The sequence below is a fragment of the Drosophila novamexicana genome, unplaced genomic scaffold, assembly GCF_003285875.2.
Source record: "Drosophila novamexicana strain 15010-1031.04,08,12 unplaced genomic scaffold, DnovRS2.1 tig00001340-arrow-arrow-pilon, whole genome shotgun sequence".
NCBI classification, from domain to species: domain Eukaryota; kingdom Metazoa; phylum Arthropoda; class Insecta; order Diptera; family Drosophilidae; genus Drosophila; species Drosophila novamexicana.
The window spans coordinates 17,580-287,545 of NW_020824850.1; the positions used below are offsets into that span (position 1 = coordinate 17,580).

Genomic DNA, 269,966 nt, shown 5'->3' on the forward strand with positions numbered 1-269,966 from the left:
AACAAATCAAAAATCGATGGCTTAAAAAAAGTTGTTGAACAAAAACCGATACGTTTGTAAAGTTAATCTTTTTTGATGATTTTATTGAATATTTCGGCCAAATAATGTCCGATTTTGGAATGATATACCATTTTTGACTCGTAAGAATCAATATTATCAATTGGCATTCAAAAATTGAAAATCTAAATTTTGACCCAAATCGACCAAAACAGCAAGGGGTTACATCACGTTTTTTGTCAAAATCGAGGTCAGTTCGAAAATCAGAACTTTTTGACAGTTTTTTTTTGAATATCTCGGGTAAATATAGTCAGATTTTAGAATGTTATACCTTTTTCAATTCGTACGGATCCCTACTTTTATTTGCATTTAAACAAATCAAAAATCGATGGCTTAAAAAAAGTTGTTGAACAAAAACCGATACGTTTGTAAAGTCAATCTTTTATGATGATTTTATTGAATATCTCGGCCAAATAATGTCCGATTTTGGAATGATATACCATTATTGACTCGTAAGAATCAATACTATCGATTGGCATTCAAAAATTGAAAATCTAAATTTTGACCCAAATCGACCAAAACAGCAAGGGGTTACATCACGTTTTCTGTCAAAATCGGGGTCGGTTCGAAAATCAGAACTTTTTTGATAGTGTTCTTTTAATATCTCGGGTAAATATCGTCTGATTTTAGAATGTTATACCTTTTTCAATTCGTACGGATCCCTACTTTCAATTTGCATTTAAACAAATCAAAAATCGATGGTTAAAAAAAAGTTGTTGAACAAAAACCGATACGTTTGTAAAGTCAATCTTTTTTGATGATTTTATTGAATATCTCGGCCAAATAATGTCCGATTTTTGAATGATATACCATTTTTGACTCGTAAGAATCAATACTATCGATTGGCATTCAAAAATTGAAAATCTAAATTTTGACCCAAATCGACCAAAACAACAAGGGGTTACATCACGTTTTTTGTCAAAATCGGGGTCGGTTCGAAAATCAGAACTTTTTTGATAGTGTTCTTTTAATATCTCGGGTAAATATCGTCAGATTTTAGAATGTTATACCTTTTTCAATTCGTACGGATCCCTAGTTTCAATTTGCATTTAAACAAATCAAAAATCGATGGCTTAAAAAAAGTTGTTGAACAAAAACCGATACGTTTGTAAAGTCAATCTTTTTTGATGATTTTATTGAATATCTCGGCCAAATAATGTCCGATTTTGGAATGATATACCATTTTTGACTCGTAAGAATCAATACTATCGATTGGCATTCAAAAATTGAAAATCTAAATTTTGACCCAAATCGACCAAAACAACAAGTTTTTTGTCAAAATCGGGGTCGGTTCGAAAATCAGAACTTTTTTGATAGTTTTTTTTGAATATCTCGGGTAAATATCGTCAGATTTTAGAATGTTGTACCTTTTTCAATTTGTACGGATCACTACTTTCAATTTGCATTCAAACAAATCAAAAATCGAAGGATTAAAAAAAGTTGTTGAACAAAAATCGATACGTTTGTAAAGTTAACCTTTTTTGATGATTTTATTGAATATCTCGGCCAAATAATGTCCGATTTTGGAATGTTATACCATTTTTGTCTCGTAAGAATCAATACTATCGATTGGCATTCAAAAATTGAAAATCTAAATTTTGACCCAAATCGACCAAAACAACAAGTTTTTTGTCAAAATCGGGGTCGGTTCGAAAATCAGAACTTTTTTGATAGTTTTTTTTGAATATCTCGGGTAAATATCGTCAGATTTTAGAATGTTGTACCTTTTTCAATTCGTACGGATCCCTACTTTCAATTTGCATTCAAACAAATCAAAAATCGAAGGATTAAAAAAAGTTGTTGAACAAAAATCGATACGTTTGTAAAGTCAACCTTTTTTGATGATTTTATTGAATATCTCGGCCAAATAATGTCCGATTTTGGAATGTTATACCATTTTTGTCTCGTAAGAATCAATACTATCGATTGGCATTCAAAAATTGAAAATCTAAATTTTGACCCAAATCGACCAAAACAACAAGGGGTTACATCACGTTTTTTGTCAAAATCGGGGTCAGTTCGAAAATCAGAACTTTTTGATAGTTTTTTTTTGAATATCTCGGGTAAATATAGTCAGATTTTAGAAATTTATACCTTTTTCAATTCGTACGGATCCCTACTTTCAATTTGCATTTAAACAAATCAAAAATCGATGGCTTAAAAAAAGTTGTTGAACAAAAACCGATACGTTTGTAAAGTCAAGAAAAGAATGTAAAGAATATCTCGGGTAAATATCGTCAGATTTTAGAATGTTATACCTTTTTCAATTCGTACGGATCCCTACTTTCAATTTGCATTTAAATAAATCAAAAATCGATGGCTTAAAAAAAGTTGTTGAACAAAAACCGATACGTTTGTAAAGTCAATCTTTTTTGATGATTTTATTGAATATCTCGGCCAAATAATGTCCGATTTTTGAATGATATACCATTTTTGACTCGTAAGAATCAATACTATCGATTGGCATTCAAAAATTGAAAATCTAAATTTTGACCCAAATCGACTAAAACAGCAAGGGGTTACATCACGTTTTTTGTCAAAATCGGGGTCGGTTCGAAAATCAGAACTATTTTGATAGTTTTTTTTGAATATCTCGGGTAAATATCGTCAGATTTTAGAATGTTATACCTTTTTCAATTCGTACGCATCCCTACTTTCAATTTGCATTCAAACAAATCAAAAATCGATGGCTTAAAAAAAGTTGTTGAGCAAAAACCGATACGTTAGTAAAGTCAATCTTTTATGATGATTTTATTGAATATCTCGGCCAAATAATGTCCGATTTTGAAATGATATACCATTCTTGACTCGTAAGAATCAATACTATCGATTGGCATTCAAAAATTGAAAATCTAAATTTTGACCCAAATCGACCAAAACAACAAGGGGTTACATCACGTTTTTTGTCAAAATCGGGGTCGGTTCGAAAATCAAAACTTTTTTGATAGTTTTTTTTGAATATCTCGGGTAAATGTCGTCTGATTTTAGAATGTTATACCTTTTTCAATTCGTACGCATCCCTACTTTCAATTTGCATTCAAACAAATCAAAAATCGATGGCTTAAAAAAAGTTGTTGAACAAAAACCGATACGTTAGTAAAGTCAATCTTTTATGATGATTTTATTGAATATCTCGGCCAAATAATGTCCGATTTTGGAATGATATACCATTCTTGACTCGTAAGAATCAATACTATCGATTGGCATTCAAAAATTGAAAATCTAAATTTTGACCCAAATCGACCAAAACAACAAGGGGTTACATCACGTTTTTTGTCAAAATCGGGGTCGGTTCGAAAATCAAAACTTTTTTGATAGTTTTTTTTGAATATCTCGGGTAAATGTCGTCTGATTTTAGAATGTTATACCTTTTTCAATTCGTACGGATTTCTGCTATCAACGAAATTTTCAAAACAAAAACGATCCGTTCATAAAGTCAACCTTTTTGATTATTTTTTGGTATATCTGGGCCAAATAATGTCCGATTTTGGCATTTTATACCATTTTGGACTAAATAATCTATAAATGTAGATATAATCTATAATCAAAAAATGAAAATCTAAATTTTGAAAACGGACAAGCAGAATAAAAGTAACAAAAGTTAAAATAATAATAGTAATAATGTGGAGGGAGTCTAGCAAATGAGAGGACCGCGAGGGAACGTCTACTCTGACCGTGGATCCCTATCTTAGCAAGAGTTGCTCGATCATCCCGAGAACAGTGCACTTTCTGAAGTAGCTCTGATCTGAGCTGGGGAAACAAAATTTTCTTGCTTCCTCCTATTCCAAGCAAGTTGGAAGTTCACAGAAAATGAATATAAAGTAATTTTGTATGATAATGATAACATTTGATGGACTTGAAAATTCTGATTTTAAGAACACTTGACAAATTTTATTACCCATAAATGCTCGACAGAAAGTGCTTTTAAATCTCTATATGCAATCAAAATATTTGAGATCTAGTAACAGCTCGTTTCATTCGATTAATTTGTTTTGATTTTTTATTTGAAATATATCTCAGGCTGAAACTCACCTGACAGTGCCTGTGTTAGGAGCGGTGTATTGTTGTTGGGGGTCAGCTGCCCATTGGTTAGATCAACTGTAAGTGGCAAAAGATCAAGCAGAATTTTGAAATTAAATATGGACCAGAGCAATAAAAATGCAACTAGTTAAAAGTTAGGGCATATTAATAAAATACCTAAGATATAAAGGAGTATATGAAGTTAATCAAAGACTGAGTTCTAAGTGGTATATATAGAGTATATAAACAAAAATGAACGAATGCTATAAATGGATCTCAAACAGAACTGAAAAGGCACAAATCAAACTGTATACGACTAGCTAATGCTGTTGTAATAAAACCCAAGCCCAAAATTTAACTAAGGTATATAATGTATGTTGTGTTAGCGATATGTATAAAAGAAACTACACGACAGAAATAGAACTAACTAGAACGCAGGTTATGAAAACACAAAGTGCTCGCTGGATTATTAAACGAGCGTTGTCGTAGTCCTCTATGCTGGCTGGATAAAGGCGAGGGGCGCGCTTGGCTAAATAAAACCCAGACCAGAAACGAAACTCAGTTAGAACGCTTCGTTGGGGCGCACTTTTCCTTTTTCCTTTTCCCTTTATTTTTTTGGCGCTTTTTCTGTTATCATTGTTGTTGTACTTAGTTGTTGTTGTTGTTGTTACGGTCACAGCTGCTGCAGCAAGTAAAAATACGCCAGCGCCAATATTGAAATGACAACAGAATGGGAATGGCAATGGGAATGGGATTGTGGGCATGGCAAGGGAAGAGCAGGAGGTGGCTGCGGTATTGGGCTAAGAAGTAACGGGTTATGGCTAACGGATTACGGGGTAATGCCTAGGCGAGCAGGCGGTGCGGTGGGGAGAGACTGTGAATGTAGCAGTTGCATTTCCGGCGGAAACACAAAAATTGATGTAACGTAACGTGATGTTACGTAACGAGGCGTGGCTGTGCCAGACGTTTGCTTATTGTCCTCACTGTCGTTGTGCGTGCGCGTATGTGTGTGCGTGTGTGTGTGTGTGTGTGTATGGCGCCAATCAAGTTTGGCTTACGTTTAGTTTACGCTCTTTGGCAAGCCCTGTTCGCCATGTTGTTTTCATTAGCGACGCAGCAGCAGCGACAGCGGCAGCTTCTGGCTATAGAAATAGCGGTAACTGCTTTTTCTAAATAAATAAGTTTTTAGTTACATTTTTAGCTGCAGTTGTTGTTATGGTTTTCCGCTTTTTGTAAATTTCTTTTTTTTTATATTTTTATTTTTTGTCGATTTGCAGCTGCAATTTTAGTTAGTTTAGTTGTCGGGCTTGTGGTTTTGCTGTTTTGGCAAACAACAGTGTTGTCTAACAAGAAAAGTTGTCAACGTGGTTCGATTTACCAACACTAAAGCGGCTGTTTGCGCTATATTAAGTCTGTCAGTCGTAGGCAACACTTATTTGTTAAGTGGAAGAGCACAAGATCTTTTACATGAAATTGTCAGCCCTGGTTAACTATGACACAAAGTGATTAAAGACGTTTCAAAAGCTACTTAAATTAGTAAACAACAAAAGAGATATGCATGTTATATAGTTAGATACTTATCAATATCTGAGCTACAGCTTTGTTCCATTTTTCAACACTACACAAGTTATAGTTTTTTGTTTTTTGGCACATAAAATTAGTGTTGACTAAGCTAGGTTTTTTTTTTTTTATAAGAACTACAGCATTTAGCTTATTTATAATTGGTTAATAATACATTTCACAAAATTTCGTTTAAAGTGTTTATAAATGTTTTATCTCTTTAATAGCTACTACTAAATGATTGTCTGCATGTATTATTGTCTATAGAAATATATGTGGATTTTAGTTGCAATTCATGGACTCGCATATAATTTTTTTTAACTAAAGTTATAGTTGCTATAGTTAAGAAAACACTACACATAGAGATATTGATATAGATATATATATGTTATATATTGGCATGAGTATACATGTGTGAGCTACGGACTGCCGCCGTTGGGCAGTTTACAAATTTAGTTTTGATTGCGCTGCTTGCTAAACTTCTGCTAAAACGAATAACTAACGGTACGAAGTACATATAATAATTATAAAATGTGTGTTAACGGCTTTTCGAACAGATATATATATATATATACATATATATGTATATATAAGTTGGGTATAGAGAGAATGCTGTGGGATTATGCATTTTGTATATTAAGACGACCATTAGCTGACCTTGTTGGCACTTGATGCTTGTTGTTGTTGCTTTTGTTGCTGTTGTTGTTGTTGTTGTGGCCATTGCTGTCGCTGTTGTCAGGTTTATTACGCATACGCCTCGTTGGCCACTTTGTCAGAGTTAGCTTCCCGTTCCACGTTTTTGGCTGCTATTTGAAAACGCTTTCAAACGCTAATAATACAAAGAGCTGAAGCCTTGCGGCCAGAAAGGATAGACTTGGTTTTTGTTTCGGCTTTTGTATCCGTTTTTTTTTTTGTGCATTTATTTAGTTAATAACTTTTCGTTTTTTGCATAAGCAATTTGAATTCTGCGTTGGCAATATTTGTTTTGTTTTGTTCTTGTTGTTGGTTTGAAGCGTTTTCTTATAAATCACAGTATATACGTGTAAAATACATAGATATGCGTACGTGTGTATGTGAGTGTGAGTGTTTGTGTATATGCTATATAGTTGTGTGTATGTGTGTGTGTGTTGTATATAAATAACTCGCAAGCATTTTATAGTTTAGATACCTCGAAGCATTTGCCTCGGCTTTTAGGCTTTGTCCTTTGTTATACATTAATTTAAATTTCCAAATATTTTGCGATAACTGCATTCAATTAACTAATTAACAGCTTTTCAATTTATAGTTATTGATTTGTATGCCTGTGTGTGTGAGTGTCTGTGTGGGTGTGTGTTCTTTTTTAATATTCGATATAATATATATACGCGGTCATAAATATTATATGTATATATAGTATATATAGTATTGATAGCTAAGTTTAAATGTCAAACTTACAATTTATTCATAAATGGAAAGGACATAGAAAAATTGCATTTTTCATAAACTTAAAGTCGCTCTTCGAAAATGGATGGACATTAATATTGTAATTTCTTTTCGTATATATATTTTTTTAATTTATTATTATTCCTTTTGCATTATTGTACAAATGAAATTTGATTTTGATTTTTGTATAAAATAAATATATTAAACTTATTTTGTATATTTTTTTTATATATTATAAATATATTTATATATGTATTGTATAAGTTAATGTATTATTCATATAGAAATTTCAATAAAAAGTTTTCGCTCATTTCGGTAGAAATTTTTGTTGGCTTATTTCAGATTCAGTTTGATGCCCCGATGAAAGAACTTATGCAGGCTATACGATATATATGAGTAGAATTAAAGGATATCCAAAACAAACAAAAAACGAACGCCAAAATGTATTTATTTTGATTTTATTTTTGTGGCTACACACATTATGAAACAGAACAGAAAATTTTGCTAATTAATGAACTTTTGCTACGCCAAAAAATCTCTGCACGTGTGCTTATTATCTAAAACTCAGGGGACCCAAACAAAAAACGAAACGGGCGAAAAAACGAGAGAGAAAAAAAAAATGAAATACAGAAATTATATTATGCAGGAAATTAATTAAAGGATAATAATGATACTACACGTGACAGGCTGGCTAAAATGTAGTTTTTATCTAAAATGCTTTTCGTATGCATTTCGCGCGGTTTATGTTTATTTCTGTTGTTGTTGTTGTTGTTGCACACGACTAATTTATGCAGATGTACTACAAATAAAAATTTGCATTTAAATGCTTACAGTAAAACCATTTTTATAAATAATAGATTTGTGTCCCTGGGACGACCAAAGCCAAAATGGTAGTTTGGGCTTAATGAGAATTAATGTGGCGAACGCAACGCAAAGCAAGAAATTACAAAAATATTTAAAAAAAATAAAAGCACAAATATTGGTATCATTTATATGGAGCGTTTACTGTTTGTGTGCGTGTGTGCATTGTGTACACATTGTGTCATACCTCTCTACGGGGCACTACACGTACGTCTAAAGAGTTAAATGTGTGTGATTATGCGATTATGTTGGCCTAAACACTACTACATGTGGCTATATGTGTGCATGTGTGTGTGTGTGTGTATTAAATAGTTAATCGAAAGCTACAGAACTGCGTACGGTACAGTTGCCGCCTTATATGTGCTCGGCTCTATAGATAGATATATATTTATTTATTTACGGGGTAAATATAAATATGCGCAACTAGGGTTTCAGCTAATCGAACAACGCGTCTAGAACAATCAAATGTTTATATGTAGCTAAGTATGTGTATGTGTGTGTGTGTGTGTGTGTTTAGAAAGTTTCCTTTTGTCAGCTATACGGAGGCCACATAGTACAGTGTGTACACACATGTATGCGCCAGCAGCTCTAAATGTGATTATATATGGGTCTGCAATTACAAATACTTGTATAAGTTTCTGTTATTTGTTTTTATTTATTTTTTGATAGATCGAGTATTTGTTTTATTTGTTGTTGTTCTTCGTCTTCTTGTTGTTACCATTCGCCGTAGAAACAATCTAAGCTAATAAATTTTATTTGTGGTTGTTGTTGCAGTTGTTGTTGCTGTTGCTGTTGTTGTTGCTGTTGTACCTACTTGTCACAGTACAAATGATTTATTTTGGTTTGCGTATTGTCGTTGAGACCACAGAAAAAAAAGAGAGACACAAAATGGCAATGAAATATTAAATACAATATCGCAGGCCTCTCGCATATTTGCTTGTTTTTTCCTCCTTTATTGTTTTTTTTTTTTGTTTTTAGCTTTTCTTTTGGCCTGGTGTTGCTTTTTCTGTGTAGGTTTTCCCGCTCTCTCAGACTTGCTTTCGGCTTATATATGGCTTATCTGTGTTATTATGATTTTGTTTTTTAGAAATTTATGTTGCCCAGAAACTGCGATTTGATTGCCGCCGTGCGCGCTGTCAGCGCCGTGGCCAGCGGCAGAGTCAGCGCCTGGTGGTGTTGATATCCCGACTGGGGCTGATTGTGGACAGCAGCTGCAGCAGCAGCCGCACCACCGCCAGCGGGGCCAGTGGCAGCTCTGCTGCGGCCCGCATTCGTGCTACATGTGGTACCATAACTTCTACCGATGCCACAAATAGTTAGGCCTACAAAATCACACGAGACACAAGATAGATTGCATGTAGAAAGAGACAGAGAGTCAGGCGGGAGAGAGACACAGAGAGAGAGAGAGAGAGAGAGAGTGGGTGACTAGCTAGGGTTGGGACGAATGCGTCATATGTAATATTCGCATTCGTGAAGCTCGGGCGGCTAATTCTCTTTCGATTTGGTTTTTGGTAGATATTGCTTATAATTTATCTAACTCTGAGCCTTCGCTTGCGACCGTAACTAGTGTTGGATTTGAGTACTTAAATGCTTGCAAATGCAACATTCAACATTCGTTCCAACCCTAGATAAGATAAAAACAAAAATTAAGAAAAAACAAAATAAACAACACACACGCTGTGCATGAGCGGGGGCGGTGTGTGTTGGGGTGTTAGGCCTAGTAGCAAATGCGGTGGGTTTTTTTTGCAGTGTTCAATTGTTGTTTTGGTGCAAATGATATAAACACAAGACCAAGCAGCATTAAATGAAAGTAATGTAAGTAATGTCTAAATAATGAATGTCTTAAGAGCTGCTTTTACAACTTTTTCAGTTCTTTTTTTGAGAGTTTATTTTGTGCATTGATATGACGAACGCTGAAGAGTTGGAGTTCTTTGGTTTATTGTGTTTGTTTTATTCATGTTTTGAACAAATTTTTGGCGCTGCCGCGAACATATGTATAATACTCGATAAATATCAGATCAGCTATGGATCGTTGGGGGCGTTCCTAGGCCGTGCTGCTGGTCGTTGGGGCAACCATATAATCACCGATCAGTATGCGATTCTCCGGCCTTACGCCCATAACACCAGCTGTGGGGCAAATAAATAAGAAAAAGAAGAAGAGAAAAAAAAAGAAAGAAGAAAATGACGATTTTTTTGGGTTTCTCTTGATTCAAACGAAACAAATAAGAGGAAAATAAAATAAAAAAAACGCAATACGAGAACAAATTATCGAGCATGAAGTTAGTATGTTATGCTAATGCTTATTATACATACATACGTACATACATACATACATAGGTAGATCGATACATATGTATATGTATATATGTTGTTTACATTTGGACTAGTTCGTCATATCAACTAACACAAACTGCAGTGCGGGGGTTGGGTTTGGCTTGGGTTTAGGGGCTTGAGTTATTTTTAAGAGTAGTCACAAAACTTGCTCGAATGCACTTCAGATGCATTCACACACACACACACACACACACACATACAGATACACAGGCACACTCTCACGCACACACATACGAGCAGTTAAGGGCGTACGACATATGCAGAGGATTCTCTATATATTTATTATATATGCATATATAAGTAGTTAATAGTAATTGTGTATCTGTGTGTGTGAGTGAGTGGCTGTGTGTGTATGTTTGAGAGAGTAGAAGAGTAGTTAAACAAACTTACCAGTTGGATAGGGTAGTCCGAAGCTCGGATAGCCGGAGTAGCCGCGGCCAGCGGCATAGGCAGCATACGCAGCTGCCGGAAAGCCTGCGAATAAGATAAGATTAATTATTATAGGCAACCACATCGTAGACATAAGCTAAGATAGCATTTAGCTAAACTAATACGAGTGCTAGGCATTAGCTAGTTCTTACCTTCGGGCAATGTCCCCAGACCCCACATGATGTTATCTAGAAATGGCGCATGGAAAACAAGAGAAGGAGAGAGCACAAAAAAGAAAGGCATAAACATAAATAAATTACTAACATTCATAAGTGCGCATCTGTAAGAGCTAAGTACTCCAAACAAGATCAAATAAATAAAATGTATATATATTTTTATATATATGGTATTTGATAAAAGTCTAAGAATATAGTTTGAAAGACTGATTAACTATATATGTATGTATTTCATTTAGTGTGTGTGTGTGTGTGTATGGGTGTACTTAGCGCTCTAAATGTGTGTTAGGCTATGTAACTAAGAAACAACCGATTAACAGTTATCGATTATTATGCTATATACTAATTTTTAGAGAGAGAGAGAGAATGTGTGTGTGTGTGTGTGTGTGTCTAAGATATGTTTTTTAAGGCTGCGCTGGGCAGTTGACTTTTTGTTTTTAGTTTCTTAAACAGCCTCGACTTTCTGAGCTATCTATATGGTATATATAGAGTTACAGTTATTTCAGTTGTACCATCGATATAAGTTAAGATATGACACAAATCTAAACACTTATTAAATATGGTATATAGAGTTGTACGTATGTCTGTTTAGTTAAATATAGTTTATAGATACGTAGACATTGTTCGACTATATTGTTAACTAAAACACATTTAAGAACTATGCTAAATGTAAATACTATTATTGAATTGCTTCTGTTAACTAGTGTTTGTCCTGGACACGGGGCAATTTTCTAAAGCCTCGCTGCGCATTTCTACAAAAATGCCACAGACTCTCGGGCCATTGCGCCCCCGTCCACAACTAATTAAAAAGTTTAAAACAAATGACGAAAAGTGTTTACACACACTCACAAATTGACGGTTAAAAACTAAACTAATTATAGATAAAAACACTACAACCGAATAAATAATAAAAGGTATTTAAAAAGAAGAGAAGAAAAAAACATGTAAATGGCAACAATTTGACAGCTAGTTAAATGTTTATGTAAATAGTTGTTCAAATTTATTGTAAATTTTGTTAAATCCATGCGTTTGCTCATGGTCTCGTTTTGGCTGCCATCAATCAATCAATCAATCAATCAATCATTCGTTCATCTTTGGCATCAATTTTGGTTGACGGCTGATTTCCTGTGTGTTTTGCTGTTGCTGTTGTCTTTAGGCTTATATATGAGTACACTATTACAATGGATAAACAGTCAAGTATAAACTAGAAATTCGAAGCACTTAATGCGCTTATCGTAAGTAAGAATATGTGTATTAGTATGTAAGTAGAATACACATATATAAATATATATATAGAGAATAGCTAGGTTCATGTTTAGTCAAATATTAATGGCTAGATGGAAACATGTATGTATTAGTAATAAGGAGGCCGTAGTGGCCCATTATTATTAGTATGGCCATCAACTGTCCACGCTGTAAGGTTGTAAAGGCTTCTTCTGCGCTCAAATTGACATTATCAATTAACCAGTGTTGGGTTGCGTCCACAGGAAACCAACGAGCAGACAGACAGCTGCCATTCTAATGCCATTCAGCTCTACAAATTGTGAATTGCATTTTCAAATATTTAACTAAAATTGTTTGAGAGACACACACACACACACACGCACACAAAGAGTCTGTGTGTGCGTGTGTGAGTGTGCCTATCAGCTCAGTTTGTTGCCTACTTAAATGCGGCTTAACTTAAAAGCTAATTCGATACATTTGCTAGTTATGACATATTATTATTGTTGTTAATTGTATTCGGGTCTACAGATATTCATTTTGAAGAGCTATTGTTATGAGCTGAATTTCAAATATATATATTGATATATTGTTATTGGGTAACACAAGGTAAATGTTGAATATGCATATTATTATACAAGAATTACATATAAATGATTTACCTAAACGTTTTTTTTTTTTTTAACAATTTTTATACTTTTTCAATAGTTTTCAATAATAGATATTTTCGTGTTTAGTTTTTTACATATTCTCGGTTCTTAAGTTCTAGTGTTGCACAATGTCTAAGACTTACACGCAGCTTTTGTTTACAGTTACTTTTACGATCGCCTCTAAGTCTCTAAATATCGATTGCGCAAATGTTATCGAACAATCGATGCAAAACGATGCTGAGCAAAATCTAAGCAGCTCTCTAGGACCTGCTCTTTAAGTATGTTTAGCCTAGATCTTAAACAAATCTCTTAAGTTCTATAGAAAAAACGAATGCGTCCGCTAGGTAATTATCAAGTTAATTATTAATTAATTTATAACGCATACGCCGCGTTGCCTAAATGCCGATTCGAATAGACACAGATTACAAGTAGAGTATGCACGTAAGTTAAGTTAAGATATGTATGTACATTTATGTATATGCAGTACATGGCTAGGGAGAATCGTACACGTAAACCTAAGACCTAAGAGTAAATGCGACACGTTCGCGCTTTGGACTTTGAGACGGAATGAGAGTTGTGTGTGCGTGTGTGTGTGCGTGTGTGTATATTTGTTATTCATGTTGTGCTGTGCCCAGCTGACCCGAATTGGATCTGAACTTTGGCATTTAGCCTGAATTGGTTAGAGTTCACGAAGGGAACGTTCACTGCGTCCTGGGCGGTCAGATGCCTGGCAGCTGATATAGAGAAGCGGCCGCTGCCGCAGCCGAGGCTGCGCCGGGCATCTCCAGGCCCGCGGGCATCGCCAGCAGCTCGCTGAGCGGATAATGGGCGGCGGCCAGTGCGGCATTTTGACGTAGCTGCGCCTGCTGGGCAGCCGCAGCGGCAGCTGCTGCTGCTGGCGCTGACGCAGCGGCCGTCAAGGCGCCCAAAGTGGCAGCCGTGGGCGTGGCTCGAAGGCCGCTGCTCACAGCGGCAGCGGCCAGAAGCCGCTTATAGCCCATAACAGCGGCAGCGTCCGCATAAAGCGAATTTGCCAACGCCACATTGTTCTGGGTGGCATTGGCGGCGGCCGCATACTGCAGCAGTGAGGGGGCGCCACCGGGCGCCGAATTGGCGAGGGGCAGAAGCGAAGGTGCGCCAGCTGCAGCGGCCACAGCATGGGCCAGACTTTGCTGTTGTTGCTGCTGCTGCTGTTGCTGTTGCTGATGCTGTTGGTGGGCGGCAACAGCAACTGCTTGCTGCTGCTGTTGTTGCTGCTGCTGCTGATTGGCAGCAGCGGCGGCTGCGGCCACTGCAGCGGCCGAGATGTGGCTGGGCAGCGGATAGGGCGTGTAGCGCAGCGAGGCGGCCGCTGCGGCTGCGCCCAGCAGCTGATGATGATGATGGTGATGTGTGTGCTGTGGGTGTTGAGGGTGTTGTTGCTGTTGTTGTTGTTGTTGCTGTTGCTGATGCAGCGCTGTGGCGGCAGCGGCTAAACTACTTGGCAAGAGGCCAGCGGCGGCGGGCGTGGCAGTTGTTGCCGCCGCCGCGGCCGCGGCCGCCTGATTTGCGTGGCTGCCCCAGACTACCAACTCACCGTAAGCGGAGCGACCGGCCGCGCGGGTCTTGGCCAGATTGGCCGGCAGCATTACCTCCTTGGGCTGCGCCTTCTTGCACTCGACCTACGGAACAAGTAGACGGTGAGTGGATGTAGGGGCGGAGCGTTTCCGCTGCTGCGTTTTAGCGTTTCATTTGGTTTCGCTTGACTTACCATTTTGTTGTTTATCTCATGGAAATGAATTTCACAAACTTTGTCTACCACATCTTCGCTTTGAAATGTAACGAAGCCAAAACCTGAAATAAAGCAAGAAAGAACCAAATCAGAAAAGTGAAAAAGGCGAAAGAGTCAGCGAGCCAGAGAGTCGGAGTCTCGCAGACCCGGCGAGTGGGCAAACAAGTTTAAGAGCTAGCTGCAAAAATTGAACGAAATATGCTTTTGTGCGAACGGCTAAATAATTTACTCAAGTGTCGAGACCGAGACGCAACCAGACAGCCCACGGCCCACCCTGCACCCATGCACTCCACTTGCCCAGCCCTCATCCCCCCCACTCAGCCCACAGCTGACCTCAATATGCGGCAGGGACTCAAGTGCCGGCTGGGCCGAGTAATTCAAACACTGCCCTGCTCTCCTAGAGTTTACATAGCAAACTTTGCCCAGCTCTGGAAATAACCCAGCCGAGTGCATAATAAGTTTGTCATGAAGTTTTTCCCACTCTCCACACCCCAACGCTAGCCCCTAGGAAATGCTGAATCAGCGCGTTCAATTCCTATGCCGAAATTTTGTTAATTTCTCCAAAATATTCAATCTATTATAATCGTACTTATAAATTGCAGCGAGTGTGCAAAATTTAATGGTAAACACTTCCAAAATTGCAAATTTAATCCTTGAACTAGATAGTCAACAATTTTACAGAGAATATTGAGTTAAGAATAGCTTAAGAAATGTGTCACAGCAATATTGAGTTTTCGATAATATCGATAGCACTCAGACTAACTAGCCCCTTAAGAGATTGTTATGATTTTTTCACGAAATAAAGTACATGTTTAACCAACCAACTAAAATAACTATTTATACTTGATCAGCATCAACAGTCGATTCGACTTAGATATGTACATTTGTTCTTCGGTCTGTTTCAATGCAAGCTAGTCTCTCAGTTTTAAAGCTTTCGCCATGAAAGTTTGCATAGGTCCGTCACTGTTGAATAAAGCTGAGATAGGAACAATCGGACAGAAATTAAGTTCTTGTAAGAAAACTTTTTTTTTCTTGGATTTCTAGATCAAAGCTTAGCAAACATCAAACTATCGTAGAGCTCTCTAAAAATAATCGGAGGATATGCGAGGAGAACTATGAGGTTTTTTTTTAAATATATCGAAGAACGGAACATTTTGGTATGGATAAATGTTTTAGAATTTTGAATTATATATCTCGAAGGCAGGACATTTACATCTTTTTAAGAAGACATATATAAAAACGATATAAATAATAAATAATTCAGCCTGCAATTCCGCAAGCCATTTGGTGACCAGGATATATTTATCTTCCATTCAATTTGACCTGCTGTTATGCTTCGGATCTTGGTTTAGGTTTTTAATGCTTGTTTACATGAAAAGGAAATCGCAAAGCTAACAAAGACCCAAAAATGTCCTTAGTGAAGCTCCATTTCGCATTGGCTGTGTGTGTGTAGGTGTAGGTGTTTGTATGTGTGTGCATCTGCTCTCAATTTGCCAGCTTTTCCTGGCAGAGCCTGGCGCTTTGGTCTTATCGAGGTTTTTCAATTAGCGCAATTGTCTCAGATTTCGCCTGGCCAAAAGGGCTGTGCAATTAGCAAGGCCAAGTGCAGACACCTGATGCCACGCCTCCCTGTGTCTCTCTCTCTCTCTCTCTCTGTGTGTGTGTGTTTGTGTGTGTGTACGTGTGTTTGCCTTGGCATGCGGGCGTTGGGCGTAGCTGACAAATTAGTTGAAACAAGTAACAGTAAACACGCAGGCTTATTAGCGACATGTGCTGACTCCTTTGCAGCTTTCCCTCCCCCTTTCTCTCTCTCTCTCTCTCTATCTCTGTCTCGCTCTGCTTCTTGCTCTTTGAAACAACTTGTGGGCGTTGAGAGTCTCTGCTTGCCCGCCTCCCTCTCTCTCTCACTCTGGTGCTACTCAGCTGCCTTCTTGGTATGTTTGTGTTTGTTTTAATTATATAAAATTAGCGCACGTTGCAAGTTGCACGTACATAGTTGCCACTTGTATAGCTGCTGCCGCAGGCGCTGCCCCTGCTGCCTCTGCTGCTGTTGTTGCTGCTGCCTCTGGCTACTCATAAATCAGTCGAGCGCCGACCGAGTGGCGAGCAAATGAAGCCAGCAATTTCTTTTTGGATGCCACCCAGCACCCAGACACGGCACCCACACGTAACTCAATCAAAAATGTATCTGCTTGCAGAGTCAGAGTCAGAGTCGGAGGCAGCTTGAAAAATGCCCGGCGGCAGGAGTCGCTTCTGCTAGTTAATTCTGCGGCTGCTATGCTGCTATTTTTACCTGTCGAAAATTTCCCGCAGGACGAGCCACGACTCTAACCTGAGCTCCTGAGTGCCTGACGATGCTTGTGCCAACTGCAGAAATTGCACACTCATGCATGTTATTGCCAAGTAACGGCCACAGATATGGAATATGTAACTATATGTATATATTACAGCAATAGAGACAGCACTGCCGAGTGGGTGGGCTGTGGGTGGAGGGGCAGGGTTGGGCTGGCCGTTTGCCTGGCAGCTGTTATGACTGCGCTGCGCCGGCTTGCCAAAAAAGAAAAATTACAAAATTTTCAATTTTAATATTAGTGGCGGCTGGCGACGCCAACTGCCAAGCCGTTGCGACCAACCCCGCGGACCCCGTAACGCCTCCGCCCACGCCCGCGCCAAACACCTCAGTTGCAGCCAGCAGCCCGCCCCCGCCTCAAGCGGCTGTTTAGGCGCACGTTGTGCATGTCCTTGGCTTGCCAAATGAAATTCATAGCATAGTTTAGGGCGCTGCTGTCGTGTATCCCATAAAAAAGCTACAGTAGTAATTGCTGGGGCTCAACATTGGCTACCATGTGCCACTACAAATAGAGAATTTGTCTGTAAAAATATGATATTATATATTCCTAATTAAGTTTCTTGTTCTTTAAGCCTTTTAAGCCTTTGCTGCAGCTGCTCACATGATAGGTTTACCAGTATTTAATAATTTTTCTCATCTTATCTTTTTCTCTTCGTATGCTTATGCTTGTCGATTGAAGCAGCTAACTTTAAGCAGCCCTGCTTTTACCGATATTCTTTTTAAGTAAATGCTTAAAAGATTTAGTTTTCATTTATGTATGTGTACATTTATAGTTAACTAGTCGAAGTGCAAAGTGCATCCACAAGCAACAAAATCTTTAAGCTAAGCTCAGTTGCATATAAACTAGGTTTTACTGTACTTGCAGCTGTTATTGTTGTTGTCACTGCTGTTGCTGTTGTTGTTGCAGATGTTAGTATGCCAGCCTATATTGTTTTATGGCATATTCATATAGTTTTCGTTTTCCGAGTCTCCCCAACCGTAAACCCCTCCTCCTCCGAGCCCCATAGATAAAATGCTTCGCTTACTTTTTTTTTGGGGCGCCAACTGCAGCCGTTAGTTGGAAAAACGTCGCTGCAAGTTTCAGTGACCAGGCTGCCTTTTCACTAGCTGTGTGTGTGTGCGTGTGTGTATGTGTGTGTGTGTTTCTTTCAGCCGTGTTGTCTGTCTGTGTGTGCCTGTATTTCTGTCCGTCTGTCGCTGCACACATGATTTATGAATGAGTAACAAACTTGCTGCCGTGTAGCCCGAGCAACCAGCGACGTCTTTGCTCGCCTTTTTTCGCTTTTTTTTTTTTTTTATTCCTGCCTGTGTATGTGTGTGTGTGTGCACACGCTGGCAATTGCCACATGTACGCTGGGTACCTTCTCTTCACTTGGATCGATAAAATGCAATTACAGGCATATCGCAAGTGCCAGTAGGCTGCGGGCAACGGACAGCGGGCGACATGGCATCGGGCCCTGGAGCGTCTGTTAGTCCAACTCATGGCAAAAGGTCGTACATTGTCCAAGTTGTATAAAAAGTCGCCATCGTCGTCGTCGTCGTGGCAATGAAGGCTACAGCTACAACTAATACCCTTTGATTAACGACACACATTTTCTATTGACTCGCAGCGAAAGCGTTGCCTCGCCGCGTTAATGGTGGTTCGCTGGATTGGTGGGTGGTACGGTGGTGCTGTGGGTAGTTCGCCTTGGTGGCTCATTGGGCCAGTTGGCCCTGTGAAGTTGGGCAGTTGCCGCCGGCTCGGTTCGGTTGGCCAACTAACAACGCCTGCATATTTCATCGTATATGCATTTTGATCGACCCGAGCAATTGTAATTTGCAAAATTACCGTGTCCTGCGCGCCATGTCAATAGTCGAGTCGAACAGTAAACGTCTTCCATGTCATATTCATGGGAAAATCACGAAACGAGGTTACATTTAATGCTATTTTTAACAAACCTACTCAGAAGCCACTGACAATTGCAAATGGCACCACTTCACTTGTCATAAGTCAATTTATTCCTGCGTTTGCCTAACCCTTATGCAAATCTGTATGCATTTTAAATACTAAATCGAAACATGATCAAAATGGTATATCTTAAGAGAAACGGTTGAGTTTTGGCCAAGTTATGAAGTCTAGAATTCAAATTTTATAAACAACTAAGAACTACTAAGAAATAATTAATAAAATTTATAAGTAGTTATAAATGTATAAGTCTTCTCGGCTAGGGACAAAATGGTATAACTCATAGAAATCGATTAGGTTTTGACAAAGTCTTGAAAGCTTGAAGTTTAGAAAATAAATATGCAAAAGTGTTGTTCTTTGATTTAAAGGCGGATTCTAGAGGTTAAAACATGGCTAAAGTGTTATTCTTCATGATAAAAGATTGAGATTGGGCAAAGTTATGAGAGCTTATATTATAGGAAGTACTTGGAATTCGTGTATGCATATGATTTATGATAAGCAAACTTAGGAAAAATTGTATTTTTACATTTAAATGGAGAAACAATCTAAATCATAACCAAAATGTTAGCCCAGAGAATTGTTTGCTGGATCTTGGCTCTGTTACGAGTAGCTGAAGTCTAGGAAGAGTTTTTACTGCAATTTAAAACAACTTACTTAGTTCGATTTTTTGTAGGAATTATTAATTATGCTTGACAAAAATTATATTATGCTTAAAGTCTGGAATGGTCTACAAATTATTATTGTTATTATTTGTACAGTTTAAATCTATGTTCTTGAACGGCAAACGTTGGTTAAGTTTTGTCCGTTTCAGAGGAGGGAAAAGGGGTATGACATGATTAATATCAACTTGTTAAAAAAAGTCTGCCCAGGTGAGGTGTCCGCTTAAGAGGAATGTCCTTTGGGAGAGTTTTCATTGTAATATGACAAAATGATTTAAATGCAAAGCCAATCTAGACGCGATTCCATAACCAAAAGTTATGGCTCATAAAAGTCGTTTGCCTTTTACCAAAGCCTTATTAATGTCTGGAAGGGGCATTTGCTAGGAGCATGGCAAATACAAAAGGCTTCCATTTAATTGGCTACTTATTTCGTTTTCATTTGAAATGGGAATTGAGCTTGGCAATCAGTCTAAAAAATTAATAAAAATCATTGCCGCATTGTTCTTGTGTTGTTTCTTCTGTTTTATTTACCCAAATAAATCTGCATGCTGGCAATTTGCAGTTTTTATATATTTCTCTCATGTATTAATCTCTCAACAGTTGCTGTCTCTCTCACTCTCTTCCCCACTTCCTTTCTCGCTTTCTCTGTCTCTGTTAGTCTTCCGCTCAGTCTCCCATCTTTCAACTGCAGCGCAACACATAATTTTTAAATGGGGCGCTGCTTGCTTTTATTGCCATTTGCAAAGGCTGCTTGTGAAACTCCAGCTACTGCTACTGCTACTGCTGCTGCTGCTGCTACTGGTGATGCTACTGTAACTGCTGCTGGTTGAGTTTTTGTGTTTTTCATATGACTGCATCATGATGCAGCATTCGGTACTCCAGCGTCCAATTAAACGAAATGTTCTGTGGGTCGCGCGCTGCTTATCTCTCTCTCAGCGTGGCGGCGCCCCGAAGTATGCAACAATTTTTTATGGGCCGCATACAAGCAAAAATCATGTTTCCTTATTCCCGTGTGCGTAATTTGGTTGGACAGTGTGCACTGGCCAGCACGTTAACAAGGCCAGCAACTGTCTGTCTGTCTGCCTGTGTGTGTGCAGGCAACTATTGATGCATGCTCGACTGTCCAACTGTGTGTGTGTGTGTATGTGAGTGAGCAGCTAATTACTTTTGGACAACGACATTGTTAGCTGGTTGAGTGTGTGTGTGTGTGTGTGTGTGTGGGTGGCAGAGTTGGCCTCTGTTGCGGCTTTAGCTGCAAAATGGACACATCAATCTTAATGTGCCGTGTCTCAGGTGTAGCTGCTGCTCCAGGTGCGCGTCTCCTGTCACATGTCAATGGGCATTGGACTCGTGCGCAATGCGAATTTCGGCGCGTCATTTAAAACTTTAATAAGCAAAATTGACAACGACAAGGAGGCAGCTCCTGGCAGCAGGCGAGCGAAGAGCCTGAGCCTGTGCCTGGCCTGGCCTGGCCCGGCCTGACCCCAAGCGAGCATATGGCCCAAAAAAGCGGGGCAACGGGCGCACTCGTGCGCTACAAGTTCGTGTAGCGGATGTGCGCTGGAGATTTAAGCCCTTTGTCGGACAACAGCCCGCCCATCCACTGAGTCTGTCTGTCTCTGTGTATGTGTGTGTGCGCCCGGTTATATCCGGTTGCATTGCCAGGTAATCTTTTCGGGTCGCTTTCCCCGGCTATCTATCTCGCTCCGACATCCTGTTGCCCGGCTATTTTAATGCCCCCCCGTTTTAAAACTGTATTAGCTGTTTGTGCCCGGCTATCTGTAACGGTATCTGTCATGCATTTTGACAGAGCAGTGCGCAAAAATGCTCGCACTTCCGGCTCGGCTCGGCTCGTTCAGCTGCATCGTTAAGGCCCGGAAACGGAGCTGTAAGAGCATCAGCATGTGTGTGCGTGTGTGTGTCAGTCAGTCGGTATTATTATAACGAGTATTATTGCTGGCATTATTGTTATTGTTATTATTATTATTATCGATTAATGCTTATCGTTTACTGTTTATTGTTGTTATTGTTATTATCTGTTAGCTCACCTCTGTGCCGATTGGTCTGCTTGTCAAACATCAGCATTGCGTCCTCGATCTGTAAATAGAAGACGAACAACAAAAATTAGACAAGTTGAAAAATGTTCTGCGCTTCCATTTTTTTTTTTTTTTTTGAAGTTTTCATTGCGCGCAACTCAATTAATGGCCGCATAAAAGCACTGAGCAGACAAAACTGCTGCTAATTGCAAAAGTGAGCGCCAACAATGGCCAAAGCACACACACACACACACGCAAACTCACAAGCACACACTCACTGGCACACATACCCTTAGCAGTTGAAAAGTTTTGGCCATTATGAGGCAAAAGGGCAACTTATAATGATAGTTGACTGACAAACCGGCCAAACTATGCAACTAACTAACCGAACAGACTTTGGCAGTTGGCCGCCAACTGCTTCCAATGATGAACTAACCGAGAGTTAGTCTTTCTTCAACTTTCTCTATACCACATTCTCTACTATGCTTTATTATCATATGCTAATTGATAGATTTTTATTGCTAAATAGAGTTGGGCTTAGTTGAGACGTTAATGGTTTTATAATCGTTTGGCTTTAGTATATTCTTCGGTCTATCTATTAGAGGGATTTACTGACTAATTTGGGTAGCAAAAGCTATTATTATAACTAAGTTGACAGGCTCTCTAGATAGATGAGTTATTTAACTAATTGAGTTCGAAAAGGCAGCTTATAATTTGGAGCAAAAAGAAAATTGGCTTGTACTGCACAATATGAACGCATAATAATAACAATATTTAAGATAAATAATAATATTAAAAATATGCATAATACTGCAAAGCCATGAAAAGGCTGAATGCAAGCCTCGCCTGAATTTTCCATGCCTGAGCACGAGCTACTGCATTTAACAGGCCCCACCTGCCTCGCCTTCCGTTCTGCCTGTATATTAATAATTAATGAAATCTTGGGGCTATTTTATTACAGCTCAAACACTTTTACTCTTTGCCGCTGGAGTCCTTTTGACATTATGTTAAGGCTGTTATCATGCACTGTCTATAGCTTTATTGGTTGGCCGCGTCGTCCTTCATCTGGCTGCTATTCAATATCATAATATGACAACTTTTCGCTTTGCTCCTGACGCTAATTGCACTTTGCCTGTCAAAGTTGGGAGCGAACATTAATGAGCTGCCTGCCGCATGCCGCATGCAGTACGTTGTTGGCCGCGATCTTGTTCCGTTTATGGCCATTGATTAAGTTTAATCAATGGGCTAAAGGCAACTTCTGTGCATTGTAATTAAAGTGCAGCCGCTGCGACGACGACGGCGACGGAGATAACAACAGCCTTATAAAAATTAATTAAGCCGCAGTTGAACCTCGAACTCGAACTGCCTGCCTGGCCGCGACTTGCCTCGTGCCACACATATCGTTGTTGTTGTTGTTGTTATTGTTGCTGCTGCTGTTGCGTTTCACAGCTCTTTAAGTGCAGCCGTCGACACAAGAGGGCACAACATTGTTTTTCAATTAACAATCAACAACAATGCCACAAACAATGCGCGTACAAAACCATCAGCTGAAGGTTGCACGCGCCAAATGAGACAAAAATTACCTGCCGCAGGGTTGGGGCGGGGTGCGCAAGGCGCAACTGAAACTGCAATTGCAATTGCAATTGTTGTTGTTAATTAAGCGGGCAACAGTTGCAAAAGGGCGCTATCAATGCAGCTGCCACGCCCTGTCATAATTACGCTCAGCCTGGAAGGCGGCGCTCATTATGTGATTTGGGTGAAGGGGGCAAGGGGGGGGGGGGGGGGGGGGGGGGCGCGGCCGCCCGCAAACTTTAATTCTATTAGCAAAACGTTAAATGTGCATGCCCCACAAGTGGGCGTGGCAGCCAGGCAGCAGTCAGCGGACACTAACAAGCAGGCGCTGCGTAATTTTATTTAAATCTGAATTCATTAATTCGTCATAAAAGCCACCTCCCCTCCTTGGCCCAATCAGAGCGCGCCGCCTGCGCTGAGAACTTCAAAAAGCCATCAACGACAGACGTCGCTGCTAGATTTCATCCCACCCCCCGCACCCCATCACCCCGCTGCCGCGCCCACTCCCGCTCACCACAGCCGCTGCCCGTGACGGCTAGTGGCAGCCATTCATTTGGCTCATTTCTGTGCACAAAAATGCTGCGCCCGCTGAAAATGCTGCCGCTTCATTATCGTAATCGCTATATAAAACAGCGGGTAGACTGCGACGGCGACAAGGACAGACACTTGTCTGTGTGTGCGTGCGCGTGTGTGTGTTGGTGTGCGAGAGTGCGTGTGTTTTATGCGTTTTGCGGCACATAATGTGGCTGCGTCCTAGACGAAGGAGTCGCTGCTGCTGCTGTTCCTGACATTAATGAATGTTGCTCAGGGTAAGCAGGAAAAAAGTAAAACCCGCAGCGGCTGATTTTTATACTCGCGTCCAACGTGAGCTGCGCCCAAAACCCAAAAAGCAGCCATTGACAAGCGAGCAGCAGCAGCAGCAGCAGCTGCGGAAGTGCTAACAGGAAGTAAATAATCGCATATACATATATCTAGATTTGACAGGTGTTTTTAAAAGCATTTCCTACCTTAAATCAATCACAATTAATTAAACATTAAAGTGCTTCTCCAACGAAGTACAGCAATACATATTATTATAGCAATGTTTCACACATTAAAAATAAAAATTATACTTAGAAAAATATAACAAAAATAAATAAAAAACAAGTAAGAGGCGCTAGTTTGAATTTCTCGAGTAAGGGATACCCTAACAATTTTTTACCAATATGCAATAATCAAAATATATTTTCAAAAGTTTTTAATTTATCGGAAATAAACTCGGACTGCGCGGGCACTAGGAGAACCTACATTCAGGCAGACGGACACGGCTAGATCGGCTCGGTTATTGATGTTGATTAAGAATATATATACCTTATGGAATGGAAAATGCAGCCTTCTGAGTGTTTTATAAATTTGCACCAATCTTAAGTATTCAAAATTTGCATTGATTCCATAAATTTGTACCCTATATTTTAAAAAAGTTGTCGGTCTACCCTTAAAGATTTGCACGGCCTTCAAATTGATGTTGAGTGCATTTTAATTCATTTCTATGCAAGGCAATCTCTGGGTATATCTATGCCTAGCTATACCCTATTCATGTTCAGGCAAAATAGCGTGAAATTGTGGCGAAATTGATTTTTGTTCAACTTTTGCCTTTTCGTCTCGTTAAATCGTCAGCAGCGAACGTTCGCCCGCCTTTGGGTTTTTGCTGGAAAGTCCTTCAACGAAAAGTTTTAACTGGATAATTTACAGTAATTCATCTTGCTGTCGTTTTTCCCGTGGTCCTTTTTTCCACTTTTTTTAGACATTTTATGCGGCCGCTTGATTGCGACAATTTATACGGCGTCCGGCTTTGGTTTTTGGGCATATTGACAAAAAAAAATAAAATGAAATTTGTTTGGTTTCGCAAATTTAAAAGCTGCACTCGCTGAATAGACGCATTTAATGAAAGCGCAGCGGGCGGCAGGGGCGTGGCACTGGCACTGGGTAAGTACACTTGCACTCCACACACTACACTACACTTACTTACATTTCTTTTATTTTTGGCTGGATGAGAAAAAAAAGAGCAAGATAAATGAAAAAAAAAGAGGGGGAAGAGAGAAAGCAGCGAAATGAACTTTTTGGTTGCTGGACGTGCGAGTTGTCTAAGTGCCGGATTGGGGGATTGCACATCTTTCAAAAACTTTTCGGGGCGACAGCAAAAAAACAGGCAGCAGTAGCTACTCTATATGCCAAATATCTGCCATATATAGTAAGAGCTACTCTATGTGTGTGTGTGTATGTGAGGAGAGCACATGACTGCGTGCGGTTGAAATATAGATAAACTTTTTTAAGCTCGTATTTATTACATATTTGGCTGTAAGTAGAATTTAAGTTGCTTTTTGCCTTCACCAACCCGCACGGCGTATGAGTAATGCGCATATAACACTGGAGAGAGTCAACCAGAGAGATAAAGAGGTAGAAAGAGAGGGAGGGGAAGAGAGTCGGAGAGTGGTCTCTCGGTGCACTCGAGCGATATGTTTGCGACAAATTCGCAATCAAAAACGCATCAATTCACCAGGCAGCAGCCGCGCGCATTAATGAGCACGGCGCCACAGCACGGGTCATACAAATGTGTACACTCGCACATATACCATGAAATATATTTCAATTAAAAAAGGATTCCGATTTGTAATCCGCAACTTGATTTGTTGTTGCTGCCATGAAACCAGCCATGAATCCGACAAACTCAACATTAGCAGCACGAATGAAACGCAAGTATGAATATTAAATTGTGTATGGAGATTTGAGCAATTAAGTGAGACAGAGACAGCTACAGCAAGAGAGAGAGAGTGGGGTGGAGGGGGTTGCTCTTGCACTGAATGGCAAATGGCAATGATGGAAAAGCTTTTGCATAGTTTATGCCCTTGGCTTAGTAGATCAACTATTAATGGAAGAAAGAGTGAAATTTTATGGCACGCAGGAAGCCAGAGGGTGGTGGAAGAGCGGGTGTAGAAGGGAGAGGGGGGGGGGGGGGGGTTCTACAATCGGTACACAAAGCTGCCCTTAGTTTAGCAAAGGTCACAGCAGCATACAAAGAGCAAATAATATTTACATATGAATGTTGTGCTGAGCTTGTGTGTGTGCGTGTGTGGGTGTGTGTACGTGTATAGCTTGTCACGGAAATGAAGCAGGGTTTTTAATGCGGTTGACTGATTTGGGTTCTCAATTGAATCTGGTGCTGCTTTAAGAGCCTGTATACAACAACAATAACTACGTTCACAGCATATGGAATGCCCCCAGCTACTTGTATAGTTATAAGTAAGTTATGCTCTTTGTGTGTGGTCTACAATAGCTGCCAGAGGTCAAAGTATCATAATAATTATATTCCCTTTGATGCCTGTAAGTGAGCAGAGACTCCAAGTTCTTAAAGTTTGTTGAAATGTGCTTATACTTGAAGTCTAATGGCCGATTTATAAAACGTGAAGAGGCTTGGCAACTTTTTACTTACGTTAGGCGTGCTTCTATGTGATTCTCAAAGTTGTCAAAATGTTATACTGCTTGCCATTTGTTGAAGGCATTTTGTGAAAATTGGAATTTTACATAATTTTGTATCAATAAGATACGTTTTTTTTGGTTTCTTTGTTGACTTGACAACATTTTCTTAACACAAGCGACGCCTCTATGCGATTCTCAGAATTGCGGGTACTTGCCTATCTCAATTTACAGACTTAACAGCCTCGGCTTGGCTATTATTACAGTTGCAAATACTTTTTAAGGTAACTTCGAGGTAATAATGCCTAAGTATTAACGTTTTGCCTTTGGCTGATTGGCTCATTATTTTGCAACTACGTTTGCTGCTTCCGTTCATGGGCAATAGCTACTTTTATTTGGTTCTGGCAAGGAAAGTATTTTATAATAATGAAAAGCGCTGCGTAAAGCCGGCAACTTGTCATCACTTTTAATGAGATGGCCACAGCAAAGTTTGCCACCTTTTTTTTTGTTATTTTTTTTGGTTGTTGTTGGCTATTTTTTGTGTGTGGGTTTTTTAAGCTTTGCGGGGGCAGACGCAAAGTCCGCACAGATTCGCGCTAGCTACTAAAATTTAATTAATATCGATTTCGGATTTGAAAAGGTTCAGCTCCGTTGGGGTCGGCTTTTGTGCACACGCACACACACACACACACATACACGCACACACACACACACACAGGCACATACATAATCTAAGGGCCAGCTTTTGCGGCATGGCCAACAACAACTCGAGAGGGTTATGTACAAAAAATGAAGACGAGAGCACACAAAAAGCGGCCCAGAATAAGAAGTTGGGTGGTATGTGACAGGGATGGGGGCAGGGGAGCGGGCAGGGGGCTGGATGAAGTGCCATAGAAAGATGTTACAGCTTAGGCAAGAACTTGCATGCCTCGGCAGTGAAAAACTTTTAATCTTTGCGAGCATAAGTAAAATATATGTACTTTGCGGAGTGCGATTCCACATGAGATCGCACAAAGCGTATATATATATATACATGCCTATATATATGTGTGTGCTTCATGTTATGATTCAAACGAAAGCAGCTGCTCAATATTTTGTAAGGACTTGGACTGCAGACTTGCGAGTTGAAATTGAGATTTCTAATGGGATTGGTTTTCGGCTGTGCCCCGGCCAGGCGGTTAAACTTGGCCGGCTATATATGCTTGCATATATATCGAGTATATATAAATATATGTATATATATATATATACATATATATAAAACAACTTGCTGAACAATTTTCGTTAATTAAAATATTTTCAATGTGTAGTTATATATGCTTGTTACGGCTGCTGCTGCTGTTGCTGCTGCTGCTGATGCTGCTACAGCTGGTCTGCAGTGGACCCCCAGGTCCTGCCGGCCTGCTAAGGATGCTCGAATTACAAAGCAAATTATAATTTCATGAAAGTTAAACGAGCAACTCTCTGCTCAGCTCAGCTCAGCTCAGTTCAGCCCGCTGCTGAGGGTCACAAGTCGGCATGCAGGCGATGGGCCAGGGATTGGGCTTGGGCGTGGGCGTGGCCAATGGGCATTGGGCGAACAGCTCTGGCTGCGCACTTGAGTGCAAAGGTGGCAGCGGGTCGCACCGCTGCGCCCCAAGATTGTGAATTAAACATGCTCAGATAGAGAGGGCGCGGGAGAGAGAGAGAGAGAAGAGAGTGGGCGGGAGACACTGGCAGAGACATAGAAGAAGATGGGCCTTTGGAGGCAGGTTGACCGGAAGCATTGGACGCTGCCCCAAAACTCAGCGAAGAACGAGCGCATAATAATAATAATAATAATAATAAGAAGAGAAGTGAAGACTATAAAGCGAAAAAAACGGGCAGTTTTTGTGCAAGTGCGAATTTATGTCTTCAATTATTCAACGCCTCATTTGTATGCCCCCCAGCTGCGCCCCGCAACGAGCTGTGGGCATGTGGTAGGGGCTAGGGGTAGGGGAGAGGCATGCTAAAATGCCAGCATGCATTTCCGTTTCCGGCCAGTGCAATGCCAACGCCAACATTGCATATGGCTGCACATGTGCGTCGTCCACGTTGTCCTTGTGCTCGCTGTCGTTTGCCTCTCGTCTTTTGTGCTGCCCGCCCACCCCCACCGCCCGTCCACCCGTTCGTCCGTCCGGGCAATTGAAATTTCAACTGGCGCAAAAGTAATTCAATTCAACGGCAGCCCCGGAGACGTAGACCAGCCACCAGCCACCAAGCATCGGCATCGGCAGGCAACCTCTCCCCTGCATATCCTTGCGGAGCTGGCGGCTCGAGCAGATTCCTTTTGCCGGCAAGCGGCAACAACGCATTTAAGAAGTTATTGTCATAAATGTTTCAGTTTGTTTGTTGTTGTTGCCGCTTCGCCAGCCCACACAACCTGCAGGCCGCCCGCCCCCTCACGCCCCCAGCACCAAATCAAATTCTGTTGCTGTTGCGGCAAAGACACAACTTTTATTTAGCCATGTTGTATGGGCCCCCGCTAACCATGCCCCTCCAACCACGCCGCCAGCCAATTTGCAATTCTAATGTAATTTTTTCGCGAATCATAAGTTAGGAAATGCCTCACACTCGCCACGCCCAGGACTTGTGTGCATTTTGCCTGGGGGAATGCCTTTTAAAATGGCCCCGCCAATGTCTTTGACCAATTGTAAACCGCCCCCGGATCGGAATTTTGGGTCTACTCGTTAGTCCCACAAATCGATCAGAGCACAAACACAATGAAGACTAAAAGAAAATATGCTAATTTCCTGCATGTTCATTGCGTAAGAAAATTAATTCGAAATCGCAAAACAAAAGCTTCAAATTTCCCAGAGACGAACTTTTAATGCTCTAAAGGCCAAGTGTTGTGGAAATAGAAAAAGAAACTTTTGTGGAAAACAAGACAAAGAAATTACAATTATTGCCCCAAGTTTGCATCAAAGGAATGAGAAATAGTTGAATAATAATATTGAGCTTTCAAGTTGATTCCCAGCCACTTGCATAATCTTCTAATCTGGCCCAAAATCATCGCCAGTTGGCATTTCCGGGCATTAGTTTGATTTTGAAAGCTCCGTCTTTGCAATTGCCAACACGCTTTAAGCCAGTAAGGGCATTTGAAAAAGGGCGCAAAAGGATGAAAGAAAACCAACAACAAAAATACAAAGGCAAACAACGCGTCGCATCTACATTTGCATTATTTAGCATTTAAGCGTCACGCGTTGCGTAAACAAATTGTATAAACAACAAGAAAACCGGGAAAGAAAAAATAAACATAAAATAAAATCAAACACAAGCGCGTAATTCATTAAACAATTTTTTATTTGCTCAAATGATGCTGGCGGAGGCGTTGCAAATAAGCAAAGACGTGGCTGGAGGCAAAACAAATTTGAATAAAAACGTGGCTTAAGAGCAACAAATTCAAGCCAAGGCAAGGCTCGGCAGTTGCAGCAAATAGTTTACATGCTAGATTTTCGTTTAGGGATCAATAAGAGCTAAGCTGCAGTTGGGGATATAATTCAGACAATTTTCATTGCATTTTTATTTAAAAATTTTATATATACATCTGTTGTGACGGTTCTGATGGTTCTGAGATTTTGTCAGCGGCTACAATAAGCCTTACAGATGCATAACATAATGTAAATAATACAGAGATCAGTCAATGCTAACTATATTAATCGCTTTGCAGAGAAAGTTATTTCAAATAAATATTTCTCAATTGCTATTGAGTTTTCGTCTTTCCAATCGTAGATATTATTTTATGTTTATTGAAAAGCATTCCAATATTAACCTATTTTTTTCGGATTTTTGAGGCATTACATGACACTTAACAGATGCCTAACAGAATGTTATTTATACAGTGCTCTAGCACTGCTAAACATATTAGTCGCTTAACAGATTTTAATGCATTCGCAGTATTTATAAATGGCCGTCAATTTCACAGCAGCGAGAAACTGAATAACTATTTTCTTCGCGATCTTTTTAAAGTATAATATATACTTAGTATAAAGCAACAAGAGAGAGCAAAGCTTAGAGTTAAGTTAACTACAAATTAGTATTGGAATACACGTAAATATTGGCCAAGGCAGTTCAGTAAACTATGAATAATGGAAACGAAATTTATGAGCAGCCCAGCTCATGGAATCCTTAGTAATGTGAGAGGAATAGTCAGCACCCGGTTGGCAATCAAATGTTGAATATATGTCTGAGATTTTTACTTGAAGTGCTACTCGAATAACTAGCAGCTGAGGGGCTGCTCTGGACACTTTTAAAGGCTGGTCACACTGACGCCCACACCTGCCCCCTCTCCCGCGCCACCCATCGCACGCTGTCTCGCTCTCGCGCACACACACACACAGTTGCACTTATTGGTTTACTTGTTTACATGACAAGCTGCTCGTTTTCACACTCTTTCTTATTTGCTTTAACATTTTCGCATGCATATGCAAGCAGCCCCACAGCACACTCACAACGCACACACACACACTAAGAGCACGTCTGTCCAGGCAAGCTCTCAGTCTATCGCTGTAGTTGTGCCTGTTAAGTCCTGTGGTGGCATTTTGCTCATACATGTGTGTGCTATGTTATGTGTGTGTGTTGTGTGTGTGTGTGTTGGTGTTGGTGCACTTTAAGTGCGCTTGTATGCGTTGCACTTGTTTGCAGTGTTTTTACATCGAATGTTGATTGTACAAAACCACTGAACAAGAAAAATTAATTATACAAAAACGTCACCGCCAAACAGCTACCGAAACTGTTGACCCAACCCAAGGTGGTTGTTGTTGCTGCCCCCTTCTATGGTTGTTGTTGTTGTTGTTGTTGTTGTTGTTGTTGTTATGGCACCTACGCTGACGCTGGTAGAAATTTTCGTATACGCTGCAAATAAACGGGGTTTTGTGCCTAACCAAGAGACAGCTGGACATTTGGACAGCTGGACAGTTGGGAGCGACAGAGCAGACAGATGAACATGTGAAGATACATGCATTGTTCAGCATATATTTCATTATGTTTATTTATTATTTAACTTATTTGCATTAGCAGACACAGGAACACACACAGAACCAGAGTCAGGCATAAAACAATTTTAGTTCTCTATAAATATATACAGCTGGCATATGGGTACGGGCCATGTTGAGTCAACCGCAATGTTTAAAACGAAAACTAATAAATCATACGAAAAGCAGACAAATAACCAGCCACAGATAGAGATAGCTGGGCAGAGTGCAAAAGAGCGGAAGGGAGAGAGAGAGAGAGAGAGAGACAGAGAGAGAGAGAGGGACGACAGCAGCTGCTGCCCACATTTCTGGGCTGCATATAAATCAATTTATGCAAGCGCTTAAAATACGCAGCAAAACTCTTAAAATTGGAAAATGGACAAAATATAGAATTGAAATCAAATAAAATAAGCGAATTTTTGCCAAATATAAATTTGATGTGGCAAATGCCATTTACGGCCCCAAAAATTAGTTCGAATGCGTCCCAGGCGATGCTTTTAAGCAAATGCAAAAACTTGTAGCATACTTTTAAGCGTGGCAGGCGAGGAAGGGGTATGGGACAGGGTCCGCTTGCTTGGCTTGAGCCAACGCCGCGGGCTGCTACGTGTTCAAGTGTGAAGCTGGCATTGCCACGCCCACCGACAAACACAAGCAGCAACAGCAGCAAAAGCAGTAGGCGTGGCAGCGCCCAGCGTCTTGTGGGCGGCACAAATCGACGTTGGCAACGCTTAAGTATTTTTCATTTTTTTATTTTTACTTTTTACGCTCTTTTCTGGCGTTGTTGCTTTTTGTTTTTGCTTGTTCGGCGCACGGAAACTGCGTTTTTCCCTCCCCACACTTTCTTTTTCTTCTTCTTCGTTTTCTCTTTGCATTTTTCTATGGCACTGCATTTAGATGTTGATGTTGTGCTCAGCTTTTGTTGCGGTGCTTAGAATTGCTTGCCGGAGCCGCATGCCCCCACGCATTCCCCTGCTCCCCACAGAATTAAGTTTTTATTTCAAGCAGCTAACGGAAGTGTTGCTGCGCTTGTTGTTGTTGTTGTTGTTGTTGCTGTTGCTGCTGTTGTGTGTATGCGAAATTGCAGCTAAGAAGTAAGCAGCAGTGAAAAGAATGGGTGCTGGAGAGTGGGGGGAGGAGGGGCGGGTCACAGCTGCCCGCAGGGTTAGCAGGAACTTGAAGTTTTATTCTCTTCTGCCCAGTTGTAGCCAACATTGTGGCACATGGAGCAGAGCAGAGCTGATGACAACGACAATAACTGTAATGAAACTGAGATAAGCTGCTGGTACTACTACCTATTCAGCCAGGACGAGGGCGGCGGCGAGCGGGGAGCAGGGAGTGGCAGCTGAAATAGTCGCCGCAGGAGCAAATCGCCTGCTCATTTGTTGCGCCATTGTTGTTCGCCCGCCGCGCTGAATTGTTTGAAATGAAGTTTTGCACGACTCCAAGATGATTATCAAAGGGCCAACTTGCAACTGAAACTGAGAGCCGAAGAGCACAAAGTCCAAGTCCAACTACAACTACAACTACAACTAAAAGTCCATGTCCCAGCAGTAGCGAAGTTCAAAGCTGAGTTTTAAGTTTTGATTTGAAAATAATTAAGAAATGGTTTCGGTAAGCGTTTATCCAAGAAAATAAAATATACATTTAGATGTACGCCTGACAACTCTTTTTGTATGATAAATTAGACTAGAACGAGAACTTTCGAAAGAATGTCAAGTAAGTATAGTAAATTATACTAAAATGAGAACATTCTGATATATGTCAAATAAATCTAAATAAGCAAGATAGAAATAAAGCATCGCTAGGCGTATTTTCAAAATAGACTTAAAGTTAAATATTCTCTTATAAATATTTTAAGTTGATTTGTTTGGACAAGTTAAGAAAATCTGTATAAATTATATTTTTCTTAAATATTTTTCACATAATATTTATAAATTAACAAGATTTCGAAGTATTTAAGCGATTTCTTCCATTTATTTCACAGCCAGCGCTTAAAATTCTCAACTGGTTTTAGCACAGACAAAAATTCCAGCTGCACAATACAATTCTTTTTCTTTATTTTTGCGTGTTTTCAATCAATTTTCACTTGAAAATAATTAATGAGTTACTTAGCACTGATTGGCCTGGCCCTGGACAGGCACAATTTGCCGCTCGCTAACGTTACTTAAAAAACAGCTTCTCCGTATTTCAGGCTAGCGAGTGCATAATTTAAAAAATTCGTTACTTTGTTACCATCCCCCGAAAGTGGGAGCAACAGCAGCAACAAGAACAAGAGCAAGAAGAACGCCATTTATCCTGGCGCACGATGTAGACTGACAGCCTCAGCCTTCAGTTGACGCCTTCTCCGATTCCAATGTCGTGCTTGCTGTCAGCTTCAACTATGCTCCCGCACACACACACACACACACACCCACTCACACACACGCACAGCAAAAGAAAGACAGACAAACGGTTGGAACTCTTGGCGTTGACATTGCCAGCCTGCAGAGGCCCAAAAATATATTTTGCGTGCTTCTGTCAAGTCGCATTGCGTGCACGGGGAACTGAAGCTGGAGACGGGAACTGGGAACTGGGAGCTGGGAACTGGTAGCTGGCAGCTGGGGGTGCGGAGGCTGCCTCTGGGCTGTGAGCGACGCCCATTCCTCATGTTTGGCGAGTGATTTATTTGACTGACACTTTTTTCTGCGTTGATTGCATCGTAATCCCAACATAATGAGTACTGTTATATTTCATGGCCATTCTCGTTGCAGAGAGGCCCAAATGAAGTAGACAATTTTTCAAAAACAAAGACGATATCTAATGGGACGGCAATGGGGGCGGGGCGGGCTCGTAAGCGTTGTGCTCCAAATATGGGGGCTGGTCCATTGTGCATGTGACACACGTAGGCCACTTGAGGACCCCAAACACGGACAGACGGACACACGGACAGACGACTTCGGCCCTGGCCACAAAAATTATTGCGCTCAAATTTCCATCATTTGTTCGCGTCGTCAAGTTTTGCGCCGTTTTCCGTCCAATTTTTTTTATATATTTTTCTTTTCTTTTGCTTGCGAACTATTGCAACTATTTGTAATGCTTCACTTCAACTATTTCCAAATAGCCACAAAAAGTATGCTGCTTACACTGACAAAAAAAAGAGGGCGCTAGATAAAACTGAACTCAATTAGGAATCGAACTGGCTTGCGCCCGAAATTCTTACTAAGGAACAGTCGAAGATTAACCTGATAGTATTCATATTTTTCTAAGAAATCAATTTCATATAAATTAGGTTCGAACCAAGGTTATTAGTTCAAATTGTAAATATATAATCTTTAAATCAAATCTAAGATCAAGTACCCTTTTAAGGGGCGAACAGTCGAGCATATCTGTAGTATATTCTCTCAGTTATTCAGATTTGCTTTTACCTTCAAAATTAGTATGCGTATTGCTAGAAATAATGTTTATTAACTTTCGTTGCTTGCAAAAAGTGCGTGGATTCCGTGCGCTCATCATGGGTCCGCCGGGCAGCGGCAAGGGCTACGTTTCCGACAAGATTGTGCAAACTTATGGCGCTGTACACATCTCTGCGGGCGATATATTGCGCAAGCATATACAGCATCGCACAGCACTGGGCAAGACGGCATCTGAGCTGATTAGCCACGGCCATCTGGTGCCCGACCATTTGTTGGCCGGCATAATTACGACGGCCGTGTACAACGCGAACAATCGGAACTTTATACTCGACGGATATCCGCGCACTCTGTCACAGGCTCAACACTTGGAGGGTCTTGTGAAGCTGGATATGGTCATCAATCTGGATATACCTGTGGAAGCCATATTGGACATGCTCAAGCATCGCCGAATACATGTACCCTCTGGCCGCGTATACAATGAGGTGGACAAGGCGCCGCTCGTGCCCGGGCGCGACGACATCACGGGCGAGCCCTTGGAACGGCGACCCGACGACAAACCGCACGTTGTGCAGGCTCGTTTGGCCGCCTTCGATGGCCAAATGGATCCGATTATTCGATTTTACAAGAAGAGACACATTTTGCATACCATCACAGGACGAACTCACCACAGCTTGTGGCCGTTGGTTGAGAAATTTCTGAAGAAGCGCTGGAAAAACTATCCGGCGCGTACCTTCAGGCCGCAGAGGGATATAAACTTGATCAAGATCTGCTAAGTCCAAATTGAATGTAATTAATTGAAGATATATGGACATACGTATACATGGACATATGTATACATTTTATTATATGCTACGCTTTAGGAATCGCTTCCTAAATAATATAACAATTGCGTTGTGAAACCAACATAGAATCCCATTTTAAATAAAGTTTTAATCCAAATACTTAATGGAAGATAGGTCTTATATTAAAACTATCTAAAATATAACAGTTGGGGCTAAAATTCCCAGTAGTCAGTATAACAGTTGGCATTCCAGTAAATTACAGACAAACACAACACAAAGCATAACAGATTTATTCGAAGCTGTTTTATGACAGTATAACAGTTGTTATTCAAACCAAATACACGACAAGAAATCTCTGTCAAACTTTATAGAAAGGGGACACTTTTGATTGTTGCTGACATATGATTGTATACAAGTTGGAAAAGTAGTAAACATTTGGAAAAATTGTTATACAACTTAGATCTACCTCAATATAAAAATAAGGCACACAACAATCCAACCAAAAGAAACTAATCAATTTAAGTTTATCAACTTGTAACATTAAACATAACTGTTATACTGTAATACAGAACTGTTTTACATTAAAATTCATCAATTTGTTATGTATTAAAAAACTGTTATACCTGTAATGAATGTTTTTTTTAATAAAAAAATGCAATAGATAGATCTATTTGTTGAATTTCTCAAAGTGGAATACTTGTATTTGTATGAAAAATGGGATACTTTGGTATAATTTGCCACTGCCGAAGAGAAGCCTACGCCGCAGTTGAGTACGTACTGTCGGAATTTGTTTTCGTACTCTCCGGCATTTTTCAAACATTGTCAGACAAAATTTACGACAGAGATTACACTATGTGAGACGAGACGAAGAGAGGCGGGGCGAGGCGTGGCGCAGCGAGTAGGTATATGACGAAATTGGCTCAGACGTAGGAGCTAATTTCTAGATCCACTCTACGTCCAGGCAGCAGCCCAGTCGCAGCCGCAGCTGTGTGCGCTGGCAATAAAAACTTTTATTATTGTCACACGTAGCAGCAGCAGGAGCCAAGTCCAGCCACAGCTCCAGTTTCAACTGCTGCATAACCTGCGTACACACTTCCGTTTTCCGCTTTGCGTTGTCCTTTGTTTTGTTTTCTTGTTCTTCTTTTTTTTTTTTGGGAGGAGGTTTGGGCTGAGGGGATCCAGCAAAATTGAATAAAATGGCCTCAGTTAATGGTTGTCGGGCTGATTCAGTTAGCGCATAAAATGAGCAGGACCCCGAGCCTCGCAACTACCCGCTCCCAGCATCCGCTTTGCTCCTGTCCATGCGATACGTCCTCCTGGCTGCTATCCGCTCCTGCCACTTCCTGCGCGAGCAGGCTCTGCTCCTGGGCCGTGCCTGTGACTGCGCCTGTGTCTCTGTATATTTTTGGTCACAAATGTGGCACGGCCTAAATCTCGGTTTTACGAGCGCATTCTTTTGTTTGCAGCCGTCGTTGCCCTTCGCCATTGTTTTGTTTATTATGTATTTGTTTCATTTTTACATACTTATTTTTTGTCTGCTTCTTCTTTTCCAGTCTTTAGTTGGCCCATTATGCGAATCTCTGGGCGGGGTGTGTGTGTGTGGTGTGGGACACGGGGGCAATGTGATGTATGCGTTTGTATTAAAATGTAGCTATGCGCCATGCATATATTCCGCACAGATTACATGTATAACAGTCATTTTATTCATTCGCATAACAGTATAACAGTTGCTGTATAACAGTTGGCAATGCAACAAATTGCAGTCAGCACGTGAATAAATGCATACGAAATTCAGCAAAAACAAAACAAAAAATTCTGCAAAAGTAAAAGATTTGACGCACGAAAATACCGAAGAGTACGGCGAATATTTTAGTCGGTTGGCAACGTCAGCCTCCAAAGCCGCATTTAAATGAACGACGACGAAAAGTGCAGACAGTTGGACATGCAAATGTCAGTGTTCAGCAGAGGATGAGGTTAAGCAGCGGGCTGAGGGATTTCAAGCGAGGAGGTGGCTGGTGGAAGTGGGGAAGGGGAGGACCAGTTCCTGACGAAATGGCCGCTCGCTGGTTCGTTGGTTGGTTGAGTGTTTAAAACGGCTATTGTGCAGCTTGTGGTTGCTTTGCAAATTGAATAAAAGTTCATTCGAGTGTAAGCGAACCGATAGCAGCGCACCAACACAACAACAACCCCACACACACACACACACACACACACACACACACACACACACACACATGGGCAGTCCGGAACAAAAAATTGAAGATTGGAAGGAAAAGGCAGAAAAAAAAAACTGCGAACCAACGAACATTGAATGAATGTGAATGTAATCGTTTTGCAAATGAAAATTGATTTTTGAATTGTGGGCACGGTCCGGTCTCTCTATCATTCGAGCGACTCAGCTCAACTAAATGAAATCAGCGACAGGACGAGGACGGTCAGGCGGCGCGGGGCGGGGTGGTGCAGAAGGGCAGCCCGTAAACGTTGCGCAATTTGGTTTTTAATTTAAAACGCAAAATTTCAATATTATTAATTTAAATGCACAAAAAAAGAGTGCGAGGCGAACTAAAAAAGTGGCATAAATTATGCACAGTTTAAATATTTGAATGGGTTGCCTAATAACAGTGCCAGCCTGCGATTGTGTGTGTGTTTACGTGTGCGTGAGGGTGTGAGGGTGTGCGAACGCAGAAAACTATGCTATACATTTTTTATGCTGCCCAAGAAAAGCAACAAAGACAAGCGGAAAATATGCGCTTGCCAGTTGACGGCTCCGGCACCGGCTCCGGCTCGGGCTTGGGATGAGCCAAAGCTTTTCTTATGCCACAGCGCTTTGCACGATTCAAAGGACCAAAAAAGAAAAGAAAGGAAAATAAGAAAATGAAACTGGCGGACGGACAATCAACTAGAGAGAGGGTGCGAGACAGAGACAGACGGACGGACGGGCAACAAAGTGGATTTGAATTATTCAAAAAATGCGATTGTTATTTGCAAAATGTGCAGTGAATTGAGACGCGCACAGACAGGCGAAGACGAAGACGTCGACAATTCTAGCTGCGATTTACGGTGAAAATAATGTTGTATTTATGAGTCGGAATAGTTCGGCCTGAGAGGCTGTCGGCGGGTCGGGGAGCTGCACACCAATTGAATCCAATGATAGTGGGAATTGTGCTGCAACTGGAAGCTGTTAAATGTGAAATTTATGCAGCTGAAAAGCTTCGAAATTATGATGCATATAAAAGTTTGTGTATAACAGTTGTCAAAAAAAAAGAACTTATTAGAAGACAGAACCACTTATGGCATTTGCGAGGGTAAATAGAACCCCTTTGATGGCAGTGCGACAAGCGTTTTGATAGGTGTTATAAACTTTTGTATAACAGTTGTAAACAATTTTGCGAAACGACAGCAATTCTTGAATTGATGAATCATAAAACTCATAGAATAGTTATCTATCAACTTAGGAGAACATAGTTGGCAATGACAGCTGTTATATACTTTGTATAACAGTTCTAAAATGTGAGTACGGATGCTCCATGATGGTGATTATGAGAACAAGAAGAAGAGTTTCAATAACATCTTTGCAAGGGATTATAAATTGCATTGTCAGCTGTAATAAGCTTGAGTATGACAGTTGTAACATACGCAAGTAACCTATAAGAAATATATATCTTAACTTTTGTCAATGCATATATGGCATGTATAAAACTTCTGTCAAAGGCTTTATACTGAAGAATGATGAAGAATATACGATGTTTACAACATGAAGGAATTGTCTTAAATATATATTCAAAACTTTATATATATTGATAGGTTCTGCATGTCAGCTTGCAGAGTTGTATAACAGTTATTAAGAAATTGATGCAGCTGCCAATGCTGCCCGTGCTGCGCAGCATAATAGTTTTCAGGGAAAAACATGAACTGGCCTTGCCGTAATTGACAGCCCCATCATCAGTCTTGGCCGTTTAGTCGTTCGTTTGACAATTTCTATCCATATAACAGCTATTTATCATCACAGCAGGCCACAATAGCTGAGCCGAGCCAAGCACCGCAACAGCTTCGAATCGTTGCTGACACTGCACTTCCCTGTCGGGCGCCAGTGTTGGCAAGTCATTTAAAATGAAAGCGCAGTCACCGCTAGCTATGAACGACCCAAACCACCAACCCAACAGCCCATTCAGGCAGCCTCGCCTCATTCCAGTGAAAAAACCAAAAAGGTTTTAATCAGTTATTCATGAGGCCGAGAGCACGACGTCAAACAAAAGCCGCTGCGCCGGTTGACATTGAAAGCCAGGCGGCCAGCCGAGATGCGACGGCCAGAAGAAAGAAGAAAGAGCTGCAGCATGTTAATGCGAAAGAGAGAAAAAAAATTTATGAGCTGGAAAAAAGGCTGCAACTAAGGCAGGCAACTCCGGCAATAACAATTGGCTGCAACTTAAAAGGCGAGGCGGGCGCCAAAGAGTTTGTTTATTTTCGGAGCGGGACACAGACACGCGGGCCAAGAGGGGGAGACAGACAAACGTACAGACAGACTGACAAATAGAAGCAGCAAAAGCTGCGCGGGATTGGGAATGTTTGCTGCTGCTGCTGATGATGAAGACTGACTGACAACTAGATGATGTGCAGGGCGGGTAGGGGGGTGGGCGTGGCGTCTTATGTTGACGGAACCACTCCAAACTAATGAGTATGCATATTGTATGCATGTGTGAGTGAAAGGCTGTTTGTTGCCTTTGTTGCAACAACTCAAAATGCACTCGGACGCCTACGCGAGGCAGGTGGCAAGAATAGCAGCCCGTGTGTGTGTGTGTGTGTGTGTGTGTGTTTGTAGGTGTCAGGGGCTGGGTTTGCTGCTTGACGCTGATTTTGTTTTGTTGCGCTGACAGAGCTTCAAATTAGTTGGCACAAAACATAAATGCAAATGAATGCAAGCACTCCACAAAACAGGGGGTTGGCAACGCTCGCAACGCTCGCACCCTCACACTGTCACACCCTTGCAGCCCTGGCACCCTCGCAGCCCTGACTGAGATTTATTAATGCAGGGCTGATTGGACTTTTTGTTTGTACACGCACACAGTCGGGCTCATTGCACTTAAGTAGCTGGGTTTTAAACAATTACATTGGACGACGCCTTAGCACATTACGAGTCATGTAAGCGCTACCTTTCCCCCCCGCCCCTGACGCTGTTCCATTTGTGCTGGTGTGAATGCCGCTGCTGATTGAAAATTCTTGTGCAAAAATGTTGACGTCGACATTGCATCTGACATGCTGCTGCTCATTACATTAATTGCTTTGGCTTGTCTCTGCGACAGCCACAGACGAGGCCAACTGCATACGGTGCGTATGCGTATTATGCATGCGTATCTGTGTGCCAGAGTGTGTGTATGCCTATGTGTACGAGTGTGTGCATGTGTATTTCTCTCTCGCAGTAGCAGTCGCAGTCGCATTTCAATTTCAATTTTGCAATTTTGGCAGCTGCCAGGTGGCACTGTCGCTCCAACTGTCTCTCGTTTTGGCCCATATCATGGGCGCAACCAAAAATCGAGCGGCGAGGCAATTCGCAAGCCTTTTTATCGCCTCCTGCTGCTGCTGCTGCTCCTCATCAATTTAACTGGCTAACAGATTTGCGCAGCTGCCGCTCTACTGGCCTTCCCCTCTGCCCTTACATCAAGCTGTCCAACTATCTGACTGTCTGTATGTCTGTCTGTCTGACTGTGTGTGTGTGTGTGCAGCACGTGAAATGTATGTCGCCTGTCAAATTACTTGAATCTCTGCTCTGCTCTTGTTCTCTATCTCCCTCTCTCTCTCTCCTTCTCTCTCTGTCTCTTTCTCACTCGCTCTGACTTGCTGCTGCAGTGTCCCTGCTCAGCTGCCAGCTCAATGCATTTGGACCCACATTTGTGCGCTTGGTTTGTCGTGCCAGTCAAGCATAATATGATTATGTAGATGCTGCTCCCTCCACACACACACACACACACACACACACAAACACACACATATGCACATACACACATATATATATATATATAGATAGGGGCTTGGCATTATCCCATTTCCCCTGCTCTCCACGAATCTACGACTATATCTACAATAGTGCGATGTCAAATCGTATTTATTATTTTATGTTTTCATTTTGTAAATTGCCATTGCTACTGTTGGCTGCTACTGCTACTGCTACTGCTACTGCTGTGATTACACAGAACAAAAAGCACTATCTGTCGATACTCGTATGTGTCTTCCTCCTCCCCCTTTCCTCCAGCGCGCCAGCCGCCTGTCTAACTAATCGACTGTTGCCGGCGCGCGTCAAGTGCCAGCGGAGCAAGTCTACCTCGTGCCCCGCTGCCCGCTGCCGCTTCTCTCTTGACGATTTTCATTGTGTGTGACGGCCAAACAAAACCGAAAAAAAACAACCACACACACAGATTGAACTGAGTGTGTGCCGTCTCAAAGTCCCTTAGCAATCAGAATTTGGTATGCAAATTTGTAAAATGGAATTGCATCAATATTAGAAATCAATATTTGGTTCACACAGCGATTAAAAGATAACCAAAACGGAACCAGTATCGGAACCGGAACCGGTAGCGGAACCGAAGCAACCGCTTAAAACATGACAAAATGCTTTCAGTGTCAATTTGCCAAATGCGACGCAAAAAGTTGTAGACACCTTTGGCAAAACGGCTCAGGCCAAACGTGTGCTTAACATGCAGGCAAAAGAGTCGAATAGGGAGGGGGGCCGAATTGACCTGACGTCTCCTGCGTGTGTGTGTGTATGTGTGTGGAAACAGTTTGCAACTAATTAAGCAGCACGCACAATCTAACATGCAAGTTAACACCAGCAGCAATTGCTAACATGAGGAGTTAACATGAGGTTGGGGCAGGGGCTGCTCGTGTGTAACTGCCAAGTTGCATAGTGGTGCGATGGTGCTCCAAAATGGAAATGGAGTCGACCACAGCACAAGATATTTATCACAGCTCTCAGGCAATCAATTAAAGCACACGTTAACCAACTCGGCTGGTTATTGCAAGCTAACTATTTCCGCAACTCATTTCCTAAACAATTTGCTAATCTTTATGTTAAAGTCTAAATAAAACATGTCCATACATAGCGGGCTAAACATGGGTCTTAAGTGGTTTCAATTGCCAAAAAGCGTAATTTAGTACAAGTATTAACATATTCTGAGTACGAGTATTTTGAGTTAATTTACGCAAAAAAAATAATCAAATGCAAATTTTGGTCTTATTGAATTTCTGGAAATAAGTACTTTGGGGTTGCTAACAACAAATCGTGAGTACAAACGAGTATTTAAAGTATTATTGCGTAGCATTCAAAAACTACTCATTATCTAATTTATTAAGAGAGATTGAACTGCGTATACTCGAATGCTTAGCTTAGCTAATTAATATAAAGAATACTTTAGGCTACCTATCAAATATTGAGAGTATGTACGAGTACTTTGGGATTTATAGCGTACTTTTCATAAAAGTACGCATATGCAGTTTTTTGAGCCAGCTTTGATACTCATAGGCGTAAATTGGATGAGTTTCAAAGAGGATACTTTAGGGTACCCTTCAAAATTACGAATAAAAATGAGTATTATTTGTATCACCGAGTAGCTTGCATAAAAAACGTATTTTAACTGATTTTTACAAAAAACTTTGGAGTACCCATAAAAACCAAGTGAGTATAACTAAGTCGTTGTATGTAAAAGGGATGAGTATTATCGAGTGGTACTCAAAAAGTATTCAGTTATTCTATTAATAAATCCAATAGCAAGCGCTTTATCAAATTGTCAACACATTTCTAAGGCTGCTTGTCCCACTGTGCCTGCTTGAGTAGGTAATATGCAATAAAAGCGATATGCTGCCGCCCGATGTTGCCCCCAATCGACGCGATATGCTCAACACATTTGACCGCAGTTAACAAAGTTCACACAGACACAAACACAGCGGCACGCACACATATACACAGGACTGTGAGCCTGGCTCGTTGGCATCTATGTGCCCGGGCACACAATAATAAGTGACGCATTTAATCTGATTTGCTTTATGACATGTTCATGACGAGAACAATTAAAATGTGCGGTTGGCTAGGCACCAGGCCATCTAGACCAGGCCTGGAGGGTAGCTCGGCAGCTGGCAGAGTGTTGTTCCTGTTGTTGTTGTTGTTGTTGTTGTTGTTGTTGTTGTTGCTGCTGCTGCTGCTGCTGCTGTTATTGGCCGGCGTAAAAAGTAAATTGTTTAATGTGCTGTGAATAAGTGACAAAACAGCTGAACTTTGCGTAGGCCTCGCACACACATACACACATCTAACTGCTCCCCAGTGGCTAGTCACGGGGCGAAAATAGCACACAACGCTCCTCTGTTGACTTTATCGATGCGTTTGATGGCTGTTGGCAGGCGGGGGAGGGGCTGAAGTGTGAGGGGTGCGGGATGGCCTGTTCTTATCGCACGTAAGGGTTTGCGCGCTTAATGTGGCTGCTGTGCGGCTGACATTGTTGATTAGCTGGCTCGTTGTGTGTGTGTGTGTGTGTGTGTGTGTGTGTGTGCGTGTGTTTGTTTTATTAATGGGCACTGGCCCAAAATGTCATGGATATATATATAAATATATATGTATATATATAGATAAACTATGCCAAGACTTTGAGCCCAGTTGCAGCGACTTGGCTCAAAGCTAGCGCCAAAACTGACAATTGTCTGGCCATAATTGCGACAATAATTGCGCATAATGCGACAATGTGCTCGACTGCTGCTGCTGCTGCTGCTGTTCGTCTTGCTGGCTGCCTGTCTACTTACACACGCCTCACTGGCTCCACACCAGAAAATGGAGCCACACCCCCTACTGGGAGCGCCCCTCACGCTCTTTGACTGTAAACTTTGTTGCAGTTTGTTTTTACTATTGTTTTGTAATGGCAAAATTATAGACCCCAACGTCGACCCATAAGCTTCATTTCTCTGGCTCACTCTCCACTCGCTCTCTCTCTATCTCTCTGGCATGGCCAAGGCAGCTGCCTTGTTCATCTTTGGCATTATCTACTTCCGCCATAAACAGCAACAACTTTTCATCTTTGTGCCAAGGCAACATTTTTGTCTTTGTCGGCGACGCTTTTCCACGCTCGACTCTTTCGTCTGTGCCACAGCATTTTCTCTCTCCTTCTGCCTCTCTCGCACAGTTTAACAAGCGCGCGCCACGTTGTGCATTTTTATGATTTTTATTTTGATTTCCTTTAAACTAACTTTGCTGCCTGCCACAACAACAATAACAACAACAGCAGAAGCGCGCGGGGACAGCAGCATGAAATCGTTGCTATTTTTGCAAATTGCCTACAATGATGGCCACAAGTTCAGCTTGGCCGCAGCCCGCCTTCGAGCCGGCCGGGCCTTAGCCGCAGCATCTTAGTTTTCTTCTTTTTTTACGCTTGTCGCATGGTAGCGAGGGGAGGGAGGGGATGGCGGTGGGGCAGCCAATTCCAGTAGTTGTTGTTGTTGCCTGCTTTTTCCTTTGCCTGCTACCCGGAAAATATTATTTCGCTTGACTTTTACAACAGCCCAAAATGGGAGGGCGGCCCAGCTCTCCCTCTCTATAGTTACTCTTATTTTTTTTAGTTTTTGTTGTTGTTGTTGTTATTGTTTGTGTCAATGTCGCTGTCGCCGTCGCCGTCCAAACTATTTTGCTATTTGTTTTGCCTAACTCGATTTTTCACTGGTTGCCTTTCGTCTGCTTGGCTGCCCGCTCACAGGATCCTCTCGCAGGACAGCGCCTGACTCTGACACATCTGAGACAGCACACACACACTAACACACCCACCCACACACACACACACACACACATGGAGATAATAGCAAAACACATTTGACAAAGCAATGGCCGAGAATTTTTCTATTTTCAGAGCCTCAGTCTGTCATTTCTTTTTGTTGTCCTGTGCTTTCTGTTTTTCTGATTTGCCATTCATTTTGTGCTTGTAATGATTTTCATGCTAATCACAGCAATTGACGCGTATACCACTTGCTCAGTCTGACAGTCAGTCTGACGGTCAGTTTGACAGTCACTCTGACAGCCAGTTTGTCAGCCAGTCAACATTATCGAAGTGCGCCGCTCGTAATCGCTGCCAAATCACAATTTCATATTCTATTTATGCCCTTCACTGAGTGTACAACATAATAATTCTGTCATGTGCTTTTGTCGCACATTGAGCAAATGATCTTTGTCCACATAAAACTGATTCTTGATTTGCATAACAAGTGGAAACGATGTTTAACTCAGCTCATATCTATGCTAAGTAAGTTTTCGATTAGTTTCTTGGCTATTTCGATATTGCTTAGAAGTTGGCATTACTTTAAATTGTTTTCGACAATAAACTGTTCGTTTGTCAAACTATTTGGATTAAATCGAGTCCTTTTTGGACTCGTACGAATCTCTACTATCAATTGGCATTTGAAATGTTTAGAACATTTGAAAAATTTATAGAATATTTACTGCTGATCTAAAAAACCTGCGAATGAGCTACAACGCATTAGCTAAATGCTATGACAATAACTTAAAACTCTATAAGCGTTCTACAGTTGTATTAAATTGTTAGAAAAATCAATTATTTCGTAGATAACAATTATAGAATTTCAACTGAGCAAAGCAACAGAACAGAACAGAACAAAAAGGCGTGTTCTACGAACTGAAAGAAACTAAAATAACTAAAAGCTCAATTAGCTATTGCAAACTGTTTGTTTCTAGGAACTTGTGTGATTTCAGCTGAAAGAGTTCAGTTGAGAGCACTGACAAAGCTTTGATTCAGGGAGAAATCTCCCATTTTAAGACGGAATCCGATGCCAAACGACTTTAATTGGATTGATTTTGGTAAAGAGCTTAATCTCTTCATATAGATTTTTCAACAGAATAATAATTAATGTTGATTTACAAAATTCTCTGTTCATTTGCAGCGCAAACAACGTTAGTCGGCTGGAACTTTACAATTCCGGGAATTGTCTAAATCAGGCACTTCTCGGAAAAGTGTTTGCGGCACGAGCTCAAAGGAATTTTTCTACGTATTCTGTTCAAACGTATTTCATGTTTATTGTAACAGTTTGTTGAAAGTTCAAATGCATTATATTCTATTTTTTTTTTTGTTCGGTTGGGTTTCTGCCCCATTGAGAGTTTGGCCATTGATCTATTTAATGCGAGGGCATTACGTTATCATTTATTGAAAGGAAAATTGAAAGTATTTATCACGTTGCTAATAAATGAATGCCTCGATGGCTCGAATGCTGCTAAGCCATTGCACAATTTTTCAAAGTTGAAATTAATAACGTTCTTTTTTTTTTTTGTTGTTGGTGCTTTTCTTATTTTTGTTGCCTTTGCTTCGACAACGTCGAGGACTTTCATTTTGCTTGCCTTTAATTTTTCTTTTATCTGCCATTGAACAATGGCCAGCACAATTTTGGTGATGAGCACCAGCAGCAGCAGCAGCAGCAGGAGATGGGGGAGAGTAGTAGCTGAAGCGGGATAAGAAGGCTGGGGGTATGGGTGGTTGGGTGGGATGGGTCGCAGCAGCAGCCAGCATAATAAATTAAGCGCTGCCTGGGCCCGTTGGCTGCCACTTGGCCAAAATAAATTGCACTAAGCGAAAAATAACAACTCAATCCACGAAACGAACGGACAAGCGACAAAAACTGGCGGCCAGAAAATTGAAGCAGCTCCAGCTCCAGCTTCAGCTTCACCGACAACGCCAACGACGAGCACGACAAATGGCAAAAAGTGCGCAACACAATGGCCAAAAGGAGCATAAGAAAAAAAACATATAAGGAAGGAGAGAAAAAAGGGATATAAACAGATTACGTCGTTATTGGCGCTGACCAGCACGTGCCCACACACATGGCACAGGAACTGGAACTGGAACCGGATAGCGAGCATCTATGCCGGGCCGTTGGATTTCTCGATTGATTTTGCGTTGTCGCTCGCATCACCTGCAGGCTAAGCTGCTTTTGAGCTCAGTCCGGCAAATAGAGATAGTTAGAGAGTGGAGCTGGGCGTGCTGTCCGGGGATGCAGTGAAGCGTTAACGTTAACGTTTCGTATCGCCTTTGTCCTGTGTGCTGCTCTGTCACATGTTGTTGCCGCTGTTGCTGCTGCTGCCGCTGCTGGCCCCGGACCAGGTTGACAGCGCTGCATTAATTTCGTGTCGCCGTCTCCTGCGTTGACATTCCTTGCCCCAGGCAACGCCTCCGCCTCCGCCCCCCCACAGCCACCTTCAGGTCAGCTACTGGCAATCGTGCAACAATTCACGTTGCTACCACTTCTTAATTAATTTGTTCATTTATTGCATGGGACACACGTTGCACAAGCACTCGGCTGGCTGTCTGGCCTGGTCTGGTCTGGGAAGCTGCTTAGAAGCCACGTTGATTGAGTCTTTAGTGCGAACTTTTAGAGTTATCTTCCTGCGACAGCTGCGTTGAAGTTTCTCTTGCCAGCTTTTCTCTAGTGCTGGCTGCTTTTCTCACTTTACATTCGCTTGCCCGACGGCTTATGAAAAACAATAACAAAAGCATAAATCAAGCAAGTCGGATAATTTTTGTGTGGCTCTTCTTTTTTTCTCTCTTTATTTCTATTTTTAGTTTTTTTTTCTCTTATCAATTTTTTTTTCTGGTTTTTTTTTTCTGCTGACCAACGGAAAAAACAACGAGAAGAAAAGCACAAAATTTTAGCAGCAGCTGCATTTTTCATGGCCCGCTTCACGGCAATGGCCACGTGAATGGACAGATTGTGAGCCATAAGCCATAAGCTTTAAAGCACCTACATAGCAGCAGCAGCAGCAGCAGCAGCAGCAGCATTGTTCAATAGAACCTGCTCAAGAGCTGAAGAGCGCCGAAAGACGATGATTTTGTCACTGATTGCCACGCAAAGTACTTCAATGCAAACAAAAACTATTCCATATGGAAACTAAGTAAGCTTTAAGAACTGAATGCAATCTTATTGGTTTCAGACAGCTTTGAAGACAATTTGATTTATGTTTATTATGCATTCGAAACGTTTTATGGAATAACAACAAAATATGTCGTAGCTATGATTCGCCTTGAGGTTGAGTTCGTGAAACATGTTCTTCGCATCTTTTAACCTCGCTTCCGGCTTGAAACTTGGCTTAGATGACAAAATTCACGTATTTACTTTATATACATATTTCCTTCGAGCCGCTTGGTTCAAGCCCAAGTTTGCAAACTTGATATAAATGTATGTGAAAATATTTGTATAGCTACTTTATGGTCTAATATACAAAATTTTATACACATTTTATAAAACATGGTTTTCTTAGAGAAAGGTCAGTCATTTATTGACAAGTAAGAGTAGTTTAATCGGGTGTGCTCAACTAGAAGATACCCTAAGCCCGTCTCCAAGCAAACGTATCCCACACTTTCGTATGGGAAACGAAACCTTAAACTTTATGAATCACAGTTGAAATTATCTTCTTCTTCTGGTCGATACGAAAGGGTGTGAAAATGGCCTCTGACAAAGCAGCTTTATGTTGGCTAGTAAACTAGGGAGAGTTTAAGTTAGAATCGGTTGCATAAGCTTCTTGATTGTCTCTTTTGTCAAATTAACTTAAGCAGTAAACTTTCGGCTGTCGTTAGTAGAAATAAATAAAGCTGGAAAATAGTTTTGAGGCAGCTTCAACCGGCGCTAGAGAGTCAGCAACTGGCGCTAATCGCTGGCGCATCCTGTGTAAATCACTTGAGCTCCTTGGCCCGCTGCACTCAACGCTCTCCCCACGGCCACTAATTTAGCATTATGCAAGTCAGCGCTCGGTTTACGCTGAAGACGTCGTTCATTATGCGTCCATTCTGTTCAGGTTGAGGCTGCCCTCTGAGCCAGAGCTGTTGCTGCTGCTGCTCCTGCCTCTACTGCTACTACTACTGCTACTGCTGCTACTGGTACTTATTATTTATTGCGCCTTAGGTAATGCCCAAGTTCCAAGTGCCAAGTTCTTTCAGTCAACTTGCAATTTTTCATGCACGTTCATTATTATCATTGTACCCCCCACCATACCACCCGCCCGCTCCCTGGCCATCACCCACTCAAGTTTAACTGCAGCAGCCGTCGCTGATAAGCGACGAAAATGTGTAGAAAGCTGAAAGTTTTGCACAATTTTTTATGCCACGCCAGCGGAAGGCGAAATGAGTGAGCGAGCGGGCGTCTGGGCGGGAGCAGACGCTGGGCTCCAAGAAATGTAAGAATTTATCACTGCAGGACGCAAGCATTGAAAAGCAAAGGCAAGGGCAAAGGCAACGGCAATGCCATCCTCTCAGTTTCAGCTTGAGCTGCAGCTGCAGCTGCTGGGCAAATAAAAGGCGAAAGAAACTGCAACGCGCCATTCAATTTGATTACTTGCATCATAAATACCGGAAGCGTCAGAGTATTGAGGCGCCGAGCTGCCCGCCCCTACCTCTCCAAGAGTTCCAGTTCAAGACATGTGCGTGGGGCGCTTCAAGCCACGCAGCCCACTCGCAGCTAGCTGCTTGAATGACGGCGGTAATATCCTGTGACGCATTGACGCAGTGACGCAGCAAGCGGCGGTCTGATATCTGCAGCAGCTCCTTTATGCACTCGAAAAGAATCTGCTGCTGCTGCCTCTGCTGCATGAAAGGCATTAAAATGGCAGCACACTGCAAAAACGTATTAGTAACAGACTATTGAGACGCTAAAGTGCGGCGGGCTGGGAAGCAGCTCGTGTGAATTCTTACAAGTGCGCAGCAAAATGACTTATGTGCTGCAGGCAACAGCCACAAGGACGACAAGGACGAGCAGCAGCAGCAGCAGCAGCAGGACGACGACGTCGACGACGACGACACTATCGCCAAATCAGCAGCGCAGCTTGCATAAAAAATTTAAAGCGCTGGCGATAAAAAAACATGGGGGTAGAGCACGCAAAATGACTTAGATGGCGCGCGCACACACACACACACACGCCCGCACACACACACACGCGCGAGTAGCACATAAGTGCTTATGCTATAACAGGATGTGCTGTGCTTGTGTGTGTGTGTGTAATGACTGATCGTGTGATTTTTTATGCCCGCAGTTGCGTTGAAAGGCGATTTATCTTGGACTGGCTGGTTGACTTCTCGCTGGCACAAATCAAACACACTCCCACGCACACACACTCACACTCACACACACGCACACCCAACTGTAAGCTGAGCATAAAAAGTGGCTGAAAAATAAGCAAAGCAAACAAACAAAACGCGTCTCTGTCAAAATGTAAGTTGTGGTTGTGCAAGGGATGCCAACAAAAAAATATATATATATATATAAAAAATAAAAAACGGGGCAAAAATATCTAACTAGCTTAGAGCAAGAGCAATAGGGGCAGAGGGGCTGGAGGGTGTAGGGCTTGGGTTCAGTTCAGTTTGCCTGGTCAGCGGTTGGCAGAGATTAACTTTTGGGTCGCTCAAAGCGACCGCAGCAAGTGCTTTACATTTAAAACACGGCGCCAGCAGAGGCGGTGGCTAAAACAACAAGGGGGCGTGGTCAGCTCAACAGAGCTTGTTAGTGGCCAGAGACAGCACAGAGAGTAGCAGCAACGGCAGCAGCAGCAATTGTTGTTGACAAAAGCGCAAATGGCAAAGCCGCAAGCCGCACAGATTAACAATTAGTTTGCTTTTTAATTTTGTTTAATATTTATTAACGCACAATCCAGCTGGAGAGGGCAGCGGCAGGGGCGGGAATTTACGCTGTAGCACTGGCATTTTGTTGCTTAACAATTTATTTATATATTTGCTGCATTTTTGCGAATTAATTGCAATAAATCAAACTTGTGCGCTCAAAAGTAGGCAACAGTTTTTGACATCTAAATATTAAGTATACGCCACATTGGCTTTTAATTGCAATAGCTAGACAGAAAGTATGACAATGTGTAGGAGTGTATACTCATATTAAATATAAGCTAGTAGATGCATAAAACACACACACACACACACACACACACACGCACACACAAGCCAAACTGCTTCGGGGCTGTATTTTACTGCATGCGAGTATGTGTCAATTATATGAATGTTGTTCGTTCGTTTGTTTGTTTGTTTGTTAGTTAGTTGTTGTTAGCTGTTGTTTTGATATATATTTATGTTTGCACGCAGCAGCCACATAACAAATACACGAGTGCGACAAACATAGCGACAGCCAACTGCAGTTAAAATGAAATAAAACATGAAAATGAATTATGATACATGTGTTACTTGGCCGCGCCCATTGCCAGAGAGAGAGCACAACCCAGCCAAAAGCTGCCAAAAAAAAAAAAAGAAGAAGAAACATAGCGACTGCCAGGCCGCAAGTGGCAGCAGGAGCAGCAGCAGCAGCCACTCATTCATTTAAATGCCATTTTAAACTTAAATGAAAGTTTATGGCTTTTTATTTGCATTGTGCGAGCGCTCGGCGGCATGTCCTGTTGCCATGTTTATACCTGTGCAACGCATATGCCATATCTGGGGTCTATACGCTGTCACTTCCCCTTCTTTTTTTCCTCCTTTTTTTTTGTGGCTGGTACAAGCAATTTAATATCCAAATTCCATTTCTTTGTGCCGTAGATAAGTCTTTATTAAGCATTAAACTGATGTCCCTGGGTTGGAGGAGTTGAATTGGATGTCAAGCTTGTTTTAAATTGGAACTGCATGCAGGTTGAGCTTTGAGTCGTAAGTCAAATAAATTGTTTTTATTATATATATATTATTGCAATTTCAAATTCTTGTCTAACTTCCAAATTGTTTGGTAATATAATACTATTTTGTATTGTTGAAAAACAAGAGAATACTATCTGTACTGCTGAATAACAAGCTAAAACTTTTTGCTAGTGTCTTAAAAAAATAGCCAGGAATACAATTGTACAAAGTTTTTATATAGGAATAAAGTAAAGGCAGAAAATGTTTAATAGTGTTGATAAATACTTTTGAAATCCTACTATTTTTCAGCATGGAGTATGCAAGTTAGGCATAGAATTAAGTGAAATGAAAACCTGAAGGTATCTACTAGTCGTTCCCGAATTGCATGCACATATGTGTTGCTATTGTTATTGATGTTGTTGTATTCGTGTTGTTTTCGCATCTGTTTGTTACATTTTTTAGGGCTGTTTGCATGTAAGACCCTGAATAGAAGGGAGCAGCAGGGCATGACAGTATACGACTCTAACCCAGTAGATCAACGCAGCAGCCGTATCATGTTGTTGTGCACTGTTGTTTGTTGTTTTATTGCAAAGACGTGCACACACACACAGACACACACACGCATACACACACACATGTGTCATGTAAAAGTCGGCACTTTACATTTGCCAGGGCAATATTTTATTTTTATTTTTATTTTCGTTGTTAGCCAAAAATTCGTTACCTGACCGAATGGCAAGCCAGTCAGTGTCGGCAGCTACAACACGAATTGGAAAACACACGCACACGCATACGCACAGGAAAACAAGCAACACACACAGACACACGCACAAACTGAGAGCAGCATAAATCAAATTAATTTTGTAGGCGGCAGCATGCGCCATTTTGTAGCCCGCCCCTGCCTCCATTTTGCCCGCCCGGCGTGCGTGTGTGTGTGTGTTTCTTTTATTTTAGCAGACACTTGCTGGCAACCGCCCCGCTGTGCCCAAATGAAAAGTGCGTTTTAATTGCAAAGATGCCGCCGCGCTTGGCATTGCGATTCGACGCTAATTAGGCGCACAATTGCCACGAAATAAAAAGCAAGAAAAACAAAGGCGCGTACGTGACTATCTCAAGCTGTCGATTCTGTGCTGCCTGCCTCAGCCATGTCCTGGCTGCCGCTGCTGCCTCTCCTGTTGCTGTCAGTTTGCGATAAAAACGTACTTTTAAATTGTCGTCGCTGGCAACGCACGTGTAGAACCCGCCACCGCCACCGTCACCTCCACCGCACACACTTGTACTCGTATTCGTATCATCAAATGAATATTCGCTTATTTGCATCTCTCGCGAGTTGCCCAAAGATACACACACTAACACACACACACTTGCAGCTGTAGCTGGTTAAGTTGTGTGTGCACAGATTGAGGCGTGCCTGGAATTGGGCTGGAGTCGAGACGAGTTGAGTCGCGTCTATAGCCCGCTTGATGCCTGACAAAATGAGTTTTACAGCATTTCTTTCTTTGCGCTGCTCGCGTGTGTGCATGTGTGCGTGTGTGTGTGTGTGCGTGTGTGTGTGTTTATGTAAAAGGGCTGCCTGTGCTGCTGAAAGGTTAACCTTTGATTCAACAGCTGGGCTTTTAAATTAAGATTTTGCCGGTGCTGGGGCAAAAAAAAAGGAAACAAGAAAGGAAAAACCAGAATTTCTCGTTGAAAATGAGAAAAGTTAGAGAGGCGCATTCGGGCTTCGAGGTCAGCAGGCCCTGCTGTTTGCCCATTGCAATAATTTGGAAAAGTCGATGAGAGAAGTTGCCACTCACAAGTGGCAGTTAGTTTGCCTATGCAGTCGGGCGTCTGTTTCTGGTCCCCTCTCTGCGATTCTCAAGCCGAGCCAACTTAGCAAACTAATTTGCTTGGCTTTGACCTTTTGCTCAACACTCTGAGCAAATCTTATAGTTTTCCAGTTGCCATTTTAGTTGAAGTTCATGCACAGATTCTATGCAACTATTACAATATATACGCTCTCGGGCCGAACATATGGCATTTATAGCCGGGAGTATTGCTACCTCATCTACATCTAATGATATTGAATAAGCACTTGAAAAACTCATATAAAGTAAACAATTGATTTCCATTACGTACGTGGCCAGACTCTTGTGCAGCTTCCCCACTGAGTTGTGCTGCACAGACGGCACCAGTGGGAGTGCAAATCCTGCTGGCGAGGAGCATGGGCTCGATGAGTATACATGTGTGTGTATGTGTGTGTGTGTGTGTGTGGAGCGGGCAAGTGGCAGACGCTGACAGGGAAACGAGAAGCCGCAGACTTTACAACTTGCCATTTGCTTACCCAACGTTTACTTGCAAATTTCTTTTGGCTCTGCAGATTTTTGCATTTTTCTTGCCCACCCATACACACACAGCCAACTGTGTGTGTGCGTACGTGTGTTAGACTGTGTGTGTGAGCTTCTTGCGAGTTATTTTCATATTTGTTTAAAGTCTATTTACCGCAAGTTGACAGTGAAATATGCGAAACTAGCGCGTAGCCAAATAAGTGCGACAGTTTCCGGTTACAACTGTGGCAACTGAGCGCGGTTGGGGGCGGAGGGCCGGGGGATTGCAGGGGGTTGCGGGCTGAGGCTTGCGGCAGGATGAGCAGCAGGAGATACAGCCTGTGCTTTGCCTGCATGTCATTGCGGTTTGTTTGTTTGCTTGACTTGCGCCTGGGTAAGGATTTCATGTGCTTGAGCAGCAGCTGAAGCGGGAGCACGAGAGAGAGAGACGGCGAGAGAGGGCGAGAGAGAGTGAGAGAGAGTGAGAGTTGGTAAGACCAACCGCAGCGCTGGCTGTCTCTCTGTATGTGTGTGTGTGTGTGTGTGGGCTGCCTGCCTGTCCGCATGACAATTTGTTGTGCATGAAATCTGCTGCTGCAGTCGTCGCTGCAATGTTTTTTTTTGCGCAATTTGCCAAAGCCAAGGCAGGAGATATGCAGAACGAACAGCAGACGAGACGCATGAAAATCGACTACAGACCCAGAGCCCATAACCCAGACTCAGACCCAATTCTAGTCGCTGCTGCTGCCGCTGCTGGCTCAGGTTTTAGCCGGAGAGGCCATGGCCCAGGCAAATAGTCGTCGTCGTCATCGTCGTCGACGTTCTATGTAAACAAACAGTTATCCCTCGCTTGGCAGGACGTATTAGATTTCTGGTGGTGCTGTGGTTGCTTCTCCGCTCGTTGTTGTTGTTGTTGTTGTTGTTGCATTGCCTAACCACTGAGACGGAAGTAATGTGTCTATCAAAGCATTAACAACGTCTTCGTCTGCACTGGGGGCTCGTTTCGTTATGTTCCCTTCCATTTTTTTTTTTTTTTTTTTTTTGGTCTGCTTTGACGCCGACGGGCTTTGAACATGATGTGAAAAATCCATAATATATGCCCCTATATAACATACATATCTATGTGCAGATATGTGCTGGCATTAAACGCCTTTATGCCAAATTGAACACAATTAAATTAGTTGCGGCCAGGTGGGGGATTAGGCTACAAATTGCCAGCTTCATCAGCTGCAGCTCAGGTGTTCTTGTTGTTGTTGTGCTTATGTACAACTAATTGGCTATGTAAACGACAGGTGCTAGTGCAGGCCTTGAGTGCAGACGCATACACATATTGCATAAATATATACATATATACTGTTAATTACGAGCTTAGGAGGTGCTGAAGTATTTGTGGCTTGTCAGGCAGGCAGCCAACCTTAACCTACCCCCACTCCCCCCTCCCTAAACAACCACACCAGTGCGCCCACATTGACATTTCGAGCAGCATCAGCAGCAGCGGCAACGACGTTGTCATGAAACCTTTTGCTAAGGATTATGCAAATCTGCCACTCATCATGCACACACACACACACACACACAGACACACAGACGAGCACACGCACACACACACTCATGCATAGGCACAAAGCCTTCATTTACATTTACATACGGCTAACTGAAGATTTGCGCTTCATCATAATTTATGCAACTGGAAAGAGGTACTTCGCATTCGCAGTACCTCAAAAATTGCCCACAGTTATGGCACACACACACACACACAGGCACAGGCACGCACAAGGACAACACAAACAGGACTGACTGACTGACTGATACGTCAGGCAGGTGAGCAAACAAACAAGATTGAAACTCTATCTATGCCACACACAAGTGCATATACCCTATTTGGGCTATTTGCTGAAATTGTGGAATCTGTGAGCGAGATATATAACCGGATATGTTCTATAGTAAGGGATATTGTTATAGAGTCATATATATAGGTGCATATAAAAATATTAAATGACTTTCAAGGAAAGCATAAATTGCTTAAACTCTGAAATTAACTCGTAAAGAAATATATATTATTTTCCACTTTTCAAAGATAGCAGGAAATGTCGATAAGCAAAAGGATATTATTAAATATGTTGATTAAGCTTATATAGATTTATAAATACATCCTTCTTGTATATGAAAATATCAACAGTATTTGATACTCTTTAATGCAAATGAAAAGCAAAATATCTATTATTATTCAACTTTGTTTTTATACAGACTAATTGAATTAAATTCATTTCATTTGCATTTACATCCAGAGCTGGCGCATTAACAATTTAGTCTCCGAATTATGTGAATTGTAATATATTATTTTAAACGAAAAACAAATTTTGATTAATGCAGCAAGTAGAACGTTTTAAGCGCTCGACAATGTCTGCTTAATTTTTTAATTATAATTATAATCCAATAATGTTAAGTAAACAAACGTACTCGAAACAATAATGAATAAATTATGGAAAATGCAAATGAATTCTATGAATATTAGCAAAGAGCAGCCCCCCCCCCCCCCCCCCTCTCTTCTTCTTCTGCTTTCTATTACCTGCCAATTAAATGATTAAACTCGCTTCAAATTGAAAAAAGTTCCATTGTATTTTACATTTTTGTTGCAATTCATTTTGCATGATTTGTCATAATTAATGCCCCAAGGGACAGCTGCTGCTGCTGGAAAGATGGAGAGAAGCTGAGAAGTAGCCAATGCCAGAGTAGGTTGGACATTTGGCAGCTTTGGCTGCACTTTTGCCACTTGGCCTGGCCAACCCTGGCCAGCACGCCCCCCGCACATAAAATGCTTATGAAAAGCGCTTAAATTAACTAACCCTTGGGCCATGGGCAGAGCAAACACCGTAAACACCTTTAAAAGCCACAGGGCGATGTCTGCAGGCTGCCTGATACTGGCCACTGCAATTTCCATACCTCGAGCCATAGTTCAGGCTTGTTGCAGAGCGTGTTACGAGCCGGGCTACGAAGGGCCGGGTAGGTTGCAGGGAGCGGCTGGGAGGCTGCGGAGGGTTTTTGCAAAATGTGTAGTTTATTTGCAATTTTTTAGCCAAAGAGCTTTGCATTTTTTGTTGGTTTTGTTGCCTGGTTTTCTATTTCAGTTTTTTTTTCCACTTTTTTTTTTTTATTATTTTGTTGCTTTCTGTTCTGAATCTCACTCTTTAGTGGCACCGCCCTGCCCCGCCCTGGCACGCCCCGTTCGCCCCTTGCCGCATGTGAAATTTGTGTTATCGTAGCGCTTGCAGCAGCTGCAGCAGTTGCAATAAAATCAGTGGCAAAGGTTGCAGCAGCTGAGGTCAGTTTGGGGTCCACTGCATGTGTCTGCGTCTATGTGTGTGTGTGTGTGTGTGTGTGTGTGCGTTTTGGTGTGCCAGTTAAATGTGAAGCATTTGCACTAAAAACTTGCACACTGAAAATTTGAAATTTGCCATTTGTTTTGTTGGTTTGGTTTCGTTTTGTTTTCCTATTTCGGAGCTGAGAGAAAAACATTTCTCTGATTTGCATTTAAAAGGTGTGGCAACTATCGGGCTTATGTGCGGGCTCGGGTTATGCCAGGGGTCGCCAGATTTGCAAATGGTTGGCCTCTGCCACCGTCTCTGCCCCTTCAATGTATCTGTTTGCAAATGAGCGCCCCGCACATTCAGAGATAGACACAAGGGGCAAATAGAGCGGTCGAGAGGAGAAAGAGCGCAAGAGCTACAGTTTTATAGCCTCACACAGTGGGGTCTTAAAACTTGGCTGTTAAGCAAGTAACGCACATAAATATAAGCTCTTAAGCAGCGTATATATGCACATAATATATATTTCATATGTTGTAAAAAGGAAATCTGAACGCTTAAGCTCATTATTTTAGAGTTTGTTTAAGGCAAGCCCAGCAGAATTTAAGGTAAATCAGTTATCGCCAAATGCACGCCTAGGCCGATAAAAGGGCGATAAGAACAGGCCAGCAAACTTGACAAAAATGTTCCGTGCACCTACTCTTCTATCTGAACCTCATTTTTGGATCATATTGCTCTATTTATTATGAATTAATTTAGTAATATTTTAATTAAGGAAAATGAATAAACTTATTCATGAATTAAAACTATCTTTACCCTTTATTTAGCTTAAACTATTGTTAAATTGTATTAATTAACTAAGAGAAGAAAAAAAATATTGTATTAGAGGAGACCCACTTTGGAACTATTGTGGTTCAGTTCAGTTTAAGTCCCCTCTGAGCTGCTACTCAGCTTTGATGTTCGGTTCGCGGTTGATTCGAACCGTTTCATTTGAAAACTAGTTTGAAATCTTAATAGGGAAGGTTCATATCATAAGCCATATATTCAATTACTAAAGCTTATCTGTATGTGAAATACCTTTAGAAGAAAGTTTATTCGACAAAAGTTGAAAATGTTTCACAAAAGTGTCTGATGCTAGGGCATGCGGAATTCGTAGAGCTATTCGCTAGCCAAACTTTTACAAAATGAACAAGAATTGCAAACAATGCAATGCAACATTTAAAACGTACAATAAAATGAAATGCAAATAAAATGTGCCGCTGACACGACAGTGAAAAATAATACAAAATGCGCGAAAAACCAGAGGAAAATATATATGTATATAAAAATAAATAAAGAAAGAAGATATTTGCGCTGGCAACATGAAATTGGCTGGTTGTTCGGGCCATAAATTTCTATATAGACAATATCTGGATGTTGTTTGCGCCATTTCGCCTATTCGGGCAATCGACGGTATATATTTGTTGCTATTGTTGTGATTGTCGCCATTCTACGCAACATGCAACAACTATTAATCATATTGAATGGCTCTGTTCCTGCGCCTGACTGTGTCATCCCGGCTAATCAATCTTTACCGTGTGCCGTCTCTAATGGCACTGACAACGACAAAGGCAATCTTCCTTCTGCCGTCGGTCTCATCCCCCCAGCCCCTACCCTGTCATCTATTGCCGAAGAAAAATGGCCGATAAAGTCATTAACGCCTGGCTGGCCACCTGCCCTGGTGTACACGGCAGTCCACTGATCCGGACACGGATACGGACTACACAAGGAGCTGGCCGACGTCTGAGCCGGCGGGCCAGTTGCTATTTTGTTTATGGGCGGCGGCGCAAATCTCTTTGCCAAGCCGCTGCTCAATGAGGCGGCAGGCAAAAGCCAAAAGGGGATTAGTTGTAATCAATAACTTGGCCAAGTAGTGTGGAGCCAGGGCCAAGGGCTGCCTGGCCGGGCCAGCTCTGCCCGTCCGCTGTTGTTTGCCTGTCGAAACTTTTGCTCAGAACAAGAGGGAGGGAGATTTGGGGGAGGACTACCCTCAATGTGAGCCCTTTGTGCGCGCCAAGTTATTATTATAATTTTTCTTTTTGCAAATGCGGATTAATTGAAAAGTTTGCCATTAGGAATTCGCGCTTGGTTAAGTTCCTTTCGCCTTTGTTTCGAGTCGCAAATCGCCAGACTCGGCTTTGGCCCACCCCCACGCCGACGCCCACACCCACGCCCACACCCACGCCCACCTATGAAATATCCATTTTGTTAGGTGTTTCAACTATTTGATCGTTATGGATTTTGACAGCTTCATTCGCAGTTATGATGAAAATTACTTAAAAGCATTTTGCACAGCGCTGATTTGATTGATGGGCGTTTATGTGCCATGCCCGGGAGCGGAGGCAGGTGTTTGGGCCTGATGATTGGGAGCCGGGGGCATCGTCATTATATTCGCATTATCGACTCGTCGTGGGCGCGGACGCAATGAGGCATCGCAAATGCCAGTTGACGTGCTGGCGGTTGAAGAGCTGACAAAAAGTTGCGCCAATTTGTGTCAATTATCAGGAGGCTGCCAACTTGCCGCTTGCCGCTTGCCCCTTGCACCAACCCCTCCGCCCCACCACCCATCTCCTCAATTGGTAGCGTTTCACCTGGCCGTTGAGTGAAGTTTCGAAATCCGTCGAGAGTTTCGCGGAATGTGGGGCCGCATTTAATGACAAAACAATGAATATAGCCAAGGCTGCAGGAAAAAAATGCGGCTTTCCGCATGAAAATTTGTTGAGAGTTGCCAGCTTTCAGTTTTTCATAATGTAATTTCAGCTGAAAAAGTGCCAACAACAGATACAATTTTTTTTTTTTCGTGTAGCAGCCAATTTAAAAGTGCAACGCAATTACAAAAGTTAACTAGAGTTCGAATGTACTTGTTAAACATTGTATTGCACGAGCTGTAAGGGCGCATTGAAGCTTTAAGTTTTATTTTTTGTGTGCAGCGCCAGAGCTTTTGGTTTAATCCTTTTACTACACTTTTAAGAAACTTTCCTTGAAGAAGCTTCAAAATCTCTTGAAAGATTTCTTGTGTGCAGTTCATAAGCTTACGGGTCACTCGTTTTATTACAAATATATATTGAAAAACAAGCGAAATGTAGTTGGAAGCTTTAATATCACACAAGAGCTTTATGTTGTGCAAAACTTATACGCTTTTGATAGACATTTTTATGTAAGTCCACAAAAGTTATGCGACAATACTTTTAAGTTAAACTAAAAGCTTTAAGAGATAAGAGCTTTAAACTATATCAAATTACGAGCTTTAAGCTTTATGTATTAAATAAATGTTTTGTAAACACCTAATAAATTGACTCCAAATGAACTTCTGAGTCGCTGTGGGATATAATTGAAAGCTTCAAACACAAAATAAGAGCATTAAGTCGTATAAAATATATGCAATATTAGCTTGCGATAACAGTCCTCAAAGAGTAACTGAAATATATGAGCTTTAAACTGCATTTGCATATAAATTCCCAATTTTCTATAAAAAACATATATGCCAAATAAAATGTGAAAATCATTTAAAATCAAATCTAAGGCAAATCTTAATGTAGCTTTTCATATTCAACCTAGCAATTTATACTGTTCGTTCACTTTGGCTTATCCTTATTAAGGATTTATGCTTAAGCATGCGTAGAGCCTTGAAGCATAGGGCGGGGCGGACTGGCACGAAACATTTTGCATATCGTTAATGAAATCCTTGCTGCACACACACCGAATGCAGTCTGAAGCAACTACTAGGCATACTGGGCGCTCATTAAAATCGAAGAGCGTCGAAACAAATCGATTTTCGTTTAGTATCGCAATCAAGAACACAACAATTTTTGTACTCGTGCTAAAAATTTGTTTTGTGCGCTATAACAAGTCTCTGTCAGTCACGCCCCTCCCCCTTGGCAAACCTGGTTGAATGGAGAACTTAAAGAGCACTCGAACAGCACTCAGCCGCAAACACACACTCGCACGCACCCACACACTCGCACACCTCCAAACACAGAAACACTCGTTATGGATGTGTGTAAGCTGCTGTTTAAGTGGAGTTTGCCTTGCTACAGAGAATTTTGGGCAAAATGTTGGGGTTGTAGGCGCCGCATCGACGTGTCGGGCCATCGTCTGTGCCTTGCAGTACTTGTCAAGATTGAATTTGCCACGGATATATATAGTACATATATTCCTTTTCTCCAATTTTTTTTTACAAATTTTTTTTTTGTGATGTTTTTCTTTTTTTTTGGCATTTTTATTGATCAAACAAACTGTGGCAAGTGGCAGCCAGTGAAGGTGTCATTGCTCAGCAGGGCTTATAAGCAGATACTACCTATACACACACACACACACACACACAGAAATATATATACAGATATATTTATATATATAGTTTATAGAGGGAACACGCGCAGTGCGCATAAATTGCATGATTCGTTTGGGCAACTGTCAGTCTGATTTTTCATTTTCATTATTATTATTACAAGTTGGCAGACATTGCTTTATGGTTCGTACAAAAGAACTAGTTCATTTTTATTTTCTGCGCTTTTTTTGTGTGTTGTTTTTCTTTTTGTAGCAAAGGGTTTTTACTTACCGGACCAAACTGTTCAAAGTAGCTTTTGACATCCTCCAGCGTGGTGGGCGCCGAGAGGCCGCCCACAAAGATTTTCTTCGTTCTCGTCACCATCTGCAACAAAATGAGAAAATGAGAAAAAAGAGGAAATATGAGGAAAATTGTGAAAAAGTATCAGCACAAATGAACGAATGAGCGCGTAAAGCGCAAATGGCAAATGCTGCTTAATTTAGCTGTAGCCTGGCATTTAAAAATGCATTTATGGTAAGTCGCTGAGCGGAACGCGAAGGGCAAGGGCGGGGAGGGGAGGTGTTAGCCCAAAGTTATGGCCCGCCAGACTGCGAGGAGCCGTAAGAGTCGCTGCTTCTGTAACTTACGGCAACAACTTTCGCTATGCGTCGACCATTTTGTGCACTTTATGTAGTAGCCGCATGTGTGTGTGAAGTGTGTGTATGAAGCGAGTGTGTATGTGTGTGTGTCAGTGTGTGCAGCTGGCATATTTAAGCTGACAGTTTCAAGTGCCAACTTTACGCAGTTAGCGCAACAGCAGCACCAAAAATGATGGCGAGGCAAAGATGGCGCGGAGCGTCGAGCCGCACACGTATGTGTCTGTGTGAATGTGTGTGTGAATGTGTAACTATGCAAGTGTGTGTGTGTATTGCAACGCCAGCCTTTTTAGCCCGCAGGCAAGCGTAAACTGTTAACGTTAAGTGACGGCAGTTAAGCGACAGTGGGCCAAAAAAAATACAACATTTGACTACAACTGGTTCCGAGTACTGATTCATTTCGGAGCAGCAAACATTCTGTTTTATATTTACAAGCTGCCTTATTTGAAATTGCACTTCCAAACCAATTTAATTTCCTTTACAATTACTTCACATAATACGAAGCCAGCTGGTTCCAGGAACAGCATAATTTTGGAGCAGCGTGTATTTCTTGTCAATAGCAAGAAATTCCCTAAATAAATATCTGTAATTGAAGCTCTTCACACGAACTGTTGAGGTTCGGAACTAGTTCCATATCTTTTACGAAGAAGCTGGCTGATAACTAGCTCCAAGAACTAAATCATTTGGAAGCAGCGAACAATATTTGCTGATGTGAAACTTTCTGTGACAAGCAGTTTCAATTGAAGTGCTCGTTCCTGTTCCTAACAAGTTCAACTAGTTCCAAGAACTGCATTTTAGGGCATATTCGCATAGATGTTGATGAATAGATACTTTTGGTTAAAGTACGTGTCGTGAACCAAGTCAAAACTAGTTCAATTTCTGGTGAAATAAAAATCGATTCCCTAACAACTTTTTTAAGTTCAATTGGAAATGAATGAATCGAATGATTCAAATGATTCACTTGCGTTTTGATTGAGTCTAGAGTTCAGAATGGGTTCGTTAAGCACGCTATGTTTTTTTTGGTTTTATCGTTTCGAAATTTTGCGGTTTTTAAACCCGTTCTTTTTGGCCCCATGGTTGGTTTGTTCCAGCTGTAGGGCCGGATGAAGCTGATGACGCTGATTGCACTGAAGCTTGCAAGCTGCAATTTATGAGCACACAGACAACACGCTGCAGGGCCGGCTGTGCTGGGGGAGGGTAATGGGGAGGTGGTGTGTATGTGTGTGTGTGTGGCAACAGACGGCTGGGAAAGATGTGGGATACGTCCGTTAAGGAAGCTAACGATATGTAACAGCGGTGCTGATGTTTCTGCTGTGCCAGCAGTAAAATTCATACAATGTCGTAAAATTAAAACACTTGTGTTGTCGCACCAGCTCACACACACAAGCACAACTACTAGCATAACTACAAAGTTAGTCATGCAGCTTTTGGCAAGGCAAATCGCTTTTGGCCCGTGTTCTGGCCTGGCCTGGCTGCCAGCTTGGCCGTCTGAACCAGAGTCCCACTCTCTCTCTCTCTCTCTCTCTCTCTCTCTCTGTGTTTGTCTGCGCTGCACTTTACACAGGTTGGGCAAATACAGAGCAGAGTTCGGGGTCTGGCTCAGGGTCTTTCTTGTGGAGCCTGCTCGCTGCAGGCGGGCTGCTAACAATTTGCAAAAAAAGTAGAAAAAAAAGCGTGTAGAAAAAACCGTCAAGTTGAGTGCGCTGCAAGAAAGTAACAACATGACGTCCAAGACAACATTGAACTCCAACTCCGACTCCGGCTGCGGCTCCGGCTCCGACTCCGTCTCCGGCTACGTCTCCGGCTGCGGCTACTGCTGCCGCCGCCGGTCATCAGACATGACGCACAAAATTGCAGCGTTGTTAAAAAGCGATTCGAAACAGCGCCCGCCAGCACTTTGTTGTTACTTGGCTTGAGTCGAACGCTAATCACTGCCAATGAGGCAGCTACTTAAACTAATAAACTGGCTACCGGACTCGTCCTTTGGCCGGTTGGCCTCGCAATGTCATCATCAAATATATAAATGAGGGCGGGTGGGTGGCATCAGCGATAGCTCGAAACACGCCCAGCGCTGATAGCGCGGCATGAATCAAAAACAAAACACACCCAGCCGAAAAACCAGAATACAACAAAGAGTCCTAACCCCCCAACCAAACCCAAGCAGACCCGATGATCAGGCTAAGCCAACTGGCGACCTCAACAAATAGAAACACACACGCATACTAACGATGTGACACGGCATTTTAACGGCCACCACACGGCGCTGCACAGATTAGGAATGTCAATATTAGCCACGGCGAGCAGGACTCGCAGTTGGACTGGGAGCAGGGCATGGTATGAGTTATGTGTGTGTGGCCAGAGTTTGGGCGGGGCCTGGCCCTGGGCCTGCCAAATTTTGACAAATGACGTCAGAAGTGGGCGTAGAGGAACTGTGACCAAGCTGAGGTAGGCGTGCCTCGACGACAGGTTACAAGAAACTGAGCTCGTTCACAGATATCCAGCCAGATAGATAGTCGAAATGTTGTCGAGTACTCGACCGGAACACTTGCAAATGCCAGCCAGCCCTGATTACAGAAAGGTGTTGCATTGGGCAGGTCTGTTTAGACAGGGGACATAAAATGCCCAAAAGCAAAGAAACTTTATTAATGAATGCAATTTAGATGCCAGAATTAAGCCAGAGTGTAAACCAAGTCGCAAATCGATTCAGGTTTGGTCAATCGTTGGGAAGTTGAAGTTTGGAACGTTTTTAATCAACATTTATGGGCTGGATTTAATTATTTAAACTCTTGTTAGCTTTTAAGAAATCGATTGACTTCTGACAAGGTTGGGGCAGAATTGAGGGTATACAAAACTTAAGCTACTCTTTTTGAATTTTTGAGAAGTATTTGAAGGCAATAACATATTATTTCCGATTTAAAATACAAGCTGAAGGCCGAATATCCACAAAAAAAGCATTCCTCTTTTTGAATTTTGACAAGGTTCTCTAAATTTTAAGATAATGGAGCTTTCTTAGAATAGATTTCGAATAATTGAAACATAAAGTCGGACAACAAAAATCTAAACAAATTGGCTTTGCAAATTGAAGAAGCCATTTATCTGGAGGTTAAAATCGTTAAAATCAGTTAAATAGTAGAAAAGTTTTACAATTTTTCGGCTAGGCAGAGCTGCGTCTATAATTTGCAAGATTTTTAGTCCAAAAGTAATTTGTATTAAGACACAATAAATAAGCACAAAGGTGTGTCCACATTTAAATGCAGAGTCAATCATAAAAATCGATTTCATTCTGCCAAAATATGGCGTGCCTTAACTTCATTAATAATTTAAGATTAAACTTCATAATGAAATATTGCAGATTTAAATGCAGAACTAGTCTAGAGAAAAAGTAGAAATATTATTATTTCACATGAAAATCGTGTGATTTTTGTTAACCTTATGGAAGTTTTAAGGCCAGGAAACTTTTTTCTTGGTAGCAACAATTTTTTATACGATTTAACTTTCGCAGAACATTTTATTTAAATATTTAAATGATAGAGTTTTGTCTGATGTTCGTTTATGGAATTTCGACATTAAAATTTATTAACAAATTCGGTGGAAAGATTTAAATGTAAAACTTTTGTTTTAGGGTTCCTTTCATTTATTTTAATTTAATATTCATTGAAAATTGCCATTAAATTTTTAAAGAAAGTTTCTTTTTGGATTTTTAATTTCATTTTATTACTTAATTCATAAAATAGATTTGTTCTGGAATCTTGTAGCTACATTCGTAAATTTTGCACAGTTATAAATTTAATATCGGATTTGTTCTCGAATATTTATAGCTAACATTTTTGATATTCACTTTGTCAATGTAATTCATAAGCTATCTAGAGGTCAAACCCTGGACAAGCATTGCAAGCATTTTGAGTTCTGGCAAAGATGTTGGAGATTAAAGAAAGAATATTTTGAAACATATTGAATGGAGTACACTTTACGCAGTTTCACAGCTATATGAGCTTATTTTAGCCAGCATGTTAAATGATATGAATATGGCCCTAAATTACGGCCCAGTTAACCCCGCTGCCTCTTAAAAAGTTGAAGTAAGTAGCTCTATAAACTGGATTTTAACTGCACAAAGTTAAGCAACAGCGCGTGCATTATTTGGACTCAAATATATAGTTGCTATCATTTCCACCCTCTTAAGCTGCTTTTAATGGCCTGCCAGGTGGGTTGTTATTAAGTGTGTAGATTGGGAAATTGGGTAGGGTTAGGTGGCTGGGGAAAATGGTCTGAGGAAATGCCCATCAGCGCTGACAATCATGCCAGCAACTGCCATCATCTCCGACGTTCTGTGGGTGGGAGTGGGTCTGTGTGTTGCGAAAGGGCAAAATCAATTTAACACTTTCAACTAAATTATTCATTTTGCATAATAATTTTCAAATCTGTCAAAATTCACACACACACACACACACACACACTCACACACAACACACACATACATTGTGAGCAGGCTTTTATTTGATACATTCAGCGGTTGTTGGCGTCTGCACTTTCACACGCTTAGGATCGCGATAGGGATGTTGACTGAGCGGGATGGGTTCGACGCCTGTAAAAAGCACTCAAATAATTCCCAGGCGTAAGCTAAACCAGCGCCAAAGTTGCCACGCTGCGCACAACAATAGCAAACAGCGCGCACACACACAGGCTGCGGGGGCTGTGTGTAGCTAAAGTGGAACTGAGACTAAAAAGTAAAACCCTTTAACCGAGCGTAGGCAACGGCGCCACGCGAAGCGTCACAAATTCTGTTAAGCGAAAATTTCATCAACGCGGCACGAGAAAATTTTCATTCGCCATTCAGGCTGCCGCTCTGCCCACCCGTTGCGTCCGTCCGTCCGCCCGCCATCCGTCCGGTGCCGTCCGTGCGTCCTTTTCGTTGTCAAAATGAAAGGAAAATGTCTCATAAATCCTTTTAATATTAAATGAGCTCGTTTTCCCCCTCCCACTCCCTCTCCTACCTATCCTACCCTTTCATGCCACAAGTCGCGCCACGCACACACTTAAAATTATGTGGCTAATGGGAGCAACTTGGCTGGAAATTGCGCGAACCTGTCGAGAATGCCATTGCCAGCCGCCAACTTTTGCCAGCCATTCAAGGATCTACACATGTTGCCTAAGCAGACCCCGCCTCCTTTCGAAATTTGTATATCTGATTGTGGCAAAACTTCGGGCAGGCGAGGGGACGGTTGCGCCAAAGGTTTTCGGCGCCAATTGTCATTAAATGTAATTTTTAAACCTGTTAGCAGCGCGCATGTGTGCCATAAAAAGGGTACGCTATGCCCAATGTCCCTTTGTCCCTTTTTCAGTTTTTTTTTCCCTTTATTTTTTATTTGTATTTACATGCCTTCCCCCAAACATTTGGTTTTTATTGTCAAATTAGTCGGGCAAGCGGGTTTATTAAAGTTGTTCTGCGACAAAACTCTTCATGTTGCTATTATGTTATGTTATGCACGCTATGCTCGCGCGTGTGTGTGTGTGTGTGTGCGTGTTGGTGTGTGCCCAAAATTTGATGCGACACAAGGCATTTACACACCCAACTCCATTACCGACTGCCAATGCCTGCCCCTGCCCCTGGCCCTGGCCCAGCCAGCGCTTTGCTGTCAGGCAACGACAACAATTTGTAACATTTGCCGCACTTCCCGCAAGCATTTTTGAATGCGGCAGCGTTTGGGGATGAGGTGTGGGTGGCAGTCAGGGGGGTGGGGGGGCCTAGTCGTCTAACCCACTCAAAAAGCTTCAACATCATTCAAAGTGACAAATTATCCATGCAAATTTTACAAAATGGCTGCCAGGCGTGGGCGGCGGCGGGCAGGCCGAGAGGGGGGCATATCGAGCCCGTGGGAAAAAGTGTTGCATACTTATGAGCGCGAGGCGCCATTTGAAATATGAGCATTGAATGAAGGAAAAGTTTGACAAAAACACACACTCTGACACACGCACACACGCTTTGCTAAACGTAATGTAATGCACAACAAAAGGCCTCTATGTATATTCGAAACAAGGATACGTTCTGTTTAGGACACGCTTCAGCTGTCTGTGCCACTGTCTGCCTGCCTGTCTCTGTTTATCGCCGTATTGTATGCGTGCATGCGTATGTGCGTGTGTGTATTGTTGCTGCTGCTGCTGCTGGCTATGCATATTCGATATGCTCCATCAATGCCATTGTGCCTTTGTCTTGCTTTCAATTAAAATGACCACACAGCGAGATGGAAACTCTAAGCCGGCCGAACAAACGTCCCGCCCATCCGAAGGGACACCCGTGTTCTGTCCAGTTGCTTGACCGAAAATTTGTGCAATTTCCGTTACTAATACTTTTTGCTCAATTTCCTTCGCACACACACACACAGCAGGCAGACACACTGTTGATTTATTGCCCTGGCAAATATTTTGCGCCTTAATTTCGTTGATATTTATGCGGCAATGTGTCCTTGTTCAGAGCCAATAAACACGTTTGTGCCACTGACAAGGGATAATGGGCTTCCTGCCATATATATAAATATATATATATGCAGCTATATATAACTGTATGTGTGTATGTATGGCAGTTGGCAAATCAGCATTTGAATATACCCCAGGGAGCTAAAAGCTGTGAGGCCAGCGCCATCAAAAGGAATGCAAATCGTGTGTCCTGTCAGTCGTCCTGTTGCTCCTGCTGCTGACTCGGACGGAGCTTGTAAATCAAATGAAATATATTACGAGAGCCGCATAAATACATTTGAAGATTGATGTGTAGCAAAGGAAGCGCACAAGAAGCAGCGACGAGCAGGGCGAAAGAGTTAAGGACCGACTGGAATGTGTGTGCGAGTGTGTGTGAGTGTGAGTGTGACTGTGTGTGTGTGTGTGCGTGTGCGTGTGTGGGTAGTGACAAGCTTAGCTTTGCTGGCATTTTAATGAGCTGCTGCACATACTAAACACAAGCTAAAATGGCGCATCGCTCACAAATTGACTGCCACACACAGCTTTTGCTGTACTGAGTGAGTGTGAGTGTGTGTGTGTGTGTGTGTGTGTAGAGGCAGAGTCGCCTTATTTATGCATAACAATAATGAATATTATACAACAAGCCCGAAATGTAATTCTGTGTAATTAATTATTAATTTATGCGCATACATTTAACTCACACGCATTATCGTCGACAGCAGCAGCAACATGCTCGCATGTATGTGAGAGTGAGTGCGTGTGTATGTGCGTGTGTGTGTGTGTGTGTGTGGCATTGGCATGCTGGCACAATGGCGGCTGGCGGATGCGGAAACTGTTTTGCTGCCGTTGATGCTGCTGCCAAGTCAGGCATTGTTGTTGTTGTTGTTGTTGTTGCAGCGACTAACGACCAGCAAGGTCTGCGCTTGTTGTTGCTGCTGGTCGCATGTCGACATTGTTGTTGTCGTTCTAATGTTAAGTTGAATTGTCATTAAAATTGTCGTCCATAATTTCGACATTAAATACACATACACACACACACACAGAGCAGCAGCAGCAGCAAGAAGGATGTATGTAAATTGTGTGCGGGCTGCAACACTTTTGCGACTACAGCATAAATGCTTGCTGCTGTGCGTATGTGTGTGTGTGTCTGTATGTGTGTGGCGCGTGGTTAAAAAGTGCCAACGCAGCATGTTTTCAACATTGCTTAAATTTATATGGCAGACAAGGGAGCAGAGTACAAAAACAGGAGCGTAGCAGCAGCAGCAGCAACAACTTGTGCTTAAAGTTTTAAATTTGCATAACTGAGTGCAGAGGCAGACAACAAGAGAGGGAGAAGGGGGGTCGGGTGGCTGCAGTTAGTTAGTTAAGGAGCAGTAGGGGGGGGGGGGGGGGGGGGGGGTTTGGCTAGTTACACTTATGGCAATTACTGTGCTCATAAACTACAGCAACGGACCCCAATCATCATTAGGCAATGGCCATTACGTAATTATCGCAGTTGAGCCTGAGGTGGGCATATAATTGAAATTTGTGGCCCAAGACAATCACAGAAAGAGCGGGCGAACGGACGACTCAAGCGGGGGCCAAAAACAATTTGGAGTCAATTTCGATAAAGTTTTAGTGCTCGTCCGAGCCCGAGTTTCATTTAACGCTAATCACTTGCAGCAACGAAACCAAATGTTACGGAACGAGCCACAACAAAATGAAATTCCTGAATTGGCCAAAAATAATTTGTCTTTCAATTCGCCGCAAACGAACGTGAACTTGTACATAATAGTTTGGGGGCCATAGTTGGTTAGAGAGAGCGAGGCGTAGGGGTGGTACGTGTGCTATTTGGTTTAGATTTTTGTTTTTGGCCAAGGTCAAATGGCAGCTGAGCGGGCTTAGGTGACGGTTTTGCTTAATTAGAACATTCATTAATCAAATCAAAACCATTTGCCGCCCCGTGGCAGGACCTAAGCTAAGGCTGGCGGCAGAGGAGATCCAGGACTCGAGACTCGAGCAAATGCGGACAGGAAACTTTTGCCGAATGGCAGCCAAACACGCACAAAGATATGCCATACCAGACCAGAGAGAGAGAGAGAGAGAGAAAGGGCAAGCGAATAACCAAATAAATTCAGTCACATAGAAAAACGACAGACGGCATTACAAAGCGCAGAGATTGTAAGAACGAAGGACGAGGCGAAAAATAAAAGGAAACGCGAGCAAAAAGCGACCATTAAAACACATTTGTGTATCTATTTTTAGGGTAAAAGCAAACCAGCCCAATTCCAGTTCGAGCTCCAGCTCCAATCCAAACAGCGGGCGGTACCAGAATTTGCTAAAAACCCGAAACCCAGTTCAGCGAAACCCAAAACCATCAACAAAAGCAACAACAACAAAGGCAAGAAGAGGAGAAAAGAAAAAACTTAAAACTACTTTAATTTATGGCGCACGCATTTCTGTGTTTAGTCTCGTCCTGAGCTTTGTTTTTGTCTTGGGCGCCGCCAAAGCAATCAGTCAACAGCACGAGCAAACGATCCAATCTAAAGACCAAACTCAACTAAGCTCCCAACTCTACTCTCTAGTACATATATACCTACACACATACACACGCATATAACTATATGTGTATATACTTTAAGGAAATGCGCTAACTAATAACCCAAAGACACGACAGCGCACGAAACGTGCAATTAAAGCACATGAAATTCAAATATTTGTCTTGCCAGGCGGACCTTAAATTAAGTTCAAAAGTGCCAGATATAGAAATGATTAGCGAGTATACCCTGAACCCCTTGAAAATTTCTAAATAGGCTATAATGTATTTGTGCAAATGTATGTAAGAGGCAGATGGAAGCATCTCCGACTCCATAAAGTGTATATATTTTTGATCAGCATCAATAGCCGAGTCTGTCCGTCCGTCTCAAATCTCTGATTCCAGAACCTATTAGAGCTAGAGACTAGACATTTTGAAAGTAGTCCCTCCTATTGCACACGCAGAACGAGTTTTGATCTGATAATCGATAACTTGCTCGGTTTTTCAAGAAATCGATAAAAATCGATATTGATATACTGAATTTTTCAGCAAATCTCTTGGGTTTTAGAGCTAGAGTCACAAAATCATTCATTTGGTAGCTTTCGCCCTATTTTAATTTGTTTTTTTTTTCTTTTCTGGTCGAATAAGAGAAGGTAGCAGAGCTTTCACGGTATCCCGTAGTCGTGAACTCCCGAGAGATGAATTCTTAAACTTTAAAAAAATAATAATTATAATAACAGATTTACATGCCATATAAAAATATGCTAAGCACATAACAAGTTTATTTCGAAGCATATTAATAAAATCGTTTGAAATGGATTCGCTTAAAAAAATGCAAAGCAAACCAGAAATATGAATATTCCAGATATGCAAAAAGAAAGAAAAAACAACTAACGATTTTTGCATTAAAATATGAATTTAATTCATGCTGAATATCAAATAATTTCCTTTCATTGCATTTATGTTAAGCGGAATTTAAAATAATAAAAAAAAAAAAAGCTGGTATATTTTTTAAAAGGACACAAAACGCATATCCTTTGGCCAATGGCAGTCACATATTGAATATATATAAAGCGAATGAGTTTGATTTGTCCATATTAATAGAATATAAATTAAATGATGTGATGATAAAAATCAAAAGCTCTTAAAGTACACTTCTCGTCTTATTTTGGGTATAGAACTGGGCTTGTCTACATAATTATTTAGATCCTGCTAAATAGCATAGACATGTTTTTTTTCTGTTGCAATTATTTGTTTATGTTTTTGCTTTCTTTTATTCGCATATCGTTAAGGTTTTTAATTCCGTGCAACTCTTGACTAGACGAGTCACGGGAACTTGAGGTCAAAGTGAGCTCCCAAAGCGAAGTGTCTGTGACTTTGGCTCGGCTTTTCAGCTCTGACATATCTTTAGCTGTCTCCTGCTCCCCCCGCTCCTACGCCCGCTCTTTCGTTCACTCTGCGCCCTGACAAGCGGCTAAATTATGCATAAGCGCACTACCAGCCGCCACATTATGACGAGACAGGAAGACGCAGGCGGCTGATGCAGCAGGCGGCTGCCAGGATTATGCATGACACTGCGTGGCCAGAGGCGGGCTTGCAGGCAGGCACTGCGTGAGGGGTTGGAGGGGGGTTGAGTGGTTGCTTGGGGAGTGTGCAGCACTCTTGTCAACGTACTCATCACATTTCTCTCTGCCTTTCCGCCTCGCACTAAAGCAAACAAACAGCAAAATATTTGTATGCTAAGCCAACACATGCGACAGCAGCTGCCACGCCCCTGCTGCCATATATCTCCCCATCGCCCCGCCACCCACACTTGGCAGCCGCCTATTGCGGCTCAAGTATTTTGCATTGCTAAGCAGAAATTATAAATCAGGGCAATTGTTGAAGATTTGCAGCCGCATAACAAAATTTGCGCAGCAACGAGAAACGGTCGTGGGAAGGGCAGGAGCGCTCGCAGAGGAGGGGGCGGGGTGGGTTTGGTATGCCAGATTCCAGATGCCGTTTGCCGACAACAACAACAACAAGGGTTGTGCTGCGGTCGTCCCGAGCGACGGTTGACTAACTGACTGACTAAGTGACTGACTGCAGGGACAAACGCAGCCGGAACGTGCGCAGGCAGGCAAATACTTTGGCGCAAAGTGACAAAAAAAGCAGAAGAAGGAAGCAAAGAAAGGTAAACTTGGGCAAGCCGAACACGAAATACCCTTTGCAGAGAAGTGAGCATATCTTGAGAAAAGATAAAAAAAGCCACAGAAACGTTCAGTTTTGGAACAATTGAAACAATTTTTTATAAGACTCATATGCACTAGATGGAGTAGATGAATACATTTTAACTTTGATTAAAATATCTGATCAGGTTCTTCAAACAGGAGCCGTGCGTTTCCTACATCAGCTATATGATGTATGTTAGAGGTCAGATGTTGGAAAGGTATTGTTATAGCGTATTGAAACTAACAAAATATATTCTTGAAAAACAAAAACTCTTTCATACAAGCACTTAATTTATTGTTAATTAACCAATAATTCCCATGGAAGCTATATAATATCGTAGTCTATTCCGGCCAGATAAACGGACACGGCTTTATCGACTGATCAAGAATTTATATATACTTTATAGCATCGCAGATATCTTTTTCCATGCATTACACATTTAATAACAAAATTAATATACTCTTTGCAAGGGCATCAAAAATCATGGGAAGAGAAAAACGCGCCAAAATGAATTTAACGAATATGAAAACAAGTAAAGCAGACAAAGAGACAGGCAGAGAGAGAGACAGAGAGAGGGAGAGAGGAAAACATATAGAGAGAGGGCAAGCAGAAGAAGGAGATGAGATGCGACGACTGAAATCATAATTTAATTTAACGTATTTTTCGTTTACCCAAAGACAAGACGAAAAATCACTCACACACACAGAGAAAAAGAGAGTGTGGGTCGCGGAGGGTGTGCGGGGGGCGTCACAGTGCTGCCAGACAGACTAAAAGCAGCGGAAATAATGCGACGTTTAAAAGTGTAAAAGCCGTCAAGACAAAGCAGAAGAGCGGCATATAAATAGTAGTAGTTACAGCAGCAGGGCAGAAATATTTGGAGCAACATTTTCTTGTTTATATATATATATATATATATATATATATATATATATATTTTTCGGGTGTGAGTCACTTTTGGTAATAGAATCGCGCCAAACGCGTTTTTCGCCTGCGATTTTAATTTTAGTAATGGAAGACAAAGCAAGACGACAGCCAGATAGACAGACAGACAGAGGGACGGCGGGACAGCTGCTGAGACGGACAAATAAGCTTAGCCAGCATTGCCAGCTGCAGCGCGAGAAGACACTCAGCGAGCTAAGAGTGGGGTGGGGAGATGAGCTGCTGCCTCTTGAAGCTGAGATTTATTACGCCACGTTGCAGTTTGAAGTTGTCGGGCCACATAAATCTGTCAGAACGTCGACTGGTTTGAGAGGTGCATGGGGCAGGGGCAACAGCAGCAGCAGCTGCGGGGGGCAGCGGCAGCGGGGGGCAGCGGCAGCGGGGGTCATGCGGGTGTTTGCAATGCACTGAAAAAATTTACACATGATTGTTATTATTTAACGTTGTTGCTGGCGCCGCGGCTGCTGCTGCTGCTGTTTCTGCTGTCATGCGGTTTTTTAAACGATTTTTATTAGTGGCAGCGCGTAAAGCGGAAATAACGGCCACGCGCCGTAAAGTAGACAACACATTCGCATTCACACACACACACACGCGCACACACGCACACGGCCGCACATTTGCGATGCATTTTGCATGGCGTGCACGTAAATGACCGCCAACGATTTAAATTGTTATCCATGCCCCCCGCTCTGCGGGCCTTGCGTGTGTTGTTGCCTGAAATCAAAATGCATTACGTATGCGCAATAAAAAAATTACGTATACGTAATGTGTGACGCACAACAAAAACAGCATACTGCAACTGCAACTGGCGACTGACGACTGGCGACTGCATTTTATGCGTGCCGCGCATTATCATTTAACATTTCCTGTGCACAAAACGGGCCAAGCAGGATGTGGTGCTGGCAGGATGAGGCCAGGGCAGACCCAGGAATTGCAAACGCACTGCGAATTGCAAATAACAGAAAAGGTGCGGGGTAAATGTGCAGGCCATTGATTGGCGATTCAGAGATAGATACTGCCACTGCCAGTGCTGTAAAACCGCTCACAATTTCTATTTAGCCTGCAATCAAATTAGAATTTCAACGGAACATGGCCAAGTTTTATTTGCCAAATGGCAGAAGAAAAACGTAGTGGGAGAAAAACTCATGAAATGTTTATTAAAAGAGCGCAAAATCATAAAAAACAAAACATAGTAACATTGCTGCAATGACAAATTGAGCTTAGTTTACAGCCGCGTCGTATAATATGATTCACAATAAACGCTTTTTATGGCCAATACTCAGCCGTCAACTGCGTAAAATTCTGTAATCAACGCACTGCAGCCTTCTCGGGCCATAACAGCAACAAGAAATTCAAGAGAGACGACAAGTTGAGCAATTCGAACAGTTTGTGTCTATAATTCTCAGCTGGTTTACACAACAACTGAATGCCCAACCAAGGGCAACGTCAGGAGAGCTGAATGAGAAGGGATTTTCCATCAGGCAAAAGTATAAATATCTTGTGCAAATGTTTTCAGCACTACCCGCAAAAAGACTATAGCTAATTTTATTTATGATTTGTAGATATTTTTGCAAAGACGTAAAGGTCATATGAAAAGAATAAATGCAAGCCGCAACTGTGGAAAATTAGTGGAAAACTTAAGCTCATTTTCATTATATTCAAGGCGTGATTTGCGACTTCGCTGAGTGGAAATAGGGATTTAAGTTAAGTTCAGTTATCTACGAGAAAATGGTTTAAAAGTAATGTATTAAAGTTGAAAAAATAATGTACTATAACCATTTCTAAATATATATCAATAAATCGTATTTCCCGGCCTGGTTCGTGGCAAGTTTTCTGGTTCATATTTTAGTTATAACTTCTCGTCCGTGTCGAATTTACCCAAACTATCTTGATCAATCAAATTGTCAGTCAATCATTTAGCTTGTCAGTTTATTAGTACTTGAGTCAGTCCATTGGCTTAGTCGATCAGTCAGTCAGTCGTTCAGTCACTCAATCCGTCAGTACAAACATTTTTATACATGGGGAGAGATGGTATACAATTTCCAAAATGATTTACAGATTATCAGCTAAATCTCAAGCGTTTTCTCTATTAGCTTAGCTCTAAAACGTTTTTGACTTTTCCGCATCGCCCCCTCGAAAAGTGTTTCATTTTTTAATGCACATTTCGTTTCGCACAGTTGCCAACGCCAGAAAGGAATGTTTATTATTATTGTTGTTGGCTTTACACACATTCTAAATGCACTTCAGTGTTTTGTGTTTTTGTGTGTGTGTGTGTGTGTGTGCCCCCTGTTCAGAGCGAAAGAAAAACGAAACCAAATATTTGCCTGCTGGCAATTTTACTTGCTTGTATTTTCCATTTTTCTTTTTCCCAAGTGAACACGTTTTTCTCTCCCTCCCTCACTCTCTCTCTCTCTCTCTCTCTCTCTCTCTCTCGTTTTCGTATTGTGCTCTGTCAACTAATCATATAGAAAGCACTCGCGCTGTCAATCTGCGACTTACTTTTGCTTCTTCTCTCATTTTGTGTTATAAATTTGGCACAATAATTTGTTAAATTATTGCGCATACGCCGCGTGTGTTTGTCAACGCAAATAACTTTGGAGATTTACGTTTTTGTATTTTTCTTTTCTTTTTTTTTTTTTGTATTATTGTGAAGAGCGACTTTGCACTTTGGGGCCAGAAGCAGCTCATTGCCAGCGCAAATAAGCGTAAGTAAATTTATAAGACAAACAAACAAACAAACAACACGAGTGAGCAGACAAAAAAAAAATAAGAAACTTGCAGGACAGGTGGTCGCCAGCAGCTGTATGTGCGACTGTGTGTGTGTGTGTGCTCCACTTGTCGACGCCAGGCCAAAGCCAAACAGCTGCGGGCCAGGACACGGGCAACTTGGGCAATATTCATTCTGGTGGCAAACAAACACGCAGCAGCAACAACAGCAACAACAGCAACAACAACAATCAGCAGCAGCAGCTACAACAAGTATAATAACGCTTTTGGATGCTGCCATTTGCGGGCCAACCCCCAACCCCTGACCCCTGTCGCCAAGCATCGCGCTAGTTGATGAACTTCGTGTTCAAGTTGTGTAGCACAAGAGTTGACGCCTGCTGCTGCTGCTGCTGCTGGTAACTGGGAAAGCAGCAGCAGGAGCAGCCGGAGCAGCAGTCGGACAGCCGCCAGCTGTAACATTGATAGCAATTCCAAGAGACAACAGCAACGTGTGGCGGAGCGCAGGCGGGGGCGGTGGCGGCAGCTGCACCTTGGACAGCGTCGTTTTTGGTGAGTTTTTGTTTTTCTTTCAGTTTATTTTAGTTTCGTGTGGTGGCAGCAGCAGCAGCAGCAGCAGCGGCAGCAGCAGCCGTCGCTTGGTTTGATTTTATTATGTTTTTCTTTTGGCACCACCAAAAGCAGCGCAACACCAACACCCAACCCAACACCCACCCACCCACTCAAGCCACTGAGTACTCAGTCAGTAGATGGCTCTGGTGTTTTTGGCCACATGCTGCCAAAAGTTCTTTTGGCCCGTTGGCTGCTTTGTTATTTGGACTACATCGACAAGGCACAAGCTGTGCTCCCCAAGGCACGCTCTGACCTTACTTGAGTTGGTGGTGCGGGTTGGTGCGAGGTGGTGCGAGCTGGTGGCTGCTGCGCCTCGTTTCCCTTTTTACAAAAGCCCGTTACAATATCAAGTTAATTGTTTGAAATAAGTGCCGGCAAGCCCAGGCAGCAATTGCCTAGGCTCGACCACGCCCATGCTCATCGCAAAGGCCCCCTCGGCTGGGCTTTTGCTTTTTGCTGAGGTTGCGGTTTCTTTTGTGCCGCACACTCATTTCGGCGGCAACTACCCACATTTATAGTGTTGCGGTCTCTGTTTGCCAGCCCCAATCTTCCTGCCTCCCTCGCTGCCAACTAACCTCGCAGCTGCAGCCTCTGCCCTCTCTCTTATCAACTGTTGTGTTGTCAACGCTCGCAGAGCCCAGCCCCAGTTTTCTTTTTGACTGCTGTGTCTGTCTTGTGGGCGTTGCATGAACTCTTTGGCCCCGCTGCAGCCCCGAACACAATTTCACTTTGACTCACTTTGCTACACTCGCAGTTTTCGTCTTCGTTTCCATTTCCATCTGCCAGTTTCAGTGTTTGGAGTGCACTTTTCCGTACAACTTGAAATGAATCTAATAACTTGGCTGCCCACAGCCACGCCCACACCCACACGCACACACGCAGTCGAATAACAATTGTTTGACCCTGCCGCATGTTGCAAGTTGCAAGTTGCAAGTCGGTGCACCAAAGCGGATTGTTGTCTTCTCTTGGCGCAACTTGTTGTCGAGTGCTTTGGCATCAATTTTTATGCACTTACGTTGGGTATTTTGAGTTTCTCATGAAATGCGTGGCAGATAACTTCGATAAATATATATATCTATATGAATATATATTCCTGATCAGTAACAACAGCTGTTTCAATAAAGCCAGATCAGTCTGTCTGTGTCTATGCAAACTATTCACTAAGTTTTAGAGCTCTCCTCATGAAATTTACTCTTATCCCAGCTTAGAATGCTTCATATACAATCAAAATCTTGTCAGAATTTGTTGTAAGGAAAACTTTACGGTTTCTTAGGCTAATTTCACCCAGCTGTAAATATTCAAATTCTACCATGTTGTTTAAGTAACATAAGATCAAAATTTTATCAATATGCAACATCTAAATAATACAGCTTTAAAGGAAAAGTCGTTGTTAAAATGATTTGTGCTAAAACTTTTCTGTTTCTTAAACTTCATTTTAGGCAAACTGGCAATTTGCGAGCTCCTTATATATAAGCATAATCCTATGCATATCGGAACACTATATTATATGGTTATGCAAAAAGAATCGTTGGAAAAATGTGATATTATATGCAAAACCTTCGTTTGCTTTTTACTCTGCAATTAAGAGCTTTTCAAACTTCACTCACATATCTCCAAAGCCTCAGCCACATGTCTGCAAGGGTATTTAAATTTCAACATGCCGCATTTCGCGTTTCTTCTTCGTTTGTTTTTTATTGTTGTTTCTCGTTTGGTTTTTTGCAATTTTCCAGTTTCCTGCACTCAATTCAAATATATTTTACAAGCAACCATTTTTGCTTTTCTTGTTGCTTTTTGCTTAGTTTTTAAGTTTTTCGCACAAAGCAAAAACGTTAACAGCTCCATTAGTGCAATTTATTTGTCAGACGCTCGCACACACACACACACACACACACACACACACACACAAGCACACACGCACAAACGCACAGCGGTGGCTGGAGTTAAAGACAATGTAGACAAAGCCCAGGACTAAAGCCAAAGACAAAGGCTGCTTGTCAACTTGATTGTGTTTGCAATTTCATAAAATAACAATTCACAGCTGCCGCCCCACACAACCACCCGCCCCCGTCACCCCTCTCCCAGCCTAACCCTGCCCGCCCCCATGCCGAGCTTGTTATTTTGTGTTGGATGCGCTGATTGCCGCCGGCGGTTGTCACTTGGCGCCTGCTTCCTGTCGCCTGCCTAAGTAACTCGAATGGAATGCGTTTGCAAATAATTTGCAAGGTGTGAGAGGGCCAAGTTTTTGCTTTTTTCTTCTGCCGCCTGCCTGATCTCCGCCTGCCCACACTCCACGCTCCACGCTCCTGGCATGCCAAATTCAATTCACACAAAATACCCGTAATTCAACACCCCGGCAAAAGCCACTCCGCTGACTGATTGGTTTTGCCAAGCCGAGGAGTTTTCATTCCCAATGCCCCAAGAACCCAAAACCCCAAGCCTGTGCCAAGACTCTACCCAAGGCACATTGAAATGAGCCAAAACCGAGCTGTTTCTGCTGTTTCCTCCGAGTCTCTGTCTGTTGGCTGCGTTGACTGCTGGTGAAAGTTTCTCTCCGAGATTTTCGCCGTCGTCGTCAACGTCGACATCTCAAGCGGCTCGTTGACATATTTGTATTGTATTCAATCGATGAATTTTCTGCGCGCTTCTGGCTGAGTCAAGGCTGCTTTACCCTTAAGGGAAAATGACTTATTTTCTTACGCACACATTGAAGTGGCTCCAGCAGCTCAAAGCAGCTGGCAGCACGGCTGCCTCCTGACGATGTCCTGGCATGCTGCCTGCTCGACTGACTGGCTGCTGCCTGCCTGGCTGGGGTTGATTGCTTGTGCGTCGACATTCGTCCTGGCAAAAAAAGTTTGTGCCGCACACATTTTTTACTTGGATGCCTGCCTCGACTTTTGCCGTTGATATTAAAATTTTAATAAACCCACGCACGCTGACTGCCAGCTAGTTGCCCTCCCCCCTGCCCGCCCTGCGCATCTTCTGCTTGTTGCACTTGACGGAAACGCGTCAGTTGGGCTACCCCCCCGCCCAGCTTATGTTCCCACTGTGTGTGTGTGTGTGGCACGCACATTTCGATGCGGCGACGCGTAAAACGAAAACGTCGTATTTGTGTGATTGCCTCGACCCTCCAGTCCCCTCACAGCGCCCCTCCCAACCAGCACCACATAACTTCTTGGTCCCCAGCTGGGCTGACAATGCCAGCGATTTTTGTGTCGCACGTGAAACATGTTGATAAATCAAATCTCAACGCAGTCAATGCCAATGCCAATTTGGCTGACAATTGCTTTTGGTTTTTGCTTTTGATTTGCGGCTTCCTTTCTTTTTGTTTGACTCCGTTTCTCTCTCTTTTTCTGCTCCCCATCTGCATGACAGCTAATTGCTTGTGGCTACCCATTCCTCCACATACACACAGATACACCCACACACTCACACCCACACTCACACTCCCAGACTCACATGCTGGCTTCATTGTGACAGTTTTATGGAAGGCAGGCATCGCCTAAGCCCCTCAAGCAGCGCTTAACGGCAGCTGCAAAAGGGACTAAGCCAACGCTTGGACTTCATGGTTTCCTCCCAATATGGACTAGCTGACAGACAGACGGACGGACAGATGGAGGGGTGGACTGAGTGCCTCACTGACTTGTTGGCTGTGTGTAAGCAGTCGGATGAGCTCTGTTATTCGCCAGCTGATCCACTCGCAAATACGACAAAGTCAACGAAATAGCAAAGCACCTTACAAAAGCATGCCAAAAGCAAAGGCAAATGTAAGCAAGAAAACAGACAATTCATGTAAATACCCTAGGTTATTATTTCAAGAAAATAACAAAGTGTGTGCTCTTCAGAGTTGCTTTTTGCAAGCAAAACACATAAAAGTCAACAAAACAGCAAAACACCTTACAAAAGCATGCCAAAATCAGGGTAGGTAGAAAACCTAAGAAGCTTGCAAATTGAGCCGCAGGCAATACCCTTTCATTTTTCAAGTTCTTAAGAAGTAATTAAAGCAAAGAAAATACATAAAATTGAACACAAGTCAAGGAAACAGCAAAACACCTTACAAAAGCATGCCAAAATCAGGGGAAAAGGTAAGCAGAAATAGGAAAATCATGTGAAAACAGTCGCTGGCAATACCCTCGAATGTTTACGAACGTATTTTCACGAAATAAGCACACAAGAATCAAACTAAATTTATACAAATCTTATTTGCGGTAAATTAAAGAATTTTAATATGAAATGAGTTTTCCCAAAACATGAATATTCTCTCAGTAAACATGTGTGTCTCCCGACCGTAAGCCCGGCTTCTGTTGTCAACCACATAAGCCTTGTAGAACCCATTATAACTATTGCTAAAACCTTTCTATCGCATTTATTAGATTGCTTAGATTTTGGCTATCTTATTTTTTTGTTGCTGGTAAATTCCGAAAGGACTAGACATTGATAATCCTGTGCTGCAGCTTTTGGCATGTCACGAAAATGGGCTTTGCGGTTGGGCTGGCGAGTTAAGGCCTTTAAAACCGGCTTAAAGGCAGCAATGGCAGCTGCCTTAAATTAAATCAAATCAAATAAAATAGTTAGTAAATAATAAAACAGTTGAGAGTCGAGTGCTGAAGTGGTTGGCAGTTTAATGCTCGTTTACGTAGCCAGCTTTTATGGCCACGGCAATAGACGAGAATTTTATTATACTCGCACAAACGTCTTTGGGATCCAGTCAGCCAGTCACCCAGCCAGTCAGCTGCGGCTCTGGCTCTGGGTAAAGCAGTCAACAAACCATTAAACTCAAGTGTTTACCACAAGCCAAAGTCACTAGACACAAATCTAAACTGGCAGTTAGACAAGCACCAGAGCCCCGAACCCAGCAGCAGGCAGCAAGCACCAAGCACCCAGCTAATGTGGCTTACGACTCTTCCACTTTGAGGCAGGCATCATCAATAGGTGTAGCCTGACACTGCACATTGCACTATGCCAACTACTCGAGACCGAAGTCCGGAGAACGGGCCTGGCAATATTTATGGAGCAGGCGGCGTTGTTGGAATATTTGATGAAGATTTGGCAGTTAAATTTAACTGACAGCTTAAGCAATGCTCTGGGGCTAAGCTCTGCTGATAACATATAAGCGAATTTCGAATTTCGCTGCTAAAAATATATATTTCTAGCTGCGATGGGTTCGCTGGGAATAAAAAAAATTGACAAGAGTTTATGGCAGGTGGAGAAGCTAGAGGAATGCAAGACCAATACCCAAAAGGATTACGTTTTGCGCTTATAATTCTCAAAGTGTTAAGGCGCTGACTATGACAATCGCTGAACAGCGTTGCCAGATGTTAGATTAGGCTGATGCTTGGACTGCTGAGCAGTGTTGCCAGATCTTGTTTCAGAGTTTAGCTGGTCTTAGAATATTAAAAGACAAATAAGATATGAATCGAGAACTTATTGTTTTAGCATAAGTTTTATTCTAATGTGTATATATTTCTATTTGACAGATAGCTTAGCAGTGTTGCCAGATAGTTAACATATATGCACCAGTCGTAGAAAAGGTACTGATCGAATGTACATGGCTTATAATACAACTTTGTAACTAAACTATATAAATATATAAGGTGGCAAGGCTAACAGGTTTTGGCAGATTACTGAGCATTTTTATTTCTAAAACTTTAACTTTCAGTTAAGCAGTTTAACAGCTGGTAATAAACAAAAATGGAAAAGCACTTCAACTAGTTAAACCTATTTGATGGCATCTTAACGACCCACATCATTAAGTTTTTGGCTAATTGTGTGGCAAAAACTATTTTAAAATATTTCTGACCAACAGTTAAAATGCAGCAAGTTGTGCAACGCCAAAAAGCAAAGCCTTTCGCTTTTTATGAGGCAAGAGGCAAGCCGCGTATTCATCAAAAAACAGCTGTAGGCCAACAGCCAGCAGCTAGAGTTGAGCTCGCGCTTCCCCTCCCAAAAAGAGAGGAAGAACCACACTATAAATACTTGTATATATATATATATATCTTATTTATGGCCACTTTTCGATCGAGCCTTTATTCGCGTTTACAGCTGTGCTATAAAATTTATGAGCCAAGTCTTGCCAAGCGGCCAGTTTGAGGTGGGGTACGGAAAAGTCGCGTTGAGACACGCGAATTGCCAACGCGTTACGTTTTATGCGCGCGGTGCGTAATTATTTTTATGACATTTTTTTCGTTTCTATTTTTTTATTCTGTGCGCGCTTGTCCTTTGTGTCGTGCGTGTGTGTGTGTGTGTCCGTGTTGAAGTGTTGGCGTTTGCCAAACAAATTAAAAGCAAATTACAAGCAACAATATTATAAACAGGCACGAGGACGCGACGCGAAACCAACTACAGTTTAGATGCGGTGTCCTGCAGCAAGGATAGCTGGAATTTTAATTTCTCTGTTGTGCTTGAGGCGGCGGCAGGCGGGCGGGCGGGCGGTCACACTTAAAACGATTTACTCGCCAAAATCTTACAAACGACACGTTTTAATGGATGGGCACACACAGGTGAGAAACGAGCGCCCCCAGCGAAGCGTCACCCTTCGCAGGGGGGCGGGCTGAGGGACAGGTCTCGTTCTTTTTGGGTGCGAAACGTGCCCGACTTTGGACATAAATTAATTTATTGCGTGCGAAGCGAAATATGTAAAAATAATAGCAAATGGAAAGGAGAGCACAAAAAAAAAAACAACAAGTAAACGACAAGAAATACAAAAATAATTCATTGCATACTTTTCGGGGAGGCGCAAAACTTTCATAAACAAAAACAGTCCAGAGAAAAATTGCCAAAGAACAATAATTAAGCAATGTCTTATGGTAAGAGGGAACGAGGGGGGCGGCTACTTACAACGAGTTTCTTTGTTGGAATTGTGGCGGTTGTCGCTGACAGCGGCGTCGGCGTCAAGGGCGGCGCTGCTGCTGCCGCTGCTTGAACTGGCGGACTAATCGCTTTAATTGTCGCCGGCGCTGGCAGCGTTGGCAACGGCGGAAGCGGCGGCGGCTGCTGAAATAACTCCGCTGGCTGCTTCACGTAAAACAGATTTACTCCAAAGTGTGAAATTTTGATTGAATTTATAGCAACACCTTCGACAGGAAAATTTCTGGTTGAAAGCGCCGAGCAACCGTCGGCCGAAAAGCAAAACAAAGATCGCGTTTCCTTAGCTCCTGGCCTGTTGTTGCAGGTTGTTGTACTTCTTGTTGTTGTTGTTGTGGTTGTTGTTGTTGTTGTTGTTGTCTTGTTGTTTTTTAACTATTTGTTGCTTGTGTTCGTTTCGTTGTTTATCGCTATGTTTCACAACTAATTGAGAAGCTCTTGAAATTGCCGTTTAACTAATTGCATTTGCGTTTTTTATGTTTGTTTGTTTGTTTTTTATTTACGTTTGTTTTTTACACTACTAAAGCTCAATGTTAGACAGCGCGTAAAATGTGTCCTGCTTCTTCTTACTTGCTTGATTTGTTTTTTATTTGTTGTTGTTGTTGTTGTTTTTGTTGTCGCTGTTGATTGCACTTGAACGCGTTGCGAATCACGTGAATAAAATCTCGCTACTGAGTAAAACGCGTCGTCGTCTACCGAAAAATTCGCCGCTATTGACAATAAAATGAACTGCGTTGTGAGTTGTTGCTGTTGTTGTTGTTGCTGCTGTTGTTCCTTGACTGAGAATTCGAGAATTGATTTCCTTTTGGGCTTTTATTTTTTGCTTTTGCTGTTGCTTGTTGGCTTTTGTTGTTTTCACTAGGCTACTTTTGCACGGCTAAGGAACAGAACGCAACGACTGCTGGACTCGCTTGTCTGATAACGACTGAAGGACTCTCGCGAATTGCGTAGGATTTTTAGCAAAAGCAAAAACGCAGCCAGCACATCCAAAGCGGCGACGTCAGCAGCGGCAGCGGCAGAGCGTCCTGTGGCAGCAACAGCGACAGCGGCAGCAGCGCAGAAGCATTACAACAACGGAAGCGACTAACAGTGCCACAGGCAGCGCGCGCGAGAGAGAAAAGGAGCAGCCCGTGTGTGTGAGAGAGAGAGAGAGAGACAGGGAGACAGTGACAGCGACAGAGAGAGAGACAGCTGTGACGCGAGAGCGCGCGCTCGTGAACACCCCCGCATAAGCACGAAGACAGTTAAATGCTTCAATTGTTGTTCTTGTTGTTGCATATGCGGGCCAGCTGGCAGGGTTGCCAGGCTCATTTTGGTTGCAAGCAAATAAGCTCAGGACTTGGCCTGAAGTTTGCTTCAATTAATTAATATTTAATTTAAGCTTATTTTATACATTAATTTAAATTTTAAATGATTTTTAAGGCAAGCAAAAATAATGCGCCTTTTGGGTATGCAGCACTTTTTATGCAGTTGCATCGATCGATGCTGTTAGCACTCGTGTGCAAGTGTATGCGTGTGTGTGTGTGTGGCTACTGTTAGCCAGGCAGCTTGTACTTGGCCCCCACACATGCCTAGCACCCCCCGCTTGCCTAGACAGCCGCACAATGTTGCAATCGCACACAAAACAGTCTCTAAAAATTCACTTTCACAGGCCAAAATGACTTAACAGAGGGGGAGAAAGAGAGAGAGAGCGCGTATGAAAGAGAGAGGTAGAGAGAGAACACGCTAATTGCAACTGTAGAGGCAGCCAGAGAGGCACACGCGTACATGCACAACAACAGAGAGAGAGAGAGAGAGTGTGTGTGTGTGTGTGTGAGAGAGAGAGAGACAGGGAGATAGAGTGAGAGCACGGGCACGCGCCGCTTTGGAGAGCTCGGCAAAAATCTACGCGCGTCATTGTTGCACCTTTATGTTTGTTTTCGTGGGTGGCCGCCGACGGCAGAGCAAAAGAGATGGGCAGATGAGAGATGGAGGCCGCAAATGGTGCAAACAAACAACAATGGCAAATGTAACCTCTATAGAGGGTGTCCACTGCCGCTGTAGGCCGACTGTTAATGATGTTGCATGCAGCATGTAGCTGCAGCAGCTACACCTTGTGGCAGGTGTGCATGCGTGGCATGTTGAGCAATTAATGCTGGCTGCTATGTTACTACACTTATAGTTAATATAGTTAATAATTAATTGTTGTCATCAGCAGCAGCAGCAGCAGCACCATCAGCGACAACATCATAATTGCCTAAGTTGTCGTTAGGCGCCTGCTCCCTGTATGTGTGTGTGTGTGTGTGTGTGTGTGTGTGTGTGTGTGTGTGTGTGCGTGTGTTGGTGAAAGTGTCAACTTGACATTGCCTGGAGTGCACGCGGCACCGCTCATACATAGCAGCACACACACGTGCACGCTCACACACACACAGACAGGCCGCGCAACTTGCGTCAAATATTTTGTTGCCTACCGACCCGGGGGCAGGTTTTCTGTTGTTGCTGACATGCCGAAAAACGCTCGCAGCGCCACTTGTCTGAGTGAAATTTCCCTCAAAAACAGAAAGCTGAACTGGCGCTCTCGCAAACTCTCTCCCTCTCTGTCGCTCCTTCTCTCTCGGCTGCTCGCTGCGCGAGCGCATTGGCGCGCCTTACCCCAGCTTGCTGCCAGCGACGGCAGCGCTGTCGACGTTAGCAGCGGCTGCTGGTGTCGCTGCCATGGCAGCTTTATCAGTGCCATGAAATGTTGTTCCCGGAAAATAACCCAAAGGAAATGCTGCATGCGTGTGTGTGTGCGTGTGTGTGTGTGTGTGTGTCAGTGTGTGCGTGTGAGCAGCAGCAATAACTGTGTAGATGTAAATCCTGGTTTGTTTCATTTGCCGATTCGAAGCAGCTCCCCGCTGGCCATCCGCTACGCAGCCGAACCTTGCTGCCGGCGGCAGTAACTTTGTGCGCTTGATGATGATAATAATGTTGCCCCTTTTGCCTTTGCCAGGAATCCAGCAGTCGGCAGTCGGCAGGCAGCAGGCACCAGCAGCCAGGAACCCACAAAGCCAGACATCGTCTATGGAAATTCGTACGCCGATTTTCGAGCGATTGCAATTGATTTGTAATGTATTTCATTGTTGTGTGTGGCTGTGTGTGTGCGTGCGTGGGAGTGTTGTGTGTGTGTGTGTGTAAGGTTATAAAATTTGTATTGATTATTTCGATTGGCTTTGTTCGTTGGCTGCGCTTTGTTCGCCCATCTAATGATAGCTATGGGGGCATTAAAAATGTCAAAGCTGACATTTCAGCACACTACAACTGTAGCCGGATGGGGAAGAGGGGAGAGGGTGCGGCGCATGGGCAAGCACTTCCGGTAGCAGGCTAAGGATTAGTACTAGAGCAAATATATAAATATATAAATATGTTCATATACATATATGTCTATGTGTGCGTATCCTAATGCCGCCTAGACACGCATCAGCAGCAGCTGAAGCTGAAGCTGAAGCTGGAAGCTGGAGCCGCAGGAGCTGCTGTTGCTGCTGCGGCTTGGGAGTTGGCATGTGTACAAGTCAATTATGGGTCAAAATCCACACAGGAGTTGGGCGGCCAAGCAACACTTGACGCCCGTCGCTGGCACAATTTTATGAGTTCCTGGCCCATTGTAAGATGAGAGATGTGTGTGCAGCAGCCCAAGGCAGAGCCCAGCAGCTCGAGCTGTGGATCCTCTGGCCCATTGCAAATGAAACATGTTTGGTTTTATCGCATTTATTGACGACTCCATGGGGACGCTTTGCCTGCCTGCCTGCCCGCCCGACCCCCTCTCAACTGCCTGCCAGTCACTCAAGTCGGGCAACAAGATCAAACAATGGACGCCTACAGATGCTGGCAGAGCTGCCTCTCTCCTGCAGCCCAGCTTCTCAAATTGCGCTATCGAGCTGCTCAAAACAGCCACATAAAAAGATTATTTTATGCATGTGTGTGCGTGTCTTGATATACAAAAGCGTGGCACGTTATGAACTGGGGGACTGGCAGGGGGTTGCTTGAAGTGTAAAGGGGCAGCAACTAAATTCACTTAGAGCAGCGATTCGTATGCGAATGTTGCATTGAATTGGAATGTGCGTGCGTAGCAGAGGCTAACTCAGGAATTCTTCAGTAAATTCAAAGAATTTTAAAACGATAAATATCTGCGTAAAACGTTTCACTAAACTAAGAAACATTTACAGATTTTCACAAAAGCTATTTCCAATCTAATTTCAACGGAAATTTCCCTTCAATTTGATAGTTACAGAGTGTAATTTAAATAAGCATAGCAAATAGTTCGATGAAAATGTGTGTTTCAATTATATAATCTGATCAACTTGTGTAGTATTTATATTACTTTAGCAACTAACTAAACTCAACTCAAGTATTTGTATGGACAAGGGACCCAAACATTGCTTTTCTTCAACTATATTTGGTAGATGCCAAATTCGGGTCGAGCTCAAATTTAGCCCGCATTTGCATTAGAAAATAGGCACAGCTTGCAATATTTTCAGTACAGAGGGCAAATATAAATAAAAAATTGAATCCAGGTGCAAGAATGCGCAAAACTAGCTTCACGAGTGAGCCCTATACCGAACCAGCGACTTTTTTTTTGCTGGCTTGCAACAATGCTTAAATAATAAATATTTTAATTTACACTAATTTTATTTATTTTATGCACATTTATTATTTTGTTATTGCAAAGATGAAACGTATTTTTATAAATTTATGAATATTTATTGCAGCAATAAATGTAATTCAGCTTAATTGAGATTCAAATAAATATTTAAATTTGTTGCCAGTTGAAATTAAATTCTTTAATTCAGATTTTGAGAGTTTGTAGCGGTAATTGAGAAAGCCTTAATCCCAGACATGAAATTAAATTCCTATTAGATTAAGGCAAGCCCACGCATAAGTCGACATCTCGACCAGTTGGGGTGTGCATTGTCGTATATTTTTTTTTACTTTTGTTTAACCATATCCAAAAGCACTCGAGTTGCGTTAAACCGCAAAACAATACTTGATATGAATAACTTATTTAGTCATGCCACAGACTCGACATCTACATGACTACTTAACATTCTCATGCACTTTCGCAATGTGCTCCACCTGCTGGTTAACTTTAAGCCAGTCGGGCGAGTAACTCAAGCGCTGCCCCCCCTTTCTCCGCTCTCTTTCTCTCACTCCAGTCTTATATCCTGCTGTTGTCCAGCAACATTTAAGCAATTTCGCTTGTTAAAAGCTTACGCCGCGCACTTTACTTTAAACCACACTAACAAATGCCACTTCATTCAGCAGATATTTGCGGCCAGCAGCAGCAGCAGCAGCAGCAGCAGTGGCAAAAACATAGCGCCACATTCGCACACACACACACACTCGGACACACACGCGAGCTCAGGCACACACATATGCGAAATCACACACATCCTTTTGCCATCAATTCTCTAAGCACAAACAAACAGGCGAGCCCCACACACACACACGCCCACAAATACACACGCATGCAGCAACACGCAAAGCTCTTTTCACTACAAAACGGAAGTACATAGAAGCAGCAGCAGCAGCCAAAAACACAAAAAAAATATATTCACACACACACAGAGCAGAATAGAACAGAGCTGGGAAAACTGCGAGCTTATAGAAAAATACAGTGGCAAAAACTACACACACACGCACACCCATTCTCACACCCTAGCAAGAGCAAGAGCAAGAGTAGCGCAAGATATTCATTCTATCGTAAAATAGGTGAGCAACAGCATTTGCTTGTGTGTCCCTGTGTGTGTGTGTGTGTGTGTGTGTGTAAAAAACAAGCGCCAACGCTCTGGTCAACGGATAACAAAACATAAATAATAACGACAGTCGCAGCATCAGCAGCAGCAGCAGCAGAGGTAACAGGAGTTGGGGGGCCAACAAAGGTAATGCCAGCCAAGGCTGCTGGGAACAGCCGCGGGGCAACTGCAGCCACCTCAGATATCGTCCTGGGAAAGTATAACCATAGCCACTGGCAAAAAATAAAACACAGCTCCCAAAAGCAAGCAACTACAAGTTTGTGAAAACTACATCAGATCAGTCAAAAGCATACATCGAACTAAACTGAATCTAACTAGATATAGATTATGATATACATATATTGAAAAATATCAGTCGAAAGCTTTAAAATGTAAATCTAACGGAAAACTTTTAATATAAGCACAAATGCAACAATTTAAAATGTTCGAAACAATGTAATAAATTAGAATATATATAATATAAATATATTATTTTATACATATTTTTCTGTTAAGTCTTTTCTATAAGAAATACTCTTCAAGTTAAACTAAAAACGCAAAAATCTTTAAAAAAGAACGAAGGCTTTGAATATATTTGTTACATTTAAAAATACTTTCAAGAAACTGAAAGCCTTTTTAAGTGAGAGATAGTTATATGCATATCTATATTTTTTTAGATATTCCCTACAAGAAAAAGTCTTCAAATTGTGAAAGACTTTCGTAGAATCTTTTACAAATTCAGGCAAGCCTTTCATTTTGGTTTCTAGTAATTATTTTTTTAATTACTAAACCCACAATTTTTTTTTTAGTGTCCAACTGAGCCGTTTCTCTTTTGCTTCCTCTAAACATTAATAAGAAATTATCAAAAAGAATAAATCGCTGCAGCGGCAATAACAAATTCGTTCTGTTTGGTTGTTTGTTTTTTTTTTTTTTTGGCTGAACATTTATAATGCATAGTGGGGCCAATTTCAGTTCAATTTATTTCTGTTTGCCTGAGCCTTAACTCACTTCCTGGTTCCTGCTGGGTGACTTACTTACTAACAGGCCAACGCAGCCATAATGGCCACGTCGTATCGGTTTCCTGAAAGATGAAAAAGAAGAGGAAAATATCGACAGAACAAGTAAAAAAAAAAAAACGGGACACGCGCCGGTCCAATGCCAAAAACTGGCAACCTCAGTACACACACAGGAAAGCACCAATGCCATGGAGAATAATGTGAATGCGAACAACGCGCATATAACTCATTTATTTATTTACTATACACACACACACAAACACATGTTTATATATATTTATATATATGAGTAGATGCGATTGTGTGTGCGTATCCATATCGCTATGCGTGTGTGTGTGTGTGTGGATGTGGATGGCGTGCAGTGAAGCTTGTGTTTGATTTAATAGTTTATTAAGATACGCGCAGCAAGTGAAGATTAAGGCGAGCGGATTTGCTCGACGGTGGTTGTTGGCGCACTTAAATGCGACGACCACTGGATTTTGGCTGTGGTTTATGGGCTTTAAGCAGCCGCATAAATAGATTTCACCATCTATCTCTTGTTGTTGTGAATTGCGAGTATTTGGAATGTTTGGGATATGGAATTAGGGAGTCATTGAGTAGATCTCATCGGATGAGTTAGATAACAATAATAACTTTACTGGCACAGAATCTACGGAGTGAAGAGAAGAGTGTCAAGAGAACGACAGCATGGGAAACATTGGAATTGCTACAGCGATAACGGAACAGCGAGCACATGGAACAAATGTAAATGGAACAGTAAAAATAGCCAGGTAAATATAGTCTATAGTGCTTGAAACATGTGGCAATGAAACAGTACATGGAACAAGTGGAAATGTAACAGCGAAAATAAAAGTGAAAGTAAAAAGTGAATCACCCTGAATCAATCGATTTGAAAGTAATGAAACAATAGGAAATGGAACATTTCGTAGAAATGAAACACAACAAGTTAAATCAAAAACAATCACAAATGCAACAGTTGGAATTTAATACTGGAAATTAGAAGGGCGCTTGAAATGGCAAATGGAATTTAATTAACCAATTAATTGAAATTAAAAATTGGCATTCGCTTATGTAAAAATATATTTAAACATTTCTATGGACATAAATATTAATTATGAAATCAAACCAACAACAAGCTACAAAAATGGGAATAATTCGGGATTTCAATATATACTGAGAATTTCTTAATTGATAAAAATGAGTTAAAAATTTTATTAACTAAGGAAAAGCAACGAAAATTGGAGCAATTCGGCATTAAAAATTATATATAATGCATATGCCTAGTTTAGATGAAATTTTCGAAATAATTTTATGGACATCATCAGCTGCATAAAAATATAAATAGCTATTCAAATCGGCATTAATGTGATATTTATTTGATATTTATGATATATTTGATTGAGTATTTATCGCGTGCTTTGGTATTTAAGTTGAACAATTTTGATATTTAAAAAATTGCACACACACACATACACACATACATTTATAGCATATTTTGATAGCCTATTTGTTGTGTGTGTGTGTGCACAGGCAACTCATTTTAAAAGCCCATAAATTAATATTTTCACGCTTTAAATGCCGTGCACAAACACACACGTGCACCCTTAAGTGTATGATTGTGTGTGTGTGTGTGTGTGTGTGTGTGAGTTGGCAGCGATTAAAATTGCTGTTAATGACAAGCGAATGTTATAAATTACAGCAATGAAGCAATTTTTTGCTGTCTGCCTGACATGGCACGGGGCTAAAGTTGATGACTGTCTCAGTGTGTGTGTGTGGAGTGTGTGTGTGTGTGTGTGTGTGCCTGACTGCCTGTAGCAGACACAAAGTTTGCCTAATTATTTAAGATCAACGCTACAGCTGCCATTTCAAGTCAACGACAAGAAAGAGCAGCAGCTAAAATACAGAAAACAAAAAGAAAAAAGATGAAAAACCAAACAATGAAAATTGAACTTGTCTGATGAGACACGCTGCAGCACGAGGCCTTTGATAATGATGTTGTCTCTGCGCCGAGTGTTGGCCATGTTTCAGTGTTATTAATGATGCCCTATATGAGGCAGGCATACACACAAGCACACACACAGACACAGGAGCACACCTAAAAGCTTGGGCTAAATTGAGGTTGAGGTTTCGGAGAGCAGCGTGTGGTTTGGGGTATCCATTGCCTTAAAATTATGCGCCATATTTTCTGTCAGCATTTTGGCTCGTCGATGTCGGATGTGGTGATGGTGGTGAGAGTTGGTGCGGGTGCGGGTGCGGGTGGTGCCACCAGCCGAGCGGGCTAGAGGTAGGCGCTGCGGTTGCGTTGCCAGTGCGAAATGAACGATTGAGCACGCAACGGCAACGACAACAACACACGTTGAAATCAATGTGTGTGATTTGCCAATTATGTGGGTTATACATGTACGTCAGTGTGTGTGTGTACGTGTGTGTGTGCGCGTGTGTGTGTGTGTGTGTGTCTGTGGCTGCGTTTGGCTCGTCATTAGCGCTGTTTCCATTTCCGGCAGACAGCAGAAAGCAGCAGTAACAGCGGCGGAGGCAGCCGTTCCTGTCAGAGAATCGCTCGGCATTGGATGTCAATTTCATAAGCAATTTACGCAGCGACAGAGTTCGATTTGCCAACTGTTGATGCCGCATCAAGTGGCAAGCAGGCAGGCAGGCAGGCAGGCAGATAGACAGACAGACAGCCTGGCAGCATTAGGCTGCACTGGCTCAATTGGAAATGTGGCACGGAAAGCTGCTGCTGCTGCTGCTGCCAAATTTCTGTGTGTGTTTGCATATATTTGAATGTTGGCCCCTCCATCAATGGCGGCGTCTAATTAACTAATTTTGTGAGGCGACTGGCATTCGAACATTCGAAATATCATTTTCCTGATGGGCCAATATATGTATGTTGGGGCGCAAACTCCATCGCAACAGCTCTTGTTCAAACTGATGCGTTGCGCCATTGTCCTAATTATTGTCCTGCCATAAACAACTAACAGACCCAGAGCAACAGCAGCAGCAACAACAAATTGCCAATTCACCCTCACAAGCAGGGCAAAAGTAATGGCCGCTATAATTCACAGTTACTTATTGTTTATCTGTTCGTTTGCTCAGCTCGATGTGGTCCATAACTTAAATGGTCGCAACAACAGCAACAACTAGAGACTGTCTGTGCCACAAAGCGTGTCACGAGGCATTAATTAGACGCTACTCAAGAACTGGATTTCAAAGCAAAGCTGACTAAGGATTATACACAAGGATATCTATATATCAAAAAATTAGTTACAGGCTCTGTCAAGGCTCACATGCTCGAAAGTGAGAATAGAGAATAACAAGCAGAAACTCTTAGAGCTCATATAACTCTCTTTATTAGGAAGGAATCGAAATAAATGGCAGGGGAATGTTGAAACCACATCATTTAAATCCTGCATCATTTATTGCTCTTGCCTCATTTTATTTCTCTACTTTCAAGATTTTTATTGAGATTTGATCGCCCCAAAATATGCCACAATCTAAATTCACACATTCACCGAATCACTCGCATATTTCGTTAAGTATTTTATAGACAACTTTTCGGGCTGCTCAATTTTCACACTTTTCCATCTCTAGCTCGCAGCTAACCAGGACTCTTTCTGTGTGTTCGGTTCGATTTTGTGGCAGCCTGTTCAAAGATTTTGCCCAGCTTCGCTTTGGCTGAGTGTTGGGCGAGGTCTGTGATTTAAATGATACGAATTAATTTGAAAATTTTCAATGTTTTGCAACCTGGCCGGCAGCACGGAATGCTCTCCGGCTGTAGCCAAATGTTTAAAGGGTTGAAAAAAAGTAAACTGGGGCCCAAGGAAAATCAGTGCACATAGCCGAAAAAGCCAAAAAACCGTGGCCATAACTATGTGCGGCCAGCAAAAGGAAACGAACAATGCAACAGCCAAACTGAGGCAAGGCTCAGAGCAGATTGCACAAAAAATAGTTGAAGAGCCGGAGAAGGAACAGAGGCAGGGGCAAGCGGCAACAATGAGAGGCAACCACATTGGTGGCAAACGGCTGTTGGGGCAATGGGCAAAAGTTTAAACAACTATTTATTATGAAATACAACAAAAAGTGGCAGGCAGAAAAAAAACTATTTAACACACACTCAGACACACACAGAGAGAGAGAGAGAGAGAGAGAAGGAGGGGGAAATGGAAACAGACAACAGCTGAGCGCGGAGGCGGCATCGGTGGCGACTCTGCGGCAAACCTTTGAGCAGCAGGAATCCAGCTGGGCATGTTGCAGCAGCACAGCCCAAACGATAACAGCCCATCCATCCATATCATACATCCATATCCACAGCGCGAAGCCGACATCGCCAGACTCGAAACCGGAGCAGGAACTGGAGCTGAGGCTGAAGAGCCAAAGGAGCAACTTTTACGTGAAAATGTTCAAAATTTAATCAAATTAAAGTGAATGCGCCGCAGGCGAACATATTTCGCACGCGCCGGCGAGAAGCGATGCGCCGCTGTGCCTGGCCAGGATCTGGCATGGGAATGTGTAGCGTGGGCAGAGACGCTGGCAGAGGCAGAGGCAGAGCTTGACGCAGACAGCAAGTTTAATATGTAAATTGTTTTTGTTGCTGTTGCTGGTGTTGGCTGTAGATGGTGGTGGTGGTGGTGGTGGTGGTGCTGCTGCTGCTGCTGCTATAGCTCGACATTAAGTGGTTATCATAGCCATTTATGAGGCTGTTAAAAAGTATCTCATTAAACATAAATGGGCAAGCGGCGGGCGGTAGGCGGCAGGCGGCACACTCAACTAGAACTGGATAATAGATACTCGAGTCTGAGTCGGGCAACAAATTAAAGCACAACTATGCGCCGCAACAACAATTGTGCTCTCAAGCAAGTCGTATGCGCATTTGCCACGCCCAAAGCCCAACTTCTCCCTGCGCCACGCCAGCTAGCCGGCACACATTCTACCAAATTCCGTTTACCTGTCAAACTTTTGCCATTTGTGGCCAACATATTTTGAAGTTAGCCCCAGCGTGCCACACACACAGCAGCAGCAACAGCAACAGCAGCTTGCCCCTGCCACAGACGCTGTGTTGCCGCCAACATAGAGACAGTGCCACGTTTATGCCTAAACTTTGTCAATTATTTGCGGATTTAACATTTGTAGCCTTGTGCGGATTTTGATTTTTGATTCGACTCTAAAATGGGCAACAACAACAACAACAACAATTCCGACTGGCTGCACATTATCATTAAAAATTTCATTTTATGCCATATTCAAGTTGTTAGCGGACTTTCAGCCAAGCTCAAAGGCATAGTTTTTAATGTGGAGAGAGAGTACAAAGAAAGCCGTAATATATTAAACAAGCAAAATTCACGTCAAGTCCCAGGCTTTTAGGCAGTTATGAGAGCGGCAAAGGAGTTTCTCTTTAACAATTTTCATTAAGACTTCGTCAAAGTCGTAAGTTCTCTATAAACAAATAACCTTAACTTCATCAAAAAGCAAAGCTACTTTATTTGAAAATATCATTTTAATATCTCATTTACCTTAACAGATATTTCCTGTTATGCGTGTCCATTTTATCATGACACTTGTTTTTCTTACATTTTTTTTATGTTTTCTTTTTTTTCAAACTCATCTTTATAATTATGATACCCTGTGCCTAAATGCATATTGAGCATATGAGTCTGCAGAAAATGGACATGCATACATATTTGAGAAACTAAACAGAGTATCATCTAACTAAGCATTAAAAGCTTGGCTTTTAGATTTTGATTTGGAAGGGAGTAAAATAATAAAAGCTATAGAGAATCAATTGAATATATATATTATATTCAGCTTAAGCTGAGCATCAAATAGAATTATATTTCCAAACTCTAATGTAAGCCCAAAGACAAGCATAAAATGTTATTGTTAAAGTAATAACAAGTCAATTAAATAAATATACAATAAAAAAGAAGAAAACCTAGTCGCTTCCGCTTAGCATCAAATAGAATTCCATTTCTAAACTGATTTCAGTTATAAAACTAAAAGTAGGTACAAACAAATTATGCTATATATTAATCTAAGTACAAATTTCGTCTCCGCACAAGCATTTATGCAAACCGAGAGAAAAACGAATAAAAGTGATGAAAACTGACTAAAATCAATGTATTGCCCACTTACTCAAGGACGTTTAAGATGCATTCCAACGCATCGCTGGCTATTCTCCCAAATCCAAGGTAACACTCGAGTCTAGCATCGGCGAGTGAGCGCGTTTTTTCTTTGTCGCTTACCTGCTTTTCATTTACAAGCATTTCAATATTGTTTTTATGATTTTTAGTCAATATATGCATATCAAATAACTATCAATGCCGCACGGCTGCCACTCGCAAATGTCAAAATCTCGCAACAAATTATCAGCAGAGCCGTCAATAGCACCTGCCCCACAGAGGGTAGCTATACCCTATCGGAAAAACAATATGGAAGATGAGAGCAAAAAATACAAAAAAAAAAAAGAAGGCACGCAACACCGAAATTTAAATACGCTTTGCAGGCTTAAAAGTTGTTTTATAGAAGAGCTTTATGTCCAGCCGATTATTCCTATATGAGTCAGATGATATAACATATTTGATAGAGCTTCGCAGATATATCTGAGGAAGAGTTTATCTAATATCTGCTGAGTGTGACAAGGATATCTTGAGGCACAAGAAGTGGACTATGCAAAAATGAGTTTTTCTTTTCTGTTTATAGAGCTTTATGAAATAGTAATATGATATTGATAAGAGTATATTGCAAGAGCATAGTGCAACTAGTAATTGGTAAATTTCATGAGGAGATCCTGCTGAGCACACAAGTTTTTTATGCAATAAATAACAATAAAATATCCAACGATTGTTCCTATTTAAAAGACTAACCCAATGCGTCAGTTTCTGATAGAAATACGTATCTATGCAAAAGTTTCATGACTTACATTCTATCATTTACATTTATAGCATGTGAAGAGAATAATGTTGCGTTTGGTCAAGATTTCTTGAGAAACTACAATCTTTCATACAAAAACTAAGTTTTGCAACGATTCCTTTGTGTCAATATATAGTTTTACGATATTTATCAGATGAGCAAGATTGTGCTTTTATGTATGAAGCATAGTTAACGAGTTAATGTCAAGCTTGATCAATATATTTTAGAATAAGAAAGGTTTTTCATAATTATTTTTGACCCATTACCAGATACAGATATGGGCGCTTAATGATGTGATGTACTGTAGTGCTTCGATCGGGCCGATTATGGCATATAAGCAAAGAATTATTCAGGCAGGCATGGCAAGAATATTTCGGTGTTTACACTAATCGTGAATATATATGTCAAAGAGTCAAAGATATCTCCTGCTATGCGTTACACACTCTATGACAAAACTATAATGCTCTACAGAAGAGTATAAAACCAAAGAAAAAAAAGAGATGATAGTTGACGGCGGCAATGACAAGAACGAGAAGAACGGGCTTTGGGTTGGGGTTGGTTTTGGTTTTGGGCTTCAATGCTAAGGAGAAGGACAACCAGCAAACGCTGCAATTTTACAATTTGATTATTTCGCAAAGCAATATATATATATATATACTATATATGAAAGGCAAGAGTCAGGTGCAGATGGTGTAGGGTGGAGGTGGTGGTGGGGGCAGGTTAGTTAAGGGCAGCACCTGGCAACGTTTTTGGGGCATCTCAAAAAACGAGTTGACGTTGGTGGCTGCCGTTTATTATGCGTAGCTCTGCACAACTTTTGCAAAGTAATAAAGCCACAAAAGTTCAACTTCAATTGAAATAAATTAATTTCAACATTCGGACTGACAGCGCCAACTAACTGACAATTACACACACCGCACACACACACACACACACACACAGGCAGCGGCACAGCACGAGCTGAATAGCTGGGGCAGGAGCTGGAGACACATGCTCAGCGGTTGGCTCCGCTGCATGAAATAGTTGAGTAACTTTTCACTTTTATTCTCTATTCTCTGTTTTTTTTTTCTTTTTTTTTTTTGGGTTTGCTTTTTGCCTTTTGTTGTAAATGTAAAATAATAACGACAAAATTGCACTTTCAACTTTTGACTTTAGTTTTTTTTTTTTTTTGGTCGGGGGCGTTGGATCGCTGCCTAGGCTGAGGCTGTGTCTGTCTCTCTGTCTGTCTCTCTGAAGTGCCAGTGGGAAGCGCTATTGTCTGTGCAAAAGTTGAATTAATCACCCCGTCGCCCCCGCCACCCGAGCTTGCCGCGCAGCAGGCCAAGCTCAGGCCCAGGCCGAGGCAGTCTGCAACTGCAGTCAGACGCATACTTTCAACATAGTTTGGCTGCCTCAACGACTGTTTCATCTTGATTGATTACATATTTTACAAGTTATTGCACACAGCTACTAGGTGTAGGGTATGTATGTGTCTGTGTGCGTGTGTGTGTGAAAGCGACTGCAGCGGGAGTTGGCGTGAAGCACACGTATTTATTAGATTTATGGCTGAGTTTCAACATCTCCGTCTGTCTTCTTGTCCGTCTGTCTGTATGTCTGTCCTTATGTGTGTATTGTAATGGATTCCGGCAAGTGTATTCATACAACTTTTAATGTATTGGAAATAACTAATATGTCTGCACTCTTCATTTTATTATGTTGCCATGCTCCTCGCGCAGCCGTGTGTTTTTGCAGTGCGTCTGTTGAAGGTAGTAAAAAGTAAAACTCATGTCGAGAGCGGTAAGCTGTGGCAATTGACTGAAACTGCCGGTTTAAATTAGAAAAGTTTGCACAATGTACACAAGATATACACAAACAGACACACACACGTACACGTACACACACACACACACACACGCTCACACAGACAGAGAGCAGACATTCGAGCGTGTTAATTTAATGGCAACATGAGTGAGGCTTTCGCTTCTCTCTTATATGTCTGATATCTGTCATTTAGCCAGGTCCCCGAAATGTGCTTCATTATGACATGGTCATGCAATCGAAGCCGCACACACAACACACACACACACGCACACACTCACCGACAGGATTTGCGCCTTAATTGCATACATACATTGCCCTTGCATACTTATGTGGCCAGAACTTAACGTTTGCCTCTGTTTTGTAATCTATTTTGAATTTTAAGCCCAATAGGCTTACAGATTCCATCACACAATCGATTATTTGACAGCTGCATTTGGCCAGTATTTAAACACATTCCCCATTTGTTGTTGGCATCATTTTCGAACAACTGTGGTTGCAGGCACCATTTGCCTGCCTCCAACTGCACAGAATATAGTTGAACTGCACATTTGAGGAATGTTGCAAGGCAGACTTAAGGTCAGTTAAATAATTGTCAGCTGTGTTGCAAACTGTCACTTTGCAAACGCAAATTAAAATATATTGTAAGCCAAGCACTCAAGATAATGGAGATATGAAGGTATAGATGGATAATTTGTTTGTACAATAGTTCAGGTTCTTGTGACCTGAGCAGACGTTCTCATACGGACAAATTGGATTGTTATTTTATTAGACCTATGCCTATATAGGATATTTTAGGGTACAATTTCGACATGAATTTTGACCAAAAATAATGTTGCCAGATTTAGATGCCAAATTTATTTAGAGGCTAAACCATGAACAAATAGTCAAGCCCCGTAAAAATCGGTTGAGATTTGCCCAAATTTTGGGGGGTGGAAAATTTCAACCTATGTATATAAAGGACATATTAACGGATATATTCCGCATCTGTGTAAAATATAGGAAAGCCCGCGTCCCAAATTTGTGTTTCAGAACTCTTATAAACTTTAATTTACTTAAGATCCCTGATCTATAATTATCAATATAATGGAATTGGAAGAGACATTCAGATTCGCACAGACAGATGGACATAGCTACATAGACTTAGCTCATCCTCTAGATCCAATATATATATATACATATGTTTGAGAAACTTTTTTCGCCCAACTACATACATGGGCCTAAGATATATATATCTCTGTCATATATGTATATATAAATTCATTAAATTGTGGTATTTCTGCCCTTTATCATATCAAGTCCTTATTTGTTTGTAATAATCGCAACTTTTCTAGATTCCAGAATTTAGAGTTCCATAAAACATGTTTCAACGCTTAAAAACAAACATTTGATTTCTTGTTTCCTGCGTGTGTGTGTGTATGCGTGTGTGTGAGTGTTGGTGTGTGCATGGAAATGCCGCTTACAAACATTCATAAATCCTCACCAAGTTCAACGCGCGACAACTCTGCTGTCCGTACAGATTCCGTTTGTATAGTTCAGTTTGTTTTTTTTTTTTTGCTTTGTGGTCTTTGGTCGTTTTTGTGCGCATAGTTTTTTATAGCATACTTATGTGGGACAGCGAAGCGAAATCCATTTCACTTATCCCATGCACTTTTATGGCTTTGGCCACCAAAAATTTTGCACATTAAAGCGAACTTTCTAACATGACATATGTAAGCCAGTCGTCGCCTGCTCGCGGCCCGCGCTCAGCTGCCGCCGTGTTGCTGGGATTTGCGGTGCCACCCATTGGCCAAACACACAAGTTGCACAAATACACATTTCATATTCATAGTCTGAGAGCTTAAAAGCAAAGAAATTAACTTCACAAAAGTTTGCACAAACGTTGAAAACGAGTCGTCGACTCGTCGAGTTGTCGAATGCGACGACACACACGGCGTATGTGTAATATGTGAATATGAAAATGTGCGCGTGTGTTCGAGTTTGTGTGCTTGTGTGTGTGTGAGTGTGTATGTGTGTGTGTGTAACCCGTAGCCAGTACACACCCTTGCCTTGCACAAGGCCTACTCGAAATGTGCTTCGGCTGTGGCTCTCCACACACTATTTTTGTGCTTAGTCGGCTCATCTGCATTTTATGGTCCAAAAATATCATCATCATTTTTTCGCATTTCATTATGTTCCCCCCTCTCTCTCTCGCTCTCTCTCTCTGTGTGTGTGTGTGGCAACATGCTAGCAGCTGAAAACTTAGCAGCCTCATTTAGTATGCTTCATTTCATTATATGGCTCGCTACTCAGTCCCCAGCTACCCAACTGTCGCCTGCCTATGACTACTTTAAAAATAAGAAAGAAAGCAAAAATGACAAAAAAAAAAGCAGCTCTTAACTTTCGCTGCAACCGCAAACATTTTGGGCCACATTTTGTGGGCAATCCTTCTGCCTGGGCCTCCGACAAAACGGTGCGAGAAATTGTCCTCTCGTCAGTCGTTTTTTATTTGTTTTTTTTTCACATTTATTTCTCTTCTACTTTTTTAGCGCTTCTGATGTCGCATGCAATTTTTTTTTTTGCGCTGCGTAGCAACTCCTTTGGGTCTGTCTCCATGCTGGGCGCTGCTTGTCCTGGCTGCTCGTCCTGCCTGCCTCCCGCCTCCCTGTCCCGCCCATTTGGCTCCCGCTAAGCTCATGTACAGCCTTCCGCCTCGTTGTTTGCACCACTCTCCCGTCACTCATTTTTTTTTCTTCTCGTAATTTTCATAAGCAGCCGTTAGACGTTGGATTTATGTTTTTAAACGCCTTTTAATATGCGAGAGGATCTTCGCGCGCGCCCCAACAGAAAACAGAGCAGACCCGAGCAGAACACAAAGCCACTTGCAAATGCCGCGTAGCCAGCCTCGTTGTCCTAGACGCCTGCGTCCTTAGCCCAACACGCCCCCCCCCCCCCCCCCCCACACACACACACACCACTCTTCCGGCGCTCGCTCGACGTCCTTCGTCCTTGCTCTGGCTGTGCCTTACGTTGCGTGGCAGGGCGCAAATCCAGTGAGAATGCGTTTAAAAAAATATTATAATAATAACATTACGTAAATAATTGTTGGGCTCTGGGCGCCGGGAGGTGTGGCAGGACGCGGGTAAATGGCAACGGCAACACGCGCCGCAGGAATAGCTACGGAAATCAGCTGCGTGTTGATAAGCAAAGCGAGCGAGAGTGAAGAGAGAGAGAGAGAGAGAGGAGAGAGAGGGTAAACTGAGGGACACTAAGAAGTTGCTGCCAACGGGTAGGTGCTGTTCTGCCTCAGGCCTTCGCACTTGGCGTGCGTGTGTGCGTATTATGGCTGTGCTTTGCGGTTAGTCGCAGCATCACGTTAAATCGAAAAGTATGTTAAAGCCGCATTAGTAAATACCCTTGGAATAATAACAGATAAGCTGACTGCTCAGAATTATGGTTAAAGAAAAGTAAATCAGATTTAACTTTGAAAGAGATCGTAAAACAAAAGAGTTTAGAGCTATTTCAGCGGCTAAGCCCATAGCTAACCTTAGCCTGAGAATTAGTTATAATAGGAAGATGTTATGGATTTAATTGGGATGCTCGTTAAGCTATAGCCTATTGATATTGATTCAGCTAAATCATATAATAAGTCTAGCCCCAAAAAAAGATACTTTAAATAATATGAGCTAAAGCTGTTGAGATGAAGGTCCGACCGATTTATTATAATTTACTATAAGCCAAAACTTAAGCCTAAATAGTTTGCCAGAAATTAAACTCAATCGAAAGTTAAATTAAATATATTCTACAAAAGTGTTGGATTTAAAATAAAAAGTTTTAGTTCATCTAAAATCCAGCATCAAATCGGAAATAACTTAACTTCCAACCCTTGCATTCATCTATCTATTATCATATTAATTATATAACAAATTTGGTTGGAAATCAAATCTAGCCCGTATTTCGTATTTGAAAATATGAATGGCTTCTCATATTTTCAGCAGAGCGGGCAATTGTAAATGAACAATTGAATAGTCGCCTTCCTATCAAGCCAGGCCAAACTTAGGCTCCTAGGTATATAAAAGCAAGCTCTCAAGCTAAGCTAAATGCTGAGAGCTTGTGTAAGCTGTAGGCCAACAATTTATTCTGCCCTGCGACCCTGGTTAAAATACGACTCAAACTTAATTAGTTTAAAGTTTAATTTATAATAATTATTTATGATGAAATAGTCCTGTAATTTTTGGAAGACCTAACATCGCTTTAAAATCTCAGAATATCTTTACCAACACTGTTTATTATTAATAGCATTGTTTCCTAACACTAAAGCCTAGCTGTCAAGGCACAGGGATGCTTTTGTCAATTAGAATTCAATTTTTATATAAATAATTGATTTGTTGACTTTAAGTTTCTACATTTTCTTCTGCGGAAATTGAAAATGTTTCGAATATTATTATTATCTCCCATATATTGCACAATATTATAATTAAAATTATTCTCTTTCACTTTATCCTCAGATTTCTCATCATTTTTACCATATTATTATTATGAGTATACGTTATAGAAGCAGACTATCAAAGTAACTTTTCAATTGCCACTTAAACCTTCTGCTAAGACGCACTTTTATGCATACAATGCTGAACCTGTAGTTTTGTAGCATCGCTCAACTTGTCTACCCAACTCCATAGACAGTTTGGTTTCCGTTTCGGAAAGTATCGCTGACTATTCAAAATACCTTTGGGGCATATTCCCGTTACGCGTCATGCTTCACGCGTAACTCCCTTTTTTTTCGCTAGAGTATTTCGTGAGAGAGGGCGCAAAAAAAGGCGCTACATAGATGAGGCACATTTGTAACTCTGTCTAACCGAGCGCAGTGGCAGGCAGCAAAATGTGCGTGTGGCATTTAGTAGGCAGTGACAGCGGCAGTGGGGCGGGGGCACAGATAAAGATAGAGGATGGCGGCAGAAGGAAGGCCCTAAACGGGCAGCCACACACACGCACACCCATTGCTGTCGAAATTTTGTTGTCATCATCACTTTGCAGGCGAAACAACTGAAGTTGATGGGAGGCAGGGTGGGGGCTAGGTTTGGCGTTGGGTTTGGCGTTGGGGTTTCTGGAGATGGAGTTGATGCCGTAGCCGCCGTTGCTGCCTGTCAGCCACAAAGTTATCTGCCTGCCAGTTTTTTTTTGTCAGTAATATTGTTGTTGCCATCTTCCGTTTTTAATTTCATCTGCCATTTGCTGCTACTTATGACACATCCTTTGCCCACAACCCGCCCAAGATGCGCCCTCAAGTGCTCAGCTTTTGCTCAAGCATTCGGTAAAAAAATAGCAACTTTTTCTTCTTTTTTTGGTTTGTGGTAATATTTCTGTGGGTACTTACCTTGGGATGTGCACGTCGCGGAAAAGCTACTTTCGGGTCCACCTGCAAGCACAAGAGAAAATTGAGTGAACGAGTGAGAGAATGTGTGAGAGAGTGAGTGGGAATGCGTAGCAAGGAAATCGTATGCTTAATGATATTTAAATGAAAAAGCATTTCGAGCAACTCTTCATATTAATAGCCGAGCATAAATCTTGCATAAGCCTGCATTGCGCATTAAGCGGGAATTACTCCTAGGGGATGCGCGGGATGGCCGAGCGAGGGGCGAGGGGCGAGGGGGGCTTCTGTGGGTGTCATGATGGTCTGCGGTAAATGCTCAACTTGGAGCTGAGCACGCACGAATTAACGCATAACAAATTGCGCGTCCAGCTCAGAAGCCCCGCAATCCGACGGCGCCAATAAGCAGCGTCATTAAAAATAATTAAAAATCATAAAAATTCAATTTTAAGTGCTTTGCTTTGCCACTCATTTCGGCTCCTTCCTGTTATGCCAGTCAGCGGGCTGCTCCCTAACACACACACACACACACACACACACACACACACACACAGTGACAGCGCTCGTCCTGACAGCTCACGGTAAGCCTCAAGGGGGATTGTGGAGTTGGTATAGTCTCTGGGGTCTCATTTTTGTACGTCCCCCCGAACTAAATCTTTTTTTGATGTGACTGCGCTGCATTTAGCTGCAAGTGCGGGTAACTTAAGCCAATGCCGCAAATAAAATGAAGAGATATTGGCAAAGATAAATGCAGCTAGAGAGGGAGGGAGAGTGGGCGCGGGGCAACGCAATATCCTCTGGCGATAATAATTCGCACAGAAATTGTCACAGGACAGCAGCAAATGTTGACAGGACGGCAGTTTGCCGTGTTGATTTCCTGTGTGCAGCACGACAAAACAACAGCAACAACAACAACACGAAGAAGAACAACAACGTTGCAGGGCCAGCCAGCCGCCTGGCGGGAAATTGATTTTTAGATTAAAATTAAAACTAATCAGCGCTGAGTGGCAAAGTCGACGTCGACTTTTTGGTAAAATACATCAGACCGAAAAAGCGTAACGAAATGAAATGAAATGAATTCGCATCGTTTTCAGTTTTACCCTGCTGTGTGTTGTGCAGCCAAACGGAAACACGAAACACTGTGCTACACACACACACACACGCAAGCACGCAAACAACACACACACGTGCGGGTGTGTGTACGAAATGCAGTTGGTTTGAAAAAAAACGTGATATAAATATACATATAAATGATGGCTGCGCATTTTATTTACAGTTGGCCAGCTGTGTTGCCATAAAAGAATGACCAACAAATACAGACAGACTGAAAAACACACACAGACACAAACAAACACACACACTGACACACACACACACACAGTCAGCTAATTAAGCTAATGCCAAAGCGGCGTATGCGTAATACGAGCTGCCTTCTGACAGCCTGTCTTCGTCAATTTCGGTCAATCCGGCTAATCAAAGCGAATTCATCAATGACATGCATTGCCTTTGCCTTTGCCTGTGCACTTTGGAACACACACACACAGATATTTATGCAAATCTGTGAACTGTAAAGTTAGCTAAAGCCAAATTTAATTCTTGCATTACTTGTACAGACTTTCATGATTTGGTAACTGCATGAGATGCATTTAGATTTGAAAATATTATATTTGCGAATTTGAAAGTCAAAACCCATATCTGCAATACGTCTGGCAATATCAGGCTCTAGTCTCTAGATTAGCACTCAATGTGTTTTTAAAACTTCCATAACTTTGTCAAAACTCCAGCTATTTTTATGTGATATACCATGGTTTTGCTTAATTCTGCATTTAGATCTAACTTACAAAATTGAGTTTTTTTTAGACTAAAATGCTAAACTTGCTAAACTCTTAGCCTGATTATACATTTGTACATACAAATATTAGAATATTTAACTTAACTTAAACTAAACGTCAAGGTCGAAAAGTTTTAGATTGCATTCCGCATTTAAATTAGGACACACAATAATTTTGAAAATATATTAATGTACTTCAAAATTCATATGGAAATAAAATCTCCATCCTAAAAGATTTTCAAAACTAGTGCAAATAAAGCTACTTTAAACTGTCCAAAATTTGTCCTAAAATATATTGAAATCCGTTTAGGCAGCACATAATTTGACTTTTATTTTTTTTCTCTTTTGCATTGGAGATCCAAAAAAGTTTCTAAATTGGAAAGCTCAATATTTAGTTTTTAATCGCAGTTTATTAAAAAAGCATACGAAATGACAAAGTGTAGCTGCTCATTTGATGCTCGGGCACCACCTGCTGCACCACCTGCAGCACCAGCCGCGTTGTAGTCGAGCACATCACGTAATTAAAAATTGTTTGGCTATTAAAAAAATACACGTTTTTGGCAAAAGCTTTTCATAGACAGGTTATTGTTTTCTTTCTTCTGCAGCTTTTTTTTTCGTCTTTTTTTGACGTGTTTTTCATGTTTTTTAACTTTTGTGATTTGCTGTTTTTGTTAGTTGCCTGTCATTGCTTTGAGTTTCTAATTGCTGTCAATAGAGAGGGCGCGAGAGAGGGTGAGAGCGACTCGGAAGAGTGAGCGAGAGAGGTATGGAGGGACAGGAGGCAATTTATGAAGCGCGCGAGTTGCTTTGTGCAAATATTTTGCATAGCTGGTGAAGTTTTTTCTATTTTGTTACCCGCTGGGTTTGTTTGTCAAGAGTCGGGCTCGAGTTACGGATTGGTGGGTGCATATATACTTTTTTTTTTTTGGCAGCAGCATATGTGATGTGTGTGGGAAGAGATTTACCTTTTTGCCATCCAGCTCGTGTGTGCCTTGGGTGAGTACCTTATCTACGCTATTTGGATCGCTGAATGTGACAAAGCCAAAGCCCCTGCAAAAGAAAGAGAGAGAGGGAGAGTGAGAGATGAAAGTAAATATCAACACGGTTAGACAAGTTGCTTAAATATTTGACAAGCAGCTCGATAAACCTGAACTCAACACAAACTCGACAACTGAAATTCAGCTACGGTACGAGGCAGCACGTGCGCCAATTAGAGGCTCAAATTACATCAAAAATATTGGCTAAGCAAGTCGAAGACTGTCTGAGTTTAGCTTTCGTCGACTGCTCTTTGCCTAAGCCATTTTGCCCAATTGCCAAGGCTCGAATGAGCTCGACTAATGCTCGACCTGACAGACGCTTACAAGCCATTACACACACACACACACACATACACATACAGGGAGACTGGCTGCCTTCCCGTGTCGTGTTGTGATAAACTTATTCTTGTTAAATATTTAATTAAAATGCTTATTATCTCGCACTGCATTTTAATGAGTCTCCCATGCCCATGTACCAAAGGCAGCGCCAGCCAGAGTCAGAGCCAGAGCCAAAGACAACAAACCAGCTCACAGATTTTGGCTGTGCCACAACACACCAGCCAGCCCCTACCACCGTCTGCCCTTCCCCCTCTTGACTGTGTGTGTGCACGTTTATGTTTATTTGAGTTTTGCCACTTGGCAGCGACGCTTAACGATGCGCCAGGCGTTGCTGCTCCAGACTCCGTGCCTTCAGCTGCTCCGGCTCCGGCTTCGGTTCCAACTTCTTTGCCAGACACAGCAGCCACAACGCTCGTATTTGTCTTGCTCTTTTAGGCGCTGCACACACACACACACGTATCCAATCCAGCTGGGGGAGTGGTAGAGGGGTAGCGGAAGCCTTAACAGCAAGCACAGACAGTAATTAACGACGATTCTATTGCAATTGTGGCGATTGTTATGGTTTTGATTATACCACTCCCATCGCAGAGCCAAGCGGAACCGATGGCCAGCTACAGCTGCTCCTTGTCCACTTGGCTTTTTATTGCGGCAACTTTATACACAAATTGCTATGCAATAGCAACAACAACAACAACAACAGCAATAACAATGAGAGCTTGTTGCAAATTTATAAAAACAATTTGCATATGGAAGAGCTTCCCACACACAATCGTATGCGAACTGCAGCTAAGATTGAGCTCGGCCAACTGGAAATGGAATTGGATTTGGGTATTGGAAAAGTGAGCGTTGTGCGTGTGGTGCAGCCGTCCTGCCGTGCACTTGGCTCGGTGTTTTGGAACGTACTCGACAACGCCTGGCACATATTAAATAAACATTTCTCTTCGTATTTATAGACAAGCAATTTGTGCAAATGCATTGCGAAAAAGCGGCCTACGCCTATTAATATTGATTTAAATTGTGAGCGGTGCGAGGCGTGGCCGGGCAGGTTTGGGGGCTAAGCCTTTAGGTCATGTGGGTGGCAAGTGCCGTTGAGTGGTGGGCGTGTCTCCACTCAAGTGGGTCACACAAAATTGCCAAACGGAAAGTGACACAAAGTTGAAGCCAGAGACTGTTGCAATGCCTCCTGCACTTACAAGAGCACAGCAGACGTGCCCCGCCCCCCCTCTCTCTCTATCTCTCTCTGCCTTTCGCTGTCTCACTCGCTCGCCTATTGTCTCTCACAAAGTGAAAAGCCACAAATTTAAAAGGCAAAACTCAAAAATAATGTGTCTCCTGTGTGCAATTTACTCACAAATTCAGATTCAATTTATGCAACTCGAGGCAAGGCAAGCGGCAGGCGCACCGAAAAACCAAGCGACAGCAGACAGCACCAGGATAACAACAGAATAAGGACGTGCATGCGTGTATTCGTGTATGTGTGTGTGTGTTTTGTGCACAATAAAAAGCAAAATAACAACAAATAGCTATACAGCTACGATTATAAGGTACCCTGTACGAGAGATGCAAAGTAAGGTTTGCTACTTTCAAAACTCTCATTTGAGCATTTAAGTGTGAAGTGTGTGTGCAACAGCATGAAAAAAGCTAAATCTTGACTTCTATGATGTCGCATTTGTATACGCGAATACCTATCAAAGCTTCTTCTTGCACTCATTGACTTAAACTTCCAATCAATTTTTAAATTATCCAACAGCATAACCCTCTTGCCTAAATCAACTTTCTTTCTCATTAAAACAGCTATAAAAGCTTTAAAGCTTTGGACAAGCATAGTTATCTTAATACTAATCATTATTTCAACTAATTAATAAGTTACTTGCTACAACTTTGATGTTCGCTTTAGAACAGCTTTTGTACGCTATCACACCTGCAAAAGCTTAAAAAGCTTGAGACAAGCTGAACTGTGTTGATTGATTGCATTAAAGCTGACTTAAAGCTTCACTTCCTAGTTTAAAGCTAAAGCTCGACTAATTAGTTAAAAAAGAAACACGATTAAAAAAAATCTACTCTTACTTTCACTTTTTCTATGATTCATGAGAATTGAACTTAAAGCCTAGTTTTGGCTACTATATAGAGCATACGACTTCGATAAAAGCTATAGAGTTTTTAGCTACGTAACCTTCAAGTATTGGATCTGCACTGTTTTAACTCACTTCTTGTATTTGCAAAATTCCATTAAAATAAATGTGTTAGATTTGCCGCACTCAACGATTTTGGACAGCGTTAAAGCTTTAAGTAGCTGAGCTTCATTGGATAAAAGCAATAAAGCTGACTTAAAGCTGAGAGCTCAATTAGCCAAAGCTATTATTATACATACATATTTACACGTAATTGTTGTTTTTTCATACCATTTTTCAGTATTCAATTAACCTAATTAATCAAAGCCAAAAAGTAGACAGGCTGTCATCTCAAATAACCCTTTTAGCCTCTTCGCATACAGGGTATTCAGTGTAACAAACAGAGACATGCAGACTAGAGGATCTAGAAACATGCAGCCCGAACTGGGCAGGTGGCGGGGTCGCCGACGTAGGTGGGCTGGCTGAAGCTAAAGCGGACGCTGGGAGTGTGCAGGGCAGCGGGAGGCAGGGCTGGGCTGATGCTGAATATGGTTCGGTTTGGTTTGGTTTGGTTTGCTTTGTTGCTGTTGTTGTTGGTTCGTTGGATTGTTGCTTGTTGAATTTTATAAAGCCGTTTCAGAATGCTAATGAGCGCACGCACAAGCTGCCAAGGTAAGCAGCAGCTGTGGATGTGGGCAACGGGCGGTTGAGGCGGGCATGGAGAGGGGGGAGCGTGGCAATCATGTAACACACACGCCGCAAACACGTACCAGCTACGAGCCAGCCTCAAGAGTCGTCGCTGCCGCTGCCGCTGCCGCCGTCGCCTCAGTGTTGCAAGGAAGCAACATAAAAGTCTTATTTGAATTGCCTTGCAGAGCTTGAGAAAGTTTCATAGTCACAGATCCTTGTTGTTGCTACAGTTGTTGTTGTTGTTACTATTGTTGTTGTTATTGTTGTTGCTTATGCTATTGCTGGCTTACGCACAATTTAGCAAAACAACTTGCATGTATTTAGCCTATGGGTTGCCTGTTTGCTTCAGCCAGAGTCGCCATCTGAGCATGTGTGCTTGTCCTGTCTCTGGCAGCGTCTTGGATTACCGTAAATAATCTAACTAAATGAGTTACCAAACGGTCAAAGTTCAGTCTAGGTGTTGCCAAAAGGCGTCCTCCAGCCAAGCAGCAGCATTTCGGTTAGTGAATATGTGTTGCAAAACTAAACTTAAGATAAGCGCCAGAATCCACCTACTCCACCCTCACCCAGCCAGCCCGAGAAAAACAAACACATCCACAACACGACTAGTTAATGCTTACGTAGCTGGCAGGCAAACTGAATACGATATTTGAGCACTACATATGTCCAGTAAGCATGATAATGCGCCCTTAAAGACTGCGCACGGTAAGCACATTCACCATACTGATAGTAGATTAGCCTCAAAATGTCCCAAAGGACTCTTAACTAACTATATGGCAACGGTGCATGCCTCTCGAGTATGTTACGCATGCTACATACACAATATAGTTTAAAGGAAACATATTTATTGCTCTCCCACTATGCACACACAAGTTTCCAGCCTTAGATGGCTAGAATGGAAAAAATCCTAAGAATTAAATCGGAGTCTAGGGTAATTAAAATGGGCTAATTATCTTTCAAGGCTGCAAACATTTAATGAGACGAGCACCTTAGAGCCCCGAATTCCCCATTTGATTCTTACTAAGAACCGAAAAAATATCGTACATACAGATAAACATTTAAAAGCTTTCTAGAATATATAACCAGATATCATAAAACTATCAGAAAATTGATTGCAATTAGAGAACTCTAAAAAAACGCTTAGAAAATGAAAATTAAGCGCCACCCCATAATATTACATTAGTTCATTGCACAACACTCATTCAGCTGAACTGACCTAGCCGAAAAATGCAATCTTTGAGAATCGCAAAGAGAGGCGGCGTCAGCGGCAGCGGCAACAAATGACGCCTGCTCGCATTGATGAGTGCGCACAAGAGTGTTTTATGTACAATGTACTGTTTATTGTCGCCATTTGTTGCAGCAGTCGCCTGTCAAGGCTGCACGAAGAACATTAATGGCAGCCGCAAGTCATGCCCTCAACCTTAACTAAAACTTGGAACTGGCAGCTACAAGCACGAGGGCAGGCAGTAAGGCAGGCAGCACGACGAGCAAAGTAGCTGACGGCTAACAAAACTTTCAATCCAATGCGAGAAAGAGAGACGCCGTCGAACAGGAGGTGTCAGGACAACGCGACGCATATTCAAATGACTTTTTCGTGTAAAAATTCAGAACAAAACAAAAGCGCCCAAACAATTGCAAAAGGAATGCAACTCAAGACAAGCCGAGAGCAGTCCGAGAGAGGGTATGTGCCAGAGAGAATAGGGGCGACTGACTGAGTGTCGTCTTGAGGGTGGGCGGCGGCGGCTGAAACTGAATTCGACTGGCACGGCAGGGAAGGGGGAGGGGTGGGCACTTCTAAGCTTTGGCTACAGTCAACGTCAATCCCGAGCGCACTAACAAGCACTTGCAGCTTGCCACGACGGGGCCCAAGACGCTGCCTGGCGACTCTTGGCGACAACGTCGACGACGACGACGACGTCGACGACGATGCTTTTGTGGTGCTTCCTACCGTGTTTTGTTTTTTTTTTCTTTTTGTTTTTTGTTGTATTTTTTGCTGACCCCGTCCGCCTGGTCCGCCGTCTATGCAGCTGAGGCTGTCGTGTGAAGTGGGACCGCGTGCATGAAACTTTCACAAGTGGCTTCCTGCCTTGCTGCTCGTGCTCGCACTTTATAAGCCTATGGCTCAGGCCCACGCCTAACCCACGCCCACGCCCATTTTGCACGTTTTTATGTGCCTTTGTCTTGTTTCGTTGTCGTTGTCGTCGTCGTCGTCGTTGTCGTCGCTTTCCTGGGCACCAAAATGCATCCTTGAACACGCACACTTAACTGGGCCTGCGTGAGTGCCAAGCTGCTCTGGCAGTTGAGCTACTCAAAAGCCAGCACCCCTCCCGAGCCCCAACCCCAACCCCAACTACGGCAAAGACCAAAGTCGGGTAACCGCCTCCAAGTCGGACGCGTTCTCAAGAGGCGACGCTCTAGCCAGGACTTGGACTGGGCCTGATGCGTGCCCTTGCGTTGATATGACAGCCAGTCCTCGACTGGCTATCTATGCGGCTCGTTTGGTAATTTGATTAATCCAGCGAAAAAGAAAAGACGGCCATTCGATGTTGTTGCAAGGGGTTGCCGCTGCCTGCCACTGGCTAAATATTTAAATGGCCCGGCCATTATGAAAATTTATCGATTTAGTGACAGTTTAAGGACACACATTATGGCGCCCATTTGTTATGTTTTTATGGTTCGTATGCCTGCTGCTAATGTCAATTTTGAGTGTTGCCTTCTTTTGTGACGCGGCGCAGACATTAAATTCGTCTCTCTCTCGCACTTTTTTCTCGTCTTTTGTTATTGCCCAGCCCAGGCAAGGGGGTGAGCCCTGGCCGCGAGAGGGCGGGGGGCACATCATTTAGTTGGCCCAACGACGAAAAGGTAACTTTATTTTATAATTCATTTTATTATTATTATTATGTAAAAGTGCTGCGGCAAAGCAATTACAATGGAGTGAGGCGGGCTCGTAAAAAATAAATATAACAAGCAACAACAATACAGCAGGGCTAGCACGACTATTAAATGCCCTGGCATTTGCTTTGATTTACATTGAAAAATATGATTCATGATGAAAATAAAATTAAAGATTATTTACAAAATTATTTATAGGCATTGCGTTGAAGCGTAGAAGAAACACTTTTCATTTGAGGCTATTAATGCAAAATATGCTTGAAGAAATTATCCGGCATTGCACGGCTCAAAAACACAATGTTTAAAATAGAAGTAATGCTAAATTAATTTGTGCCATTTTCGCAAACAAAAAGTTGCACAAATTGCCAACCCACGACTCTGCAGCACTTTATATATTATGTTTCTTCTTCAAGGGCCTTCCATAATTTTTGTAAATTTTGACAAATTCTTTGTATATTTTCATGTATTATTCAACAATACTCCGAACCTTAGACAAAAGAGCTCGCTGATATATTTTTTGATATTCAACAGCTAAATGAGATATTCAGCCTTTTGACAGATGCTGAACTCCAGTACAAACGCAATATACCCCTGCGACGCTTGACATAAAATTTTGAATTGCTGGGCATACGAGTATTTGTACTTTTCGGGGGATTTCTTTATAAAACTCTCGGTGTTGAAGAACCGGCAAAAATACAAACATAAAATGCGCATAAAAACGCGCAGAAAGCGCATGAAATAATCAACAGCAACAATGCTGCGAGCTGATGGTAGCACGGGTGACCAGGACAAGGGATGGGGAGAGGGGAGGGGTTGGTCCAATGGGTATTAGGGATGTGGCAGAGCAGGTTGATATTGCAGCTTGTAATGCTGCCACATATGAGAGCACACACACACATACGAGTTGACAACATCCGAGTGTGCGACTGACATCTCAACAACAGCGGCAACAAACAAGAGCGAAGCGATTCCTGGGCAACAGCAGGGCAGGGGTTTTGCAGGGGGGGCGAAGGGAGGGCAACGGGGTGGCCGTCCTAATGGTCTTTGGCTTCGTTTGTTGCTGCTGGTGCGGCTGACTGATGTTTGCCACAGCCAACGCCATAATTAATGATGAAAAATTGCTACACACTCGCACACACACAGGCACACTCGCACACACAATTGGTCACATAACATATGCAGTTAAGCTGCGCTGAGAGAAAGAAAAAATATATGTATATATAAACCCATTTGGTATTGTGCTGCAAATTAACATGAAAAGGGCAAAGCGGCGTTGCCAAAACAGCCGTCGACCAGTTGTCGAGTGGTCAAGTGTGAGCCAAAAGCCCGGGGAGCGGGAGCAGGAGGCAGGAGGAGGCAGCAAGCAGCAGGCAGCAGGAGCAGACGGGAGTCGGTAGGCTGAGGCGGATAAAGGTCAACGCTGGCCGGCTGCTGGAGGGGCCGCATGACAAACACAAGTGAGCCACTAAAGCGTCGTGGGGACGTGGGTTTGGGGCGATTAAATTGAGTTAATTATGGCCACGTTTTTGGATTGGGCTGTGGTAAGTGTAATGAGTGATTTGAAGCTGACAGCCAGTCAGGGGCGGAAGCGGGAGTCCGGGCTAAAAGGAGCCTTGCCTTGTGATGAGAGCCAGAAACCTACGTAACACAAGGCTCATAAATAACATTTAAGTGCGGCGGGGGGGTTAAGAAATTAAAGTTATCGCAAATCCAAAGCAAAGCGTTTGGCATTTAATCAAACGTATGATAAACGAAAATACCACAAGCGAAAGTAAATAGAGAATATTGCAATTATGCGCATGTGAAATGCGTTTTGTAATTACAAATTCATATTCCAGACCTTGCACTGTAAATTTGCTAAGCAATTCAAAATGACACTGTCTGCAAGTGTAAGCCACGTTTACGATTAATCCTGGCGAAGTTAAAGTTAACAGAGCTTAAAAAAGCTACTTTTTAACTATCGATCAAAGCTACAAATAAAAGCTATATTTTCGATTAATTTGATGTAGTAAAAGTTGCCAGAGCTTACAAAAGCTTTCTGTTAATGATCTCAGCTTAACTGAAAGCTGTAAAAAGCTCCCCCTGGCATTTCAATATTTTATTAAATTTGAGGAAATGTGAAAGTAAGAAATTAAAGCAATTACTCGATTGTAGCTCTATTCTCTATTCAACCTATTTACGTTACATTTTAATAGCCTTTGCATATCAGCTCCCAAAGTTACCTTTAAGCTGTAAATATTCTTGTTTACGCCAGAAAGAAATACGTTAAGAGCTTTTTGTAAGATCAATTGCATTTAAAGCTCACTGTTAGCTTTCAACATTTTGCCCCAAGCTCGACTTCTTCAGCTTTTATCTCAAGTCTCCACTATCCGATTTCAACACATCTATTTATGACTTTTAACTTTAACATCTGCAATCTGTACCTAATGTAAAACACTTCAGTCACACACAGGCATAAACAGACACATATATTCGCATCAGACCTCTAGAAAGCATAGCAGACTGTAAATGTTTATAGATTCTAAACAGTTAATGGTTTTCAAAGTGTTTCGTGTTGTGTTTACTCTTCGACAAGGACTTCTTATCTAAGACCCATTAAATTTATGTGCCGCATTGTGCACCAAATGTGGTTCTGAGTTATATCGCCGTCTCCGATACAGATCCAGGTAAATTTATATACACACACATATATATATATATATATATATATATAAAACATGCGCTGAGCGTCCAGCAAATAAAAAAAATTTTTAGCGCGTGTGGGGAAAAAAAAACGAAAGGCAACGAGCAGCTGTTGCGTGTATAGCTGACAATTAAATACTCTGCCCGAGAGCAAAAATAAGGGTGCATTTTTAATGCGGATTGCAGAGGTCTTCATGTGAGAGCTATGACATTTAATCTTTCTGGGGAGGTGCGTCTCAAGCAAGACCCAAAAAAGGGTTTGAACTTAGGCGGTTCAAAGCTTTTTTTATATATATATCAAACCTTTAATAGTTGCCCAAATAACAACGAAACAGAACCCCAAATTAAACTATTTGTTCTTAATTGCATTTTTGTTTGAAAATAACAAACTTTTATCATTGCATTTATTAAACTATAATTAATAAATGACAATAGACTTCAAATGTAGCCCGCTAATTCTATAAGAAAATATGTACGATATGCTATATTTTCAGTAGAACGGGCAATTGCATATTTCGAATTAAATTCTTTCATTAACATTTAAAGAGTAGTTCTTTGAAACTGAAAGCAGAGGTGGGTTTGAGCCAGCGACCTCCCTTTTCGTGGCGTTTACAGCTCTGTTATCAAATCCTTACTCAACAAATTACCTTTTGGTATTCAAAAACTACTTATTATTATTTAAAGCCAGTTGTATTAGTTTTTAACTCATATCATTCAACTGCAGGTGCATTTAAAGCACGTCAGCTTAAGCCACGCCCCACACGCCTCCATGAAAGTGAACCATTTAAAAGTAAATTGTATTCACGCCTTTCTACTTTTCGGCAGGTAGCCAAAAAGTTTGTTATGCTCGCGTTGCAAGCTGCATGACAAATGTTAAGTGCCTTGCCCCCGAAAAGCAAGGGCATAAACATTAACAAGAGAAAGAAATATTTAACTTAATTGCCATGCACAAAAATGCGTGAGGTGGCAAACGGCAGGCGTGCCCCCAGCCCGCCTACCGCCCGCCGCCCACAAGCCTGGCAGTCATAAAGGGGTGTTATATTTGTTGTTGTTGTTGCTGTTGTTGTTGCTGTTGCTACAGGCGTATTTGTGGGCTTGCTTGTGGTTGTTGGCTCCGGCTACCCGTCTCCGTCGCCGTCTCCGGCTCCGGGTCTGCTTTGGGCGTGCGTGCGCCCTGCGATATAATTTATGTTTCAATAACTTTCGAAACTCATTGAAAAGTCGCTTATGTTTGCTTCAATGGTGGCAGGCAACAACAGCAGCAGCAGCAGCAACAACAACAACAATGCTCATGAGAAGAATGTTAAAAGTACAACAATAAATTGTTTGGATTTACTTATAGTACTGAGCGGTGGGTGGAAGGAGGGAGGTGGGGAGGGGACGTACGCGCTCGCTTCTACAGCTGCCATTTGCCATTTTACTCAATTTTTATTGTTGTTGCACTTCAGCGACCCGCTTTGTCTCTGCTGGCGCAACAACAACAACAACAACAGAAACTCGCTTAAGTTGCAAAAGTTTTGCTATTTTTTGTACACAATTTTACCCAACCACGCCCCCACCCAACCCCCTGAACCCAAGCGATCTAATGCTTTGCTGAATGTGTTTTGTTTGCCATTTGCTTTGGTTCTGTGCGCTCCTTTTTTTCCTGTTTGTTATTTATTCTATTTTTTATTTTGTATTTTTTTTTTCCTTTGGTTTTCTGTTGTTTTTTGCTGCTTTCATTTTGTGCTTTTAAATTTATTTGCAAGTTTTCTAATTTGTACTTCACTCCATTTTATTGTAATATACAATCTCATTTGCACAAGGCACGAGAGCTGTGTGTGGGGCATGTATCTCAATCTATCTGGCTGGTTGAAGTATCTAAACCAGCAACAGGCAACAGGGAGAGAGAGAGAGGAGTGGAGGGGGGCATTTCGCCTACGCGCATGCAATGCTTTCTTTGCCAGCGGTAAAATGTCTGCCCTGGTGCGCATATTTATTAACCGCACTGTTGACTCTCGCTGCGGCGCCACCAGCAACAACAACAAGAACGGAAACAACAACAAGTTTGTGTGCAGCTTGTTGCTGCTGCTGTTGGTCTCAGTTTGAATTTTGTCGTCGCACCTTTTCAGGAATTCTGTTTACATTTATTACTTTGCGCAAGTTTAAGTGAAAAATTTCCATAAACATTCTTTTAAGCGACATAAAGTTTTTATTAAATTTTGCTAGAAATCCCCGACACGATGATATCAGCAGCGACATCAACGACAACGACAACGACAACGGCAACGGCAACAAATAGAGCTGTGGAATTTACAACTACCAGGGCCTTAGATTTTCAACGACCCGCTGATGTTGGCGCTGGCTTCGGCTCTGCCTTATTGTCCCAGGCGCAGGTCCCTGCTGCTGCCTGCTGTTAAGACAGCAGCCTGCCTGTTGGAATCAGTGGAGTTGTTACTGTTGTCGCTGCTGCTGCTGCACGCAGTTCATAAAAATTTTGCCAGCCAACGTGACATGCACAAAGGCAAAGGACACGTGGCAGCAGCAGCAGCAGCAGGACTCTCTGTAGAATGTGGCATAAAGTTTGCCCAGCAGCGTGGCGCTTGTTAACCTGAGCCGTCGTCTGTCTGCGACCCCTTTCAGCCCACTTTCACAGCACATTAGACGAAATTCAATTAAAACAAGGATATATTTCGCAATTTGGCATACCAGTGTGTCAGTTCTTTAGCGTGAGGTAAGAAGAATGCGCTTAACTTTTGGCACGCGCTACGCGAAGCGTGTGCTAACATTGCGCATACGCCGCGTGGGCAGCGATAAAATTAATTTGACTGGCAGACGCACACCCACACACACTCACAGACACACACACACACGTATTAAGTTACGCGCTAGTTTATAAGCTGTCAATTTTGTTGCTTCTGATGTTGCAGCTGATTATCGCAGCTCAAATTCAATTGCAATTGACTCATTAAATGCCACTCATTATTCAGCCCGTCCGCAGAAACCAGCTAATTTACGTTAAGCATTTTTGAATAAGCTCAAAAAATGGCAGCAGGCGAGGCTCGGACGGGAGTTGAAGTGTGGCTGTGGTGCAGGTGGTTGATGCAGCCAGCCAAAAGCTGATCGAAACCGCAACAAATGACAAACGATTCGAATAAACACACAGCACACGCACAACAACAGGAGGAAGGGAGTGCGGGGGTAGGTTTTGGAAAAGAGGAAAAACAGCACACACATATATCATGTGGAATGTAAAGCAGGCAAAAAAAAAAAATATAACAACAAGAAGGAAAATCAATGAAAATGAAAACCAATTAGCGGTTAACCAAACTGTTCAAATTTGGAAATGGATGCAGTCGCGCATGGCCATAAACAACAACAACAACAACAACCATAACAACAACAAGAGCAGCAGCTATTGAAATTGTAGTAGAAAGAGCGCAGCCCTAACAAGCGTCAATAACAGAGCTGGAAAGGTAAACGCGGTCACCGAGATTTACCAGAATAATAATCAAAGTCTGGTCAGAGCCAAACGCCTGCCATGAAAACAATTACAAAAGAGTTTCAATATATGATTTTAATTTGAAAATGCGGGCATAGAAATCGATCCGACCTGCTAAAATTGTTAGCCACAAGTTAGCTAATGGCTAATTGTTGCCAGATATGTCTTGACCTGACTTTGTTCCCAAATTCTGTTTCTGCATGTATTATTTCCAATTGTAATTAATCAAGCTAACAGGCAATGGGAAAGTCTATTGTATATGGAAATGGCAGGTACTTCATAAATATATGAGTTTATGAACATGTTTTGGTTCAAGTTAAGGTTCGAGCTGTGCAAAAATAATGAAATTTCGACTTCCAGGCGATTCGATAGAGACTCGGTTTGCAGTCTTACCAGGAATTAACATCTACTTTGCATCTACTTTGTCTCTATCAGTCCCAGCTAAATTCATTTAGTACACATGATTTATATTATAATATATTATACCCTGTACCCATTGAAATCGAGTAAAGATAGTAATTTAAAAAGAAGGGTCATATCCAGACCTATGTATGTTATATTGTCGAGACAATGCAAATCAATTGGGAAAGCAAATTCTCGAATGTGCGTTTGTATCTTCTAATGTGAAAATTAGTTGTTTCACAATATTTTCAGTTCACTTGAGTTCTTTTTAATTTCATATTTTCGGGTTAAACTTGAAAAAGCTATTATCCGAAGAGAACTATATACGAATTTCTTGCTTTTTTTTTTAGAAAGTCAGCCGAAAGCCCCCAAATAATGCTCTTTGCTTGTATTTTACTGAACGCATTTGCTGTAACCTTCAAGTTAGGCATATCACTTAACGGTTCGAGCCACAGTGCCTTTTAATCAGATTACTTTATTTAAATAACTCACCTGGATCTGCGGGTTGTGGGATCCTTCATGACCATAGCCTCAGAGATGTCGCCGTAGCGGCCAAAATAATCGCGTAAGCTCTCTGCAAATACAAACAGGTTGAAAGCAGAAGAAGAATAGAGAAAATGAAACAAGTGTATGGTAAATAATCAATAAGCGAATGTTTATGAAATGTCAGGGAGCAGTCATCAAAAAAATATATATACATACACATATATAAATGTTTGACGAAATCACCGCCAGGCGAAATTTACTAATTTTTGTGTTACGGTCTTCATAAAAATTCGCGCGCGCGTTCGTTGCCGTCATAAATAAATGACGTCGTGCCACAAACACAAGCACACACACACACACACAAGCTGTGTACCCTGCAATAAAGCCCCAAACACCAACTCGCAGCGCCGCCCAACTCCAAAGCCAATTGCTGGACATTATTCACATGCACACGCTTCAAGGCTCAGCAAAAACCAACAGAGAGGAAAAAAAAAACACACACACACACACACACACACACAACCAAAAATCCATGCCATGCCGCCTCTTTGGCACTTGCAGAGCCCACCACCCCCAGAGCCCGGCGAGGAGCCCAACCCAAGCCCCAAACTGGGCTGCTGCTACGGCAGCTGTTGTCTGCGGTTTTGCCAAGCTAATCTGGCAGCCAGCGAGCGCACTTCAGTGGCACGTACGCACACGAACGCAAAACTGAAGTTATTTCAACAAAATTGCCAGACAAACAGCGAGTCTGTCAAGGGCGTGCAGGGTGGGGGGGTACGCCGTTGATGGGCCCAGCTAACAGTTTGGCTGCGATTTAATGCAGCAAAAAGCCGATAAAGTCATCTGCGCCAAGCTGGCAAAGAAACCCTAATCCAGTCCGACTGGCTGCTACCATTGGGCCGCAGCAGCAGCAGCAGCGGCGGTCGCGTCATAAATTCAAACTACAATAAAAATTCAATAAAACAAACGATTTTTTGCCGCACACACACAAACACGCAGCAGCAGCAGCAGTGGCAGCAGCAGCAACTAGTTGCGCTTGTGGCAGCAACAGCAATGTTGTCAGCGGTTCGCGTCGTAAGGCAGAGAGAGGGTGGGGGTGGGGGTAGCGTGGGGTGGCATGCAACGCAAAACAAGTCGAAATGCGTCGCGTGATTTACATAAGTATGCACAATAATTATGAACAATAAAAAACAATTTGTTTGCTTATGACAGTTTCGTTGGCCATAAATAACAGCGGCAACTGGCTGGCAGCATGCCGTGGGCCAGGGGGCAGAGAGTGCTGCTGCACTGCCGGCATCCTTGCTATGCGTGTGTGGCATGTAAATTGATGGCGCACACACACACATGCACACACATGCACACACATGCACACATGTACATGCACAGCTCTGTACAACGGGTCGTATGTGTAATGCGCGCGCCCTACGTGGCATGCTACACTTTAAGTTTTAATGGGGCGGCTCGGTCGACATTTGAAATTGAATGACCTGCCAATTAGCTGCAGGTGTACACAACATTTCAAATAAACTTTCTATAAAGTAGCAAAAAGTCAAGCGTGCCTTTGAGTTAAGCTTTATTTATGAGTTGTCGCCCCGCTAAATGGCAATTGCAATTGCGCTGCAGCTCACCTCCGATTTGCCACACTTTGTGGCAGTACTTAAACACACACTGTGTGTGCATAGATGCCACTGGAAATACACGAATTTGAGGCGTACATTCCATAGTTTGTTGAGGCCTTTCGAATTTATGAACTTGCGAATATGTAAAGCTCAAGAAATGTTGAAGAAACTAAAACTTTCACAACTCTTTGACAAAAGTAACTCAACAGTTGCATAATTATTCATTTGACAAGATTTATATCAATTAGATATCAGAATTGATGCAAATTATTCAACAAATTGTTCGTTTATCGTTGCATTTTGATTTAATTGGTATTTGGAAAAACTCCAGATCTTTGCTAAACAGAAAATGCACAAATCTTTATTTAGCTGAATTGCGCTTCGGGGTTTACTAAATACAAAAATGAAACAGAATATTGTTTTAATTGATATTTTCCACAAAATTTGGCTGCACATCGGCAACCGGCTTCAGGGCAAATATTTTACATGTCTGACGTGTATTTTACGTGGAGATTTAAACAAAATTGTGTTTCATTTCGGTTTTGAACAAGCCCCGGACATCGCGAAGCAGCTGAAAAGAGATTTTTAAAATCGAAAGGTCGCCAAAACCAGCATTTAAAATGAAAAGAAATATTATCACAAATACTATAAATATAAAAATGAATAATTAATATATAATATATAGTAATAATTCAGTTTTTAATAAAACTTAATCAAACACTTCTTTGGACCTGAAAAACAACCTGAACTATGCTTGAAATGCATTAAAGCCTTACAAACACAAACAATATCAAGGCTCTGCTTGCCCACATGCATTTATTGGACTAGCTCAGGACTATTTAGTGTTAATTAAGTTAGTGTTAATTCAGTTTTACGTCAAATTTTGCGTTTGAACAGTTAAAAAACAATTTCATATCGATTGCAAATAACTTAATAATTTGCTCAGAATGTAATTCAACTATTTTCTCTATCAAAACACAACAACTGCGTTTTTTCACTTACTAAAAGCAAGTTAGGATCTTCTGCAACTTCTTTTTAGCATCGACCACTTGTGGGCAACTGTTTTTAAGAAAGTTCCCACTTACATTGTACTTATATCCAGTGCAAACATATGTCATCTATATCCGTATCGCCCACGAACATGAAAATCGTGTATCCACAAACAGCATCGTTTGTCGCCATTTGCCCTTTCTCTCCCTGCATCCTGCTTCTTCGCCCACTCTCTTTCTTTTACTCGCTTGCAGTGTGTGCAGAGCTCATAACTCAATCAACTGCCCGAAATTAACTGTCCGTCAACCTTTCATTTACCTTTCTAACCCACTTTGTCCCCGCTGTTGTTGTTGTTGTTGTTGTTGCTGCTGCTGCTTTTGTAGCTGGCATTGCGAACTATTCGTTTCATAAAGCGACGACCATTTCGCATACCCAAATACCTTTCCGCCCAATTAACTACTTCACATTTCTCTCAGTGCACAGCGCCAACGCAGCCCCTGCCACAGTCATCCCGCCCCACAACACCCCCCACCCACCACCCCCTTGGCACTTGGCATGTCCATTGCATCGCTTTGTTCGCTGTCGGCCGCTGCGACGCTCATTTTTGAGTGACAGCTGCAAAGTTTGTTTTGCATTTCATATTTGCGCGCTCTCCTCCCCCCCCCCCCCCCCCCCCCCCCTCTCAGCCTCTCTAGTCGCGCGTGTGTGTGTGTGTGTGTGTGTGTGTTCAGCGACAACTGTCACTTGACCGGCTGTCAGCGTTGCCCACAGCCGACCCCCCCCCGGGGCCACCCGCATCAGGGCCAATAGAAGAGCTAGCAAACAAAATAAATGCGCACATGCATAAAGTGTAAATGCGAATAAAAACACAGAAAATCATAATAAAAGAAAAAAACGGAAATTAATGCGGTCTTAGGCGCAAATTAAATACCCTTCCAGACATATGGTTTATGACTTTGCGTACAGCTGGGGAGAATAGTAAAGCTCATTACTGCTGAGTTTGGTTGAGAATTCTAGAGAAACTACAAAGTTTTTCAAATTAAGACTTATTTTTCTAGCGATTTCCTGTTTGGATATATTTTATATAGTTTTTCGATGTTATCAAGGAGCATAAAAATAAAATAATGTTCATCTTAGTTAATTGTTGAAGGATTATCTGAAACCTATATGACATATATATGATTTATTGCTCCGATCGGGGTTCATTATGGCATATATATACTGCGAATAAAAGTAATTCGAACCTATGCACTTAGGATGGCTTCAAAAAAGAGAGACACGACTTTCAATGAAAATCGCGAATATATATAGCCCAAATGGTGTCAAAGATATCTTCTTCTATTCATTACAAACTGCACGACAAAACTAGACTACCCCAACGCTACAAGGGCATACGAAAAAATACTTATACAAACGAAGGATGGCAAAAAAAGTGGACAACAAATTAAAACGCGGCAAAATAAAATTAAAATTTATTTGCTACAGTAACAAAAATAAGAATAAAAAAAAAAAAAACGCAGCCGATGTATATAAAATAGGAGAGCGAGAGCGAAATTGTGGGCGGGGCAACAAAGTGGCAACAACGACAACAAAATATATTGTTGTAACGAAGGCAGAAGCCAAACTTGGATTTAATTAAAATGTTTACCACAGTCATTTCATTTTCATAGCCAGCAAACATAAATTTTGAAACGCACAGCCACAGCAACAGCAGCAACAACAACAGCGCTGGCAACCACAAAGCGAAACAGCTGCAAGAAAATGCCCCAAAAAACCATTAAACTTGGCCCAACACACAACACACACTCGCACACACACACACACATACTAGCTGTATATAAATACCGTTATAGAGCCAACTCTCAATTTGGCCAATTTTGATTGTTGCATTTCGTAAGCAAAATTTGCCTGCCAACAAAAATAAAATAAATTTGCAGGTAATTAGTTCAAGCAGCTACCAGACACACACACGCACTTACACACACTCACACACACACACACACCCGCGTCCACATGCTTAATGTCAGCATTTATACCAAATCCATTTAGTAAAATTATTTATAAGAAAAGTCAACTCTAGTCAAGCTGCCCGCCACTTCCCGCTCCACAGTTCAAACCCTAGGCAAATCCAAATCCAAATCCGAAACCCGTTTGCGGTTGCAGGCATATTAACCCCTTAACGTTACAACATAACCCGCTCACCCAACCCTTCAACCCCCCTCACCATCTCACATGGTTGTATGTCAAAAGCACAATGCTGAAACCATAAATTTATGTGCTTTCTATTGTTTTTGCCAAAGAAAGCGGAAGTTGTGTGTTTTCTGTGGCAGAGCTAAGCTAGCTGCAGCAACAACAACAACTATAGCTGTAACAACAACAACAACAAAAGAAAGCAAAGCCATGGAGAAAAAGGTGTGCGCTTAGGGATTTCAATCAATTGTGAACCCAGGCACAGGCAGCAACAACAAAAAAACTAGACTATTTTCAGCACGCCGAACATTAAATACCCTTACAGACAAGTGACAAACACGTATTTTAATAAAGGAGCTTGATTTACAACTGATTTTTCCTGTAGGTGCCGATTTGATACGCTCTTGCGAAGATATTAGAAAGTTTGTAAATGAGTTTGGTCGCGATATCTAAAAAAAAGGGAAAAAGTTTCCAATTTTCAGCAGATTTTCTCATAAAAGCTATATATAGTTTATAAATATTAGAACTTTGCTGATATTGATATAAATAAATACTTTGATCAATACATCTTAAGAAACAATTAATCCTATATGATATAGTTTTCTGGTACCTTAGGAGTATACGAAAACTAGATCCACTTAGTCTAAAAAAGATATCTTCAGAAACAACAAAAAATGTAAAAGCAAAGCTTAATTTTTCAAGAAATTCTCTCATTATCTATCTATAGATCCATTTGATATCATTTTCCGATACGAATAAGATTTTTCTGATATATAAGTAGCATAAAGAAACTAGTAAATGTCAAATATAGTCCAAATATCTTTAAAAAAATGAAAAAGCTTTTTATACGAGAACTTAATAACCGATCGGTCATAATCTATGTCAGCTTTATGATATACTGCTGCGATTAGTAATACTGATCAAGAATATATATACTTTAAGGCTTCAAGGACCTCTACATTAATGCGTTACACATTTGAGAACTTAATTAGAATACCCTCTAGAAGGGTATAAAAAACTAAAGCTCTGCTCTCGGCTTGTTTTGTTTGAAAACGCAAATTGCTATTTTGTCTGCACACGCACACAGTGTACAAGAGAGAGAGAGAGGGAGTGCGAGAGAGAGACGGGAAGAGTTCTCTGTAACACATCCCGTGCCGTGTGGCATCATTTTTCATGCGCTCGAACAACTTTTGACAAAGGTCGGTCAAGCAAGTCTTAAAAACTTTGCGACAAGACAACGCACGTTTCATCTCCTGGTGCCACGCCCCCTGCACTCGCGCCCCGCTCGCCAACGCACACAGTGCCATCTGCATCTGCGTCTCGCTTTCGCTTAGTGAATTACGTCGACTTTAAGGGGTTAAAGTTCAGGTCGGTGAGCTACCGGGTAACAGTTGTCGCTGTTGGCTCTTGGCCCTAAGCCGTAAATAATAATATTTAGACAAAGAGGCCTCCCACACAAAAGTAAGCCCCAGCAACGTTTTTCGCACTGACATTTTGATGCCCTAAATCCATGAGGAAATTTGTGAAAATTGCACACTTGATAAGCTTGAATATAATGGAATTACATAAAACGAATATAGTTTTAATAGTTAAGTGAAAAGAATGTGAAAATCATATCCTTTCTCTTTTTAAAGAATTTAAAGCATATTCTCCTCGCCTAACTTTTAAATATCTCCGTCACATTTCAATTCTATGTAAGAATATTTGTGTTCTTCCTATTTCGCATAACAACCACACAAAGTTTTCAATAGTCACGGTTCCCAAAGGTCTTTATAAAATGTATAGGCCCCGACGGCACTATAAAACTAGCAGAAAAATAAGAAAAGGTCGCTGTCAAAGGTTCTGTGAATGAAACTAAAAAGAGAAATAATAATAATAATATAGAAAATAAATATGCATGCTCTGACGCTCTCAGCAGCATTTAAAATTTAAACTTTCATTTAATATTTTTAAATACGCACATAAGTTTCATATTCTCATATAACAAACAAGCAGTTTCTGTTGACAAGCTTTTAAGATTATCAAAATCCGAATAAAATGTAAACTGAAATTCATATAAGTTTGCCAAAGACAAGCGACAATACGTAGAGCTAGAAACACACAGAGAACTTATATAGTCTAAACAATGACAAATTAAAATACCCATTAGCTAAAATGCTGCGTCACACACACGCACACGCACGCAAAGGCACACAGATATCTTAAGCCCCAGCAGAAGCTCGGAGAATTTGAAAAGTTGTTTACATGCGTCGACATTTTTACCTTTTGGCAATCGAGTTAAAAGAAAGTTGCTAGCTGAAAAATTTGCCTAAGTTTGCGCGATTTATGGTTAGAAAAGTCATAAACTTATGGATTTACCTTGACTTATGCAGCACTTACGATAATTGCATTGAATTGAGAATCGCCGAGAGAGGCGCGCTCGTGAGACGTTCAGCCAACTTTGCATAATTTATGTGAGCGCCGGTTCAAAGTTGAAACGACGCACAAATTAAAATCAACGCACAAAATGATTGATGAATGGCCAGTCGGGCGAGGGAACTCGTGATTGTGAGTATGTGTGTGTGCGTGGGCCCTTTTGTTTGGGACCCGCAGAGTCATTTTAATAGTATATATGGGAATTAGAGAAGGGAGCCGGACGGCGTCCCAGAGTTTGCTGGTCTCCGATAACCAAGCAAAACAATGGTCCAAATATATATGGTATATACTTATGCGTATAAATAGCACAAGGTAAACGGGGCCCCAAAAACCAAATAGAATGTCAAAAATCAAAGTCCAAGCCAAAGTGCTTGCGAAAACAAAAGCCAAACAAGTCGCTGGGCAAACAAAAGGTGGCCAAAAACTTTTGGCACAAAACAAAGCACAAAGTGGGCCGCAAACGCAAAGGCAGAATCAGAAAACTTTCAGTCAACTGGGCGAGAGATGCCTGCTTATCTGCCAAATATAACCCCAGAGCCCCGAGTCCAGAGCCCAGAGCTCAGAGATGCCCCAGCCGAACCACGACGTGGGCGCATCAAAAGCATGCTAATGTCCAGCTCTGGCCGCAACGACCAGGCTGAGGAATAGCCAAGGCTTGTCCAGGAGGCAGCCGAGAAGTCAAGCACGAAAAAGGGTCAAGAAATGAAAGCTTAGAGAGCTCTGATATGCGAATCAATTGATTTTGAGCCGTAACCGGAGAGAGAGAGTACTGAAAAGTGGGCGGATGGGTGTGGCATGGGGTTTGGGTTTGCGGAAAATGCAAAGTTTGTTTTTGCGAATGCAGTCGCACGGAATAAATTTCTCGCAGCGCAGGTAAATCGTCGTGGAAATCACTGAAGGCAAATTAAAAAGTAACTGACAAAAGAAAAGCGAAAAGGAAAATAGAAAGCAAAAAGGAAAAGCTAAGAAAAAGCGGAGCATCCAGTCAGCTATAGTCAGCCGATACGGAGCCGATTGGACAAGTCAACTCAATAAACGGCATAAGTAAGAGCCGAACAAAAGGGTCAAGCGTTGCGAATAAACTGAAGTGGGAATCGGCTGGGTTGAACTGTGAAGGGGGGTCGTCGAGGGGCGTGGCGCTGTGGGGCAGGCTACATCCGGGTGGTTTACTTGGGGTGCCAATAAACCAAAAATGCGACGCTCGACGTAAATGAAGCCGCCTTTTGTATTATTATAGTAGTAGATATTTGAGAAGGGGGTTTAGATCGGTGGATGGGTGCCTGTGTGTGCGTATGTGCGTGTGTGCGTAGAGACCTGAGCTGCTAAGCATTTCCTTATATAAATTATTGTGAATTTATGCGAATCATTTCCAGTCGGATTGCGTTCAGCAACGGGCAACGGCAAAAGCCGCCATGGATTTTAACTTTATAATTGAATCCATTACTTAAGAAACGTGCAGCAGGCGGCTTGCCAAGATTTCGATGTATTAAAGTGTTGGCAGCAGCGCTCTTGGTTTGGAGTTAACCAACAACCAGACAACTCCCCCTCAAAAAAAAAAAAAATGAAACAGGCAACAAGCCCAGCACTGATTGAGGGAGGGGGAGGAGGGGAGTGTTGAACGCGCGGCGAATTAAGTTTTTGGTTTGTTGGCTACACAAAAACCTCGAAATAAGTTTTAATTACGGGCATATGATGGTGGCCGATAATACGATGAGAGAGCGAGAGGGAGACAGAGGGAGAGAGAAAGGGAGAGAGAGAGAGTGGGTGGGCGGCAAAAGTTTGCAGCCAAGGCAACCGGCGTCGAAGCTGTTGACTGACTTGAAAAATTCTATTATAATTAATAGCAGAAAATTATGAAATTAATGCAAGACGCAAACGCACACACACACACACACATACAGACACACACACACACATATATACACACCAAATTGGATTCATTAAAAATGAAGTGGGTTTTCGGGCTAAAGGCTTATCCCAAATAAATTAGAAATGCTGCGAAAAACTGCACGGGCCAACAACAATTGAGGCCAGAGTCAAAGGTTTACGAATGGGTTAACGAGGAAGAAAAGACAATCGAAACCAAAAGGGGTTACTAGCTAGGGTTTATGTTGCCCTAACAATGGTAATCATAATGGCATAATAAACGCAAAGTTAATGTAATGAGAAACTGGATTAGAAGCTGATTTCAGTTACTTAAGTACAATTACAATAACTGATTGCAGCTTAAGCAGCTCAGAAATGTGAGAAAAAATGGTAGAAAAATGAGTTTTTCTTTAGGGATTTTAAAGAGAGCAAAGCTTCGGAAACTTGTGGCATATTGAAATTCATTTATAACTTTAGATAAATAATTAATGAACTTTTTCCTTTACAAGCATTTCTTTAATAATTTTCATTAAATTGAAGACCGTTTTATATTATTGCCCTTTAATGGCCTCTGTAGACATCTGGAGCTGGACTTTGAAAATGATAAAAACATTAGGAATTCAACAGAAATAATCTGACTAACAAGAACATTTTCGACTGGACTCCATTTAAGCAGACATTAGCTATATGTATTTATCTATTTGTAAGCCTGGAAATGGAACAAACTATTTCTAATTCTATAAATCAGCAAATACATATTCCAATTCGACTTCAAATTTATTTATTAATTTAAATATCTACAGCTCATTTGTCTTAATTGTAGCCAAAAATCGACTTCAGGTCAAATATTTTACACTTGACTCTGGAGATTGAAATAATTATTAATTAAGTAATGAATATAATTTTTGCCCAAACAATACATATAAATATGTATATTTATACTTTATTATTAAATCAATTATATTAAAATCCCAGATAAATTAACAAAACTCTCAAATTACATTTACCCGCAGTTATTTTATGATCGGGCTACTATAACGTAATGCTGATACAGAAATAATTGGTCGCAAATTGATGAAAATTTAAAAATCAATGCATCTGCTAGGGCTCTCATGTGAGGCAAAAAATTACCGGAGAAATAATAACAAAAAAGTTAATTTTGAGAAAATTGCTTTTAAATAAATACAATTACTGAATGTCATAAATGTTTGTTACTTTTTTCATTTTGAAGCAAACAAACAAATTTTCGTTAAAAGACACTTAAATCTAATATATAAGTATATATATTTGACCTCTGGACTCCTATTCTATGGCAATTAAAATGTAGTTTTCTGTGCTTTGCGCCTATCAAATAACCAAACCACAAAATGCTGTAGACAAAGCAAGTTGGAAAATGCCAACGAAAGCCACTCTACATGCACTCGGTGGCCACTCTTTGGGCCAGCTCGTCCAGTCAGCCGGGCCGGGTTATATCAGCGCGCTTTCAAGTATTCACGCAATTTTTCATACTAATTACCAAGCAATTTACTTTAGTGTTTATACTCAGAGTAGCTACATTCCCCCGCGCTACCCCAGGCAACAGCATTTGGCGACTGGGTGGCAGTTGATTGGCATTGGCAGCGGCAGGTGGCCGCCTCATTAGTGGCTTAGCTTGGTGTACAAAATGCCGCACTTATGGCAGGGGCAAGAGCCAGCATGAGACATGAAAAAGCAGCAGGAACAACAAGGAAGGCGGCATCAAATTGACACTTAACCAAAGCGCAAAGTGCTGGCCGGCAGAGCAAGAGAGCGAGAGAGAGCTAGAGTAATCGGAGACAGCAGTGGCAGCAACAATAAGGCAGCCACACGTTGACCAGCAGCCAGTTGCAGAAGCAGCAGCAGCAGCAAGCAGGAAGCAAAGAGCACAACATTGACGCTGGCGACTGTGTAAACAAAGACGAGAACAACGTGCAGCAGGACACACGCAGAAGCAGCAGCAGCAACAGCAAGTGACAAGCGACGAGGCTGCCTGCCTGCCAGCTGCTAGCTGCCTGCCACATATCAGTCAGCAGAGAGCCAAGCTGAGGGCGCCTTTAAACTGTTTTTTCGGTAGATGGGAGGGGGTGTGGCACTTGTTGGTGTCCATAAGCTGGCTGGGCAAACAGGCAAACAAACGCAACTAACAAGCCATAAGATGACAGCCAGCCAGTGACAAATTGTGCCAAATCGAAATGGTAAACAAATGCCAAAGAGCAGCAACGGGGCCAGGGATCAGTCACGCCCAGAATCAGGACGAGTATAAACCGCTCTTAGCTCCCGCTTCCCTCCCCTGACCAACAAATATGCAAATATTGCGCACAGCTGTTAATTTGCTAAGCGTATAAAAAATATGAGCAACAATTGCTCGACGAGAGAGCGAACGATTGCGTTGGGTTTTGGGTGTTCGGCACAAACTGTGGCAAATCGATAGCATTATATTATTTATGCAGGGCAATCAAATGTGCCACGGGGCGTATGCGCAATGCCAGCGACAGCAGCTAAGAATGGACCTTGTCCAGGACCAATACGTTTGCCTTAGCTGGCGCTGCCGCTGCCGCGCGGCCACTTTGTGCGGCATTAGCTAAACAAATAATCATTACTTTTTCCATTTGTTTTTGAATGCTTGATGTCTGAGTTGCACACGCACACATGTGTACCCGAATGTGTGTGTGTGTGTGTGTGTGTGTGTGTTTTTCTCTTAGTGTATCGATAGCCTCGACTGGCAGGCAAATAAAAATCTCTCACGCATTCGCAGCACGTAGCAAACGCCACCCTCCCACCCTCATGCAGCCCCCTGTCCACGCCCACCACTTGACTAACACTGAGTTACGGCAGCAGCTCTTGAGGCACATTCTTTACGCACCCCCCCCCCCCTCATTTTCTAGACTTATTTAAAAAAAAAAAGGAGGAAAAAAAGAAAGAAAAGTATCAATTTCATTGTTACGCGCACTCGATTCTTTTTCTTTTCTTTTGCTTGTGCACGCTTCCCCATTCTCCGGCATACTCTACGGCTAGGGTATTAGAATATTATGAAATCAAGCTGCAACTTGTAACACTTTGCTAACAGTTGATCAAAGCAGCGCTCGCTACGTATAGTCAAGGATTGCCAACAAGGTATTCGATTTCTTTTATGAAACTCTTGAGGAAAACTTAAAAATAATTTTATTATTATTTTTGATAGTTTATGCGGCTTTGAAAACAATGAAGGCGTAAACCCAAGCTTCAAGATGAAGTATACTTAAAAATATTTAAAAAGAAACTTTTTCAGAATTTTATAATTTATTACAAAAGAATTTTGAAATTTGATTCGAATATTTGGCCCCAATCATCGCATTTATCTAATAATATTTGATGAATGTCAACTTTGAGGCAGATTTCAAATTTAGCCCGCATTTTGTTTATGAAAATATGAACGGCTTGTCAAATTTTCTACACAATGGGCAAGAGCTAGTTAGGAATTTAATTTGATTATTTAAATTATGAAAATGTCTTACAAAGCATTCAGCAAAGCCTTAAACCAAAAGCTGGGATCCTGATTCCAGGTTCACAAGCCCAACCTCGAGGCGTGGTAATATTAGAGAATGTGTAATATTTGAATATATATAACATTTATCAAAACGCCAGAGATACATATATTCAATACGTCAGTGAAGTAGCTCTGCGATATTTACATCGAAAGTACTCCATGTATCGATATATCGATTTGAATGAAAGACGTTCCTAGAGGCATTTGTCGAATAAAGGGGAATTTTGCCAAGAATCGTTCAAACGTTCTGCCCATTCTATGTTAGCTAGGGTATATATAGAGAGATAGAGAGAGAGAGAGAGAGAGAGAGAGAGAGAGAGAGAGTCAGACAAAGCTGTAGGGGATAAATATCCAAGTTAGAGTTTTCAGATTAGCAAAAAACAAAAAGAATATTTATCGATATTTATCGATCTATATTTTACATGCAGCTTCCACAAATATTTATTTATATTTAATAACATTTTTTTAATCCTTAAAGCAAGTCTGAGAAATACTATAATTGACATGAAAGAGTATACAAACTTCGTTCTATTCAGTTTGCGTTTTCTTTTTATATGCGTTTGCTTTATTTTTATTTGGCAGTGCAAAGTGAAATAAATTTTGTAACGCCAATTGCAGGGGCCAGGGCCAATATTGGAAAATGTTCAGCGAGGGGTCAGGCATGAAAATTATTGGCCAGTCATGACGTGAGTTTCGAGTTTTTCATTTTCTTCAATTCATTTTCTTTGCCCTGCCTTCCGTTGCGTTGCGTTGCGTTTCGTTACGTTACGTTACATTACGCTGCTGGACATTACGTTACGTCTTGTGACTTTTGCATAAAATTTCAATAAGCGTGGCGTCTGCTTCGCACAAATGAGTTTTTCCAACTGCTTGCCATAGATTACGAATAGTTGGAGTTTTTCCTGTGCTTTTCTCTATTTGATTTTTATTTTTATTTGGGGCCTGTGCTTTGTTTTGTTGTTGCCCTTTTCCCTGGAGGCAAATTTTTGAGCTAATCCTGTGCTACAGCTGAGCTGATGGGATAATGCATCATTTGTGGTCAAAATGGCAAACGCGTTAAGTTTTTATGGCCAACGACTTTTTGGATCTAGACCAAAATCAACTCTTCGCTCGGTACGTGTGTGTTTGTGTGTGTGTTTTGCTCAGCTCGTTTGCTTTGTACTTTATTTTATCGCTGTTGGCAGCCGCCACCGAAAACCAAAACAACAATAAAAACAGTCAAAAAGCACTCGAAATGCCAAATGAGCTGCTGCTGCTGCTGCCGCCTTGGTCAGACCCCCCGCTCCTAGCTAACTGGTACGCCTTCTATTTGCCTAATGGGCCCCTAAAGTGAGGGCTAACATAGCACAGGCACCGCCCGCCTTCGGCGCGCACCTTTGCAATTAATCCGCGCGCCCCAGCCACGCCTTCGGTTTGACTGCGGCCAAGGAATGCCAGAGCTTTGTCTCCGCAGTGCCATGCCACGCCTCCGCCCTTGCCCACAAGTTTTTCATAAACAAAACTCGGAAAATCTGCTGGCAGCCAGCAGCAGCAGCAGCAGCAGCGAAACATTTGAAGCACTCGCTCCAAAGCCACGACTGCAATTTGGCAGCGATTTCGTTTGCCCACAGAGAACGAGAGAGAGGGAGAGAGAGAGGCCCCGGGGAACAGAGAGAGAGAGAGAAAGTAGTGTGGGGGGAAGGTGTTGCTGTGCCGGAGCAATGCCGGCTGCTATTTTCGGTCTCAAGTGACAAATATTAAAGCAGTCTTTATCGCTAATTAGACTTTGTAGCCGTAAATCTGTTGTCATTTCTTGTTGCTGCTGCTGCTGTTGCTGTTGCTGTTGCTTTGCTATTGTTGTAAATTTTTGCTGTTGTTGTTATTGTTGTTGTAATCGTGGCCAAAGCCAACAGACCACGGCACACTCACACACATACCCCGCATCCCGCACTCCATACGCACCAACTGAGACATGGCAAATGCGTTTCAAAGTTTGCCAAGTTTGCCGAAACTGATGCCGGAAGCATTTGGAAGACTCTTGAGACTGGAAATTGAGAAGCGGCACAGCGCATCGTTTGGGGAAAAGGACATTCAAAATAAACATATGAATACATATGTGAATGACTCGAAATGAGTCGAGTGTGTGCACTCATGAATGTTGCATGCACTGATTGCAGACAACTGACAAGTGATAAAATAAATTAATGCAAGCCACAAACTTCGAGAGAAGCCAAAAACTACTGAGAAATCGTTAAGGAAATTAATGGAATATGTAGAAGTTGATGACATGGAATATGCAGATTATGTTAATTTCATTAATTTGACTATAAGCAGCAAAATATAATTATTGCTTGTAATACTCGAGATGGAGGCAGATACCACATAAATATAATCTATTTATTATTTACTATAATACAAGACATAAACGTTCAGGGTCCAAAAAGCAAAGAAAATTGTTTAAGATATTCTCGCACTCTGTCTCTGCGTCCCTCTCTTTCTATGTATCTCTCTCTTTATCTACTTGTCTGCCTCTTCCTTTCTCTCCTTCTCTACCTATTTCTCTCTCTCTCATTCTCATTCTCTATTCATCTCGCTCTTTTTTTCTTTATCTATTTCATTATCTGTCTCTTTCTGCCTCACTGTGTATTTTTTTATCTCTATCTCTCTCTCTCTCTCTCTCTCTTTCTATCTGTTTTTCGCTTTATCTCTGCATCTCTCACTATTTCTATATTTCTATCATTCATTTAATTTGAATTTTTACTCTCATTTTATTCTTAAGCTCTTCATTCTCATCTCCTGATCCTGTTTCCTTTTCTTTCTCTCCTTCGTAATCTCTATTTCTCTATTTCCTCCATCTTCCTCCTTATGTCTTGTCTTGTCCTTTATTCTTAATATCTGTTTTTCCTGGTCTTCCAGATTCTTATTTTCAATTACTTTTATTTCTGTCTTTTTGAAATTTTGCTTCTCTCACATTTAATCCTCTTCATTAAAACTTGGTATACATTACTTCTTACATTCGTTTTTCGTTCTCTCTCTTTCATCACATGATCTCAATCTCTATCTATCTTTCAAAAATGGCTTTTCTTCCTCTCTCCCTCTCTCTCATTCTTTCCTTTCTTTCACGCATATGTTTAAACACATGTAACACTCTTTTCATCGGAATCTTTTGAGTAAACCACAACACAGGGGTTAGAAATCAGTCTAGCATCAAAACCAGAGCCGAGCTAGTTACGAATGCACTTGTAAACTGTGATGCAGACATATAATACACAATATTAATTAAAGGCAATGCAAACTCAGAGCCAGCCCATGGGCCCATGGCGGCAATTAGTTGTCTCAGAGCGAGAGAAAGAGAGAGAGAGAGAGAGAGAGAGCTATGCTTCACTTAATTTGTATAGCATTTGGCTTGTAGCGCATATTATTTCCGCTTTCGAGTGCCATTTTGTGCACAATTTTCATTATTCTTTTGGCCTCAAAACAAACAACAACGGAAAAGCGATTAAGTGCTGTTATTGCGACTGCAATGGCAGCTAACTAGGAAAAACAATGGCCTTGGATGGCATCCAGCTGCCAGTTCGAGTTGGACTCTCCGCTTCAAGTCGGATTCGATGGCATTAAAAAACTGCACTACGATTATACGAATTTTTATGGTACATATGAGACTCATAGACAAATGGATGCGGAGCGCAGCTTGCCAAGAAAACAAGCTCCAATATTGTGTGAGTGTGTGTGCGTTGTGTGTGTGGCAATTTATGCGGCGCAGTGTTGCATTAAATGTATAGTCAAATGCTTGAGTTAATAAAAAACAGAGGAACCGCACAGCTGGAAATCCTTCAACGGCAGGCGCATATTCTGGCCAACTTGAAGTGTGGCCTCAAATGAAGCATGCCCGAGGCTTGGTAATAAGCGCCGAGTTTCTGTACAATTGGGCCGGGTTTTGAGCCAACTCAAGCGCAACCAGAAAACTTAGTTAACTGCGGCTGTAACTCCCACCCACACAAACACACACACATACACAGGCACACGTGCACACGCACAGACGCATATACAGGCACTTGTATATGTATGATAAATAGCTTTCAATTTATATGCCTCGAGGGCGGACCATGCCCAAAGTTTTGGCTGGCGAACGGTGCGGGCCTTAAAGGTGTTCAAGGGTCATTTATCAGGCAGAGCGGCAACATTTAGCGCTGGCTACATAGGTGTTTGCATGAGTATCTGTGCGCGTGTGTATAAATGTGTGTGTGTGTGTGTATGAGTGTGTGTGCGACAAGGAAAATTTATGCGCCCCTGTCGCACCTACCACAGCGCTTTGGACATGGATACGCAGCAGCAGCAGCTGGAGCTTTAGTTGGAGCTGGAGTCGCACCGTGGAGACCTCTCGACTAGTGTGGCGCATTCGTTTCGATCTGAAAGTGAAAATCATTTGCAATTGTGGCAGGCGGCGGCGGCGGCGGCAAATGCCGTTACATGTAATGGCTGTGCCACAGAGCGGTCGAAATTACTTTAACCCGGCAGCAGATGGATTCTCAAGCGGAATGGTGGTTGGGTCTGTGCCTGTTAAATGAGTGAGTAAATGTGTAGCTGTCGACAGGTGTGCAAGTAATTACACACACTTACACACACACACACACAACATAAGAAACCTTTGCATACGGGCCCACACAATTTATATTTGCCAAAGTTTTGCCTCTGCTGCTGCTGCTGCTCAACGGGGCTTGCGGATGGGTTTTAGAGTGAAGTGGTTGGAGGAAATGGTTTTCAACATCCATCGCCTCGTCAAAGTTAATTAATTTGCAGTCTCAGCCCGTTCTCTACAGCCCATTCAAGGCAACGACAAGTGGCAAATGTCTCGCTTACACATCTAAAACTAACGTTTCGTCTTGAGTTGAGTTCAAGCTGTGCCACGCCCACAAATCTGCGGCTACATCCAACAGGTATTTATGAACCATAAACTTGAATAAATTATTTACATAGACTCAAGAGCCAATTTCAGCTGAAACTGTTTAATTGGCAGCTTCTGTTGCCTACTTAGCCTACTTATCCCACTTATCCGCAACAGCGGATAAGTTTTCATTTTGACTGTGGCTGGCAACTCAAGAAAACCAAAACTTGGTACTTCTGCACTTGTTAACCGTCAATTAACCATTAAATTATGTTTATAAGCTGCCTATTGGTTTCTTTTTAATTTGCTATCCATACATATTATCCACCTCAGTGCGTTTCTTTATCCGATTTATCAATTTTTTTTTTGTTTTTGATCAGTCTCAGTCTCTTAATTTGATTCATTAATTTGTTACCCTCAATTCGTTTCTCTAAACGATTTTGCAGTTTTCTATACATATACCTTCTCGATCTCAGTCCATTTCTTTATCCGAGTTTTTAATATCCTATCCACATATTTTATCCATCAAAGTCCGTGCCTTCATCCAATTATTTAATTTTTTATATGGATACATTTTATTCGTGACAGTCGTTATCCTATTTGTTTTAATTTGTTATCCATACATCTGATGTATTTATTGATATTATTATCATTGATGAATAGCATGGTTAATAAATAAATATCTTTTCTTGTTATCCGTTTGTTATCCGCTCGTTTATTATTTACTTTCCGTTACATATCAGTTTCGTTATATTTTTTCTATCATCTATGACAGTTTAAGAAATGATATGAGATGTAAGGCTAAAGCGGGTTCACTAAAGTTTAAACTATCCCAAGTTGAATTTAAATGAACAAGCCATAAGTTGACCAAATCGTTTGTCAATCTTCTAAGTTTGTATTCTTTTTGTTGATTTTCAAATGAAAAACACTGAGAAAATTTGTTGCACAGTGTTGCAGTGCGCCAAATGCGCCAATTGAATTGAATTTGTGCTACAAATCAAGTAAGCAACTTAACAGCTTAACAATAGCCCCAAAGCAACGCACAATGCCAGCCCCTAGACGCTTACACACAGCCCCCACACCCACACACACACACGCACACACACACACTTACACAGCCATCAAGAATGGCTCTGACCCCAATCAGGGAAACTGCGGACAATGTATACACACACCACATACCACACAGAGACCACACACACACGCACACACACGACACACACACGACATACGCACACACGTATCCTTACGAAACGGAGGCAATCAATTGCAAGGAATGCGAGAACGCAAAAAAATGCACAAGCGCTTTGCCTTTGCCTTTGTGCGTTGAACACCTTCAGCAGAAGGGTCCCAGCTACCCAAAGCTGGCGCTGCCACGGCTGAAGTGCAGCTATAAAATACTAATCCGCATCAAATGAATGCTACATCAATCTTGTGTCGAGCGCAGGCAGCGGCAGCAGCAGCAGCAGCAGCAGCAGCCGCAGCGACAGGTGCGTTGAAGCAACCCGGCAGAGCAGCAGAAGCAAAAGCGGGCAGTAGAAGCTGTGTCAAGGGGGCCAGAGTCCCGAGTCCGGTGTCCCGGCAACTGGCAACTCAGAGGCGGCACTTTAATTTTGTTACTAAGCCCGGGCCACAGTTGACAGGCTGGCAGTCCACTGGCGGCGACGCCATATGCCGAGGAGCCGCTCAAAAGTCATTTCCGCAAACGTTTCCAGCTGCGGGGACGCACGGAGCAAATGGACAGAGGGAGGGCGGGAGAGAGAAAAGACAGCGAGGACAAGAACAAACAGGCAGCAAAAACTAGGGATTAGGGATTTGCGTGCACATAAATGAATTTTGTGTACGCAGCCGCCGCCAGCGACTGGCATGAGACGCACATGATAGGCAAAGGGAGCGGGAGCGGGAGCACATGAGGGGAATGGGTGGCCGAGGAGAGGTTAAAGCATAAGCTCAAAGTGGCAAGCCCAAACCCGAAGCCCAGCTGTGTGTTATCTACACACGTGCAACATGCAGCAAGCAATGCAACCAATGAGCAAACTACAACCCGACCCCATAACTTGCCACACGTCCTGCCTGCTGTTTGCATTGGTGAGCTGCACTACAGCAATTGTTGGCATTACGTGCCACTCTCGATTGCCATTCAATGCCAGGAGCAGCAGCAGGAGCAGCCGCAGCCGCAGACGCTGGAGCGACGCCGGAGCCGCCAACTATTGAATTACTTTCAGCCTGCGACTACGACTGCGAGTGCGACTGAAGATTGCACTTGAAATAGGATTCACAGCTCACTCGCTCTCCAAAAGCTTCAGATTTTCAATTTCCGTTTCCCTTTTTGCGCCATTTTTTTTTCGTTTTTTCTCCAACAGTCATCGCCGCCCGCTTCGGCTTCGTTTTTTTTTTTGTTTGTGTCTAAGCAAATGGAATAAGCGCGCTCATTGGTTGGGCTTGTTACTGAGAGATGGATACATGGATGGATTGAAGGATGGATGGCTGGTTGGTTGGTTGGATGGATGTATGGCTGGCAAGCCATGAGGATGTGGGCGATTACGGTAATGCGCTACAATGAGCAATGTTGCAGTCAAAGTGAAAGTGAAAGCGGAGAGTGAAAGTGCAGGCAAGTGATCAAAAATATGAGCTTATGAGAAGAGAGAGAGAGAGCGGGAGGGAGAGAGGCAGAGACTGAGTGAGAGGGGAAGAGTGGATGAAAGAGAGAGAGTAAGAGAGAGGCAGAGAATGATAGAGAGGGACACAATGAGAGCGAGCCAGAGAGTGAGAAGCAGATAGTGGGAGAGAGTGAGCGAGGCAAGGAGCGAAAGCTAAATAGAGATTGATAGAGAGGGAGACAGTGAAACAGAGCGAGAGAGAAGCCTAAAGAACTATCAAATATTTTAAAAGTAATTCAGTAACTGCCAAAAAAACATGGCACATGAAAATAAGGGTAAAAGATAACAAAGACCTCGAGCCGAAAATAAAGGTGAAGAATTATTTAAATAAAAAAAGTCTAACTTTCAGATTATTTAGTCCTTAACGGGTCAAATCAAATTATAAAACACAGCTAGAAATATATTCTGAGTTACCTAAATAAAATTCTAATAATTATTTATACGAGTTCTACGCTGAAAGTTTATGAATCTAGCGATTTTTTAGCTAGAAGACATACTAATAGCCACCATTCTTCCATTCAAATATTAATAATGATTATAATAATAAAATAAAAGAAAGCCCAAGAAAGGTGCACTTGATATGCTCACAATATTATCTACTCAACTTATTATCAGACAAATTAATAAGCAAATAAATACTTCATTATATCTACAACATCATTAAATGTATTTATATGCAATAAGTGCATAGAAAATATGTACATGTATACATATATATATACACATTTATATATATAGATATATTTCCATGGAGTATACCATTCGAGCTGCCGTTAACAGCTCAGAGCTGTCGGCGGTGCCTGTGCTCATGTGTCTAGCGCATAATATATGTACTTGGTAATAATGTGCACCTGCAGATGATTGCAGGGCATTTGCAACCAGGAGCAACCAGGAGCAGCAACCAGAGGCAAGAGGAGCAGCAGCAGCAGCAGCAGCAGCAATCGTTTGCCGACACGTGCATCATTGACGTTGTCCATGGCAGCGCACACACACACACACACCTGCACACACGTATATATAGTGTATGCCACGCCCCTGTCCGCACCCAAGCAGCCTGGCAGTATATCAATCCTTTAAGACGCAACATTCAGTGCCAATCAACAAGTGCGTTCCATCTTGAGCTGAGGACAGACCCCTGTGCACGCCATCCCCAAAGAAAAACTGTGGCATTCAGGAGCAGAAAGGACGCCTCAGCATATATGCAACAGTGCGCTGAACGCTTTTATTGCTAACCATTTCTTTCTGCTGCTCCTGCTCCTGCTCCTGCTCCCGCTCCCGTTGCTGCTGCTGCTTGTCCTTTTTGTGCGCTAGCAAGGATTTGTACATACTACATGTTGGCCAGGGAGGAATGGGTAGATAGGGTGTTGGGAGCATCGAATTGAATGGAACTCGGCACGTATTTGTCACGTATTATATATTTATAGCAACCAATGAACCGTTGAATGCACGGACGCACGCTCGAGGGAGGGTAGCTGGATTCGGTTCAAAATGGTTGGCTAGGAATGCATAAAATGGTAGAATTTGCTCATTGCTCATACGCCGCGTGTGCCGAGCTTAGTTCAAATTGAATACTAGCAGCAAGGAGCTGCAGATGCGCCACATCTACATATAGAAAGATAAAACTCTATCAGCTGCTGCTGCTGCTGCTGCTGCCGTCACAGTTTAATTATAATTTTAATCACTTTTGCAGCAGCGCGGCGCGGAAATGAATTTTATGAAGCGTACGCCGAACTGTCATGCCCAACATAAACTGTTGTCAGTCCGGGTTAGGGGGGGAGGGGCGGTCGGCGGTAAAAAGGGACAAGCGAACGAAGGGACAGACGAACGGACGGACGGACGGTGGAAGGGACGGACGGACTGTCATGTCAATTCAATTTTCGTGCTTCCGTGCGCGGCGACAAGTTTTAGCCAGAGAGTTGTTGGCAACCCCTCACCTCTCCTTCCCCCCCCCCCCCCCCCCCCCTTAGAATGCCAGAGCACGGATTGTCAGCCCAACGGCACTTTATGTACATCATCATCATCGTCATCATCAACACCTTTTTGCCAGGCGCCATTTACACGCCGTCGTCTATCCTCGTCTCCAGGTCTAATCAGCACAGACAGCACAGACGTCCTGGAGGCGGCTGCTCAATCTACTTGCCATGGCCCCTGCCCCGCCACGCCCCTTACCCTGCCCTAATCCACCTTTCTCTATCTCACTGACTACGCTCGTCTCAGTTCGGATAAGCGAATCAATTTAAATGCCGCATTTGTTGCATAGATTTGTGTTACCCACAGGAGAAACGTCTAAAAAGCATACAGCAAATAATAATTTTATAGTCCTCGAGTGTAATTGGGGCCAGGGTACCTGTAAAATGATTAAACTAAGTGCTTTTTTCAGCAGGTAGTCAGGCTAAATGTCAGTGGTTCAGCAAAAGAAAGAAAAATTTCAAGTTCCCAATACAAAAGTTGAATTGAGCCAGAGCAAAGCTTAATGCATTACTTATTCAGCGGGTTGTAAGGCTAAAAATCATATATGCATGAAATGTGCACAGCTTTTTTCAGGGGTTTGGAATGTCTTAAGTATAATTAAGCAGTTAAGTGAAACAAAAGTTAAGGAAGAAATATAAAGACATTTTTAAGTGGATTTGAGAACTTGAAGCCTTATAAAGGAAAAGAAAAGGAAGTCCTTGCAAATAATTACTTTATAAAACGGAAAGAGTCTAGTATTCAAGTATTTTCTGCTGCCAGGAAAATGAAAACTTTTCTGGCCGGAAAATCGCACACACCTCACCTAATTTGCTTACAGGGCATAATTATGAAACTCGGCCCCGGGGCAAATAAATTGAATCATATTTTTAACCCAGCAAATGCAAATTATAATTGCCAACCGAACATTTGCCGAACATACCGCTTCCCCCCATTCCACACCCTTTTGGCATACCACAGATCCCATTCTCGTTTCGCAGAGCCCATTCATGGGTTCATCATCCATTTTGTTATGAATTAAAACGAAGGCGAAGACTGCCCGAGACGAGGCTGATGACATGTTTTGTCCACAGGCACGCATTCTCTTGCGGCGGCCTGCTCTGCTCAGGCTGGCTGGCTGGCAACTTTCCCAACGGCACGCGTTGCCTGATGCCGCTTGCCGCATGCCGCATGCTGCCTGTTGCCCCAGCCACATCAGCTGCTGCTGCTGTTGCTGCTTCTGCTTCTGTTGCTGTCGTGCCGACAAGTCAGCCTGCCTGTGTCACTCATATGCGCCGCAAATATCCCAATCTCGAGTGCCCGCAACCCCTTGCCACAAGCCACGGCTCCTCTCCCCCTCTCCCTCTCTCTCTCTTTAGCTCTGTCTCTCGTCCAAAATGCTCGTCGCTGCCACGCACGAACGCTTACTTTGTCGCATGCACAACTTTTGGCTATTAAGTCATTTTTTGGCTTTTTAGATTTGCGACAAATTCTCTGGCATCATCAACTGGCAACCGACAGCAGCAGCAGCCTTCACTAATTGCCCGCACTCCTGTCGCATTTTTGCATTAAATTTGTGCGCTGCAACTTTAAACAGTTTAATGCCGACATGAACTTAGCCAAAAGAAACACTTTATCATTCAGCGTCCAAGTGTCGGACACTGTACAAGACACAATCGAAGATGTTGTTGCTGCTGCCGCTTCTGCTCCTGCTAGTGCTTCTCCTGAGCACTTCAACTCTTTTATAAGAATTTAGTTGAATGAAGCTTCAAGTGGCAGCACAGTCTGAGGAGTTCGTCTGATGGGTAGGGGGCACATCATCAGGCTGGCAGGCGAGCAGGCGGGCAGCATGCCTTCCATAACAATGACAAGATAATAGAATGGATACAGCGTGCGATGCTCAACTACGGAATGCTCTCTATGCGCACTCAATTTAAGCTATTAATATGAATAAAAATAGCGTAAAAATAACTTTGTTTTAGCTGGAAGCCCGTGATGTTGTAGCTGTTTGCAATGAAATTTCACTTGAACGTTCTCCGTGAACTATAAGGACAAAAATGTTAAGTTCGTAACATGTGCTGTTAACAATTTAAAAAGCAAGCGCTTTTGAAAAGATTCATAACAAAGTGTTGGCTATTTATGATAATATTTTGATTGGAATTAAAAACCGCACGCATCCAGTTCTTCCCAAAATATAAGTCAAGCCTGTGTTTAGTAAGTATTATGTCAAGCTGAGCATGCGTTAACATTTCTTTAACATTAATGTGTTAAAGGGCTTATAAAAGGCACAATGTTATCATCATATTAACATTAGATCTAATACTTTAAGTGAAGAATATGGACGACATTTTTGCATGTGACAGAAAAAATAAAGAAAAATGTATTACTGCAGATTATAAGTCTAACAAGTAATTTAGTAGAGCAAAGAATATTTATAGGCTCGTTTGTACAGCACAAATTATTTGACAAAAATTTTAATATATCGATAAATAAAGAAAACTTTTTCAAATATAAATACTCGAATAAGTAAATGAATAAAGAAAATACTATTTGGGATGAATTTTTTTTGCTTAAACAAAACAAACGAATAAACTTATCGAAAACATTGTTAATTTTTTCAATGACAAATCAAAGGCAAACTTATCGCTAGAGATAAGAAAACGTCGAATTATCAAAGACTCACAGAATTCAAAGCAACCCACATACGGCCTGATAAAGTGTAGAAACCCCTTTTTTGGGGGCATTTATTTGAATGGAAAGTGTATGGTAAAAACTTGGCTCAACATTGAGTGACAAGACAAACAATAGCCAAGAAGGAAGAAGAAACAATTCCCAACTGCCGCCTGCTGCTGTTGGCTGGTCCTTGCTACATTCTGCCGCACCAGTGCACTTGGTAAAAAGCAGAGCACCAGCCCAGCTCTGACCAGAAGGAAAAGTGAAAAGCAAGATTTGTCACGCACTGATGCGTCTTTAAGCGTTTTAATTACCCACGAACGGACGAGCGAATACGCAACGTTTTCGGTACAGCGACAACTTTAGCATAATATGCAAACCAGGACAATAATTCACTTTGGCAGTTGACTAACTTGCCCCAACCGAGTGCGCCAGCCCGTCCACCCCCCCCTAACTGACTGACTGACTGACTGACTGGCTAGCAGGCAGGCAGGCTGGCTGACTGGCTGGCTGGGGGGCAACTGGACATTTGCAGTTGCATTTGCAATTTGCATTTTGGTGCTGTGGCAATTAATAGCGCAGACGTAAACAAAACAGAGCACAGGCTGGCTGGCTGGCTTGCTGGCCAGGGACCAAGGACTAAGGACAATGCTGTGGCTATCAAAATGCAAAGCAGTCCGGGCAGGTAATGAAAATGCTTAATGGCTTGCAAAGTGTCACAGTGGCTGCGCCTGTGGATTGGCAAATGCAAATGCCCAAACAACTTGCAACTTAAAGCGCGTTAAATTCAACTTGCCACATGGTTTGGGGCAGGCTCCCGGCCGTTCCAGTGTGCAATTGCAACTTGGAATTGGCAGTGAAGGAAGTGAAGTGCGCAGCTCAGCGCATAAAAAGTCAATTAAAAGCGAAGCCAGTTGCTATTGCAGCTGCGCTCAGTTTGTGAGTTTTGTGCGAGTGTGTCTGTCCGACTGCCGCCCACTCGCAACGTCTGCCTTTTAGATGGTTGTGCGTGTGTCGATGTGTTTGTGTAGGTGTGTGTGTGTACTGGTATGTGCGAGCGTTTCAAGTGCATGAGTGTTGGCCAGCGCTTTTAGCAGAATAAACAGTGAAAGTTGCGCAAAAAGGACATGCCAAGACACCAAAGCGTCCGACAGAGAGACAGAGAGAGAGAGAGAGAGAGAGAACGAGAGAGGGCCAGAGAGAGAGAGGGAGCGTACGAGCGGGTTAGAGACACAAAGACAGACAGCGCATAGCATGTCGGACCTTTGAACGTGTTGAACTTTCAAATGGCTTTGCGCGCGGCTGGCAGCTAATGGCATTACACTACACGTTACCCATAAACCCTATCCACGCCCACACAAACCCCTACGCCCCCTTTCATACACACACACACACTCACACACACACAGAACCTCTCTGTCCGCTCTTATGCACTGCTTGCATACAAAGAGCTTGCAAAGAGTCTAAAGTCTAGCTGCAATGCGTTTATATGCTGCTTGTGTGTGTGTGTGTCCTGTCTGTGTGTGTGTGTGTGCAATTAGAGTGACGTACGCTTTATTGATGCGAGCGCCATTTGGCATGCATTAGAAGTAGCACAGTCCAAGGTAAAATATCAAAGTTGAAGTGCAATTTTTATGACACTGCGTGTGCCGGGTATTTCAACTATTCCCTCCATTTGAGCAGTGTGCTAGGATAAAGTAAAAAAAAAGAGACGCTGCCTGTAACATAAAAAACAAAATTAAAAATGACAAAAGATGCATGTTGGCATTCGTTGCTACAACTTATTTGTGGCATGCATTGCAAGAAAGTATTTCAAACTTTTGTGAAAAAAATGTAACATGAAAATACAGCGCAGCGTTTAACAGTTCTTTTACATAATAAACTTAACATAAAAATATATTAACAGCACTCTATCTAACAGGAAATGTTAATGAGAGTCAAGCCAACTGTGTTTATAGCTTGACTAATACAAATGTTAATAAGAGTCAAGTAACAGCTATTTAACATAACTTTTACAAATGTTAATGAAGGTTAAAAACTGTCAACAGTACGAGGTTTATATGAGCCTTATACAAAACAAATACAGAGCAGAATGCGAACAACAGGCTTTTCTTCAACCCAACAACAGATCAAAATATTTCAAAGGGTATATTAGCATACTTCAGCAAAGGTCACAAAATTCGTCACATGCTTGTTGTCACGTCTATAAATTATTTCTTATGATAATTGGCAACAGGCAAATGCGACGCGTGGGCGACGGACCAGAGAACTAGACAACAACGACAACAACAATTGTTAAAACAACTAAAGCGAAGCCCTGTCAAATGTCAACTCGGTCATAGAAAGTTAAACAAAAACAACAAGAACTGTAATCAATTGTTGTTCGAGCAAAAATCACAAACATTTGCACCGTAATTACCTTGCATAGGTGTCATGCGAGTGTGTGTTTGAAAGGGTGTGAGTGTTTGAGAGTGTGTGAGCGTGTCGGAGAGAGTTAACAGCTTTTTGCCAAAGGAGAGCTTGTCCTTAGAAAGCCGAAAACTTAATACTCTACAAGCCATATTACCCAAAGATATAGAAAGAAGATCTTAGCCCAAAATCTGCTTAAATTTTTAAAGGATACGCTAGAAAAAACTTTTTAGCTAGCATATTTCTTAAGACTATGCATTATACGACAAAGTAATTCTATTGAACGACAAACAACATGTGAAGAGAACAGGCGAAGGGAACGCTTTCTGGAGTACTGCAGAAAATATATATATATATAAAGATTTGATATGCTTATTAGATATATTAATAATATATTTTATACTTAAATATATTTTTCTAATCGGAAATGTATTCACTGGTAATATTTTCTTCAAAGCGTTGCAAAGCTTTTGACTTAAATGAAACAACCTGCTCAAGAGTGCAAAAGCAGACGAACTGGGTAAAACAGATAGACAGAGGAACAACTAGAGTGAAAGTGAGAAGGAGAGAGAGAGAGATAGAGAGGGAGAGAGAGAGCAGTGAGGATATGGCAACCACATCTAATCGCTGCACTTCACGTAAATGACACGAAAATGTTTTCAAATTAAATACGTTGACGACGCTGACGATGACGTTGACGTTGCAGAGCAAAGCAGCAAGCAGATGCCAGGTGGCAGGTGGCTGGCAGCGGGGGCAGGTGGCAGGTGGCAGGTGGCAGGCAGCCGGCTGCAGGTAGCCAAAAGCCGTTAGCCGCTGGCTATGCAGCCGGCGAGTTGACAGTTCGCTGGGTTACGAATGGGATGGCAACTAACGGACCCAAAATGCGACACATTTGAAGCCACTTTTGTTAACTGCAAAGCGGCTGCCGGCACAGTTCTTATTGTTGTTGTTGTTCTTGTTGTTGTTGCTGCCATTGTTGCCAGCCAATTGGGCTCACGCGGCGTATGAGCAATAAAATGCAGCTTTTAATGGGCATGGCAAACAGATACAGTTAATACGCGCACCATAACAGACATGATGGGCATATTAAATAGATTTTCTTTGCATTTCACTTTTAGATCTGTCAGGTTCTAGTTAAATGCAGTTTGCAGAAGAATAACCTTGTTTAACTATGGAACGACTGAAACAATTCTTCGCTCTTGACTTAATCTACATTTAAATATGAAAAGCAGGAAAATAATTGGAATATCAGCAGAAGATAAAGTCCTACCGCCCGCCCAGCCGATCGACGGACGCAGTCGTCTAACGTACGATACGAACTACGAGCTACATAGAGGAATACAAACTATAGATTCGACAATAAACTAAGACTATCTACTAGCTAAATAGCTTGGATTTTAAAAGAGAAAGTGAAGATTCCCAGGAGAATTCTCTGTAATGCTTGTTATTATCATTACAAAGGATCCGTACTATGAAAATTCATAAAACCTTTAATTAAAGCTCTTCAAAGATTCACTATCGAATATCTTAAGCTTTCATCGATTAGTAAGGTCAGAGATTTACTGGGTGATTTATTAAAACAGTAATTTAGCACATAACAAACATACAAATAAAACAAGTGCGGGTATTTAATAGTCAGAAACTGTTCACGTTGGCATTCACAATTGTTTTTACACTGGCATGAAATGCAAACAGTATTTGTGCGAAGTATTTGTTATGCATGGCCAGTTGTCCTACTTGTTCGAATAACTAACACAGTTTATTGAAATAATTTGCAGCAATAAAAGTTGCAGTAATTTTACAATGGGGCCAACTATATTTGAAAAGAAATGATCAAATATAACAAAAGTTTTACCAATTTGCAGTCTAGTTGTGAACAACGAGAATTCGAAATAAATATGAAAAATATTAAATTTGAAATATTTCAAAATCAATTTGCAAATCTCTACGATTGACAAAATATTTGGTTTGTGCTTGCTCAAAAATAATAAAAAAGAAATACATATTTGCAGCCTGAACAAATATTTTGCCAATAAATAAAATTGGCCAAAAAGGCAGCTCTAATGAATGAGATAATTTTGTGTAAACCACAATTTCTGAGATTACATTTTCTTTTAAGTAATAAAGTAAAACGAGAGAGAGACAGAAAGAGAAAAGAGAGAGAGAGAGAGTCTATTTCTTAAGAGTTAAGATTTAAAGATACATTTGTATTAACAGATACAAATTATCAACCCGTAAACAACAAATAGCCTAAAACAAAACCACATAAAAGTAATAAAAACAAAAATTAAATTGTGTTCATTCTTAAACTTTAACAAATAAATTATATTAAGCCAACACCTAGCTGAAGACTCTGTTTTATTAAGTTTAATTCTCGAATAATATTCAAGAAAACTTTGCATTTTCTTGTGGCTAAAACAAAATCCAGCACATTTGTTTAGCTGGCATTTAAATTGGAATTATTTGGCATATATTATTTTGGCCAAATGTTTGCCACGCCCACTTGATGATGCGAGTGTATGCGTGTGTGCGGGTGGGTGTGGCAAAAGTGTATGTGCCTATTATCTGAGCCAAGCCGCCCACAAAAATGCATATGCAAAGCACTTGCCAGCACTTGCAGCTGCTGCAGCTGCAGCTGTAGCTACTGTATCTCATAGATACGCATACGCAATTCATATATGAAAGTGTGTGCTTAATTTAACTGGTGCTGCTGCCAGAGAGACGACGTCCTTCCCAACCAAAGCTCTCGACGTTGTCGTTGTCGTTGTCGCTTGCGTAGATGATTTAAAATGTGCATAATAAGCGGCACTTGGAAAATAACAAAAATATACAAAAAAAAGAAAAAAAGCAGGCAAAAATTCAGTTAAAAAAAAAAAAGGAAACCAAATACGTAGTGAGCGGGGGGCGCGCGGCACTTGCTGAATACATTTGAATCGCAAAACTAACAAATAAATAACACAACGAGAAATGTGTAAGACAAACAAACGGGGCAGACAAATGGCAAAGGCAGCCTCGGACAGCAAAATCTTTTCTCAGAGCACACGAAAAAAAAAACATATTCAAATTTTAAATTTCTGCTTGATTTTCTTAACGTGCAGTTGCTGCTGCTGCTGACAACAACAACAGCAACTACTTCAGCTGAATCTTTCTCCCCTCCCCCACACAACAACCCATACCCCACCCCCCCCCCCCCCTTGGGTCTGCCCCCGCTGCGCTTCATTGTTCTCGTCGACGTCGTCGTTTGCATTTTACCAAAACAGCGCAACGTGGAACTTTTCACACATGTGGGTAGTAGCTGCGGGGCAGGCGGGCAGAGGGGTGGGTGGGCTGTGGGTTAGGAAGCGGGCCGAACTGCTGAATATTTGGTATACATACATATGTATGTGTTTACAGTTAGCGGGCGCCAAACCAAGGTGTCGCCGTGCACCCGAAATCGTTTCAACGTGAATACATTTACGCCCGGCGTCTGCCACACAGTATCTGTATCTGCAACACACACACACCCACACACACACACACACATACGCGTACGTAGAGAGGCAAAATGGCGAAATGTATTCGCATTTTCGCAAACGCGCTGCATTAATTACCGCAGCAGCCTCTGCGAGTATGTGTGTATATATGCTGCTGCCATTCCCCGGCCCGCCGCCCGCTGCCCGTGCCCCAAACATGACCAGGCCCGGCAGGTGCTTGGGGCAACGTCGTGGAGCAGGCAACCAAAGCCGTTGCCGTAGCTGGAGCCGTAGTCGTAGCTCGGTCAGCGGTTCGTTTGGCGCGCTGATATGTTAAGCTGCATTTTGGCTTACAAAAATATGGCAGAGTTAAGGGATAGAGAGGGGGTGTGGCAATGGCAATGGCAATGAGGCAACTGCCATGGAAATCCTTTTTACCTTGTTTGGACATTTTGTGATGTATTACGTAAGTGCGGCTTTTGTGGCGTACTTTTGTATACGATATATACTATATATATGCAATTTACTATGTAGAATCGACACGGCGTACGAGAGAGAAAGAGAGAGAGAGGGGGGGGGGGACAGAGAGAGGGAGGAGGGAAGCGGAGAGTGTGTTGCAAAATGGCCAACAAAATTTTGCAAATGGAATGCGTAAAATTGGAATGCTTAAATGATGAAGCGAAATGTTTCTTATTGTTGTTGTTGCTACCTTTAAGTTGCCAACACAAATATTTTGCATAATGGTGCTGGGATAAGTGCTGAGCACAGATATAAGCAAAGGCAATGATGAATGTGCATATCAAAGGGATTACGGCGGGGTTAGTTGTATCAACTAAGTGAAGTTTAAGCTCTTGAAACATTTCAAAAGAATTGATTGAAAATCAATTACAAAGTGCGGTAAATAGCTATTATGTTTAGGTGCTCGCACCTGTAGCAAGAGTTAATCTGTAGGCACCTTTCATAGTTTGACAACACTGTAAAAACAATTGATCAAACATTTAATGCAGCTGGCAATGCTGCTAGTAATTGCAGGCAATTATTTGCCAAATGTTGATGGTAAACATTATTTATGAAACATGTTGTATCTACCACAGCACTTTGATTTAGCTTAAAGTATGTTTTCAGTGTTATTTAAAGCCACCTTTTCACAGCTTTGCAACACTTAAATTAACTTAAATGCAGCTGGCAACGCTGCTAATAAAACTGACTACTCTACACTCAAATAAAGCTTAATAGACATTTATATATTACATACCTTTAACAAGTTATAGTTTAAATTGAAAATTAAAGAGACTTTAGGTGAGAGGATCATATGAAGCGTGTTTTAATATAAGCTGTGTATTCTACAGCAGTCGATAGAAGAGCTTTGTGAATTACGGATAATAGTGCAGTCAGCAGTAAGAAATTACTGCAAATAAGAATCAACGAAGCGTTAATTTTTGCAAACAATTCCGCAATTATTTTTATCAATCAATTTGGCATACATAGCGTCTGCGAGCTGTATTAACTTTTTATTTGGTTCCAGGCCCGTGCGTAATGTTTACCGGGCGTGACAACTTAAGCGCTTTTCGTTAAGCATATTTATGACTCTGGCATATAGAGCGATGGCTATATAAATCAAAAGCTTTTCCAACTCCATCTATCATAGTGGGTTACGAGCAGATCCCCCTCTAGCTCCCTCCCTCCCTCTCTGTTCAGCCATTTGCATGCACAAAAACGAATTAAATGCGCATTTGCAGCGCTCAATTGCAGACACTCCAAACTGGAGCCCAAGCCCACCTGTACCCTCAACACACACACACGCACGCACACATAGAGAGAGAAACACACACACACACACACACACACACACACACACACACACACACACACACACACACACACACAAGCTGCAGTTACTTGGCCAAGTTTAGCAAGCATTTCACATCCAATTACAGGAGCCGCAAGGATGCAAGCGACGCCAGCGCTTGGGTCGCTTTGGGCATTGTTATGTTACCATAATCCCAAGGATAAACGATTAAGGAAACCAAAGCGTGAAACTAGGCGAAAGTAGAGCTAGAAAGAAGCAGAGCAGCGCAGGAAAAAAACAACAGAGAAGCATTATGCTTGGCACACCGAAGATTAAATACTCTAAAAAAGAAGACTTTTTCAATCAAATAATATTATGTTTAACCAATTCTTCCCATATTAGCTATATGATATAATTGTCCGATGCCCATAAGTTTCTGCTGATATTTTAGGATCATAGTAATGCTTCCTCTAGCTATTAAAAGGCACAAAAAAGTTGTTCATACAAGAATCTGCAGACTTTTGCAGAGAAGCAGACAGACAAACCCATCTATATACTAACTTAGCTCTTATTCTTACTGAATACGAATATATATACTCGTAAGAATCGTTCGCATTACACATTCAATGACATTATTATGATACCCTCGGCGAGGGCATAACAAACAGGTGCGCCACCTTTACCTGTAGTTTTGCAGTCGCCGTAAGTTGTGCAAACCTGAAGCTGAAGTTGGCGCCTGCAGCTGCCAGTTTGGGGCAAATTGAAGGCAGCCAAGATGCAAATTGGAAATAAAAAAACAAGTAAAGGAAAAATAAAAATATAAAAAAAAAGGAAAGAGAAAAGCGAGCTGAAGCAACGCATCCGCGCGGCCTGTCGGCAAATTCAATTCAAATTTTGTTGAGCATTAAAATGCTGCTGCAGAAAGAAGTTGCTGGGCGCACGGCGGGGCATGGTAGGGGTTGGTCGCTGGTATGAAGGAAACGCGCCGCGAAATAAAAGTGATTGTAAGTGGCACAGGTTGGCGGCAGGGGCGGGGCGGGGCGGGGCGGTGCTGATGGGCGGCGCGGCGCGGCGACGGCATAAAAGCGAAAAAAATTTATGAAAAGATAAAAGACGCGGGCGTTCATTCAAAACATAACACAGGTGAGGACAAGCGCCAAAGCCAAGCAATTTTAAATGGCAGCCGGCACACACACAAACACACAAACAGGCAGCGGCATCCTGCAGCGCGGCAAGGCCGACTTCGAAGGAGGCGATATTGTGGTCTGGCGGCACTTGAGGGCCGCATTACTTCAACTTTGAAGATGCTCGAACGCGCTGCACGCTGGCGACACCTAGCGTGCGCAGCTGGAAGCAGCGGCGGCTGCGCCCGCAATATATGGGCGTAGCCCAAAACGGGAGGCTGTAGCAACTGTCCCCTGTCAGCCAGCTAACCCCCGACGCCGCCCGCGCTGCCCCTGCAACTGATGCTGCTGCTGTGTAATATGCAAACAGATTTTTTTTTCACTTTCATTGGGGGTTGTTGTTGTTGTTGTTGGAGTTCGGCTCGTCGCTTGTTTGCGGCAAACACAGAGCCAGCAAACCAAACCCCAATTTTACAAAGCACCAGCTCAGTACCCTGCCTCCCACGCCCCCCTCTCAGTCAGTGCTTAGACCGCAGAGCGTTTGTTGAAAGGAAGTTTTTTAGCAACTCAGCAGAAAAAGAGGAAACACAAAAGCGTTGAGTGGGGGGTAAGAGAGAGAGAGAGAGAGATAGAGGGGGGCAAGTGTAGAGGGGGGGCGGCTGTGTAGTTGTGTGTCCGTGTGTTGCTTTGTCCTATGGCAGCACATTTACAAAATGTTGCACGACAGTGTTGTCTAATGTCGCATGTGCAGATGTATCTGTATCTGTATCAGTGCGTTCCTTTGTATCCTTGTGTGTGTCTGTGTGTGTGTGGCAATAAAAAAAGAACGGGGAGGGAAAGTACGCAACAAAAGCTGAAACACATTTAATCACACTTTGGCAACTGATTCAGCATGCTGCAACTGTGCAACTGAGCTGGCGGGGGCAAAAGTACGGAGTACGGGCTCTGCAATTGGCAAATTAGCTTTCATTGCAATTCATTGGCGAGCATTTGAAAGATACATTTGAGCACAGATACATTAGCACCTGCCATTCAAGCGTTTTGCAATTGAATAGCTGGCTGGGGTCCGTTTGGGGTCAGGGGTCAGGGATTGGGGTGAACTTTACGACGTATTACAAATTTTTCCTTTTTACTTTTTCGCAATTTTCATTTTACATTTTATTTGTATTTTTCATTTTGCAGCTGCAGCTGAATAGGTTAATCGCATCAATTCTTTTTTGGCTGATAGTTTTTCAATTTTTCAAATCCCGCCACGCCCCCCCCCCCCCCCCCCCCCCCCCCTCTCAAACTGATTCGTTTGGCATTTGCATGCGAATTGTGGCAATTGCGGAATAAGCGGGATTTGGTGTGAGTGAATTAGCAATTGAATTTAGCATAAATTAAACTCAAGCCATGCGACGAAGGATTTCGTTGATTCGAGCTAGCTAAAAAAAAAAAAGTATTAACACAAAACGAACTAGTTCTCAAGGCAAGCTTATTGAACTAGGAGCAAAAGTTAAAGTTCAAAATGATTTAGTTCACATTTTAAATAAACTCTTTAGACATTCGAGAACAGCTATCTGATGCTCGCTGGCATTTTATTGATTACGTTGCCAAAAAAAAGGTTTATTGTATAAAAAGCTAAACGAACTAGTTCGATAGTTAAATAACTAAGTTAAAAAATGAACTAGTTCACAATTTAATTGAACTTTCTACACAATTTTGGCACTTTCATTTCTCGTTTTTTATATTTTATGATAAATGTTTAAGATAAATTCAAACTGAGTTTTCAAACTATTCAAGAGGAATTTGTTTTCCGTGTTAAATATTTTATTGTGTCAGTTTCATGGAAATGAAATTCCACAAACTATTCAATTAGATTTTGTTTTCAATTTGCTTTGCAAGTTTCTGCATTCTTTTTTTGATAGCACTTACACAAAAGGTTTAAGTACTTTGTTTTATTATTAATGATTTCACAATTTGCTACTTTGATCGGAATTTTTGTTTGTTCGAGATTGCAGTATTATCACAACAATAAGAACTCCTGTTAAAGTACAAGAAAAAAGACTTTAAAACAACTTCAGAGTTGTTTGACACGACTTGTTTCTTTGCTCATTCTCTTGTGTCTGCTTTGCCTTTGAATAAAATAAAAGAGCATTAAACGGTTAACGTCATAATCGTAATTCGTAAACTGACTTTCAGGATATAGATTGACGAATTAATTGAACAGAAAGAGTAAGGCATTAAAGTGAAGTCATATAAGTAGCATGTTGAGAGGAATATATGATATTCTTTCGTTTAAAGTGAGAAACTTCAAGCGGCAAAAAGGAAAAGTTGTTCGGTTTTAAGCGCATTTTTAACGTTCTTCCTTTTTTTTAATACCAAACTCTCATTTTATAATACCCAAGAATAATTTGGGATGTGGAGTGAAAGAAAGTAAAAGTAGATAAGTATGGAAAAGTAAATCTAATAAAAACAAGCTGATGGAAAAGATATCTCTGAAGTGTTTTATCTAATCGTAAATATATTAATTGGAAAACTAATATCTACAATTTGAAGGCCGGTCAAATCAGAATAAGAAACTAAACACTAAATCTAAAAGCAGCTTATGATAAAGTTATAACTAAAAGTTAAAGGACAACAGCTGAGCCCATCAAATCGGCATAAGTATCTCTAGTTTTCTAGTCTAATGTCTATGAATGAAAACTATCGTAATTTCTAATAAGCCAAATAGTTGGCATTTATTTCAGATTTTAACTACATGTCCATATATATATATATATATATATAGATATATATGATAAATGCCAGCGCAGACGAACAGCTATTCTTATCAGCAGCTTGCAAACACTAAATCAACTTTTGCTTGAATGCCCCCGCTTTGAACTCCGACCCTAGCTGATCCGTCTAGCCCCCTATACACTCGCCGGCCTGCTGACGGAAAGTTCTTGCTGGCTTCGAAAGCATTTTATGGTCTACACCTTTTATGCGATGTCACCGCAGACTTTTTGCCAACGCTAAAAGATAAACCGAAGCCAACAACAAATCCAGCAACAAAATCCGCATCAGAAAAAATTCGTCGCACTTAAGCCGGCAAAAGCCTTTGCAAAAGGCTCAAAGGAGCGGCAAGGACAACTACAACAACAATAACAACAACACTAGGAACAGGAGAAAAACAACAAACAGCAAAAGAGCGCAAAAAAAATGAATAATTGCCAATATGCCACAAATTATTTCAAATGAAATGTGAGTGTATTTATGATTTATAAGCCAGGCAAAGGGGTGGCGGGGCGGTACATTGATGCAGCGGGGGCGGGGCCAGCAGCGCAAATAAAACATTTCCAAACAGAGATAAAAGTTTGCCAGCTTTGGAGGCGTGGCACATCATTTGCAATGGCAGCACGGCAGCCCCTCCCACCTCTCCCCCCCCCCCCCCCCCTCCCATCCCTCTACAAATGCATGTCGTGAAATTTCAAACTTGGCACGCGGCTTGATGGATTTTTTTTGCTGCAGTTTTTTATACCCATCCAGGAGCCAGGACGGGGCCACTTAAGCTGCTTTTTTGGCCTGATCAGGCGACGTAGATTGGCGACGCGCAAGGTAACTAGAAAAACTCAAGAGAAAGAAGCACACGACTAGAAGTTACCCTGTAAACAGCCACAACATCTACACTCGCACTTGCTTTAGGTACATGAAAGCCAGCAGCTGTGCTTCTTCTTAGCTCAGCCACACATCGATTATTATAAAATGTTTTACAGCCTTAATTAGACATTGAAATGAGCGCATATACCAAATTTCTAGGCTAACTCAGTCTAAAAATGGGAAAACGGAGAGACATCTAAAAAGTGAAATATATCTGATCTACATATACTCTAAAAGAAGCTAAATATCAAATTTGGTGTGTCTTATAATTACGAGCTTCGAGATATGCGCAAAAACCTAGGCGTCTGATCGATATTTATCGATTTCAAAGTTATTTCAGAGTTATCGGGAAAACCAGCTTTCCATATGTTAAGTCCCTCATACATAGAGACAAGAGGATACCTGACTAGATCGGCTCATCAGGATTACATATACACTAAATATAGCCTCCCGCTTGCCTATTACATAAACGTATACAAGCCGGTCAGACACCTTATTTAGCTAATTTCAATAAGTACAGGGTATTCGAAACCCAAAAGCCCGTTACAAATGTCTGCGTTGCGTTTCCGCTGGGGCGGCGTATGTGTGCAATATTTGTGCTGGATGCAACTTGAAAGGCAGCCAAACAAATTTGGCCAAAAGAAAATAAAAATAAGAGAGAGAAAAGGTCCAAAGGCAATGATAATAAGTTGTTTACGGCGCGTGAGCTTGCATCAAAACAAGCGCTGACATTAGGGGCGGACATGAGCAGCGTCAGGATGTGTCCAGAGGACACGCCGCCAGGATGCAAGACACAAGACACATTGCAATACGCTTGTTTTTTGTCGTTTTCTCTCATATCTTTATATTTTTTGCTGTCGCCAGCTGAAATCTGTAGCGGCACAGTGGCGCCAGCTGGCGTCGCTTTTGCGCAACAGCCGGCAAGCAGGCAAAAAGCTTGACGGCCATTTTTATGAATGAAAAGCGCTCGGCGAAAGCTTTGCACGATTGTGTGTGCGTGCGAGAGCGAGCGAGCATATTAAGAGCGTGCGACGGCGAAGAGCGCGCTCTTAAGAGAGACCGACAGCCAATGCCTGCTACAGCTGTTAACTTAACAGATTTCATATTGTTTTTCTTTTGCAACTTTTAACAGCTGTGAAGTTGCAACGACTGCTGTTACTGTTATTGTTGTTGTTGCTGTTGTTGTTGTTGTTGTTGTTGCTGCTGGCAACTTCGTAAACAGACACCAAATTTGTTGTTAGGCTCGAATGCATTGTTGTTGTTGTCGTTGTTGTTGTTGTTGCTGCTGCAGTTGGCGGGGTCATGCAACTTTAATATGTAAACAACACCGTCGGCAGGCGCGTGTCTGTCTAACTGTGAATTGCAGTGCATGTTACTCTCTTATTTGTGTGGGAGTGTGTGTGTGTGTATGTGTGTGTGCACCGGAAGCAGACATGTTGTGACACTCTTTGACTTGACCTCGCCTCCCATCCAAGCAGCCCCCAGGACAGACAGACAAACATACAAAGAGACAAACAGACAGAGAGCTCGAAATATGCACGCGTGTCAATCAGGCAGCCCAGCTGACATAATAACAAAACCCAGACAATAACAAGGTGCTGGGGCAGGGGCGCGGAGGCCCGGGGTCGAGGGTGGCGCGCAGGTAAACAACATTTGTCTGCAGCGATACAAAAATTTTCGGTTATGCAAAGCGAACGAGTACGAAAATTTTGACCCAGTTTAAGGCGAAGGCAAAAAATTACGTGAATCCTGATGCGGGTGGCAAGCTGCAGGCTCAGACTCAGCCACACATACACGCACACACTTGCAGACAGACAATGCTGATTGTGTCTGTGTGTGTGTGTGCGCGTGTGTGTGTGTGGATAGGCGCAGCATAGACTTGTCACACACACAAGTGTGTTTGTGGCAAAGAAGACGCTGCACGTAGCGCACATTTCGTAATAACTTAATCGATGTCGAGAGTCGGCTCTAGAATTTTTAGTATATTTGATATACCCTGTAAAAGTGTGCTACATAGGGCATATAAGCGAATAGTAAACAAAGAGCAGCAATAAACTAAATTGGTTCAACCTATTATCGATATTTTTAACAATCGATTTTCCTATACATACGTATTTTCTACTATTACTAGGGTTTTTTGGTATATTAATAATATGCTTGAATGATATTTAAATATATTTGCGTTATTTTTCAAAGGGAGAATAAGCAAATTACAAAAAAACATGTTATCGATCACTTTGGTAATCGATTTCTTATGTGCCGATGCATATAAAATGTAGACTTATGTTTTTGTTAAATGTCAGGCGAGAATATATGATTAATATATGAAAAAATATGTGCATTTTAGGGCTAGAATACTGTGACAAATATAAACCTGTTGCTGCTTGAACGCATATTTGCCACTCATCGATAATTGAAGTTCCTGGCTATTTCTCTTAAAATGAGGAAAATGTATCTAATAAGTAATATATTCTTGATCTGTGTATACTCAAATAAAATCTACATACCAAATTGTTTCTAACTCTTATAAGCTTCAAGATATGCACAAAAGATAGATACTTGATCGATATTTATCGATTTTAAAAACGAAACGAAGAGAGCTTTCGCAAATAGGTTAGTTACAAATGGTACAAGGCGACCTACACTAATCGATCCTACGAAGTAATCGATATGGGGTCTTACGTTTATCGAAACTGTTAATAATCTGACTGATATTTATCGAAGTAATCGAATTTTGGGCCAATGCTAATCGAAACTATGAATGGTATCGTCAATCCAACATAATGAACTGTGCCGCAGTTATCGATAGCTGGTCTAACATTCATCGGCACTAAAGATAACTTATCGATTATTGAATTTTCGTCTTTCGCAACATTCGGTAATGCCAATCCTACATAATAAAATGTGAGGTATATTAAGAAAATGATCTGCCAAGGATTCTCATTAACTTTAAATCTTAAAGAGAGCATCAAGCCAAGACCATGCTAATTTATCGACACCTACAATTTTGTATATATCTAATAGTAATAATAAATCTGACACTAATAAATCTTACACAATCAACAATGTAATTAATATTTGCCTTTTATAGTATACTTTTTTGGGCAATTGAGGCATTATTTACGCAAGTAAATAGATTTGTTTAAAAGCAATAATATGTAACTATGCATAAATTCGAACACTAAGCAATAAATGGCCTCTTTTGCAAGTCGAAACTTAAGTCTTAAGAATCCAATTGATTCTGGGATATTATAAAGCAGACATATCTGACAGCAAAGGGCCCTCTAGAGTATTTTTGCGTAGTATATTCAAGAGTGGTTCTAACTGCATTTTTTGTTTGTTTTGTTTTTGTCGTTTTCGTCGGAGTTGTCGTCGACAAAAAGCCTATCAAGAAGGTGGCTGTGCCGGGTTCCTGACTAGCAGGAAGTTGGCAATATATTTGACTCAGTGCAAGCGGAAGCGCGACAGAGGCATAGCACAGCTCTGTCTGTCTGTCTGTCCGACTGCCGACTCTGTCTGCCCAATCGCTTTGACGCTCTCTCTCTTTCTCCCTTTCTCTCCCCCAGTTCCCTGTTGACAATGTCTGGCGGCGGCAATTGTCGGTAAATGTCGCCTCTGCTCGAAGACGAACGTCGTGGCAGCCGCATGCAACGAACTGGAAGCAATGAAGGCTAAGTTGTTGTCGTAGTTCGTTTCGGGCAAAATCGCGCTGATAAGCCAGCAACTAAGTAGCAGCCGAGGCTGCAGGAGTCGGGGGAGTCGGCGGAGGCACTGCCTCAAGTGCAACACGGCGAAAGCCGCAAAGCCAAAGGCAAGCGCTGCAACTGAAGCGCACTTGTAGTGCGCCCCTTTTGGCGTGATAAATTTTGTCAACTTCCAAATATGCCGAGTGACATATTTAGTTGTACTATTAGAAAACCGAGACATATTAAATGAAAAACAAAAACACGAAAGTTGCACGTGCAGACATGCATTTATGTATATGGCACATGTTTGGCATGTTTGCCGCACAAATATATGGTCATTCACTGCTACCAAGCATATGTTAATCTATTACGTTAATTTGAGTTCATTTCACTCACCAGAACTGTATTCTTTTTATATTTATTTCACCGAATTTATTTCACCAACTTATTTGCACAGATTAAAGAAAACTAGAGATGATATTTGCACGCGATGGCTTAATCGATCAAAACTATCGAAATGTGCATGCTTAACAGCGCCAGATGAGCTTAACAGCAAAACTTAACAGCGCCAGAAAGATCCAAGCTTACAATGTAAATCAGAACGTCGTGAACTAAAATATGTACATATGTAAAAACTTTTATGTATTCATATGCTGACTTTAACAGCAAAACTTAACAGCGCCAGGCATATCTATTCGTACAATGTTATGATATAGCGATATGAGTTTAAATATGTAAAACACTTTTGTGTGTATTTATGCTGAGCTTAACAGCAAAACTTAACAGCGCCAAGAAGATCCAAGCTTACAATGTAAATCAGAACGACGTGAATTAAAATACGTATGTAAAAATTGTGTGTATTCATATGCTGACTTTAACAGCAAAACTTAACAGCGCCAGGCAGATCCAAGCTTACAATGTTATGTTCTAACGACTTGAGCTAAAATAAATATGTTAATGCTTTTTTACTATTTTGTGTATTATATATAATCGCACAACTCAAAAAGTTGAAGTTGAAGCTTTATTTTCTGTTCTATCTAAAAAAACTTCATTTATTGCCTAGCAAGGGTATAATATTGTTAGGCAATAGAAAGAGAAATCTTCTAGCACATAAAGTATATGTATTCTTGATCAGTTCGAGTACTTCGAACACTAAGCCGAATTGCAAGACAATTATCATATGTATATCAAACAACATAGGAATGGATTTCGCTAATTCCTAACAAAACAAGTTCACTTGTACACGATTCGATTAATTTATCGAGATTCGATTGATATCGCTGTAAATGCCACCTTTTGCAGAATTTAGTTCCCGATGCTCTAACCAGAAATTGCCGAAAACCTTGTAGCAAATCAATGCTGCTGTGGAAAAGGCAGCCGTGTACAGCACCTACAAAGTGAGGCAACAAAGCCAGGCAACTGCAGCAGCAGTGGCAGTGGCAGTAACGACAGCGTCTGCAATTGAAAAGGGGCCCCAAAAGACAAGGAAGCGGCGCCTGGGAACGGAAAAACAACAAACACATAAAGTCGATAACCCGGTTGGGTGCCACTGGCTACACCCGAAATCCCCAGCCAAATGCAGCGTGCATGTGTGTGTGTGTGTGTGTGTGTGTGTGGCAGCTCCATCCTTTGCCTTTTATAACTGCGAGTGGCTCACGGCTCGTATGCCTCTGCCTGTGCCTGTGCCTCTGCCTCAGCCTGGGCCTGTGCCTGTGCCTGGGCTTCATATTTGCTCTTCTGCTTTGCCTATTTTAGTTTTTAGCCTGCGTTTGCGACTTATGACTTCCCGTGCCACCCACCCACCTCCTCAACCCCGCCCCCCGCTACCGCCCCTTCAGGCTTTTTGTTATATTGGACTCGCTGGCTGTTGACATTCACAGCGCTCATTAAACCGCTTTTACATAGACCCAAAAGTTCTGTTTTTTTAGCTGCTTAAACTTTAACTACAATTTACTCAGCTCAATCTCTCTCCCTCTCTCTCTCTCCCCCACTTTCCCCCTTTGCTCTTTCATAATAAAATCTGTTGTTATTGCATAATTTTAATGTGTCGTCCTTAATTTAAATGCTTCCGCTGCACACGGCACCAGCCGCCAGCCGTATCCTTGGCAACAACCAAAGATCCCGCCCAAGCCCTAACTTAACCCCAGCCCTGCACCCCCGCCCCGCCCCGCAAACGACATAGTTTGGTGCTCTCGTCCTGCGGCACGTTTATTCCATTTTCGGTTGCCAAAAAATTGTCTATTAGTTGGGCCCGAATGAACATTCCATGATAATGGCATATGACAAGCGCCACATGCGGCTGCAATCGAGCTGCAAGGAAGCGGCTTGTGTCCTGCAACATCTCCGACACCAACGACACCAGCGACACCTCGGGGCGTATGCGCAATGCTTATTAATTTAAAATTTACGTTGGTTGCATTTAGGCCCGAGTCGGGGCTTGAAATTGCCAACGCCACCAAAGGCTACGACGCTGTTTGATACACGTACAAGTTAATTAATTGTTGCCCAGCACCAAGAGTATTCCATGCACATGTGTGTGTGTGCGTGCGTCCGTGCGTGTGTGTGTGTGTGTGTGTGTGGCGTATATGCTGTGTCACTTATGTAAATATTCAAACACCACAGCGGAGACAAACGCCCCCTAAAGTTGAAAGCCAACACACTGTGAAGAAGACAACACACTAAAAAAAATATAAAAATAAGAAAGAAAAGCTAGTTCAAAGCTGCACGACTATGAGATGCCCTGTAAGATGTGCAAGGTTGAGGTGCAGATAGATTTTGTTATAAGTTAACTATTCCACATGATATAAGCTACATTTATTTGAACTATTCGCATCTTACAGGGTATATAATATCCAGGTTAAGGACACTACTCAAACCAGGTGGTTAACTTAACAGAGATAAACTCTAAGGTTAAGCTGGGTTATCCTGACCTATAAAACCATCCTATGCTAGTCTGTCCCTCTCTCTCTCTATTGTCTCGTTCTCTCTCTCTCTGTTGTCTTGTTCTCTCTCTCTCTCTCTTTCTCCTTCTCTTCCCCTATATCTGTTTCTCTCTTTATTTCTCTATCTATCTGTCTGTCTGTCTGTCTGTCTGTCTGTCTATCTATCTATCTATCTATCTATCTATCTATCTATCTATCTATCTATCTATCTATCTATCTATCTATCTATCTTTCTATCAGCCTCTCTATTCTCTATCTCTCTGACTCTCTAACTCTCTCTCTCTTCTCTTTCTCCTCTATCTTTCTCTCTCTCTCTCTTAAAATCGCCTACTAATTTGATAATAAAGAGAATTAGGATATGGTTGGTGTCTTGGGTTTTGCTGGTCTTTTCGTCTTTTCGTAGCTTATAATTCGCAATCTGTTATAGCTGAGAGATGGATATAAGGGCTTGCAAGCCTAGATTGAATAGCACAGTCTGTTGTTAAAGGACATTTTTAAACATGCAAAAAAAGTTAATTTTTCTTCTTTATACCTTATTGTTCTTAGTTATTAAAGTCGACATTGACCTAGAGAAAACTTCATATATAAATAGAGTTACATCTATGCATTATAAAGCTCCTTTCTAGCCGCAGTCTAAGTAAAGGGTATAGAAACAAGAGCGAAGCAAGCGCCAAAGGCGCAACAACATGACCGGGACACACGCACACAAATGAAAAACGAGTACAGATGTGTGTGTTTGGAGGGGGTTGTCACGGTGTGGGAGGGGTTGGCGTGCGGCATGTGTGAACTTTTTAACCAAACTCGTGCCAAAGTCAACAAAACAGCGAACAAGGAGCCAGCACAGCTGCTGGTAGCCACTTGGACAAGTGCAGGACATTAAATGCAATGCAAAAGTGTAGGAAAAGGCGGGCTAACAGACAGACTGGCAGCGTGTCGGCGAGTCAGCGAGGCGAGCATCTATCAAAGCGAAGATGCGCTTGCCCACAGCCTTAGGATAATCACATTCAAAAGGAAAATGAAGCGAGCTGCAAAAACATGACCAAAGATTGGCAGCAGCAGCAGCAGACAGCAGCCACGGCCAGGGAGGGGTGGGCAGAAGTTCGGGCAGTGCAAACAGGAAACGTGCAACAAGAAAAAAGTCTTTTGCTGATGATGTGCGGGAGGTGAAAGGTGGGCGGATGCATGCATCACCTAAGTGAACTTTTGACTGATGGACTCAGCGAGTCGTTGAATGACTTGCTGACTGATTGACTGACTGACTGACTGACTGACTGTCGGACTGACGGACTTACCGACTGTCTGACAGTCGTTCACTTATTTTATTGACAATTTTTTGCAGCATTTCAATTTTAACGAAGCTTGCGGCAAATTGTTGTTAACTGGCTGCCAGCTTTGCCCTCGACTGCATAAATTAATCAGGAAATCGACAGCGCCAGCCCCTACAGCACACCTTCAGTGTCTTTTAGTCCGTCTCTAATTTTTTTTTGTCACCTGTCTGCATCCTGAAGTGCTTAGTCGCACAAACGCCCAGGATATTTCAACAATTTTTTAGACTTTCTTTTTTTTTCTTTATAAAAATCACGCAAATATTTTCATCATCGTTTCGTTTCCTGATTGAGTTCCTCGTGCACGATAAACCGTTTCCGTTTGGCCCGAACCAATAGAAATTCCATAAATGACAATTTTAACCCTCGAAATAAATCTAATACCATTTCTAACTGGCTGCTATTTGGGCGAGTGTCATCAGCAATGTGCAGTTGTAGCTGAATGAAACCAGAAAACTGGAATTTCACTGAATTAGCTTGATGAAAGATGAAAATGTTTATATACTAGAAAGGTAGACTTTCACTAAGTAGTTGCCTAGCCTAAATACCCTTGTTTACATTTGCCTTACGGTTTTATGATGTGTCCAGTTTGTAAATGATGAAAATATCTTGGAACACAGAATATTTTGCTTTACAATACATTATAGGGCGATTTTAATAAGATGTGGCTCATATATAAAAAGCATAGTTTGACTTGTTAAGGACAGAGTTGGTCAAGATATGTTCATAAGCTAAAAAGTTGTTCATACAAGAACCTACTTTTCGATTGATAAGATTTTGCATATACATATATACTTATGAGTAGCACAGTGAAAATGTCTTGATAAACAATTAGGTTTTCTATAGGTTATATACATAAGGTTTCTATACAAGGACCTACACTTCGACTGATCGAAATCCCTATGCCAGCTATATGATATAGTGGTCCGATCTTGATAAGATTTTGCAAATACGAATCTACTTTACAACCCATCGTTCCCACAGCAGCTATATGCAATAATGGTCCGTTCCGACCGGTTCCGACATACATATGCACCACCTGCAACAGAAAGATGGAGAGACTAGTTCGCATAGAAAACGGACAGTCGGACAGACGGACAGACGGACGGACATGGCTACATATAATAATATACTTATATACCTTATGGGGTCGGAGATGCTTCCCTCTGCCTGTTACATATGTGCATCTATCCGCAATATCTAGAATTGGTATAACAAAAGCTTTTCGCTGGGTTCTACATCACAAACAACTCAAGAATTTCCTTGAAAATCGAAGGTATTTTTGTACTTCAACTAAAAAGAAGCCTGTTGTAACTACTAAACTGTAAGTCCTTCAATTGGCAACTAACTTTTTGAACGACGGATCGTTTAAAAAGTTAATGACAAACACAAATGAGAAAAAAAAACAGTCTCAATTTTCGTTTGCATGACAAAAAGCAACAAAACGACAAACAAACAAATAAATAAAACAAAATCAAAGGGCGAACGCGATTCGGGTAAATCGAGAGAATGCATATTTATTTGTCCAAAGTATCTGTATCTGCGGCTGCAGCGCGTATCTGTATCTGTAACTGAGTCTAGCTGCGCGACTTTATCGCTAAGCGGCATCGAAATGTGAGCGATATGTGAATAGATTTTCCATTTGCCTGCTGCTGCTTCTTCTTTTTGTTATTTTGTTCTACACTTTTTTTGTTGCCTGTTGCATGAGTAATGGGCGTCTGTTTGCCGCTGCAGATGCAAATGTATCTGCGTATCTGAGCGCATATATAAATAGTATTTCAGTTGAACGCACAGCCAAAATAGCAAAGGCGCACAGCCTTTTTCGCCTTTTTGCCGTTTTGCCTACGGCAATGCGCCTGCCTTCGGCGTATTGTATTTCAAAAAATTGTCGTTTCAAATTGACACAAATCTGCGGTACAAGTAACCCCCAGCCAGCCAGGCAAGAGGTGAGACAAAAGCAGAGGAGCATAGATTCATTTACATATGTGCCGAAGATTGAATACTCTGCTGAAGTAGAATATAAAACGTTCCTCTCACATATATATGTTTGCTTATCTTGAATATATTTATGAATGTGATGAAGATTGAATACCCTGCCAGCCATGCTGAAGAAGTAGGATTATACTTTTCAAAATGTTGCAAATACATATAGATATAAATATAAAAATAAAGAAGCAAAGATAAAGCTTATAAATGCCAAGTTTGGTTATGATAGCTTGGAAAAACATGAAACGAATAAATAATAATTCCTTTTTCAACAAAACTATGCAATAACATGACATGTGATATGAAAGATATGTAATATATCGCATAAGATATTGCAGTGCGTTTTAGATATGTTTCTTCTTCTTAAATTATAATAAAGCACAATTGACTAAGTTAAGTGCAGCTATATAGTTCTAAAGTGCTGAATCTTCAAGTGTGCAAAAAGTAAGTCAAGAAATCAACTGCCAAATAATTATTTCTGTATGATATAGTAGTGCGAGGCAATACGTCGCTTGATCTTAAACTCAATAAACGAACATAAGCTATAAGCTAAAATCTAGGCCAATAATTTCTATGTCAGCTAAACGATATAGTTATCGGAAGCGTATAGCTTTTGGCCAAATAGTTAGATGCATAAAAACATGGGGATATTGGATAAGATTTGGTAGTTGATGCTGATCAGCAACATATATAGACTCTGACTTAAATGCTTGAAAATGCAAAATACCCTTCGGAAAGTGTATTGAAAGCTGGCGAGCATGAGTTTTGACTCTGCGTATTATTCGTTTGAATTGGGCGACTGTCTGTCGATTTGTCGCTCTGTCGCTCTGTCTGACTCGAACTCGGCAGCATTGTCGTCATCGTCGACGTTGTCGAGTGTTTTCCATGCGATAGCAGCAAATATATTTTCAATGCATACAAAATTACTTCCAGTAAACTGCTTGCGAAATTAAAATTAAATTACGCAGCCGGTTTGGGGTAGATGGATGGTAGGGGTAGGTGGGTTTTTTGAAAAGTTCATTAAGTTATATGTGTATATGCAGCCTGGTAGTTGACACGAAAATGACACAAAGAGGCGCCCCGGCACCTATGCGAGATAGTCGAAGGCAGTCGGAGTAGTGGCTCGGCACACTTGGGCACATCATTAAGTAGCCAAGACAATCGTGCCAATCATTAAAAATCTGAGAGCTCGAGCGCACTGCAATGCGGATGCCCGTCCTCTCTCTGTGTCATCTCTCGGCAGTTATCAACACGTACGTCGCCGACCTGTCTAAGGCAGGCCCCCAAACTATTGCAGTTAGACTTTAGAAACCGGCGCATGTTTATAGACGCCCTAGATTAGGTCTTTGTCAGCACATTTTTCGAGTGTCTACTGTGTGTGGGTGATGCCACTGCGTGTCTCTCTGCATGTGTCTGTGTGTGTGTGTGTGCTCGAGTGGCGATAGCTGGTGGAAAAGAAATCCAAAAGCATAAGCTCTGGCGCGAGTGCTTGCCACTTGAACAGCGAGCCTCGGCTGAGCCGCTTGTTCCGGCTGCCCCAAGAGACTCAACTGGATCCACTAGAGCAGCAGCTGCAGCTAAGACCAAATCGCAGGCAATGTCTAAGACTCAAACAGCAGAAGTTACGGGCACAACAGCTTGTGTGGCGAGTGCCAGATTCCATGATCGCAGTCTGTGTCAGTTGTTATTGGTGTGAAGTGGGAAGTGCGGGTGCTTAAAGGCATAATTGTCACATAAACGATTGCAAACGGGTCTTATTCGATATAACCGATTCATAACCGTTTCACTGACATTACATAAATATGTGCTTAATTTCGATTTCACATATCAAATAACAATTTAACAGCCATTTGCCCACTTTATTATTTCCGTTTCATAACCGTTTTCACAAATATGTATTAGAAAACCATTTCAAAAACATTTCAACACGTTTTTAAAGCTTTAGTTTAACAAGTGTTAAAAAACTATTTCAAAAACTTTGTTACGTATCTTAACCGTTTAATAACCGATTCGTAGCTGTTTTTAGCAATTCGCCTATAGTCTGTAATTGGTTATAAGAAATACCAGATACTGCTATCCATTTCAGGGTTTTTCTACAGACTTCAATTAGTTATAATAAATACTAGATATTATCCATTTCACTTTTTCCCTTTTATGGGAAACATGGTTTCAGCTTTTACCTCTCCGTTTCACAACAACTTGAAGATACTATATTTGTGTATAACCGTTAATAACCGTTTCGCAGCTGCTTCGTTAACCAACACTGTGTCACAATAATGCTGCACTTTCTGAGCTAGCATGAACATTTGTGGGCAAGTCTTTAATTTAAAACAAGATATCTCAGACTTTGGCTAATTTACCAAGCCAACCAACCAGCGCATGCCAAAAAGCAAAAATACAATAAAAACAACAGCAAAAAAAATAACAACAAAAAAACAATAAAAATTAAAAAAGATTGAAGACACACAGCAAATGGGCGAAGATAACAAAAGGGCAGTAGGGGGAGAGGAAACACACACACACACACACACACGTGTTCGCCAAATTTCAGGTTGGGGCCCAACGATTGAAGAAGCCATTTGAAAATTTGAAAATTTTTTTGGCACAGGTACAAAAAACCTGAAACCAAAATAAAAAAAAAAAAAAACGAGGAAAAAAGGCAAAAAAAAAACCAAAAGAGACAAACCAAAGACCGCATTGACTCTTCAACTATTGCGGCATATATGCGCTGGCAAGCAAGTGTGTGTGCTGGTGTGTGTGTGTGTGTGTGTGTGTGTAGATATGCGCTATAGGTTATAATATGTTAGCGTAATGCCGAGTGCCATTCTGATGATGGGCGGAGCCAACAATTTCGCTAAACAAAAACACAAAAACGGCGACAACAACACAAAAAGGCAATGCGGCTGACTGTATGCAAGTGTGTGTGCATGTGTGTGTGTGTGTGTGTGTGTGTGCACTGCGGCGGCGGATGTGTTGGCGGCAGCAGACTGCAACACTCTAAGTTGGCCAAGCCGAGCATCAAAAGGCATCTTGCTGTCGTTTCTTTTTTGGCCAACATTTCGAGTGGTCCGTTTTCTTTTTTCTTTTCTGGGTCCGACATCAAATTTGGTTAATATGAGGCAAAGTGAAGCCGCCTTTTGATTAGCCTAATGAAACTATGCAGCATATAATGGTTGCCCCTTGAACTGTAACAAGCCCCCATTCCCCCCCCCCCCCCCCCCCCCCCTTGGCCAACAGTTGCCCCGTGCAACTGCCGGCAATTGATGTCGAATTACGTCGCGGCAGCAGCAAATCTCAAGCATTTCATCAATTACAATTTCAATTTCAATTTAAAAAAGAAAAAAACAAAAACCCGATTGTCGTTCATTGTGTTCGATCGTCAAATAAACAACAACTCAGCTGAATAATGAATCAATTTGTTGGCTCATTTAAATTGCGCTACGAATACATAAATCTATATCTATATATATATATTTATCTGTGCAAAGCAGCCTCACATATTTTGTGTAAATTGAATTGGGCCAGTTTGGAAATTTAACAAAATATTAAACATTGCATTAGAACTATAAATATCTAATTTATCTGTTTTCTATTAATAACCCATTTGTCTATTTTTAAATCGAATCAAAGTTAAACGTTCGAATTTGAAAAAAAAAAAATTGTTTGTAGTAAAAAGGTTTTTGAATATAAAATTTGAATAATTAGGAAATTTTTCTTAAATTTGTTTTTCAGTATAAAATTAAATTTATTATTATTAATATTTATTATTATTAAATATTAAATATTAACAATAAATTAATTTATAATAATTAAATAATATTTAATATTAATAAATATTAATCAAACTGGATATCTTTTTATTATTCTTCTTATTCTTATTCTTATTATTTACCTTTGGGATTAAATAAAATATTTGTAAAAATAAGTTGTTTTTTTTTCGCTTAGATTATTTCAGTCAAAATTGCATTTCTATCTAACCGGAAATGCTGGAAATCATTTTAGCTTTCACTCACAGCAAAACGAGTGTTGTTTAATATTTTCTGTCTAGATAAAAGATATTTGCATTGATCTGAAAGTCGACTCATTGTGGGCAGCTCGTTAGCACAGAACTGTGAGCCAAAGTTGTATATATAACCAAATAAATGCTAATTGCCGTTGGGCATTGCCAAACTTAACATAGTTTAACTAATTTCCGAGCTTTGCTCGAGATGTGGGCCAAGACTTACCTGGACTGGTCTGCCAGCTGAGGCCGCCAATGAACATTTTGCTACAATAAAAAGTATAAAAAAAAACGATGCATTAGACAAAGATGATATCGGCAATATATTTATGTAAATGGAGCATGGTCTAAGTGTAGAGCTACAAAAGATTATTGTTTATGTTATAGATGGACCAAAAAGAAAGAGAAAAACTATGCTCAGCACGCCGAAAAGTAAATGCTCTTCAAGACAGAATTAAAGGTGGCTTTATATACTTTGTGACTTTATATAGTAGTCCGATGTGATACGGGCTTGTAGATATATTAGGAGCATTGTGAAACTTTTGTATGCTGAGTTTGATGAAGGAATCTCGAAACACTGAAAAGTATTTTATATAAGAAGTCAATTTTCGACGCACGCTTTTCATAATCTCTATATGATATAAAGATCCGATTTAAGAGGATTTTGTTCTATTATAAGGAGCTAAGTTAATTCCAAGTTTTGTCAAGATAAGATCAAGATATGGTACTCCGATCATATAGTACAGTACTCCTATCTTGACAACATTTCTTGTTCATAAAAGTATAGAATCTTACACGGATCATTCCTACCGCAGCTATATGATATAGTTGAGCGATTCATGGCGAAATCCAATACTTTATAGATATATACTGACGTATAAACTTTATATATACCATACACTTGATAGACGTCTTCTTCTATGCGTTACATTCTGCTTGACAAAACGAGCATACCCTTTACGCTGTGTATTACAAAAACCATCAGCAAATAGTCTGAGTTATATCTTATATCAATGATGTCTTTTAGCCATTGTATCAACTGCAACATCATCATGATCATTGTGAGGATGATGATGATGATGATGTTGATGATGATGATGGGCATCTTCGCGTGGCGGCCGCAGTGAAGGTGGCTGCTGACTGTTGTCTTCGTCATTATTTAAATCATAGAAAATAAGCCGCTTTCCCGGCATTGTTTTCAAGCTGGAAAATCTCCCAGACCCAGCCAAAAGCGACGGCGGCTTAACAAAAAAAAAAATAAAAAAAATGAAAACGTGGAAAAACAAAAGCAAAGGCGGCGACTGCAACTGCAACAACCACGACGACGACGACGACGACGACAATGATTATGAAAACTTCAACAAACTGCAAAAGAGCGCAACAGTGGCAACAATGTTGCAAGGGGAACAGCAGCTGGTGGAGAGGGGGATGGGGGGGGGGGGCAGTGTGGGTGGCGTGGCAACTGGGCAGTGGGTGGCGCGACACGAAAACGAATGTAAAACACACACAAAAATGCATAGAAACACAAATTGCAATGAAAAGCAAAATAAAACAAGAGAGAGAGAGAGAGAGAGAGAGAGATTGAGAGAGAGCGCATGCAACTAAATGAAAATGTTAATAAAATGTGCTGCAACAACAACAACAGCAAAGTAAGCTAAAAGAAAAACTAAACCAGCGAACGGAAGAAGCGTCAACAACAGCGTCAGGAAAAGGGGGGCAAACAGTGTGTGCCAGGGAGGGGTAACTATGCCTCTCTCTGTCTGTGTGTGTGTGAGGGGGGGGTGTCAGGACAGTAACAACCTTTTCTTTTTTTTTTTTTTGTGTGCATTGCAACCACTTTAAATGACTTGGATGATGGCCAGTGGAATTAGGTATAAAGCATTTGCTGTTTGCATGCCGCACAATTTGTCATTAATCAGTCTTTCGCAATAGTTTTCCCCGATTTTTCTTTTTTTATGGTTTTTTCCAAAAGAATAAAACTTCAAACAGCCAGCCGTCCATCCTTCAACTGAAAATTGCCTATTGATAACACATTAAAAGCAAACATTAGCTATCATTCGTCTGCGTAGGTAATATTGTAGGCTTTATGGAGAGAAGAGGCAACAGATTTTTAGCTAAGACACAATTTGGCATATGTTTAATATGATTCTTATAGAGCTCATACCTTCTGAGGACCACACTTTGATCTAGACATTTAAAGAGCTTAAGGGAGAATAGAGTGCAGCATTTGTCTAGTTCGCAAGATGCAACCCAATGTGAGTAAGTTTATGCCCCTCGATTTGTTAAAGATACAAGTCAATGCCACGCCTTAAAGTTCGACATGTGAGCCCGATTTTCCTCTCCAAATAACCTATTATAGACCGGAGCTAGAGACTTTCTAATGTCGAACGTAGGTCCTCTTAGTGCCCGGGCAATACGAGTCTGTTTGCGATAATCGATAACTTGCACCTGTTTCCAAGCAATCGATAAAAATAGATATCGAAAGCCTTCTCTAGAGGAAATCTCCTAGATTTTAAGAGCTAATCCCACCAAATTTGACATGCAGCTTCTTGAATAGTACCCACCGCGCCCTTTCTTCTGTCCAGGGCATCCCTGCGTCGGGCATTCCCGACCAGAGCACTCTTGTTCTTTTATACAAACATTCCAAATTCTCCTCAAAATTTGTCATTTAACTGCAAGCCTTACAGCCTGAGGCAGACTTATTCAGGCGGCGTTTCAAATTTGATTGCGATTTGTGTTTTGTGCGCTGCATAAGAACCAACAAAAAAAAAAAAAGAAGCAAATAACACTCTCGAGCATTGAGATCATCCATCACATTTGATTTGCACTTTGTCGCCCCATGCTGCCCCATTGAAGGCAACATTCAATGGCGATGACTCTTTCGCACTGTGTTTGTGCAACGTCGCCACGTCGCACTGATCCGCAAATATTTGTATTCATTTCATAATTTTTCAGTATTTCTGTCAACGTCTCCATGGCTGAACGTGTGTTTGTGTGTGTGTGTGGGGGTGTAGGTGTGTACGCGGCGTGGGCGAACTGCAGGTAACCTTCGTGCACAGCATGCTGCTCCTCCTCCCGCGCGACATATCCATACAAATCACAAACTCATAGCCATTGCCTGCCCGTCCGCCCCCTTTATCCACTGTTGTGGCTGCCCAATTGCGGCTGCACCAAATAAATGCGACCTTGTCCTACACTGGCAATTTCTGTGCGTCTCTCTCTGTGTGTGTGTGTGTGTGTGTGCAGCTCACCGAACGAGCTGCGTGCTCACAGCTCGGAGCTCGGAGCTCGCGTTCTTTGCCGCGACGTCCAGCTGCGTGACGCGTAATTGCCGCCTGGCATGGCAACAACAAAATATAAATCGAAAAAAAAATTAAAAACTAACCAAAACCAAATACTTGGCTAGCAGATACCCTGCGTTGACTTTAAAGCTCTACAGTTTTGCCAAACCTCTATCGAAGCCTTCAAGGTATAATTTGACATGAATTTCGACCAAAAATCATGTTGCCAGATTTAAATGCCAAATTAAACTAGAGGCAAAACCATGAATAAAAAACCAAATCTCGTTAAAATCGGTTGAGTTTTGACCGAGTTATGAGAAGGGGAAATTTCGACCCATGACTACATCCGATTTTTGGCCATATTCGATTTAGGGTGCCACATTTTGACATGAATTTCGACCAAAAATCATGTTGCCAGATTTAAATGCCAAATTAAACTAGAGGCAAAACCATGAATAAAAAACCAAATCTCGTTAAAATCGGTTGAGTTTTGACCGAGTTATGAGAAGGGGAAATTTCGACCAATGACTACATCCGATTTTTGGCCATATTCGATTTAGGGTGCCACATTTTGACATGAATTTCGACCAAAAATCATGTTGCCAGATTTAAATGCCAAATTAAACTAGAGGCAAAACCATGAATAAAAAACCAAATCTCGTTAAAATCGGTTGAGTTTTGACCGAGTTATGAGAAGGGGAAATTTCGACCAATGACTACATCCGATTTTTGGCCATATTCGATTTAGGGTGCCACATTTTGACATGAATTTCGACCAAAAATCATGTTGCCAGATTTAAATGCCAAATTAAACTAGAGGCAAAACCATGAATAAAAAACCAAATCTCGTTAAAATCGGTTGAGTTTTGACCGAGTTATGAGAAGGGGAAATTTCGACCCATGACTATATTCGATTTAGGGTGCCACATTTTGACATGAATTTCGACCAAAAATCATGTTGCCAGATTTAAATGCCAAATTAAACTAGAGGCAAAACCATGAATAAAAAACCAAATCTCGTTAAAATCGGTTGAGTTTTGACCGAGTTATGAGAAGGGGAATTTTCGACCCATGACTACATCCGATTTTTGGACATATTCGATTTAGGGTGCCACATTTTGACATGAATTTCGACCAAAAATCATGTTGCCAGATTTAAATGCCAAATTAAACTAGAGGCAAAACCATGAATAAAAAATCAAATCTCGTTAAAATCGGTTGAGTTTTGACCGAGTTATGAGAAGGGGAAATTTCGACCCATGACTACATCCGATTTTTGGACATATTCGATTTAGGGTGCCACATTTTGACATGAATTTCGACCAAAAATCATGTTGCCAGATTTAAATGCCAAATTAAACTAGAGGCAAAACCATGAATAAAAAAACAAATCTCGTTAAAATCGGTTGAGTTTTGACCGAGTTATGAGAAGGGGAAGTTTCGACCAATGACTATATCCAACTTCGGAGGTTAACAATTTGACATGAATTTCGACCAAAAATCATGTTGCCAGATTTAAATGCCAAATTAAACTAGAGGCAAAACCATGAATAAAAAACCAAATCTCGTTAAAATCGGTTGAGTTTTGACCGAGTTATGAGAAGGGGAAATTTCGACCCATGACTATATTCGATTTAGGGTGCCACATTTTGACATGAATTTCGACCAAAAATCATGTTGCCAGATTTAAATGCCAAATTAAACTAGAGGCAAAACCATGAATAAAAAACCAAATCTCGTTAAAATCGGTTGAGTTTTGACCGAGTTATGAGAAGGGGAAATTTCGACCCTTGACTACATCCGATTTTTGGACATATTCGATTTTGGGTGCCACATTTTGACATGAATTTCGACCAAAAATCATGTTGCCAGATTTAAATGCCAAATTAAACTAGAGGCAAAACCATGAATAAAAAAACAAATCTCGTTAAAATCGGTTGAGTTTTGACCGAGTTATGAGAAGGGGAAGTTTCGACCAATGACTATATCCAACTTCGGAGGTTAACAATTTGACATGAATTTCGACCAAAAATCATGTTGCCAGATTTAAATGCCAAATTAAACTAGAGGCAAAACCATGAATAAAAAACCAAATCTCGTTAAAATCGGTTGAGTTTTGACCGAGTTATGAGAAGGGGAAATTTCGACCCATGACTATATTCGATTTAGGGTGCCACATTTTGACATGAATTTCGACCGAAAATCATGTTGCCAGATTAAAATGCCAAATTAAACTAGAGGCAAAACCATGAATAAAAAACCAAATCTCGTTAAAATCGGTTGAGTTTTGACCGAGTTATGAGAAGGGGAAGTTTCGACCAATGACTATATCCAATTTCGGAGGTTAACAATTTGACATGAATTTCGACCAAAAATCATGTTGCCAGATTTAAATGCCAAATTAAACTAGAGGCAAAACCATGAATAAAAAACCAAATCTCGTTAAAATCGGTTGAGTTTTGACCGAGTTATGAGAAGGGGAAATTTCGACCCATGACTACATCCGATTTTTGGCCATATTCGATTTAGGGTGCCACATTTTGACATGAATTTCGACCAAAAATCATGTTGCCAGATTTAAATGCCAAATTAAACTAGAGGCAAAACCATGAATAAAAAACCAAATCTCGTTAAAATCGGTTGAGTTTTGACCGAGTTATGAGAAGGGGAAGTTTCGACCAATGACTATATTCGATTTAGGGTGCCACATTTTGACATGAATTTCGACCTAAAATCATGTTGCCAGATTTAAATGCCAAATTAAACTAGAGGCAAAACCATGAATAAAAAACCAAATCTCGTTAAAATCGGTTGAGTTTTGACCGAGTTATGAGAAGGGGAAATTTCGACCCATGACTACATCCGATTTTTGGCCATATTCGATTTAGGGTGCCACATTTAGACATGAATTTCGACCAAAAATCATGTTGCCAGATTTAAATGCCAAATTAAACTAGAGGCAAAACCACGAATAAAAAACCAAACCTCGTTAAAATCGGTTGAGTTTTGACCGAGTTATGAGAAGGGGAAATTTCGACCCATGACTGTATTCGATTTAGGGTGCCACATTTTGACATGAATTTCGACCAAAAATCATGTTGCCAGATTTAAATGCCAAATTAAACTAGAGGCAAAACCATGAATAAAAACCCAAATCTCGTTAAAATCGGTTGAGTTTTGACCGAGTTATGAGAAGGGGAAATTTCGACCCATGACTATATTCGATTTAGGGTGCCACATTTTGACATGAATTTCGACCTAAAATCATGTTGCCAGATTTAAATGCCAAATTAAACTAGAGGCAAAACCATGAATAAAAAACCAAATCTCGTTAAAATCGGTTGAGTTTTGACCGAGTTATGAGAAGGGGAAATTTCGACCCTTGACTACATCCGATTTTTGGACATATTCGATTTTGGGTGCCACATTTTGACATGAATTTCGACCAAAAATCATGTTGCCAGATTTAAATGCCAAATTAAACTAGAGGCAAAACCATGAATAAAAAACCAAATCTCGTTAAAATCGGTTGAGTTTTGACCGAGTTATGAGAAGGGGAAATTTCGACCCATGACTATATTCGATTTAGGGTGCCACATTTTGACATGAATTTCGACCAAAAATCATGTTGCCAGATTTAAATGCCAAATTAAACTAGAGGCAAAACCATGAATAAAAACCCAAATCTCGTTAAAATCGGTTTAGTTTTGACCGAGTTCTGAGACAGGGAAATTTGGATGTCTCAATGAGAATTTCGAGGCTTACATTTTGACACGAATTTGGTCGAGCCACTGACTTTATTTTTGGCGGCTTGCAGCGTAAATGATTTAAAGCAACTGGGCGGAGATTTATAAGAATATAATATGTCAAAGATTACGCATACGCCGCGTGCGCGGCAACAAAAATCGCAGTCAATGTGTTGATTGTATTGTTGCCTATCTGGCTGGCTGACTGGCTGGCTGTTGTTATTCCCGCGGGCAATGCCGGGCGACAACAACAGCAACAACACAATAAAAAAAAAAACAACAACTGTGGGAGCATCAAGCACGACAACAGCTTTGATGACGAGTGCTTTGTCTCTTGGGCGACGTCGATGGCTTCTAGTTTTTGCAGCTATTTACAGATTTCCCACAAGTCCGCAAACATAACACACAACACGTCTCGAGTGTGTGTGTATGTGTGTGTGTGTGTGTTGGTGTGGGTGTTGTGAATGTGTTTATGTGCGTGCTAAGCTGGCAGTCATAAACAAGTCAACGCAACATGTCCGATTAGTAGTGCAACCACCGACTGACATTTGTCAACGCTGACGTCGCAGCAGCGGCAGATAGTCTTACACGGGGGAGGGTGGTTGGGGGGTGGGGGCGACTGGGCGGACGGTTGCCACGCCTCTTGGTGGCCCTCCAGGGCTGAATGCCTCGGTCACATTTGCTTGCATTACGAAATAATTGTAAAGCGCACGTCACTTTTCTACAGGCCTGCAAACGAACGCCAGATCCCCAAGCCCAAGCACGGGCCACGCACCCAACCACCCACACACGCACACACACACACACACGTACACACGCACAGTTGCACACACACCCGCACACCCACTTGTGCCATTCATGCGCAAGTCGTCGCCCATTCACTGCCGCCTCGCACTCTCTCTCTCGCGCTCTCTCTCTTTCTCTCTAGCTGGCTGTGACTTTGGCTCTGGCCCGGCTTTGGCTCTGGCCCGGCTTTGGCTCTGAGCTCTCGGTTTGAGTTCTGGGCTTTGCTCTTTATAAAGCGTACCGCCCGCCCGACACTTCCCTCCGCCGCCGCCCATCCACGAACGCCGCCGTTTGCCGCTTGCCGCTTGTTTGCCATTCAAAATCCGTTCAGACTTTCTATGCGCATAGAAAATGTTGTTGCCCTCTCGCTTGCACACACACACACACACACGAACACACCTATCCCCCTTCCCTCTCCCCGCGCCACTCACGCTGTGTTCCCTGCACTAGTTGACGTTTTTCTATTGTGGCTTCATTGTTGAATAGAAAAATGTGCAAAATAGTAACGAAAAAAAATATAGAAAAAATGTAGAAAAAATGTAGAAAAAAATATAAATAATACACATAAACGAGAGGCAAGAAAATAGCAAAACAGCAGCCGCCCCCGCCCCCCCTCTCGACGGGTTGCACACGCACATGCAGTCGCCACGAGGAGTCGCCACACACATGGAAATAAAAGTGCAGATCTTGTAACTTTAGTAATTTTTCACATGACAAATTATGTGAGCGGGCCGGGGTCTGAGCACAAAAGGGCGAACGCTCGCCCGACGTCTGGAGTGCCTGCAAAATGCAGCAGTTGCACGCTGTTGCTGTGGCAAGCACACGGTCTCCGAGGGTGTGTGTGTGTGTGTGACAAAAAGGCAACTGCAAATGGGCCAACGTTATGCAATGCGAATATGCGAACAACTTGTGGATGGTCAATTCGGTTGGGCTTTTTGCCGGGGACGGGAACGGAGACGGAAACGGGGCAACGGTTGCAAGCGCAATTGAGCGTGCCCAGTTTGGGAGCGAAGAGAATTGAGAAATGGCTTGAATACGATCAGCAAAGAGAGCAGAGCTGTGGAAGAGAGTCTCTCAGAGCTTGTAGCGCAAACAAGACTCTGCCCAGCAAATAAAATACATATTGGTGATCCGTATCAAAAGCCGAGTAGATATAGCCATGTTCGTCTTTTTCCATGTGAGCTCGTGTCTTAGTCTGACTGACTGATTGACTGACAATCTGAATGCCTGACTGACTGAATGATTGACTAACTGACTAACAAACTGATTGATTGAGTAGGTGACTTAATAACGCACTGACTTGCGGACTGACTGATTTACTGATAGACTGATTGACTGACCGACTAACAAACTGATTGAGTGAGTAACTGAATGACTCACTGAATGATTGACTGACTGACTGGCTAACTGACTGACAGTCAGTAGACTAATTGACTGACTGAACTGACTGACGGACAAACTAGATCTTTGTTAGAGATCTTTGTTCAAATACATTTGAGAGACGTTCTTGGAGAATCTATTTCCCCTTGAGAATCAAAGATTTGTTGGGCGAAGTTTCGGGCTCGTATGCATATACAAGAATACTTTCAAAGGTTGTAACTGCACAAATTCAAGATTCTTAAAAAATTATTTATAAATGATTTTTTGTTGCTGATTTATACTCTTCGTTATATAATATTGCAACTGAGAAAGCAAACACCCACATGTAATATTTCTAAAATAAATTGTATTCAACAACAAATCCCTCGATTGATTGAAATGTTGACACCAAGTCCTTGCCTGTGCTGGTTCGGCATTATAAGCTGAACTTCTCATAAAAACAAGTTGGTTAAAGTTCAATAAACAAATTTTCAATAAATATATGATAAATATCTCATAAACTTTAATAATATAAATAAAATTTGCAATCAAATATTATTAAAATCAAGAAAACCCATTTATTTCCACACAGAATATCACAGCATATTGTGTTGTGACTATTAACATATCGATTCCCATTGCATATACGCGCTTTGAACGCCACACAATTCTATTTTGCTCTCACCCTTCCTCTGGCGTTCTAATGGCTGGTCTTTAAACAAATTATAAAAGAGTTTTTCATGCATATAAACGCCAGACCACACAAACCAATGCACAATTCTTTTGCTAACCATTTTAAATACTCTAAACAAATGCATTTAAAGTTTACAAGGTAGTTTGACATGCATGGTAAATGTGGAGGTGTGTGGAAGAGCAGCTGCAATCATTATATTCAATTTGTTTTAACGATCTTTGCCTTTTTAAAGAACGTGCTCAAGCTTGCAAAGATATAAATATGCAAACATTCAAAGTTTACAAGGCAGTTTGACATGCATTGTAAATATCAAAATGCGTAAAAGTGAATCAAAATTTGTATTCTTCGTCTACGATCTATATGTTTGCTTTGAAAGTCTTACATTCAAATTTTACAAGGTGGTTTGACATTCATGGTAAATATATAGTTGCGTGGAAGAGAAGTCGCAATCATTTTATTCTCTCTACGATTTGTGTATTTTCTATTCAATTTTTAAAAACCATCAGAAGTCTACAAGGCGGTTTGACACGCTTGTCAAATATGGAAATGTGTGGATATGAAAAAGAGAAGCTGCATTAATTTAATTTATATATTCTATGCGATCTAAGCTTGACGAGCATGTGAATGTATAAGTATTTGGATTCTGTGTGGAACTAAAATCAAACCAGTGTTGGATACTCATTTACATTGCAAATTTCCCTGGATTTCATTGCAAATGGAAACATTGAAAAACCTTAAACTATTATAAACTTAAAGCAATGCAAACTATTATAATTCCCAAATATTGAAGACCCCATTCAGAAATTGTACATGATCTATTATTTTTATATTTTGTAAAATATTTTTATTAAATATTTAGGGTAGCGTATTCGTTAGTCGTTGTATGGCATATGTGTATTGTATGGCTTTCTATTCTTTCTCATTTTTCCTATACACACATGCACACACACAGAAACCTCTGGACAATTTGACTCCCGGTAAAGTCAAAACGCCCGATGACTATCATGTGCGGCTATCAACAACATCATCAAAATGCGGCAACAACAAGCTGCCTGGAATGGAAATGGAAATGGATATGGAACTGGCGAGAGAGATGATGATGAAGAGTTGCTGCAATTGCAGCGTGGCTTCAACCTTTTTCTGTGTGTACATGGACAAAACTAAAAAACTGAAGCACTGAGCGAGAACCGGAGCTATGCTAAAGCATAAATATGTTTGCCACACACGACAATTGTCTGAGTAGGCGACACATTCAAGGCAAGTCTGTCCTGGCAGGGGGCACTACACGCAACTGGGGCATGGCTGCGGTCGGCATGGGCAGAGGGTGGCAGCACTGAAAGGTGCCAGACAAAGCTCGAGCAGCGTCTAAATGTTGAGCTCAGGCCATGTTTTATATGCAGCGCCCACTGTTAGATGGCCATGGCAGAAGCCACTCCCCACTCCCACTCCCACTCCCTTACGCCCACTCCGCCCACTCTGTGTGTGTGCGTAATAGAAAAAGAACTTTTACAGTTGCATCGATTTAATCGTGCGGAAAGCTAAATACACGAACTGCTCAAGGCAAGCGGACGGCGAGCGGACGGGCGGGCCGCGGGCAGCGACTGCCGGCGGACAAACGGCGACTGCGTCTGGAACGGCACCGGCGGCATGCCACAGCGAGGGAGAGAGCCTAAATTGGGATACGCTTGGTTCGGCGCGCGGGCTTTTGGCTCATTTAAAGCAATTCCGCTGTGCCCTACATGCAATTTATGTATAATGAATATGGTGGGCGGCGGGTGGTGGGCGGGCGCTTGCTGCACTTTGCGGTTGAAAGGATGCATTGTGCAAATCGCTGGCGATACATTTTTCTTAGCCGCCAGATAGAGCAACTTTTCTGTGCCGCTCATATGCGATATTCTTTTTTTGTTCCTTCTATTGCGTAAGGCCGCGTCTTGTAGGCGACCAATAAAGCGTTACAGGCCGCCGCCACCCGCTAGCCGGCCACCTCTGGCCCCTGGCCCTGGCCCTGGTACATGGATTTTCTAATGGCGGCTTGCACTTTTCCTCGTTTTCTGTCTCTCCCTGTCTCCCTTTCCCAGTTGGACGCCGCTCTGGCTCTCAGCTGCTGCCAAAAGTTATGACTGCATTTAGCAGCAAACGGCAGCGGCAAAAGTTTGCTTTGATTTGAAAAGGATAGTGGAAATAAATACACACATATATACATACGTGTTTGTATTTGTATAAGTGCATTATATCTATATACTTTTAGGCTAAAGCAATTCAGGCATTTCGCCCCGTTCCCCCATTTCCCCACCCTCCTCACACGCCCACAAAAGCGCGCCTGTCAAGTTGCGCCATTTTAATCGAACTGTTTACCCAAAAGTGCAGCTAAAGCAAATGAAAAGTTTCGCAAATGCCTTGTCAGAGCGAATATAAGTTTCTCTAACTCCTTTTCCCCTTTCTCCGTCTGTGTGTGTGAGTGTGTGTGTGCGAAAGATTGTAAATTGAATTTTGATAATGTCAATTGGATAAAATGAAGTTTCTTTTTTGCGGTTGCAAGTGCCCGAAGTAGACAAGCAGAACCAAGCACTGTAACATAAGAGCACCATGTAAACACGTTCATGCAAAAAAAACTAAGCTTTAATAGGTTGAAGTACGCGTCGTGTTTACAAGAACAGTTCACAACACTGTCACTTACAGTGGGTCAATGTTAACTAACAGAACCACGCACTGTAACATGACATTCCCATGTTAGCACTCACAAAAGTCTTAGCTTTAATATCAGCTTAAAGTAAGCGTCGTTTTAGAACACAGTTGACAACACTTCCATTTTCAGTGATGTTAACTAACAGAGCTAAGCGTTGTAACATAACGTTCGATGTACATTTACACCTAAAGCCTAGCTTTCGCAATAGCTTAAAGTAGGACTTGTTTTTTCAACCAATTTCACAACACCGGCATTTTTCGAGAATATTAACTAACAGAACTAAGCACAATAACTTTCCGGTTCCAGTTATCACACGCACTGTAAGCTAAGCTTTAACAGTTGCTTGAAGGCCTTGCTTTAGCAACACACTTTTCAACACTGCCATTTCCAGTGCCACAATCTCAACTAACAAAATCACCCACTGTTACATAGCAGCTTGATGTAAACGTACGCACAATAAGCTAAGCTTTAACAGCCGCTTCATCGCTTGCATTGCAGCAGTTCACAACACTGCCACTTACAGTGGCACAATATGAGCACGTAATTGGCCATAAAACATTTGTAAACACCAGGCAATCACATATTTAAGTCAAAGCTAATTTATGCACATGACTAACAAGGCAAAACAAAAACAAAAACAAAACAAAACAAAACAAAAAACATGCTAAAAGCAAATCACAAATGCAGCACGAAATTAAAATTATTGTACAGCAAAATGCCTGCAGGCTTTTGTGCACATACACACATGTAAATATTTGTGAATGAGCAATTTGTGTCTATTAATTCAAAAGCCTATTTATGTGAAAACAATACTTGCATTAAAAAAAAATTGTAAACAACGTTGACGTGTGCTGGCGACGCCGTCAACTGTTGCTCAGCTGTTATCGACAGGCAAACGGCATTGATCAGCGGGTAGTGTTGTAAAACGTCATAGAGCAATCTAAGCCGGTAACTTATGGGGGATTAATAATTGGTTTACATTAAATAAAAGGCTTATTCGTATGAAGACATTAATTGCTTAACAAATTGAAAGTAATCTTGGCTAGAGGTGGAACTGTCAGCTGTTATCGATAGGCAAACAGTGACGATAGCCGACCAGTGCCGGAAAGAGGCTTCAGACAATAATTAAAACTGTAAATAAAGATTTTATGTATATTCATTAAAAAGCCTTATCTGAGACATCCTTACTTGATACAAAAACCTAGCTTAAATTAAGCTCAAAACGACGCTAACAACTGTTATCGATAGGGAAACAGCATTAGAAACAGCCGGCCAGTGTTGACAAACGGCTTTGGGCAATAAAATCCGCACATAGCGCTGATTTTTGGCGGCGAGCAACGTGGCACACTTTGTGCTAATGACTGCCTGCCCTCTGGGCACAAATTGCCACAGGTCTCATTATGCATACAGAATGAGAGCTTATTGGCAGGCAGACGGCGGTTATAAACCAAAAATGACGACAACAATATGGAATTGCGCACACAGCGACACAAAATCATTTGAAAGCAATTACAGCGAGCCCCGATCCAATGCACGGGCAACGGGCAGCGGGCAACGGCCAAAGGGGAAGGGTCTGCAACGGCGACGACCGTGTACAATGAATCAATTTACGAAAAACGTAACAAAGCCACAATTACAAGCGGCCATAGACAAGAACAAAACGACAATTACGAAAAGAGCAGCGAGTGCAATTGCATTTCCAATTGCAAGTTGCCGGTTGCCAGTTGCCAGTTGCCAGTTGCCGGTTGCATTCTGCAGTTTTTCGGGCCAGGCACACGCGTCAAATGATGCGGCCTGCAGCTGGCGACGGGGGCCATGGGCTTAGCCAAAGCGACGACGGCGACAACGAGAGACCGCAATGTTTGCGACACTCCGCGAGGTTTTTTTTTTTACATTTTTTTTTTAATTTTATTTTTATTTATTTCCATTTTTTTTAATTTTTTTTAGTATACCCGCGTGTCAGTTGTAATGGATAATTGTCGAACTCGCATGCCAGTCGTAGCTCATTTTCTATACCCTGTAATTCAGCGAGCTGTTAGAAAATGATCTTCAGATTAACTTAAATAGTTGACTGCAATATTATGAACAACATGCTAACATATGCTGGGCAGCTCTTGTTTGATTATCGCTAACAACAAAAAGTTACAATAATAAAACTAATTAATAATAATTAAAAAATTCCAAAACTTCACAAATATTTCCACCTCATATCTAGCGTAAATAGGAAAATGAGTTAAGGCTACATGGCATGTTAAATAGTGTTTGCATGTTAGAAACCTATTCGACTCGTCTTTTTATCATTTCTCAACACTACATTATATTGTCTTTCCGTATTTTTAACATTTTTCAACACTGTACTATATTGATTTGTCAATCCCAAGATACATTATATTTTATTATAACATTTCGCAACACTACATTATATTGTCTTTCCGCATTTTCAACATTTTTCAACACTGTATTATATTGATTTGCCAATCCCAAGATACATTATATTTTACTATAAAATTTTATAAAGATCTCTGAATACAACAAAACAGAATCAACCAGAAAGATAAACCCACAAATAATAAAATATTTTAAAAAATATTTAATAATTAAATAAAATATTTAACTTATTTTTTTTAAAAGAATTCAGTTAAATCTCTTTCTAGGGTATTCAAGTAGTGCATCATTTGTGTCTTCCATGCGACTCGTGTTTGTTTTTTTTCCCCCTTTTTTTTGTATTTGTACTAAAAATACATTGGCAAAGTGAATTGTATTAATAGCAGGGCATTTATTTAGTTATTTCTTTCTATGTTGTTTTATTTGTGTTGTTTTTATTTTTTTTTAATTTTTTTTACTTATTTTTTTTTATTCATTTCTTTGCGCGTTGTTTCGCATTTGTGTTTATTTACTTTGCCGCTTTGCGCGCTGCAAATCTTTTTCGTTTCGGGGCCCTTCAAAAGATTTATAAAGTAGCCGGCTAGGTGAATGCCGGGGGCGGGGCGGGACAGGGGGGGGGGGGGGGGGGAGCTGCACAAGTGCCGCACGGTGAATAGAGGACGGTCCAAATTTACTGAGCCGTGACGCGGCGATCGTCGACGAAAGAAAACTGTGAATGGAATTGTGTTCGCAGTGCATATGCCGAGCGGTATTTGCAAAATTGCACAACGCTAGCGCTAAAAGATACATTTGTATCTGTATCTGAGAGTGTGCGCGTGTGCGTGTGCCTGTGCTTGTGTATCTCGCAGCGTCATCAAAAGGTATTTTACATTAATTCAAGATTTATGCATTCAACATTCGCTAGGTGCTGCATTTGCCATTCGCGTCGCCATCGCAGACATTGCCCCAATGTTGCCTGCCTGCTGCCTGCTGCCTGTTGCACCTGCCGTCGCCCAGCGCTGCTGCTGCGACGTCGACGCCAGCGTCGTGTGTCGAGCGTGGAGCTGCCAGCAGCAGGTGATCCATTTCTTTTATCCGGTGGCTGTAGCTGCTCTCTGGGATGTGGCCCGAAAATGCCGCTGCCAGCAGAGCCTATTTTCGTGTGTGTGTGTGTGTGTGTGTGTGTGTGTGTTGGCCAACTAATGCAGCTAGACAAGATGAGCTGGGGGCCAGTTCAGTGCTTACCCTTTGCGGAGTGCTGAAATTCGCTCGGGTTATACAATTTGCAGCGCTTCGATAATAGATATATGCACATATTTTCCTCATAAATATATATTTATATATATATATGTATGTATATCTATCTGTCTATCTCTAGAGATATAGGTGCATATGCTATATAAGCATGAACTGCATAATTTATAGGCTTTGCGTGTTCAATGGGTTGCGACGACGGCGACAGCGCTTGTGGCCATATGGCAAAAGGCAGAAGGCAGCGGCAGAAGGCAGCCGCATGGAAAGCGGCCCAGTTGCATTTGCAGCGGCTTTTGCAGTTGCAGTTGCATTTGCAGTGGCAGTTGCAGATGCCGATGCTGATTATCGGACGCAATTTGCTGGAACTGAAATGTGAAGTGATGGAAGACAATTCACAAATTTGAACTCTGATCTGTTTTTGAAGATCTACATTCAACTGATGCGTAGCTCTTTTGTTGTTTCTAAAAACAATATTTTCTCTATCACTCTCTCTCTCTCTCTTTCTATATATATCCCTCTCCCTCTCTCTCTTTAGCTTCTAGAACATTGTATCAAATGAAGAAGGTGCATGGGTATTATCTAGTCGGGCAATCCATACCAAACTAATCTTACTTGTTATACATATACTCTCGCAAGTTGGAACACTTCGATTTTAAGCCTATTTCACATTCTCTAAGATTTCCAGTTGGGAAGAAAGAGCACGTTTTACCCATATCAAATCTTACAAACTATTGAGTTTAATACGATATATTTTTAATTAAAATATTTCTATAGCTTCGATGGGATTTTGTGAATATTTTATCTTAGAAAGTGCTTAAAGTATTTTTGACCTTTGCTAAGATTTCCAATTTATAATTTATTTTGTTTTTCATCCAAAGAATATCATAAAGTTTACTTAAATGATTTGCACACAACAAGAAATTCAAAGATTTCGCACAATAAATAAATTACTCGCTATTTTTCACAGCTCGTGCTGATCATTTCTGTGCAGACGTCTTCGCGTTATTTTATTCAATTGTCTTGTCACTTGTTGACAAAAATATTCCACTTAATTGGCCGTTTTCGCGTTGTGTGGTATTTATTTTTGGATAAAAGACGCAACAAAGCTCTGTTTCTTTCGCTTGAACTGCGAGTAGCAAATGAAAAAGCCGTGCAAGCAATTAGCTTACTTGGATTTCAAAGAATTAAACTTGATTTATTTTCCCATGGAATAGAGTATAGAATAAAAATGTAAAGTGAATCTTTAATTTAGCATCAAAGACATGCTCACATTCACTCTTCCAGGCAAGCACAGCAGCTCTCTATTGCATAATTGCGCCTTTCTTTGCGCTTCTCAAACATACATTTGCTGCTTTTACTGGGAGTAGCTCACAAAAAAACCACCCAATCATTATTTCAGAGCAATATACTCGATTTATATTCATAGCTAAATAATCGATTGCATAATGCGCCTTTCTTTGCGCTCCTCAAACATACATTTGCTGCTTTTACTGGGAATAGCTCACAAAAAAACCACCCAAGCATTATTTCACAGCAATATACTCGATTTATATTCATATCTAAATAATCAAATATAGCATATTAAGCTTCCAAAAAAATGTATCATTAACTTTTCCTCAAAATCAAGCTCAAATTCACCCTTCCAGCCAAGCTACCCAGGCACAGCTGCCTGCAATTGCATATTTGCGCTCTTCTTTTCGCTTCTCAAACACACATTAGTTGCCTACATTTGCCGCATTCATCTGTCATTTGGTGTTCACCTGTTCAATTTATATTTCGCACATATCACACTTGGCTCTAATTTAGCCTTCAAGCCCGTACATGCTCATTTGAGCTCATTTAGCCCAGTTTAGTGCCAATCATTTGCCATTCATTTTTGTTGTCTGACTTTCTGACAGTTTGCGCCCAAAAAGCACAACTGATGCAAATTATCAGCAATGCAGCTTGCAATTAATCTGCTGCATATGACACCGCAATCACAACTTAACCCATTTCAGGCACACAGACACACACAAACTAGCTTTGGGCTCCGAGCAGGATAATAATAAACTGTTGCCAATGGGGTAAACTGGACTAAATGCGAATCGTGGCCAGTTCGGGACGTTGCCAACTGCAGTGCACTAAAGCACTAAACTCAATGGCTTTAATTGAATTTTGATGTCCTTAGCAAATTGTTTTCTAATTAGTTTCAGCGTAGGGATAGCCAGGGATGTATGGCTGCTAGGTGACGCGGTAGGGGGCGGTGAGGGGCGGGGCACAGTCTCTCATCTGGCTGGGCAGTTGACATAGAAAAAGTTTCTGTCAACAGTTCAACACTCACTGCTGCGGGGGGGGGGGGGGGGGGGGGGGGGGGGTAGGGGGCGGGGCACTTCAGTCGCGTGGGCGTTTCGCACTTGGCTTCAATAATGACAACTTAAAACTAAAACAAGCAACAGCGCGCCAAGTGTCTCAAGTGCCCGACTGGCAGATACCCTATACGCCACTGGAGATCTGATATACTAGAACTTCTTTGTAGAATCTCAAGTCTTGCAGAGCATTGGAAACAAACAGTCAGAAATGACTAGATCGTTATCGAATAAATCTTAATAACTAGAATTTTTAAACGATATTTATCGATTTCATAGCAGTAGACGGAGCTCAGCAAATAAATTTAAATAAACTGAATACACAAGCACAAGAACTTGTTTTAAAACTTTAGGACTCCAGTGCCTAGATACATATCGATAAAGGCTTGAAATCGATATTTATCGATTTCAGAGTAACAGACGGAACAAGAACAAATTGGAAATAAGCTTGATCGGATTACAAGAACGTAATTACAAGTCAGTCGTGACTAAATCGACATTTTTTGATTAATCGATATTAATCGATTTCAGAGAAAAAGGAGAAATAAACAATTATTTGAAGGAAACTTGACCCGCTTCAACGACTCCTTAAAGTCTCTAAATTAGGGTCTTCAGACAGATGGGCCTGAAAAGATCGATATTTTTGGGGAAAAGCTCAAAAGCCAGATGCTTTAAATCGATATTTATCGATTTCAGAGAAACAGATGAAGTTAACAATAATAAAAAGCCGATACAAATTGATGAAATAAACTTGAACTGATAAAGAAAAACATATTTTTAATAATTCAATTGGTTAGCGATCTTTTTCCAGGCTCGAAACCCCCTGCTGGTAAGCGATATTTATCGATTTCAGATAAGGAATGATGAGTAATATTATGAAATAGACGTGATTTGATAAGCAATAACTTATGCAAACAAAACCTATTCAGACAGACGGATTAGATCGAGTGGGCTGTTGATGCTGCTCAAGAATATATATGTATATACTTAATGATAGCAATGCTGCCTGTTACATGCGTAAGCTCAAAGGCAATATGGCCATTTTTTAAAGCTTTTAGCAAAGGGCACAGGGTATAGAAAACTAAAACAATTAATGCCACGTCCACGTCGACACTTACCCAGGATCATTGGGCACCTCCGAGGGCGAAACGGGTCCCAGCTCCGTTTGTTGTTGCTGCTGCTGCTGTTGCTGCTGCTGCTGCTGCTCAATCTTGATGTCCATGGTGGCTATCTGTCTCTCTCTCTCTATCCCTCGCTTTCTCTCTGTCTAACTCTCTCTCTTCCTCTGGAGCCGTCTCTGGGTCCTCTGGAACTGTGTGTGCTTTGGCTAATGTCCTAAAAACTGTTGATGTGACTGTTGCTGCTGCTGCTGCTGCTGTGCGGGCATCGAAGAGCTTGGTGTAGGTGGTGTGCGTGTGTGTCTGTGTGTATGTGTGTGTGTCTACGTCTAACGCTAACTAAGAAGACGGCGACTCCGGCGGTTGCAAGCTATCAATCTAACGCCGTTTTAATCATTGACAATGGCTGCTAATACGCTACTCGACGCGAGTTCCATTTGGCGTTTGCTTTTTTATTATTATTATTATTGAATAATATTATTATTTTGCTTATCCAAAACAAAATTGTTTACGTTTTTTGTTACATTGCGCACTTTGAATCACATTTCTGGTTTGTTGCTACGTTTTGCAGGCCACTTTTGGTTAACAATTTGTTGGATTTGGTGTTTTTTTTTTTTGTTTTAAGTTAGTTTTTTTTTAGTTCGTAAAGAAATGTTTAGAAACGTTGCGTTAACTATTGTTGTTGTATTTGGTTTGAAGGCAACATATTACTGCAATGAATTTGGTTTCAAAAATAACACAACAACAACAACAAGAGCAGCAAAAAATCACGCCATTAAATTGGCTGAGACCTAAAACAAATTGCAATTTCTAAGCAGCTGCTGTAGTCGGTAGCCTCTGCCCGTAAATTCCAAATGATTCGAAACGTATAATCGTAAAACTCAAACAACTATGCGGGGCGGGTGCTGCGCGGGGGAGGGGGGAGGGGGCGCACAGCTAGATACGTTACAATGAATATCGCTGTTTGAAAAAAAACAACAACATTTTTGGTTTTTTCTTCGAGTTTTTTGTAATGCTGAAAGATGCAAATTAAGTGCAAAGGTCTTAACAGAATAAATGGCTTGAGTTGAGCCCTTCTATGCAATTCTCAAACAGAATAGCAGCTGTACCACAGTCTTTCATTCATAAACATTGACTTCTATGCGCTTCTCAACCGGACCTTTGACCCCTTATGGAGTGGAAAGTGCTCTGCTATTGTTTGATCTTGCCTATTGGCGTCGATTACTTTTGAGCTCGCGCATCTTTGCTTGCGCTCTAATAATAAGCTAAGCTTGGCCAGTGTCACCACACACTGTTGTGCGGCATAAAGCAAAATGCATCGCCCTTTACAACACTGCAGCCGAGCTAATCTCTTAAGCTGCTTCCATGACATTTTTATTTTGTGCGCGTTTGCGGCTGTCTACGCAAAGCGCCGTTAGAAATCCTTTAACAAGCTTTACTTCACGAAACGCGATGAAAAGCAACCGAAAAAAAAGTACGCAAACGAAAACGATTTCATAGCAATGCGCTTTTTGTTGTTGTTGCTGTTGCCATTGTTTTCAATACACGCCTTGATCTTTCCCACACCCACACCCATACGCACACACACACACACACACACACTCATAAGTATATATATGTAAATAGTGCATTGCATGCAATGGGGACAGCATGTTGACTCCCCCAAGCAACAACAACAACAACAATAACAACGAGCTTTATAATAACGCGCAGCATGCAAGCGACACACACATACGCCCTGGGTGGGGGCGGGGCGGCTAGCTGTTACGGTACATGCACCGTTACAGCGAGAGCAGAAGTTAACTGGCGGCGGCAGCAAACACGTGACCCGCCAATTGCGACAATTGGCAGCAGCAGCAGCAGAAAAATTCGCTGCGAAAATCAAACGACAAATTTGCAATGCACAAGTGATCGACTAGCTGCAGCAAACTGCCGCCAGTTGGCGCCACGATCGTTGTGTAGACATGTGTGTGTAATTGGAGAGTTTCAGGTTGCCGCTGCGACTGCGACTGCTGCTGCTGCTCCTGTCGCTTTATTGTTGTTGCTTTAATGGCTTTGCCGGCCGGCCGCCATTTTGCACGTGCGATCGACAAAAGCTGATTGCTGCTGGCGTGGGCGTGCTGCCAGGGCTGTCGCTGATTTTTATTTATTTCCGGCCTAAAACAAACACTTGGCCTAAAAAACCAAACACTTTGCCACCTCTCACGGGCACACACACACACACAAGCCCACGCTCACACGCACGCATACACATGCACACACTCAAATTGCACTTTATTTGTCGTTGTTTGTAATTAGAATTGAATGCCGCGCACTTTTATATAATCGTCAATTTTGCATTGACACAATGCCCTGGTCGCCCGTTTCAAATAAACAAACAATTTGTTGTTGTTAAGTGTTGTTGTTTATGCCGTTACTGGCACGCACTTCACTTGCAACTGCAACGAGCGAGCTAAATTTTATATATTCTTTATTCGATTGCAATTGCTTCTACTGCTGCTGCTGCTGCTGCTGTTGCTGCTGCTGCTGATTTTGTGCGCGCACACGAACGCGACAACCAACAAGACGACACTGAGACACGGCCACGGCAGCCAGCCCCAACGTAGCTGAAGCCCCCAAACAACACACTGACACTGAGGCAGCAGCAGCAGCAGAGGCAGCGACAGCGGCATCGGGTCACAGTAGCACGCGCTGCACTTGTATTGGTTGTAGTAGTTGTAGTTGAGCGAAGCTTTGCGGCCGCGTCGGCAACCTACCGACGTCGGCAGAGGCTGTGCGAAATGTTCACAGTGCACCAGCCAGCCGGCTGCATTATGCCGAAAAGCCACAGCGCACAGCTGATAAGTGATAAGCAGTGCAGAGAGCGTGCGTACGTCTGTGTGCGTGTGTGTATGAGCGAGAGAGCGCACGCCACAACTTAAGAGCGCAGAGTTGACGCTTAAGAGCGTTACATTTGTTTCCATTGCGCTTTATGCTTAATGCGTTTGTGTTGAGCTTCGAAAGCTTACACTGCGCACAATTTGAAGAGAAAGCTTTGCGATATGTTGGGTAAATAATTAAATTTGATTTTTGATTCAATTGAATGCCAATTCAGTGCTAAATTTATCCAGCTTTATATTTTAAATGCCTTAACTGATTAAAAGAAGTCTGATCTTGAAAAGAGTCTAAAAGTTGCACTCAAAAGTTGACTTAATACAAAATTTTTGTATATTTTTAAAAAATGAAATCTTTTTGAGGATCTACTTTTTTACCCAAGATTTTTTAATTGAGTTTTAAAAGCAAAATTCATTGAAAATTGAGTTAAACAAAATATTGAAATTAAAATAAAGTCAAGAAATCGCGTTTTACCCTTCGCTAAAAAATAATTTTAAACTTGACATTTGCTTATATCTTACAATTGTCACAATTTTCGAAGGTTACGCAACACTGCATTTGAGTTTTCGAAAAATTTATAGTTTTATTGCATTTTACATATTTTTTTAGAATACGGTAAATTTAGCACAGCTCAGCTTCCAACTAGAATCTGTTCGAAATATCGGCTAACAATTTCGTCGGCGAAAAGGAAAAACTTGAAAAACGCCTCCCAATAGTGTGGAAAAGTGTTGTAAAAAGATAGATAGATAGCGTTTACTTTCACTTACAAGGTGTGTTGGAAAAGGCAAAGATTTGAGTTCATTTTTAAAGCACGACGTGATTTTCCGCGATCCAAGTCGGAGTCCGAACATTCGAACATTTCACCATCTGCGACTAAGACTACAACAAAAAAGAACAACAGCAACCAAAAGTAACGCACGCATTTAACTGGAAGCCGTCGCTGGCTTTGTGGGCGGCGACGGTGGCGTTGTGTCTGTTGTGTCCGTCGCAGCGGGTTCCTCCTTTTCCTTGTTCCAGCTCTTCAGACCCTCGGGCAGCGTTGTGTCCTCCTCAAAGGAGCCGGTGCCCTCGACAAACTCCTCGTACGTTGACTTATCCTTAAATGGACGCGGTCCCAGCAGCTCAATCATATCATCGCGACTGAGCACCTCATTCTGCAGCAAACGCTCCGCAACGATACGCACATCCTCCTTGTGCTTCACCAGCAGCTCGGTTGTGGTCGTATGCGCGCACTTGATGATATCCCTCACCTCGCCATCGATCATCATGGCGGTGTCCTCGGAGTAGGGCTTGCTGAACACGGGGTCGCCGCTTTGGCCCAAATCAAAACTGACCTGGCCCACCTTTTCGTTCATGCCGAAACGCACCACCTGCGAGTAGGCGATGTCTGTGATCTTCTTGAGATCATCCTGTGCTCCGGTGGTGATGCGATTGAAGAACAACTCCTCGGCCACGCGGCCGCCCAGGGTCATGCACATGCGATCAAACAGCTGCTCCTTGGACAGCAAGTAGTGATCCTTGGGCAAATACTGGGCATAGCCCAGACCCTTGCCGCGTGGTATTATCGAAACCTTTAACAGCGGATCGGCATGCTCCAGGAACCAGCCGGCCACCGCATGACCAGCCTCATGGTGAGCCACCGTTCGCTTCTCCTCGGGCGCCAATACATTCGTCTTCTTCTCCATGCCCGCGATGACACGCTCGATAGCCTGCTCGAAGTGCTTCAGCACAATCGAGTCCTTGGAGTCGCGAGCAGCTATCAGCGCTGCCTCGTTGCACACATTGGCAATGTCGGCGCCGGTGAAGCCCGGCGTCAGTGCAGCCATTTTGCGGGACAAGGCGTTCTTGTCGAGCTCCGTTTTAAGTGAGCCCAGATGCACCTTAAAGATGCTTGCGCGTCCCTTGATATCCGGCGCCGGCACATAGATCTGACGATCGAAACGTCCCGGACGCATCAGCGCCTTGTCCAGAATGTCCACGCGATTGGTGGCAGCCAGCACCACCACGTTCGTGGTCGTATTAAAGCCATCCATTTCGACCAGCAGCTGATTCAGCGTATTCTCCTGCTCGGAATGGCCGCCAAACGTTTTGCCGCCACGTTTCCGGCCAACAGCATCGATCTCATCGATGAAGAGAATGCAGGGCGCATGTTTGCGCGCCATCGCGAACATGTCACGCACTCGGGAGGGGCCGACGCCCACGAACATTTCGAGAAACTCCGAGCCGGATACGGTAATAAATGGTACATTCGCCTCGCCAGCCGTCGCCTTGGCCAGCAGGGTTTTGCCCGTGCCGGGCGGGCCGGTTAACATGGCGCCTTTGGGTATCTTGGCGCCCAGATCAATATACTGTTGCGGATTCTTCAAAAAGTTGACAAATTCCATGATTTCTATTTTAGCCTCCTCACAGCCGGCAACGTCTCTGCAAAAGGGTGGAAGGTGCGTATGTTAATTGATTCCTTGAGTTGGACAATTGAAGGAAGCTCACTTAAAACCGATGCCAATCTCTGTGGGATTAATTAACTTCGCTGTCGATTGCATGACACCGCCAAACAGGCCGCCGCCCTTGCGTCCACGTCCGGCGCCCATCATATCCGCCGATTTTCTCATCATATAAACAAGAAAACCAATTATCAACAACGTGGGCAGCAGGCCCGTCAAACTGGACGCCTCCACCTCGTTGCGATAGATGACGGGCACAAAGTTGATGGACTCGACGCCCTGTTCCGTTTGCGCAGTCTCCAGATTGCGCTCAAAGGAATCAACGCTGCCAATGTTGAACCACATGACACCGCTGCTGCTCTGGCTCGGCTGCAGGCGCACACGCACCCACTTCTTGTTGACCACCTCCAGTTTCTCGACGAGACCCTTGGACAGGTAGCTGGAAAATATCAAAAGCATTACATAATCATTTACACATATAAGGATTTCCAAACCTTTAAAAGCCCTGTTTAAATTATAAAATATTAATTTGTGTCCTGAAACGCATTAAGCGGCTTTGCCCGGTTATCTTAATCTATATTATTTACATTTTTCATTGAAGCTAAGCGAAAACTAACTGAATTTAAAGTTGTTCGTCTGAAGAAACTAGTTTTATGCCGCAAGAATAATTCTGCCCGAAATCGTTTGAGATTCTTATGATTTGGAAGAATATATATTAGGTATATATAGTCCGATTGAGCAATAAAATACTTTTTAAAAATTAAAAACCTTAATTTTCAACAAAAACCAAAGTGTTATGTAACAATCTTAACAAAAATTAACTAGATATTGAAATCAAAATATATTGAATTATAAATGAATATATATTGGCTTAATTAAATCAAATCTGCGCTTGATTCTTTAAGCACACATTTTCTAGATTTTTTTTTGTAATATATTGGTTAAAAAATCGGATGCTGGAATGATATCGTTTTGGACTCCTACGGATCATGCCTATGAAATTGAAATACATTTTTATGCAAGGTTTTTAAAATAATTAAATAAATATCGCCAAATCCCAGCACTAATTAATAAATAATTAATGCAAAAAAGTGTTCACACATTATTTAGCCTTTCGAATGAAAATAATAATATTTCCCAACAAGACTCTTGCGTCACAAAAAGAAAGATGTACAGTGAAACATGCACTAACGAACAACTTTGTTGGGCGGAAGCAAGATTCAGCCGGCAAATTTCTAAAGTGCCAGCCAGTGTTGGTAACTGCAACTTAAAAGCTTTGAAACGATTTTGAAATATAACTGAATTCGTTTTTTGAGCAAAAAATTAATAATAAAAAAAATAAAGCTAAATCGTTTAAAAGTTAAACCTATCTAAAATAGCCAAATTTAGTAAAAAAAAAAAAAAACCAGCTGCATTTTCCCACACTGGTCAATCTTTGGCACTTTGCCTTAGTCTCAACAAAAACTAAGTTCGCGTCCGTTCAAACGAGCTTTCACTGTACACGAATATGAACGCGAGCAAAAGATGATGCAACTGCTTGCGCAGTCTGATGAAATTTGTATATGGCGCACCTGTTGACAAACTCCTTCCAGGAGATCTCCTTGTAGCCCATCTCGAAGAAGGCGAACGAGCCGATCAGGACAACGGCGCCGATGGCGCCAAACAGAATCCAGCGCTCGCGATCGCCGCCGCCGCCCTCGCCCAGAGGACGGCCGCCTGGCGTGCCGCCGCCGCGTGCGCCCGGACCACGTGAACTGTTGCTGAACATGCCGAAATTCCAATCCGATTTGGTATCGCTGGCACTGCTGGGCTTAATCGCGGGTGGTTTGGTCTTGCTGCTGCCGCCGGACGTCGGCGGTTTGCCGCCCGACGCCGGCTTCTTGTCCCCCTCGGCGGCTGCCTTGGGTGTGCCAGATTTGCCGCCGGCCTCAAAGTACTTCTCAAAGCCCTTGGGCGGCTTCTTGCAGAACAATTGCAGCTGCTCCACAATGTAGCGCACGAGCGGCATCAGCTCAAAGGATGCGCTGCTGCGCTGCAGCTGCAGTTGGACACAAAATGAAACAAATTAATCACAATTAATTTCTATGAATGTGTCACACGCACCTTGTCTGTGAGCGGAGCGTGTGTATAGCTGCGTTTCATAAGGCTTTTCATTGCCCTGGCCGAGCTGAGCAGCCGGAAAGCCATGTTGCTCTTTGGTGTCTATGGAGGCGGGCGGGCGGGGGGTGGGCTGTGTTGTGCTGAATATTTTCTTTAGGTTAAATAACGACAGCGGCACCGTTAATTTTTACTAAAAACTTTGTCAATTTTGAAACAACTATTGAGTTACTGCGAAGAGCCGAATGTTGCCGCCTCATATAGCGCAAAGTTGTTTCAGGTTAATGCTTTAAAAATAAAAAATAAACTGTTTTAGATTTTATGGTGCGCTATTGTGAAATTTCGATTTTCAGCTAATAGTTGAAGGCAGAGCTGATTCGATAGTTGACCAGGGCTGGCTAGCGGTTAACAGTGTTGAACAGCACACGCAGACAGAAAATCCTCAATAACAGTTTTCAAGCGTTCTAAACTATATTCGCAAATCATTAATCGAAATGAGAGTCGTTTAAAATGTATATACAACAAATGTCTATTGCTAATAATATTTGCATGATGACGTCACAATTGCTCTGCAATTTCTTTGCGTCGTTCAGCAACACTAACCAACATGGCGTCCGGTGTTGTGCTGTGTCGTGTGGTACGTATTGCTAGTCGTGAAAATTTTCTATTCTTCAAATTAGCTAATAAATTAACTCAAATTTGGCATGAAAATATGCACAAAACGTGTACCAATCAAAATGCTTGTGATTTAACATTAAACGTCGCCTTGGGCGTATCGTTTTTGTATATTTGCGACGTTTTCCGCAACTGTCTGCGCGAAGGGTACGCAATTTTGCAGGCCAAAAGAAAAAAAAACCAACAAAAAAAAGTTTTGCTACCGACTTGACATCGTGTATGTGAGTGTGTGTGTGACTGTGTTTGTGTGTGCTCATGTGTACAGTTGGCTGCTAAAAACCATAACAAAAATGTGTAAAAATAGTTGAAAAATGCCTTCAATCCGTTTCTCATTAGCGTCTGTGTGTTTGTATAGATGTGCGTGCAATTTTTTCCGGTAGTCTGTTGTATGCTGTCGTGAGTAGTTGCGGGGGCACTATTATAGTAAAATCTCTATGCAGTTGCTCTGTTCGTGTTAGTGTGCGAATGGAAAAGTGTGTGCATGCGAGTGTGTGTGTGTGCGAATTGTACGAGTCTCCGGTTTGCAACACTAAAAATCAATAAAAATGCAGCAACAACAACAATGCACAGTTTTTGGTGTAGATTTCACTGGGTGGCTGCCGCTCAACAGGGGGCGCTCTATTAAATAAAGAGAGAAAAAAATAGATGTACGTATGCAAGTGTGTACTAATTATTCAACTTTCTTCTCATTACAGCTTTTGTAACTAAAACTCCGTTTTGACATCACTTTCATCATAATCTGAATAAAAATAATAATAATAAAACAAAAAAAAAACCATCGAAAACGAATCAAAAAGCAAATAATAATAAATCATCTAATAAAAAAAAAACCAAGTTACATACCAACAAAACAAACAAACCAACAACAAACAACTACAACAAAGCTCAAAAAGTCTAAGAGGCGTTTAATAACCGGAGGGGCATATGCCATAAACTTTTAGTTTTGAAATTTCCTTTGTTTTCGTTTGCAAATTCGCTTGAAACTCTACAAAAATATATGCCGAAAAGCTCACTAAAAAGTCTACACTTCAAAAATCCAAATTTGCGAAAAGACCAGAATTTACGCGAAGAAAGACTGCAAAAAGCAAAAGGGAAACGTCGCCGTCTGCGGTGAGCGGCGCACAGAGTCAAGAGTCTGTTAACGGGTGTGAGCGAGAGAGAGAGACAGAGAGAAAGAGAGAGAGAGACGACATAGCGACTGCGCATCTGTGCAAAAAATAAATAAAAATAAAAACGAAACAAGCCAAGCTTAAAACGAAGACTTTCAAAACCAACAACAAAAACCAAACAAAATTCAAACGCTGTGAAATTAACTCGTCAATACTCAAAGCAACAACAAAAAAGCAAAAAAAACAAAAAGAAAAAACCAAGCTATAAAGAGAAATCAACTGAAGTAAAACGGAGTTGAAGTCTTAACAAATACAATTTCAATTCAAAAACACACGCACGCACTAAAACAAAAACAAATTACAAATAATATAAACTGTCTAACTAAAGCAGCTAAAACGCGACGCTGAGGCGTTGACGTTCACGTCTAACTCGAATAAAACTAATAGAAAAATCAACAACAACAACCACGTTTAACAATCCCAAAATTCCTCATTTTTTCCTGAAAGCTTTAATTTAATTACGAATTTTTGTTAAGTCAAAGTGAATTCAATTTGCTAAAATTTATTTAAAATTAAGACGCCGCCTCTAATACAACAACAACAACAACAAAACAGGAACAAAGCAAGCGAGAAGAGAAACACAAACAGCAAAAGCAACACCAACAACAACTACCAACAAACAACTGAATTAAAGTTTTAAAGTACAAAATAACCGGGAGTTAAAGAGAAGAAGAAGAACAACAAGAAAAAAAACAACAACAACAACTAATTTAAACATATTAAAAACATTTAATTTAAACGCAACATCAATTTAAATTATATTATAAAGAAAATAAACAACAAATATTATAGTCCGTAAGCCCAAAAACAAAAACGACAACTTTGTCGCCTGTCGTGCGGCGGCCGTGTGTAAAAAGTGCAAAAGCGCTACAAGAAGAGCAGAGAGAGAGAGAGAGAGAGAGAGAGCGCGAGAGCGAGAGAGAGAGTGACGGTGCGATCGTGAGCGAGTCACCGTTAGAAAGTTCCGCCTTGTAAAAGAACAGTAAAAACAAACGATAAAGCAACAATTGTGCCGCAAAGAAGAACAAAAAAAAACACAAAACTAAAAAAAAAATGTACTAAAAACTGTAAAAAAAAAAAAACAAAAAAACGAGCAACTAAAAACGGTAACAATAAAGAAAAACATTTAAAACCAAAAATCTACAAGAATTCTATTAGTTTTAAGTAACTTTTACAACAACAAAAACAAACACAATATGAAGACCCCAGCAACAAAAACAACTGAGTAACACAAAATAAAAAATAAAAAAAAAAACAAACAAAAAATACCGCAACTTAGCCAATAAAAAAACAAATTTGTAAATAAATGAAATTAAAAAACGCCCAGCTAAAACCATAAAAAAAAAAAAAACAAAAAAAAAAGAAAATAAAAACTGCGCGGCCTTGTGCCCAAAAACCAAACAGTTTTTTATTTTTAATAACAAACTATTGTTTATTTTTTAAATAGTTTTCATTTAATTTTTTTATAAGTGTACCTAGTGAGAAATGTTAAAAGTCTAAATGCGATAACGATTAAAAGCAACAACAAAAACAAAACAAAAAAAAAAAAAGAAGAAAAAAACAAATTCAAAGAAAGATTTAACAACTCTGTGATAATTACTGTAAATTTATAAATATAAATAAATAAAAACAAAAAAATCTCTAAGCATTAATAAAAAACAAAAATGAATACTAAATAAAAACAAAAAAAAAAACTGTAATTTTTAACAATAGTAAAAGGAGGCAGAAGAAGAACGAACATCTAAAAACAAAAACAAAAAACGTCAACAAACACTTTATTTATAAGAGCAAATGCAAATTAAAAGATAAAAACATTGAAACAAATTCGTGATATCTTAAAGGACTTCGATACATATACTATAGTATATTATATATTATATTATATAAACTTTAAGTAAATAAGCTTAACTTAACGTAAGCAAAAAACAAATGAATTAAAAAAAAAAAACGTAAGTGAAAAACACAACAAACACAAAAGCAAAAGCAAAAGCAAAATAAACAAACCCTAGGTTAAAACAAAGACTTTCAACAAAACGCGCATTCAAAATATATATATTAAAAAAAAATAAAACAAAACAACAAAATAATTAAACAAACCTTAGGCTTAAAGTTGAACATAGTAAATGGAAAACCAACAACAATTAAAGAGTATCTATCTAACTATATATGTGTGTATATACATATAGACATATACATATGTGCATGTATGTATAAACTTTAAATAACAGTACATAGTGAATAACGGTAAACGAAACAGCAATAAACAACATACAAAACGTGTAACCGAAAAGTAATAGCAACTACAGCAACAACGTACAGCGAAATAACGGATTAACGGATCAACACTAGAAGCCGCCGCCGCCCCCTCCCCTTCGTATGCCCCCCGCACACACACGCACACAAACACAACCGCAACGTCTTGCAGCCCGTGGCAGGCAGGCCCCAGAGCGGCGCAGCAGTTCGGAGAGAGTGAGACAGCGAGAGCGAGAGCAAGAGAGAGACAGCAATAAGGTGTAACAAGCAAAGCAAAGCGAAAAGTAAATTTAAAAAAATATATATATATATAATAAAAATAAATCACTAATACTTCCTAAATACCACAACGATTGCCTACAAATATATATATTATATATATATATACATATATATATATATATATATATTATATAAATGTATATTATAGTGAAAACAAAAAAGCAAACATATTAACCACAACCCCTCCAAAAACCCCTCAAACAAACAAAAATCAAATCATCTAATTTAATAAATATATCAAATAACTGCTCTAAACTAATTAAAAGCAAAACAACAACAACAAAAAAGTATTCCGTAAAGCGCCCCAGTGTATTTTTCTAGTAAAACTAAAAACAAAAAAAAAAAAACAACAACTTAAAACTCGAACACATGAACAAATCGCAATAAATAGGTTAAAAAAAAAAATAACTAAATGTTTATTAATTTAACTACAACAACAACAACAACCGACAGCAAATGCATTTTCATCAGAATACGAATATATTTTTTTTAAAAACACAAAACAGCCGCAACTTCAACTAACAACAACAATAATTAATACAAATTCAAAACGGTTCATAACATTATATTTAACGGCATTTTTTACATACGTTTCTTCGGGCCAAATACATAAATACAAATACAAACTCGAAGGAAAGTTGACCACCCACAACAACAACAACAACAGCAAGCAACAACAACAACAAATGATTGTTTCTTTATTAACTTCGAAGACAAGGAATTTCAGTGCCTCTTGTGCCAGTGTTTAGCCAAAATATATATACACAACAAATACGTATTTATTGCTTAGTTTTTTTTTCTCTTTGATATACAAAAAATTACACAAAAAATCGAAAAAAAAATAAAACAAAATAAATTAATTAACATAAAACAAATAATTAATAATAAAAATTATAAATAATTCCAAAAAATATATTTAAAAAAAAAAGTCGGAAGCGGTTCAATTTTTGAACAGCTCCAAAAAAAAAAACACGCTCGCTCTCTTTAAAATCATTCAACATTCTCGATTGATCATCAACAACACCAATTAAAACAATCACAACAACAACAACAAGAACCAGTCTCCTTGTGCTAGTCGCTATCAGCATTTTCTTATAACATCCAAACAAGCAAAAACAATTAACAACATGAATGCGCAATCCAAAGGATATCGCACTGGCGAAGGTAAGATCAACAAAACAAACCCTAACCAACAATATGCTAAGCAACTGGCGTGCCTTTACTAACACTAGCCTAAACAAATTGTCCTTAAATGCTTTTACTAAAATGTTAAGTTAACAGGCCTTTAATAAAGCCGTCTTACAACCTAAAGTATATAAATATATATTAATTGCGTGCTTTTTCTGTTAACATGAGGTGGCAAGCTATTAAAACAACTCATATTAAAGAAATGTAAGCAGATCTTTTGTTAAACATGTAACAGGGCTTAACTTAAGCATGTTAAAAGCGCACTGTTATTTACATCATTAAATCATGTAAAGAGCCAGTAGCAGAACATGTTAAGTAACTGTTGCTTGTTTTCTAGCCTGGCGAAAGGCATTTGCATATTAACATTAACAGCGCACTGTTATTTACATATTCAAATCATGTAAATAGAGTAACAGAATATGTTAATTGTAGTTTTTTCTAGCCTCGCAAAAGGCAACTAAAGTGTCCCATTAACTGTAAAGTTTTACCTTGGCCACTTCTGATCAATTAATGTGCCTGATCAGCTTTAATGCCAAGTCTAATTCATGTTCTTTTTCCCATTCGTTACGTCTTGCAGAAATCTATGATAACTTGCAGTGCTTCGACATGACTGCCATACGGAACTTGAACATACCTACAACTTTTCCGACCATTGGAACCTTTACGCTGGACTCCACCACGTTGGGTCTGCAGCCGCAATCGCATGTACCGCCAGCTGCGGCCGTGCAATTGGCCATGGCCCAGCCGCCGCAGCAGCAAAGCATGCATCATCATCAGCAGCAGCAGCAACATATGCAACAGCAGCAGCAACATCATCATCAGCAGCAGCAGCAACATCATCAGCATCAACAGCAGCAGCAGCAACAACAACAACAGCAGCAGCAGCAACAGCAGCAGCAGCAACATCCCAGCATTGGCATGTTTGATGCAAATGAGGTGAACGATATCATCCAAACTCCGCCACAAATTGGCGTCTTTCAGTCCAACAGCGTGCTGAACAACGGCGCCGGCAGCTCATCGTCCATTTTCGGCTCGCAGTCGAGCAATTCCTCGGCCACAGCATCCGGTGCCAACGATCCGAATCAAACCACGCGCGAAACTGGCATCATTGAGAAGCTACTGGTGGGTCTTAAACCGAACAGTAATATCTGTTAATTATACATTCCGCAAGAAAAAAAAACAACTCTAATCATGCATTTTTTTCTCTTTTGGGCAGCATTCGTATGGCTTTATTCAGTGCTGCGAGCGACAGGCGCGTCTTTTCTTTCATTTCTCGCAGTTTAGCGGCAATATTGATCATCTGAAAATTGGGGATCCCGTCGAGTTTGAGATGACCTATGACCGGCGCACCGGCAAACCAATTGCTAGTCAAGTCTCGAAAATAGCGCCCGAGGTTGTGCTCTCCGAGGAGCGTGTCACCGGCACTGTGACCACCGAGCTGCGCACGGATAGTGCCAACAATGTGCTCAGCTCCAGTGAGACAACCGGTCGCATTAGCTATGAGAATCGCGGCGAATGCTTCTTTTTACCCTATACCAAAGACGATGTCGAGGGCAATGTCAATTTGCGTGCTGGCGACAAGGTCAGCTTTCAGATCGCTACGAACCAAAGGTGCGATAGAAAATATACTCTATAATTTATATAATTATATCTGTTATACTCAATTATTGTCCGCTTGCAGAGGCAACCTGGGCGCCTGCCATATACGCCTGGAGAATCCGGCCCAGCCTGTTAAGTATCGCGGCGTTGTCTGCTCGATGAAGGAATCTTTTGGTTTTATTGAACGCGCCGATGTGGTTAAAGAGATTTTCTTTCACTTCTCCGAGGCCGAGGGCAATGTTGAGCTGCGACCCGGCGACGATGTCGAGTTTACCATACAAACGCGGAGTGTAAGTAGAGCTGATAGATACCATCCAGTACTTCATATCACACTAACAATAGCAGTCCGCCTCTGTGCCTCCGCAGGGCCGGGAGTTTGCCTGCAACATAACGCGTTTGCCGCCCGGATCGGTCATCTTCGAGGATGTCGATAGCACCATTTACAAGGGCCAAGTGCTCAAGTCGCTCGATCGCAACAATGCGGTGCGTCAGAACAATGATCCGCTGCCGGGACGCATACGTTACCGGGCACCCGACTACTCCGAGGTGGAGGTGCCATTTGGCGATAAGGACCAGAAGGGTGATTTTACTTTACGGCACGGCGATTGGGTGCAATTCCTATTGGCCACCGATCGGCGGGATCAGCTGCAGCGTGCCACCTCCATAGCTCTGCTGGACGAGACATTCAAGGTGTCCGGCGAGAAGCGTGAACAGGGCACAATTGCCTCACTGAAGGAGGGCTTTGGATTCTTGCGCTGCGTGGAGCGTCAAGTGCGTTTGTTTTTCCACTTTACGGAGGTGCTCGATACGGTTAGTTAGCCCATACAATTTTGTGGTATTTTCTATAATAATCTCCCTTTTATTCCTCCCCGCAGAGCCGTGAAATCGATGTCAATGATGAGGTGGAGTTTACTGTCATTCAGGAGCCCGGCTTGGCCTATAACAACTCGCGTCTGCAGGCCATACGCATTAAACACTTGCCGCCCAATACTGTGCAATTTGAAACTCTAATGGCCAACAACATTGAGGGTGAGCTTGAATACATCCAAAGAATTCTTAATACTTATCTTGATAATCGATTGTTGCAGGCACCGTGACACGCGAGGCGCCCAAGAGTCCCATTAAATCTCAGGATCGCTTCGAGGGTGGCGTCATCACCTACGAGCATGGCGATGTTAAAAAGACTATTATGTATTTTCTTAAAGACTGCGAAAAACCACCAAGGGTTGGCGAGCGCGTGCGCTTCGATATTTACATGGTGGGTTACAGTTGCAAGCAATAAAAGTTATATGTGTAGCTATCAGCGAGGCAGACAAGCAGAGAGACGGACAGGCAGACAGGCAGACACACAAGAAGACAGGCAGACAGGAGAAGACAGACAGACAGGAAGACAGACAGGCAAACACATGGACAGAAAAGTGGCAGACAGACAAGGAGACTGATCTGTCTGTCTGTCTATTTGATCCGAAATTGAAATATATCTGCAAAAGAATTTAACTTTCGGCAGTCTGAAGACAGTGCCCTATTCTTAATAAAATCTAATTTTGTAACCCGCTTCCCTTTTCGCAGGTTAAACGTAACAAGGAATTTATAGCTGTCAATGTGCAGCAAGTATCGCTGCAACAGCAACAGGCGCAGCAACAACAACAACAACTTTTAAGCCAGCAAACAGCTGCTCAACAACAACAACAACCACAACTACAACCAGTTGCCAATCTAAATCAGAACGATCAAGTGTTGATCTCGAATGGCATCGGCACGAATGCCAGCTCCATGCAGAATGGTTATATAATGCACGGCAGCCCTGGCGGCGGCAGCAGCAGCAACAGCAGCGTGGGCAGCAATGCCACCACTCAGCAGATTTCAACGCCCCACATCGAGGACTTTAAGCTGGAGAATAATAATCATGCGAATGCTGAGGCCGCTGGCGGGCAGTTGTATCGTGGATTTATAGCCGTCATCAAGGAGAATTTTGGCTTCATCGAGACGCTGTCGCACGATGAGGAGGTATTCTTTCACTTTAGCAACTATCAGGGCAATCCCAATTGGCTTGAGCTGGGTCAGGAGGTCGAGTATACTTTGGCCCCCAACGGCAACACCTCCGTTTCGGGCAATTGCTTGCCCGCTGAGAATGTGCGCACTTTGCCAAAGAACTCAATACCGCAGCCGGCGGTGCTGGAGACGGTGCACAATGGCGTTGTGGCGCGTCCGTTGCGTTGCATCAATCCGGACCAGCAGGAATATGCTGGCCTAATTGAGATACTCGATGAGCAGCGCACCACAATCATTTCACAGCATGAATTCGGCATCACCAGCTTGGTGAATAAGCGCGATCTATTGCAGAAAGGCGATCTGGTTAGCTTTCGCATCGATGAGAGCGGCCGGGCGGCCGAGGTGAATGCGGTGCGGCAAAAGAAACGTGCAACTGTCGACTCCATCAAGGGTCAATTTGGTTTTCTCAATTTCGAGGTCGAAGACGGCAAGAAGCTATTCTTTCACATGTCCGAGGTACAGGGCAATACGGTGGCTCTGCATCCTGGCGATACCGTCGAGTTCTCCGTGGTTACCAATCAGGTGGGCAGCAGCTTAGAGTTCTATTTTTTTAAACTATAATCTTACATGTTATTTAATTACTCTTCGCAGCGCAATGGCAAATCTTCGGCTTGCAATGTTTTAAAAATAAACGATCGTCCCGATCGTCTGATCTCGCGCCTTAAGCTCAATGGCGATGACGGTGTGCCGCGTTTGATATTGATACGCGCACCCAAGGGGCCGCAGGGCAAGGGCTTCTCTATACTCGCGCGCCATCCACGCATTCCAGGTGCGTTAACACACAAATTAACTAATTAAAACGTGTATTAATATATATATTCTCGTTGCTTACAGGCGCCATTATGGAGTAATTCCAAATCAGATATTTGATGCAAATTAAAGACAATGCACACACAAACACACACACACACATGCAACCATATATATCTATATATATATATATATATATTCTTGTACGCTACAACATAAACAAGGCTTACCATACACAAAGATGGCACAGGAACTGCAAATATAAATTAACAACAATTACGCAACTACAGAACTACATTGTGAACTTGTCTCTTAACAACCATATTATCAATGAATACAAACAAGCATACATTTATTAAGTATATTAACTTAGAAGCAAAACACTATTTGAAACGATAATAATAATTGATAGCAAAACATATGGCATACCACATACATATATATGTATAATTATGATGAATACTAAACGGCAACTCCAAAACAATTTCTACGTGTCTGATATATATATATATATATAAAACGAAAGAAAAAAAAAACAAGAAAATATTACAAAAAAAAAAAAAAAACTAAAACTAACGAAATTTTACGTAAACTTACGCATTAACCATTAAACCAGGGCCCTAAACTCCTAATTGTAATCAAATGCAGTCTGTATTCTTTTTCTGTTATATTGAAGTTGTGCGCTGCTTAAAACTGAAATTCAAGTGTCTGAGAGATGAAACCAAATTGTGTGTATACGTATACTATTTTTCAACTAGTTTTGCTTTAATTTAATTTTAGCATATATAAAATGAAATCTATAACATATTAAGAGATACAAAAAAAAAAAAACAAAGTAAACAATTATTGTATAATGGCAACGAAATCCTTGCATATGTGCATTAGACAAACAAATAACAAAAAGATAAACAAACAAAAACACTATATGCCATAGATGCGTAGATAGTTATTTCTTTTCTCTACTTATATATGCTCTATTCTCTAACTCTATTCTAATAATTCTCGCAAACTGTTCTTTCTTAGCTTCTTTGAAGTCTTTACTGTTAAACTGGCAAATATATATATTTATTACGATGATTGTATACAACAAATGGAAAATGAAAGCATGAAGTATTTATAGCAAACAAAGTCTTAATTTCGTTTGTAACATTTCAACACCAAAACACTCTATCGAGTATCGAGTATAGATATATATTATCTGTGTATGTTGTTGTTTCACGAATTTTTTTGCTGCATTCAAAGGGTTGCATTAACTTATACAAAATCCATACATACATACATACATACATGCATATACATCTTACATATACAAAACATATTTATTATTTATAAAAAAAAAAAACCCAAAACAAAACAAAAACAACATTTAGAAATCGAACTTTGTAACTAACACAAAAAAAAAAAGCAAGAAAATAATATTAATTATTAAAAACAAAAAGCAAACATAACTAAAAGTCTTGTGTGAAGATGTAGAAGAAGAGCAAATGTAATTTGCTGCGCCAAATCTGTTGAAACCATTTAATGAAAGATAACAAAAATTAATTTTTAAAAATGTATTTTTAAATATTAAAGTATATATATATAGTAAAACAAAATATAAAAACATAAAAAAAAAAATACAAAGAGATCGTGTCGGAAACAAAGAGCAAATATTGTGAAACAAAATTATGAATTTCAATTACTAAAACAAAAAAAAAAACAAAAAAACGAAAACCATTTAACAAGCTAACAACAAATTTGGGATCAGTACGTCCTACTATAGCCATGTTATACATATATACAACTACAACAACAACAAACACTAAGCAACACAACAAAATGAACAAGCAAGTTTAAAATAGTAACTTAAAATATGTATAACGCTATAATATATATATATTATATATATGTATATATATATACATATATATATCGTCTGATATGCCGCAATAGGTTAACTGCAGGCGTTTAGAGATTTATGCAATGCAATGAAATGAACAGCACAGACACAAAACAGAACAGCAACTAATCCTTATTTATAAAATATAAAACATAAAAAAATCGTAAAACATACACAACAAAAAAATGCAACAAAAAAAAACAAATACATATGTGCTTGAATACGAAAGAAAAAAAAAACAAAAAAAAAAAAATTTAAAAAAAAACGCAAACTATATAAGTCAAATAATAAAAAAATAAATACATATTTCAATAAAGGTAAAGAAAATTGTGTTTAACTGGGAAATCAGAATAGAATAATAGAAAATTAGTTAAGTAAATAAGGGAAAATTAGATAAGCTGCAGAGAAACTTTTGGAAAAGACGAACTTTCGAGCGCAGCTAAAAGTTGGTTAAAAAAGCGAGCAACGCCGGGTAATTTCCTTAAGTAAGCTTGAAAACTCTTAGTTAAGAAAACAAAAAACAAGATCTTTTGTTTTGTTTTTGGTTTCTTTTTGTTTTTTTTTTTGTTTTTTATATATATATATATATTTATTTATAAGAATAATTTAAATCTGCTTAAGATTTCCGGGTTACATGACATGACTATGGTATGGTATCGCATTTTGACGCTCCTTAAAACTCGATTTGCATTTTTTTTTATTGACTTTTGACTCCTATTTGTTTTTTATTTATTTTTTTTTTCGCTATGCTATTTTCTTGATTTGAATTTTTGTTTTAACGCTGATGTTCTCTTAAAATTCAAATATTTCATAAATAGTATTTTGTTTATACGTTTCGCTTGAGGTTATGTAATTTTTTTTTTTTTAATTATATGTTACTTAGAAGTTTACGCTTGCATTGATTTGTTTATAGTGAATATTGCATTGATTTTCGATTTGTTTGTTTTTTTTTTCTTCTATGCCTTTGCTTTCGTTTACGCATGATTATATCGCCTATATATATATATATATATATATATATATATCGTAATATCGCTTAGTTTTGGTAGATATACTAAATGTCAAAAGATTGCGTGTAGGTTTGAGAACTTTTTTGACGAATTAAAAAACCGATTAATTGCATTATACAATAAAATATATATATATATATATATATATCTATAAATTCTGTAAAAATGATTTATCCGTAATACAAACTTGGGTATTCCTTGATTTTCTCTCTCTTATTTTATTTTATTTTTGAAAAAGAATTTCTGCACCGGTATTTTAATTGCATAAACTTACAAATATACTATTACAAAAAACATTGAGTTTTGTATAAAAAATCGAGGTAAACTTTGATAGTGCATCGGATTTGCTTTGGTGTTTTTTTTTATTTTTTGTATTTGGTAATATTGCTAAAACGGTTAAGAAAACTCAGGGCCAAGTCACTGAATTGGCATCAAAGGCATTTTATAATAATGTCTATAATGTGTGCGGCATGAATTTGTGGAACGATTTCTGTGTATTTACTCATGATTGCCGATGCACCACGTAAAATTGTTTGCCTTTGCGCTCTGGGGCGCTATGAGCCTGTGCGTGTGCGTGTGTGTGTGTTGGGGTGTTAATGGTTCTTCTCTTTTGTTTGGTAAGAGAGCATAATATAAATTTTTAGTTCATTCGGGGTGGGCAATTATTTGTTACGTTAAGTATATTTCTCTTGCGCTTTTTGATTTTAATTCGCTGTTTTTTTTCTTTTTTTTTTTGGTTTTCTTAATAGGAAGTAAATACGTCTTAATATACGTGTTTATATAGCTATATATTTGATATAAATGGGCTGTGCTTAATTTGTTTGCTTTAAATAGTGTGAGAATTTGACGATGTTTCAAATATATATATTTATTTTTTTTTTTATTATTAAATATTTTCTTTAAAGAGAACGAACGAATTTTTTACGCCTAATTGCTTGTGCTGGCTACGCCAAAAATGGGTGTGCGTGTGTGTGTGTATGTGAGTGTGTTTATTGGGCTGCTAACTTAGCGTTAATCTAGATGAGGTGTGTGTGTGTGTGTGTGGGTGGAGAGGAAGGGAGGGGGGCGTGGTGCTCTTAAAGCGAGTTGGAGAAAGTCATATATATATATAGATATATATAAATATTTATATAGATTGAGAGAGAGAGAGAGAGAGAGCTTCAAATTATGCTTATGATTTATCAGCTGCCTTTTGCTTTGTTCTGGGATCATATCATCATCATCATCATCATCTTCTTCATCATAATCAGCAAGGCGACAGTTGCTATCGCTGCTCCTCCGGGCGGGCATCACACTGTGTTTTAGGGGCGGGCGGGGGCGTGGCTCCCTAGACGCTATTCTTGGAGACAAACTCACGCAATATATCGCCAGCCATTTCGATGTTGTTGCGCGAGATGCCCAGCGCCGTGATGGCATTCTCCTTGGAGTAGCCGGCGTTCATCAGGCGCGCTATATACTCCAGATTGATATTCTCGTAGGGCACAGTGCCGGCACAGTCTTTTTGATTGATCGTCACGTTCGCATAGAGCAACGGCTGTTGGGCAGCTGGCGTTGGCTGCTTCAGCGTCATCTTCTTGCCATTGGCCAGCGCAGCGGCTGCCGCCAGAGCCGCCGCACTGGTCGTTGTGGTGCACAGTTGCGTATAGTGCGAACTGGCCGCATCCTGGACTCCACTGCAGCCACTGCTGCTGCTGCTGTTGCCGCTGCTGCTGCTGTTGTTGGCGGGCAGCGTGCCGCGCGCCTCCAGCGGACGTGTGTCGATGACGCCGCTGATGGTCTCCGCCGGTCCCACCTCGACCATCATCTCGTCCAGCAGCGACAGCACCGGCGACGTGGTGCTGCTCGCAATGCGCTGCTGTCGCATCAAATCCTCCGCCAAGGTGTCCACGCTGCTGCTCACGTGCGGCGGTATGGGCGGCGCCGTTGTCAGTGGCGGCACATTGTCCAGGCTGCACTGGATGTTGTCGATGCTCTTGCTGCTCGAGGGTATCGCGCTGTTTGGCTTGACGGGCGTCTCCATGCCGGGTGATTTGCGCGGCGGCAGCGGCGGTGCCACAGCAGCAGCTCCTCCTCCTCCTCCACCAGCTGCTGCTGCTGCTGCTGTTGCGCTGGAGCTGGCGCCATCCTGCAGATTCTGTAGTATGGCATAGGAGCTAATGGAGGCCGTGTCGCCGGCCGAGCCGCTGTCCGTTTTGCTGGGCAACTTCTGGCCATAGGTCGAGTTGATCACACTGGAGCCAATCAACGGTGCGCTCATCCGATTTGTTGTCTTCTGCGTGTTGGAGCTGCTGCTGCTGTTGTTGTTGCTGCTGCCGCTGCCATTGCTGATGACTGTGGCGGCAGGCGGCGCCGAGGGCTGCGGCTGCTGCTGGTTGCAGTTGGTTGTGGAGGAGGAGCCGCCGCTGATGCTGCTGCTGCAGCTGCTGCTGCCGCTGGGCAGGCTGAGAGCTGGCGTGCCGCCGGCATAAAGATCATTTTGCACTGCCATCAGGCTGGGCGTGGTGCTGCGTCTGCCCAGGCGCGGCGAGGTGTGCGGACTATGCTTCTCCACGGAGGACTGTGACGCAGCCGAGGTGCTGAGCGCGTGCAACGACGAGGTGGCTATATTGAAGTCGCCCATATCCTGCAGGATGTGGAGTATCTGGTCAGTTGAGATCAGGGCTTGTGGTTTGATAGCTTTTTTTTTTTTGTTGGGATTTGGTTAAGAAGGCGCATGCCCCTAGAGCAACAAGGCGGCAAGTCAAAAGTTTTGCTGGACATGCACAACAACAAGGATCAAAGAAAGGAGCAAGAACAACAACAACGCAACAACATAACTGTAGACAAGAAAATATAAACATAAAACTATTCCACAAAAAAATATAAACAAATATAAAAAATTATTAACGTAGCAGCACGCCAAAAACAATTAAAACCAATATTTATACACATATATATTATATTTTTTTTTTTGCTGTTCAGTTTTTCTTGTTCATTTTAGAATTAGGCATATTTAAAAACTTATTAAGGAAATCAAAAGTTTAAATTTAACACTAAGAACTTTATGCACTTGCATGTATATATATATAAAATATATATATATATATATATATTTAAATTGCATTGTATTACAATTAAAACATAAATAATTATTAATTATTAATTGAAATAAACTAAGTCGATGTATGCTGAGGCCTATGTTAAGGAAACGAGCTGAGCCGAAAGACTTAAATAATGATTGATAAAAACGAAAGCACACACACACGCACACACACACACACACACACACACACACACACATACACAATGTTTTTAAATGTTAATTTGTTTTTTGCTAATACTTGAAATGTTTTACATAAATTCTGGCCTAGGCTTGTGACAGTTTAGGGCTAGCTAACTACAATAATAAAATAATAATTATAATAATAATTATGTTAATGTTGATTATACATACAATATGCAATTGGCCGCGACCATTGTTTTAGCCTTTGTTTTTTTTTAAATATTATTATTAATAAATTACAGTCTTAGAAAACACAAATACATATATCTATATATCATATATATATATATATATAAATAAACTCTAAATGAAAACCGAATTGCAAAACTAAAACAAACACAAAAAGTTATAAATCATGAACTAAACATATCTTTGGAAGTATCAAATCATAAACTAAAAAAAAATACCATACGTTTTATGTTTTCATATGTAGGGGAGAGGGGGTACGGGTTTCGAATACAGGGTATTTTTTGTTTTTTGCTTGTGGTACAATAATAAAGATGACACTAATAACTAGGTATTTACAACAGTTTAAAAGGGGGTAATACAAATATTTATATAATTTTCTGCTTTTTTTTTTGCGCTTAATGATAGTCGAGTTTTGAGAATTGCTGCATATACTACGCGCAACTGATGATAATAACACAAACTATTCAAATGAATCATAAACAAAGGCGAGCGAGCGAATGAATGAAAGAAGAAGGGAAAGAAGCAATCAACAAAACGAAACAAAACAACGAAACAGAGTGCACAGACAAAACTGATAGAAGCGAGCGTGGTTGATAATAAAAACAACAGAAAAAAAAACGAGCCGCTGATGAGTAACTTCCGCTCAGCGCGCATGAATACATACATACATACATAAATAAATAAATACATACAACAAGCATATGCATTATATATATACATACATATTAAACACTACTCTACAATTGGATTTGTTGCTCGTCGTCTTGTGTGCGCACTGCTGTTAGTTGCAATGAAAATTGTAGCTAATAATTTAAATCAAAATCGCTAAACATTAAACTTAATATAGAGTAGAACGTCTATCTATATATCTATATATATATAAATGTATATATAAACGAACCAAACTTGATATATATATATATATGTAAACGTAATAAGATTATATGTATATATGTATAAGAGAGAGGCAGCACAGGCGGGCGGCGCGGGGCAGGCGTCAAAAGGCTTTATTTTGATAAGCGCTGCACTAAACTATACCTCTGTATCGTCATCGTCCTGCTGCAGTTGTCGTCCATTCGTTGCATTCCGATTGTGCTGCTTGCGCGGATCGAAGGCATCCACAACGATCTGTTCGGTGCCCTTGATCTCCGCACGACAAAACGGGCAGCCCTGCAGCATAAAGCGTATTAGAATTAAGTTTTTTATAATTCATTTTGCACACTCCGCTTACCTGTCCCTCCGAGTCCACCTGCCAGGCGGTGAGACAGGGCGTGCACAGCAAATGACCGCAGGGCTCGATGCGTATATCCTTATCGTTCTCGGCGCAGATTTTGCATAGCTGAAAGGTGCTGCCTGCAATTGCGTGAAAAGAGAGTATTTAAGTTTCGTTAAGGGGCAACGTTCAAAGGCAAACTTACCCATTTCACAGTACAGCTCGTATTGCTCTTGTGTGACCGTTATGTGATCCTCGGTTGGACTTTGCACGGCAGACGACAGATCCGGATTGTAGGCCTGGCCATCGGGATATAAGTAAAAGCCCTCGCTAAAGGCAGAGAGAAAACAGTAACAATTAATTACAATAAACTACAAATTAAGCAGGAAATAGAAGCAGTTAAAAAATACAATTAATAGCTATAATAAATACGAGCAAGTTTAAAAGTTAACATGGATGCGGCACACGGACGTGCACGCGATGCAGGCTTAAAGCGCAGCGCATGCAGCATAGCTAAAAGCTCACTAATACAAGTGCATGCAGTTACCAATGCAGAAGCACATTTAACTTTAAGCAGCATTTTAGCGGAATATCATGGTCCTTACCGATGCCCATCGAGCAGCGCCTGGCACAGCGATTTGTTTTGCGGTATTGTTTGCAATATTTCGCCATCTGCCGTCACGTAGCCAATGGCCCATTGGCCGAGGCGTGTGCAGGATAAACGAAACACATAGCTGCCTGCCTTGTGTATGTAGCGCTGCAGGCGCGCCTTCACCTCATCGTAGGTGAGAAAGGCCACATAGCCGGGATGGGTGACGGCCAGGATTTGCCAGTTGCGTAGCAATGTGACCCACGGCTGAAATAGACGCGTGAATACATCGAATTCAAAATTCGATATATAATCATTGCACGTCAGATCTATGGTCGTTTTCAGGGCCATCGCCTCCAGCCCTGACGATATCGGATGCACCTTATTCAGCTCCTGACGGAATATCTTCCAAGGCACCAATGTACTACAAAAAATAACAGTATTTATCACTGGATGTTGGTTGGGATTAAAGAGTGTTTGCGTTACCTGTTGCCAAAGTTACTCTTCCAGAAATCGGCTGCATCCGCCTTGGTGATTCGAAACTGATCGCCCGCAAAGACACCGTTGGGAAAGATAGCTTTCAGCTCGCTGAGCATGTGAGAGAAGACCAAACTAAGTTTGGTCAAGTTGCGGCGATAATGTGAGTTCTCGTCAAACATTTTCTCCTTGCCCTCCTTGAACAATTTGATGGCCTGTTTGCATTTACGCATTAGATTATTGATGAAGACATTGAAGTGCTCGTTGGCGTGCAGCAGATGCATTTGATCCTCGTTTTTGGAATATATTAAACGCAAACGCTGATACGTGTCGGGCAGTATGTCCAATATGAAGGGTGGACTGTTTTTTAAATTCATTTTCGGCTGTTGACACAATTTGACCACCTTGTCCATCAGTTTCCACGTTTTCTCCAGCGTCTTCTTGTCCGTCGACAGGCGCTGTGAGACGCATGCCTCTGAGATGGCTCCATGTAATTTGGAAAAGATTGAAGGAAAAATTTTTGGTTGTGATTGTATGCGACTGGTGCGACTCGTCGCCATCTTTTCTCTCAACACTGCTGCGCTGCTGCTGCTGTTGTTGTTGTTGTTGTCGTTGTTGTTGGTGTGGCTGTTGGTTTGGGGAGTAAAGTTGTAGGTTTCACTCTTCACACACACACGCACATGCACACACATACACTCACTGCGCTGCGTTACAGCGACAACATGAATTTTCAGCTGCCCAAACAGCCAGCGCACCCGCAATTATCAAACGTTCACTTTGCCTTTGCTACTGGGCATCCGCATTTGCACAATTTGCGCGTTTCGTAGTTAGTTATAGACGATTTTTTTTCCCACACAATTCTCCGACTTTTTCAATGAGTGTGGCTGTGTGCGTACATGTGTGTGCCCGTGTGTGTGTGAGTAGCGATGTTAAACAGAACTATCGATGATTACGCTAATATCGATAAGCGTGTACAGCCACTCTGCTGGCAGTGCTGCAAAATCTGTGTGCAGCGCAAATTGGTGTTGCCAGTGTTGCCCCACAGAATTGCAGACTGTAGTGCGTGAGCTGTTACTTTTCAAAAATACGATAACGGGCTGTGCATATATTTGTACCAAAAATTAGCATAACATTGGTAAAAACTAGAAACGGAGAAAATCAGCAAATAACGGTGCATGCTAGTGGCTCATCAAAACAAAATTGGCATTTCATGGCATTTTCACAAGTGCAATTCACAACAACCACTTTTGATTTTGCCATTTTGCCATATAATTTCCGCTTTTACTGCACGGCTCGCACTATCATCACTTTTATATAATACTCGGGCTGTTTCTATGTGCAGCAGGCCTGTGGAAGCCTGTGATTAGAGCGTAGAAAACTCGCACGACCTGCAGAACAGGTGCGTGGCCGTTGTTATTGCCATGCTGCTGCGTTTGCTTCTATCTTTTTTATTATTACATTTTGTTGTTGTTGTTGTTGTTTTTAATATGCATTGGCAGTGCAGCTACAATTTTCACTTTCCATTTTTATTGGCAGGCACAGCCAAAACCAAAACCACGACGACGACGACGGCGACATCAAATCTTGGTTATGGCCAAAAAGAAATTGCAATGCTGCCAAAGGTTTTTACCAGCGTTAGACGCCAGGCTTTCTTTTAATTAATTTTTAAAGTGGTGGTCCGCAGCATTAGTTCTGGGCGGCCGTGGCTGCTGTGTCACGGCTGTCAAATGCATTTTGCCGCTTACATGTCTGGTTGCCCAAAAACTAACTGTAAACATTCACTTACTGACCTCTTTTTTGCCGTTAAGCAGCGAAGTCGGCGGCGGCAGCGGCAGCGGCGGCGGCGGCGGCGGAGGCGGTGGCTGCCGGCTGCACCGCTGCAACACTCAATTTTCTTTATGCACGCGACTCTCCGGCAAAGCTCATGTGCGAGCTTCAGTATCTATTTGTGTACATGTATGTGTGTGTATGTGTGCGTGCGTGTGTGTGTGTGTGTGTGACCCTTATTCGCAACGCCACTCAGGCGTAAAATTTATGGCTTAAAAGTCGACAAGTCTATAAACACAGCTTCCAGCTAGCAACGTCTGCGGCTCTGAGCATCGGCATCGACTCCAACTTCAAACTGCGCGGCTGCGCACTTTCTACGGCGACGAACCGAACAACCCCTCCCACCGCCCGTCCGACCGACCGCCCACCAGATCTTGCCTATGCTATGTGTGTGTTATAATTTCAAATGCGGTTCGCCTTTTTGGTTGCATTTTGCAGCCACTTTTGGCAAATTAAATTTGTACGCAAAACCGATTAGGTTGCAGACAACATGACCAAGTTGTTATTTTAAATACCGACAACTCCATTTAATCAATGGCTAAGCGCAACCAAAACCGACGCTACCAAAGAGCCACACTCTGCCGGCAGCGAAGACGTCGCATTGGCGCACAGTGTGACCAGCTGGCAGCAAAAAGCACACAATTGCCGGTCATGTGAAAACTTCCTGTTTAACATTGTTGTATGTTTAAAGTTTTTTAAATTAATGTAAATTAAATTAACTGTCTACATTTGTACTGTAATTAAATAAAAATAAAATTATTTTAATAAAACGCCACTTATAATATGCACAAAATATATGAATTCAACACAGAACTCAATTTGAATTTATAATTATAAGTACTTTAATTATCAATAAGCTGTTTAAATAATCAATAAATATTACCTTTGTAATTAATAACACCCTTTAACCAATAAAGGCGAAAAATGTATTTTTGTAAATATCTACCATATTTCATGCTCCCCACTGTGCGGCGCCCGACTAACGCCAGCTGCGCAGCTGCTGCGCTGCGACTGCCTTTCACTCATATAAATGGCATTGCAAATTCGAGTGTGAGTGTCATTCAAACCTTTCTCTCGTGTCGTTCGGTACGGCGCAACAACTTTTTGTCGCCAACTAAATTGGAGCTGGAAGCTGCAATCGTCTCCCAGTTGAACCCGCAACAAAAGGCGGCAGCAGCAACAACAATCAAACCCTATAATTTTTATGAATGCGTAAAAAGTAAAGCGCGCGTTTCGTGTGTGTGTCTCTGTGTGTGTGAGAGAGCATAAGTGCGCATGTGTGTGTGTGTGCATGTTCATTCATTGAAAACGCAGCAGCAACAAAAACAACAGCAATAAGTAATGCAGCCGCTGTAACGTCAACGTCAACGTCAACGTCGACGACAGCAGCGCGCGCAACAGCATCCACACATACATACATATACAAGCACATTCACAGCGATCACTTCGCATGCGAAACTCAACGAGCGCGCATCAAAATCAAATTCAAACGGTTACGGTTTACGGGAATAGAAAAGAGTAACGAACTAACGCCAAAGCACTGAAAAGAACTCGAGTACCCGCCCCAAAAGACTATGAAAAGATATTTTGTGTGCATACAATAATAATAAAAAAAGAAAAGCAAAGAGAATAAAGCCAGGCACCAGGCAGAAGGCAACCGCAGAACGAGCGAACGAACGACTGACTGAACAAACGGTAACTGTGGTAAACTTCAAAAGGCACAGTCGTAATTGAAATCGAATTAAAGCAACGTGCAAAAAAACAAAAAAAAAGCAACTTAAAGGCAGGGCGATAAAAAAGAAATTATGCTACATTGTGCGAGAGGTCAAACCGAGACGAGCTACCAGATTATCTAGAGCTTTTGCGTAATTGCGGCGTAAGAAAAATAAAAAGAAAAAAAACCGCAAAGCGTCGCTTAATGTTTAATAGGCAGCGAATTTAACTCATAAAAGGGCACAGGCGCTAAATCCAAATGAGCCAAACGCTAACCACAAGACGTGATAACCGTTAATTTGAGAGCTTTGGCCGCAACGCCAGCGTCGACGTCGACGCCAGCTAGAGCTTGAGCCTCTGCCACAGCTGGGGCAGCCTGCAGCAGTTCTCTTGCACAGGCGTCGCTTGGAGCTACTGTAAAAACTTTCTTTAACGCAACGCAATCCAAGTCGTGTCGTGATCTTTGCACGCCGTCGCATAGCTAGTGTTGAACTTGAGAAGCAGCAGCTACAGCAGCGGCAGCAACAAAAGCAACAACAATAGCAACTGCTTCTATTTCAATTGTTAACGAGCGAAAGCGTCGTAGTCACGCACACACACACACACATATACACACACGTTCAGTTATCTTCGTCTAGCCTAGGCCAGGAAAGTGCAGTCGACAGTGAAAATGATGTGCCCGTTCCAGAGCCGCTTTGGGCTAAAGTTCCAGCGCCAGCTGTTTGGCGCACTGCTGACATGCATGTTAACGGCAACGCTCACCAATGGTAAGTCATATTGGTGTAATACAGTAAAAGCTCGCAAATTGCAAAGCTTTCAATTTAACTGTAAATTGCCAAAAACAAAAGATGCCAAATGCGGAAAAGGAGTTTTTAAGAGCGAAAAAAACTGTAAAAAAAAAAAAACAAAAAAAGCTTAAAATAAATGGCAAAGCTGGCATAACAATATTTTAATTTAATTGTTAATACCATGCGTCAGTTTTAAAGCCTTTTGCATGTATTTATCTTTATATATTATATTTCAAAATGTATTGCTTTTATGCCATAAGGCCTTTATATTTATAACAAAATTTAGTTTGAGGACGTGTGCACAGTTCCACTTTGAGTTAGTTTCAATTTGCGAGCGTTCACTGTACACTAAAAGCTAACTAACCGTAGGGGCCGGTGCGGGGGGCCAATTGTTGCTGTAGAAAGGCCAACAATGTGTCTTCAGCGGCAGCAATTAATATCTAAGGTACGAGTACAAAGTGAATGTAAAACTGACACACATCACAGAGTCGCTCCCTCCCCCCTCCCCCCGCGCACCTTTGGCCCGTGTGGCATGTGCCCATGACCGTATCCCCCTCAGCCGCCCCCCTCAAGCAAACACACAACGTAAAAGCAAAGAGCTAGCAAACAGGCTCGTAAATTTGCCCGTCGTGCACAATTTGTCCAACATTCAAATAAATTCATTAAACTTGCTCTCGTGCACCGCACACACATACACACACACACACTCGCACACACACACACACAGAGCGAAGAGTTGAACCCGGGGCTGGTTGGGCTTACCGTGGTTAGAAAATTGTAAAGTGCAGCAAATAATTACGATTTGATTGGCTCATGAGGTCATCGCATAAAGCGTTTGACCCGTGTCAACAAGTCGCTGCCGGCAATTTGCTTCTTGTTCGACACGATCGTCATTCAATTGAAATCAAAATTCTTTCAGTGCAAAGATCATGACATCGCTTCCATTTATCATCAATTTAAGAGCATGACTAAGTCTGCAGTTGAAATATGAGCACAAGAGTTCAGTTGTCTACCATTGTAGGCATACATATAGTTCTCTATATATAAATATGCTAACTTTAATTGAAATGGGGAAAGCCTAATGTCCTTATAATTAGAACATCATGTCAAATTTATCGCGCAAGTTCATGTTAATTTGGCTTAGTTTAGACAATAGCACCTAAGACCCGGAAAATATTAGTAAAAAATATGAAATATATCTAAATAATATTAGTAAAAAATATGAAATATATCTAAATAATAAAATCAAAATATTATCACAATTTAAATAATATCTATGAGACGCTCGTACTTGTAAGATAGAGAAACTTGATTTAAATAAGTGCAGAGAAACTTAATGCTTTAAATTTTTATATAAAGATATTGAATAATGGGGGAACTTGATTCAAGCAAGATAAAATATTTTATATTAAAATTATCTATATATTAATATATGGGATTCTCGTACTTATAACTTAGATAAACTTGATTTAAGTAAGTCCAAAATAACATATTGTATTTTGAACTTATCTAAGTAAACTTCCAGTACGACAAATTCTTAAAGGAAGTTAATTGAAAGTTGAAAACGCAAATTTCGCTCCACTGTCAATTTCTCCTGTGCTTTATATGAAAATTTGTTTAGGTTTTAGTACAACCTACAACTTTTCTTGGGCTTAAAATAAGATTTTCATGCTGGCATCAATTATTTTGTACTTATAAATGTTTTAAGAGATTAAGAGATTCCTATATTTCTACTTGATTTAGGATGGGCTGCGCTACGACTCATAATTAAAATTTTGGGTATATCTTCATCAAAAATGAAATACGTCAAACGTGGCCCACAAACTTCTATCTACGTGATTCGTTTAATACACTTAAAAAAAAAGAAGATAATCTTTCCTAAATATTGGACAAATGCCAGAAAAACAAAAGCTTTCATATTTAAAAAATAACTTTAAATATATGTTTGGCTAGCTCGAAGTTCGTATTTCAAAAATGGAAAGGTCGTCAAATTTTGAAAAATATTTAAATTATACTAAAATATAGAAGGAATTTTGCTGAGTGTATATGAAAACAACTTGAAGCATTTCGCTTTTTGGACACTGATTTTTCTTGTTTCGCTTTTCATTTAGGAAAAAGTAGTTTAAGTAGGATGCTTACCCCTCCATTTCGTGATGTTCCGCCTGCTAGATAAAGGCGATCTCTAGAAGTTGTTCTCGCACACAATTCACTTGCATTTTGATGGTTTGTACCACTGTGCATCATGATATGTGGGGGCAGCAGCGACAACATGCTATACATGTCTGTGGGCTGTGTCCCGGCCTAAGCCTGCCCAGCATTGAGAGCTGCTGCTGCTGCTGCTGTTGTTTTTGTTGTTGTTTGCCACTTTTGAAAATTATACGTTATGCGATTTTGTTGTTGTTGTTGTTGTTGTTGCAATTGATGGCATCCGATAGCAGGAGCCGTGTCAGCGCTGCGGCTGCACTTGGAATGTGGCACATGGGCGAGAGACAACGCGCCGAGCTGGATGAACCGATGCGGCCCGGCACTTTGGTCTGATGTCTGTATTAATTTCTAACGCCGCTTAATTTTCTCTACTTGTGCTGGGAATGCGACGAGTGCGTCTGGATTAAGTCTTGGCATGCCTGCTTGCTTGCTTGTTTTTTTTTTTATTATTATTATTATTTATCTTTTCGTTTTCTTAACGGAGCTGCTACAAATTGAAATAATGAACGTGGGTTCAATTATCTCGGGCAAACAATCTGCAGCGCTGCTAATAGATTTTCTACTCGGCCCGGCTGCGTCTACGCTTTCTTTGCAAACAAACCCAACACAGCACATCCAAGACAGATGTGGACAGATATTTTCGGCCGCTGCCGCAGGCAATTAGCGTGAAAATTTCACTTGCAGTTTTAGCCTCTAGATCTCTGGACTGGGGATTAGCGAGCGCAATTATAGATGGAGGTCATCTGATATAGTCTCAGCATATGTATTAAATGCCGTGTGCATGAGTGGGTTGTCCGACGTTGGCTCTGATCGCAGCCAACTCAAGAGTCTGTCTACTAACTCCCAAGCTAAACTCGGAATATGGGAATTAGTCAGCGAAACTAATCGTTGGGGCGGTAGACAATGGAGATGGACTCGTGTCACGACTCGGGAAAAACTCTTTCAAGCAATATGCAAAGAAAGCTATACGATTTTAAGTTAATTCTAATTCCCAACTTAAGCTCAGAAATATGGGAATTAGTCAACGGATTTAATGAGGAGCTGCCAATTGAGATGGACTCGTGTCACGACTTAGCGAAAACTATTTTAAACGATATCTATAGAAAGTTTTTTTTTTAAGTGTTTTCCTTCTAAAACCCAAGCTAAGCTCGTAATATGGGAATTCTGCCAATTGAGATGGACTCGTGTTACGACTTGGCGAAAACTATTCAAAACACTTTGTGAAAGAAGCTCAAAGCTCAGCAGATTCTAAATCCTACCACGCACGACATACACGACGCTTTACTTGGCCGAATGTTTTTTCTTAAATTCTTACCAGGTTTCCATCCAGTTTCCGCCAGTTAGAGTGAATGTTCCTCCTGAATGTTTCCACCCATTTTCCATAATTGTAACATTTGAAAGAAGCAGCTCCTGTTGTCAGAGAAGGCTACTCTCTAGGCAAGTGCAATCTTCTAGCTAAGATTCTCTGGAAAAGTTGCAGATAAATTACAGAAAACATTTGAAAATAAATATTCTTATCACATACCGTTCTCGCCTTACGATTATTTATTTATTTTTCGTGCCTAAGCAGCGCGTGCGTGACACGACACGACACGCGGCCAGCTCGATGGGCGAGCAGAGGCCTAAAATCTGAAACGGGCAACTGCGCAAAATGCTTTGTCCACTCGCAGCTAATCCGACATTTGTATGCCCAGCGGCGACTCTTCCGCATGTCGCAGCCTCTCTCTCTCCCTCTCCCTCTCGCTCACTCACTCATTTTCTCTCTCGCTCTCTCCCTCTCCCTTGCAGGCGCCGTTACAGACTCGCCCATTAAGTTCATTAAATTGCCCACGCAGGCGCCTGTGATACGCTATCGGAACGCGGATGCTGCGCCGGATTCGCTGCTGATCAACTATCGGCAGGATGCACAGCCGGAGCTGTCCGCCACGCTGATGCAGGCGCCGGGCGCAGCGGCCGCCGCACTGGAGAATCTGCTGCAGGAGGAGGCGGATCAGCAGCAGCAGCTGAGCATGGGCCGCCAGCATAGGGCCAGCGCAACGAGCAGCTCCAATGCCAACAACAACAACAACAACTGCCCGCGCTCCTGTCCGCCCAGCTTGACGGTGGGCGCGGAGCCCGTCTGCGGCAGCGACGGCCTCATCTATGCCAATCTGTGCGAGCTGCGCAAGAAGACCTGCACCCGCAATGGCGTCTCCCTGATCAAGGATGTGCGCGACGGCTGTGAGCGTTCCAAGGGCTCCGACTGTAAGCATCGCTGCAGCACCGAGAAGGATCCCGTTTGCGGCACCGATGGACGCACCTATCTGAATCGCTGCATGCTGCGTGTCCAGTCGTGCCGCGTCGGTCTCGCCGCCGTCAAGCTGTCGCATGTGGGTCCCTGCAGCAATACGAGTGCCCAGCGCGAATCCTGTCCCGTCGACTGCAACAGCGCGCCAAAGGATGGACCCATCTGTGCCTCCGACGGCAATGTGTACAACTCCACCTGCGAGATGAAGCTGCACACCTGCGGCCAGGGCGTCGTCAAGACCAGTCGCAAGCACTGCCAATCGACGCGCATGTGCCGCGAGTCCTGTTGGCGCGTGGCCAGACCCACCTGCGGCTCCGATGGCCGTCTCTATGCCAGTCCCTGCAAGATGCGCTCCACCAACTGTGGCAAGCACGTGTTCGAGGTGCCGCTCTCCTTCTGCATGCCACAGGAACGACACGGCAGCCAGTCGGCGGAAACCTGCCCCACGGAATGTCCTAAATCCGATGCGGATGCAACATCGCAGTACGTGTGCGGCAGCGATGGCAACATCTATTCATCCCTCTGCGAGCTCAAAATGCTCAACTGCGGGTAAGTGGCCACTGTAAATCCGACAAAGAGCTTTAAGGCACATTAAAGCATTATTTCAATGCATTCTGAAGAAAAGCTTTGTGTTTAAGCAAAGCTTTAAAGCAGATTTAAGCTTTAAACTTCGAGTTTTTAGGTGCCCTATTTTTTGATTATCATTGCAAAACTGCAAAACGAGCTTTTAAGCACATTAAAGCTTCATGTAATTTAAAGTTTAAACAAAGCTTTGTGTTCAGTTGCTTACCCGAAAAGCTTTAAAGCATGTGAAAGCTTTAAACATGGAGCTTTACCCCATCACATTTTTGATTATCACTTTTAAACTTTATCTGTGCAGACCCCAGCGCAAGTCCATCCAGAAGATGAGCATGGACAAGTGCAAGAATCGTTTGACTCGCTGCAAGCAGCTGCCGCCGTGCAAGGACTTTAACAATCTCTTTGGCTCCATCTTCAGCTCGAAACGCAACGACAAGTTGTGCGGCACAGACGCCAAGACGTATAACAACGAGTGTGAACTGGCTCATGCCACCTGCCTGTAAGTGCCAGAGTCCAGAGTCCTTTCCCTGTAAAATTGATTTGTATTCCTTTCGTAGACGCGGCGTCAATCTGGCGCATATTGGACCCTGCACGGATCTGAATACGCCCGCCAAGGACTGCGGCGATGCGTGCACGCGTTCGGATCTCGAACAGCAGCCGGTGTGCGGCTCCGATGGCAACACGTTCGCCTCCATGTGCGAGTTCAAGCGACGCACCTGCAATCTGCGCGTGGTGCCTGTCTCACTGAAGAACTGCGCCCTGACCGCCGACTGTGAGTCCGACTGCGATGCACAGCCGCCAAATTTCGTGTGCGGCTCGGACAACAAGTTCTACAAGTCCGAATGCCATATGCGCAAGGAGAACTGTGGCAAGCATGTGTTTGTCGTGCCGCTGAAGCGCTGCCTGGCCGCCTTCCAGTTCAAGGGCTGTGCCCGCATCTGTCCCAGGGAGTTCGAGCCGGTCTGCGGCAGCGACAATAAAACATATTTGAACGACTGCTTCCTGGACATTGAGAATTGTCGCACCAATAGCACGGTGGGTGTGCATCACTATGGCGCCTGTGGACGCCCCGAGGCGCCCTCAACCAATTTCCTTTACTAGGGGCGTCATTTACAATTTTACATGGCATTTAATATTTTTAGGCTACAGTCTATTGCGTATTGATATGTAATATTTTTTTAAACAATATTTATTGTGTTGGAATTAAAAAGCCGAACGAACGTACAAAATGGGGAATGCTACAGGTTGGACTCCTAGGCGGAGTCATCAAAGAGCTTGCTAAGCATGGCATTAATCTCATGTGGTCGATACTTGACATATTTATCCGGATTTTTGCTGAACTGCACCGCAGCATACCTAGAAATATCAAGAGTTAGCTGGCGCTTACTTATGGATACCCCACATTGCTTACATCTCGAAGAAGCGATTGTAGTTGGGCAGTATGTGCTCGACATTGTCGCGTTTGATGCCCTCGCGCAGTATGACATCGGGTATGGAAATGCCGCGCTGTATTTTGCACGCCTCCTCAAAGTCCTTGTTGAAGTTCTGCAAGGTTAGAGTTAAGTATAAGCAAAGTTGAGCTTAACATTGGTTTAATTTAATGTGCATACCGAGAAACGCTCCTTGAGCACGCTGCGATCCTTGTCCTTCACTTTGCCGGCCACTGGCTTGGGCAGCTCCTCCAGCGAATAAATGCCCGAGAGCATCTTGGACCAGGTCTTCTGATAGCTCGTCTTCAGCTCACGTATCATTTCCAAATAGCTGTGCTCACATTCTGGCTCCGCCAGCGTCACCAAATCAATGAGATTGGAACGTTGCAAGGATTTGAGTATATAGTGTATGTTATTCAGACGGAATAGATGCTTGGTGGCCTGGTCATTGTACTGCTCGCACTTGTTCATAATGGACAGATTGAGCTCCGCCAGCGCTTTCTCTGCCAGGAGAGGAAAGTAAATAAGAATAAAAGCAAATGAAATCTGAAACAGAACTCTCACTTATGTAGATGGCCAGCAGCGCCTTGTTGCGCTCCTCGCCGGGCAGCGCCTTCTTCATCAAAATGGTGTCCAGCTGCGTGGAGTAGAGCACATCCTGTGCCAGTATCGCGCCAATTACATCGAAATGCTCGTACAGATGCTCGATAAACCAAATCGTGTTGGAGGTCAGCTCGTGCACGGTCGCATCCTTGGGCACATTGCTCTGGCCCACAATGTTTGTGCTCGACTCGCCCTTGACCACATCCAGGAAGTGCTCCAGCGCTTTGGCGCCCGTCTGCTGCAGCTTGTTGAGCACCTTGGTCAACTGTTCGCGCTGTGCCGCATCGTAGGTGCGCTCAATGTCCGGCTGCAGCAGGATGACACGCTTCAGCGCCGAGAATATGCCCAGCGCTGAGGTCCATTCCTTGCGCGAAATGCAGCGTAAGATGCGCTGCGTTATGGCCTCCGCATCTTTGACCACCAGCTCGATGGCATTGTAGGCCAGCCGTGCGAATACCTCATTGTGCTTGGAGGGCGGTATTATGTCGCGCATAATGGCGCGCTCCCAGTTGAGCAGACGCTGCAGACCGAGCAGCATGACCAAATACTTGTCCAGCTCCTGATCGCCATCGAGCAGATCCTCCGAGGTCAGGTGATCGCTGTGCGAGGAGGCCTTCTTAATAGAAAAGCCAGTGGACTGCTCAATGGTCTGCGTGGCGCGCAGATACAGCTTGTTGGCCTTCTTCTCAAAGCTGCAAAAGGAAGATGATTAGTGGAGATTTCTACAGGAGCAGGAACATATTTGTACGCACATTTGCTGCAGTCGCGCCGAGGTGTTCTTCTTGGGCTCATTTTGACGTCCGCTGTGACGTGGTCGCTGCAAGAAACGAACATTATAACTAGGATACAGAAATCAATTAGGCTTAAAGTAGGATTGATTTGATATAAAATATATTTACTGGCGATTTACACAAACATTTGATGAATATCTAAATTGATCTTAATAAATCTTGCAAAACATTGAAAATAAAAGAATATAAATTAAGCATATCAGCCAGCGACAGCTTGTTGGGGACATCCTCTAGAGCTCCTTGAGCGCATCGAGTATGCGGCTGCAGTCCTCATCCTTGCGTACGCCAATATTTTTGAGATCGGCACGCTGCATGGACACCAATTCGATCAGATCAATGTGCGAGTTCTCAAATTTGTCCAGATACGTTTCCAGGCCTACCAGGAGCAGCACTTCCTTCACATTGGTTGCATGATTCAGGACATACGAATGATTCTCAGCCTGGAGCGAGCGACGACGCGACTCCCGGCAGAGGGAAGTTTCCGTGTTGCTGGCGCTCGAATCATCCAGAAAGTTATTCAAGCTATTGTTGCTGTCATCGAGTGGGCCCACCTCCTTGCCGGGTTTCTTGACAGGATTTGCTGGTTGTGTTTGTTGTTGTTGCTGTTGTTTTTTCTTCACTTGCTTCTTGAGGATCATCGGTGATGCCGGACTTTTGTTCAAACGCATATCCATGCGAATTGGCGACAAATTCGGTGAACGCAATTTGCCCACAATGGGCGTGGAGCAGCGCACATTGATGCTGTCCACGGTCAACGTGTTGATATCGCAGCTGCGATTATAGGGTAACTGACACACGTCTTTTGGAGTGCAAAATTCTGCCATATTAATTGTAAGCAATTTACAAAACAAAATACAAATATATTCAAGACACGACACGAGACGTTGTTGAAAAGCATAAAATTAACTATGGCTGCGGCGGTCGCCATTACTGGAAGCTTTTTGGGAAAACTGCCGTTAGGCGCACAGTGTTGCATACACAATTCGAAATTCACAATATCACACAATGATAGGTTACGTCACAAATTTCCCTACTCTTATACTCTTCGATACTCACCAGAGCCTCTGTGCCCCAGCTGCTGCTCTTCTGATGATCCTTGAGCAGCTGCAGGGAACGCAGCACAACCTCTCCACGCTCGGATGCGTAAATGTGTGTATATTCGCGCATATTCTGCTCCAGCCAGAGCGATATGGTAAAGAGCTCCTCGCGTGTGCTCTGCGAGAGCTGGCGGAACGATGTAAACTCATCGCTGGATGAATCATCCTCAATATAAATAAGATCCAGCAGCTCGACAGGTTTTAGTGGCGCGCTGTGCTTCTTGAGCAGCATGCTGTAGTGCTGATTGAGACCTTCGCAACCGTTATTGAACAAGCTGGTGACGTTCTCCAGCTCCACACTTTGCGAATTGTTGTGCAGAAAGTAGTCCATGGCGGCGCGCAGCTTGGCCAGCGCGTCCAGAAAGGCGCCAATGTTGCCCTCAATGGGGCCCTGGTGTATGAGCTGGCAAACCTCCTGGGAGACATCGTAGTGGGAGAGCACGCTCTCCAGGCAGTTCAGCGTGGCCTCCAAGTCTGAAATGCGGGGCGTTTAGTTAATTAATCAGCCAGTGAGTGGCAATATTTTATCAGTTGTTTACTTTGTTGTCGCTTTTGCAGCTGTTCCGTCTCCTGGTAGACGGGCAAAATGGTTTGCTCCAAGTTGCCCAAGCGCTTCTCGAAGATGGTGAGTATGCTGGACATTTGCGTGGACAGATCATGATACTTGTCCACACGATCTTTGAGCAGCACCAAATTGGTTGTTTCCTTTTCCAATTTGTTGTGCGCTTGCAGCGAACTATCCAAATTATTCATTGTTTTGATTTTGCACTGCGAACTCATCAACACTGTTCGGAATCCGGAAAGTGTTCTAAAAGAGAAACAGCTGATGCCTATCGATAGCCTGGCTGTGCCAAAGTCACGTCTATCGATGAGCTTGTGTTATCGATTATATGTCTGCCTGGTTGCCATGGAAGCTATTGCTTTGGGCCAAACAAAACGTAAATAAAATGTAAAAACCTGCAAACGATGCAGCTGCTTTGAATGAAATAAAAATGCGTGGCGTTCTGAAATGGTTGGAGCGCATCGAGTTTCCGAATGCCAAGGATGAGAACACCAGGTACAGCAACCAAGCAGACTAGCCAACCACCTGTGGCGAAATTTCAATTTCTTGCAATCCCTTCCAGCGTACATTCCGTTTGCTACTCGCCCGATGGCAGCCAATTGGTGGTGGCCGCGGGCGAGCGTTTGCTCATCTACGATCCCAACGACGGCTCCTTGCTGAACACTCTGAAGGCGCACAAGGATATTGTCAATGCGGTGGTTTACTCGCGCGATGGCAAACGCTTTGCTAGCGGCGCCGCCGACAAAATGGTCATTGTGTGGTCCCCGCAGCTGGAGGGGCTGCTCAAGTACTCGTAAGTATGGCAACATTGGCATGACATACACTTAGCCCAGCTTTCTTGCCACAGCCACAGTGACTCCATTCAGTGCATGTGCTTTAATCCCGTGTCGCATCACTTGGCCTCCTGCTCGACCTCGGATTTTGCTTTCTGGTCGGCGGATCAGAAGGCTGTGCAAAAGTATAAAATTGGTTCGCGCGTGAATGGCTGCGCCTGGACCAACGATGGTCAGTACCTGATCCTTGGCCTGACCAACGGCAGCGTATCCATACGCAGTAAATTGGGCGAAGAGAAGGGTCGCATTGAGCGTCCTGGTGGTCCCAACAGCTCCGTGTTCAGCGTGCAGTGCTGTCCGGCAAATGGCGCTGGCAATGTGGACACCATTGCCATTGCCGACTGGGGCCAGACGCTGTCGTTTCACACGCTCAACGGACAAATGATTGGCAAGGAGCGTGCCCTGGGCTTCGATCCGCTCTGCATGCAATACTTTCCCAATGGCGAGTTCTGTGTGGTGGGCGGCTGCACGGAGAGCTTGCACTTCTTCACGCGCGATGGCGTTCGCCTGGGCACACTCGGCGATGGCTTCGACTCGTGGATCTGGTCGGTGGCACTGCATCCGAATGGCCAATCCTACAGCATTGGCTGCCAGGACGGCACACTGGCCTGCTTCAACATTGCCTCCAGCACGGTGCATGCTTTGTACCGGGAGCGTTATGCCTTCCGGGAGAACATGTGCGATGTGATTATTCAGCATCTGATGTCGGGTCAAAAGGTGCGCATCAAGTGTCGCGATCTTGTCCAGAAAATAGCCATTTATAGAAACCGTTTGGCCGTGCAGCTGCCGGAGCGCGTGGTGCTCTACGAACTCAGCTCCACAGAGAACCAGCCCATGCACTACAAGGTCAAGGAGAAGATCCAGCAGAAGTTCGATTGCAGCCTGCTGGTCGTGTGCGGGCTGAATATTGTACTGTGCCAGGAAAAGCGGCTGCAGTGTTTGAACTTTGACGGCGCACTTCAACGTGAATGGATCATGGACTCGTTCATACGCTATATCAAGGTGACAGGCGGTCCGCCGGGTCGCGAGGGTCTCATGGTGGGCCTAAAGAACGGTCAAGTGTTTCGCATATTTCTCAACAATTCGCTGCCGCTGCTCATCACGACGGCGGTGTCGGCGGTGCGTTGTTTGGACATCAATGCGAACCGCAGCAAAATCGCCGTTGTGGACGATGCTGGGCGGCTGGTGGTTCGGGATTTGCTCAACGACAGCATACTCTATCAGGATGTGGGCGTGAACAGCGTTACCTGGAACACATATCTGGACACGATGCTCTGCTACACGCACACCAGCGGCGGGCTGAGCGTGCGCGTCGGCAATCTGCCGCCTAGGGCGCCACAGAATATGCACGGCGTGGTCGTCGGCTTGTGTGGAGCGACTGCGTTTTGTCTGCGCGGCAATATTATGCACAATACACCGCTGGCTCTGGGCGCCACCATGTGGCAGTTCATCGAGGCGGGTCTGTTTGAGTAAGTTGCAACTTAAGAATCATATACCCTTTCCTAATCTGCTGCTCCTCTGCTCTAGTGAGGCCTACCAGGTGGCCTGCCTTGGTGTCACCATCAGCGATTGGGAGGGCCTGGCGCAGTCTGCTCTGGAGGCGCTGCACATAAATATTGCACGCGATGCATACGTCAAGGTGCGCAACTTGCCCTGGCTGAAGGTCATCAGCGAGTTGCGCGAGCTGCAGCAGCGCGCCGCAGTGCCCAAGGAGGTGCTTCTCGGCGAGAGCTGCGCATTTGCCGGTAAATTCAAGGAGGCGGCACGTCTGTTTCTCAAATGCGGTCAATCCTCGCGCGCCCTGGAAATGTACACAGATCTGCGCATGTTTGATTTGGCCCAGGAGTACCTCAAGGATGGCAGCGAAGTGGAGAAGCGTGAGCTGGTGCGCAAGCGCGCGGAATGGGCATACTCTGTCAAGGAACCGCGTGCAGCGGCCGAGCTGCTGCTCTCCGCTGGCGAGCATCAAAAGGCCATAGACATTGTTGCCGAACAGGGCTGGGCGGATGTGTAAGCGCCATGCTGAGACCAAGTTCTGTTCTGATTTAATTGATGTTCTGTTTATTTGACAGGCTCTATGACATTGGCCGCCGCTTGAGCCTCAGCGAACGCGACGCCGTGCAGTCGGTGGCACAGAATCTCAAAATGCTCAAAGCTTTGCCACTCGCTGCTGAAATGTTCAAGAAGCTGGGCGACGAGGCGCAAGTAGTGCAGCTGCATGTCGAGGTCCAGGACTGGCCAGAGGCCTTTCGCTTGGCGGAGGGCTTGCCACAGCTGCTGCCCACGGTGCACTACCAGCATGCACAGTGGCTGGCGGAAACGGATCAATTCATAGAGGCGCATCAGGGTGAGAGACTAGACTGGACGATAAGTCTATATGGGGAGCCATATATAACATATTCGTAAACTTCATCTTTAGCTTATCTGAAAGCTGGCCGCACCAAGGATGCGAATCGCCTGCTGAAACAGCTGAGCAACACGGCCATTGCTGAGGAGCGTTATCTGGATGCCAGCTACTTTTACTGGCTGCTGGCCAAGCAGTATCTGGACATCTATCACGAGAAACCGTATGACTTGGCCTGCCTGTGGTATTGTAATCCCTCTCAAATGCTTCTCTCTTCCTTTTTATAGGGAACAAAATGCCATTGACCATCATCTGAACGAGTACAAAAACCATTTGCGCATTGCCAAGGTCTACTATGCTTACAGCGTCATCTACAACTATATGAAGGAGCCATTTACAACTTACTCGCCCGTCAGCCTCTTCAATGTGAGCCGTTTCATATTCAACGAAGTGGAGAACAAGGGCGCCCCTAAGGGCGTCAGCATGTTGTATGTCTAACGTATATATTTATAGAGAAATGTGAAGAAACGTACAATTGTACAATTACAGCTCGGTCCTGTTCACGCTGGCCAAACAGGCCAAGCTGCTGCAGGCCAACAAGCTGTGCCTGCTGGTCAATAAGCGTCTGCAGTCGCTCAAACCACCTGCGGGCGTCCAGGAGCAAATCGATGTGAGTTATCATTATATACGAGAGATTGTCCTGACTAATCTGTGGCTGCAGTCAACATATATACATGTATGTATGTAATACATACTATGTATACATGTATGCATGCATGTATGTACGCCTGTATGTACATATGTTTGCATGTATGCTTTTATATTTGCATGCATGTATGTTTTTATATTTGCATGCGTGTATGTATGCGTACGTATACGGTTGTGTGCATGGCTGCATATATATGTATGCATGTTTGTTTGTATGGATGATACAACCAAACATATGTACAGGCATGCATACCTACATATATATGCAGGCATGCACACGCACATGCATACATGCACACACCTACATACATACATACATCGACATACATACATACATCTACATACATACATACATACATACATACATCTACATACATACATACATACATACATCTACATACATACATACATACATCTACATACATACATACATACATACATCTACATACATACATACATACATACATCTACATACATACATACATCTACATACATACATACATACCTACATCAACATACATACCTACATCTACATACATACATACACTTACCCGCCCTGCCTCCTCCTGCGCCACCGGCTCCAGCTCCACCGCCTCCTGCTCCACGGCCAGCAGTCGGCCAACGTTTGCTGCCTTGCTAAATTTTAGCAAGGCCTACTTAAATTCTTGAGAATCGAGGAGGAGAGCACTTGGTAAAAATTCGTTTTATTTAAATGTGCAGCATATAGACAAATTAGCGTGGCCTGCGTTTGATATTAGAAAACAAACATACATGCATACATACATACATGCAAGCATACACTAACACACACACGCCCACACACATATACACACATACATATATATATATATATATATATATATATAATACTTATGTGCCTTCGCACAAAATAATTGTATTTTATATATTCACAGCTAAATTTCCTGAACAGCAAGGCCTGCAAGAGCGGCTTCAACGATCCCGAGGAGCTGCTGCCCTTGTGCTATAAGTGCTCCAACTACAGCCAGCATTTAAATAACAATACTTGCCCCACCTGCAGACAGGATTACATATTTTCCTTTGTATCATTTGGTGAGTGGGTCGAAAAAGACACAACTTTCAATGATTACAATATCCTTGTTGCCTTGCAGAAATCTTGCCTTTAGTACAATTCAATCCGGAGGTGGACATTACCGATGCCGAGGCGGAGCGTTTGCTTCTGGCGCCCACCAAAAATGCCGAGGATGCGGATCCATTTAATGAGGATGTGGCCAGCGCGCTGCCGTTGAGCTTAGATCGCAATGCATTGCGCGCCATTGATCCCAATCATGTGCTGATACTGAAGCGCCAGGATAAGCACATACGCAACATATATTATCGCAATATATTGCCCGATCTGCAGGTTACCTACTGCCCGGAGTGTCTGCTGGTAAGAGGCGAGAGCTTCTTAATGCTTCAAATATTTCCATTTACTGTTTTGCTTATTTGCTAGCTTTTCTATGCGGAGGACTTTGAGCTGCAGGTGCTGCAAAAGGGCCATTGTCCGTTCTGTCGCACTTCGTCGGACAAGCTGCTGGAAGACTTTTGAGTGCAAAATAGAAATAAGAATTGTATTGTTAGCTTATGTTCAGGGCTGTACGCGATGTATTTCCCATATCCGTCCCACAAATATAAACTAATTACAAAATTGTTAACTAACAGTTGAAGCCTCTCTTTGGTCATTTGTTGTCTTAGGCCCACGTTTCCTCCTGGTAGCGTCGCTGTTTTATCAGCTGCTCCATATGGAGCGCATCGTTGTCCAGTGCCTCAATAAATGCTTCTCGCACAGCTTTTGGCATATTGTTGGAGCTGCCTGCCACATAGACATAAGCATTCTGCTCTCTAATCAGCTTGGCCAAGTGCGCGCCGCACTCTTTGATCAGATGCTGCACATACACCTTGTTCTCCTGGTCGCGCGAGAAGGCCACATGAACCTCCACGCTTTGATCAACCTGCCACGCCTTAAAGTCTTCCATAAAGTGGTAATCTTTGGCCTTGTTGCGACAGCCAAAGAACGCAACAAGCGGACCCGTATTGTGGCCCAGCTTGTGCAGATGCAGGCGTTCCTGTATGATGCTGCGAAAGGGCGCAATGCCTGTACCGGGGCCAATCATGATTAGTGGTGTTGCCGGCTCTTTGGGCCAGTTCATGGTGCCCGGCTTGATAGCGGCGCGTAGCTCCTCGCCCGCCTGTAGGCCCTTTAGCCAGTTGGAGCACAGGCCCAAGCGCGGCGTATGCATTATGGTCTTGTAATTGACCACAGCGACTAGCAAATCGAGCGTGCCGCTTGCGGCGGCCGACGCAATGGAAAAGCTGCGCGTTTGTATTAAAGGCATCATTTCGAATAGCTGCGATAGTGTCAGCCTGGACATGGCATGCCGGAAATCACTCAACAGCTCCAAAAGCGTGCGGCGCGGCCTGTTCACATAGGCTATCAGATCGTCGAGACCTTCCGCGCTGCAAAACTCCAGCAGTTTCTCGCGCTCCATCTCATCCTCGCAGTTCTGTGCGAGCACCTCAAGCAAGCGTTGCCTGGGTTTGGCGCTCAAATCCCAAATGTACCTGGCTGCCTGCTGCAGCGTTATGGGCGCGGCGTAGGGCAAAGGCAGCGGCAAATCCGCGTGAGCGCTGCTCACTTCGACCACGGTGCTGGCATCAAAGTCGAGCTCATGTTCTTTGAGCAAATCAAAGAATTCCTGAACATGTTCGCGGCTATTTTGTGGCTGCACTTCGAGCACATCGCCAGGCTGCCAGGTGGGCGTCTGCCCGCTGCTCAGTCGCAGCAAACGCACGTCCTGAAAGTGATCCTCGGCTGTGGTACGCGTGTTTTCTATTAATTTGAAAACGTGTGCCTCCTGCCGCTGAGTCCAATGCAGGCGCTCCTCACTCAGAGCCGGCTGTTGCTCCAGCACACGCACCTTCCACCGCTTCATGATCTCCTGCTCCGGCTGCTTGCGCACAGCCGTTGTGCTGCTCAGTGTCTGCCATAGATCCGCTATCCAGGCAAGCGATGTGCCCAAGTGGCCGTAGTCATGCTGATCGTCACACAGGCCAAGCTGGCAAATAGATTTGGCGCCAAGATTCAGCAGGCGCTTGTGCAGCTTTTTGGCTGCATAATTGAATTTCGGGTAGCTGGAGTCACCGAGTCCAAGGCAAGCGAATTGTAGACCCTCCAGTGAGTTGCTGGGCAAGCTGCGTTTGAGTAGAAAGCGCCAGGCTTGTCTCATATTGTCGGGCTCCATGCCATCGCCGGTGGTGGCCACCACAAAGATCACGAGGCGCTCCTCTATCAGCTGCTGCATATTGTAGTCCTCAAGAGAGAGTACTGGGCCCTGGAAGCCCCATTGTCGCGATTCACGCCATATCTGTTCAGCCACATCCTGTGCGGTGCCAGTTTGACTACCATAAAGAACCAAAATACGCATAATTTTTAATAAAAAACAATTTCGAAAGGGAATGTAATTCCAATTGGACACAAGGCCGGCTTGTCAGCTGTTTCAAGCACAATGCTCGCAGTGTGCAAGGTAGCGTCCAGCTAAAAGCATTTAAATTGAGAAAGCGCACGCAATTGTATATAATTTGATAATGTAATTTAATTTAATTTGATTTAAAGCTAATCAAAGTAAAATTTGATTGAAATTAATATATTTTTATACACATATTAAGCATTGTATGTTCAAGTTACCCCAAATCGACTGTTAAGCTGTGACGTCACAGCAGATTCGATAACGCGACTCTTAATGCCTCTGACATCTGCTTCGCTGATATCGATAGGTAAATCGATAAGTTTGCATGCGCGACAATCGTAAACTGTTTTTTAACAACATGGTTTCACGTTCTTTCGGTAACTCGCACAAAAATTGCGAAATTTAAACACGTGAGTATCCAAAATCCAACTGGCAACTATGGCTAAAGCGCACTCCGATATCCAATTGAGTAAACAGCTCTCCTGGTTGCTGCGTCATGGCGCACAGAAGGAGGGACTCACAATACAGCCAGATGGATATGTGAGCGTTGCGGAGATTTTACAGCATCCGCGCTATGGCGCTCACTACAGCATAGAAAAGTTGCGGGAAATCGTGGCTGCCGATGCGAAGCAGCGTTACAGAATGCGTTGCAATCCCCTAACCGGAGCCGAGGAGATACGCGCCAATCAGGGCCATTCGCTGGCAGCTGTGCAGGCTGAGGCATGCCTGGAGCGCATAAGCAGCATTTCCGAGCTAGCCGAGGTGCATGTGGTGCATGGCACCTACTATAAGAACTGGGAACAGATCAAGACGGAGGGCCTGCGTCGTATGCAACGGAATCATGTGCACTTTGCCGTGCTAAGCGATCAGAGGGATGCGATAGTGAGTGGCTTTCGCGGCGATTGCCAGGTGCTCATCCATTTGAATGTGGCCAAAGTGCTCGAAGATCAGCTGCAGCTGTTCCGCTCCAGCAACAATGTAATACTCTGCGCCGGCATCGATGGCTGCATAAGTCCGCGGTATTTCGAGCGCGTCATTGATAGACGCACGGGCAAGTCCTTGACATGATCCAAACCGATTTTGGTTGGATATAGCAGTGTATATCGTATGTGCTGTGCCTTAGACTTTAGTTTAAATGTGCCCTGTAAATAAAATGTACTAAGTTTGTGTTTTAATCAGTTGCTTTTAAAATTTGGTTTTTACAGAAATGAGCGACTTGGAAACTCGCACAAGGCCGTCCCAGGACGAATCGGTGCACTGCAAGGTGTGCGATGCGCCCTTTAAAACGCTGCAGGATTGCCTGGCGCACGAGTTGCTTAAGCACACGATAAAGCCACAGAAAAAGCTGCGCAAATGCTTAGATGCCATCACAAAGCTATTTGCCAGCGAGCAAATCCAATGCGAACGTCGCGTGCTGAAGGCGACACTCGCCCAGGCACCGGCTGGCCAGCATTTGCGAGCCGTGCTGGCTTTCTATTCCGGCAACTGTAATGAGCTATCAGCCTGCTTTGCCCAAGTGCGAGAGACCCTACAAAAACAGTTGCAGGGTAGAATAAAGGTTTATCCCTTTGGCTCGCTTGTAACAGGTTTGGCTTTGAAAGGTAAGTAATACCCATAATTAGGCCTGACATTGCTTTAATTACGCGCCGCTTCTTCTGCAGATAGCGACATTGATCTGTTTCTGGAACAAACCGACACCAGCTCAAATAGCATGTCCCACCGTCAATTGTTCAACAAGATCTACAACTTTTTGCGGCGCACCGATTGCTTCCAGGATGTGTTCGCCATACGACACGCCCGTGTGCCCATCATACGCTGCAAGCATGTCTATAGCGGCCTCAGTCTGGACATTAATATGTCCAGTCCGAATAGCACCTATAATTCGCGTTTTGTCGCCGAGCTATTGGGCCGGGATGTGCGCATGCGCGAGCTATTCCTGTTCCTGAAATTGTGGGCCAAGAAACTGAAGATCATTGGCAGCGGCAGCATGACCAGCTACTGCCTGATCACCCTCATAATATTTGGCATGCAGCAGCGTAAACAATTGCCATCGATCAAGCAGCTGCAGGCACGTTGCCCGGTTCTGGAGGTGATGGGCGTCAATTATGCATATAGCTTTCAGCAAGTGCGTCCAATACCTGCCAGTTTGACCACACTGGATCTCATCTCCAGTTTCTTTGAGCTTTACAGTCAAATGGAATTTGAGAAGAAACTGTTGTCACCCTATTTGGGCTGCGCACTGGACTTGGAGACGGCCTTTTCGATGCCGGGCAAATTTCCCGAGTATGAGGAACAATTAAAGGCCATGCATAAAGCTACGGGGGAGCAGCCGGAACCGTTTCAGTATCAACGTTGCGTTTGCGTTCAGGATCCATTCGAGTTGCAGCATAATGTGGGCCAGTCCATATCCATAACTAATCTCTGCTATCTGCGTGAGTGCCTGGCCCTGGCCACCAAAGCGTGCAGCGATAAAAAATTGGTCTCAACGCCTGAGAAATTATATGACTATTTGCTTTTTGGCCTGGCCGAGAAACTGTTGCAGGGCCAGCGCCTGGACCGGGAGCAGCCGGCCAAGGTGCGCAAGAAAATGTTAAATAAACCAGAGCAGACGCCAATGCAGAGAGCACAGCCAGATGGATCTGAGGCAACAACACAAAACCTCGCAGCTGATGCCATGGACAGAACGCTAGTTACTGCAGCGGCAAAGCCTGCAGTTGCTGCAACGAGCACAACAACAGTTGCTGCAGCGGCAAATGCTGCAGTTGCTGCAACCGCCAATTGTGCAGTTGTTGCGGCAGCAGAATTTGCAGCTGAAGTAGCTGCCAAGCCCAAAGAACGATTATCATCGAGCAGCTCGGTGGAGAATGCGCCACCGCTAATGCATGTCCATACACTGAAACCAACCAACAATGACCTGAAGAGCTTGCGTGCTGATTTCCTGAGTAAAAATCGGAATGCAAAGCAAACAATATTTTACTATTGGGCGGAATGCTATGTGGATGCTATTAAGGATATATTAGCAAATATTTATGGCTTGAATTTGAAGTTAATTGAACCAGAGGAGTCCCTGACAACCAATATCAATAGCAATGCACTGCCGCAACACTTTACCTGGCTGATCAACACATCTCTGGATACGTGGAGTGCTCGCAATTTCCAACGCTCCACACGACAATCATTCTTTGCCCAGCAACTACAGCAGACCATTGAGTTTATCAAGACACGCCCCAATAATGCCAACTATTCTGTCAATCTGTGCGGTCGCTTCTCGCTGGTCGTTGGGCCGGACTACAAGGAGCTGCGCCTGGAACTGCAACCGATGCCAAGCGATGCCCTCGGCCTGCAGCGACACAGTCCGCTAACCAAGTTCTTTAAATCCTTGAAGAATATGTTGTGCAATTACAACTTCAAGGAGAAGGTCATCAGTCTACAACAGTATCAGCATTGAGTTCCACTTCCCCGCCCCCCTCCCTCCCTCCTCGAAAAAAAAGCACAGAAGTCCTTGTTTACCGATCACAACAAAAAATTACGAAAAAAACAAAAAAAAAAAAAAACCAAACACGAACGGCAAAAAAAAAAACAGAAAAGAAACAAGACCCATAAGAGATATTTAAGTTTTTTTTTTTAGTAGCTCACGAACTACATGAAATTATTGTGAAATCAGTTTATACACAGGAGCTATGCGTGAGCTAAGGTACAAGAGAGAATTGCAATGGCTCGTTTGACAAATTACAAGTTATGCCCCCCTTAGAAAATCAGCAAATGTACATATAGCTAAAAACATTTCCATATCGTATATATTTCCCTATATATATATATAAATATATATATATATATGTCCACATATCCGTTAAAATTTTAGGTTAGTGACATCTTTGACTATTTAACCACATTGCTCACAATAAATCAATTGCAATTCTCAACTAAGTTTTGAATTATTTACAAACGCCAAATCTTTATATACTTATATATATATATTTTATTTTGGTTAACTTGTTTTCATTTCCTATTTAATAAAAAAAAAAAAAAAAACGCTTTACTAAATTTGTATCTATGAAAAAAACTTGTCATAAATATTTTTTAATTACATAAGTTTATATGTAAAATGTAGCTGTATATTTTTTAATGCAAACTTAAATAATACTTGATTATACAATATTAATTGAAATCTTGGCATTCGTTGTTTGTTTGGGTTTCTAAGTATATTGGAAATCGAGTATATATACATAAAGAACGTTAGAAGTAAGCTAAAGAATATATATTATATTATTTACATTGCGAATTTGATTTTCTATTTTCCATTTAATTAGGATTTTTGGATTTTTTCTTTGAGTCTACATAGCAAATTTCCAAGCTCTAGTTTATGATACAGACATAATCGAATGTTTCTGATGCTTCTCCAGAAGAATTGAAATATATTTGAAAGAGGTGAAAGCAACTACAACTATAACCTATGTGAAGAAAGGAAGGTTGCCTATCCCTCCTCGGTTCCTGAAACGAACTTAAAGGGCAGCATAACTAACAATCCTGTCCAGTTAATCCAGATTCTAGCGTTGCTCGAGCAAGGAATTGCTTTTATCTAGAACAATATCTGAGAACAGGATAAAGCATAGCATTCGAAACTTTGCCTTCCCGAGGAAAATCCATGCTATCCGAACTAGGTATTGGGTGACATAGACGTAATCTATAGACTATGACTAGTCTAATTCGATATGCCAGTAAAGCTATGCCAGAACAAAAGATGCCCTAACTCTAGTTAAGGAATCTAGATTGAGATTTGTAACCGTTGACATTTCATATGAAAGTCATGCTGATTTAAATTAGCAATAACAATTTCGAAGATTGTATTCTAGACAATTTAGGGATAGATGCCATGCTTCTATCTAGGAAGACGATTTGAAAAGTTGGCTACACCCACACAGAAGATGTCGCTATATTCCCAAGTCGCGTCTATTCTTTGCATTTTCAATGCTAATCTAACATATTGTGTAAATAAAAAGATTATTTACACTTGTTAAATAAATATTATCACGTTGCTGCTCTGGAAATGTTCCCGAGTCGAGGTGTTAACGCCCACACGGCGGCTACTTAGAGGGAGAGTTAAACATCTACTTTTGCTTAGCCCTACAACAACTACTATTAACGGCACTTGGGGGCTTAAGACTAAGCAATCTAAATAATATATGAGTCCCATATAATCGATTTGAATCAAGCGCCCTTGTGACGGCAATAGCAATACTTCTTGATTGCAAAATCGTTCATGCAATCGGCCTCCCCGCTGTACGTGTTGAGGCGACTCACAGAGCCGGTCACCAGCAGGTTGTCCTCCTCGGGCAGTTGGCTGTTGTAGCGCACCGTTGCCTCGTACAGCGCCTTATTGGGCGCGGTATAGAAGATTAGCCAATAGATCTGTATATGGCCGGCATCGATGTCTTTCGGATGCGCCTTGTAAGCGGCGCTTACGCTCTGCAGCGACAGCGGGACGCACAGATGGGCCAGGCTGCCATTACGAAAATTGTTGACATAATCGTTCAGATAGTGCACCACACGCTTGGCCAGCTGACGCACTGTCTTGGAGTTCTTGTAGACGCTATCATACGCCCAGCATGTGCACCAGTGATCCTCAATGGCCACATCCTGACAGCTGCGATTAAGCGGCACTGGCAGCAACAGACTTTGGCACTGCGGGCAATCCTTGGCGCCGCCCAGCGACTCCAGGCTGCCGGAGCGACCCGAAAGCGCGAGTATGTGCTTAAGTGTCATGTGCAGATCGTAGGGCGTGGTCAGACGATTGCGATTCTGGCGCAGCGCTTCGACAAACTCCGGATGCGCCTTCCGCACAAATGGCGGCAGCCAGATAAACAGAAAAGGCAGCCGCTCCTCCAAGTGACCCGACCAGGTGGCACGCGTCGGTCCAAAGCGCAGGCCATGATCGCTGAAAAACACCACAATGCTGTGCTCCATTGTGCCCTGCGCCACCAGCCGTTGCAGATATCCCCGCAAGTAGTCATCCATAGAGCTGGTCTGCGAGATGTCGCTGTGGCTGTGCGTGTTCGTCCAGAAGAAGCCGAAGAAGCTGTCGTTACGATAACGTTTGGCAAACTCCTGCGCATAGTTGTACACATGCTCCGCCTCCGTCTCAAAGCCCACGCAGTGCGGCAGACCAAGGACTATATTGCCGCCGAGTAGCTTCTCTGCGGCGGACAAATACGGACGCAAGTAGTAGTCCACGGGCGGTTGCTGGAAACCCTTTTTCAGGTAATTGAATGTGTTGATCTTGATTGCATCCTCGCCATAGGCAGTCACATAGCCATGTTCTTGGAACAGCTTCCAAATGAAATTGCATTTATCCAGGCCATTCACCTTGTAGGGATTACAGTGCTTCATGGCATTCGTCAGATTGTAGCCCACCATTAGAGCCATTATGTTGGGGAATGTATTGTCATCTATCTGCGGGAGACAGCTTTAGCTATGATTCAATGGATATTATTGATGGGACTCACCTTGTTGTAGCCCGCCAGCTCAAACCAATCCTCGTCGTACAAATACTGCGCTGTCTTGGGCATCGCACGTATTAGATTCACTCGCGAGATGCTATCGATGCCTATCATCAGTACGCTGGGCACACGCCGGCCTTGGTCCTTGTGCGCCCAGCGCTCCAGGCGTTCTCGCACGGCCACGCGCTCCGGTACGGTTGGATGTCCGTTGATGTAGACTCGCTCCTTGTTCGATTTACACTTGACTATGATGCTGTCCGTGCTGTTGGACAGCTGAGCTGAACCTTTAAATTTCTGGCAAGACGTGTAGTTGACATCCGTCTCACTGGCACGCTCCACGCCCATATAGCAGCAGCTAAGGGCGCTGCCCTTTTTGTAGCTGGCCAGAGCTGTGGATTCCATGCTCAGGACATAGCGCTGCGCAGTGCCATCATAGTGCACCCTGGTGAGTGGCGGGCGTGTCTGGCAGGGCTTGTAGGAAACGCGCTTGAAATGGCGCATCACCTCGCGCTTGAACGGATCTAGGTCCACGATCCGGCAGTGATTGCTGTACACGAGATAGCCTTTTGGCATAGGGGTTATCGATGATTGCATCGAATTAGTTGTGTGCTCAATGGTTGTCAATAAAAGCGGTTGCGTTGGGTTCAAATCGAAGGCTGAGCACAACAGTTGGTTGTGCGTGGGGAAAATTAAGGCGGATCATGCGGGGAATACAAAAAAAAAACACATACGAAACAACAATAAACACAAAAGACAACACAAAAGCTGCAAATGCACTACATAACAAATTGCATAAAACGGATCTCAGAGTTAGGGCTCCCCCCTACCTTCCATGTCCAATACATTGGAATGATGATGCACCTGCACGGCCTCCAGGTCCAGCACATCGGCCGGTCCGATTAGGAAATACGAGAATATGAATATCAGCAACAGGCCTAGGATCAGCTTGCGGCGCAGCACCAATTGACGGCCGTACCAGGCCAGCGAGGGCGTGGCGCCGTGCTTGAAGCCAATGCCCGTCAAGGCCGGCTCCGGGGCATCTGCGTTGCCATCCTTTGTCTCGTCGTGAATGTACTCGAGTAGCGGCCGTTGGTCAGCCATTGCAACTATTTGTTTTGGCTGGCTTGCGGCATAATTATTGTTTTTTTTTTCGTCTGCCATGTAATCCCGAAACGATAAGAAGCAATAAACAGTTTAAAGTGATGCAGGAAAGACGAGCCAAAACTATCTAAGCGGCTCTGCTAGACTGGGAGATACTCTGCTGCAATCATTCAACCCTTCTTCCATGCTAAATATAAAATGTTGAGCATCTAAAAGAATAAGTTTGTTGCGTCCAGTTCTTGTTAGCGCCTAAATATCGTTTAAAAACAGGATATCGCTATCGGCGCCTATCGATTCCGTGCAATTGAGGCGAGCTATCGATAAATTCAATCACGACTTAATCGCGGCTTTTACAATGCAACACGACGGGCTCAATTTTAAGTTTTTCGGTTTTTTAAATAGTTTCTAATTGTGAATAATGGGCGTAAGGATAAAGGCCCACACAGATTGAAATGGCGCATCGGCTGTGAGTGAAGGATATTAATACTTTCTAGGATTCGCATAGCTAGCTCATGGCGCTGCATTTGTGCTAAATTATCATAGCTTGCATTTGCCCAATGTACCGCAATGTGTTCAAGGAGTAAGAAGCAGAAAGCGCGGCCGCAACCGACTGCGCGCCATTTTGTGCAAAGTCGAAGAGAATATTCGTGAATAAAACTAATCAGATTTTGGTAAGTGAATATTTATATATTTAACCTGCTCGTGCAAAACGTTTTGTTGGGAGATGGTACGGGCTTATGTTTATTCAAAATTTATCAAATTTCGTAGTTGAAGAAACCAATATACTCATTTTTAAATTGTGAACAGTGTATATAAATAGATAATTAGGCGCAGCATGCGAAAGGGCTCACAAAAACCCATTGCGTGTTTCAATAAATAGGATGCAAATATTAAATATTGTGCTGCAAATTAAAAAGTAATTTAATACGTGGTGAAGCAACAAACAATAGAAATTGAAAAAAAAGAGTCATGAATTATGCAAAATGGTAATTAAATTAAAATTTTTTTTAATAAGAAATATAGAAACTAAAAAGTTGGTTTGCCATACGTGAAGCATAATACAAATGGTACGCTTGTCAAGAGTGCTCGACTAGCAGCTACCCTGTACTCATGCCATAAATCATAAATACACATACATACATAGACATGCATGCACAGACATACTCACACATACACATACGCACACATGTACACACACCCCGTACACTAGTCGAATTCGGGACAGTTGTGCAATTTCCCATTAGTTCGTTTACCAAAGCGTAATTTATATATATATATATATATTTATATTGTTCAATTATTGATCAATTTATAGGGTACAATAATTTTATGGAAATATGTGTTGATTCATATGTGTGCTAAACCCAAAACGTAATGACTTGAAAATGCGGATACAACTCGACTCAAATACCCTGCTCCCACATCAGAATAGAGTATATTGGGTTGCAGTAACACTGAGTCCGTCCGGTTTTTATTTTTAATATTTTTCCATTCCATCTAAAACAGGCTTAGTCAAATTTCGTATGCATATTACTATAAGCCCGGTTCAGCTAAGGTTTTGGCATATTGCCACGCCTGTCGCCGATCAATCATATTCTTTGAACATAAAGAAAGATTAAATTAAGATTAAAGAAAATCAAAAAATTGATGTTGTCCTTAAAACAGATCAATTAATAAGATTTTGTTGCCTTAAACCTCTTTCCCATCTTTTTAAAGCTGTAATTTTTAGTGAAAACAGAGTATCTAGCGGATGGGATCGTTCTCTTCGCAGATCTCTCACTTTCATTGATTATGAATATTTGGCCGAAATAATTTTTATGCTGATCTCAACACTCACTTTTAGAATGGGCGCCGTTTCGATTTCAGTTAAAAATCACATTTACCGCGATATTTGGCTGACATTATCTGGCATCGAGCTCGAAAAGAAATTATCATGTAATTGCAATTGTTGAACTTATTGCCTACCATCTATGTTAAGACCGGGCACTGCACTGTCTTTATATATTCACTGTCAAGAACGAATCGAGACAAATTTTCTGGTGCTGCAAATTTTGTTAATGGAAAACAGAAATAGTTTATTGTTTTTCTTAACAGCTTGTTTACAATTTCAATAATTAAAAGTGGCGTGAATCAGTTAAAGGTCTGCTATATATATACATTCGATGTGGATGATAAGGTGCAGTGAAAACGAAACTAATTAACCCGTGCGACATATTTTGAGATTTATATATTGAAATTGACATAAATTGAAATATGCGCAAAGCAGAAAATTAACGCGCTGCGAACCGTACGCGACGAGCGATCCGTGAGCACTTAAAAAAAGAGAGAGAGAAAAAAAGATACAGCTGCAATTGCTGACGAAAGCGAATCGCGTTGGGCACCTCGCAATCGCCAGCGTTCGCCATCAAGTTTACCCAATCACGAAGCTATTCGGCTATTCGACTATCATTCAATCTTTTTTTTTTAGTTTTTTACCCTCGGCTGTAAGTCGGTCTAGCCGAGTGGCTGTATGCATATAAATGCATTGATCACGGGCACTTGCATTGGTTTATCGTCATCAGACATCATTGAAATTATGAGCTTAGTGCATTTGATGTTTTGCATACGCTGTAATTTAAGGGCAAGAGACATAGCTGTGGGCTAGCTGCCAAATTTTTGGCTAGAGAACAAATTTAGCCCGCCATTTCTTTGGGAAAGTATGCACAGCATGCGATATTTCCTGTAGAACGGGCAATTTGAAATTGAATTAGTATCTAGGATTACGAATGGAAAAACTAGGTTTACGAATTCAAGCTTGAGGCAGGACGATGGGTCAAACATAAAATCAAACCATCGAACATTTCGGATCGAACATTTTGTATCAAACATTTTGGATCGATTACTTTTTTTTCAAACCTTTTTGGTTTGAACAATTTTGAACGAATATTTCTGCTTGAAATAAATAACTTAAAATGTTTAAAATTTTTAAATCAAGTTCCCAGCTTATCAGTCTGGAACTTGTGTTTCAATATTTTTGTAATTTTGTTACCTAAGTATTTCTACTATTTTTATTACTCAACTAATTAGTTAAGAGTGCGCTGTAATTACTCAAAAGTCAATTAGTACGAATAATATAGTGTTTGAAATTATTTGCGTGAAATTTGTTTAGCGAATTTCTCAACTCTTTCTACTTTTATATTTAGAAACTATTTCTAATAATAGAAGACAACATTTTTTAAATTTTTTCATATCATATTTTAATAGTTTTATTTTTAGGGCCTATTAAAAGAGTACTATTAATCGCAGCGTATTTCTTAGCTCATCAACCTTGAACATTTGTGTTCTTAATGGTTTTAAGTTTTGTTTTGTTTTGTTTTTGTTTTTTTTTTTTTACCGTCCATGAGTATGGCCAAAAGCAACAATGATTGATTATACAGTGCTCAATGCTGGTTTTGAAGCATCACGATTTCCGACTATGACACAATAGTTTTTTGTTAGCCATCGAAGAAGAGATATTAAAATGTAATTGAAATTAACGTTGAGCCGAGCTCTGGGCATCTACTATATTTCTCTCTACAGACAATTCCCACGAAAGATAAATTAACGCTTATGTTCATGCAAATGTTGCTAAACAACAAAACATATTGTTGCAGCTAATCAAAGCCGTAGTTGCTGGGCTGCTGTATATATTTATGAATTATTGAGAAGCGTTTTTGTTAAAAATCTATAGAAAAATTGGTTCGTTCTGCCCACAGTTCGGTAATTAAACAAATAACAAGAAAAAAGGGCTGGACTTTTCACTCGATTGCATGCTAAAACAACATTTTCATTAACCACATGTCGATTGTATCTTGGCTTAGATTGCAGCTATGCATTTATTTTTCTGTTGACTTGATAAGTTGATAATGTTTTAGGCATGACTCACACTGATTATCGTAATGTTTAATCTTTGGCAGACTCATGAATTATAAGCTTTAAGCTTGGCCTATGCGCGTGTAGAATTTACATTGAGTCTCAATTAACGCTGAATGTGTAAATTTATTGGGAAATCAAACAATAAAATTATAAACAAACTAGCAACAAGCTGTACAAACAAATATAAATGCTTAGCATGTGCAAAAGCCAGCCAACTTTGCGCAAATAACATTTATGAATAAAAAACCCCATATCGAATTACAAATTGAACTTTAAGTTTGTCTTTAAAAACTTAAGAACTTAGCGTCAAATGAGTCACTTTTGTAATTTTGTATAAAGTGGCAGCACACGTACAACATATAGCTATGCATGTATAGGTATGTCGAGGACGTTCTGACGTAGTAAAAATAGCAAAACACACACACACACACACACACACAGAGAGACAGCGCACAAAGTGTTGTCGAGCTCCTATTGAAAAAATATACAGTTGCAGCGTCAGCGTAAAAATTGCAAACATATCTGTGACACAATAGATACTAACAAGCTGCGCGTACTCGGATATACACACCAACACGCACGCACACATACGCATGCACAAAAGTGTACAGAACTTTTTTTTCGCAATTGTTGTACTTTATAAATAGTTGTATTGTATTTAATGTTGCACTCACTTTAATGCAAACGTTTTTGCAGCTATTTATTGATTGCAACAGTTTAATATTAATTTAATGGCTGCATGTCGCAAATACTACACAAAAACACACAAATACACGGTATTCACACGCACACGCTCGTATGTATAGACAGAGAGTTACACGACGCTCGCGTGTCCTGCTGCAATGGCCTGCAAACAGATAATAATAACAGCAAATATTTTGCACGCTGGCGCCAGCGAGGCTGAGGCGTTCGCATGTGAGTGTGAGAGCTTTCATACACACACACACACTCGCAATTGCGCCGCGTCGGAGAGCGAAAAGCGTAACAGACGGCTGCATTTTGTGAGCGCCGCCTGAAAGCATGCAATGTTTATTTGCTTTTGTCGCTTTCGGTTTTAGCGACTGCGCAGTCGGCGCTGACGCCGCTTGCTCTCTCGCTTGTCCACCAATCAGCGCCCAGCACCTGTTGCATGCTTTTGAGCATTTGTATGCGACGCGGCTCTCACTGCCAAAAAAACACAGCGACAGACTTGTCCTGTGTGTGTGTGGAATTTTTGGCACGTGCTTGCCCAAAATGACAACAAATATCAAAGCCGGCGCACAGTGAACACCCTGTGCAGCTGTTGCCGAATGTAGCATACAAATTGGCGCAAAGCGAAAATGTAAATAATTAATATGTTTAATGAGTTTTGGGCTGAATCTATTGTATAATGTTCATTCTTTTGTAGTTCTTATGAAAGTTGTGCTCCGCTTTTGTTTAATACGTTTTATTTTAGTTATTGTCTTTGGGACGGCAGTGGCAATATTTCTTAAGTGGCCCCTCGCCCAGGCAATTTCCTTCGTCAATGTACGAATTAATACGACTGACGGAGCCGGACAACTGCACGCTTTTCGCGTGTGGCAGGTTCCTGTTGTAGCGCAGCGTTGCCTCGTACAGCGCCCTGTTGGGCAACGTAAATATGTTTAGCATATACATGTCTATTTGCTTGGGGTCGATTTCATTCGGTTCTGCCTTATAAACCTTCCTGACTTCGAACAGCTCTAGCGGCATACACAGATGGGACAGACTGCCATTGCGAAAAGTGGCTACATAATTATTTATGTGCTGCACCGTATAATGCGCCAGCCGCATTACTAATTCGCTCAGGTGAAACTCTTTATATTGCCAGCATGTGCACCAGTGATCCTCAATGGCCACATCCTCGCAACTGCGATTAAGCGGCACCGGCAGCAACAGACTCTGGCACTGCGGGCAATCCTTAGCGCCGCTCAGCGACTTTAGACTGCCGGAGCGACCCGAAAGTGCGAGTATGTGCTTAAGTGTCATGTGCAGATCGTAGGGCGTGGTCAGACGATTGCGATTCTGGCGCAGCGCTTCCACAAACTCCGGATGCGTCTTTCGCACAAATGGCGGCAGCCAGATGAACAGGAAAGGCAGCCGTTCCTCCAAGTAACCCGACCAGGTGTCACGCGTCGGTCCAAAGCGCAGGCCATGATCGCTGAAAAACACCACAATGTTGTGCTCCATTGTGCCCTGCGCCACCAGACGTTGCAGATAGCCCCGCAAGTAGTCATCCATGGAGCTGGTCTGCGATATGTCGCTGTGGCTGTGCGTGTTCGTCCAGAAGAAGCCGAAGAAGCTGTCGTTGCGATAACGTTTGGCAAACTCCTGCGCATAGTTGTACACATGCTTCGCCGCCGTCTCAAAGCCCAGGCAATGGGGCAGACCCAGCTTTGTGTCGCCGCCGAGTAGCTTCTCCGCGGCAGACAAGTATGGACGCAAGTAGTAGTCCACGGGCGGCTGCTGGAAACCCTTTTTTAAGAAGTTGAATGTGTTGATCTTAACCGCATCCTCGCCGTAGGCGCTTACATAGCCGTGCCCCATAAACAGCTTCCATATGAAATGGCATCTATCCAAGCCATGCATTTTGTAGGGATTACAATATTTCAAAGCACTTGTGTAATTGTGACCTGTCAAGACGGCCATTAGGTTGGGAAATGTATTATCATCTATCTACAGGAGACTGATTTAGCCATGGATTGGATAGATTCTATTTAAGGGACTCACCTTGTTATAGCCTGCCAGCTCAAACCAATCCTCGTCGTACAAATACTGTGCGGTCTTGGGCATCGCACGTATTAGATGCACTCGCGAGATGCTATCGATGCCTATCATCAGTACGCTGGGCACACGCCGGCTTCGATCCTTGTGCGCCCAGCGCTCCAGGCGTTCTCGCACGGCCACGCGCTCCGGTATGGTTGCATGTCCGTTGATGTAGATTTGTTTCGTACCCGAGTTACAGGAGACAATGATGTTGTCCGTTGTGTTCGACAGCTGAGCTCTGCTGCTAAATTTGTGGCATGGCGTTAACTTGAACTCATTCTCATTGACACGCTGCACGCCCATGTAGCAGCAGCTAAGCATGTTGCCCACCTGGTAGCTTGGGAACGCACTGGCATCGATGTTCAGCACATAGCGCTGGGCGTTGGCGTCGTAGCGCACCTGGGTCAGCGGCGGCACCGACATGCAGGGCATGTGGTGTATAGGTTTGAAATGGCGCATCACATCGCGCTTGTATGGATCTAGATCCATGATCCGACAGTGATTGTTGTACACGAGATAACCTTGCGACGAAAGGGTTGTCTGATCAATCATCGGTTCGTTGGTTAACAAAAGCATTTGCGTTGTTGGTGGGCGTGGAGTCAGTCCGTGGGCTGAACACAACATTTGATGGTTGGCAAGAACATGTTGGATCGGGCAGAAGTTAAAGAACCAATGAAAGTAATAATTAGGCCAACAAAAAACAAACAAAAATCGAATACAAGTATATGTGAGCTAACTAAATAAATAAGTTTGCGGCTTATACGAATCACTCTCCAAGTTAAGACCTCGTACTCTGCTTATTCTGATACTCTGAGAAAAATATCGTTATATTACTTAAATTAAACAACATCAATTTTTATATATTATATATCCGAAGATTGTTGAAAAAGCATTTTTTTTTATATCCTAATGTAGATCTTACTAAATCAGCTGACTACATGGAAATGGAAGTTCGAAAATGGAATAATGAAAGAACGATCGCCATCGTCGAAACTTCAAAAGTTCATTGGAAAGCAGCAGCTGCATTTGTCTTTATCGTCAAATAAAAGCGAATCGGAATTTTTTTTTTTTTTTTTTTTTAAGTGTAGTGTTGGTGAAAGAGTGAAAAATGTTTGTAAGATTGGCGTAGCTAAGCGCATAATTTAAATATTCCGTTAGTACTTCGCGATTCGTGTCGTACGTTATATAACTATGCCCCTCGGTCGGTCGGGCGGGAAGCGCATTGTATCGGGATTCGCGCGAAAAACTGCATAAGGTGTTAGTTTTTATTTTTCCGTTATTTTTTTTTCTTGCCCTACAAGTTCGAAAAAAGAGTGTTTATATAGTGCCTTATTTTTTTTCAACATTTTTTTTATTGTGCAATTTGTAGTGCATTTTTGGTTACCACAGATTACAGCACATGGGAAAACACTTTCGGAGATGGAGTGCATGCACGTAAGTGAAATATGACTCTTAAATTTTGCTCAATTAATTTTTACAAAATGCAATATGCATTTTCAATAGATTAAATGAATTTATGCCCATCAAGAAAACTCTGTCCTATTCTATATATACGGTCTGGGCAGCATTTCAGATTCAACAGCTGTGATTCTTTAAGTTTCGATATCTCTTATCGTGTCATATTTCTTAGATAACAAACCTTCCATTCCCAAAACATTCGACTCCCGATACACTGGCACAATATCCACATGCGTTGATTTAGTAACGCCCGTTAGATAAAAGCTTACGATATATAATCCGGCAATCAGCATGGTGAATATGGCATACAGAACTACAACGATAAACTGATTGCGCCGCAACAATATACGGCGATAGATACAGTTGAGTACGGACTGCCATGTTACTAGCAGCGGGGAGGGTTCCTTTGCATCCTCCTCAATGCATTCGATCAGCGGCTGTTTCTCAGTCATGCTCATAGACCTTCAAGACTTACAAGAAATTAGAAATAGGATTCATATAAATATTAATGCTCACCTTTTGGGCATAGAAACTTGCTTGGGCTAATTTAACGAACTTGATTTGCTGCTACATTCGCACGTTGCCTTACAACACTGGACTAACTGCTGCTATACTCGTCAGGCCTTTTACAGCACTACATTATACGAAGCTGTATTCGCTTGACACTTTACAACACTTGTTACTTTATTCTTGCAGCAATATTGAAATTGAGTTATGAAAAATTATGTTTCATTTGTTGCTCTTAGAAAGCTTTAAAACCTGATTGAAAAGTCAATTGATATTTACTTATGCAGCAATTGTTTCGCTTTTGACAAAGTACGTTTGAATTAAAATATTAAGCGTAATTTGGAGTAAACAAATGTGTAAGCATTTAATTTAAATGCGAACAAAAACTTTAGCTCAAGGATAATGTTTTTGTAAGTGTTCTACAAGTGTTGATTTTTATCTATATTAAATGATGTGGTACATATTTTTGATAGCTTTGTCAAAGTCAAGAAATGTAATTTAATTTTTCGATACTTCGAATACTCTACATATACCCTTCATATTGAAAGCCTGCGTTAATATATCGAAAGGCTGACATCGTCCTAAATAATTATACTTTAAATATATTTAAATTTTTATCATTTTGGCAAATAATTAAACAAGGGCTTTTCATAATTTTTTGACATTTTTTATTTTAAAAATATGTTGTGTTCGTTTTTATTTTTTTCATTATTATTTAATTCATGCATTTTGTGTTCTCTTAAATGGTTTATTTTGTTCTGATGCGTTTTGACTTGATGAAAATCTGGGCAAACCGTCGCGACGGTCCCACACTATATGTGTATATATAGATATATAGTGAATAGGGGGCTCGATATTGGTACATTATGCCTTACAATTTCATTTTATAGCCATTTATCATGTACATCAAGCAATTTGTTAACTTATTTACAAACAAATTAATATATTATAAAAATGCATCAATTGTTTTTGCTGATTCTTTTTTTTTGTTCTCGTTGTTTTCTTTTTTGCCTGGCCATAATTTAAATAAATTAGATAATTTTATAAAACTAAGCTAAGCGAATGAAGTGTTTTTTTTTTTCTGGTAGGGTATTAAAAAGTGAGAATAAATAAATAGTTCAATGGGCACATGAGTAGAATAAATAGTGTGTGTGTGTGTGCGTGAATAATGGGTATAGTTAGTCGATATGAAGTTTGGGATTGTGTGGGGGGAGTATGGGTTAGCGGGAGTATTGGTTAGATCGCGCATAGGGCGCACAATTGTCAGCATCGCTGGGTCAAAGGATGTTTGTGCATCCCTTGCTAGCAAGGTGGCAATTGGGCGTGGCTGGCGCAGTCAAACAAAATAATAAATAAATAAATAAATAAATAGCGTTAAATCGACTTAAATGCTAATGCAAAAATCAAATATTTCAATTGGTGCACATAATTGGCAAATTGACAGTGTGGGTAAAGTGCACGAAATAGTGTTGCGAAACAGTGTTGCAGTTGCAAATCGATTGTAGATCGTATTACCACAGCGGCATGGGGCGATGTCTAGCCAAATAGGCGGGCAGGCTGGCAGCCTTGGGCGCCGGGCAGCCTGTAAGTGGGAAAAAGCACAAATTAAATCGATTGTTGGCAATCCGGCTGGGGCTCAAACTTACGGCAGACGGCGCAGGTTTGCTCGTCGGTGCCATCGCCGCAGCCATCGCGTCCAGAGCATACAATCGCCGTGGAGCGGCACAGTCCGTTGCTGCAGCGGTGCGGGCAGTAGGCGTCCGGCTCGTTGCGGCTGGCTAGCAGGCCGCCAGCCTCAATTAGACGCATGAATAGATTGGGCATTGCGCGGGAGCCGCACAGATGCGGTGGCTCATCGCTGCCATCCTTGCAGGAGACAATCGCATTGCAGTACTCGTACTCCGGCAGGCACTCGCCGCTCTTGCAGCGGAACGTGTGCGCCGGACAGCTGTTGCCGCCCCTCTGGTGTCCATCGCAGCCCAGCTCATCCTCGCCATGTGGACACTGTTTGCGTCCGTCGCAGAGCGCCGCACGTGAGATGCAGCGACCGCTGCGCTCACAGCGGAACGCCTCCGCCGGACAGGTCTGGTTGAGGCGCGCATTGTGGGTGCACTCCTCGTCCGAGTCGTCATTACAATCGGCGCGTCCGTCACACACAAAGAACCACGAGATGCACACGCCACTCGAGCGGCACTGTAAAAGGGTAAGGGACAGTTAACAAAAGTCTTCAAACTTGAAAGGGGTAGATTCACACAGTTAGTGTACTTCATTAAGAGTATTCCTTGCAAGTAAGCCAAACAGCTACTAAACATTTACAATGTACCAGTAGCTACCCGTAACTCATCGCTTTTCATGAACAACAATTTTTGAGTACGGTTATTTTTCGTGTATATGTTGTACCTAGGAAATTGTACCATGGAATCCATCAAAAATAACATCAGAAATGTACTTCTGAATTAATTTAATATTAATATATTAAATGGTATATTATGGTACATTTTCCATCCATGGTACGTGTTGCTTGTAATTTAAGGTACAAGATTAAATTTTCGTGTGACGAAATCATAGAAAAAACAAAAACCTAGCATTGAGCAAATGGAGTCGATTTTTAAATATGAAGTGGTACACTTTGAATCACTTTTCATACATGGTACATTTTAATAGAAAATAGTACATGTCGCTTGAAATTTTGAGTACACGATAAATTTTTCGTATGACTAAATCGTGGCAAAAATAATTTAGCATTGCTAAAGTGGAGTCATTTAATGACTGTAATTTGGTACCTTTTCCATTTATGGTAGATGATAATAGATTGTTGTTAATTTTATTTGGAAATTTAGTGAGAAGATAATTTAATCGTGTGAATGTATTATAGTTAGAAAAATGTGCTATTCATCAAATTTTGTCCACTGAAAAGGTTTTAGGCTGAACAATTTTTCCAACAAAGGTACATTTCAAAACCATAAATAGTAAATGTTGCTGGTAAATGTAGGTACAGGTTAATGTAAAACGATTAAAATAAACGGGCTAAAGCAATGCTATTACTTGGCGCTACGCCTACTTTAGCTTAAGTTTATTTTGGAAAAACGAATTTCGTGCAAGCTTACCTGGAAGGTGCCGGGACTGCAACCTGTGCGTTCTGCGCTGCATTGTTCCTGTTCGCCGCTTGCCGTTGCGCAGTCGCAAACGCCGCGTGCATTGCACACCGTGTGTGGATCGGACAGCTGGCATTGACGATCGCTGGCGCAGGGCAGACCCAGCGAGATGGCTTCCAGACCCAAATCGACACGCTTGCGCAGTTCGGAGCCCGGCTTGCCGCTCAACAGGGGCAGTGCAGCGACGGGTACGACTGGAATCTCAGCTGGTTGCGGTGTAGCCTCCTCTGCGGTCATGAGAGGCTTTAGGGTGGTGACCACCGGCGCAGCGGGCTCCATGAGTGTGACACGACTGGCCAAGCCGAGCATCGTTTGCGTGGTTATCTCTACAATGTCAGCGGGATTGGGCGTGGCCTCTTCGTGCGTCTGGCTGGCAGCGGGCGCAGCATTTGCCTCCTCGATGTGATTGTTTTGATCGAGCAGCGTATCCAATGTGGTCGATTCCAGTATAAGACTGTCCGATTCGAGCTCCTGCAGCCTGATGGGGCCAGAGTTGTCGATCAGGTCAAAAGGCAGCTCATCAGGGGACAGCGTGCGTTCCGGTTCAACTTCGGCTTCAGGAGTGCTCGATTCCGGTTCGTCTGTCTGTTCAGCTGCAGCTGTGCTAGCTTCCTGCTCTGACGGCATCTCCGGATAGAAGGTTATTAGCTTCTCATCCTGCTCCTTGCTGGACAATTCGGTAACAGCTTCATCTTCGTGCTGCTCCTGCTGCTCTGGCTGTTCCTGCTGTTCATGAAGCTCGTCCGCCTCCGCCAACAGATCGGGTATGACTGGCATCTCGGCCTCATCCAGCTGCTGCTGCTGCACGTGCTCATCCGGCATAGGCATGGTTTGGCCAGGCTGTTGTCCAAATGGCACCGGTGGAACTGTGCTGTCGCCCTCTAGCATCAGATCGTTGAGTATGCCCGCAATGCTTTCGCTCTCCTTGAAATCATCCGTGTTCTGCTCCTCGCTGACAATGGGCACCTCGGCGGCCAGCTCTGGCGTTTGGGTGGCTGCAATTTCCGTTTCGGTCTCAGTTGTCACAGACTCAGCTTGAACAGTCTCGAGTGGCTGCTGCTCTTGGTCCAGGTTGTGCTCCTTCAGCTGCTCAATGCTGGTGTAGTCCAGCGTCTGCTCGGCTTCCAGCTTGGTCTGCTCGGGCTGCTCAGTTACAGCAGCTGCGGGCTCGGGTTCGATGGCCTTGATTGGCTGTTGCTCCACATTTGGCTCCGCTCCTTGTATGATATTATCATTTTCATTTTTGTCCATTTCCGTTTCATCTAGCTCTCCACTTTCACTGTGCCCGGCGGTGACAGTTTCCGCCGCCAGCTCCGTCGCGGCCTCCGCATTGAGTTCGGTTTCCTTCAAAGCTTCGGTGTTGGTTTCCTGTAGCTCATCTTGGTTAATTGGCAATGCCGCTGGCGCTATTTCGATGCCCGTCTCGGCCGCACCTTCAACAGCATGATGGGTCTCCATCAGCTCCGGCTCTGGCAACGCCTCAGCTTCATCCACATGCGACACCTCATCATTAGCAATGTTGTCCGACTGCTCTGCCTCTGCCTCTGACTCTGCCGTCGCCTCGGGCTGTTTCTCTGCAATTGTTTCCGACACTTCGGGCGTCTTAATTGCATTTGCATTTAGTTCAGACTCTGCTGTCAAGATTTCTGGTTCAGCTGCCGTTCGTTCAGTCGTTGCCTCCGCCTGCTGCTCCTCCTCCTTCTCCTCCTCCTCCTCCTCCGCCTCCTGCTGCTGCTCTTCGGCCACCTGCTCTGTGGTCTGCTCTGGCGCCAATTCATCATCATTTGTTGGGTAAGTCAATTCTTCGTGTTGCGCTTCGCTGGTTGCCTCCACCTCAGCTGGCTGGTGCACAGTCTCCGTCTGGTTCTCCACCGTCTCCTCATCCAGATCATGTTGCACATTCTGCTCCCCCTGCTCCTCATTGATTTGCTGCTGTTCGGTTGTTCGGTCAACTTCGTCTTCAGCTGGTTGCTGCTCCGCGATTTGCTCTTGATTTAATTGATTGGCTTCATTTAAATCATCTTCGCCACTTGTCGGCTTGATGTCGGCGCTTTGTTCTGCCCGATCGGTTTCAGTCTCCAGCTCTGACTCCGTCTCCGTCTCAGTCTCCGTCTCAGTCTCCGTCTCAGTCTCTGGCTGCTGCTCTGTCTCTTTCTGCGTCTCGATTTCAGCCGCATTCTCGGGCGCGGTTTCGGTTGCCAACTCGACTTCTGCGGCTTCAGCATCAGCTTCTGGCTCAGCTACTGTTGGTTCGGGTTTCTGTTGCTCCTCTTCCACTTGATTTTCCATTTCCAGCTCTGGCTCTTTCACGCCAACAATTGGCTCTGCTTGGCTTTCGCTGTCCTCCAATTTCGTTGGCTCCTCAATTTCGGTTGCTTCTGTTTCGTTTGGCACCGCTTCCTCTGGTGCCGCCTGCTGCTCATCTGGCTCGTCTGCCGGCTTGGCTGGTGCTTCTTCCACTTCATCATTGGCTGCTGGGATGTCCACTTGCTGTGGCTCCGCCTCTTCTGGTTCTGCCTGTGCCTGGAGCGCCAGCTCCGTCTCCGTCTCAATCTCATGATCGCCCGATTGTTCCACCTCCTCCTGCTCCACGTTCTCTGGCTGCGTCTCCTTGGGCGCATTTGTCGCACTTTCAATTTCCGACACAGCTATCAAGTCATCATCACCAGCAGCAGCAGCAGCTGCCGCTTCTCCCGTCGACAACTCCTTCTCATCCTCCAGCTGTTGATTATTCTGAGTGGCATCCGTCTCGCTGTTGCTCTCCTCGTCTTTCTCTATGGGCACTGGCTCAATTGGGGGCTCCAGCTCATCGTGTTGTTGTTGCTGTTGCTGCTGTTGTTGCTCCTCCCCCTCGCCGGCCGTTTCATAATCGAATTTCATGGTATCGTCTGCGGCCTCTGGCGCAATTTCTTGTGCGCCCGATGCTTCAAGCTCCTCCTCAACAGCCGGCTCATTGTGCGTGGCAGTTGCTGGTGACGGATCCGCCTCCGCCTCCGGCTCTGCCTCGGTTTCTAGCTGGTCCCCTTCGGGTTTGATCTCATGCTCCTCCACGTATTCCTCATCGATCTTGTAGGGATAATCGTAGGCGGGCGCCGCTTCAGTCTCTTGCTCTGCATGCTCCATGGCTTCGGTAGCCACATCAGCGGGCGTCAGCAGCTGCTGAACTCCCGTTGTGGTTTGCGGGGCCTCAGCCGGGCGTTGTTCCTGCTCGGTCGCCGCTTCATGAACTTGTTCGGGATTGTTCGGACTATTCATCTCCTGCACTGTTTCCTTTTCTTGCTCTGCTGCCTGCTGCTGCTCCGCTTCCAGTTTCTCTTGATTTTCCTCCAGCAGCTGCTGTTGGGTTAGCTCCGTTTCCTCATGTGCATGATCAACCAGGTCAATTTTCTCGCCGTTATCCACTTCGATGATTTGAGGTTTCAACTTTTCGGGGTCCATGTCGTCCTCTTCCAGCGCTTGCTCCTCCACACTGGCGGGCAGCTCATCCTCCTGCAGCATGGCGGGTGCGGAAGTTGTTCGCGTTGTTGTGGGCGCTGGAGTAGTTGTTGTCGTTGTTGTTGTTGTCGTTCTGGTTGTTGTCGTCGTCGGCGTTGTGCGTCTTGTTGTGGGCGCGGGCGTTGTTGTCGTTGTTGTCGTCGAGGCTTTCTCAATGGGCTGCTCCTCTGCCGGTGCTGGGGTTTCTTCTGTTGCTGGTGCCACACAAAGTCCACCCACCATGCGCGTTGGCGCCGTGCACTGGCAGCGTCCAAAGAGATTGGGTATCAGGAAATCGCAATGGGTGCGCGTATCGAACATTTGGCAATGGGCATGGCTATAGCAAACGGCGCCAGGATGAGCCGCTGCAAGAGGAAGAGAGGGCAAACAGTTAGAGCTTGTTGAGATAAGGAGATGGAGAACGAGATTCGCATGGCCTGCTTTGGGGCTTGGGGTCTGCACGTTCTGTTATTAAACTAACCGTAAATGGTGCATCAGCCACCAAATGCATATTAAAAACCCATCATCATAATCAACCAGAACAGCAACAGCAATGTGAACAGAACAACAACCGACAACAACGCGTATTATGGCAACAATCTGGAAGGCATTAGCCCGCCTTCGACATGCCTAATAACCGTCAACTGCATCAACAACGACGCATCGCTGATGACGTCGCCCATGGCTCAGCCCCAACCCGCTCTCCCATCCCCTCCCCCTCCTAGTTGCCATTCTCTACACAGTTGCCATTTCCCCCCATGGCCCATGTGCACCCTGCTCATCATGCGCGGCACATTCCACAGCCTAAGCGCCCGCCCGCCCGATATGGTGCGGTCCGGCTACTGCGCATAACTGGCCTGCCTGAATCTCAGCTAGCTGCTTAGCGACTCCCAGCAGCAACTCTTCCGACTGCTCTCTGTGGCTCTGACCCACTTTCCGGGCCTGCTGCAGGCGCTCAACTTGTTTTCACTTGTTTCGCTTTGGCTTTTGGCGTGGCAGTTCGCCAAAGCGACTGCAACTGGCAGCCACAACTGGCAGCAACAGCAACTGCAACTGCACCTGCACACAACACTCAGCATTGCCCTTAGGGCTGCGTCTGGTTGCGCATTGCCTCAGCCAAGCTGAGCTCAGACGGGCTCAGAGAATGCAGTTAGCTGCCAGCCAGAGCCAGCGAGGCGCCCCAATTTTCATTGCCATGGTAAGCCGTTGAGCTGAGGCAGTCACCGCAGCTGTGATTGCAAAACTGTGACTCTAACTTGTAAATAGCTGTGACTAAACCAGTCGAGATTTTGGCCTATCAGGTGCAGATGCTGGTCCATGGGTGGAGTTTATTCATGATTATGTGCCAAGCATTTAAGACAGTACAATTTTCGACAGTAGCACAAGTTAAGGCCATTTTCGCATGCTCATTGTAAGGTTTAAGGCAGCTGATAGGAGGATAAATTTACCAAGAGGAACAAATTTGGCACTTTTGCTCAGCTTCATTGCGTTAACATTTACAAGTTGAAATTGGAACAGTGATAAAAAACTGATTGACATAAGTGTTGGATATTCAGCCTTTTTCCAGCCAAATTCGGCGGTTTTCAGAGAGCGTCAGTAAGGAAATAGCTGAAATTTTGGTATTTCCAAGAATCTGTTTATTACCCATTTTTAGCTATTTTTAGCTACTTTCATTTTATTCAGCTGTTTTTCTTTTGAAGCTACAGTTGGCAGCACTGCATTTGCAAGGTGGCAACGCTATGCTTCCATTCCCAATTGCCAAGCAGTTATTACGCGAAATGTATTTATTTGTTAAGTGAGGCTCGATGTTATCATGAAGCTGTTATTTCACTTAACATGCGGATAAATTAAACGTCCGACTGGCTAAGAAATGCTGCTTAAACTGTGGATCGTTGAGTATTTCGAGTGCGAGTGACTATCATAAATAAATATGTGGCCGATTGAAGTACGGCAGTGCATGTAATGAAGCTATCAAAAAGCGTGACTGCCGTAAAGTCACAGTGTACGTAGAGCACGTGACAAGTACTTCTTGATAACGGTTAAGTACTTGTGACTGTGACAAGTAATAGTTACTACGGCGCAGCGCCAGCATTTTTGCTTCCCCCGAAAAAAAATAGGAAAAAGAACATAACTCGCCACGAATTTCCCGCGGGAGCTTGCATTTTGAGCTTGGAGTGTGGGTTATTTTCCTTTCTGGCAGGGGGCAGGCAGCTGACAAAGAGTCAAACGTTGTCGGCTTTTCACAAAGGTATTTGCAGCATTTGCAGCCTGCCATTTGGTGGAACCGGTTGGCCTATGCACTTAAAAGGCGCATACTACATGGCGTATACTTAACGAACGCTGACGCTTTGCTCCCAACTCAAATTCAAAGCTGCAGCATCTGACTCTGTCTCTGACTCTGACTTTGGCCCGGCTCCCAACGTGTCTCGCTGCAGTTTGACACCAATATATGGAGCCGAGCCGAGCGAGCAGCCAGTGCCATAGACCATAGGTCTTTCACTTTTATAGGCGCCCAGGCTGTGGCCAACAATGGCAGCCCACACGGGCGACTATGACGACGCCTCTGTGCACTGATCGATAAGCTGGGGCAATGCCATGGCCACTTAGCAGTCCCCCCTCGCCCTCCCTCTGCAGAGACTGGCGCACCGGTGTGACAGGTTGCATGCGAATGCGGCACGACTGCATCTGGTAACCCACTTCGATTACGGCTGCCACCGGCGGCGCGTGTGAAAATGTGTTTCGCCTCGAATCGCAGCTGATGCTGCCGCATGCAGCTTGCCGTTTGCCGTTGCAGTTGCGGCAGAGCTACCGCTACTGCTCATCATCATAAGAGCAACAACAATTCATTTCATCAAAATCAGCATAAATTTCATTTGCACAGAAACTGTGTCAAGCCAAATGAAATGAACCGGTTCGTAGCCGGAATTCAAATTAATAATTTAATATGGAAAACAGCCGAACCGAAAACCAAGCGAACCGTATTTTCTTTCAAAATAAACCACTTCACTTCACGTTCAGATCAGAATTTTATGTTGAGTTGTAAATGAACATTTTATCAATTTTCCTGCCTAGACTTGGTCGTGGAACCGAACCGAGCCGAACCTCAAGGCAGGAAGTCAATTTGAGGCGTCAGTTAGAACCAGTGACTTCTCTTTTGGTGCTTGCAGCAGCCACATTTGGCGGCCAATTGCGTGGCATTCCTGCGGCTTTAATAACTCAATTTATGTTAATTTTCGCTGCCAACTTTCATTGCGAATTGGCCATAAGAAAGCAAAGGAGAAAAAAAAACTACGGCTTCCGAAACACTATTTCTAATTAATTGCAGACATTTGCATTTGGTATTCGGTTTCGTTTGGAGTTGGGGCTCTGGAGTTGTTTGTCAAGTGCGTTTGCCAATCTTTCCGTCACCTCTTTCTCCGTGTGGCCCACAATTATGCATTTTCTTTTCTATGCTTTTCATATAGTTTTTGTTTCTTCTATTTTTTGCTGCTTTTTATTGTTATGGCATTTCTTCAGTTATTGTTTGCGGAAGTGGGGGCAACTGAGTGGAACTAGAAACTGGTCTCTGGTCCCGACTCTGGCTCTGGCTCTGGCTACGAAACTGTTCCACATAATTTGCATGCAATTTAGCTTCTGGCGCAATTTGTCCAAATGGTCACTCAAATGTCATTTCCCCCAAAGCGCAAATTAACACAGTTGTACTATTGTCGGCTTTTTTTTTTATATGGTTTTTATTTCTTCTTATTATGATTATTATTTTTCTTTTTTTTTTGAGACCAAAAGCGGTCAAACGAAATGGAATGGAATTTTTTTTCGATGGAAAGTGTTTTACGCTGACCAACTAAATTTGCGTATTTAAATCGAAGCTAAAGACTTTAATTTGTGTTCAGAAAAGTGAGAGGATTTTTGTTGTTAGCTTTTGTGTTTGAATGAAAAAGAATTTGCATAATGAGCCGATTTTAAGTTATGTTGTAAATTTGCCATTAATCGAAAATTTCATTGACTAAAGGAGAAGATTTTTTTTTTAATTTTTTGAATATATTAATATTGTTGACTCATTTCATGGAATTACCGAAAGTGGATGACATGGAACTGGTTGCGCTGCCAGTGTTGGCTAACATTGTTCACTTCTGTTCTATTTAATAAGCTGGCAGCGCTTAAAGTACTTTTAAACTGTGCTGCAAACCGGTTTTAGACAAAACGAGCCTAGAATATTTCAATTTATTTTACGCCAGAAACTAAAAACTTTTGAGTGGGACTCAACTACAAGATATAATAGCTTGGCACCCAATCCTTGTAAATTTATTAACCCATATTTGAAAGCTCCTTTTTTTTGCCAGACGTTGATTTTGCGCAGTGTAACAACACTGGACAACAGTTACCCTAAAAAGTATCTGGCAACGCTTAACACTTGCCAGATCCACAAATTTGTCGTCTTTCGTATCGTTTAGATATCATCTTGTTTTTGGCTTTAATAAAATGAAAGAAAATCAGAGAAACGAGAAGAAGTGCAGTTATTTGAGCGATGCCGGTCAAGTGATTCATTATCATCAACATTGGCTTCACTTTTGCTGCAACTTTTGTATGCAAATCAACGCTGTGAGATCTCAATCTCAAAATTTCTCGAGCTCCGTTTTTTTTTTTGTTGCTTGTCTTCGGCTACGTTTACGTCTTCGTCATGGCGAGGTACTGTGTTGTTTACCGTCTGGATATATCTGTGCACTATTTGCCCGAGCTGGCATACTTTTTCCTACGTTGGAGCTGGACGGGCCGGCCAGAGGGGTGCACATTGTCATATGTGTGCATAACTCATAAAGAGCGCTCGAGCTGCAGTTGGGAGCTGGTAGCTAGTAGCTGGTAGCTGGTAGCTGGTTTGGTTCGTTAAAAGACACACGAAATCCCGAAATGGGCTTGGGCTTGAGCTTTGGTTGGGTTAAGGTGCATGGGAAACTGGAACAAGTGGCCTGGCCTGGCGACAACAGCGAAAGCCTGCACAGCTCCAAATCTGGCACAGCACTTGCTCAACTTGACCCAAGAGGGGCAGACCGAAGCGCAGCGACTCGAGTGAACGTTGGCCCCGCCAAGTTTGTCAACTCCAGCTGTAGTTGCAGTTGCAGCGAATTCTTGGCTCCAGCTGCAGTCGGAGCCGGAGTTCTGGAGCTGGCTGCTACGCTAATTGGACTTTCTTTGGCCTGTGGCCGTGTCGCTGGCTTTCTTTTCACATAATCAGTGCAATTTAATTACAAAAGCAGCTACAGTCAGGCAATTAGGCATGTAAAACTGTCGCACAGCGAGGCAGAGAGAGAGAGAGAGAGGGAGAGATGCAGATAGAAATCGAGAAAAGCAGAGGCTGCTGTCACAGGACCTGGCCAGATTTAAGTGCCTGGTGAAAGGTTCTGCTCCTCACTTGGCTGTGCATTTTGCTTTCTTTATTGTTGTTGGGGGTTTTTTTTTTTGGTGAAAGTATCTCATAAATGGCATGCAACTGGCAGCAGCAGATCTAGCTGCAGTCGACCTGACCACATGTCATTAAAATTATTTTAATTAAATATTAAAGCCAGTTGCCAGTTGCCAGTTGCCAGCTGCTGTGGCACGCCCACTGGGCGTCAGCATTTGCATTGACTGCATTTAAATGCTGTATAATTATGTCGCCAACCGCAGTCGCAGCATTCAAATGCAACAGGTGAATGGCAAAGACACGAACTACTGCTCCGACTGCTGTTATAGTTCGCTGTCAGACCCAGACCCCCGTCTCAGTCCCAGTCCCAGTCGAGGTCTTTGTCGTGCCTGCTAAGCGGCAGGGCAAACAAATGTACCGCAAGTCGGCCAGCTGACGCGTTCCGCTCGCCGTTCTCCGCTCGACGGAGCATTCTAATCAGATTAACGCCATTAGGCGCCAATGTGCCAACACGGCGGGAAATGCGAGCCCAAGCATTGATCCCAATCGGAGCAGCTCGCATAGCAGCCGATCTCTGTACGTTAAAACAAACAACTAATGGAACGCGCATTAAACTAATGGCCAGATCACACCAGACCATCTCGCATGAATAGGTCTTTGCTCTTTGTCTGGGCTGAGCTGGCATTTGGCTAATGCCTGAATCACACTTGTTGATCTAATTTGAATAATTCTTATTAGCTCGAGAGTCTAGCTGTTGTTTATTTAGAATGGACTGTTATTTTGGCGGAAATGTGCTTTAAGCAAAAGTCAATTTGTGATGTTTTTAAAAAATAAAGTAGGCTGATGAATAATTCTGAATGGTGATGAATATCGCTTAAAGCAAGGCTTCTTAAGAGCCTCGAGTTATGATGATGTGGAGCGCAGACGTATGTAAAGTTGAAATTTTCTGCATTATAATACTATAACCTATATCTGATTATTATTGAGCCTGGATTACGATTGCACGCGAACTTTATGGAACAGAAATTGATTGCTGCTCGTTTTTTTCGATTTCCATCTAATCTTGTTGTTGGAAACAGTTATAGCTTCACTTATTTTAATTATAACTAACTTAAAAACATATTAGTATACTTTGATCTGCCAATTATTGTTAATTTCATTAAAATCTCTTTTTGTGCCTTCTGTTCTAGTTACAACTTCTGGTAGCTTATATGGGACTTTAATCAGAATGCAATCTGTTAATGAAGCTAGACATTGTTAATCAAATGCATTCCAGAAAAATGCAAAAATATAAATTTTAATAAGTTTTTGTATCTGAAATGCAATTATAGATCAGGCTTCGCTTGTAGATAGTGCACATTTTTAACATTTTGCCAATATAATTCCCATTTTCTATCTAACATGAAGCAATTCATTCAACATTCTAATCTGATAATGCCATCTAAAAATGAGCTGATCATAATATTATGATAATCCCGAAAATTTCACCAAGCTAAGCAACAATTAATATGTTAATCACTTCTTCCGATAAACTTGAAATCTCAACAGCTCTTGAAGACGCGCTCAAGAATTCGAAACGAAACTCAAGATTTACATATATTTCAAGTGTTCATTTAACGTTTTTTTTTTCGTTTGAGCCGAGTTTTCTGGCGGCTTATGCTTCGTTATGAGGTTCTTGGAAAATTAACCAATTATGCGTATAATTAGTGACACGATTGTCTTGTTAGCCCATGAGTAGCAATTGTTGTTGTTGTTGTGTGTTTGTTGTCGCATGT

At 42.2% G+C, this 269,966-nt stretch overlaps 13 protein-coding genes and 1 pseudogene across 24 annotated transcripts; 6 read left to right on the forward strand and 8 right to left on the reverse strand.

Moving 5' to 3' along the window:
- Positions 1–8,891: 8,891 nt before the first annotated feature.
- On the reverse strand, positions 8,892–193,379 carry LOC115767137 (RNA-binding protein Musashi homolog Rbp6). 4 transcript variants are annotated; one of them, XM_030711301.1, is made up of 12 exons: positions 192,694–193,363; positions 173,287–173,327; positions 121,965–122,046; positions 108,804–108,888; positions 106,014–106,055; positions 62,515–62,607; positions 21,504–21,552; positions 14,481–14,563; positions 14,307–14,391; positions 10,836–10,871; positions 10,645–10,728; positions 8,892–9,242 (listed from the first exon to the last, which is right to left on the reverse strand). In XM_030711301.1, exons 1-12 carry the CDS (start codon positions 192,795–192,797, stop codon positions 9,004–9,006), a joined length of 1,023 nt encoding a protein of 340 aa, XP_030567161.1. In that variant the 5' UTR covers positions 192,798–193,363; the 3' UTR covers positions 8,892–9,003. The 4 variants fall into 4 exon arrangements, with proteins under 4 accessions (XP_030567161.1, XP_030567163.1, XP_030567162.1 ...); XM_030711302.1 differs by lacking the exon at positions 8,892–9,242 and adding an exon at positions 9,872–10,047 and having other exon boundaries at positions 192,694–193,358; XM_030711303.1 differs by lacking the exons at positions 173,287–173,327; positions 192,694–193,363 and adding an exon at positions 163,204–163,269.
- LOC115767138 lies at positions 34,889–35,702 on the forward strand (annotated as a pseudogene).
- Positions 193,380–196,126: 2,747 nt separating the features above from the next.
- Positions 196,127–200,430, reverse strand: LOC115767122 (AFG3-like protein 2). The gene is made up of 4 exons (XM_030711281.1): positions 200,112–200,430; positions 199,580–200,046; positions 198,055–198,447; positions 196,127–197,988 (listed from the first exon to the last, which is right to left on the reverse strand). The coding sequence occupies exons 1-4, from the start codon at positions 200,193–200,195 to the stop codon at positions 196,491–196,493; spliced, it is 2,442 nt and encodes an 813-aa protein (XP_030567141.1). The 5' UTR covers positions 200,196–200,430; the 3' UTR covers positions 196,127–196,490.
- Positions 200,431–205,358: 4,928 nt separating this feature from the next.
- Positions 205,359–211,386, forward strand: LOC115767152 (cold shock domain-containing protein E1). 2 transcript variants are annotated; one of them, XM_030711324.1, is made up of 10 exons: positions 205,359–205,648; positions 206,250–206,794; positions 206,889–207,283; positions 207,354–207,561; positions 207,617–208,081; positions 208,147–208,300; positions 208,360–208,529; positions 208,841–209,845; positions 209,915–210,092; positions 210,158–211,386. In XM_030711324.1, exons 1-10 carry the CDS (start codon positions 205,612–205,614, stop codon positions 210,172–210,174), a joined length of 3,174 nt encoding a protein of 1,057 aa, XP_030567184.1. In that variant the 5' UTR covers positions 205,359–205,611; the 3' UTR covers positions 210,175–211,386. The 2 variants fall into 2 exon arrangements, with proteins under 2 accessions (XP_030567184.1, XP_030567185.1); XM_030711325.1 differs by having other exon boundaries at positions 207,638–208,081.
- A 1,835-nt stretch (positions 211,387–213,221) lies between these two features.
- LOC115767144 (E3 ubiquitin-protein ligase CBL-B) lies at positions 213,222–219,605 on the reverse strand. Of its 2 annotated transcripts, XM_030711313.1 has the most exons (7): positions 219,387–219,605; positions 218,702–219,319; positions 218,232–218,639; positions 217,832–217,956; positions 217,645–217,766; positions 217,452–217,583; positions 213,222–215,585 (listed from the first exon to the last, which is right to left on the reverse strand). In XM_030711313.1, exons 2-7 carry the CDS (start codon positions 219,250–219,252, stop codon positions 214,290–214,292), a joined length of 2,634 nt encoding a protein of 877 aa, XP_030567173.1. In that variant the 5' UTR covers positions 219,253–219,319; positions 219,387–219,605; the 3' UTR covers positions 213,222–214,289. The 2 variants fall into 2 exon arrangements, with proteins under 2 accessions (XP_030567173.1, XP_030567172.1); XM_030711312.1 differs by having other exon boundaries at positions 218,702–219,605.
- A 2,258-nt stretch (positions 219,606–221,863) lies between these two features.
- LOC115767165 (serine protease inhibitor dipetalogastin) lies at positions 221,864–229,214 on the forward strand. The gene is made up of 4 exons (XM_030711348.1): positions 221,864–222,999; positions 227,014–228,061; positions 228,393–228,590; positions 228,649–229,214. The coding sequence occupies exons 1-4, from the start codon at positions 222,903–222,905 to the stop codon at positions 229,190–229,192; spliced, it is 1,887 nt and encodes a 628-aa protein (XP_030567208.1). The 5' UTR covers positions 221,864–222,902; the 3' UTR covers positions 229,193–229,214.
- Positions 229,215–229,323: 109 nt separating this feature from the next.
- On the reverse strand, positions 229,324–233,117 carry LOC115767164 (exocyst complex component 7). Of its 2 annotated transcripts, XM_030711346.1 has the most exons (7): positions 232,552–232,811; positions 231,972–232,486; positions 230,877–230,941; positions 230,086–230,816; positions 229,702–230,024; positions 229,503–229,636; positions 229,324–229,447 (listed from the first exon to the last, which is right to left on the reverse strand). In XM_030711346.1, the coding sequence occupies exons 1-7, from the start codon at positions 232,790–232,792 to the stop codon at positions 229,345–229,347; spliced, it is 2,112 nt and encodes a 703-aa protein (XP_030567206.1). In that variant the 5' UTR covers positions 232,793–232,811; the 3' UTR covers positions 229,324–229,344. The 2 variants fall into 2 exon arrangements, with proteins under 2 accessions (XP_030567206.1, XP_030567207.1); XM_030711347.1 differs by lacking the exons at positions 229,324–229,447; positions 229,503–229,636; positions 229,702–230,024; positions 230,086–230,816; positions 230,877–230,941 and adding an exon at positions 230,985–231,703 and having other exon boundaries at positions 232,552–233,117.
- Positions 232,988–238,039, forward strand: LOC115767163 (intraflagellar transport protein 122 homolog). 2 transcript variants are annotated; one of them, XM_030711344.1, is made up of 11 exons: positions 232,988–233,069; positions 233,137–233,367; positions 233,422–234,876; positions 234,935–235,417; positions 235,480–235,754; positions 235,827–235,974; positions 236,039–236,239; positions 236,301–236,421; positions 237,374–237,530; positions 237,590–237,867; positions 237,931–238,039. In XM_030711344.1, exons 1-11 carry the CDS (start codon positions 233,005–233,007, stop codon positions 238,024–238,026), a joined length of 3,510 nt encoding a protein of 1,169 aa, XP_030567204.1. In that variant the 5' UTR covers positions 232,988–233,004; the 3' UTR covers positions 238,027–238,039. The 2 variants fall into 2 exon arrangements, with proteins under 2 accessions (XP_030567204.1, XP_030567203.1); XM_030711343.1 differs by having other exon boundaries at positions 233,039–233,367.
- Positions 238,040–238,069: 30 nt separating this feature from the next.
- Positions 238,070–240,045, reverse strand: LOC115767166 (NADPH-dependent diflavin oxidoreductase 1). The gene has a single exon (XM_030711349.1). It carries the CDS (start codon positions 239,900–239,902, stop codon positions 238,169–238,171), a length of 1,734 nt encoding a protein of 577 aa, XP_030567209.1. The 5' UTR covers positions 239,903–240,045; the 3' UTR covers positions 238,070–238,168.
- A 316-nt stretch (positions 240,046–240,361) lies between these two features.
- On the forward strand, positions 240,362–241,088 carry LOC115767162 (tRNA 2'-phosphotransferase 1). Its single transcript, XM_030711342.1, has one exon. The coding sequence runs from the start codon at positions 240,383–240,385 to the stop codon at positions 241,010–241,012; it is 630 nt and encodes a 209-aa protein (XP_030567202.1). The 5' UTR covers positions 240,362–240,382; the 3' UTR covers positions 241,013–241,088.
- A 6-nt stretch (positions 241,089–241,094) lies between these two features.
- Positions 241,095–243,498, forward strand: LOC115767161. The gene is made up of 2 exons (XM_030711341.1): positions 241,095–241,545; positions 241,606–243,498. Exons 1-2 carry the CDS (start codon positions 241,152–241,154, stop codon positions 243,390–243,392), a joined length of 2,181 nt encoding a protein of 726 aa, XP_030567201.1. The 5' UTR covers positions 241,095–241,151; the 3' UTR covers positions 243,393–243,498.
- A 493-nt stretch (positions 243,499–243,991) lies between these two features.
- Positions 243,992–252,269, reverse strand: LOC115767160. Of its 4 annotated transcripts, none has more exons than XM_030711339.1 (4): positions 252,111–252,269; positions 247,269–247,595; positions 246,448–247,097; positions 243,992–246,394 (listed from the first exon to the last, which is right to left on the reverse strand). In XM_030711339.1, the coding sequence occupies exons 2-4, from the start codon at positions 247,540–247,542 to the stop codon at positions 245,153–245,155; spliced, it is 2,166 nt and encodes a 721-aa protein (XP_030567199.1). In that variant the 5' UTR covers positions 247,543–247,595; positions 252,111–252,269; the 3' UTR covers positions 243,992–245,152. The 4 variants fall into 4 exon arrangements, with proteins under 4 accessions (XP_030567199.1, XP_030567198.1, XP_030567197.1 ...); XM_030711338.1 differs by lacking the exon at positions 252,111–252,269 and adding an exon at positions 249,380–249,927; XM_030711337.1 differs by lacking the exon at positions 252,111–252,269 and adding an exon at positions 249,380–249,927 and having other exon boundaries at positions 247,269–248,444.
- Positions 252,270–252,803: 534 nt separating this feature from the next.
- On the reverse strand, positions 252,804–256,599 carry LOC115767148. Of its 2 annotated transcripts, none has more exons than XM_030711317.1 (4): positions 256,174–256,599; positions 255,839–256,119; positions 254,164–254,720; positions 252,804–254,109 (listed from the first exon to the last, which is right to left on the reverse strand). In XM_030711317.1, the coding sequence occupies exons 1-4, from the start codon at positions 256,182–256,184 to the stop codon at positions 252,868–252,870; spliced, it is 2,091 nt and encodes a 696-aa protein (XP_030567177.1). In that variant the 5' UTR covers positions 256,185–256,599; the 3' UTR covers positions 252,804–252,867. The 2 variants fall into 2 exon arrangements, with proteins under 2 accessions (XP_030567177.1, XP_030567178.1); XM_030711318.1 differs by having other exon boundaries at positions 255,839–256,127.
- Positions 256,600–257,602: 1,003 nt separating this feature from the next.
- On the reverse strand, positions 257,603–263,288 carry LOC115767167 (calponin homology domain-containing protein DDB_G0272472-like). Its single transcript, XM_030711350.1, has 4 exons — positions 263,275–263,288; positions 259,272–263,190; positions 257,811–258,357; positions 257,603–257,746 (listed from the first exon to the last, which is right to left on the reverse strand). Exons 1-4 carry the CDS (start codon positions 263,286–263,288, stop codon positions 257,676–257,678), a joined length of 4,551 nt encoding a protein of 1,516 aa, XP_030567210.1. The 3' UTR covers positions 257,603–257,675.
- Positions 263,289–269,966: the final 6,678 nt, after the last annotated feature.

Bases quoted from the DNA above. Each gene is read 5' to 3' on its own strand.
- LOC115767137 (XM_030711300.1), bottom strand. From the start codon at position 192,797: ATGGACATCAAGATTGAGCAGCAGCAGCAGCAGCAACAGCAGCAGCAG. The intron at 173,328-192,693 runs GTAAGTGTCGAC...TTTTTATTGTAG, and splicing joins GAGGTGCCCAATGATCCTGG to CAAAATGTTCATTGGCGGCC. The intron at 21,553-62,514 runs GTAAGTAAAAAC...TTCTATTTACAG, and splicing joins ACTTTGAACAGTTTGGTCCG to ATCGAGGACGCAATGCTGAT.
- LOC115767122 (XM_030711281.1), bottom strand. From the start codon at position 200,195: ATGGCTTTCCGGCTGCTCAGCTCGGCCAGGGCAATGAAAAGCCTTATG. The intron at 200,047-200,111 runs GTGCGTGTGACA...GTCCAACTGCAG, and splicing joins ACGCTCCGCTCACAGACAAG to CTGCAGCGCAGCAGCGCATC. The intron at 198,448-199,579 runs GTGCGCCATATA...GATATTTTCCAG, and splicing joins TGGAAGGAGTTTGTCAACAG to CTACCTGTCCAAGGGTCTCG.
- LOC115767152 (XM_030711324.1), top strand. From the start codon at position 205,612: ATGAATGCGCAATCCAAAGGATATCGCACTGGCGAAG. The intron at 207,284-207,353 runs GTGCGATAGAAA...GTCCGCTTGCAG, and splicing joins CAGATCGCTACGAACCAAAG to AGGCAACCTGGGCGCCTGCC. The intron at 208,301-208,359 runs GTGAGCTTGAAT...CGATTGTTGCAG, and splicing joins AATGGCCAACAACATTGAGG to GCACCGTGACACGCGAGGCG.
- LOC115767144 (XM_030711312.1), bottom strand. From the start codon at position 219,384: ATGTGTGTGCATGTGCGTGTGTGTGTGAAGAGTGAAACCTACAACTTT. The intron at 218,640-218,701 runs GTAACGCAAACA...TATTTTTTGTAG, and splicing joins AAGAGTAACTTTGGCAACAG to TACATTGGTGCCTTGGAAGA. The intron at 217,584-217,644 runs GTAAGCGGAGTG...TTTATGCTGCAG, and splicing joins AGGTGGACTCGGAGGGACAG to GGCTGCCCGTTTTGTCGTGC.
- LOC115767165 (XM_030711348.1), top strand. From the start codon at position 222,903: ATGATGTGCCCGTTCCAGAGCCGCTTTGGGCTAAAGTTCCAGCGCCAG. The intron at 223,000-227,013 runs GTAAGTCATATT...TCTCCCTTGCAG, and splicing joins AACGGCAACGCTCACCAATG to GCGCCGTTACAGACTCGCCC. The intron at 228,062-228,392 runs GTAAGTGGCCAC...TTATCTGTGCAG, and splicing joins CTCAAAATGCTCAACTGCGG to ACCCCAGCGCAAGTCCATCC.
- LOC115767164 (XM_030711346.1), bottom strand. From the start codon at position 232,792: ATGAGTTCGCAGTGCAAAATCAAAACAATGAATAATTTGGATAGTTCG. The intron at 232,487-232,551 runs GTAAACAACTGA...CCCGCATTTCAG, and splicing joins GCTGCAAAAGCGACAACAAA to ACTTGGAGGCCACGCTGAAC. The intron at 229,448-229,502 runs GTAAGCAATGTG...TGATATTTCTAG, and splicing joins TACAATCGCTTCTTCGAGAT to GTATGCTGCGGTGCAGTTCA.
- LOC115767163 (XM_030711343.1), top strand. From the start codon at position 233,048: ATGCCAAGGATGAGAACACCAGGTACAGCAACCAAGCAGACTAGCCAA. The intron at 235,975-236,038 runs GTATGACTTGGC...TCCTTTTTATAG, and splicing joins GACATCTATCACGAGAAACC to GGAACAAAATGCCATTGACC. The intron at 237,868-237,930 runs GTAAGAGGCGAG...CTTATTTGCTAG, and splicing joins ACTGCCCGGAGTGTCTGCTG to CTTTTCTATGCGGAGGACTT.
- LOC115767166 (XM_030711349.1), bottom strand. From the start codon at position 239,902: ATGCGTATTTTGGTTCTTTATGGTAGTCAAACTGGCACCGCACAGGAT.
- LOC115767162 (XM_030711342.1), top strand. From the start codon at position 240,383: ATGGCTAAAGCGCACTCCGATATCCAATTGAGTAAACAGCTCTCCTGG.
- LOC115767161 (XM_030711341.1), top strand. From the start codon at position 241,152: ATGAGCGACTTGGAAACTCGCACAAGGCCGTCCCAGGACGAATCGGTG. The intron at 241,546-241,605 runs GTAAGTAATACC...CTTCTTCTGCAG, and splicing joins AACAGGTTTGGCTTTGAAAG to ATAGCGACATTGATCTGTTT.
- LOC115767160 (XM_030711337.1), bottom strand. From the start codon at position 247,602: ATGGCAGACGAAAAAAAAAACAATAATTATGCCGCAAGCCAGCCAAAA. The intron at 247,098-247,268 runs GTAGGGGGGAGC...TGTTGTGCTCAG, and splicing joins CAATGTATTGGACATGGAAG to CCTTCGATTTGAACCCAACG. The intron at 246,395-246,447 runs GTGAGTCCCATC...TGTCTCCCGCAG, and splicing joins AGCTGGCGGGCTACAACAAG to ATAGATGACAATACATTCCC.
- LOC115767148 (XM_030711317.1), bottom strand. The intron at 254,721-255,838 runs GTTTGTTATCTA...TTTCGTCGCAAG, and splicing joins GAATGTTTTGGGAATGGAAG to GTTATCTCGTGTACAACAAT. The intron at 254,110-254,163 runs GTGAGTCCCTTA...AGTCTCCTGTAG, and splicing joins AGCTGGCAGGCTATAACAAG to ATAGATGATAATACATTTCC.
- LOC115767167 (XM_030711350.1), bottom strand. The intron at 258,358-259,271 runs GTAAGCTTGCAC...ACCCTTTTACAG, and splicing joins GCAGTCCCGGCACCTTCCAG to TGCCGCTCGAGTGGCGTGTG. The intron at 257,747-257,810 runs GTAAGTTTGAGC...TCCCACTTACAG, and splicing joins GCAAACCTGCGCCGTCTGCC to GCTGCCCGGCGCCCAAGGCT.